The following is a 288,358-nucleotide window of genomic DNA, read 5'->3' as shown; positions in this document are numbered from 1 at the left end:
CGAACACTGCATGTTTTGGAGACAACTAACACTGTATGTTTTGGAGACAACTAACACTGCATCTTTTGGAGACTACGAACACTGCATCTTTTGGAAACAACGAACACTGCATCTTTTGGAAACAACGAACACTGCATGTTTTGGAGACAACTAACACTGCATGTTTTAGAGACAACGAACACTGCATGTTTTGGAGACAACTAACACTGTATGTTTTAGAGACAACGAACACTGCGTGTTTTGGAGACAACTAACACTGTATGTTTTAGAGACAACTAACACTGCATGTTTTGGAGACAACGAACACTGCATGTTTTGGAGACAACTAACACTGTATGTTTTAGAGACAACGAACACTGCATGTTTTGGAGACAACGAACACTGCATGTTTTGGAGACAACTAACACTGTATGTTTTAGAGACAACTAACACTGTATGTTTTAGAGACAACGAACACTGCATGTTTTAGAGACAACGAACACTGCATGTTTTGGAGACAACTAACACTGCATGTTTTAGAGACAACTAACACTGTATGTTTTAGAGACAACTAACACTGTATGTTTTAGAGACAACTAACACTGCATGTTTTAGAGACAACTAACACTGCATGTTTTAGAGACAACTAACACTGTATGTTTTGGAGACAACGAACACTGCATCTTTTGGAGACTACGAACACTGCATCTTTTGGAAACAACGAACACTGCATCTTTTGGAAACAACGAACACTGCATGTTTTGGAGACAACTAACACTGCATGTTTTAGAGACAACGAACACTGCATGTTTTGGAGACAACTAACACTGTATGTTTTAGAGACAACGAACACTGCGTGTTTTGGAGACAACTAACACTGTATGTTTTAGAGACAACTAACACTGCATGTTTTGGAAACAACGAACACTACTTGTTTTTGAGACAACGAATATTGAATGTTTTTGAGAAAACGAACACTGCGTGCTTTGGAAACAACGAACATGTTTTGGAGTAAACGATAATTACATAGATCAAAGATTTGAATTAGTAATAATGAAGCTATGCTTTTTTGACAAATTGAGATTTCCAATTCCATGCTAACTTGAGTGCAGCTTAAAATGCAAAGTGTCTGTCAAGAACCGCGAACCATGGTGTAAAATATTTGTTTGAAAGTAACCTCAATCGTTCGAATTATTTGTTTTACACATAGACAGTACTTTTATCTCAATGCCTTACTTAAGTTCCAATGTTACTCGCTTAAGTGTTTCTATTGGATATCACTCATGTTCATAGTACACGAGCTTGTATAGTACAAGTTCAATGTTTTATTTTAACAGAAAATGTATCTTTTCTTTCTCCAGGAGTCGCATATTATTTTGTGGCTTGAGAAGATAATGTTTGAGTTATCATCATATACCTAAAAAATATGTTTTCTGTGAGCAGACATTGTTTAGATCTATGATGCCAATATTACAATCTGCAATTGTTGATTCTGTTTCAATTAGAATTCAACTAAGTTTTTATGTAAAATTAGCAACAAAAATCTTAGTACGTCTAAATTGAAATGTCAAGAACGAAATATGGAAACTTCAAATGTCGATTAACTTCAGACATGAAGTTTTCACGGAATGACGAAATTTGGAAATAGGCGTTTCCGTTACCATTATAAATCTCCCTAATCCTGTATTTTAATCTTTAACGTATAAAATACAGCAGCTAGCAATTCAAACACGTTTGTAAACTCATGGAAATTTCAACAAGTCCTTTTAAATTTAACTTTGACTATTGATACCACACCTAACGTACACTCGTTTTAGGAAACGTTACAACCACAATTTCAACGTAATGGTTGCATTATATAGATTTCAATACCAAACCGACCCGTCCATAAAACGCCCCAACACTTAAACGTAATTTCCACTCCATCTCAAACCTTTCAGAGAGTAATTTCCAGTTATATTTCAGACCAAATGTCCCAAGCCCGTGAACTGTAGGGCCATCGACCAGGTAAAAGAGCCATAGACCGTAAGAGCACAATTTGTTTGGTGCTCGATTGTATCCATTGTGTCCGGAGTGCTGTAGTGCTCTAGTGGGCAGAGTATTATAATGGGAACAATGGGGTTGATACTTTGACTTGTCTTAAGTGGCGCGATATTGTAGCCGTCTGTAGCACCGCAGTCGTACATGGAACATTTTGAAATTCTGATAAGGGTTTTATTCGTTCTTTTCTTGCGCTCGGTTGGGAAAAGTGTGGTGTTTACTTGTTTTATTTTATCCTCATCGAGATCTATGGGGTTCTATCAATACTTTTTGAGCAGCAGTACACTTATAATTGAGTAAATTTTCAAAAATTTCATCATGATTTGGTTAACCAAAAATGCCCATACATGTATTTTGATTAAAAAAAAAATACAATATTGTTTCATTTCACTTTTAGTTAATATATATTTTCAATTCATTGTGCATTTAAAAGTGTGTATTGTACTTATTCACGCTGTAACTCATATGAAATAAACACATTATTTCGTTCATTCATCCTACATTGGAGCCCTTACAGTAGATTTACATAACCAATCGGGGAGGTTGGTTTGAGCGAAAATCTTACTAATATTATAAATCTGAAAGTTTGTGAGTTTGTGTGTATGTTTGTGTGTATGTTTGTGTGTGTGTTTGTGTGTGTGTTGCTCAATCACGCATAAACTACTGGACGGATTGGGCTGAAATTTGGCATGATGATAGCTCACATTCCCGATTAACATTAAAACATATTCTTATCTCAAAAAACCCTTTCGGGCTCCGCCCCAGTGGCTCTGTAGTTCCCCATGTTAATCTTATGATTTATCATATTTAAAAGGAATTAATGAATCTTAACAGCTGTTTCAATTAAACAAGTTGGTTCTGTTCTATGATGTTCAATAGCATAAAAGTTAAAAGGATTACCAACAGGGTGCAGCACTATTAATTTTTTTAAATATATGACAACAGCTAATTTCTAACCAAAAGGTGAGTGAGCGTAGCGAACGAACTTCAACCTGGAGGCGAGTTAGCGTAGCGAACGAGCTAACCTGAAGGCAAGTGAGCGCAGCGAACGAGCTCCAACCTAAAGGTGAGTGAGCGTAGCGAACGAACTTTAACCAGGACGTGAATGAGCCATGCGAATACTTATGAAGTTAAACGGGGCGAAGCCCGCGGGTACAGCTAGTAAAGTATAATGTAAAATCTCTTTCTAGGTTATCTTGCATGATTTGGATGCTGCAGCGTGGGTACTATTGATAACCAAACGGACGAAACGAACAGTAGGTACATTTCTCTCAACCACAATAAACACTTGATCTATCTAGTGATCTATATACCTAACCTAACCTAACCTAACCTAACCAACATGAAATTTGCAAACTGACCTTACATTTTTGAAAAAGTCCCCATGTTATCCTTATGAAGATCAATTTGTTTACATTATGAACAGCTGGATAATTTAATTGCTGTTAATTTTTATTATTTTTGTAATTCAAGGAAAAGCATGTGTAAACATTTACTAATTTCGTTGAAATGAAATATTTACTATTTGAATTTGGGGTTGCGTACATTACAATGGAAAAATCGATAAAGCCTGGAAAATTGGATATAGTTCGCCAAATGAGAAAAATAAAATTGACACAGTACTGTAGGCCACAGTAATGTTTTGAGCAATCCTTGAAAGAACCGATTTGCAAACTATGGAAACATAGAAAAGTCATAGAACGCCACCAAGTACAAGAAATAGAGGTAATGTTTTTTTTTATTTATTATTGTTTTTAGCCTATACTGTAGGCCTATAATGAAGAATGCCTACAAGATTCAGATTCCTACAAACTATGAACGAGGATGTTTGCCGAAGTGCTACAATCATTTTTAGATGGAAACATGGATTAACTTGGTAAAATGGTAAAACGTAACTTATGTAACTTACACTATGAGCAGAGTGGCACTCACGACCTCTACCAGTTCAATGTTCTTAATGTCGAAACCAAGTTAAATTTTTTTGGAGCACGTACAGTTTTTCGAATGAAGTTCGCGGGTGCGTTAAAGGGTGGTCTCTGTCACTTTCAGACCCTGTGTGGAAAGAATTTTCTTTGGATGAAGGGGTTTTCTTCAATAACCTTAAATTCCAAACGGTGTTCCATGTTAAGTCATTCTACGTATCACAGGAAAATGTCAAGGGACGAACTGATTCAGGAGATTGCTACGATCTACAACCCTAAGCTACTTTGGCGGAATTTGACGTCCGAATCAATATGAGGCCGTTCAAGTTCCAGATAGAAAAAAAGTCGAAAAACGTCGAATATAACCTTTCCTGGGATGAAAGTTAAAAATCCAGTAGATTTTATCTATCCTTACTTACTGAAAAGAATCTTCGATCAGGCATTGGGTCATTTTTCAAAAGCCTTTATTCACGTGAAGAAGGAGAAAGACGTGATTCTCGTAAGAAGTATCTTCCTCAAGTGGTCAAACAAATTCATGATACGATAGAATTCCAGGGTATTTTTCAAAGAAGCAACCAAGAAGCAATTCCAATTTCACGACAAACGTTAATAAGCTGAGTAAACAGGTATGGAAATATTTTAGAGATTTAATAAACTGCAGTTCAGATTAATGCTCATATAATTTATTGCCCAAAATATGTCTTAATTGTCTAGATGTTATAAACAGATTCTCTAAAAATGTATATCTTGTGAAATGTTGCTTGTACAACACTCAAACTCCTTTAATGCCACATTACTTTGAACTTGATTTGAACTCTGTGCATCGTAATGATCTTATTATTATCCGGTAATACTGAACTAATATCAAAGGGAAATTCGTGGGATTGATGAGAACTAATGTCTTACCTTAAATTTACATGATTCATTTGATATAATATTGCATCATAAGGAAAAATAGTATATTTCATCACTATGGCCTAAAGTGACTCTTTTTGACCCGAGGTCAAGTTTTACCTCACTCAAGTAAAATGAGTGAGGGTTAAAAAGAAAAGGAGACTTTTTGTCCATGTGGTGAGCTATATTTTTCATCATATTGCATCATTAGTTAACAAACTAAGCTAGCAAACGAAATCGTTTGTATGTAAAGTTCATCTCCCAAAACGACTTCCAGCTTCTTTTTTAATTCTGCTAATGCAAATAAGCAGCTGTTTAGTAAGTGATTCAATCATTTCGTCAATTACTATTGTGTTACAGTACATTATACCCTCGATATTTCGAGCGATCGACAACAATAGGCTATATAATACCGTACCTAAAAAACCAATCGAAAAATAATTTCGATTGATGCAATTTCTGAGGTAGAGGCTGTCACCAATCACGTCTTTAGGGCCCTAATTCCAAAATTTAGTCGAAATTCTACTGCTGGATTACGAGATATATATTACAGACAGTCAGACAAACAGACATAACTCGTATTAGAGTACAGAACATGACATTTTAAAATATGTACCTAGTAATTCCTGGTCAAATGACCTTGTAATAAACATGTACATAGAAACATTTACAATTGTCATTTTATTCCGCACATTATTACTTGACAAAATCTATGTGGACAGCCAGGGACACTAATCAGTTCTTTCTTTACTGTATGACCTTTTCTTATATGAAATTGTTCGATGTAACCATGCCTCAAGAATAATAATAGATGTGTTAGCAAATGACCAATTCATGAATCACCACCAATAGATAAAATGTAAAATGCACATGTTACATCGTAAATTCAAATTTAACTTAATTCACTTTTTGTGAAAATTATCTGAGCATCAGGGAATTCCCAGCTCTTCTTGAAAATCTGACATCAAAACTTAGGAATACCCATAATTTTTCGTATCAAATGAATTGTTCCTTTTTTTACTCCATCAAACTAATTTATTTGCAAATCGTTCGTTTCCATATTTGACGTAATACTCATCACTCATTTGTCTTTTTCCTTCACTAATTAAAAGCTTCTTGTATCTCTCCTAATATTTCAACACACCCCTTGCGTATCCTACCCTATTTTCCCTGGCGGTAAGGATGGTTTGATGTTTTGCCAATAGGCCTCGGCAACCGAGCCTTTGTGTGCCTCATCCTATTGCTCGGACTCCCCAAGGAGCTTATTTCGGCTTTTTCTTCTTTTGTTTTGATCAAGATGAAAAAGTAAATCAAAGAAGTAGTTGGTTTTGATTTATATGTACCAATCTATACAAGCTGACTAATGACGTCTTAACTTTTCGCAGGTAATCTTCTAATGTTGAAAATTGGTAGCAAGTATGTTAAGCATTTAAAAAAGGTTAAACTGGATAGGACAAGATATAGTTCTCTTACAAGAGGTAAATACAAGGTTATGAAGTAATCTAAGTATTTAACTGGTTGACGAAGGCGACATCATATTGTACTTAAAGTCATCTGTGATGAAGACTTCTTAATTTTGTTTACAAACGGCCCACTTTTGGGTACCAAAGGCTCAAGAGTATAACTAATATCCTAGATTCAGTGGATTTTAAATTACGTTTTAGGCTTTAAAAGTGTATTAAGATTATGTAACAAAATTTACAACATGCTAGGCTGTAAAAAATAGGGATTACGTGATTTCGTTTGTAGCTTGAATATGTTAAAAACTTGTTTATACAGAAATAACTAGCTGACCCGGCGAACTTCGTATCGCCTAAGTTATAGGTTTCCCCTAAGATGGAAAGAAAGTACCGTTACGTTTAATTTTCAAGATGATCTCGTTCGCATCGCTCAATCACGTCCTGGTTGAAGTTCGTTCGCTACGCTCACTCACCTTTGGATTGGAGCTCGTTCGCTACGCTCACTCACCTTTAGGTTGGAGCTCGTTCGCTGCGCTCACTTTTCTTTAGGTTAGCTCGTTCGCTACGCTAACTCGCCTCCAGGTTGAAGTTCGTTCGCTACGCTCACTCACCTTTTGGTTGCAAATTAGCTGTTGTCATAAATGTAAAAGAAATAATAGTGCTGCACCCTGTTGGTAATCCTTGTAACTTTAATGCTATTGAACACACTGAGCTATAATTCTAACTGGAGGTAGCACTGAATGTCAAAGATGCGTGTCGCCAGCCGCCATGTTTGCGTGAGTCTGGTGTCATAAGAAGCCATATTATTGCTATAACTATTATTATACTTGGCTTAAAATACCTACTTTGTATGGTCGCCATTTCAAAGAAAATTATTAAAGTATTAAAAGTATTCAAGTATGACAAAAATACTCACTGCTATACCAACCTAGTTATAAGAAGCCATGTCATTGCTATGATAAGAAAACTTACTGCTATACCAACCTAACAAAATCAGCGACTCGCTTTTGACAGACTTCTGCCATGGCAGTGCTACCTCCAGTTATAATTTTAGCTCAGTGATTGAACATCATAGAACAGAACCAACTTGTTTAATTGAAACAGCTGTTAAGATTCATTAATTCCATTTCTCATAAGGTTAACATGGGAAACTCCAGAGCCACTGGGGCGGAGCCCTTTTAAGAATTTCGAAACGGGAAATAGTTTACGTCCGATTCGCATACCTACAGAATTTACACACCAAATTTCATAACGATCGGTGAAGTCGTTCCGGAGGAGTTTGCAGACAAACACTGTGACACGAGAATTTTATATATTAGATTAGATATTACAGTTGGTTGGAAATTCAAACGAATAGTATATAATTTGACTACAAACAAAATATAACATAAAAATATAATAATTTAAAAAAATTAGAATAATCTACAGTAACGTTATAGATTAGAATGGTGGTTCACGTCATGTTTCAACTCTCGTTCGCGACGATAATCCAACAAACAAAACCACTGAGCGGAATCCTTTGAAATTAGGAACATTTCTTTCACTCCAAGAGATCCAAATTTATGAAATTCAACACAAAGGATATTTGCCAAAGGACCGCAAAGAGTAGAGTTTTGCCTTTATGCATACCAAAATCTACAACGTCCCCTTTTCATTACTGTTATATTGTATTACGTATGAGTGGAGGTCTGAGTCGTTTAGGCAGAAATTGTTTGACTGAATTTATTCCTTAGAGTATCTTTTAATGCGCACATTTTGTCTTTGTATTCGTATAGTTCGTAACTAACTCGGTATTTTAAAATATTTTCTTTCAATGAGAAACCTTCTGTCTCAATAGATCCACGCCGCAACTAAATGGAAGAAGTTTTTATTTGTTGTAATTACTGCACAAAAATGGTCCGATAGATACTTTAGCAGTAGTAAAAAAATATATTTTCAATCGTGTTTTATCTACTTTGCATCATTGAATGGATTTCATGTACACTTTAATTAGTGACCGTATAAAATCTTCGGATGGAAAATATTTTGAGTGTATTGGTTTTTGAAATTTTCCAGATAGCCTATACCATTCTTGTAAGATAATTGTTTCGTATTTAATTAAAATAATAGTGGACATAACCAAGAAAGAAAAGGGATTCAATAGATGGGATTTTGAGACTCACCGCCATTATACCCTCTCTGCAAAGTTCTGCAGGTATATGTCTCACGTCCATCATTTATATATTTTCTCATTTGTCCTAACACCAGTGACTGGTCCTTCACCTATGAATATTCAAAATATGTTCATGTAAAAATTAACATCTCATACGCTACAACAATAATGAAAAGAAAATACCTCCTATTTACAGTCACATTGTTAAAAATATTATTTGAGCTGCATTAACTATTATTTTACTAAGTATACAGTCCTTAATTATCGACTGACAGCTTATCATACCTTGATTTGAAAGCAGTGTGACAATCCAACATACCAAGAGCACCCGAACCAATAACTGCATATTTGACACTTCAACAAAAAGTTATTCATAAAATCCAAGTTGCAGGTTACCACAAATGTTAATAATATTTTTGGCGTCCTTTACGTCATAGGACGCTGGGTTCAATCCCGGAACTGGTGTATACATTACTTCAGGCTAGTCCTAGAGTGTCACGACATCACATGGATAAAATCCATTGTTGATTGGTGGGATTTGAACCCAGGACCTCGGGCTTCGAAGACCCGAGCTATACCAGCTCACTACCCTCAAATGAAATGAAATAATGAAAAGAAGAACATTTTGATTCTACTAATTGATATTTTCAGATCAAAGTACCCAAAAGTTCATAAAAAATAAAAATCTGTTCAAGATACCCAGTAAAGTGTTGTTAAGTAGGTTTTGACTAACACCGCTTCCCACTTCCCATGTTTGTTAGTGTAGCTACAAAAAGATGTTTTCTACTGCGGATCAGTTAAGTATGGACCCATGTTTGGGTTCCATCAAGTCGCCGCCATCTTTGTTTTAAAACCTGATGAAAATCGGTGATCCTGTAATAAGTAGCCGATCCTCTTTAAAATCCCGCATATTTCAAAGCAGAAGATTGGTTTGAAGTGTACATGAGGGAGGCGTAAGTGCTTTGCTGGTTCGAGTAATTCTGTAATATAATCGTAGTCATGTACAAATATGTTGTTTAGCTTATTACTAGTTTGTAAAATAGTTATTGTTTAAGTTGTCAAACTTGGTTTATTAAGTTGTTAAAAATATGTTTCATAGTGAGGTGTTTAAATTTGTAATGTCAATTTGTGGTTAAAAATATATATGACCTATTTTCATTTATTGACAATTTTAGTGTTTACACAAAATAAAAGAATCATATAATTGGATAAAGTGGTTAAGTTAGGCCTGATGAAGGATGGAAAACTGTTCGCAAACATAGAAATAATAAAAAAAAAAAAAATAAACAACAGTTGAAACAACTATTCAATCCAAACGAGCAGGCTTTTACAGTAAACTAGAGGTTATCCAGAAGTCAAAAACTAAACCAAAAATAGTATGTTTTGTACAGACCCCTAAATTTTCACCCCACGCTGTAAATAAAACATGTGATTGGAATTTCTTCCATTTCTTTTGATTTTCAAATTATATTTCATTGTTATTTCGTCACCACCAAGGTAACAAATAAGGCCCACGTAAAATTCTTTTCCAAATTTTAAATTCATTCGTTGTGCTTGTTTTGAGCCTATTTTAATTTAAAGGTATTCTGCACACCTACATGAAAATATCTCTCTAACAGTATGCGTGGTTTTCTCTGCGATGCACACAAGGTGAGAACAAAGGTTTTAAAGAAACATAACCTCTTAAGATACTGCTGGAATAAGTCTGTTTAAAGGCATGATCAGCAATGACAAACTGAAAGCACGAACAACAGAGAAAATAACTTTCAATCTCAAAGAACTTTTAAGTATATTGTTAAGCGTTCCTCCAAAAGACTCAAAGCAAGAACTGCAATGGCCAGTTTAGCATGTTATGCAACAACTGAAATCAACCTTGAATAATCAACAACGCAAACCACGAGCTATAACGACTGCTGGAATGAATCAGATCAAAGGATTCATCAAGGATATGCAAGAATGCTGATTAGCTCAGATCAAACCATCACTGACGTCCCGGTCCTGGTGATATGACAGGAGTATTGACTGAGTGGAGTCCCTACTATCCCTAAGGACTCTCGTGCCGCGAGGTAGGGAGCATAAACATGGGCTTCTGTGAGTCAAAGCCCCATGGACTCACGCGGCCGCTATGGTTAAGTGAAATCATCGATGGTTTTCGAAAAAGCTCTGAAAGTGAGTTTCAATTATGTCACTTCTAGTTAACTATAAAAAAATATAATATGTTTATATTATAGTATCTATTTGTCGCAAATTTTTGTATTTCTATTATACGTAGCAGCAAAATCCGACGTTGCCCCGGTCATAATAAAATTCACATCATTGGTAATGAAATGTGTTTTTTTATTGAGTACCATAATACAGTATCTTAATCTTAATCGATCCTAACGATCAATATCTCAAATTAAAGCCTTTATATCTAGGAGTAAATTAAGACCAACACATATAACTACAATAAAAATGTTGTTACGTTTTATTGATTGCAGACAAGTCCTAAAATAGCTATAAATATTAATTGATGATTCGTGATTCAGCAGCGTGTGCTCCAGGTACAACTCAAAGGAAATCTAGCATTTCAATGGAGATTTTCAGACCAAACATATATCTTAGATAAACAAATTTATACATATGCAAATTCCATCGGTCCTAACTTGCTATTCAAAATGAATTAATTTTGTATGTTTCAAATAGTACTAAATAAAGGTTTTATAATTGCATGGATTTATCAATTCGTAATTTTGAAAACTTACAAACAGTGGTGTTTTTTTAGTCTTTCTTAAACTACGAGATGTTTTGTATTACAAATTAGTATCTAAGTATTTAAATGATTACACGGTAACTTAAAATATAAGCGTTTCGATATTGACAATATATGAATATGTTTAGATTACACTACAAATATGTTATAGTAGTTTACACAACGATTGCGTAAAGATAGAGTTAACGACACGAGTAGAAAATTTAAAAACTTCTACGAGTGTCGTTAACACTATTTACGCGAGTTGCGTACACTACTTTACCTACGACGGTGTTTTAATTGCAAAAAATCACTACTCATAACGGGGATGCGGAATACTATCCCCTGGAAAACTACCCCCCCAGGTGAAACGTGACGTCACAAAATCTGCTAACTAACCAATATGGAAGCCGTGTCCGCGACTGGAATACTACCCCCCCCCCTAGACAAATCATGCTATGTAATTTTAATTCGAGTAATTCCGTTGGATAATAGAAAAGGCATGTGGTGAATATAAAGCCGATTTTAGAAATGTTACAGCAAGTTTGGTTGGTTAGGTTAGGTTAGATTAGAACTGTTTGACAACTAAATTTGAGTGTCCGTGACTGGAAAACTGCCCCCCCCCCGGTTTCTGACGTCAATATGACGTAGGGACCTGCTTGGGGGGGGGGTAGTTTTCCGGGGGACAGTCTTCCGGCGACCCCTCATAACTTCTAAGAGAGGTTATGTTTTTGTTTATAACCTCTCGTTGCCACTGACAGTGCTGCAACGAAACATTGCATCAAACACTAATTGCACCAATCAACAATTAAATTGGCCTGAACAGCTGATTGGTTGAATTTCGAATCTATATAATTAATACGCTACATGAAACTTTGTCGGTTGAACTCCTCCGCCATTTCTTAACCGATTTTATCCATTGACGTCTCATTGGAAAGAGCGTGTCGCGTAGATTTGCAAATTGGCCTTACTTTTTTGAAAAAGTCCCTTGGGCTTTGCCCCAGTGGCTGTTTAAGTTCCCATGTTATCCTTATGAAGAACATAATTGTTTACATTTTGATCAGCTGTATAATTTAATTGCTGTTATTTATTTTTCAATCCTATGAAACGCATTGAGTACAATTATTTACTATTTGAGTTTGTATAAACATAACCCCCAAGACGGATCGTGTTAGTATGGTTGTATCTTAAATTTGTGTATTTATCGTTGTTATGTGTCGCTATGACGGATCGTGTTAGCATGATTGTTACTTAAATTATTTGTGCATTTATCGTTGTTTTGTGTAACTATAATTTGTTTATTTGTTGTTTTTTTTCTTTTATATGCCTCCGACGTGACGACAACGAAACATAGACAGGAGGCGCAATCGTGATAACGACCGCAGCTACAGAACGGTGGCGCGTAATAGGCTTAAAGTCAGCACCTGACCCTGGACAATCTCAACTATTAGGTTAAAAATGCGCCGGCCCTAATACTACCCCAAAACGACTTTTCGTTCTCAATTGGCCCTCTATCAATGACCTGTGTTGCCTGTACAGCGAGGCATTTTGGGAAGGAGAAAACCGGCCGGAATGCTTTAGGTTTATCAATAACGAAGATAGCATAGTTTGAGTCACACACCGGTGATCTTTGAGTTGACTCTTTTAAACTCATTGTATATATGACTGTTATTCTTTTTGAAATAACTCCTGTAATGCTTTAGAATTGCTCGAATTCGAGCAACACGTACACTAGTCATTACAATTTTGCTTCTCCTCTCTCAATCCTTGAACCTCATTGGTCCGTTACCCGTGTTGTTATGAGTAAAACTATGCTGTTATGAAAGTAAACAATGCTGTTATGAGATACTTTTCAATTCTAAGAACTGTACTGAAACGGCTACTTTAAAAAACGGTCGTAGGTAAAATTAAATTAAAACCGTAAAACATTTATTATGTTTCACTATTAATCACGAAATACCTTTCAGCTATGTCATCAACTAGAGTAGAGTAATAGTTCTAATTATTCGTAATGGCCATTTACCGGATACAAACTATAGATTGAAATCAACAAATAGACTAATTGCGAGCAATTAAATCAGCGTTCTACAATCCACGAACAGTTTGTGTGACATAAGAATGCAAACCGCCCTCAACAAACCATAACTGTAATGATGCAATTAAACCAACTATATATAACACAACATGTACTCTCGCCAAATACATTAGTGAACTATGTATAAACGTGGCTATAATGATACAATGGTGATGTTTAGTTACTGTGTTAGTTAGCTGTGAATACAGCTAGTTGGACTAAAACTACAGCACGGAATATCTATAATCAAAGATCATATGACTAAAAATGTTGTTACATTTAAACGCCCGTGAACGTGATAACGTTACGATTTCGATTAAATTTGGCTGGAAGGTCTAAGGATGGATAAACTTGAATGACTTCGCAAACCAGCAATATTGGGTAATAGAACGGTGTATTATGGAGGTTTTAAAATTTTTTAAATTTTTTTTCAAACGTTTACCCTTAAAACATGAAAATGCCAAACTTCGATTGCAACCATCCTGAAGAGCTTGGAAACCAATAACTTTGTATATTAATGCGTTGTTGTAAAATTAAACGTTACGGAGAAAATCCACAGAAAAATTTTGAATATTTGATCAAACTTGGCAAAGCTATTTATTTAATCCTATACAGTACTATTACAATTTGGTGGAAACACTTGTTACCTTCCCCGTAGCAGCAAACCTAGATACTTTTTAGTCTTATTTAGATTGGGATTTTATACGTCCCCGTTAAGGAAAGATTTTAGTAAAAATCCAACTAGACAAATTCGAATTCGCTTAGTATGCAGGTTAGCTGTGGAGGGGGTAATTTACCATTTCATAGACCACGTAAAGTAGAAAATGTTGCCAAAAATTACAGTCAAAACCAAACTTCGAGCTGTAATTTCCATTTCAATAAATTATCATCCGATTATCGCTACCAATAGTGCGATCCGCCCGTCCCAACCGATCCATGTAATTCTTCATTTGCATTTTAATCAAAACCAAACAGTCTGCTTTTAATTGGTTCCATAGTATCTGTCAAATGTCGAATGTTAATGCTAAATGCTGAATAGATACATCAGCGATGTTTTCCAGCAGTTGGTCGTCTCCAATAGTATTGTTGGGGAGCGAGTTGGTCAAGTGGTAAAGCGCTGGCTTTCGACCCTCGAGGTATCAGGTTCAAATCCCGCCAGCCACCAATGAATTTTATATATGTGCTAATGCAGCACCCCCCCCCCCCCCCCCCAAAAGACTAGTCTGATATAATCTGTTCTAGTGTACCTGTTGCTCGAAATAGAGCAATTGTCAAGTACCGGTATTATACAGAAGTTATTTTAAAACTACAGTAATAACAGTCATAATTTTTGATGAGCTTAAATGACCCGACTAAATGCTTATGTAACTAATTTAAATACTCACGATATTTAATAGCGTTTTGAAATAATAAACACTTCTTGTTAAAATATTTTAATATTTTTTTGACCTTATTTTGGTCTTATTTTTTGTGTTTTCTACAAATGTTTCCCGACTTAAAGCCGTTACCAGTAAACATTTATTGCATGTATTTATTTGATCTCACTTTAGGTAGGTTTATTTTACCACTGTGACAACATGATGTGTATATTCTTCATTGCTTTTTTTACTTCAAAAATAAGTTGCTTAGCATAACTGGCAAAAGTGATTCATCTCCCCAAGTGATTGTGTACCTGGATTCCTTACTGTGAGACCAGGCCTCTCCTCTACTCTTCTCATACGTATAAGATTTCCCTATTAATTGTTTCCTCTTCCTGTTTTCAATATTTCTCCTTTAAACTCAAGAAATTTTCTGTTCTTCCAACAAAACTGATTTAATGTTTAGATTTGTCTATAACCTCCTAAATACTACAAACCTCAATATTTACTCCCAAAAAGCTGGTGAGATTCTTTTTATATACAGCTGTTTTTGTTTTTAAATTTGTATTCAATGTCATACTTATGGGGAAAATGCGACCTTTGAGAGCGTCTCGTGCCGTTAAGGGTAAGAGTTTTAAAATTCTGAAACCTTTATACAAAACTACAAATTGAGAGAAATTGTTTGACACCTCAAACGTTAAAATCGGTCCAAAAATAACGGAAGAGTTTTGTTCACAAAAAACAGCCCTCACGTTATAAGAGCCTCTCCGATCTGGAGCCTAGATGTATAGGATGTGAAGGTGAGACATAAAATAGTACCGATGTTTGTTAACAGATGGACGACGATCGCTCATTCAATAATCTGCATCAGTCCCGCCCAGCGAAACAGTGTCGAACCTGATGCAAATTATGTCAGAAAGCGATAACGTATTAATTCTACGAAGGGGTTGGGACGCGACATATGTTGTAGGGTAACCCGATCAACGCTGCCGAAATGTTATACTTCGGGTTTTGTGATTGTATTAATTCTGGTCGATCGGAAGTACAAAGTAGGGGAGGATTAGGGAGTCGCAACTGTGCACGCAGTGTAGGGAATGAAATTTGTTAATCCGCGTTGACTTTGGCAACTACAAGGAGAATCGTCACCTCGTACAAATATTAGAATGTTTTGATATTTCTTTTATATCCGATTGAGTTTAAATGAATCGACGTCACCAGAAATTTAATATGTAAATTAGGTGGATTGACTTCGAAACCTGGGAGTAGATTTATCAACTCGAAAATTCGAAGCCTGTTTTGATATTTCATATACATTTGAGAGTGTTGAAATCGGCTGAATGTTGTTCTTTTACTTTGTGGAATATTTACAGCTCAAGATTTGCTCCTTGGTTACAATGCCATTGCAAAAGCAATCATAGATATTTGTTTACGCAGTTGAAGTAGTCTCCCTATAATGCGTTTTAGCGTTTTACAACTGTTTTTGGACACTAAAAACACATCAGTTCAGCAATTCTAAATATTAAAGGAATTTTACTTCGCTTGGTATTTGGACGAAAAACGTTTTTTGTAAAAAAAAAATACATGGGTGGATTGTTTTTACTTTGCATTTATTCATCCACATATTTGTCGATGAGTGCGAACGTATCACGCTAATTGGTTCAAGACGATACATAGGAACTGTATTGATGTTGTTGGTGGCCCCGAGTAGAAGGTTCCCGGTTAAAATCCCGCCAATCTATGAGATAACCCTCTAGGTCTGAAGTAATATACAAAACTGCTACGGGATTGAGCCCAACGCTATAGCAACTAAAAAAATTAATACACTATCAATTTTCGTCACTACATCCAATCCAAACTACAGGCTAACCTAAGTATACGCTACACGGTGTGCGTTACATCTTGAGATGAAATAGACGTGAGAGATCCGATTAAGCTCAAATTAAACGTATCTGATGTGATTATAAGGGAGGGACTTAACTAGGTTACATGAGCTCGCGTCATCGGTGACTCACGTACAAAGGGACGTTCCGACTCCCAACGTTTACCCATCATGCATCACGCGTAACGCTTGTCTTGCTTCATTTGTATGTTGGTCGATGAAGGGAAGATGGGGAAATAGGTTGTGATAGGGATTGTGATTTGGTAGTTTACTTGTTTGTTGAATCGGGTTGTGCTTTCGCTCAAGGGAGATATTTTATGTGGACACATTCCGTATCCCATGTACAACTTTTTTTCATCACCTTATGACTTCGATACAACTACCTCGTCCCATATAGGGATGGGTCGAAGTGAGTCTACAGTAAATTATTAGATTGAAGTACAACATAAAATACCTTCAAAAATTGTTGAATAGACGGAAAATGTTTTAAACAAAATTATGAATAAACTCGCAGATTATATGAGTAGACATAATCGTCCCATTTTAATATATTTTTTACATTACAACTTATAATTTAATACAATTTTACTGAAGCTTACTGTGACTTCAAGATGTAACTATTGAAGTGAAACAAGACACCTAAGTTACTGATAGGGAAACTTAAGGTAAACAAATTTTAATAACAAAAAAATAGAATCTAGAAAATACAAACAATTCAACTGAACAATGTTAGCCATATCCTAAACATTATATTAGATTGAGTCTAATATAATTGCTCCATCATTTACTATTTTTTTAAATTTATTTCTAATAAATTTATATTTAATCGTAAGCTATTTGACTAATTCGTAAAATAATTTCAAAAAGTTTATCTCGCCAAAAACTTTGATGAAATGGCAAAAATAATTAATGTTGGGAGGCGTAGAATTCAAAACTGTTAATTAACGTTTAAAATACAGAACAAATATTACATTCAGTCGATGTATTAATTAGGACCGGCGAAGTGGCCCGTCAGCGAATAAATATTGCAATTACGGTTCGACTTTATTGGAAAACGCCGATGAGATTTGCCTGAATGAAATCTGCTTTACAATAATAGACCGATACTTTTGGTAGAATCATCACTTAAATATCAGCTTGACTATGTTTTTTCATGGGTAAAAAAATGTTTTATGTTCTTTGTGGCCTAATCAATCAGATTTTAAAACAAACGATTATCTTTTAGCGAATTTCACATATAGGGAATAAGCTATTACCGTAGTACTCATGGTAAGACCTGGACCCGGGACCGATTTAATTTTTCGATTTGAGGTCCCTAGAGGCCAAAAACACCATCCGTTCAAATTCATATATATATATCATAATTTTTTCATTTTTCATATATATATATATATTTATATATATATGTGTCCGTTAGCACGATAACTTGAGCAAAAACGATCCGATTTTGATGAAATTTGGTATAAACGTGTAAACCTACATTTATACGAACGAGTTCGCGAACCAGCATGATCGGACCATGGGAACGGGGGTTTATGGGGGGTTTTATGGGGTGAAAATAGGTTTTTCCCAATTTTGACCCTAAAAACACAAAATTTCACAATTTCTTTCCAAACCATTTTGTAGAGCTTAAAAAAAACAAATAATTTAGTATATTGAAGCATATTGTGCGCATATTGGTTACGGAGAAAATAATAAAAATTGTAAATTTAAAATTCCCATGTTATTCTTATGGAGAATAAGTCAACTGTTGTAGTTTGCTTGTTTATGAACATATTTTGATCGAATTTGGAAAATACATTTATTTCTTGCTAAACAATTAACATAAAAAAATATTACCCTTCCTGTTGCAGCAAACCTAAGTACTCGTTAAACTAATTCTATTCAAATAGGGAATAAATGTGATATTTTAAAGGAGGCATTTTAATGTAAATCCAGTCAGGCTAATGGAAATTCGCTTAGTCTGCAGGTTTGCTGCGGCGGGGGTATTTTCATTTACAACACATAAAACCTTTTGAAGTAATACGAAATCATTAGAATATTTTCAGTAGCTTCATAACTTATTGCGGTCTTGCTCATTGTCAATTACTAGACAAATTATAATTGTATTGCAAAACGTGCCAAGTGAATTTATTCGACCAAAGTAAACATTGGGTGAACGCATGTTCTGAATCCCAAATGATACTGCTATTGTGAGCCATAATTAATAATCTCAAGATGTAGAACTATCCTCTTAAATAATAATAATAAATAAATAAATACCTTGGGTTATTGTTTTGTAAGTGTTAAAAAAATTATTGGCTTAAATAATGAACCTTCAAGATGAAGTTCAGCACATTCTGATTAATCATTTTTAGTTCAAAACCCACCTTTCCATAGACCCCAGTCACTTTTAGAGGCTTCTAGAATTGTCAAAACTAAAATCAGGAACCATTATGCTGTAGAACGTTCTGTTTGTTAAATCTATTTTCTACATTGACGGAGAATACTTTATTTTAAAACCACACCATTTGTATAAAAGTGATACAATTTGTTAAATCTCAATATTTTCATGATCAGCTTTTGCGTAATCATTTAAGCTAAATAGGGTGAAACTAGGCACTACGATCCAAAATAATACAATATGTCGGTCACCGTTCAGGGGCTGCTATCTGTTACATTTTCAAATAATAAGTAAATTAGTTCAGTTGAATCAAACTCATACTTAAATGTAAACAGAAAAACTAATACGAACAAAACAAATGCAAAATAACAGGTGATCATTAATTCACATACACATATGGTCTTAAGTCAGTACATCAGTTAAACACTTCATACTCCATGTTACTTTGTGTTCTTATTCTACTCACTAGCTATTGTGTTTGTTGTATCAAGACAACAAACAATTTCAGAATCCCCTCAATGACATTTTAGAAGCTACACGGTGAATAACTTATTTATATAATCCACCACAAAGGATATTTTGGTAGTACCGAGTCCTGCAAGAGAAGCCTCTGCTTTGTGCATATTGATGCTAACAAAGCTGCTGTTTATCTTGTCGTTTGATCTTTGCGTATCTTGGCCAAATACATTGTTATGATCCTCGTTTGTTTCAACGTTTTATCTTCTATACACTCCGCACAGTTCTAAGAGCATAATTAATTACTGGCTTTATTCCAGAGTAAGAGTAATTCTCTCATCCGTTGTAGTTTATCAGTGGGGATCTTGTATTTATTTAAGATTCGTCGACGTAATGTTTAGTTTTAGAGAATAAATATTTTATTATTCCGCAAGATATTGCTTAAGCTTCGAATTTACCTGTATGTCCAAAGAGGTACTACACTATTAAATGCTCAAACGGGAAAATACACATCTATTTCTACGAGACCTGGTATATTTGGATTATGGTAGATTAATGCTGTATTTGCATTTCACATCTCGGACTATGGTGCGTAAAAGCCGGGTTTTATGTCGACCGGTCTCCCTGAAAAGTGTCTCTGATATTAATCTTATGTATTTAAAAAATTGGGTTTACTTTTCCGAGTTCGTTTGACTCTTCTACCCGACCGATTTTCATGGTTGAGGTCTCAAATTGAAGATGCACAGAACCGCACAGATTTCACAACAATCATAGGCATATATTTATCTACTGTACTACTCGACAAAAAAACAACAAACACATAAATTTGGTTTATTATCGAATTCTTACTTTAATTTCCAGTTATAATTATATAATCCTATATATTTTGGTCTAAGAACCTTCAGTGAAATACCGGCTTTCTTTTAAGTTATAAATCGGACGATTTTCAAGCAAACACAAGGTTAAAAAATTATTTTTATAAGGTTTTCTATGATTAAAAATCAATAGCTCAAGTAATGTTTATGTTTTTTTTTTATGATAAGTAGTACATTATAGGTTTTAATTTAAGCTATTGATAGTTTGAATCAGCGAAGTTCAAGATATGTAGCCTATTACTCGATCGAAAATCATTCATTTTATTATCTCTCGGATATGATATTTATTTCAACGCTGCGGAGCAGCATGGGTCCACTGTCGTTTCATTCACTAGAGAAACATCTCCATTTGATTGAAAGGGAGATAGGAGAGGGAATGTCCTAAATTTAGGTTTTAGTTTTTTGTCTAGAGTTTTAAGAATACTATAAAAAAATGTTTGCCATGTACATTTATTGATCACTGGAAAATGAGTTAAAGGTACTAAAAGTTCTAAAGGTCTATCTTTACAACTAGTTTCTATCCCTCCCGATTAAATTCATGTTTGACATTATTGTCCTAAAACACCTAGTAAAGCTAAATATTGTTCTCTGACTAACTTTAAACTATTTTTTACAACAATAGACCTTCATATCCCCATACTAGTTATCTTCTGACAATCTTAACAAAACGTCCACCCCTATATGTAAGGACAGGTCCAGATTGTCCTGTACAAACATATTAGAGGGTCGTCAAGCTAAGGGTTCATTTGCCCTTTAATCTCGTCCAAGCGACATCTCCATGCAAGGGCCTGTCATCATAGGCTATATTAGACCTCTCCAGTCTATAGTAGCTCTTGACCGGCTTATTAAATCTAAGGGCTTTCAAGCAATGACGCCTTGGTTTTTTATAGATGAAAGAGGGTTGTTTTTTTAGTGAGAGGTTTTTATGTTATAGTGGTTTTATATGTGATTTAATTCCCCAGGGAGGTAAATGCATTCTTGTTCAAATGGTTACAATTTTTTTTAAACTTCATCGGTCGAATCATACATGGAAAACATGTTCTAAGTGGATAAATACTTTTTGGTTATAAACCATTAACTTTTGGGACACATATGCTTATCGATGGCAAATATGTGTGAGATTTAACGTCCATAAAATATTATTTAAACATGTATGGATAGCAACAGATTATTCTTAGAGCTGTAAAAAGCTGGGTAGTTGAGTAGTTTAAGAGCTCGCCAAGTATAAGGAGATCGCCAATTTGATCTGACTGAAGTCATAGTACAGGTAAAATAATACAAAAACACTCTATATAAACAACAAAATTTGTACATTCATTGTACATTCATCAAAAGTAGCTTTTTGATGTTTCAAAACTAGATACTGCTTTCCTTGATTGTTATGATTTAAATGGTTATGGCTAAATAAACAGCAGGTATTGGTCAGTAAAAATGGTATCTTAACGTAAAAATACTTACGCACAATACGTTGTTGTATCAAAATTGATTGGTTGATTGAAGTAAGCCTTTTCCTCAAATTTTGTAAAGAGGTGCTGCAAGCTAAGGAACAGTTATTTAGTGTCCGGTATAATTATGAACACGAGGTAAGTAACACATTGTAAACTATATGTAACCAAGAAGTATTTGTTGGTAGTGACCATTTATTTAGTTTAATCGTTGTCAGTTTTTGAAATCTTTGAACGTAAACACCTTGTTTGTAAAAAACATTTAATTCCGTCAGCTGTTGAGTTTTTCAATGTATTTGCAAGTTTCATGTTTGCAGCATTGTTTTCTATTATTTAGGACCTATAATCCAGTTTCTTGTTCACCAATAATATTTCTTGCTAATAAAAAATCTTTAACTCGAAATATTATGCCCTCCTCCTGATGACAAAAAAATGTATTATAGCTTTAAAATGTATATTTTTAAGTTTAAGTTTTCTACGCAATCCGCATTTTTTAAGGGAACGACCAAAAATTTTGTCTTGTTACTATCTGACGTGGATATATCTTAAGTCAGCATCATTGATTGGTGGCTAAATGCCATATTCAATCTGGGTCCAGAATTGTAAACAAGTTATTCAACCGTTCCAGGACTTGCCACAACTACAGAATCTAAATTGTCGCACCATCCAACCTTTACCCTCATAACAAATTATCGTACCTATACGACATCCATGGTAACTCTGCCATCACTGTCCCTACTATTGCGATATCTCAGGAGTAAATTGTCGTACCATCCATTTTTTACCCTCATAACAAATTATCGTACCTATACGACATCCATGGTAACTCTGCCATCACTGTCCCTACTATTGCGATATCTATTATCGTACCATCAATTTTTTACCCTCATAACAAATTATCGTACCTATACGACATCCATGGTAACTCTGCCATCACTGTCCCTACTATTGCGATATCTCAGGAGTAAATTGTCGTACCATCCATTTTTTACCCTCATAACAAATTATCGTACCTATACGACATCCATGGTAACTCTGCCATCACTGTCCCTACTATTGCGATATCTATTATCGTACCATCAATTTTTTACCCTCATAACAAATTATCGTACCTATACGACATCCATGGTAACTCTGCCATCACTGTCCCTACTATTGCGATATCTCAGGAGTAAATTGTCGCACCATCCAATCTTTACCCTCATAACAAATTATCGTACCTATACGACATCCATGATAACTCTGCATTCACTGTCCCTACTATTGTGATATCTCAGGAGTAAATTATCGCACCATCCAATCTTTACCCAAAACAAATTATCGTACCTATACGACATCCATGGTAACTCTGCCAGCACTGTCCCTCTACTATTGCGATATCTCAGGAGTAAATTATCGTACCATCCATTTTTTACCCTCATCACAAATTATCGTACCTATACAACATCATGGTAACTCTGCCATCACTGTCCCTACTATTGCGATATCTCAGGAGTAAATTATCGTACCACCCAATCTTTACCCTCATAACAAATTATCGTACCTATACGACATCCATGGTACCTCTACCATAACTGTCCCTACTATTGCGATGTCTCAGTTAGCAGCGGGGCAAGTGCTTTGTATTTGCATCCCCTAACAGAGGGCACGACACTTTTATTGATTACAGTGCCACATGCTCAGGCCCTTTAAACTGTTATTAAAGCCGTATCAACTTAATATACATCATTGGCTCTTTTGTGTTGATGCAATCAATTCAAATAACCATAACTGCGCCTGAAGGCTATATTAACTGGTAGAGGGATGTTGCGGCCAACATGGCATAGTGAATAGTAAATGGTGCGTACAGTATATCTGTGTTAAATATAACCCTTTGAACACATGTTGTCGTTTTGTGCGACTTAATAGTTTTTTTGCATCCATTTGCAATATTTCTCTCAGCTGTTTCAAAATGCGCAAACTGCACAGTTTAAAGGGCGCAAACCCAGTTTCCGAGGCAAACCTTTACAAAATTATGTTCGTTTGGTACAGTTAGGCTTTTAGGTTAATAAAACTACCAAGCTAATTCACAATATTTTTTTTTATATTTTATATCTACTCTATAAAGAGTCAATGAGGTCACAGTTGTCAAAATGTAGCCTAGCTTATCTATAAGTATAAAAGAGGATGTTTGTATATATATTTGGCAGTGATAAACTCGGACACCGCTGGACCGATGGACACGAAACTTGGTACGTACATGTAGGATGTCATGGAATAGGTTTATACACCATCAATTTCGTGATCCGTCCAATCGGCTCCGCCCCAGTGGCTCTGGAGTTTTCCATGTTAACCTTATGAGAAATGTAATTAATGAATCTTAACAGCTGTTTCAATTAAACAAGTTGGTTCTGTTCTATGATGTTCAATAGCATTAAAGTTACAATGATTACCAACAGGGTGCAGCACTATTATTTCTTTTACATTTATGACAACAGCTAATTTGCAACCAAAAGGTGAGTGAGCATAACGAACGAACTTCAACCTGGAGGCGAGTTAGCGTAGTGAACGAGCTAACCTGAAGGCAAGTGAGCGTAGCGAACGAGCTAACCTGAAGGCAAGTGAGCGCAGCGAACGAGCTCCAACCTAAAGGTGAGTGAGCGTAGCGAACGAACTTCAACCAGGACGTGATTGAGCCATGCGAACGAGATCATCTTGAAAATTAAGAAGGGACAAAGCCCGCTGGTTAAAGCTAGTTTTTAATATATTTTTTTACTGTCCAGTCTCTTAGTTACAATTTGACTGTAGTTCAACTGAAGGAACAGCTGTTAAATTATAATTCACATTCAGCCCGTTATAAAGAAAGTTGTTCAGCATACTGGATCTTTGAAAATAGACTTTGGCATAAATAGAAACGTAAAGGGGCGATTACCCCAAAATAATGCCTTTTAAATTACCATTCGCAGAGCTTTAAAATTCCACCCCAATCGTAAAAATCGCTTAAGTAGGACGGCTTGAAAAGGGATGTTACAGGGAAACCCCTTATTTTATTAAGTATATGGATTGTAAGGTAACGTGATATTTTATAAATATGGCGTGATGCCCTTATATTAATTAAACATATTTTTATAAATATTACTTAACATCCCAAGAAATTAAACATGACGTCATTCAGTATTACGAGTCAGAAAGATGAAAATGTTAGGCCTATATAGTATTCTCGAAAACCAATCATTGACTGGCAGATTTTCATTCTATACAATTTTATTTTATTTTGATATTATGTCATGATAAGATTATATAGATCTAAAGATTAACTTCAAACTACTGTATGTTAATTATTTTTTATCTTTATTATGTAACTTAAATTATTTTAATAAAAAATATTGATTATTTAAGGTTATAATGTAATGTGATCGTATATGCTTCGTGCTGTACCACTAAAAATATCATTGTTTTTAAATAATTGTTCTTCTATATTCATGTTTATGTATTAAAAATCTACAGTTTGAAAAGTGTGAATTTTGTTGTTGTCTATATCTCAAAAAGATATTTCAAAAATGTATATTTTTCCAAAAAGCGCAAACTATAACGTTTATTTTTTTTACAAAAACATACCATTATTTGTTCATAACAGTATAAATCATATTCTTCATGATATTTCTTTTCAATAATCCGTCTTAATAGTGATCATTTCCATACCATTGTATAAATTGGATATGTTATACGTGTAAAGTATGTACTTTAAATGTTCTATATATTCTCACAATATTTTGTCGGAGTAGTGTAAAAGTTGGGAAGACTTAGGTGTTGCGTGAACTCGAAGAGGTGGATTAACGTTTTCCAACCAAGTTTCAAAGTTTGTTCTTCAATTTCGGTTTCAAGTTGTAAGCTGTTTACACTTTGGGCCACAAACAAGAAGCAAATACTGCAAATTAGTCTATACAACGTGTGAAAACAGATACGTTGATTTTGTGATAACTTGCAATCGACAATGGCTTTTTAATTAACTTTTAACAGACGATACACATTTTTGTTCCAATCCCCGAGTATTTCTTATTAGTTCCCTTTAGGACGGTATTAATACTTAAATTTCCTAAACATAATTAGCCTATAAAAAAAGTCACAATGTTCAAACTGGCATTTACTATGAGTATCTAAATGGATATAACATCATAGGAATACATTTTTAATTTGTGGGAAAATACGTTCTAATTTCCTTACTGTTTTGTTTCCTTGGAGGGAATGTGGATAGGCGGCAAGTGCATACTTTGATAAAATAACCCAACGTAAATTTTTTTAAGGAATCCTTTTCTGCCTGGATTATTTTCCAATTTCCTACAAGCTGCTAATTATTATTAGTTTTAAACCCACCAAGTAAATGTAAAGAGCATTTTTTAACAAATAATAATAAATATATCGTTGCTATCTTACTAGTATTATAAATCTGAATGTTTGTGAGTTTGTGTGTATGTGTGTGTGTGCGTGTGTTGCTCAATCACGCATAAACTACTGGACGGATTGGGCTGAAATTTGGCATGATGATAGCTCACATTCCCGATTAACATTAAAGCATATTCTTATCTCAAAAACCCTTTCGGGCTCCGCCCCAGTGGCTCTGTAGTTACCCATGTTAATCTTATGATTTTTCATATTTAAAAGGAATTAATGAATCTTAACAGCTGTTTCAATTAAACAAGTTGGTTCTGTTCTATGATGTTCAATAGCATAAAAGTTACAAGGATTACCAACAGGGTGCAGCACTATTTTTTTTTTTTTTTTTTATTTTTATGACAACAGCTAATTTCCAACCAACGTCTAATTTTCAATTTTCTAATTTTCAACTAATTTTCAACCAGGACGTGATTGAGCCATGCGAACGAGCTCATCTTGAAAATGAACGAGCATTTGACATAAAACCACATTAGGACAGGACGTCTGTCGGGCCAGCTAGTTTATTATATTTACTATTCGGATTTTGCTTTGCAACATTTCTATGCGATCTCACAGACACAGTTGAATTATTCAGTCTTCAAATTCAATTCCTCAAATTAATTGAGCAATAAACATTATCCAGTGTGGGAAAGGGGTGTAGCTTACCTCGGAGACCTCCCAGTGCAGACGCTCTGCTAGTAGCCTATAAGCTATAATCCTCCAGCAGCATGTCTAGTCGTGCCGCACAGAAGTGGGGGTTGTAACGCGCCCCAGCATTGCAATACTGGGCATATATCATGGGGATGAGAGGGCAATCATATGATTCAACATCTGATCATCACAATCACGGAGTATGTAGGATAAGACGGTTATAGTTGTGTAAATCAACGGCTATGACAAAAACTTTTCATCAATATTAGCGCCTAATATATACAGGATGAATCAGACCACCAGTGCACATACTTTAACGGGATATACAGCCGCTTGTGTACCTCACTGATCAGGTATACAAATGTTTACCAAATTCTAGAATAGCTAGGGATCTGAAATCTTTTGTGGTGGTCGCCTCGGTTCAAAACCACCCAGAAAATCCAAAAAAGTTACATTTTCAAATAACTAACCCCCCCCCCCCCCCCAAACCCAAAAAATCCCTTAAATCCCCCTTTTTTTTTTAGAAAAGATACATTTTTTAAGCGGCTATAACTCGAAAACGGTTTCATGGCCAGGAATAAAATTTCTTAGGTGTTTTTCGAAAATCGCACTCCTTCACCTTCAAAATTGCCCTACTTCTACAATTTGTAAAATTTCTTGGATTTTCACCATGTTTTTAATTTTTGAAATTACTTTTCGGACATTTGGTTGTAATATTTCATAAAGCGATTGATTAATCGATACAATAGACCCTGGAAACCTATTACGTTGCCGTTTCCTCGAACACATTTTGTGTCATCAACACTTTTCAAAGTACAAATATAATGATTTCCACAGGGTTTTCTCAGCATACATTCTAGAAAAAGTATTTCAGACGAATTTACCAGTTTTGTAATTACAATTGGGAGTAATACAATTTTCCTATGAAATCTGTAGACACATTCTTACGTTACAATACATTTTTAATTCGGAATACAACACTTTACTTGATAAACTTCAAAAAAGGTAAGGTGTAACTTCACAAATTTTCCATTTTAGTGACATCTGTTATTGTAAAAAGTATATACGTTCCATTCTAGTCCGGCAATAAGTCGTGGAGTGGAGCGAAGAGGCTGATTGTAAAAACAATTAATGTGGAGAGGTCTTCAGTACGCGCGAGCGCTCTAATACTTCATATACATTCTGCCGTGACAGCGCTAAATAACTACAGGGCGACGTCGTATTGCTACATTGCTACATTGCTGCATGGCGACACACATTTCTATACATCACTACATTACTATAGTATTACCTTGGACTACTAATACAACAACTTCTGTATCCAATAGTCAATGGTATTACATTGGTGGATGGTGAATCACATGCTTAACTATGGATATAAGAGCCCCTACATTCTCACTATACTTATATGCTATACCTCATTGGTTCATAGCAATTTATTATCCCAGGGAACAAACAAGTATGTGAGCATAGAGTTATAAGTCCACCATATACAGAGATAAGTCAGTAACTTTTTAATACTTTGAAACTGTATCCAGCTGTCCTTGATAGTAAAAGCCAGCTGATCATAGGGAGGTGACAAAACTATTTCGTCATTTTAACACTTATTTGTCGGGACCACATAAATTTGCAGTTGGTGGCAGCCAATCACAAGACAAGGCTAGTGCGACGTTGCCACATCGCCAATGACAACACTAATTAAAATACACAAAGTAATATTTTCAAATCAGCTGGTATTATTAGATTTGGCAACACCGCACCGTTCTCATTGGTCCATTCAAACCATATGGTAAATAGGCTCCTCCCTCAACTGCAAACGTATGTGGTCCCGACTTTGCCTCTGGTGTCTTGGTGTAGTTTAAATATAATAAAATCTAACGTAACAAAGATTGCACCAATAAACATATTTTCCTTTTACGTTTCTATGATAAATTAAAACCTCACACGATTGAGCTTCTGAACTCACGGTGTCTTCAAATTACTCCTTTATATTTTTTCCAATGACGTTCTCAACCCCTTGACAGTGTCGTTTCCCACAGCTACTGCAGGGACAGACTGCAGCGCCACTTAGCTGTAACAGCCCCGCGGGCGCCACCACAAATCATAGCCTGAGTGGCCTCGTCACCTTGTTTTGGTTTTTGATTCCCCCGGCCCACCCGCAGCTGCCGCGCGTGCCCCAGAAGCGCTGTTTTTTGGACTTTTTACGACCTTTTGATTTTTTTAGCGGCCCGACGCTCCTGTGGCGGTCTTGTTTTAGGAGGTTCTGGCGTTGCGGACATGGTTTATGCTTTTGGCGGCGTCTTTTGAGGTCTTCCTTGAGGATCTCAGCTGGGCCAATCAGATTCTTTCGGGAATATTTTTTGATTTTTAACACGGCTCTGTTACTTGCTTGTGTTTTCAACATTGGCGTGGTTTTCCCTTTATTTAGAAAATTGTTCTAACCTCTAGCCTCCATAATTATTATATTATGTTAACATTTCCTTGATATCATCATCGAGTGATATCAATGAAAAATACTAGCTGGGTAAAATATCGGCCCCGATCGGAATCGAACCTGCATTCTTCAGTCTTGAAGGCAAGCTCTATACCACTCGATTACCCAGCCCAAACAATTTCAACTTTTTGTAGTAATTTTGTTATAAATGCAACCGTTATAATAATAATAGTAATACACAACTACAACATACGACTGAAAGACATTATAGGTAAACTTAGAATCAGATTTGATCAATTGTTTAGGATCTAAAAAATAAAAAAAACTTAATTTTTAACAAGTAACCGATTAGTTCTTCTTTGTCTTTTCAAGTCATCTTGTTTTTATCTTCCCCATTCATTTTTATTTTTTATTTTTTTCACTATATCTGTTCTGGTCACACTACTGGATCAAGTAGCCAGTCATATTTCTCTACATCTCATGTATTGTTACATTGTGTTTTTTTGTGGGAAATAAACTTCATTATTCATTATTCATTTTAGGCCTACAGTAACTATGCATTAACAAATTTACTACTCATGATGAGTATTCAACTCTGATCGACCTATTTGCCTATAAAAATGTGTCCCCGATTGTTTCGCTTTAGCATCACCTTGGTACTAGATGATCTTTTAAAATTTATTACCTATATCCCTAGGATTCTAAATAACTTCACTATACTTCACAACCTTCTCACAAAACCCCTTAAATTGCCATTAAGTACTAAACGAGAAGTAACATGAGCATAACAACTGTACGAGGCAGTAACCCATATACTGTATGAATGGTAATCGTCAGCTGAGTACATGTAACTCAACACGCTGACGCACACACGCGCACACACTCCCCTAGCAGGGGCGCGCGCCCTCGGCACCCCCATGAAAATAATACTCGGCTGAAAGCATATCTGTGTAGCACCTAAGTGAATTTGTGTATCAAACGGCGCGGGGCGGGGGTCGCGTTGAGGCGCGCAAAAATAAAACCTCTCCCTAATGAATAATCAAAGTCCGGCGGGAGCGAATCAAAGTCTCCGAACAACATCAAACTGACGCGGCATCTGCGATGGATGATTTATGGGATATTTATTACATGTGGTTTAGGGTCTGGATGGTTGGAAAGGGTGTGTTTATATAATAGACGTGAGCCACATGGCTGTACGTTATTTTATTATTGTGAGACTTAACAATTTGATGGACGAGTCAAGTTTTCATGTTGTAAACAGCAAAATTGCACATTCATAGAGCTACTGTTAGATATTTGTGTTCACTAGCCAGGTTTAAGTTGTGTTAATTTATCGACGTGTTTTGAACAAAGTTGCCAAGGTGCAATTCTTGCTGAGACGTTTATATAACTACTTACTGTTATTGTAGATTATGTTAAACGTGCAGAGCATTTTTATCGTTGAAATATCTTTATGTTGTTTTGTTGAAATGCATCTAATTTGTATATTGTATATTTTGATCTTATTAAGGATTTAGTTTTAACAGCTAAGGAATTAAAATGACATTAAATAAAACGATTAAATAAAATTAAAGTCATAAATATCTGTTACATTAGAAGTTGATAGATTTTCCCAATCTCACATCGATTTGTGTTGCATTACAGAACGTTTACAAAATTGGCGAATCTTCACTAGTTCACACATTTCTTCACAAAATTTAAACAGAACCACATAACACAATCGGTGCACTATATTTTCCACTCCATCCGAGCCACATTTGTTGACAGCGCACTCAAGCCTCCAAACCACTAAACACGACCCTATTGACGATTAATTCAGTCTGATACCCATGGTCTCGGCTAACCGCAGTGAACGACCCGCGTTATTGATGGACTTTGTCACCCCCGAGTCATAAATAAGACGCCCATGATGGACAAAGACCTTCGCCGGAACGAACCGAGCTATTAATCCATTTGCAGTATCCGACTGCCGGGATCGATAATTAAAACTGCACCAGTCCTGGCCGGCTTTGTTTCCTGTCGTTATCCTTGATTCATGACGTCGTAACGTGAAACTGGCTCGGATCGGACATCACGTGACTGACCATTGCTGAGGGTCACGTAAAGTGACTTTACATCTCCATCGAGTTTGATAACCTGAGGTATTTAGGATCACGTAATGTGACTTATCAGTGCGGGAATGTAATGTTATTGGTTAGTCCCAAGGATCGAGTAAAGTGTTTGTCCTAGTCGTTACGAGGTTAGTCTAGAGTTACATCGTTATAACAGGTAAATAGTATTGAGAATTTTAATGATGATTTGTGTAGATTCTTTCAAAAGTCACTTAACTTGACTAAGTCTTGTCCAGATGACCAGGTAATTTCTCTTGGTTCTTTCATTGTGACTTTACGTGATTAGTGACTACTCAAGGTTACCGATCAGTCCAGATGATCAGGTAATTTGTTTCGACTCTTTCAAAGGTGACTACGTGACTATAACCATAGATAAAAGGTTCTTTTTATCTATGCTATAACTCAAAGTTACCTTAGGTTACTGGTCAGTCCAGATGATCAGGTAATTTGTCTCAACTCTTTCAAAGGTGACTACGTGACTATAACTCAATGTTACCTTAGGTTACTGGTCAGTCCAAATGATAAGGTAATTTGTCTAAACTTTTTCAAAGGTGACTACGTGACTATAACTCAATGTTACCATAGGTTACTGGTCAGTCCAGATGATCAGGTAATTTGTTTTGACTCTTTCAAAGGTGACTACGTGACTATAACTCAATGTTACCTTCGGTTACTGGTCGGTCCAGATGATCAGATGATTTGTTTCGACTCTTTCGAAGGTAACTTTACGTGACGTGACTAGTGACTACTCAAAGTTACCAGAGATGAGTATAATTACTTTACTAGTAACTTGGAGTGACTTAACGTAACTGTTTAGTCCTACGGTAATGGTTCTTAAACTGAACTCTTCTATCCCTAATAATTTAGTTGTTCTATTTAACTAAGTTTTGTTTACACTCATCCTATATGAATAGGCCTACTTGGACTCGCTCACACTACTCAATACCCACTTTGTTGTATCGTATGAATCGAATATCCAGTACAGTAATATAATACATCATCGTAAAAAGGTATGTACATTCTTCACCAAAGAGAATACCACAGCTAGCAGGAGCCTTGTGTTAGCATAGTTGTCAGTAGAACCTCCATCCAAAATCCCTCCTTGCCCATGAGAGGTTCCATCAATTATTACCCACAGTTCTGTGCGGCATCTGCCGTAGTAGCGGGGCACGCGTCTCAGGCCCCCGGGGACACCGAAATTATTGGCTTAAGGTTTAGCGGGGGCGGCTAGATTAGGCTGTCTTCTTCAAATTGGTTTATTTCTGCCTCCGCGAGCTTAACTTTATTAAATACGTGTGTGTATCCTACAGTACGCCTCACCCCTGTACTCACCCTTGTATACCGGGCTCTGACTTGACGGTGATGGGAACGATCAGTAGAATGTAAAACCTACCAGAGACGTAGCCAGGATTTCAAAATAGAGGGGGTCGACCGACCGGGGGGTCCGGGAAAATTTTTAAAAATATAGGCCATAAAACGGTCTTTTTTAGCTCTCTTGACATTGAAAATAATCAACCCCAACGTCAATACAGCATGATTATATAATTTTACATTTAATTTAACAACAAAATATTATATTTAAGACCGGAAGGGGGGTCCGGCCCCCCTGGCTACGTCACTGAACTTACGCTCTACGAAGGAATGGTCACAGTTTTTTATTTAACAGAGCTGAACATCAAAACACATTGCCTACCGTAGGATGACAACTAGTTAGTGTTTCCTGTGATTGCAATTAATTAATTACTATGCATTTTTACACTCGTTGACCTAACCACAACATTAACAATCGTAAACATCTTCTGACATTAACGGTTAACTGGTCCTTTTTAAGACTTAAGGGCAAGTAATACTTCTCAGAAAACAATAGTACCAAAATAGAAGATAACTCTCCTTCATAAGAGTAAAATGTAAATTATTAAGATCCTAGGTTATATCCATTTACACAAACACACGAATACAAAACAGGTCTTTTTACCAGGTACAGTTTATTAGATACGTCCTGTGAATTTCCATGCTTATCGGATACCAAGTTAGTACTAGGCTTAAAACTTCGACTTTGCCAAAATTTTAAGCTTATACATGTTTCTTTAGAAGTCTGCATGTACTAACAAATTTATAATATTTGATAAATTACCCTTTATTGTGCTAAGTTTGTGTGCGTGTATAATCTTTCCACAGTACAGGTTTGTAACTGCTACATACATAGGCTTATACATATACACCGATACATTTGGACCGAACTGCTCAATTTGAAGAAACCCACATTTATAAAACGCACCTCGTTGCACCATGGATTCATGGAGGAGACCTACTCTAATCTATGGTTGCATGTTAACGAAATAGGGATCTATATTAACTCTCAAAAGTTTGGCGAACCCAGAAATTTCACACTGTCGGCCACCACCCTCCAATCTTCACGCACATGGCCACTCAATGGCAGCGGAAACGAACTGCGGAAACTGTTGACCGGAAGTGCAGAAGACAGACGGACATCTGTGATAGTACACAGAGCTCACAGGACACAAAACATCTGATAGCATAGAGCAAGGATGTGTCACCAGTGGCCTGAAGGTTCAACATATGTTTCTTTATGATTCATTCACACGTAAAATCGAATCATCCGAATCATCCCACGACAGATGTATAATCAGGCTCTATTAGTCTATGTGTGTATGCTGGAATTGGACTAATCGGTAGTCCATCCGATAGAAGTAAATGTTTAGAATTGAGAAGAACCAAAAACAATACTATATTTCACTTACCTTAAATAAACCTTAGGTGAGTCGGTGGCTCAGTAGGTAGCGTCACGGACTTCAGGCCCAAGGCAGCGATGTCGAGGGTTTGGATCCATCCAGAAAAAAACTGTCCATCCATTGCTGGGAACAGGCATAATAAAACACTCAGAAAACAAAGATAGCATAAGTGTAGTGTAAAGTTAAAAGTACTTAAGACATTTAATATTGTAACTTCATGTTTTCATGCAATCAAATCGAAAAAAATAATTCTGGTCCCAAGAGAGTTTGGGTGGACTACTAGCTTATCATTATCTTAACTTTCAGCGACGATACCTAGGTCTGTATTTTTACCTGAATTAATGGAAGATGAGTGTAGAATGCGGTGAGATTATGAAGGTGTAGCTTTTTTAACCAATCATTGTTGCTTTGTTCACCGAACAAACCAAACAATCACGGATGGCTGGGCCCAGTTTCGAACCATCAAAAGTGTAAAAATATTAAAATTAATAGCATTAAACAAACATTGGATTTAGCCACGAAATCAAAACATGAAAAAAATAATAAACAAACTTATATTAAAAATCACCTGATCAATATAATTGACAAAGAGTAATAAAAGACATTACAAAAAGTCTACTGACTCCATGCAGGTATGGACAATGGTGGAAGGCAAATACCGGTGCGGTATTCCCGTCATATGCTGACGTCACTCAGATTGCAAACACCATTTTACCATTTAGAAAAACTGTAAAAATAATAACAATCAAATCAATACAAGTATATAATTATATGGCAATATAATCAGCTGATTTTTTGTTTGCAATCTGGGTGTTTGATCTGGGTACGGCCGGTAGTCCTACTAATAGCTAAAAGTTGAAATTTTGATTGTCAGACGAGCACTATAGCCAGTCAGCTACCCACCTTCTAGTAGTACGGTTTGGTTATACAGAGTTCAGAATAACTCGGCATTCAGTTCCATCGCCAGTTTGAACTTCACACGAACAAGCCACGATATTCCACGGAGAATCCAACGAGATACTTAGAAGATCTTCTTCAGGCATACTTGGGACAATAGTTTCAAGGCGATGGGATATTTGTTTATGCAAACAGGATTAAAGTTCTAGAAAGTTAAAAGTACCCATTCACCCAGACTCCACGCCATCAAACCATATTAGAATATCTCTATGTTCTATGGAGGATTCAAAGAGATACTGAGATCTGAAAAGACAAAATCCACTTCAGTCAAAATAGGACAATAGTTACAAGGCTATGGAAGATTTGTTTATGCAAACATGACAAAAATGCTATAAAGGTTAAATAACCTCTTCGCCCAGACTCCAGACTCCACATCATCAAACCGTGATGTTCCATGGAGAATTCAAAGAGATACTGAAATCGGATATAATACAAAGTCCACTTCAGTCAAAATAGGACAATAGTTTCAAGGGTATGGAAGATTTGTTTATGCAAACAGGATCAAAATTCTATAAGGTTAAAGTACCCCTTCACCCAGACTCCAGAGTCCACATCATCAAACCGTGATGTTCCATGTAGAATTCAAAGAGAAACTGAGATAGGATATAAGACATAGTCCACTTCAGTCAAAATAGGACAATAGTTCAATGCTATGAAAGATTTGCTTATGCAAACATGACAAAAATTCTAAATAGGTTAAAGTACCCCTTCACCCAGACTCCAGAGTCCACATCATCAAACCTTGATGTTCCATGGAGAATTCAAAGAGATACTGAGATCGGATATAAGACAAAGTCCACTTCAGTCAAAATAGGACAATAGTTCAATGCTATGGTAGATTTGTTTATGCAAACAGGACCAAAATCCTATAAAGGTTAAAGTACCCCTTCACCCAGACTCCAGAGTCCACATCATCAAACCTTGATGTTCCATGGAGAATTCAAAGATATACTGAGATCGGATATAGGACAAAGTCCACTTCAGTCAACATAGGATAATAGTTCAAGGCTATGGAAGATTTTTTATGCAAACATGACCAAAATTCTATAAAGGTAAAAGTACCCCTTCATCCAGACTCCAGAGTCCACATCATCAAACCGTGATGTTCCATGGAGAATTCAAAGAGATACTGAGATCTGATCCATGGCAAAATCCACTTCAGTCAAAATAGGACAATATTTTCAAGGCTATGGAAGATTTGTTTATGCAAACAGGACAAAAATTCTATAAAGGTTAAAGTACCCCTTCACCCAGACTCCAGAGTCCACATCATCAAACCTTGATGTTCCCACAACTCTACCGTTATATCATCCGTCAAGGCGCCGCGTGTTCTCCCTCCGCAGCGTCGTCCGCTACAATTTGTCATGACGGCACACACCGCACACTCCGCACAATTATACGACGTTCGCTCGACATAATTACGCTATTGATATCTCCCTCAGTGGCCAAGTGTTTGGCTACTAGTCACGTGACTCGGTTACGGTGGCTGAGTCGCATCGGTGTAAACATATTGGAATAACGCTCGGTTGGGTGAACTTGTGTGAAAATTTTTGTAGATTACTGGGTTTGTGAAATTTGGATGGATCGTGCAGAAATGCCAGTTCGATCCTGGGATAAGTCAGTAGAACGTTTTAATTGTCTTGTTCAAAGAAGCAAATTTTATTCAGTAACAAAGATATAGGCATTTCACTTATCCCAACCCTCATATCCCATTAATATATGAGTAATAATACACCTTATTAGCGTCCTCATATCATAATCTTGATACAATGATAGGTTCATTTGTACTTAGTTGGCACTCTAGCAACATTCTATTACGAATTTGAAATTACTCATTACAAATCATGTAAGATTTTAGATATGTCATATGATGACTCAGAGAGTATAGCCATGGCTGAGAATGCCATTGGTTCAGAGAATGATTCACTTGAAGAGGAGATGTACACAACAATGATTGTGAAGCAACCCCAAAGGTGAGAAGGTATCGACAAAGACAATGGGAAAAATTACATGGAACCAAAAGGGTTAACACAAAGTATGGTGTTGACTACAAAGAGACTTTTCCCCTGCTGTGAGAAACTGAATTCTCATAACATTGATGGCTCTGGCATCGGAAATGAATACTCATCATTTGGATATCTCAACTGTTTTTTTTTAACATAAAACTTAAAGAAGCCGTAAATAAGTAACATGCTGAAAACTCAGTTGTGGCAGGAAAAGAAGGCAAGGTGTTCCGTTCCTGACCCATGACATCAAGAGTTGATGGGGTTAATCGGACTGGATAAAGTTGATAAACATTATGGGGTTGTGTTGAAGAAGTAATATTTCTCAAGTATTTAAATCATCACCTGATTTAATATTAAATGTCTTGCTTACTTTTTGCATGTTTTGTATGACAGTTAAAAGATGTTTCCCTTGTTAAGTATAAAGCTTTTCTATATTTCCGGACTACTACATTCACTATTAGAGTTATTTTATTTTAAAGTTATGTTTCATGCCTTCGGAGAAAGGTTAGCTAATTTCTAGTACCATCATTACAGTGGTAGCAAAACGGGAGTGCCGATGGAGACCTGTGGGGGTGCGTGCATTTAAAGGGACTTGACCTGGTCTCCATCGGCACTCCCGTTTTGCTACCACTGTAGCTTCATTACAACTCACGCTCGTTAAAATCAAATTCCACACCGCAGGGTTACATCTAGAAATAACACTGCTCTTAGCCTACTTAGCTATTTAAAACCATTCAACAGATGTATTGTCAGAGCAGACCACTCACAACAATGCCCCAATCAGCTGTTGACCCCCGATCAGCTGATAAGGGAGGCCAATCGTAATGATCAACCGCAGCAAACATAGCGTCAACAAATAGTCTTGTGTTGATTTTCACTTTAATTGAATCATGTCGATTATAAAGCGAGTGAGGCTGCAGTGTAAACAACTCTTCCCCAACTCTCATCCGCCCCGTCCCCTCCCCAAACCACCCCTTTGGCTGTGCTAAACGTACGAGTATTCTGGCGAAAGCTTTGTACATTTCGGTTTGCGAGTGTAGTATTAAATTGTAAACACTACACACTGTACTGAAATCGTCCTGAAAACATACATTCAAACAACTACTACTAATATCCTAATATCACAGAATATTGAGTGAGACATTAGTTATTCTGTGGCAATATATCAATTTGTATGTCTATAACTTTTTATGAAATACCAAACCGTTTATCTGATCTGAAACATTGGGAAATAGTTATATATGTGCTTGCGTAGAATTTTGTCTAGTTTTTGTATTAAATGACCATAAAGCCACCGTCCCTCGGGTATTCAATGTTATCATTTGTAGCTTATGTGAATTATTTCATTTATAGGTTTCCAGCATAGGTCAATTGATTAATTACGTTGTTGAATTTCCTTTAAGTTTACACTGCCACACTCATAATTTAAACAAATAGGATGGAACGGTGTGTAATAGTAGGGTATACATAACAAGAGTAGAAAGAGTCATTAGATATTTTAAGACCATGTTTCAATTTATTACCTTATTAAAATCAGTTGTGATCATTTGTTTCATACTGTATTCTGTTTAGTTTGTTTCTTTAACTTAACCAATCAATAGTTTTAATTATACTTATGAAGTCAAACGGGGTGAAGCCCGTAGGTAACAGCTAGTATGTATAGTAGTATGTATACCTCCTTTCACTCGTGTTTTGAACGTAACTTTTCGCTACACTACAAAGAATAATTATTTTTGTTGTAAACAATGTTACTTTCGGTAGTAAACAATAGACAGCTGTTGAAAATATGATAACGAAAACAGCTTAACTCATATAGTAGTGTAGTGAAAAACTATATGGGTACAATATGGTAAGTGTATTATTCTGTAATCCTGTAATGTATGTATAATGGGAATATGTTAAACTGTATAAAGCAGGGGTACACTTCCATATCTGTTGGCACAAACAACCAAATGAGTAATAATGATTATTCGATTGTTTAATTCGATACATAGGGCCTATATCGTTTGGTTAGTTAGGCTAGGTTAACCTTACCTAACTAACCAAACGATATATCGAATAATCGATATATCGATCGATATTTTCGTTCGGTTTTTGTGCCAACAGATATGAAAGTGAACCCTACAGCAGGTCTACAAGAACTGGTATTGATACATTCTTAACCTGTTGTAAGTAATCACATAATCAATATCTAACGTGGCAATAAACATCTGGGTTCTGAAATTACGGTATTCATCAATCTAAAGGTTCGTGCAGCATTCAGTCAAGGCCGCTTGATTCAGTCATGGTTTCTGAGAAATTCAGTAATGTTTCCTGTAGCTTCCAGTCATGGTTTCAACAACATTGAGTGATGGTTCCTGGAGTCGAAGAGTCTGCAACATTCAGTAAGGTTCTTGCAGCATTCGTTTTAGATTCCTGCAGGATTTAGTGGAAGTTCTTGCAGCCTTCGTGGTAGGTTTCTCCAAAGTTCAGTGCTGGTTCCTGTACCCTCCAGTGAAAATTTCCTCATCATTCTTTTTAGGCTCCAGAAGCGTTTAGAGTAAATTTCTGTGACATTTAGGGCAAGTTTCTGCAGCCTTAAGAGTTGAAGGCAGGAAATCACTCCTTGCTCGATTTATAAATGTAACTAGGTGGCGTTCGCAGATGCATCCACAAAATTGAGCGGAGTCATCAAGGGGTCGTATTATATTGTTTTTGTCATAATGCAGTAAAAACAGTCGTCATTGGTGCATGCGTTGCGGGTCTAAAGTAGCATTTTTACTCTTTAGGGAATAAAATTCGTTTTTAGCCTATATGGAGTAAAACTCAGCTGTTGTCAACTTAGTTGTAAATTTCTATTGTAAACGATTGAATAAGTATCAAAAAATGTAACGATTCGTGCTTCATAATCATTTTAACCTACAGTCTACAGTCTCTTCCCATAGCATTTTAGCATTGCAGATACATTAATCCATTCCCACACTCAACACTGCCCACCTTTACTACTTCCTTCACCCTCCCCTACGTCGTGGAGCTGTTTCCCTCTCTTCCCATAGCATTTTAGGATTGCAGATACATTAATTTAATTGCCAAAGACAGTTCCCACACTCTGCACTGCAAGCTTTACTACTTCCTTTACCATTTCCTACGTCATAGACCTGTTTCCTTCCCTTCTCATAGCATTTAAGTATTAGATACATACATTTATCTAACTGCCCAAAAGGTTCCCTCACTCTGCACTGCCAGCCTTTACTACTTCCTTCACAACTTCCTACGTCGTGGGGCCTGTTTCCTTCCCTTCTCATAGCATTTTGGGATTGAAGATACATTAATCTAACTGCCACAGACGTTTCTCACAATATGTTCATACATTACTACTTCCTAAGCCACTTCCTACATCGTGGACCTGTTTTCATAACTTTCCATAGCATTTTAGTTTTTTAGATACGCTAATCTAATTGTCACAAACATTGCCCTCACTCCGCACTGCTAGCCTTTACTACTTCTTTTACCATTGTATATGTCGTGGACATTCTTCCATCCCTTCTCATAGCATTTCAGCATTGCAGATACATTAATCTAACTGCTACAAACGGTTTCCAGTTTCCAAACTCCACACTGCTCACCTTACTACTTCCTTCACCTCTTCTTACGTCGCAGAACTGTTTCCCTCTCTTCCCATAGAATTTTAAAATTGTAGATACCAAGATACCTTAATCTAATCAATCGTCATAAACAGTTCCCACACTCCGAAAAACTCGCCTTTACTACTTCCTTCATCACTTCCTACGTCACGGACCTGTTTACCTCCCTTCCCTTAGCATTATCTGAATGCAAATACCTTAATCTATTGGACATAAACAGATCCCACACTCCGGACAGCTCGCCTTGACTACTTCGTTCACTACTTCGTACATCGCAGACCTGTTTTCCTCCCGTCCCATAGCATTTTAGGATTGTAGATACCCTAATCTAATAGTCATAAACAGTTTCCACACTCCGGACAGCTCGCCTTGACTATTTCCTTCACCACTTCCTACGTCGCGGACCTGTTTTCCTCACTTCCCATAGCATTTTAGGATTGCAAATATATTATTCTAATGGTCATTAAACAGATCCCATACCCCGAACAGCTTGCCTTTACTACTTCCTTCACCACTTCCTACGTCGCGGACCTGTTTCCTTCCCTTCCAATAGCATTTTAGGATTGCAGATACCTTAATCTAATTGTCATAAACAGTTTCCACTCTCCGGAGAGCTCGCCTTGACTACTTCCTTCACCACTTCCTACGTCGCGGACCCGTTTTCCTCCCTTCCCATAAAATTTTAGGAATGTAGATACCTAAATCTAATCGTCATAAACAGTTTCCACGCTCCGGACAGCTTACCTTGACTACTTCCTTCACCACTGCCTACGTCGCGGACCCGTTTTCCTCCCTTCCCATAGAATTTTAGGAATGCAGATACCTTAATCTAATCGTCATTAATAGTTCCCACACTCCGGACAGCTCGCCTTGACTACTTCCTTCACCACTTTGTACATCGCGGACCTGTTTTCCTTCCGTCCCATAGCATTTTAGGATTGTAGATACCTTAATCTAATCGTCATTAATAGTTCCCACACTCCGGACAGCTCGCCTTGACTATTTCCTTCACCACTTCCTACGTCGCGGACCTGTTTTCCTCCCTTCTCAAAGCATTTTATAATTGCAAATACCTTAATCTAATGGTCATAAACAGATCCCATACCCCGAACAACTCGCCTTTACTACTTCCTTCACCACTTCCTACGTCGCGGGCCTGTTTCCTTCCCTTTCAATAGTATTTTAGGATTGCAGATACCTTAATCTAATTGTCATATACAGTTCCCACACTCCGGACAGCTCGCCTTGACTACTTCCTTCACTACTTCCTACGTCGCGAACCCGTTTTCCTCCCTTCCCATAGAATTTTAGGAATGCAGATACCTAAATCTAATCGTCATAAACAGTTCCCACACTCTGGACAGCTCGCCTTGACTACTTCCTACGTCGCGGACCCATTTTCCTCCCTTCCTATAGAATTTTAGGAATGTAGATACCTTAATTCTAATAGTTATCAACCGTTTCCACACTCCGGACAGCTTGCCTTGACTGTTTCCTTCACCACTTCCTACGTCGCGGACCTGTTTTCCTCCCTATCCATAGCATTTTATGATTGCAAATACCTTAATCTAATGGTCATAAACAGATCCTATACCCCGAACAGCTCGCCTTTACTACTTCCTTCACCACTTCCTACGTCGCGGACCCGTTTTCCTCCCTTCCCACAGAATTTTAGGAATGCAGATACCTTAATCTAATTGTCATAAACAGTTCCCACTCTTCGGAGAGCTCGCCTTGACTACTTCCTTCAACACTTCCTACGTCGCGGACCCGTTTTCCTCTCTTCCCATAGAATTTTAGGAAAACAGATACCTTAATCTAATTGTCATAAACAGTTCCCACTCTCCGGAGAGCTCGCCTTGACTACTTCCTTCACCACTTCCTACGTCACCGACCCATTTTTCTCCCTTCCCATAGAATTTTAGGAATGCAGATACCTAAATCTAATCGTCATAAACAGTTTCCACACTCCGGACAGCTCACCTTGACTACTTCCTTCACCACTGCCTACGTCGCGGACCCGTTTTCCTCCCTTCCCATAGAATTTTAGGAATGCAGATACCTAAATCTAATCGTCATAAACAGTTCCCACACTCTGGACAGTTCTCCTTGACTACTTCCTTCACCACTTTGTACATTGCGGACCTGTATTCCTTCCGTCCCATAGCATTTTAGGATTGTAGATACCTTAATCTTATAGTCATCAACCGTTTCCACACTCCGGACAGCTCGCCTTGACTATTTCCTTCACCACTTCCTACGTCGCGGACCTATTTTCCTCCCTTCCCATAGCATTTTATAATTGCAAATACCTTAATCTAATGGTCATAAACAGATCCCATACCCCGAACAGCTCGCTTTTACTACTTCCTTCACCACTTCCTACGTCGCGGGCCTGTTTCCTTCCCTTCCAATAGTATTTTAGGATTGCAGATACCTTAATCTAATTGTCATATACAGTTCCCACACTCCGGACAGCTCGCCTTGACTACTTCCTTCACTACTTCCTACGTCGCGGACCCGTTTTCCTCCCTTCCCATAGAATTTTAGGAATGCAGATACCTAAATCTAATCGTCATAAACAGTTCCCACACTCTGGACAGTTCTCCTTGACTACTTCCTTCACCAATTCCTACGTCGCGGACCCATTTTCCTCCCTTCCTATAGAATTTTAGGAATGCAGATACCTTAATCTAATCGTCATAAACAGTTCCCACACTCCAGACTGCTCACCTTTACTACTTCCTTCACCACTTCCTACGTCATGGACCTCAAGCTAGTGTCGTCATTTGATTATATTTTTGATCCATACCACCGTTTATGTTCTAATATCTGTGGAATAATGCTATCAGCTATTTATTTATCTACTGTATTCAAAAGTTAACAGCTGATCATATGTCTTTGTTTATGTGTCAAATACTGCTTCCATAAGGATTACATTGAAACTTTGAGACCCAGTGGGGCGGATTCCTGAGAGACTTTTTTAACGCCATATAGATGTTGGCACTCACCGATATGGTCTTTATCACCATGCAAAATTTGAAAACGATTGATTCAGCCGTCTAGGAGGAGTTTGCGTATTACGAAATGCATAAAAGTCGACGTATAAGAGCTTCGCTCAATCATAACTCTACCTTTACCCAAGCCCATAAGCATAAAATGAATACTAAATTTTGCACTTGAAACGCACAATTCGGTCACACAAGAGGCCAACTGGTGTCGGTTTCAAGGCCCGCTATTGTTATTGATCACAATGGATTTGGCACAATAGCGGACAGCTCTCAATGAAGAGATCGTCCGTGGGGTGGCGGGGTGGGGGATGGACATCATAATCAGGTGGTTTGTGAGGGGAGGGTCCCTAGAGTGTATCATCTACCCCTGTTGAACTCCTACGCCAATAATTACATTGCGAGTGTATACTCACTACTCAAACCTCTGTGATGCTGTGATTCTGCTTAAATGAAGAAAGAGGGGAAACCTTGATTGGCTGTAAGAGGTAACAGGGGTAAAGTTCATAATAAGATTTGGACAACGCTAAGTAAAGGTTGTTTTGAGATACTTTTTGTTGCAATTGTATGTTTTTGACGGTTGAAATACGACAGGTTTACTGTTAATACCTGATAGATAACTATTGCTTTATGTATCTCACAAACCGCCATTCTCATACAAAGAGAGTGTTCAGTGTTTGGAATATTTTTACCGTTTAAATGTGTTAGTTTCAATTGAAGTTGCAGTTGTATTTAATAGTTGCACTTGTACATCCCTTGCAATTTTGGGGTAAAATGCGATAGCTTATGTAGTAACTAGTTATCGCATTCTGTCTTCTACTAATTTTATACATCGTAATCGTTTTAACCTTCAAGAGTAAATACAACTATGGTTAAAAATGCTATTCGTAATTTACAGGGTATTTTCGTAAACACCCTTTTTAGATACTATTAAGTATTTTAAGAGCCAATCAAAATGAAGGTACTTCATACTATCATTGACTATTGGATGTATTAATAGTCAAAGCTACTATGTACTATGGATTATTTAAAATACTTTTAAAAAAGTCAGTCGAGGCCACGTTCCGTTTTTGTTCAAATGTTGTATTAAAAGTACTTATTCGTTGAAATATGAGTAAAACTGAAAATGGTTGCCAAGTACCAGAAATCCTTACTGTATTCTACATCAAATTGTATCATAATGCAATGAACTGTCTCGTTTTAACAGCTAAATCATACATATAAATCTGAACCATAAACAGTCTACAAAAACATTTCCATATTCTATCTAAAACAATAAACCGTCTTCATAACGTATGTTTTTTTACGATTTATACGTTTCACAGCCCCTAATGACGACACAACCCCCTTGTCTGACGGTAGCGTTAAGCAGAAATCACTTGCGCAAAGCCATGTTAGAGGGGTGCGCTGGACTCGGAGGGGTGATTTTAGCTTTATCTTTCCATAAATATATAAAGAGACAACGCTCCACGCAGCTGTGGCCATCACTGTTGTAGTCTCGCCCTGAGTTTGCATACTTACAAACCACATTCAGGAGTGTACGTGTGTACTTACAAACCACAATCAGGTCCGACCTTGTGTACTTACAAACCACATTCATGAGCGAGCTTTTAAACTTACAAACCAAAATCAGGAGCGAGCTTGTAAACTTACAAACCACATTCAGAAGCTAGCTTGTATTATTACAAACCACATTCAGGAGTGTGCATGAATACATACAAATCACAATCAGGAGTGTGCTTGCATATTTACAAACCGCAATCAGGTGGGTGTACTTGTATACTTACAAACCACATGCAGGGGTGTGCTCGTGTACTTACAAACCACATGCAGGAGTGTACTCGTATACTTACAAAACACAATCGGGAGTGTACTTGTGTACTTACAAACCACAATCAGGAGTGTACTTTTGTATACTTACAAATTACAATTAGGAGTGTGCATGAATACTTACAAACCATATTCAGGAGTGTGCTTGAATACTTACAAACTACAATCAGAAGTGTAATTTTCTATACTTACAAATTACAATCACAAAATTGCACTTTTAGACTTAATAACCACGATAAGAAATTTGACCGTATAAAAGTACCACGGCTATGAATGTGCCTCTATCCCTGTATGCTAAAAACAAAATTTATGAGTGTGCTTGTATACATGTACTTACAAACCTCATCAGGAATGTGCATGTACAATTATAAACAAAAGTAATGAGAGTGGTTTGTAAATACTACCAGGAGCGTGTATATTTGATTTGAACTACAAACAAGAGTTAGGTTATACTCTCAGATCATTATATTTGGACAGATTAACATTACCTGAGCATTTGCCTCCTTAATATACTTTTTGAGTAAAATCATTTAAGTAATTTATATCTGCGATTATTGTGTGATTGAATTGATTAACTTTGTTCCACGATCTTTAGCACAACATTTCGTACAAACGGTTTGTATGCTTAATTACGTAGTTGTTCCATTGACGCAATAAATCTAATGCCCACTAATGCATGTTGGACAAGTCAAATATTGTGTACCACCGGGCAAAATATACCATAACGGTATAGTACAAACACACGCACATTAATGGCTTCAAACATACCTGCGAGCTAACAACAAACCCGGGGAAGGGAAAATACAAGCGAACTATAATGGACCAAACTAACTGCAATTATAATGGTAAACATCACAGTGTTGTAATGTTGTAATTATACCCTCCATATTTTAAGTGTTCGTCGACAATCAATTGTGTGAAACTATCTTTGATGTGGTGCGTCGTTAATTATTTGTCGACTGCAATTAGGTAGCTCCAACTATAATGTATTGATTTGTTGTGCTTCCAGTTACGAAATACTGTTAAAACGTTGTATTTGGAAATTGGATTTTATTAAAACTTTGCTCCATATGAATACAGAAAATTTGAATTAAGTTATGTTTTTGCTATTTCAACCTCTCATCTTATTATTTGAAAAGTAGGTTCTTGAGAGGTCTGTATAAAATCTTTTTTATTTTGTAGGAATATTTGCTCGATTGAATTTTGCCCAAGAAGTTCATTTTTCTAAATTATTATCCTTCTCATTTTGTTTGCCGATATGTTTTTCGTTCTAAACAAAGTTAATTTACCTACTGTGATATCCTTAAGGAAAATCTATATTATTTAAAGAATTTTTTGGATTTTTGTGTGCAGCAAATCCACCCCTAAATTCTTATAGACATATTGAGCATCAATTTAAAGCTCTTATCCTCTAAATATGCCTTTTGCGGGTTTGGATGATATCCCATGGAAGCCCTTCGTCCTATAGGCTTTTAAAATTTTATAGTTTGTGCTGAAGTCTGTTGACAATCATCTGAACTTTACAATTGTTTACATAAAAACAGATGGTCATGATACAATTTTGTTTACATTCATACGAAAATTTGGTAATCTGTAGTTGGTGATGTTTCAGTGAATTCCAGTTAAATGTTGTAATGTTATGTTAGATTTTGTGTTGTGATAGGATTTCGTGTTTTCATACTATATTTCATTAATATTTGTATTTTTTCTAAGATACCTCAAAAAGATCAATTATCAATTATCAATTATTTAAGAGGGGGACGCCACTATGTGCGTATTTTAACCCAAACATGAGTGAAGGATGAGTGTAGGATGAGTGGCGCGATCTTGTTAGTGACTAAGATCGCACACGCAATGAAAATAATAGGGCTCGCAATGCAAGTAATAGGGATATGAAGAGAAATAATTATGTTCACCCTTATCAACTATATATAAAATAGATCACGGATTTTTAAGTCACGAAGTGACGCAGGTAAGCACATAAACACATATCACATTTATAAATATGCATATATTTAAAATTTGAGGATTTCCTTTTATTAAAGAATGTCCATCAAGATTTATTCTAAACTACCGACAACAAACTAAACAATTAATTGCCTAAGTCAGATTTAATCGATGACGAAATTCAGCCACGCGTATTAGAAAGTTATCAAACAATAACTTCTCAGTTAATAGCAAGTTTATAAGCCAAATGGTTACGTTTCAATATTGACACCGTATCAATGCAGTTTGGTTTCGAGATTAATAAGAACAAACTGCACTCAATACCCCTCTATAATGCAACACGCGCGATTATGATCGTTGACGTCATGTATGTTGATAAATATTTTTGAATTTTCACAGTACACGATCAGTTTGTGGGATGAATTACAATATGTATTGCACTATATTAGACTACTAAATTTAGTTAGAGATTTATTTTCGGCGGTTGGCACGAACTCGATAACGTGTTGAGCATTGCATTGGAAAACGTTTTCAAAGTAAAAGAAGGCCAAATGTCTGAACACGAAATGGAAAGCCAATTTGGCACCTTTGCAACAGTAGGTAGGTCGTGTTCGTACTCTGCATCATACTCCGTGGACCTGGTTAAAAAGTTGTCCATTACATGATGATGGATCAGTGGAACCTTCCTTAGAAACATACAGACTGTCGAAAAGTTCAACTTCAAAGACAAAAAATCAGTTTAGGTATTGTAGCCTACTAAGAGAAAAGATTTATGATTCGTCGATACAAATTACCTGATTGCAATCAAAGTTTTAAAGTTAAATAGCTCATTTGTCTTTAAAATATAAAAACGTCATTTAAAATTTAAAAAAATAATTGTGTTAAAAACTAAAGCATTATTTAAAGTGGTCTACTGCTTTCAAGTAATTCGTAAAATCTAAATAAACAAACACAAATGTGGTATTCCACAATGATTTCCCTTTTTGACAGATTACAGTTTTGTACAATCCATCAACAAATACTTCACCATGTAACTTGCTATAATATCGTGTAAAGTTTATATTATACAATTCCTAATTTCGATTTAAATGCCATATCTTGTTCGACACGGTCTGAGATGTAAGAAAAGCGCTGGTATTCATTTTTTGTTCTAACTAGTCGAATGTTTCCGCTATCTAATGGAAAGCGCTACAAAGTTGTCAACTCCTTTTGGATGCGTCGAATCAGTCTTCCTCGCACCGAGGTCCTAGACACTAACCACTAGGCTAAAACCCCTGAACAGTTCTATTATATATTATACTCGAGTCTGTTGGTTTGTCCTGACAGTCTCCCGTCACTAGGGGTAGCAGCTCATCCACGTCAGGAAGTGGTGGAAGCCACGCTCCACGCATCATCCCTCGCCTGCATCGCTAATTCGCTAATGGTGAAAAGCTTGTGTTAATTATATTTATCGTTTCCGTGCATAGCGCGGGGCTGATTTAAATTCGTGGGAGAATATGTTGCAGTATAATTCAATGGGCTGTGCGAAGAAGATGAAATTATACTGGTTGGTGGCAGGCTTAATAGTACAGGGATTATTGTGCACTTTTAGAGTTGGGACATGAGTATTTGGTCTGGTATTTGGTCAGGTCATTGGGAGGATCTATGATAAATAATAAATTGAATTTTAGTGCTCCAAAAGAAGGCTGTGAGATACATGACCTTAGTGAAATTACAAAAATTTGGAGAGAGGCCTAGAACGATATAGGGTAGGAGTATATTTTTTCTCGCAATATTCAAGCAATGAAGCGCAATCGAATTCTGATGTTATATCTACGTTTTGGTGCGTCCCTAATGTTGCTAATCCTTATAATCGTTTGATGGACCTTCCTTGTGATCATATCGCGTGTGCTCGAATTGATCCGCGGTCAGAGGGTAGTTTTGGATCATTCAAACTGACCCGGGGGTCTGGTAGGTAGATAATAGGGTCGCTTGAAACCTGTGATCTGACCCGCGAGTCGTTGAGGGAGGCATGGGAATTCTCCCCGTCCTCTACGGGAAAATAAGTTGAGTAATAGACTTAGTATTTGCTTATACAGTATAAGCTACGAAATTCCTTAGTGCTATGACTATGAGCGTTCAATACGGTTTAGAGTACAAGTAACTATATCAATGATTAAAACAAAATTAATACTGTTATATCCTAATAATCACACTCAAGTCAACATCTTACAGCCATATCAAGTTTTTTCAAACTGCATACTTCGTCTCGACCGGGTCGAGTTTTCGGAATTCTTCACCCAAATAGACATCGTTAGGCAAGACATTTTTACAGAGAAGACGTCAAATTCCTTATAGGGTGAGTGTACCTGTGTATGACCTCTCATCCTATATCGCATGGTTTGGGTACAAAAAAAGTGTTTTGGACAAGGCAACGTAGGCCTACAATATGCGTGCACATGAAAATATTATATTTTATTCATTATTTCATGGTTTTCTAAAACTATCTGGAATATTCTAGGAGGTCTTATAGCTTTATGAATTAACTATGGAAGTGCGTGATAGTAGTTAATCTGGAATGCTCTAGAAAGAATATTCCAGCTTTGTTTAGATAGTACTAAAATTATAGATGATCTTACAGCATTTTATCATTCAGGATTGTTTTTTTTATTAATATACTCGCCAACCAAGGTAGGTATGAAGGTCTTGAATAGAATTAAATATTCCTCCTACTACTAATTACTTTATAATCGCCATTGTATTTTGATATGGGTATCGCGTAGTTCGCCGCTAGTCTTTTAAACATATTGTCAATACAATATAGACAACTAGGGGTCCATAGCAGCAATTACTGCTTTATAGTTTTGTGTACAAATTTAAAATAAATGCACACTTTTTTACACATTTAGTCGCCCAATACGATACATTTAAACACCGCATTAACATTTTAACCTAAAAACAGAAGACTAAAAACAATAAACACACAAATACATGACTCAAATTTTATACAAGCATTGACTATTGGATACTGAAGTAGACATCCCATCTAAATGGACCAGCTCTGTAGCCAGTGTTTTGTTAAAAAAGAACGTAGTTGTGTGAGCCAGCCACATAATGCGCTAGCGACTATTTTTTACTTGATTTTTTGTATTATTAATAGTCAAAGATATAAGCCAATTCTGTACTTTGTAGTAAACCTATTTTTCGAAATATGAATCAAGAAACATGAATTCGCACTGAATACTAGTACGTAAATACATCACTTTCATTGTGCGCAAGGGATTTAATAGAATTCGTTTTTTTTATTTTTCATGATTACAAAGTAACACGATAACTTGTGTATTAATAATTAAATATAAATCATATTACTAATTGTTTCCATCATTATTATCATATTACTTTCTGGAAGTATCAAACGTACCAATTTAATAACAAATATATTGTTATCATAAAATGCTTACAAGAACTAAGAAATACATAACCATATCATAAACTTAAATAAAAAACTAGGCCTATATTTTTAAATTTTAGAAAGCAACATCAGACAAAACAAATGGCACCAATGATAATTTACAACAAACGATGTATTATTTTTAAGCATAGTAAAAAGAACCCTGTAACAAATAGAATACTCTAAATGTTAGCATTTTATAGGATTAACGTAGGCGCTTTAAGAGCCCTGGCTCTGGAGCGAAGCATTCACCACACACTGAGCTCAGCTTAACATACAAAGATTGACAAAAAACCTTCAAAATTTGTTTAAAACTTAGGTTAAGTTATAATCACTCAATAGAACCCTATAGCAATGTAAGTTATCACTGATGTATTTCTGTTGGTTTGTACTAAATAACAATTAGTTTTTACTAAGTGAAAGATTTTAAAATACGATAGCAATATTTAAGCCAAATGAACTAAATTGCTAAAATAAGCTTTTAGGCTAAATCATATTACTGGTTGTACAAGGAAGGACTTTGTCTGTTGCTCAACTTATTTTCCCCGTAGAAGCCTGAAGAATTTCCCGTCCTCCCTCAACGACTCGCGGGTCAGATCACATGTTTCAAGCGACCCTATTATCTACCTACCAGACCCCCGGGTCAGTTTGAATGATCCTAAACTACCCTCTGACCGCGGATCAGTCTGTATGCAGCCATCATATCATTGGTTATTTACCTACCAAAGTTCAAGCAAATGCAGCATAATTTGTTCAGAATTCACCGTTTGTCATAAATATCGAATATCCGTAGACTATCGTTTTAAGTTCCTGAAAATTGTCAAGCAAACAAAAAAAATACACATTCTTAACGCATTCTGTAAATCTTGAGTGGTCGTTGCTCTTTATATCTGGTTTCCCTGAAAACGCTCAAACGCCTCAAGCACACAAATACTACATTTCCTCATCACGTATTATTTATCTCGAGTGTTCATAGTATGAAGTGTGTCGTTGTTCATGTTCATAAAGCATGTACCAGAGCGCTCAGGTGTTCAGAAGCGTGTACGACGGCGAGCGCCACTTGGCAGGATTTCCCGGGAGACTTTGAGACACACCTGCCCCCCCCTCCCCCTACAGCATCCCTTATCAATATACAGACTCCCTTGAGTGGACGGAACAGAAAACATGGGTAAACAAAGATAGGAAACGTATCGGCTATTTATACATGAGAGGGACCTTGTTTGAGAGGCGAAAGAAAATTTGACTCGCTAGTGTTGTGATTTCAGGTGCTGGAATATTACAGTACTAGTGTATACTAGCATTGCATTGCTTTTTTGATGCTGGAGTACACAAAATGTATCTGTATACCAGCTCTAGGTAGTGGTTTACTCAAAATAACAAAGTTTAATAAGCCAACCTCACTGTGGAAAACTCTATTATCTCCTAACCATGATTGATCATGTGACTTGAAGTATAGCTATGGTTTACAGTAAGTATATTTAGTTTGTCTTGGTTAAAATAACTTCAAACTAACTTTAAGTTATATAGTGTTTAAATTTCCAGTCTATACCTTGCACGGTAGGGTTTACCTTGCTACCAGTTCGGTCGGTCAACTTTGGTTAGAACTTGGTCTTATGTGATCGTTGGTTAGAACAGAGGCCTGTTTTTTTTATGTTTCAATTTTTCTTTTTGTACTTTTTCCTAATTTTGTTCGTGCCATACTATTTTATAACTTTGTGTTTTTGGTGTTTTCCTTTTGACGATTCTCACAACTGATCGACTCTACAAGTACCTGAAGATGACGATGGTGTTTTAACAACGAATGTCCTAATTTGACACAATTTCTTAAGCTGTGACGGGATTACGTAAGTAATTTACTCTGTAAAGTTTTTGTTTTTGTGAGACCTTACATAATTTTGTTTCCAAACAATTCTCTATACAACACATACTCATACAATTTTCCCAAGTAGTTGTGGTTTGTCAGTAGATGTCACATTACCATCCTCTATACGAGATACGTCCACAGAATGTGACTTGCAAATGCTACGCTTTGCATGTTCTTAGCGAGCGCGGGACATCAGCCCACGATAAATATTCATTCTGACATAAAGATGTTAGGGAATCGGTTTTTAGTACTTGTAGACTTTTAACCCTTGAAAATCGCATTAAAAGCCACTAAAGTCAAGTCGATGCGTTGTGGTGCTGAAGTGATTATTTTATATACGTTGTTTAATTCAATGGGTTAAAAACATGAAATACATTCAATATAAGTACTACTACGGTATTGCAGCACGTAGTATATGTTAAAACATATATACTACATATACAAATAATATATGCTACATTATATACCACAGTATACTACATTGAAGCAATCACCTCCTCACATACTCATGCTACAGAAGAAATTTGCTAAAACTGTCCTCATTTAACTGCGGCTAATATAAAGTTTCCACAATAACACCCACAAGTGCTTACAAGTTTCTTATCGTCACTGACACCAATAAGTGTTATAATAATTAAATATTACACAAACCCAATCCATTTTTGTGACCCCAACCACCCCACAGTAAAACTATCGCTATCATCATCGCATGTCAATGCCCCTGTTTCGGCGATTATTGCATAATTCCGATAATCCGCGCAGGGCCGCTGCATTACATAAATAACATTATGGATGCACCCCCGGGTCCGCCAATTATTTTAGTCTGCCAATGAATAAACGTCCAATTCCGCCCTGTCCCTGGATAAACAATATTGGCGCTTCGACTGTGATCATTTTCATCCCGGGCCTGTGTATTCATATGTGGTGTCATTCATTATGCTTGTGTGAAAATTTGTACATTCTTGGTTGAGTGGTTTTCAATATTATTTGATGTGGGGATTTTTGTGTGCGTGAATATTGAATTAATAGCTGCGATATAACGTAATACTTATTGCCAATAGTGGTATAAGAATACACGCTTGTATTCTTATTTGTTTGAAATCAAAACTACAGTTCAGGTTGAATTTTATGGGTATTTTTAAGGTTTGGATTTATATTTTACAGGGAAGAAGTTTCCCTATATGCAAAGGTTATTTAACTGCGAGGCTTTAATGCTAACATGAGGAAACAATATTTATTTGGACATCTATGGATAAATCTTACCATGCTTCGCGCGAATTGGGAATTATAGTAGGTTTAGTGAATTGTACTCTAATCCACGGACTAAAATGTTTGTGTATCGCAGCAGTTTAGTTTTGAATTTCATATGAATGTAGTTGTTATATTGACAACGTTGTTATTCGAAGAACGGTTTAAACCTGTGTTTAAAACTTTCTATTACTCTTGTGTTTTCATGAGCACCATCTGTGGGTTGATCTGTTGCAAACATTGTCCGTTAAGTCAAGATCTTGTCTTTCGTTAATAGTTTGTAATCATTTTGTTAAAATTCGCTCCACCTGTTACTTCATTGTTGCCTAATGCTAAAGGTAAATTTATATTGTAAAAACACATTTTGATATCCTACGTCCAAACACTTGGGAAATCTCAACAACTTCAACATTTTTATAGCATTGTTTTGATCAAACCAACAAACAAAACTGAAATATTTCACACAATTATTTTATGCAAACTAACTAGTAAACCCAACCCAAATTCTAACACCAGAACACATACAACCCCGTGAATTTCGCTAAACGGGCTGTATAATAAACCCATTTGACCAAACGAGATCACAGCAAAACAAACAAACACGGAACTTTGCGGATCCCATGCGGACAGCAATCATCCGACGAGCGTAAAATGATTTTGAAAGCGCTGCCCCGCCCAGCGCGACGCAATGCTTTGAAAGGCTGAATAAACCTACATCTGTTTGATATCACGGCTTTCATCTTTTTCTGGAAAATTGTTTGTAGGACAACAAGCGGCAGTGACAATAGCGCTGCAGGAACAGCTGATTAGTGATGACCACGCCCCCTCAGCAGGGCTACGTACAGAGGGGATTTAAACTTTAAATGGATTAGACTGTGTTGGACCAATAGATTTGATCATGTGGCGAAAAATCACAGAAGTTTTCCTAAATCTTCGAGATAAAATCTGAATCGTGAGCACATATCAAGTTGCGGAACATTGTCCTATTTTAAGCTGTTGTACCAAAATACAATCATGTAAGTAATATTCAACATTTAACAACATTTTCATAATTGTTTACATGAAAATAACTCAAATACATTCGTTCCGCTTGAATTGTCCTAGCATTGTACATGTAATATGTTTTTGTCAACAATCCTACAATAAAATCAAGGATTTTTAGTTTTTTCATAAGATGGCCAAATTAAAATTGTGAATTCATTTAAAGTATAGTCGTTTTGTTGTGATGTGGCTGGAAATTCTGAAAATGTTGCACTGTTTTAGAATTATTGGTTTAAGATGCTTTGGCAACAATAAGTTAGTGTGCGTTTAACTATTTTTAAATCATTATTTGTGTGAAAAACCATAAGTCATTAAGTTGTGACGAATGCAATATTAAAGTTACATTATAATCGTTAATGATTGCATGGTAATGTTTGAAAATTAGTTCTGGTATATTCATAATTCAATGGTTAATAATGTTTAAAAAATATTGTAATAACTTTGACCCCTAAATTATATGGAGTGGTTAAAAAAATGTACCTCACATCCTAAAACCGTCTATTGGGAGAGCTTTCAAATTTCGCCCCGTTGGAAGGAGGGTGTTTTTCATCTTACTTTGAGCCTGCAATTCATCTTGAGATACCAGAACAATACTTTCACTGCCTGAATATGTAGAGAGGATGTAATGTTCTGATGTAAAAAAATATTTGTAGTATATTAAATATTATAAATTAGTAAGGTTTGTAAACACAAAAAGATTTGCTCTTAGATTGTTTTATAAATAGAGTGAAACTTAAGCTTGAAATTAATTACAAAGCAATCACTTTTGAATAGTTCCAGACTAAACTTTTTTTCTGGCGTAGAAATTCTAGAAGATAAAACAGGTTAGTATTAGGCAAAACTAATAATTATGACTTCACTCATAATGATTTTAACTTTGAAAAAAGTCATGGGAAATAAAATATAACTATTAAAAAACTTGGTATTTACTTAAGTACTGTGTATCTACATACACTAATTATATTTTTTATAGGAAAGTTCAGTAATCAACTACAATAATAGTCGAGGTTTTTGTAAAAGCACAATTAATTATCACCATCATCCCAATTATGTGATAACTTGCCATCAGTAAGGTTGAGACAAAATCACCAAATTAATTTACCTATAGGTCAGCACAAGTTATAGATTTACAACTTTTCCAACCTGCTCCACCAACATTACGAAATCTTCCTCAGGGCAATATGGACTTGCTTCTTGTATACACATTACACTTACTCAAAGATACCAATACACAGATCGAGTTTATTGATAAGTACCTGTATATTTGATATATGTAAATAGGTCAACCCCACTCTGACCAAATGTGTTCAGTAAAATTAATGAGTTAAAAATAAATGGAAAGTAAATTCGATTGTCATTGTGAATGTTTTATATGACAATTATACATTTAAACATGTTATTTCATAAATCAACATACATACAAAGTTGACAACAATATTACAAGCCGTAATATGACCACAGATCCCTCACACCACTTGGACCTAAGTGCCCCTGGTTATCATAGCACACTACAACAGTAACAGTTCCCACGATGGACTCCATACATTACTCGTCTATTGTGTAATGGAGACCAGCATCATTAATATCTCGTGACACTTCCAACAATCATCGCTCATACCAGTCCACACTGCCTACGCTGGAGAAATAAAAGTATAAACAATTTTGTAAAAATGTTCGCTTATAGAACGTCCCAACTCAACGTAGAATGGTTAAATGCAACAAATCAAATTGAAGACTATCTGTTCTGATAGTGCTAAACTTCAAAATAAATTTTATTGTATTTCATTCATTCACAAAATTCAATTTCATGATATTTTGATTCATGAGGCATATTTTATAGAAAAGCTGGCGTTCACCAAACCTGAGGATGTGCCAATGTGAGGCATAAAACAGCTGTAGTTTCTTAAAACTACCGAGGATCGGAGACAGAAGCCAGGTAATATAAACCTTATTAGTGTCAAAATGAAAACTGGGTTTTAGCAACAGAAGTTTGCCTTTGTTTCGTTTCTTTACAAAAAGATAAAATATTTAAAAAAAATAGAAAATGTAAAAATGGTAATACAAGTTTTGAAAAGTTGTACATGATCTACAATAGTTAGAAATAGATTGAGACCTACTTCCATTGTGTTTTCAATCATGTAGAAATTCTAGATTATGTGCAACTAAGTTTTGAATCATGTATGCAAATCGATGTATGGCAATGTGCAACTATAGGTTTTAGACCGTGTCCAACTAAAACTTTTATGGATCATGTGAAATTAGAAATGTTAGAGACGATGTGTATCTCAAAATATTAAAAACAATCATGAGAAACTAGAAGTGTTAGATAATTTGTATTAGATCTTGAGTAACTATAAGCTTTATTTAATGTGCCACTAAAGTTTTAAAACATGTGCTATTGGAAATTATATTGTGTGCAGTCCTATATAATTTTGTGCAACAACCTAAGGGTATGTAATAGGTTTACTGAAGATCACATGAACTTAAGTACAGCCTAATTCATAAGTAAATACTCCTCCTTTACCTTTCTCACACCTATCTTTAGATGATGTGCTCTTAGACCACACATCTCGTTGTATTTCAAACCACGATTAACTCGGTAGCTACTTCGTTATATGAAACATACTTGACATAGCTCGGAATCATTCATTCTGTTCCACAACGACCACATGATGACGCCAACTGATGTTTTATTCGTCTCCAAAGAGCACTTAACTCCTTTATATCAGCTTGCGGTCAGAAATAGCGTTGCGACTGCTCTTAAGTAGATCTGAAAGTGTTTTGACTAGGTTAGCGTGTTCCTCAATGGTGCCTGTCACTGTTTGTACAACATCGGGAGTGCTTGTGAATTATGAGTCGTCTCCCGTCGCCGCAGCAGAGCTAGCGCCACTTTCACCAGATTAATTTGGGCTCGTTGTAGTTGAAAGTGATTTATTGTGTTTAAAAATACTCACTGAAACTTTTTAGGGTGGAGGTTTTGCAAATGGATTTCATTACAAAGGTTAGTAATGCTGCCTTGATTTGTTTTTATGTCTTCCTAACGAAGTCTTAACATGGTGTATACAGAGAGTAAAAATATTTTACTTAGAATTGGTTGCAAATACGTAATAACAAAATACTTCACACAGCTTAACACAAGCGCCAATTAAGTTAGTAGGTTTTACGTGGATTTATATAAAGTACATGATAAAACTTAGGATACAGTAAAATACAATATTGGGACCACCCTTAAAATAACCACATAGTTTTAAGAATGTGTATTGTTTTACTGCTTGCACATATCAAAACTACTCCCTCACATTTTTATACCTTACTGACCACATTGTGTATAAAACTAACCGCGCTTTGTACACTGTTTTACTGGCTTATGTTTGGAGTTCTGAATGGTTACAGTTTTTCTCTTCAAATTCGAATCGGTTTGATCTCGTACGTGATCGATTTTGGACCAAAATATTTTATATCATTAGGTTTAAATTAATGATACTCTGTAGTGGAGATATATATAGTTTTAGATAGTATAGTATAGTTATAGTAACAGAACTAACAGAAGCATGGCTTGGTCCGTTCCTTACGAAAAATCCGTAAAAACTCCAACGATGTAGAAAAACACACAAAGTACATCATATAGGCAATATGTTTCTTTAAATTTTTCTCTCAGCTCGTGTGCATCACAGGGAAAATCTACGCATACTGTTAGAAAGATATTTTCCTGTATGTGTGCAGAATCCCATTACAAATTAAAATAGGCTAAAAAAAATCACAAAAATGAATTTCAAATTTTAAAAATTAACATGGGCCTTATGGGTAGCCATGCTGGTGACAAATAAACAGAAAAATAACGCGACAAAACAAATGGAATAAATTCAAATCACATGTTTTATTTACAGCGTGGTATAAAAATAGAGAATCCTGTACATTACATATTTTTCACCACACTATGATGTTTTTGGTTGTATTACATACGTTAATTGGTGGCTGAAAGTTACGTTTTGCTGGCCATGCCAGCTGTCATCGTAATTTGGGGCCCGAGCAGGTTTTTACAGGCCGGGGCCGCAAAATCAGCTGTCCGCTTACTTACTTAAAACATAAATGCGTTTTAAATACACAATCAAAATCCATAGCATTGCAATAGAATTGCGTTATTGTCACCGTTGCCTAGCAACTATTTGATTTTATTTTTGCTGATTCCTCAAAATATTTCTTCACATAACCTTAAAGTTGTAGTTGTGTTGACTATCAGTGAGCATTATTATAGTCGTGAATAGTGGTAATAGGGTGTGGTGAAAAATAGCGTTCGTACCACGGACCGAAATGGTTTTGCAGCTCTCGATCGATTTAAGTTCTCGACTTCGTCTCGAACTTCAAAACTATCTCGAGCCGGCAAAACCTCATTTTCGGCCCTAGGTACGATATATACTATTTTTACAAGTTTTCAAACACTGGACGAAATATGTCCAGTGATCGAAAACTCGACCAAAATATTTAATGTACGGACTTCTCTATTTTCACCCCATGCTGTAAATAAAACATGTGATTGGAATTTCTTCGTTCTTTTTATTTTCTGTTTATTTTTCGTTCTTCTTTCGTCACCAGTACCAGCACGTCAACCCATAACACCCATGTTAATTTTTTTAAATTTCAAATTCATTTTTGTGATTATTTTTTAGCCTATTTTAATTTATAACGTGATTCTGCACATCTACAGGAAACACATTTCTAACAGTGTGCACATATTTTGCACACGAGCTGAGAAAAATGATTTTAAGAAACTTGCTTGCCCATTAATAGATAGATATTCACTTCTATTTTAAACAACAAACAATTTAACAAAGCTAACTATATTTACATTACTTACTAATTTCGGTGTTATTTGGAACAATTCACATAAAATACTCCCAATCACGAAAATGACAGCATTTCATCTAACACCTCACACGTCCCGTTATTTCTGGAGAACACATTTCCATACGCAAAATGCGATGGGGACTCGTCGCGTAAGGGGTTCTTGCCAAAGAAACCCAAGAGATGTTTACAATGTGAGGCGAAGGGTAGGGAAGAAGTTTAGAGAAGAGATTTAAATGGTACAGGGGAGTGGAGATTAACAGGAACACTTAGCAGGGGAGTCCGTGGCACGACATGAAAAATGGGCGAAGCGTTCCTCCCCTCGCCGTGTGTGTGCGTGTGTGTGTGTGTGTGTTTGTGAGAGAAGTTTACACTTAGGCAACAATCACTGCTAGAGTTTGTGCCTAAGAGACGATAAGACTATGAATCACTCCTTAACAAGAGACATCATGTCAAAGCTAACTCGTGAATACCCTTAAAAATTTACTCATTTACTTGTTACTACTACTAAGTACTGTTAATGGTATGTGAATTCGTTCGCTGTGTTTTCATGTTATGGAAAAGCACCTAAACGACAGGGGTAAGAATTGTTTTATGGATCTGAATAGACATGGATGCATAGATACGACGTCAGCACAGCAGGGTGCGTAGGCCTATTTCAGAAAGAAGATGAGTAAATGATTGAATGAACGAGATTACAGCTTTGTTACTGTCTATGATAGGGAATAAGGGATTCTCTGTTCTGCGGTTATACGTTACGAGAAAGGTCCTACTATCCAATATAAAATATGAATTGTTTTTTTTTTTTTACTTCAGACAACTTACAAAAAATTGACAAAGCTCACGTATTGAGGTCACTCTTTAAGGGTAGGAGAAACCAAGCCCAAATAAATAACTCACAAATGATACGTTGATTTGTACAATAAAGTATACTTCGTAGGCTGTAGAGCTACTACTGCTGTTTATGATTCCAAAAAACTACTCCGCGTCCGTCTGAGGGACTTGTAACACCTTCAGATGTCAAGTTAAGTTATGATGCACAAATCTCAGAGCTTCCGTTCAGTTGTTACTTGTCTTATCAAAGGTTTTATGGTATTATTTTTCAACATCCTCAATTAAAAGTGTTTAAGTTGTTACGTAAGTTTGATTAATAGCCAATAAAAATGTACTTACATTTTTCAAATTATTCAAAAAAATAAAAATTACTCTAAAATTTCTTACCAACTCAATTTTATTTGGGTTAGTCGTGTGAAGTAAGTGGCATACGTTGCCATTATTAGGTACATAACATCTAAAAAAAAACGTCCCAACTTTATTGGTTATAACATTAAAAAGGACCAAATTCTTAACGGACAGAAAAAGCAAACTTTCAAAAACATGCGATAAATTCCGTGAGTAGATTATTATGATGAGTAGCAGACAGTGAGTAGATGAGTATTGAGTAGTCGGTGAGTAGATGAGTAGCCAGGGAACTCAGGTGCGGCTTTTAGCCACTAATTGGGGTTACAGGCGAAGAGCTTTTTGACGGTTTTATGGATCAGCTTGAGACGATGAGTTTTGAAAACTCGAAAACTGTGGTGATGTGAACGCTGCATGTTTTCCATTGTTTTTACTTTGCTTATTGTGCAAAATAAATAAAAAAAATAAATATAAAAAGAAGGGGCCCGTGCGCGAATTGCGCATTTTAAAGGTTCAAAGTTTTTTTTCTGAGTCAAAACTATGATGAAATTAACCTTTCAAAGATTATTGAAAGATTATTATGGACAGTAGGTGAATAAAACTATTGTACAATAAATTGAGTTTGTTAATTATTAGATAATTTATACCATCAAGATTCAATAGTGATTCATCTACTCTAATTATGTTATATATATATAACAAAGTCGTGTTAGTTACACCACTTATAACTCAAGAACGGATGGACGATTTTAAATGTTTGATTCGTTGGATTCGTCTTTGTCTTGATTTACATATAGGCATATTCAGTTTGGTATTTAACCTAAGGGCTTAACCCCACTGGTCTGTGAAGTTTGTATGTTGTAAGTTATAAGTTTGTTTAAGCATAGATAAAACATACGTGTTGGTTAGTCTATGTTATAAGTTTGTATGTTAGCTTATGGAGCTATTGGAAGAATGTAAATAATCAAATAGGCTAATTAATTGAATTCAGCAGTAAATACTTTAGGTGTTAAGGTGTACAAGTTCTGACCCAAGATTCTAAAGTTTTATGACTATGAGAATAGTTGTATTGGTATATATATTTTCATATAAAGAATATAAAGGATCATTACAATTTATAAATCTTTTGTAATTATTTTGATATGGTACCGGTAGCTATTTGTTAACAATTTTGAACTGATTAACACGCCACGTTTGGATTAAGATTTTAAATGATGCGTGTTTTTATACTAAAAAAACAAAAATATATTTTAAACCAATTTTATTTATACTATGTTTGCTTCTTCATTCAACTTACAAACTAAATTTAAAGTATACTACCATTTTTTCAGGTAGCTACTACTTCTTATATTTTCTTCTAACATTTTATTTACTTAGGATACCTACTAAAAATACTTTAAGTCTACAATTTGTATGCTATTGTAAAGTATAAAGCCTTTTTGAACTGTATTTCATGAGTGGTTTCGAGTGAGTGCCCTGATGGTAAAATACTTAATCTATATATATAAAAGGCAAAGCCCTCACTGACTGACTGACTGACTGACTCACTCACTCACTCATCACTAATTCTCCCACTTCCCATTTACCTAGGAGGCTGAAATTTGGTACACTGATTCTTTAGACATTAAACAGGAAAACTAAGCTGTTTTTATTCTGATCGGACTCTCGGGCTCCGCCCCAGTGGCTCTGGAGTTTCCCATGTTAACCTTATGAGTACTCATATTTAAATGGAATTAATGAATCTTAACAGTTGTTTCAATTAAACAAGTTGGTTCTGTTCTATGATGTGCAATAGCATTAAAGTTACAAGAATTACCAACAGGGTGCAGCACTATTATTTTTTTTTTATTTATGATAACAGCTAATTTGCAACCAAAAGGTGAGTGAGCGTAGCGAACGAACTTCAACCTGGTGGCGAGTTAGCGTAGCGAACGAGCTAACCTGAAGGCAAGTGAGCGCAGTGAACGAGCTCCAACCTAAACCACACCTCCAGGACGTGATTGAGCCATGCGAACGAGCTCATCTTGAAAATTAAGAAGTTAAACGGGGCAAAGCCCGCGGGTACAGCTAGTTTTGCATAACATGCACATCACATTACCATAGTTTTTTCACATTTAGAGAAAAGGAGTTGTGTTTTTCTACAACACTGCTTTAATTTTGTATGTGGAGAATATCACAAAACTAAGCTGTACGCAATTTACTTTTGCTTCTAAAATCAATTAAATATTTGATTTCCATGGTTAGCGGTAAATTACCTGATGTAAATAAAATGAACTAAGGAACGATCGAGTTATCATTTGTACCTCCACTAGAGCATAAGCTTTAAAATGACACATATTAAACTAAACAAATCTGTTTAGTAGCACGGGTGGTGAAAGAGAGATGCTAAGGCCATTGATTGAGCCTATTTAACTAATCGATTTGTACATAAATCAGAATTTTTGTAATTACAGTTGATTTTTTCAATTAATGTATTTCGCGTTTATCCATGACATAAACTGTTCAAAAGTACGTGAGTACAATAATCGGAGTTCTGCGGTTATTTCTAGTTAAAACTCCCCGAAACCGAAGAGTTCTTACACTAACATGTTCGGCGACGTTTCCCTAAACTCCCCGAAACCGAAGTGGTCTTACACTAACATGTTCGGCGACATTTCCCTAAACTCCCCGAAACCGAAGTGGTCTTGTTCGGCGACATTTCCCTAAACTCCCCGCTCCGGAAGGAAGCAATATCCCAACATAAGACATAAAGTATGTTTTATAGATTTATAGGCAAAGTAAAACTCCCCCTCGAATAATCCCGGCTATTAGTGGTGGCCTAATGGGCCGGCACCCCCTCCCCATGCAATCCCGAAATGGCCCTTACGCTTGCTGATTATTCATTTATGTTCTGTTGCGTTGCATCGACTCGCCCGATCAAAGACGTCTAAACGATTGAAAACAGCTGATGCGAGACCGGAGGAAACTGTGTGTGTGATTGTTGCTTTGGTGGTCTTTGACGGAGCCCGCCTTTTATACTCTTTGTAGGCCTTTGTTGGTGTTTTGATTAAAGCGTGGTTTAACTCGGTATGCTATCTTGTCGTTGGAAGCAGGTCTGTTTGTAGGAATTTCGAGATAGAATAAGAGGCTTCCCATTGCTTCCGGGAATAGACCAGTGCTGACAAGTCTACATTAAATTTTATGTGGCCGATTTGTTAAGTAAGATCTCAGTGTAATTTTGGGGTCAAAAATAATTTAAAAGTCCAAAGGTGGGATATTTTCCTATAACTTATGTTTTTAATTTGATTCATTTAATTTATTTTTGTCTATGATTATACTCCCATATCGTTTATTTACGTTACAAACAAGCTGAAGACAACAATACTCTATTTATTTCTTGTTATTTCACCAAGCTAAAGATGGTTTAACCATTGACTATAAATCCTTAATGGTTTAACTAAACCACACGATTAATGTAAAGACTGCTTTTAGTCCGGTATATTAAAATCAAATAAAAACCCTAATTTAATCCAAAAGTACAACAGTAACGAAATAGTTTTCAATATTATTGCACTCGAATTGAAATCAGACAACCAAATTAACCTTGGAGCAACGAGTCCACCTAAAAAATCGTTTTGTTTTGGTGATCAGCATACTAATACACGGTATACCCCTAGTAATGATTATTCATCCAAAAGTACAAACATACTATTAACGGAATTTTATGTTGTAGAAATATTTCTAAAACAATCGAACATCTTTACGGGAACAATATTTTCTCCTTTGAGTTATCAAAGGATCAAATGGGAAGGAATCTACAAAATTGTCTTGTTATTCTCGAGGATCACTATAACATCATATTTTCAACATATATAAACATGTAATGATCCTTAACACGAATATTAAAACAGAAACGGCAAGGATCAAACATAAACGAATGACGTAACTAGCCCGAATCCTATACTAGTAACATTTACATATGGCTTAGACAGTTCCATTTAATAAGCAATGTTAAATAATAAAATTTAAAACTGCAACAATTTTTTATACATTTTTATTTTGATGAGGCCTTTCACTAGCATAGCATCATAAAAATAAAAATTGTCTAAAATATTGGCTCAATTTCTAGTTTTAATATTAATAAATCGAAGGTCAACAGTTCTTCTTGACGAATGTTAAATAATGTTTACTTTCGGGCAAGTAACATCATTTGTTATGTTCATGATCCATACCGTGTCTGTTCTAGTATTCGTGAGCCCTACCAGGTTTTAAGTCACATGGGCTCAATTTTTATCATTAAGTTTCCTAAATCACAGTAGATATGCTTGCAAGGAATGCTTGCACAGCATGTCCCGGGGCGCCTCTTCACTCTTCAGTCTAAAAATAAAGCACTTAACATCCGAAAAATCTGTACCCATAACTCTGGGAGTGTTGACAAGGTAGTTGATTTGTGCATCAGTCTCTCAGTTATTCCTGTAGATGTCGACATATGCACAAGTAAACAACAAACAGTAAACAGAAACAGATAGGGAGCGTTATGAGAGAAGAGGGGACGGAGAAATATGAAGTGAAGTGAATATGGTGGTTATAAACTTCAAATACAAATTTCGGTCATGTAAATTTTGGTGAAATTTGACCGAAATTAAATTTATTATGAATAATGTGAAGCCTGTTTAGATTGTATGTTTAATGTCTGTTTACCTTTGAGCTGAAGTAAGCTGGGTTGCTCTAATTTTTGGTAAATTGTTGAGTTTTGTCTTTACTTCTTGATTAGTACCAGAGGAGAACCATCACTTAAATGTTAGATGGTTTATTTAGTTGAATTTAGTGTAATAACAAAAATTATGTCATTATTTTAACATCAAACCACACTATGATGTAAAAGGACTTCATTACATAAAAGTACATTTTTTGAACTTCCTGACTATCCTGTAAGTATGTTTTGTTTTATGTGTTCTGCAAGTGTGGTTTTTTCTTTTCTATGCATCGAGTGCTGCAGGAACAAACAAATTATGTAATTGTTGAAATTTTAATTTTAAGTACTCTTACTTAGTATTAGTTGATTTGACTTTTTCAAGCAGAACATTTTTGAAAATTTGAAAAATAATTTTTTCCAGCTCTGAAAATTTTGAGCTACCCCTGAGGAAAAATTTTCTAAATTAACCATCATTATTGTAGCCCCTCATATATAAGAAGGTTACCGCAAACCCATTTCAAATATCTCAAATGGTTGAAAAGTCCTAAGAAGGGGGAGAATGTAAAATTTAAATGCCAATAACTCCCATAACATTTCAGTAACAAGGGTAGTTTTTAATTATTTAAAACGTTGGGCAGCTTTGGAAATGTAAAACGTAAACTGACAATATTATTTTATATTTGCTTTGTTCATGTTTCAAAAATTTTATTATTATGGCAACTTAATCCTATCTTATACCACAGACAATATAATACTTTAAGGCTTATACTCTTATGAGCTATGTTTGCTTGTATAGTTCGGCCGCTTAGAAAACGACCTGCGCGCTAATGCTAAACCAATGCTGGAGGACAATAATGTCCTCACATTATCCTACACAATTATGTCCTACACATTATTATGTCTATAGGTAGGTTGCGACCTATAGTATGTATAATTTGCTTGCTTGCACAAATATCTTGGAAACAACTTCCTTCAAATGTTGTAAATAATTTATTTCTGGCCTAAAAACGGGTTTCAAGCAGTTAAAACTGCAAAAAAATCGAATTACATAAGAAATGAAATTGAAAGTCAACAGTTTTTTTCAGTGAGCCTCTTTACTTCTTTGGCAAATAACAATGAAAATTGTAAACATCAACAAAAGTAAAGAAATAAATATAACAGCTGATTAATAACGCACCTTAAACCAAAGAGGTTTGTAAGTTATGACTGGATGACAGTGAGATGATATCCATACAACTGGAGTTAAAGCGTAATAGACTGCTGATTTTATTGGGTTGGAAAGCCGAGCAGCTCGGTTCTCCATATAATCAAAATATTAAAATCAAACTTTTTTGAAAACCAAGAATATTTTATTCACCCTCTTTACTAGCTATTATAGATTGTATAGGAACTAAATAAAAAAGAAAATATTTTTTATATTCTACAGTCTCCAATGGGTCAATAATAACAAATACTACAATAAACAACTTAGTGCCTGTTAACAATTCTAGAAGTCCCAGGAAGCGCTCAATCTGTTCTTTATGAAAGTTGTAGGATGGAAGACGAGACAGTAAATATTAAAGAGAGACAAAGTAAAGTTACAAGTTGTGGCTGTGGAATTAAATTAAGGTTAGCAGCCACTAAACCTTGAGCCAAGTGCTAAAGTTTTACACTGAATGATTAAAACTCAGAACTGATGTAACATTAGAGCCACAAGCTGGCAATTAGAAACTTTAATGCTTGCGGTGTTATGAGTTCTAGTTTCTAGTTATGGAACTTGACGGCTGGTAGTTCCTTGTGTTTTGTTATGTTGCACATTTTTCATCAATGGTTATAAAAAGTTTCCACCAATATTAAATTTGATCACTATGCACAGTAAACTGATACTAAAAGTGACTGGAAAATACAGGATGGAAAAAAGTCCTGGAACAACTAAATATATGAAAATATAATGCAGAGATACAGTCCTGGAACAACTAAATATATGAAAATATAATACAGAGATACAGCTATTGCTATAAACCATGGCACAAAGGGACTAGTCATCAAAATCATTTCAACACATTATTCAGTGATATGCTACCTCCTCAGGGGGAAGGCTCGCTAGAATTCATAAGAAAATCTAAGATGTAAGCATAGATTGATACGCTCATCTTGCAATTTTGAATCTCGAATGCTTTTGAATTTTGACTCAGTTGTTCCGTAGAGATAAAATCTTCGGCATTGTATTTGTCTAATAAATGCATTTATTGATGTGCATATTAACCTATGCTTGAATTTATGATTTTCTTCCGACTTCTAGCGGGTTTATTATTCTGAGGAGGTATCGTATAATTAATTGCATTGTTTGAGTTCGAGTTTACAGCATCGTATTTTACAAACAAAGACTTTAAATTTTTATGTACATGTCAACCTATGCTTACATTAAAATTTTTTCTGACTCCTAGTGGCATACCACTGAATAATGTTTAAAAAATGTTTTTATGCCCAGTGACCCTGTACAGTACCAAGTTTTATAGCTCTATCTTTATTATTTTTTAAAATATTTAACTCTTACAAAACTTTGTTTCCACTATGTCTATATCTTACTAGTATTAGGAAGAAATAATTGTATATCCTTAAAAATACTCAAGTTTGATATTATTTGTATGAGTAGCCAAGTCGTTATAGTGATCCCCTTCAAATCTGGTTTGATTCAGAGCGAGATTGTAACTAGACGCAGATACCGTTTTTCTTTGGGCTATCAATAATGGTATACAGTAATAACAAAAGCTTGATGTTAGATTGTAACAATACCAGGGTATGGACTGTTCCCTAAAAAAAAGGTAAAAATTCCCAATGGCTAAGTAAATTTGTAGAGGTTGCACCTTTAACGATCTATTAGATTTTTCCCATACTAACACATCTACATCTGGTTATGTTAGTGGCCAATAGGGTACTTTGTGACACTGTCCTAGCATTGGGCTTTATGGATGATCCTGACTGAGTACAAATAAATCTCACTGAACAGTAATTCTAAACTGGAAATCAACCCCAATACAATTGTACGAGGTTTCTGGCAAAGAGCCTTTGCAATGTTAAACAGACCATAATCATTCTACTGAATCAGTAGAGAAGTAGCGGTACTGATAATCAAATAAGAACAACAATGGTACAAAGCTTTTACCTTTTACCAAAAGCCTTTACTGTAGTAGATACTTCGACCAATCACCAATCTTCATTTAATTTTTTTATACATAAAAAGGTTTTAAAAAACTTAGGTTGTTATATATGCGTTACATTAATAAATTAAATTATAAATGCTCCTTGAAAGATAGGAAATTCTCTTATTAGCTGAGGACTATTTTGAGACCTAATTCTGTTAGGTATACATTATTTTGTCATTTAACTAAGTTAATGGATTTGGTAATGTCTATAATGTTGGTTTTATCAATTCGCTTTTTTAATAAACTACCTGACAGTGCGAAATTTGTTGATTATAATATTTTTTTAAATAGAATTTTTAATTGGCTAATTCAAAATCCTTTTTACAGCCTAAGTAACTTTATCAAGTGTAATTTTGATGTTAAATTTGAATTAGAATGAGTTAATATGACTAATTAATTATATTTTATGTAATATTTTGATGTATCAGAAATGTGATTGTATTTAGATGATTATTTTGTAATGTATATGACATGTCCTATTTCTTTGTAAAAAGATCAATGGAATATATTATTCTTATTCTTGTTCTTAATGTTGTGAGTTTTAGCATTGATTTAACAGTCAACGGCTTTAGACTGTAAAAGCAAATTGTGTACTACTTTAATCAGATGTAATGGTAATGAAAATAAATTACTAATAGCATATATGCGTGATGTGTGATGTATTTCGGATTTACTTATCTTGTGGCAATAATTCTAATTTTTCCAATGTATGTAGAAAGTATTGGTGTCTTCTATTATTCTATTCTGTTATGTTACTGTTTCTTAAACAATTATAAATAACAAAATCTGTTTTAATTACTCCTTTTCCGTTTATATTTATCCAAAACATCAAAACAAACACTGTAAAATTGTTCCAAAAATAATAGAGAAACTTTTGGTCAACTTGAGCGCACTCGTGTGTTATCAAACATTTAACACATAAAATTGGGCTTCTCATTTTACATTGGCAAGAAAAGTCTTTTATTCAATTTTTTCATTTGGTTTTTAACACTTAAAACCTACTAAATAAAAAATACAACATAACAAGTTATAATAGATAGGTAGCCAATTATATTATGCATTTTAGAAATATAAATCATAAAAAATCGAATGTTCTGGAAATATAGTAGTTATTAACAGAATGGAAAGAGTGAAATTTTGTAAATGTTAAACAGTTAATCCATATAATTAAGAATATTTTGGGGTATTTTAAGATAGTTCAAATACTACATAAAAATATAACAAATTCATTTCATAGGCAAACATATTAAGAAAAGAGGGAAAACATTATAAGGGGGAAATTCAAGACACTATATTGCAAAAACATTATTTATTTAAATATATATCTAGTGGTATAATATGACTAAATGCTAGTTGCATATGAATAAAAAATAGTAAACTTTCGTTAGCGTGTTACTATATACATTATCACAAGATTTAATTTTAACTTTAGATCTACAACAACAAACAGCCTTATCAGATTATTGGGAATGCTTGAAATAGTGTGTGGAAATAATAAATATATCTCCATGAACAAATATATCGAACGTGTAAAAAAACTTGTGGGACAATATTCTGTTTGAAAAAAAAACTCATACAAATTGTGGAAAAGTAATTGTTGCTTTTAAATTATACAGGGTGGTAAAAATGTCCCAGGACAGTTAAATATTTAAAAAAATAATGCAGATAGAGCTACAATACTTGGTACAAAGTTACAGGGCATAAAACTCTATTTTAACACATATTCAGTGATCCAATAACTCTTCATGGGGACGGCCCACAAGGAGTCTGAAGAAAATCTTAAATGGAAGCATAGGTCAATATGCACATCAAATTAAAGATCTTTTTTAGTAGAATACAATGCCGCAAACCGTACTTCAAAAGGTTGATCCTCCGCAAAATGACAGTTTTTAAAAGATTCATTTAATTTACATTGCTATTATACGCTTACTCCTCAGGGGGCACAGCCCTAGGAATTGGAAGAAAATTGTTAACGTAAGCATAGGTCGATATGCACATAAAATTAAAGGTCTTCACTAGTAGATTACGATGCCGTAAATTCAAGCTCAAAAGAATGCCTGAGTAAAAAATGGCAGTCGTTCAAAGATTCAAAATGGCGGATTCAAGAAATCTTTGAACATCTGCCATTTTGCGCAGGATCAACCTTTTGAAGTGCGGTTTGCGGCATTGTATTAAAAGACCTTTAATTTGATGTGCATATTGACCTATGCTTCCATTTAAGATTTTCTTCCGACTCCTTGTGGGCCGTCCCCCTGAAGAGTTATTGGATCACTGAATATGTGTTGTAATAGAGTTTTATGCCCTGTAACTTTGTACCAAGTATTGTAGCTCTATCTACATTATTTTTTAAAATATTTAACTGTCCTGGGACTTTTTTACCACCCTGTATATTTGAAGTGATGTGCAAAAGTAACAAACCTAATTAACACCATTGACTAAAACAAAAACAAAACCTTATATCTTTAAATAATGGTTGTATGCAAAATCTATTGAAAATGAGTAATATATATTAAATAGTATTTTTCTTTTACTTTCCATGCCTTGACAGCATTCTCCAAAACTCATACAGTTTGCTGTGGTTAGTTAAGTTAAAGGAAGTATAAAAAGACAGAACAAACTCAAAGCAGCGTGCAATGCTGTTCTTATGAATGCAGGTTGCTTATAAATTTTATTGCAGCTAACTTTGAGGTATGAATACAATTAATAATACTAACAAGAGGTAAAAAAGTTTTCCAATAACAAAAATACAATAAAAAAAGACTAGAAAAATAAATAATTGCAATTGCTGTCTTGCAATACACAGCCTTATAAGTACAACCCGTGGTTTATCAAAAACGGGTTAGTAAGCCACCTTTACAGAGGTCATTGACTTATTTCACAAGCTGAACCAAAGGGTTGGCTTTGGTGGCTTCAGAATGTCTACAGTCTTCTACGAGCTGAAACAAAATCATATTTTAAACATTGATAGTTAGCGAATTTCCCTTACTGAGGTGGCAAGGCATTCACAGCGAGCAGCCTCGCACTGTCGATACCAGCCTATACAGTCAAATTGGTGGTCATCGTTTATGACCATTAAAAATAAAAATAAAGGCATATGGCACAACAAAATGACGCTTAGCAAATTTGCCAAAAAGTATTGGTTTGAGAAACTCCCTAAGGGCTCAGCCCCACAGCCCAATTTCCAAAGGGTTACGTGCTTCCAAAGTTTACATAAATTAATTAACTAAATGGAAAAGCCGGTTGATACAGTTAAGTTTATTTACTTAAAACAGTTTTTGGTGGTGCTTTAGTTACACTTTTTTTGTTATTTGGTAACAACATATTTTATTGCAGCTTATAAGAGGAAATTTTTGTGTTATTTCTATTTGGTAAGAAGAGGGTTTATTGATGTTTATTGAAAGAAAGGTAATACAAGATTTATAGCATTTTGATCACAATTTTTAATGTAATTTATTTAACAAGCTACATGTAAGAATAAGGGTATTGCTACACAAAGATATATTTTTTGTATTATTTTGGATCCATTTAATTCAAATATAAGTAGGGTTTTGAAAGTAAGTTCATCATTTTATATTAATTCATAGAGAACCTTTACAGTATTTTTATACACAAATCAGCACCAATTAATCACTGTAATGGTTTGCTAGGGAATTTAAACCCCTTATTTGAGATCAAAGAAAACTATTTGAATACGCTAAGTGGTCAAATTAAGTTTTGTTTTTTAATGAATAATAGACATGTAACTATTTCATACTGCAGACCTAAAGAAAAGCATTATTCTCTTTCAAATTCTCTTCCCAATGTAAAGCATGAGGAAAGGTCGATTCACACATATCAGTTCTGGCACGTCACATAACAGTCACACCAGTCACGGCAAAAGTAAAAAAATATTCTCTACCGGATTTTCTATTGCGCTATCTACACTCATCCGACACAATTCTGTCAGTCGCTCTGCCGGCATCCGTCAGTCAATTTCAGATTTTTTCTCACCGATATTTATATCAGACAAAATTAAATTTGCTTAGAAGGTTTGCTGCTTAATTTGTTTTTAGAGGTATTTTGTTTTAAGAGGGTTGAAATTACTAATAAAAAACTTGTCCTTGGTGCAACAGCTAATTAATATGGTCTATTGCCAATGCTCCACAAACCTAATTGATGAAACTCCGCAAGTGTGCTTTATCAATTTACATTTGTCCGTAACAACATAATTAGTAAAAACGGACAACCAATCAGGTAATGATGGTAGGTAGAGTGATGAATGTGATTATTTCACCACTGCTAACAGTCCGTTGGCAATTAATCAGTCGAGTGGTGGTTAATTGATGTCATTCTGCTGGTCGCAAATAAATGCTAAAGACTATTGTGCTGCATGTCATTTCTAGAACAATCGCTAGAGAGATTTGAATTGTCAACATATATTGGAAACATTTGGAAAATTAAATTTACTCATGTGTTGGAGTTTTTGTTCTTATAAAAAGACTTATAACTTATTTATAGACTTTATTCATAACTTTATTTATAGACTTATAAAAATAACCGTATTTCGAGAATTAAAAATCACTAATCACTACAACAGTAATGATTAGTGTAATCCATTTAACTAAATAATTAAAATTACAAACATGTACTTTTGGTTCTATTTTTGAAGTATTTTGTGTTCTGTAAACGGAAAACATACCCAGTGGTGTTTGAAAAGTACCATTACCAAAATATATAAACAAGAAATCTTGGGTATTTATTTTGAAAACTTTAAAAATACCAATCTATATTATTTATACACAAAAACAAAATAATTGGTTTAAAATAATATAATTTTAATAACTCACTCAAAAAAAATGTTTCCCTTAAGAAGAGGCAACAAACGTGAAATCACAATAGACCTACATTTTTTCCAATTTTCATCATTCTTTACCAACTACTAAAACAATCATAAAACAGTACACGTCGGAAGGCTTGGACAATGAAACACAAGTACAAGACAGACACAGCTAACTAGATCATATGGACGTCGCAAACACCTGAGATAACAATATTACGTGTTCCGACACTTGCACACTCGCCGGGGAAACTGCGGATAAAAGGTTCCTAACAACGTTATACCTGCACTGGCGTGTCTCAAGTAGAGTTGACATCACCGATAAATTTTGTAAAGTGTTGGTGGGAATTATTTATGTTATTACTAAGCCAAAAAGAGAAATACTTCGTGTTTCAATTGTTCTTTTTCTGCATATTTCCAATGTTTCAATATTTCATTGATTGGAAATATTTTTTACTTTTGTTTTATAGCTTGGGAATTTAAAATAAACCTCTGCAATCTGAAAAAAAAACTTAAAATATTGATGTTGAATCACTTGAATCAATACTGTGAATACTTGAAATATTAAATCCACCTCTAAAAACCATGGTGAAGGAAATTTACCAGAAAAATGTAGGAGTATGGCTTATGGGGGGGGGGAGTTTAAAATAAAAGAATGAAGACCTACTGCAATCTCTAAATAAAATACCCCCGCCGCAGCAAACCTGCAGACTAAGCGAATTTCCATTTGACTGATTGGATTTACACTGAAATGTCTACTTAAAAATATAACATTTATTCCCTATTTAAATAGAATTAGTTTAACAAGTACTTAGGTTTGCTGCATCAGGGAGGGTAATACTGTTTTCTTTTTTGTAAAATGTTAATAGTTAGTAAGAAATAAAAACATTATCCAAATTTGATCAAAATATGTTCATAAACAAGCAAACTACAACAGTTTACTTATTCTCCATAAGAATAACATGGGAATTTTAAATTTACAATTTTTTGGAATTTTCTCCGTAACCATTAGGCGCATAACAATGCTTCAATATACTAAATTATTTGTTTTTTTAAGCTCTACAAAATGGCTTGGAAAGAAATTTTATGTTTTTTGGGTCAAAAAAGGGAAAAACCTATTTTCACCCCATAAAACCCCGTTCCCATGGTCCGATCATGCTGGATTGCGAACTCGTTCGAATAAACGTAGGTTTACATGTTTGTACCAAATTTCATAAAAATCGGATCATTTTTGCTCGAGTTATCGTGCTAACAAACACACACATATATATATTTATTTATAAATATATATATATATATATATATATAAATTTTACCGGATGGTGTTTTTGGCCTCTAGGGACCTCAAAACGAAAAAAAATCGGTCCCGCGTCGAGGTCTTACCATGAGTACTACGGTAATAGCTTATTCCTTATTCCCTATATGGGAAATTCGCTAAAATCAGAACAACCTTACACCTTACTCTAATAGACTATTTTTATGCCTCACCTTCACGTCCTAGGACACTAGGTTCTAGCACAGAACTGTGTTTACACATTAATTCAGACTAGTTCTAGAGGGTCGTGATAATATCACATAGATAAAACGTATTGGTGATTGCAAGGATTTGAACCTGGGACCTCTGGCTCTGAATTCATGAGCTCTACCACAAGACCAGCTCGCTCCATACACTAGTACACCAAATCCACAGTTAACCACAACTTTATATCAGGGTAACACCATTAACACCTAATAGATTTCATTTAAACTGAATTTGAAGGCTTATCAGCAATCTGATTGTACTTTCTCCCATTAGCTTGTCAACCGCCCTTATTGTGGTATATGGGATTATTGATTATTCATGGGAAAATCACAAAAGTTGCAATAACTTTTGAATCACAATTTTGACATTGATCGAGTTAAAAGCACTAAAACATACTAAATTATTATCAAAATTGTTGGGCATTTTTTGAGAAAATTTGATTTTTTGTTTTTTTAATGGAAAAATCACTATTAAAAATCTAAATTTCAAAAAAGTTAAAAAAAATACCCCACAGATGTAGTCTAAGGCTCTGTACACACCCACACATACAGACTATGACACACATACAGACATCACTTAACAACTTTTTTGCGTTCAGGGGGACCCAAAACAGATATATCCACTCGAAACTTCAACTCGGAAATGTTGACGAAAACAATACACTCTCTCCATACTATTTATAGGGGGAGAGAGGTACAGGATGAATCTCAAGAAAACATTACCTTGACTAAAAAGTATTTTTAAGTCACTGGGAAAAGAGCTGGTCTAGAGTTAGAGCACAGCTATACAATCCTAGGTCCTGGGCTCAAATCCTGACATTCACTAATGGTTTTTACCTATGTGATAATGCCACAAGACTATGCCTAGTCTGAAATAATGTGTAAAAAAGGCGAGACAAAACAAAATTATAAATCACTAATTAAGTGTGCTGCAACGAATCGTTTCTTACAGATAAGGATAGTATTTGGCACACAGTTTGGCCAACACCCAACCATCCCAGCTACAATTGCACTCGTAAACATTGCATCTATAAAACCTATGTTGAAATACATCCAATCAAAATGTCAAGAGAAGTTGTATGTATTGAAAATACTGAAGAAATATTAGTTTATAATATGTTAGGTATAGTTTCAATACCTCATACAACTAATTTTTTCAAAGTTTAACTAACCTTTGTTTGGGAAATTAGTTTGTTGTTAAATTTCTAAACTAGTTTGCTCAAGGTTAAGAGGTCATGAATGTAATAAAGCACAAGAGCCTAGGTTTAAAGGATTTTTGTGAGGGTAGCTGGCTTACCTGAATGGGAGAGAGTCGTTTTGGCACAAGAAACTAAAAACACTATACAATAAAACAACAACATTTTAATTGTCTTAACAACTTAACCAAATTTGTCAATGACAGTTTAGTTCTAAATTGAGTGTTTGTCATGAGGTTTTGTATTTCTTGTGCCAGAGTGAATACTTTCCTATTCAGATAAGCCAGCTATATTTACAAAAATCCTCAAATACTACTTTATTTTAAATAACATCAGGGATTTTAAGAAATGGTATGGAAAGCAACGTAAAATGAGACCTGTTAACTGTCAATTAAAACCTGTATCAGTCTAATGATTTTAAAAGTTGTTGTTTTTTTATTAATAGAGTATAGAGATCTCTTTACTGTAATAGTGTAGAGTAGACCATATGGAAATGGTTCGATAAGAATTGAATGCTGTAAAATTTCTATAGAGTTAAATGAATACCTTTTGAGTTACTATTTCCATTTGGAATTTTTTGCTGTTTACTCTTGTAATTAATAAATTTTTAATTTTTTTAAAGCCAACATAAAAAGCAATTTATTGACTTAGTCATATTCTGGAAAGAACTAATAGCTTCAAACTTAAACACCAGAGGAATAAAATGGTTGAGGCAACTTCTAGAAATACAAAACAAAAACATTTTCGTTACAGTATTTTTTTTTATCAAGGTAATTAAAAAATTCTAAACCATCCAATTGATACAGAGATATGCCTGTATACCCTGAATGATATGCTTTATGTTCATCCACTATGTATGTACCTAACTATAAATAATTATCATGCAGTGATGATTAATCAAAGTCAAAATAATCTGCATGATTCATGAAATTTGTCACTCTTTTTGGCTCTCTTATGCATTAATCACTTCTTTAAATAACCAGATGATGTAGTAATTTATTTTTACAGTGTGAGTCAAGTATCGTTAACTTTTTCTATTTTCTCTAATTGCAAAGATTAATAAATAAAAATGTCTAATACACCATAGTTTTGTTGGCGAAATCGCAGCAAAGAAACTGAATCCAAACAAGAGTGATTGACAAGTCAATGTTTTTAGCCTTGACAGTAGTTCAGGACAAAGTCAATGTCAGCAGCTAGGACAGTAGTCGCAGCCTCATCTGATCATCAATCCTTATCGGAGAGTCGCGGGATAATGAGTGACTCTTTTCTTCTGAATTGAGGTACGCTATTGCATACATTTTCTAAAATAAATTAATTAAAAATTTTTTTAGAATTTATTTGAAATAATAGTTTTATTTAGAATATCTACTCTTAAAAATTTCTTCTTGAAATTTTAAATGTCTCATAAATAGAGGATTTTTTTGGATTTTTGTGATTTAGTTAATTTATTTCAGGTGTAACATTTTATTTTTAATAAAAGCAAAAATTGATAAAGGACATCTTTTTAATACCCCCGCCGCAGCAAACCTGCAGACTAAGCGAATTTCCATTTGCCTGATTGGATTTAGACTAAAATGTCTCCTTAAAAATATCACATTTATTCCCTATTTAAATAGAATCAGTTTAACACATACTTAGGTTTGCTGCAACAGGGAGGGTAAAAGTGTTTTTTTATGTAAAATGTTAATAGTTAGTAAGAAATAAAAACATTTTCCAAATTTGGGCAAAATATGTTAATAAACAAGCACACTACAACGGTTTACTTATTCTCCATAAGAATAACATGGGAATTTTAAATTAACAATTTTTTGGAATTTTCTCCGTAACCATTAGGCGCATTATAACGCTTCAATATACTAAATTATTTGTCTTTTTAAGCTCTACAAAATAGTTTGGAAAGAAATTTCAAAATTTTATATTTTTTGTGTCAAAAATAGGAAAAACCCATTTTTACCCCATAAAAGCCCCCATAAACCCCTGTTCCCATGGTCCGATCATGCTGGTTCCGAACTCGTTCGAATAAACGTAGGTTTACACGTTTGTAGCAAATTTCATCAAAATCGGATCATTTTTGCTCGAGTTATCGCGCTAACGGACACATATATATATATAAATATATATATATATATATGAATTTGAACGGATGGTGTTTTTGGCCTCTAGGGACCTCAAAACGAAGAAAAAAATCGGTCCCGGGTCCAGGTCTTACCATGAGTACTACGGTAATAGCTTATTCCCTATATGGGAAATTCGCTAAAAAAACTAAAACAGTGCCCAAAAAGATGTGTTCAAAGAGAGGCGAGTTAAAGGGTTACTGAGCTCTGTGAACGACTGTTTCGACTTATAGATTGCGCTACAATAATGGCAATGAACCAACATTATGATACTGATCATTTTCAATCAAGAACTTAAAATGTTTAACTTTACACTGGGTCTGGGGGTTATGCACCGCATAATGCGGTTCGCATAATTAACTTGATACAGTAGAGTCCCGTTAGTCCGAAATGGTTGGGACCGGGCCCATTTCGGATTAGGAAACGTTTTTTGTTTTTTTTTGGAAAATTTTGAAAAAAAAATTTGAAACTCCACAGCTGTTAAAAAAACATCTCCCATTTATACACAGAGGGCTAAGGGATAGTTTTCAGTTTGCAAGACAAATAATCAGGTTGGGTTAGGTTAAGGCACGGACAAGATTGTTTAGTCATTCATTGCCCATGTTGTTTAGTTGCCCTTATTAATGTGTACGCAATTTGCCTGACTCGGTTGCCATGCACCGTCTTTCACCGGCTCGCTTGTTCATGGAAATTGGTTTCAAATATGTGACCGCAAAAAAATACTATTCAGGTACTCCACTATGTTTTTGAGGTGACCAGAAAATGTACGATATTGCAAAGAAAACTGAATGTAGTTGTATACACGCAGTTCAACCCCCTCCCAACTTACAGCATTCTTTGAGCACACCTTACAAGAACTCTAAAATAAAATAAAAGATAACAATCTACCTGGTAGGAGAGCTCCTGTTCCAGTATAGCCTTGTTCTCCAGGTTGCCATGACAACAGGCCAGTAGTGTAGGCAGTAGATGACAGGACAGTGAGGGGTCAGTGTAGTAACTGAAGGGTAAACTGCACAGTTGCTGCATCACGGTAGGCATGTGACCCGACTGTAGCATCATCTGCAATCATTGTTGAGAATAGACATACACAGTAATTTATTCCACAAAAATGTTTAAGTGCATTTCTCATTTAGGGATGAAGCTTTTACTATATGTCTCTTGGTAAGAACTGGTTTGACCATTATTTAATATTGTGAATGCAATTTTAAAACGTTTTTTTTCTTGACATTTCTTCCCTAAAATTGCGATGTTCATTCTGTATCCCATAGCTACTAAACGAATAAGTTTAGAGAGAAAATGCAAAGAATAAGCAAGTTTTAAAATTGCATCGCATCTACATTCTAAAAATACGATAAAACACAGATTATTCTCATTTTAAACCTGGCTACCATTTTGGAAAATGTCGACCATTTTTGAAACAATGGATATATATTTTTTCATGTATTTTATGAAAATTTTAGAATGAAGATACATTTTTTTTACGTATCCTGTTTAAAAATGGTCCATACAGGTGATATATTAATATAAAGCAGCTGTCAGAATCAATATGGCTGTCATCAATCTCTTTTACTGGCCCAAGATCCATCTGTCATTTACATCCTACGTTGCGGCAGCTAAATTAATGTTCACACAAGAAAACCTCTCTTTTTATACTGTAGTGTGTAATATTCTTCTCAAACAATATTTTTTAAAGCACAATGTTTAGTTGGATTTTTCACTTTTTCAGTCAATTTGGTGGCCAATTATTAAAATATGGATATTTATCCTACTATATGATTTCAGTATGAATGTCAAATCATCTTTGAATCCATACAAGACGTTTCTAACCGTTATATGCAAAATAGCATGAAGCAAACAATGAATAAGGTAAATAAAAATTGGAGAAATTTCAGGAACATACAACAAATTACAACAGCAGAATTCTTGGATAAGGTACCCCATGAAACAGTGACATTTTACAATGATAGCTGAACTCCCCATGAAACAGTGACATTTTACAATGATAGCTGAACTCGGTGAACTGTCAACAATGTTACCCTCCCAGTTCACTCAGATACCATGACCTACGGCTTAGAACAATGGTGGTAGAGACGATGGTGATATTTCAAAGAAGGAGAAACAATGTCTAACACTGACACTATTGTTCACAGGGGGGGGTTACGAGTTATTCTGGTCGTAAGGTTTGACAAAAACCTTTGACTTTTGATAGAACTAGAAGCCCCCCAATTCAAAGTTATGGCCACTTTGGGATTAAAAATACACTTAGCTGAACTGAATCACCGACAGAGTGGGCTAATGTAAATGACTGTAAATCCTGTTACAATTTACTTTTTAATTAAGTCAAACTAATAAGATGAACTACAGTATCTTTTTGTCACCTGAACCTAAGAAAACATACTACTATAACCCAGAATCCCACAAAGTACTTAATGCTTTTTACCATGCGGTTGGCACTCTGGGTTATAGTAGTATGTTTTCTGAGCCTGAACTAGTCTATATCACAGAAACCTCAACTAAGGCAGATAGTATAATTTTATACTTTTTTTTGTCCTAGGACAGCTAGGCACGAGCCTGGGATTGTTTTTACATTACTTCAGGCTAAACCTAGGGGTTGCGGCATTATCACTTAGATAAAATCCATTGGTGACTTGGCAGGGATCGAACCCGGGACCTCAGGGACTGAAGTCCCGCGCTCTAACCACTACGCCAGCTCGCTCCCCCAGGATCATTTTATACTGTAGCACACTATAATGATACCTCAAAATTCTATGAATCGAATCAGCCAGGTTTTTAGAAAATATAGATCCAAATCTCACAACCGTCTCACCTGGTTGTCGTAATGGTTGACTGCGAAGTATCCAACGACCTCGATGACCTGGTGAAGCAATTCCCTGGTAGAGTCTAGCCAGTCCTCCTGACTAACATTGTCCTCAGCCCTGGGGTGACAGCAGTACCACAACAGGTAGCTGGCAATGTGACGAAGCTGCAGTGAAATACCTTCGGCTCCCAGCACACTCTGCATAATAGTAAAAGGAATTGTAGTTGCGGTACTTTCTGTATCTCATCTTGCAATCACAGTGACAACATAACCCTCTTGTTCAGTCTGGTGACATAGCTTGGGAAGCTAGCTGGTCTAGTGATAAAGCTTGGGACTTAAGTCCCCGAGGTCCTGAGCTCAAATTGCACCAACCACCAATGGGTTTTATCTAACTGATAATACTTCAAACCTCTAGGCCTAGCCTGAAATAATGTATAAAACGATTCCAGGCTGGTGCCTAGCAGCCTAGAATGTGTGTGACATAAAAAAAGTCTGGTGCTATAGTTTTTAAAATGGCTTTTCTTGCAAATTTTTCATTCAATAAAATTGAGATGGTACTGTATCACTATTTCTCTTAAATCGTGGGTAGTTTTCATCACAAAATAATCCAGAATTTGTTAATACCTACTAACTGAAATTTTTTTTTTAAATGTTCAATTTTCAGACTTTAAGATCCTTTGTTGCTATTTTAAAATTGCAAAATCCCCTAAGTGAGATTTGAAATTTGTTGGCCATATTGCAATTTTTTAAAACAACCAAAAATAAAAATTGTTATTTTATACATTTAGGTTTGAAAATCCGTTTTAGCAAATTCAACTATTTTTAGTAACTAACCAAAAAAGTAAAACTCAAGCCGACACTAAAATTATAGCTCTGTTCTAACCTGGAACATGTTCAGATCCAATTGAGCCACAGCTTTGAGCAGGTGAAGTGTTGCCTGTGTGAGCCACACAGTCTTCTGTGATAGTGCTGGGGGAGAAGAGAGTGGGGCACCTTGATGTAGCAACATGCCATACATCATAGACACTCCTCCCACCAGCTCTGTTACCCTCAGAGTGGCCACTAGCTGAGTGGGGTCTCCCTTCACTAGAGGGCACCTAAGCAAATATTGCAGCCAAGATTAACAAAAACCTTTAAAAGTACTAAATAACATTTCAATAGTTTTAGTGCCTGAATTTAGAGGATGCGGCATACTCATACCCATAGGTGAAACGTACTTTACAAAATATTTGACAACTAACCAATATATAGAACCCAATACCAAATACCAATATAGAGCCTTGCCTGCGACTGAAAAACTACCCCCCCCCTCGCTAACAAAAATGTGACGCTATGTAATTGTAATTTTAATTCACTCCTAATATTCCTGTACTCACAAGTTACAGAAATAACTGTCGGTTGACTTTTTTATAAGCATACTTAAAGTGTATTGCTAGAAAAATCATAGTTCACAATTAATAAAATGTTTAAACTGTTAAACAATTTTAAAATGAGATGTTTAAAACTATGTGAGTTCACCCAATAAATTTGAACAAAACCACTCGAGTGTGAAAACTAATTAACTCCGGCCGAAAACCGCAGTGAAACAAACAAACCGGAATGAACGCACAAACGGACGGGGTACTCTGTTGATTTGTTGGACTTTGCAACAGAATGTCACATTTGATGTGGACCGTGTGGGCGCAAACAGGGGCAAAAAATAAACAATTAAGCGATTGCTGAGTAAATAAAGAGAGACTGTGCCAGATTAGAAACTCCAACCCTTCAGTAATTAACTCAGACTGACTAATTAAACGTGATGGTACGTAGCGAATTCGCAGTATCATCTCCTGCTGTCACCACCAATTATGTACAGCAGCGCTACCAACCGCGCAACACTCAGTCAGCTCATTAGTTGGCAACACTGAGCAAACTGTGCTACATTGTTTCACTTGCTACTTGATATTGAATGACGACTAATATAATTGTCTGCTGCCGCTCGTCGCGTAACTTTGCAATGAACTCGAGCCGCGCGCCGCGCCCAACTTAGACTCACTTATCAGTTTGTGTCATCAGATACAAAATAAATTATAAGTCGGTTTATGTGCTTTCTAACAGTAGCTTACCTAATAAATTTAAGGAGAAATTAAATTGTGCAAGGGTTGCATTGTGAAATGATACTTCTCTGTATTCATTGTGTTAATTCACTATTATATACATCCATAGTTAATACTACCAATTGTAATTTAAAATGTTGCGTATCATTAGCTAGAAACAATAAGACAAATACAACGAGAAGATTTTTTTTTTTCTAAAAATACATGACTACATATTGTCAAACACACCATTGAAAATGTTTATTTACATAATAGGTTGTTAATCCTCAATATACCAAATGGGGCAACAAACCAGGGTTGCAAAGTACAATGACACAACATGAGAGTTTTTCAATTACTCACTTGGCCTGAGCTAGCATGGTGAGCAGTCGGATGGCGCTGTGAAGGAACTGTGACGCTGGCATGTTGTCTTCTACAGAGTCTCTGACACTACTACAGTACAGGGCCAACTTGTCTACCACTCCCACGGACACGGTGTAGCTGAAACAAAACAAGGAGATGGACATTTGTAACTGAACTACCAGTCATACTCATAACCTTAGTACTGTATCCAGAAAAAAGGTCACACAATTGAGCATCAGAGGTAACAACAAATTCAGCGATAAACAAATTTGCAGAGCCTTTTGGCAGAGTTACTTGTCAAATTCTGATTTAGACTACAATGTTGGCATTATATAGCATAGCCATCTAATGTGTGGACCCCATAGTAAATACATGTAATATCAGTGGCTACGAAAAATTCAGTCAAAATCTTCTTCACTAGTAATTTCCCAAAAATTGCAGCATGATGAACTTGTAATGCCAGTAATAGTTTATAATTAAAAGGAATAAATCTCATGATTTAAATAACTAAATCTACTAACTTCACCATCCATAATTTTTTTTCCTTTTAAATCTAATTTGTTTAATGATGACCACATTGACGACTACCCAACTAGGTATCAACACATTTGCAATTGTCCATTCACAAACTTACCTAATTTGAAAATCTGCTACAGTTTATAAGGGGGAAATGTATAATAAACTATCCTACAATAATAACAAAACAACGCAATCAATTGAAACATTTAAAAAGGAAGTCTCTAACTTTATAATTGATGAAGAGTACTATTGTATGGATGATTTGATTATTAAATGATGCATTTGAGTTCTATTAGTTGTAATCATTGACTATTTTTGCGTATTTACCCAACTATGTTGATTTCTTAATGTCAATGTACTAATAATTTGATAAAACCTATTTAATTTTTTGAATATCACAAAGCAAAAAATTAACAAAGCCTTGCCAATGTTAAAAAAAAATACCATTCCAAAATGTAACCTTTCCCCTACAACGTTGTTTCCAAATAATTTCTACCCTTGTGACAAGACATTCTTGAACTTGATTTTTTCAACTCCAATCTGTTTTAACAATGCAAGCGCTGATTGTAATTTTTCCATTCTTCTACTTCAACAAAACATCGGTGAAATATTTGAAAAAATCCTGCTCAATCGTGTATATAGAGAAATCACAATTTGGGAAAATTATAGTGGCAGTGATTTGGGCCCCTCAATTGTCAGTTTCTCTACAAGGGGAGGAAAGCTCTCTCTGAGGTGGTGGTGCATGAATTGTCCCCCCCTTCCCCACCCTCTATTGTCCTGTCCTCACCAGCAATCCATCTTGATATTCCTTGTCATTCGGGTAAAATAAACATTAGGCCTACAGTTTCACTTATTCACTGTTGAACCTTTAGACTACTTTGGTAGTCAAGGTACATTGTTTAAAAGAAATCTAGAAGTGCAGTAGTCAAGTTTGAAAATTATTTTATAGTTTGATCAGTAATTTAATTTTAGTCTGATTATATTCAAGGTCTGAAGGCGTTATCACGTCAAGTTATCACGTTCAAGGACACATGTATAAATCTATATGTACAGGGTGTCCTGGAAATACCAATATTTTAGGGCATTGTTTCTGTTTAAGAAACATATCTAAATATCATATTTAAATTGTCCAAAAGTCCTTAGTTACTCACACAACCACCATTTTTTTCACAAAAAAAAAAAAAAAAACAATTTGAAACTTTGCAGAAACATTCATGACAACTAGACAAAGCTACAAAAAGATTATGACAATTTTCCAAATTCATAAAACAAAATAGTGGCCATTTACAATTTTGTGTTTCTTAAATAACTCAAACACGGTTTATACTATATAAGTTTTATTTTATGGCCACCACAAATATTCTTGTGCAAAACACCATTTAGAACTTACAGTAAATAAATTTAAAAATTTTAAATTAAATTTTACATACAAAATTTTAAAATGCAATTAAATTTGTACAAGGGTAAATTTGTAAATTAAAATTTGTAAATTGCAATGGATTCTAAAGTTTACATGAAAAAAATACAAATTTAAATAATTTTCTTCATACCAAACAAAGAACCCAACAATCAAAACACCTCGCGGTGTGAGCTTTTGTGATAGGGAAAACACCATAACAGCGTAAAGGGGCAGGGGGAAAGCATCTAATCTACAAAGTGGTCCCAGGCAGGGAGTCATTACCCCAAATTGGGGACAACCCCCTTCCACCCCCCCTCCGGGCCCTGGATGTTGTCATCATGATAGTGATGTCACAGTGTCACAGCCTACCTGATCATGAGGTCTAGACTATCAGCTGATGTACAATGTAAACTATATTGATATGACACCTAACTGTTTACACTTAATAATGAATAAAAATTATTGTTTATTCCCTAACAATTGCCACTGTATATTGATTTAAAAATATAACTCTAAAAAAATAAATTACTGCTTTAAACTATTCTCTATGTTGAAATGGTAATTAGGAATTAACATACATTGTAGAATTTAAAGAGTGGATCTTTTATTTGTTTCAAGAATTTGTTTGATGCTAAATATATTTATTGACAGCAATCAAACACAGCATGTAGAGTAGATGCAGTAGGCTTACAATATATTATAAGATTAACTACAAAAGAGATTTTTTTGTTCAACCTTGAAACTTTGTTTCTTTGAGGAGTCTTAAAAGTTAAAATACAGTTAATGAAAACGCACAAACATTTTTTTGGAAATCTTTGAAAAATTTTTAGACATGATTTATTATTATAGGTATTTCATAGTAATACTTTTTTATAAATGTGAAAGTTTGTGTGTTTGATGTTTGTTTGTGTGTATGTTTGTTTGTTTGAAGTTCATTCACACAATAACCACTGGACGGATTGGGCTGAAATTTGGCATGATAATAGCTCATATTCCCGATTAACATATAGGCCTATTCTTATCTCAAAAATCCTTTAGGGCTCCGCCCCAGTGGCTCTGTTATTCCCCATGTTAACCTTATGAGTATTCATATTTAAAAGAATTTAATCAGCTGTTTCTACTATTGAAGTTGGTTCTATGATATAGAATAGCATTAAAAAGTTATAAGGTTTACCAACGGGGTGCAGCACTATTAACTTATTACTTTTTTTCATTTATGACAACAGCTAATTTGAACTAAGCAACAAAAAGCTGCGATACTCAATGTGAACTGTCAAAGTAGGATTGTTTACAGTTACGGTATGTTTATGATTTTAATCTATATTAATAAAATTAGAGTTTTGTCTGTACATTGCTCAGAATTATATACTTTTAGGTTATTTTTACGTTTTATACATTAAAGAAGCAGAAACGAGTCTTATCTCAATTTCTGTCTGTCTGTCTGTCCCTTTGTCTGTAACACTCAAGATGGCATTTTACGCAATCTTCTCCGTGAAAGCCAGAGTACATATCAAGATCCAAGTCATTTTAATTCACTGGATTGGCGAGAGTGTCTTTAGTGATTTAAATATAGCCTCACTACTTTGTAAATAAAATTACGGACGTTCAAAAATGCAGTTTTGTGCGATTTTTGTCAAATTTTCGTTCAATTTTGATCACATAATCTTCTATGAAATAACGAACAGCTGTTCGGATCAAGATTATTTTTTCTAGCTGTCAATGACATGTTTACAAATGTTGTTTACAAATACCGCAACTATTTCGAATCACGTTTTGAAAGCAAATCCCAACCAAGTGAGATTAAAAACGTTTTTCTTACATAACGGATTTAATTAATCGCAAGTGCAATAATATAGTCTAATAGTGTAACCGTAAATGAAATTAAATAACTAGACAACGTCCAAATCGGAACCAGAAATTCTTTGAGTATAAAATGTTTCTTGAGTTTTGACAACCATAAAGAAGAAGACCTTGAATCAGTGTTGTATAGGGCTGTGACACTGAAATGATCGTCGCCAATAGCTTACAAAAAAGGTTTCCACTCATTGACGGCGCTTCAATGGCGGTTGTGTAAAGTGTAAAGTAAAAAATCACAACTGCTGTGGATGATTGTAACAGAGGTTTAACAGAGGAAGTGCTAAACTCGCTTTTCCAATGTGTCACTTTCTGTTTATACTCACCGTGTGATGCAATCGCTGGACCATACAGCCAATAGGCCCATAGCTCATATCTTGGGTACGTAAGCCTACATATTTATTCATAACAACCTTTTTGACGACGATCCTTGATACCGGTACTTTTCCATAGAATACATGGCCTACCTACTTAAAAAATAAAATTACAAATGACCAAAACCCCAACATTGTGTGATTTTCGTCACATTTCCTTCTAATGTTAATAGATATACTAATCATTGTTTAGAGAATGCGTAATCTATTAAATAACAAAAAGTTGTTTGGGTAAGGTTGCTTTTTTTCAAACTGACACCGATAAGTTTACGCTATAACTTTTTACGAGAAAATCCAAAAGCAAGAGATCAATAACCTCGGGACTAGATATTAATGTATTTAATTGGTCCGATTTACTATAGTTCTTAGGTAGGTTCTTACGTAGGTACTGGTTCTTTTCCTTAGAACCGGTAGTTTACAAATTTTATATCGTTGGTGTTGCACCTTATTTATTAGAGCCGTCCGTATTCAATTTAAGTGATGTCTTAACTCTGTATAAGTTTTGCTTTTTCTGTCTGGATTCCAAATCTTAGCTTATCCGGTATGCTAAGAAAATGATAACCTATTTGAGTAAAACATTTGTTGGGCAAACCATCATGAATTGTTTACGCCTTTATATTGTTTATGTATCAATAGTTCGTGGCCTTTGTTGGATTGTTGTATTGTGTTGTTTTGTTGTATGTTGGTAACGCATTAATGTCCTTATTTCTCAGTGTTTCACGGAATGGACAAGAGCACCCTTGATACTGAAAATGTCAACCGGAATAAAGTGTTAAATGGTGAGGTTGAGGTAGTACTTTAAATACGTTTAAGTTAACCGATGTGGAAAGTAACTTTCAATTATTGGCCTACTTTAGGGCTACGCTTCATGGATCTATAAAACATTTTTTAGTTTAATCATTGGACATATGGACCAACACGATTCGGGTGACATTTAATTGCGAAGCATTTATTTTGGATTGAACTGTCAGATACTGTATTTGCGAAGGTTTATGTATAATAGTTTTGCCAGCATATCTGCAAATATGCAAACTAATTGCTGTTCTTAATCTTAATATAAGAATGTTTCAACTGACTACTATAAGATCCCCGTGCGTAGAACGGGCACACAGCTAGTTTAATGAATAATTTGAGATATTGAGCGAATAATTTTGATAATTTATTTTTTTCTATGATTTAGGTGCAGTGGTAGAACGTTATGACTGAGGTAGATGTGTGATACTATAGCATACTGTAAATTTAAAAAAACAAGTATAATTTTACCAAATTGTGTCCTTCCTCATTACAAAAGCAAAGCTTGAGTAGAACTGCAAGAAGCACTTACTTTATATTTATTTGCCAACCCACAACCCTGTACAAAGGACGGGTACTCTGCTAGTTAAACTATATTTGTAATATTGCATACTTTCTTATTTAAGGCATTTATATAGTTATCAATAGACATTGTTAATCACAAATGTTGACTACAGCTTTTCTTAGTATAGTTATACCAGAAGATGAATTTTCAGAGGGAAAAATACATTTCCAAAATAAAGATAAAGACGTGCGTAATTTTGTGTGTTAATTTTATCGCTTCATCTACAACATTATGTTCTATTTCAAAATATTTTAACAAGGGAAAAATTGTCCTTGTGTGAATAAATTATTCAAATACAAGCAAGACTAAGAAGTAGGTTTAACATTGTGTAAATTAATTCATGTTTTCAGTTCACAAACATAACTAACTCAATCATAAATTGTAATTAAATGTTCAACATGCAATTCACTGGCAGGTTGCAGTAGCCAAGTCCCTTGGTGTTGGATACATTACTGAGATATATAATTCAGCAGCTATATTATAATGACCGGAGCCACAAGCCCAGGGGTATAGACCCATTCCAGCTATCCCTAGGGATAACATTCCACACTTCCAGAGAGAAAATTCATATTCGTATTGAGAATTATAAACAATTTATTTACTGTATTCATTTTCCACGATTCTAAAATTTTAACTAGCTTTTGTTTATTACGACTGTACCAAATTCATTATTGGTACTATCAATTTTCCCATATTTTAGTTTTAGACACAGGTTAATGTTGAAATCTGAATAAGACTCGTCTGTCTGGGGAGCTGAGTGGTTACAGTACTTGCCTGACAATCAAAAGGTTGTTGAATCTAAAGTTTTGAGCAAAGTCAGTAGCTTTTTGATGGTTCGAAACTGGAACTCAATGGGATTCTAAGGACAACTGGCCTATGTGTTGGTCGGGATCATGATTCACCCAAAATGACATTTCAACTCAGCCGGTTTAGTAGTGTAGAGTGGATTTTATGAGAACAAACACACAGACAGAAACCACCGATTATATCATAGATATAAATAAAATGTTAAAAAAAAACAATCAAACCCAATTATTAGTATCAAGGATTTTTGTTAAGATAGCAAGCTTACCTGAACAGAAAAGAGTCTACTCCGGCTAAAGAAACAAACACTAACACTATAAATAATTTAAGCTTTTTCAAAACTGAAACTTTTCCATGGTTGAGCAACAGTGTAACATACTAATTTTTGTGAATAGAGAAGTCTGCTATCCTCACAACAAATCTTAAATACCTATGTCCTTGTGCTTTATGTTACATAGAAGTTTGAAGTTTAACCTACCTGATGATATCCTGCAGTCTAGGACCCATATCTGGTACATCAACAGGCACATCCAGTTGAGAGTTGTACAAAACATCAGCAAACAACTTCATCAGGGCTCCTACAACAACCAGAACTCAGTCAAAGTTGTTGGAAATTATAGTTCCCTGTCCTTGAATGGACCAATCTACACATTGTTCTTTAACAGGTCAAAAACCAATCTCAATCGAATGTATTTCTGTGAGTGAATTTACTACAATCTACTGGATAACAACAAACCGTTTGATGATCTTTGTTACTCCAAACTTGAGGTTAACCTTAATATGCCACACATCCGTAGTATATAAGATAAGATGTAAGATAGTCACAACACAAGATATGTACAGGTTTTCCAATAGGTTTTAAATGTTGTAATTCAATTGACAATGATGACATCATTTTTGTATAGACAGAAAGACAACTGTTTACATACTGTGTATGGACTCATCAACAAACTGATGATTCAATCTCGACTTTGTTGAAAACAAGGGTGTTGTTAAACACAGTTATACAAATATTTGTAAAATTATAGAATCCATATTTGTAACAAAAATTTTTCGACCAGACGTACCTGCCACAAGATCAACCGGTAAGTTTGATGAGGATTTGTTGGCCGTTTTGTAATCATCTGTGATTAGAGCCTGGAAAGAAACATTATGTTAACCTTGTTGAACTTAAGTAAAAGTTAATACTATTGTTCACGTGATAATTAACTATCCATTAGAGCCAGTGAATCGAGTACCATATTACAAAAGTGAAACTAAAATATAAAATTACTGTATAGCTTGTACAACTAGGAGTTTTCTAACAAAGAAAGATCTTTATGCCTAGGAGAGCAAAACTTGTTTTGTTAAATATATGGATATATAGCTTAAAATAAGGTCTGAACCTCTAATCATAATTATTACACAGTGAAATTACATTGGTAATGAACTGGCATCGATCCTGAACCTTCAGAACAGAAATCATGCGCTTTAACCTCTAGGTCAGCCACTCAACTAGTAAAATTGACTATTTTCTGGGATTGCTAGAAGTCAATCAGATTTAAAATTATTATAATCAACATTTGAGGTCAAACTTAATAGAATTGGGTATTGACTAGTAAAATTGACTATTTTCTGGGATTGCTAAATTTCAACCGGATTTAAAATTATAATCGACATTTGAGGTCAAACTTAATAGAATTGGGTATTGATAAAGTTGTTAGCTACGGCATTTTAAATTACATATAGTTGTATTTTATCAAGGAAATAAAGAACTTGAACCTTTCTACGTGAGACAAATGATTCAATAAATGTAAAGAGAATCATTATCCTAAGTGGTGAGTCCATTACTGCAGGAAGGGTTGGAGATTTTAAAGAATGATGGAGATGTGAGAACAGAAACAATGGAACCACAATCTGAGAGATCTATCTGTGGATTGTCATCATTATAGTGATGATGATACAGTATGTCTGTACACAGGGTGTCAAATAAGTAAAATGCTAAACCTCAGGAAACATTTTTATGAGTCAAAATAAAAAATAAAATAAAAAATAAAATGTTTCCATAAATGCATTGAAAAATGCTTTGTTTTCCCATTTTACCACCATTTTGTACTTTTTACAATAAACTTAATACTTAAGATCTGTATGAAAATTGGCATGTAAAACTAAAGGAGGCAAACTTGAAAAATAAATGCAACTTGGTCCAATTTAAAATTTTAAAGTGGCAGCATTTTAAAGATTCCAAAGTCAAATTCCATGAAAACAAGAGAATCAATCAAAATTCTACAAGACATCATTTTTAAAACACTTTCAAATCCATTTTATGTAAAATGGACCAATAAATTAACTAGTTAGGACAATTATTTATGTCAAGTAAAAAATTAATCACCAGGAGTAGAAAAATTAAAATGTAAACAATCCCAAAAAGTGACACAGAACACAAAGGACATAAAGAAGGCCTGTTATCAGAAACATCAGCATGGAAGAATAGGCCAATATAACACAAAATTATAACAGACCAAAAATAAAATATCACCAAATAAATAGTTGGATCCTTCAAATTAGGCCTTGTTTTATAAACTTTGATACTTATAAAGATAACTATTACAGATTGATGATTGCAAAAATGGGATTTAATTCACCTATACTTTGACTCAAGTAAAGTAGTTAATACAATGGAGTTATTGAAGTGGAATTGTCATATTAACACTTAGTTTCAACCCATTTGGGCAGGAACTGCTACTAAACCACATCCCTTCTATTAGCCAAATCTACGGCTGACATAATTCTCCCAAATTACAGCTAAGGGTCTGCGATTGTCCCCCTGTTTCTTTATGTGCCTCATATTTCTGGTAAATGGAGAAGGAATGGGGAAAATGTAGCGTGGTTCACATCCTACGCTTTAACTCTTTCTCATTATTGTTTTTTTTTTTTTTTTTACCCTGGGACACATTTTCCAGGAAGTGTCTTTTTTCAGACTTGCACGTTATATCTCATAAAAATCACAAATATTTAACTATTGTGTCAATTAAAATAAATACAAATATATTATCATAAAATGCTTTGTATGTATATACAAATGGTCTGGGATAAAGTTTTAAATGAAAAATGTTTTTTTAGAAAACTTTGTTTCGAGTGTTTGTGAAAATATTATAACACTGAGTAGATGACAACCAAAGTAAATTTTGGTAATGATTTAAAAATAATTAAATAACAATGTTTTACACTTATGTGTGAAATTTGAAAATGTATTGAATTCTAATAGCCTCATTTTTAGTCTAATAAACAACTGTAGTAATTTAAAAAGTATTGACCATTCATTTATTACAAAGTAATCATTACAAACAATGTACAAACCTATGTTGTTAGGATGTACAAACAACTATTTAAAACTAAAGTCATAAAATCTTATGTATACATCACTACTAAATGTGATTGTACCAATTTGTCATCATCACTAAAATGAAAAAAATCTAGAGGGACGTCCGGTTATGGCTGTTGAAGAATTGATTTTAAATGTTTATTTAAACATCCAAATTTGAAATGTTGTGCATGTGAGTAAAAGTCACACATAGAGATATAATAGAGAAGTCTGTACATTATATATTTTTGGTGGGGTTTTCGACCACTGGACAACCTCTAGTCTATATGTTAAAAGGCAAGCATGTTTCTTTAAAACCTTTTTTTCTCAGCTTGTGTGCATTGCAGGGAAAATCTATGCATACTGTTGGAAAGATATTTGCCTGTAGATGTGCAGAATACCTTTAAATTAATTAAGGCTCAAAAATAAGCACAACAAAATGAACTTAAAATTTAAAAAACTAACATGGGCCTTATGGGTTGCCATACTGGTGACGAAATAACAAAAAAATTAAACGGAAAATCAAAAAAAATTAAAGAAATTCCAATCACATGCTTTCTTTACACCGTGGGGAGAAAATAGAGAAGTCTGTACCTTACATATTTATGGTCGAGTTTTTAACCAATGGACAACCTCTAGTTTATAATTATTCAGCTACACACAAGTTTCAATGAAGTATTTTCCTGTCAAATAACATTGGAATGTGTTTATCAAAGTATATTTTACTTTAGTTGATAGAATTACCGTAGTAGGAATTTAAATTTAACACATATAAAGCAAATAATGTGTACATTTATCATCAAATGTTGATATTTTATGTAGGTAGCCAAATTCCTAATATTTATACAGAAAAACTAACAGAACTGCATCCCCTTATGTTGATTTTTAATCATAGGGTTTATAGAATGAGCTTATTTTTAATTGAACATGTTTAATGGTTCTTTTGGAACATCCATGATTAACTCAATTAAAAAAAAATAGTACAAAACCGTGAAGTAGAGCAGATGAGCTATGAAATAGCAAAACAAACGTAAAGTGTATCACAAAAATAAGGGAAGATATGAAAACTAAACATCTAATATTTCAGGTGTTGCCTTTCGTATTACTTAACAACTGACACGTGTGTTTTATGTGATATGTGTGTGTTTTATGTGTTCTTTGACTCGTCTGCAACCTTTAATCAGGTGAGTTAGCTGTGTCCTCTCCATCCTATATATTTATTTAATCCAAGCTAAATGCTTTTTCCTAACAACATAACCTTAACAACTGACACACAATGCAAGAGGTTAAATACCTGGTTGCTAAAGTAATCCATCATAGACTGAATGACAACCGGTTTCGACAATGTACTAAGCAGTCTCATACATGTAGAAATTATCAAAAAGACAATGGAGCTGATAACAACAATGCAAGGGGTAGGAGGGGAAGGGATGGTCAGTCTAGACCTATGCCTTGAACCCACAGCCGCACTGTGATTGTTAGTTGTATGCATTGTTTTTCCGTTGCAATGTTTGTCTTTGTTTTTTGTTTGTGTTTTGACTACCTCCTAGGAGCAAGAACAGTACTCTTAGAGCTTGATAATGACACCTTAAGTGTGTAAAAACTGGTCACCAATCGAATAACCAAGGATCAATTTGGCAACTAGGTATTTAACCTCTTGTAGGCCTGTAGTATAAATATCTCAATCGAATATAAAAAAATGAAAACTTAAAGCTAAGAAAAAAAAAACATTACACTACTAATCAAAGTAAATAAACAAAAGGACAGGAAAGGATTATTATGTACAAGGATAGGGATCAGCTAGCTTACCTGGTAGATAGAGTCCAGATTAGCCTTGATTACACATAAAACACATGACACAACACAGACATAAAACACATGACACAACACAGTGTCATGTGTTTTATGTGTAATCAAGGCTAATCTGGACTCTATCTACCAGGTAAGCTAGCTGATCCCTATCCTTGTACATAATAATCCTAATCAGCCAATTGGCCTCCTAACCTAAAAAGGACAGGAAAGGGTGATTTCAGGCCTACCTACATTTTCAACTTAACCTATGTGCTATCCTCCTTTTTTCTACAATTCATAGTAATTATTGATCAGTTTTAAAACTGTAGTTGCTCCCCAGTCAGAAGTAGACCCATAGCAAGTTTTTTCCCTGAAGTATTAACTCTGTAATAACAAGTCAAAGGTAAACTTACATTGAGCCGATTGAGCAGGAGATCTAGTACGAGGGCGATCTTATTGGAGAATATGACAAACCTCGAGTTCTCAGGATGATTGATACAAGCAAGAGAGTAGACGGTACAAGTGGTGAGAAAACATCTGGAAAACATTACAACAGTTACATATCTGAGTGACCTAATTGTCAGGGGGAAATACAAAAATTGTAACAGAGGAAAACACGGTTTGTCATTCAAAAAAGGTCATTTCAATACATGCATTGCAAAACTAAACTAGCTCTTTTTCTCCCAAGGGCGTAAAAGGAGTCTAGGACACAAGCTGTGCATTTTTATTGTTCCGTTGCTGTTTAAAATTGTTCGCTGATTTTTCAGAAGAAAGTATAGTAGAGTCCCACTATTTAAATTTCAAAAAATCTATTCAAGAAATCAGTGTGTTGTTGCATTTTTACTTTTACTCTACACAAACATAATGATGTATACTCACTTGGGAGGCAAGTAGGGGCTCATGTTCTTCGGTATGTCCAGAGCCAAATTTAGAATATTTGAAAGCGTTGTGAACCCATTCAGTTCCTTAAACACTATTTGGTCTTGTTCGATCTGTAAAAAAAATGAAACACATAACTAAAATCAGTATTATGTTATTGAAATATGTTTAATGTAAGCTAGCAAAAATGTAATAAACAACAACTAATTTACACACTAATAACTAATTGAATTGTAATAGTACAGCAAGCTTTCATAAAATGTATAATCCAGTGGATTTTACAACAAATTGAAAGAACAAATAAATAACTAGGATGAAAAAATTGTGATGTGTCTGTGATTTAAATTTATGAAAACCACAGGCTAAATGGACTAATTGTTAAAAAAATAAACTAGCTAAACTCAAGACATATACTAAACACTGATGAGTTTATATTTTTATTTTAAAGTACACTAGCGCTATTGGATATTCAGTAGATGCGTTCTGTGGGATTCCTGCGGGAAACTAAACTAATTCGCTATATTAAAGACTATTTTAGTGAGTCCTTTGTGAGGGAGTAGATGGAGACAGGCGACTTTATAGCAGGTCTTTATAGGTTTTAATGTTGGTTACAGGTTTGTAGAGCAAACCTGTTCCATAATTATAGTTATTGGGTTTGCTGTGAGAAAGTCATTGAGTTCCATAAACGTGGTTGACATATTATGATAGGTTTAATATTTTTGTTATTTAGCCTAAGTCTGTGTTTACCAGTACAAGTAATGATTTTCTAAATGTATTCGTTGAGTTTCAGGACATAATCCTTGAACTGTTTGGCTGGAAGAATGTGTGTGAATCTGTAAGTCATCAGCATGGTATTTATTTTATAGTGAGTGAGAACTGTGTGCAAGTCAATTATGTATAGAAACAACAGCAGTAGGCTAAGGATTGGCTCCTGAGGCACAAAACAAACAACTAACTCCCAGTCAGATCATCAACCTCAACACACTGCCACCTGTCTGACAGATAGGATCATAGCCAGTCCAGTACACCATTTGAAACCCCTAAGGCTATTTGCTTTTCCTAGATGAGCTTATGATTTACACAGTCAGAAGCTTTAGAAAAATCAAATAAGATAAGGATCATATTCTGCTGATGTTCCATTGCTAGTCTAATGTCGCTTTTCAAAGTGCTGTTTCTGTATTGGGGGCTGTTCGAAAGCCAGACTAAGGGTTACATATGATATTGTTTTCAATCAAAAACTCAGTTATTTGGCAGAGCACGATTCTTTCAAGGCCTTTAGATAATCCAGGCAATATACTGATCAACCTAAAGTCCTGGCAAGAAGCTCTTTTATCTTTTATCTCTGGATGAGATCTCTTTTAACGGACAAATGAGGGCAGACTTTCAAGAAATCAGAAATAAACTATGCCTATTTTGAAATATGCGGTTTGAAAATTAAGGTAATAGTTGAAAGTATGGCAAAGAGAATGTATCTAATAAATTGAATTGAAATGGCATCCGATCCTACAGCATTGATACAAATACACTGAATTGATTTCAGAACAGACTGCAGTTCAGGTCTGAAAGTGAACTTAGGAATAGGATATCCTAATTTTTGTGCAGGGAAATTTCTTAACTCTGTAATGTGATTTCCAACTTGTTATTGATTGATGCTTTGACCAAAGGAAGAGATGAAAGTGTTTAATTAATTGAGAGGAATATTGACTCTATTTTACTGTTTACCTGTTTCTCCAGCATGCGCACAGTCTCCGCCAGGTTGCGCTCTAGCAGAGTGATAGAGTTATCAGGCCATTGTCCCTGGCCTTGGCTAGAGTGCAGCTTGTCCACATTACGTAAGCACTTCGATAGCCTCATCTTGTTAGGGCTCTCCAGCTTCTTGGGTCCCTCGGATGACAAAGAGGAGAGATACTCTTCACCCCTGCAACATCCCAGTTAGTTATTATCAACTCTTGTCACATCAATATGGTAGTCATTGCTTTGACAATTGATAGGTAGTACTAGATGTTCCATCCACAAGTTAAGGTTGTTGCCAGTTTCAGAATCAAAAATGGCACATTTTAAATTGGGAGAAAAAGGTTGTACAGAGTAATAAAAGACACTTTGAAACAAATTGCACTTGATATTTTTGTCCATTGTTTTTGGTGTGAGACATCCAAAAGATTTATGAGCTAAACAAATTATCTCGCAACAATGCGGTTATAGTAAGTCTTGTGATTGAGCTTGAGCAGAGTTGCATTATTGAGGTGCCGGGATAACAAAATGTCATTGACAACTTTAAAACTCAGAAGAAAAAAAAACTCTTCATTTACTTACTATCATTCATCATCTTAAATTAACAATTACCTAGTAGTTCAACTCAGATGTTGGTTTTGTAACATTTTACGTGGAAGAATTTATTCAATCTAAATGCGGACCGTTTACTGTTGGTTGTAATTGATAATTTTTTATTAGCCTACACTGAAGTTGCTCATGTGTCATTCCTAGTGAGTAAACTATTAAGCAAAGTAAAATATTGAGAAATCATCTGTTTTGCAAATTCAAGTGAACAAAATACCACGTACGACAACTGTAGAGAAAATATATTTAACAATTTATTATTTAACTTTACCTTTGCGCCATGCGAGAGCGGATCTTCTTGCACCGTTTGCGCAGAGATTTCTGTCTCTCCCTGTGTTGCGCCAGTTTGGCGTCCATCTTGTCTGGCGGAGCGTCTATGATAACAGGCTCCGAGTCATCTTTGAGGTCTTTGACTGCTTCTTGGTGGGCTTTGCCTCTCAGGTGACTCAACAGATAAACCTCAGACTCCATCTGGTAGAATAATAGACTGATGAAATAAGCAATCAAAACATCTCCTAAACCTTGTAAAAAGGCTGGACAGTATTGTTCCTTTAGCATAAGAAGGAATTTGTATTTGCTTCTTGATTTTTGGAACAGGAATGAGGAAAGTTTTTCCTAGCCATACAAAAAGAAACCTGCCACAGCAAACCTGCAGACTAAGCGAATTTCCATTTGCCTGATTTCATTTTCGCTTTAATCCATTTAAATAGCATTAGGTTAAACAAGTACCTAGGTTTGTTGCTTAAGGGAAGGTAATTAAGCGTGTTTTTGGTATAGTATTAATAGCTTGGTATAAAAATTAATTAATTTGCCAAGTTTGATCAAAATAAATACATCCATAAACAAGAAGTTATCAACAGTTTACTTATTCTCCATAAATAAGAAGTGAATTTTAAATTAACAATTTTTTGAATTTTATTTGTAACCAATAACCATACAAAAAAACTCTTCAATATGCAAAATTATTTGATTTTAAGCTCTTCAAAATGGTTTAGGGAGAAATTGAGAAATTTTATATTTTGAAGCAAAAAAATGAGAAAACCAAATTTTTACCCCATAACACCACATTTTCATGGTCCGATCAAACAGTTTTGCGAAGTCGTTTAAATGAACATAGGTTTACAAGTTTCAATACATTTAAACCACACACATTTAATAAATTTAAACATTTAAATCGGATGAATTTTGCTCGAGTTATTGTGCAAATGGACACATAAATTAATTTGAACAGATGGTGTTTTTGGCCTCAGGGGACATCAAAAAGAAAACATAAATCAGTCCCGGGTCCAGATCTAACCAGGAGACCTACAAAAAAAGCTTATTCCCTATAACGGGTTATTTGCTAAACCTTTGTTTTGTGTGAAAAATCTAAGTGAAAAAAGTCTTGCAAATGCCGATAGTGACAAACAAAATCCATTTGCAGTCTTTATTGCACTGTTCTGTGTCATGTTGACTGTTATCTGTGATTGCAACATTATTGCCATCTCCTGTGATCAAGGCAATCAGTGTACATTATAACTATACCATTGTGGAGATATAATCATTGTCCCCTGCAGGTGAAAACTCATTAAAGATAATCCAGCACTATACAAGCCAAATTTTATCAAAATCAAACCTTAAGTTACCAGTTATCTCATTCACGGACACACACACATACACTTGCATATATAAAAATAAAAAAGGTTGGCATAAGATAGTAAAAAGAACAGATTTTGGACAGTCCCTTACCAGTACATTACACCTAGTACACAGCTTGCATGTGTCGTAAGGTGTGTGTGGAGGTGCCTCGTCGTCTGCCCCAGCTCTTAGTGCTCCACACTCCAAGGCCCGTTGGCGAATGTGCTCAATGTTCTCCTCATGTCGCCTCGCAGAGTCTACCTGCTTCTGTTGTATTTTCTTCTGCAACTCTTCAGTGTTTGCCTGCTGGGTCGCCTGTAGCGCTTGTCTGCGCTCTTGGTGGTCTCTGAATAAATTGTACAACGGTTAATGCAAAATAAAAAAATGGACCTAGTTACTTTTAGCGAATTTCCCAATAGGGAAGTGGTTATTACGTAGATGGCACGGTAAGACATAGACCCGGGGCTGATTTACTTTTTTCATTCTGATGTCCCCAGAGGCCAAAAACACTGTTCTTTAAAATTGTTACAAATGTAAATGTATACATCTGTCTGAACTTAAATGAGTTTGCAAACCAGCATAGAGCTGAAAGAAAAACAAAAAAAAACTATTTTTTTTTTCTACACCAGTGTCATTTCACAAGAGGTCTCAAAAGAATAAATATTTAGTGAATAGGATGTGCTGAGGTATATTAAAGCGTAGTTGAACAATAATTCATGGTCACAGAGACAATTTTAATAACTGCACATTAAATTCCAATTAATAAATGATGCAAATCGATGCTATAGGTTTCTAAACCTATTATCTCAGAAACATTCTAAACTAGGACTGTCTTACCTTGCCTTTTCACGAGCCAACTCCTGTCGTTCTTTCTCTTTTTCTTGCTGTTCACGTCCAATTCTTTCTTCTCTTTTGCGCCGCTTCTCCTGCATCTTCTCTATTTTTTCCTGAAATTGTATTTGTATTTATTCTCCACTAACAGTAAGAAAGCTGGAATTTAAATAGTTATAACTTATAATGATAACTAAGATGCTGATTAATGTTAGTTAATGTAATATTGCAAAACATACAGAAACAATCTAGATTACCCTCTAATAATTTTTGGAAATTAAAGATTTCCGTCTCCCAAATGAAACATCAAAAAGTAAAATTTCAAAGAGGTTCCCAGTCTGTAAGTTTCATAGAAATTACATTGAACATGTTCATTACAGGGTGGTAAAAAAGTCCCAGGACAGTTAAATATTTAAAAAAAATAATGTATATAGAGCTACAATACTTGGTACAAAGTTACAAGGCATAAAACTCTATTTTACCACATATTCAGTGATCCAATAACTCTTCAGGGGGACGGCCCACAAGGAGTCGGAAGAAAATCTTATGGAAGCATAGCTGAATATGCACATCAAATTAAAGGTCCTTTTTAGTAAGAATACAATGCCGCAAACCGCATTTCAAAAGGTTGATCCTGCGCAAAATGGCAGAGGTTCAAAGATTTCTTGAATCCGCCATTTTGAATCTTTGAACGACTGTTATTTTTTACTCAGGCATTCTTTTGAGGCATTCTCAGGCATTCTTTTGAGCTTGAATTTACGGCATCGTAATCTACTAGTGAAGACCTTTAATGTGATGTGCATATCGACCTGTGCTTACGTTAACAATTTTCTTCCGATTCCTAGGGCTGTGCCCCATGTGGAGTAAGCGTATAATAGCAATGTAAATTAAATGAATCTTTGAATAACTGTCATTTTGCGCAGGATCAACCTTTTGAAGTACGGTTTGCGGCATTGTATTCTACTAAAAAAGACCTTTAATTTGATGTGCATATTGACCTATGCTTCCATTTAAGATTTTCTTCCGACTCCTTGTGGGCCGTCCCCCTGAAGAGTTATTGGATCACAGAATATGTGTTAAAATAGAGTTTTATGCCCTGTAACTTTGTACCAAGTATTGTAGATCTATCTGCATTATTTTTTAGCGAATTTCCCTATAGGGAAGTAGCTATTACCGTAGGTCTCATGGTAAGACTTAGGCCCGGGACCGATTTACTTTTTCATTTTAATGTCCCCAGAGGCCAAAAACACCATTCGTTCAAATTTTTATATATGTATATATATATAGGTATATATATATAGATTTATATATATATACTAGCTGACCCGGCGAACTTCGTATCGCCTAAGTTATAGGTTTCCCCTAAGACAAACCGATGGAAAGAAAGTACCGTTACGTTTAATTTTCAAGATGATCTCGTTCGCATCGCTCAATCACGTCCTGGTTGAAGTTCGTTCGCTACGCTCACTCACCTTTGGGTTGGAGCTCGTTCGCTACGCTCACTCACCTTTAGGTTGGAGCTAGTTCGCTGCGCTCACTTGCCTTCAGGTTAGCTCCTTCGCTACGCTCACTCGCCTCCAGGTTGAAGTTCGTTCGCTACGCTCACTCACCTTTTGGTTGCAAATTAGCTGTTGTCATAAATGTAAAAGAAATAATAGTGCTGCACCCTGTTGGTAATCCTTGTAACTTTAATGCTATTGAACATCATAGAACAGAACCAACTTGTTTAATTGAAACAGCTGTTAAGATTCATTAATTCCATTTCTCATAAGGTTAACATGGGAAACTCCAGAGCCACTAGGGCGGAGCCCTTTTAAGAATTTCGAAACGGGAAATAGTTTACGTCCGATTCGCATACCTACAGAATTTACACACCAAATTTCATAACGATCGGTGAAGTCGTTCCGGAGGAGTTTGCAGACAAACACTGTGACACGAGAATTTTATATATTAGATATATATGTGTCCGTGAACACGATAACTTGAGTAATTTTTATCCGATTTTGATGAAATTTGGTTTGAAGGTGTAAGGCGGGATAAACTTGAATGAGTTCGTGATCCAGCATGATCGGACCATGGGAACAGGGTTTTATGGGGGGTTTTATGGGGTAAAAATTGGTTTTTCTCACTTTTTACCCTCAAAACACAAAATTTCCCAATTTTTCTCTAAACCTTCTTAAAGAGCTTAAAAAAACAAACAATTCAGTATATCAAAGTGTTTTTGTACGGTTATTGGTTACGGAGAAAACTACAAAAATTGTAAATTTAAAATTCCCATGTTATTCTTATGGAGAATATTGTAAAATGTTGTAGTTTGCTTGTTTATGGATATATTTTGATCAAACTTGGCAAATTTATTTATTTTATAGTAAGCTATCAATATTTTACTAAAAACACACTACTTTGTTAGTTTCCTTGTAGCAGCAAACCTAGGTACTCGTTAAACCTAATGTTATTTAAATAGATCAATTGAAAATCAATTCGGCCAAATGGAAATTCGCTTAGACGGCAGGTTTGCTGCGGCGGGGGTATCTTTTAATATTTAACTGTCCTGGGACTTTTTTATCACCCTGTATATTGGTTAAACAATATTTCTTCATTGTGACAGTGTAATTCTCAAGAATTAGAATCTCCCCAACTCATGATGTAGGCCCTTAAAATAAAGTTTTTTTAAAGTTATCAATAATTACCGTAATAATTTAGATTAGGAAATGGGTGAAACATTTAATACTTTTAGTATACCTACAGAAATAGTTGATTTTTAATACTTTTCACTGAAAATTTGATACAAATTCAAAAATCCCACAACAGTTGGTAAAACTTTCCATTTACAGTAACATAATGATTTTGTCTCCTACATATTCCCACCAAATCATGACCATCCCTCACGATGGCAATACTTTCAGATTTCCCAAAAAGTCTTTCATATTCTGCCAGATAAAAAGAAGAAAACAATAATTTTTGATCCTTGAAACATTTTTACTTAAAACAATTCAGTTAGGACTAAATGTTTAGTGAATATATAGATGTCTATCAATAAATAAAGCATACATTCAAATTCACCTTTTCAAAATTGTTCAGTGAATAATTAGATTACAATTCCTAGTATTTTTTACCTCTGTGTTGTAATTCATAAGGTATCCTAATTAGAACAGAAATCGGAACAATATCTGGAATCAATCGAATCAATCAATCAAGATTCGCCTATAGGGTGAATCTTGATTGAATATCAAGATCTGATGATGATTGGAGTTTCCAATCGAAATCGATCACTACTTACCATCTTTTATATGTATTTACCGTCTTGTGAGTAAACAGTATAAGTGTAAATATATTGTTATCGGTGTTATTTGACATATTTTTCTGTGCTTTCAGATAATTTAAAAACATGTACGATGCTGATCAAGAAGTTATTTAGAATCAATGTCACAAGTATTGCAGTTGGAACTCAGCAGTAATTTTAAAAAGTAACTAATTCCATGGTTTGACTGATGAAAACTTAAAGGAATGGTTTTATTTTCTGTTTAACACATAAAAACAGAAATAACAAGAAATAATTACTTGTCTCTCAGCCTCAAGCAGTCTTCTTCTCTCTTCTACTGCAGCTTCTTTTGCTGCTTTCTCCTCTTGTTTGCGTTGCCGTACATCATGAATACCTTGCAATCTCCCTTCTTTTTCCTATATAACACAAAATTGTATAATTCTGAATAATTAGATATAAAAAAAAATAATATAAAAGTCTAACAAAACTGGGATTGAAATTTAGAGTGATATAACAATTAATTATGTAACAACAACTGTTTTTAATAGAGTGATAAGTGGGTTGAGTAGATGAAGAGTTGGAAGTGAAGGTTTTTTTTTGCATTTTGATTTTGATAGTGGTGGTGGTGCAACAACCATCAGAGGATTAATATTAGCTGTTCTGCTCCTGACGTCTGCTACAACCTAGGAATAAAGCTTAGAATTACTATATTTTGGCATAGGGCTGAATAATATTATGGTATTCACAAAAAAAAAAAAAAAAAAAAAATTGAATTGATACAGATCGTGTCAACAGCTTCTCAGTGGTTTGTACAGCACTTCAAGGTGGCTCGTTGGCTCAAGTTTTTCCCGGCCAAAGTCGGTAAACTCGTGAAACATCAAAGGTCTGTGGTTCGTGTTGGTTCAAGGCTTGGTGCACTGTTCTCACAGCCTGTTAAGTTTTAAATCTGAGAAGTGCATTTGATAAGTTGTGTAGTTGAAGTGTATGGGAATAAAAATGGAGTGTAATAATGACGCTGTGATGCGAGCTTTAGGACTTGAATGAACAGGAACCTGTAATTAGGGAAAAACAATACGAAGACCCTAAAAACAGAAACAAAGTGTATGATGCGTGGAAACAAATTCAAGTGTGTTTCAGCATTGAAATTTCTCTAAAGTTTTAAAAGAGAATAGAAGGAATCTTTCTTTGATGTTGTAGAAGACTAGTGTGACTGAAAGTGCAACATTTCAAGTATACAAGCCTAAATGTCATTTTGTTTATTGCCTTCAGATTTTACGTCCAGCTTGACAATGATGCCATAGGCATCGAAACCGGTCGCCCTAATGACGACTTAAGGATTTCTTGGACAGAATAAAGGTATCAAGAGGTAAATCTTGTATACAAGCCTGACTGGATTGTCAACAGTCAACTGTACAACTCACCTGACAGGAGGCAATATAGTCCTGTCCCTTGTTCTGGTCCTTCAGGTTGTTGATGAACATGATCTCCTTTAATTTCTCCTCCCCATCATGAGCCTTGAGTTGGATGATGGTCTCATCACTGTTGGATTGTCAACAGTCAACTGTACAACTCACCTGACACGAGGCTATGAAGTCATGTCGCTTGTTCTGGGCCTCCAGGTTGTTGATGAAAGCGATTTCCTTCAATGTCTCCTCCTCATCATGAGCCTTGAGTTGGATGATGGTCTCATCACTGTTGGATTATCAACAGTCAACTGTACAACTCACCTGACACGAGGCTATGAAGTCATGTCGCTTGTTCTGGGCCTCCAGGTTGTTGATGAAAGCGATTTCCTTCAATTTCTCCTCCTCATCATGAGCCTTGCGTTGGATATTGCGGATGTGCAGGGCTCTGTTCTCCTCTGCTTTTTTCAACTTCTCCGCTATACGCTTCCTGCGGTCTTCCTTCAACTGGGCCTGCTGCTTCTGCACCTCTTCTACCTGTGAAAATGTGTTAATAAGAATAGTTTTTTGTCACTGACATTTATATTTGTGAGTTAAAAATCAACACAATAATGGCACTCAAGACTAAAAACTTTTCAATTCCTACATTTCCTACTCATTGTCAAGTCCCCTTCTTCATATTTTTTTGTGTCAGCAACTTTGCAGTCTTGAATTTTCAATTATTTGCACAGCCAAAGTTGAAATATTTTTTTATTACCTTTTTGAGTGCATGTACTGTATATTGACTAAATTCATTTGTGACATTGACAAGTGTTCATCATTGTAGTGTATTGATTTCACCTTGTTCAGTAACTCCCTTATCTTGTTGGATTTGTCTTGTAGCAGCTGTTCTCGTTTCAGCTGAGCAGACTCCTGCCGCTCTCTGTGACGCTGGATGGTGTCAGGAGTGTGGCGACGGCGAGATGGAGACGATAGTTTCTGGTGCAGTTCCAACGCACGACCAGGATGACGACCCACCAACTCCTCCAACTGCTCTAGAGTGGATATACGCTCGTCATATGGAATATCTGAAAACATCAATACAATTTTTAAAAAGGGCAGCTAAAACATTACTTAAATATTTTAACACCGATTAATTAGGCTAATCTTTTGGATTCAAAATACTTTTGAGTCTTAATAATTCAGGTGACCAGCTGTTCTTTTTATACGATGTTTGTTATGATATCTGGTTAGTGGACCCCAGGGGAGCAACTTTGAAAATAGAATAATTCCAAGCATGTAGGAAAAAAACAACTTTCTATTCTGATTCACATAAAAAGTTGGTCATGCAATCGGCAGAGATAATTGTTGAAACAATTCTTTACAGTACATGACAGAAAGAAAGGTATATTTACTATTGACACTTGAGAACCCAAAGCAATTTGGCAATAATAATAATAATTAATAATAATAATAATAATACTATTCTTTATTGCTTCAGACAATACAATGATTGCATAGCATGCTTCGACATATACAAAATCAAAGAAAAGGGCACAATAGAACAAAATAAGGCATGAATTTACAATATGACTGAAAGGTAAATTAAAGGTCATACAGGGGGATTAAAAATATCTGGGTTCCCTGGAGTCGGTCATTAGTTACAAGTGTACAACTACTACATTGTTTTATGCTCCTAGTTCAATCGACATTTCCTAAATTTGTATTTGTATCCGTCCTTTTTTGTACTTTTCAACCATAACCCCCCACCAATTTTGTTCTGTGTGTTTGGTCAGTTTATGCAGGTTTAACAAATTTTCAAATTATTGTGGTCGGATTATTACTTGATGTTTGTTGAAAATTACTTAAAAGTTTGTCATAACATTTTATACCTATAACACTATGGTGAACATTATGTTCACATAACTTGATCAAGGGTAAATATTACTGGAATCAAGATGGTTAAATTAATTACTATTTGTATATTTAATTAAACCTAGTTTTACCTTTTGTTGATGAGTCACTTAGTTTTTCAATTTTGTCCATGGTATCCATTTGATCCAACCAGGAAAGATCTAAAACACAACATTGGAAGAATAACTAATACAAAATTTAAATACAAACTAAATGTTTCTTCTGTACAGATTATTACTTATATTACAAATCAACATCATTTAAAAAATACACCAACTGATTAGGCTACAGGAAATGTTAAGTGAAGAAATTGATATTTAATGCATAATTACAAAGGATACAACCATAGCCACCTCTAATACACAAGGCCACTAAAAACCAATTTAAAAAACCAATCGAGGAATAGCAGGAAACAATTGTTGCTTACGCGGCGGATATCTTGGAATCTTAAAACTGTATGTATCTCCAGTTTTAATTGAGCTTTTGTAATTATTCTTTCACCCAGGCACAACACATCTATCTGGCATGGTGTAGTAACAAGTCCAATGTCATTACTAATGATTAAAGGTAGTAGAACCACGAATAAGTTAAGTCGGTATGCGACTCCTCCATTCACTGTAATGGTAAGACGATTGCGCGCCAAGACTCAGATGCGACGTTGCCAGTTTTCGCTCAGCGCGGCCTTGTGTACTACAGAAGGCTATGATAAAACTTATCTAAGTGTTGTATTCATAAAAGATATTAAGCATTTTGGACAGAAAACTATGCTTTTACACATGTTAGGACCATGTTATTCAACTATGCTATGGTATCAAAATTGATGAAAAAAAATCTAAAACCGAAATCACATCTAAGTGAAAAATTACCGAAGTGACACTAAGAACTACTTCATTATTTGAGCTGTCCTAAGCTCCTCCCTCTTCACTCCATATTTTGTAGATAGTGGTATGTATCATGGATTGTCCAAAGGATTGTAATCTCCTTAAATTCCAATCCCTCGACCTCAATAAGAATGATTGGTTTGTCCCAATGTGATAATTTCACAGATAAAATACAGGTGTTCCTTACTAAGAGGACTAAGATAGCTACTTTTCTAAATGGAAATAAGCTAAAATGTGCCATAAAAATTCAAAATCTTTCATTAGCTTATACAGTAGAACCCCTCATATATCCGGCCACTATGGAACCAAGTTCCTGGATGTATAAAATATTGTACGAATAAACAAACCTATTATAAAAACAAACTTATACCTAATAATAAATGTGTAATTAATAAATGTAGTCAAACCCAGTGTTTTAGCCTCTATTGGGATTATTTTTTTAATACACATGTTTGTAGAACCAACAGAGAATGTATTTATAGGTTAAAGTGTTTAAGTAATGAAAATAAAAAATATTAAGACTTCAGATAACATAAACAAATTTTAAATAGTAACGGAGGTAAAGCTATTCACAATAAATTTGCCTACTTCCATTAGACCTTAAAATAGTAAGTTATGTTTATACTGAGCTTTCTTATCCATTGTTTTATTTTTAAATTTTTTTTAATGAAATAATAGCCGTAATGTATTATGCACAGTGTAATTAATCAACTAACTGTTCAGAGGTAAGGCCTACCTGCAAGCTCAACTAAGAAGAGTCAGTAGTATGTTAACAGACAAATAGATTGTGAGAATGCTCAAATCGTTAAGACTAGTACTTGCAGCTCAACAAGACTAGTAAAATAACACCAACAAGTCTTTTCCTAATTTTTAGTCATTGCAGACAACCTAAAACAACCTACTATCGTACATTCAACACAGTTTTGGAATCGGTGATCAGTTACTGAATAATAAGTTAATGATGATTTTCGATAGCAAGTAAACCTTGAAAAAGTGGAATTTCCAAATTAAATGGAATTTGCTTAAGTCAAGCCTGGAACATAAATATTGGCTTCATTCCTGTGCTTATGATTTAGTATTTTTGTAGACAATTACATAGTACATACCTTTACCTTTAATGAACTCTTCATAAGAAGCTTTGATAGCGTTTATTCTACAGTTGGTCACGTCTTCTTCATTCCCAGTGTTCATTTCTCCATCTGTTTCTGCATCATCTGTTTCCGTATCAACCTACAAGAATTACATTAAGATGCATTACAGTAGACTCTTGATAATTCGAAATTAGTGGGCCAAGCATATAAATTTGAATTATCAAGAGTTTTGAATTATCAAGAGTTCGATTTATCGGGAGAAAAATAAACCATTCGAATTACAGAGAATTCATTTGTTTAATACATACAAAGGTACAGAACGTTACAATATTTAAAACATCATACCATATTTTAGTACACTTTTAAACAATCAACGGCTTATTTTTCAGTTACTGTTGCAAAGAAATCTGTTATTTAGCGCTAGATATATTTCGCCAATAGCTGAACTATCAGCTGTCGACAACTACGTTTGTGCTCAAGGAGATGTCGCGCAATCTAGAGATCGGATTGCCAACTTAGAAAAACAAGTCAGCGAACTAACTCAGACTACTGCTCCAACTAAACAAACATCAAAACGTCCAACACTAGCCTACCATGGGAACAGGATGTACTGTACTGTATAGTTTCCTGTTATAACAGGAAAATATCACATCGAATTATAGAGTGTTTTGTCGACTAAACTTCGAATTACTGCGTGATTTTGATTTATAGAGTGTGTTTTCGACGAAACTTCAAATTACATCATGACTTTGAATTATAGAGTGTTAAGCGACGAAACTTCGAATTACTGAGTTACTTCGAATTATAGAGTGTTTTTCCGACGAAACTTCGAATTACTGCGTGTTACAAATTGACCTGCGCTCTATTTGGACTTTGAAATACCGAGTGTATCAAAATGCATGGTAAAAATTTGAAATATTGAGAGATTCTCTAGGGACTGAGCCTTCATTTTGAATTATCAAATGTTTTGAATTATCAAGTGTTTGAATTACCAAGAGTGGACTGTATATGATTTAATACTTAATGAAATAAAAAGAGGTTAAGTGTTATATAAATTACCAGCATTAGAGCAACACCCTTTCTCTCTCAAATTATTGGTCAATAGACCACTTGAATTTTTTACATGAGTGTAAATTTAAGGTTTCGTACTAGCCCAATGTTTTTATTTATTGTAAATCAATTGGTCAATTTATATCTGTTTCACAGTGTTTCTAATAATCAATACCATATACCCAACCCGTACCGTACTTCAATATTAACCGTAAAACTTATCACAATAATAGCCTTCTCAAATACAACAAAATGAAATTATACCTCAATACTATACCGACCATATCTCAGTATCATACCCAACTGTACCTACATCTCAAACCAACCCTTAAAACAATATGGGCCTTACATCAATACAATACAAACACACATCAACAACATACCCAACCATACCTCAACATCATACACAACCATACCTAGACATTGTATCCATCCACACATCAACAACAAACCCAACCATACTTCAACATCATACACAACCATACCTACCATACCTAGACATTGTATGCATCTATACTACAACATACCCAACCACACCTTAACACCATACACAACCATACCTAAACACTGTTTGCAACCATACCTCAACACCATACTCAACCATACCTAAACACTATACACAACTATACTTCAATGTCTTCAACACCATACTTAACAAACATACCTCAATTTCAGCATCTTCCAAATCCTGTATTTCCTGATTTAGTTTCTTCTCTTTCTCGTCCAGTTCTCTGCTCTTCCTGATTTCTTCTTCATTCATTCTTTCATCTTCTGATGACAAAATGTCTATCAACTTGTCAATCCTGTTGGAAAACAAAAAAAATATTAATTTTATTGTAAGAAAGCAATTTTTAGGGTATTGTGTGACTATTTTCCTTTTGATTCATATCACTCAAGTGGGACATTTTGTCGCTAAGTACACAAAATAATATACCTCTGTGTTTTAAAAATTTTATTGCTTGTCAAAATACAAAATATGGGTGGAGTAAATTATAAAATTCCCCGCCGCAGCAAAATTAAGTACTTGTTAAATCTAATGATGTTTAAATAGGGAATAAATATAACTTGTTTATGGAAACATTTGATGAAAAATCCAATCAGACAAAGTTAAACTTGCATAGTTTGCAGGATTGCTGCAGCAGAGGTATTGATAAGATAAGAATTTTAAGATTAAACTAAATAACTAATCAGCCATTTTACTCAATATAAGATTATATTTCAAGAACGTGGACTCCACTGGATTTTAATTTATGAAATGAATAATTTGACGTGGCAATGTATTTGTATGAAATACTAACTCGCAAATAAAATCTCATTCTCATATTTATGTTTAAAAGGTAAAAATTTTGAAAAACCCCATTTTTTACAGTTTCAAAACTCAATCACCTCTTTTCACCTGATCTTGCTAGTTTCCTAACTCATTCAAGTCTATACAGCTTAAGACATTCATGCAAAATTTCAACATTGGACCAAAATTACTAGAGTTGTCATGTTCATGGACATATATAAATATTAAATATATGTGTAAAAATTTGAACAAATCGTGGCCTTTGGGGACATCAAAACAAAAAAGCAAATCAGTCCTGGGTGTAGGCCTTACTGTGCCACCAACGGTAACTGTTTATTTTATGGTTAAGTTCTATATGGGAAATTAGTTAAAACTTACACAGTTTGTTTTAAAAATGTTTATAATTAAGTTATAAATAGCCTGCTCCTTTTCTTTGTGACAACACCATGCTTGATTCCGAAGAACAATGATGTCTTTTTAGTCTTTAGGAAGAAATACAATTTTTATGTAGTAGGTTATTTTAACCATATTAGAGTCTATTTTCCCTATTCTCTAGCTGAAGCTGTATGAAGCACAGCTAAAGCATAATTAGTAAGTATATGTTATGTTTTAGTATTGACCTCAATGATACTATGGTTGCTTAGGTCATTGTCCTAGAAATCAATCTTTACTGAGTGTAATTTCAACATAAATTACAAAAGCTTCATCAAATTAGAATAATCATTTATATTATTGACATTCAGTATTGAGGCAACCCGTAACATTGCCAATTACTTACTTGCAATTTCCATCTAGTTTCTCCCCATTCAACATCTTCATCACATCCTTCACTCTATCAATGGATACTTTTTTTCGCCCACTCGTTACAGGTTTTATCTCAACCTCATCTTCCTTTCCCTTCTTCTTCCCTGACAGAGAATCGCTTTTCTCGTTTTTAACATTTTGTTTCGGAGTAGATTGCACCTGTTTTTTCAAAGCCAAGCGATTGGCTTTAGCGATTTCCTGGTTTTGTTGTTCTTTGTGCAGTTTAGCTGGCTTGGGGTCAGTCGCAAGGGCTATTGAAGGTAAGGACGTAGCTGGGCTCGGTAGATGGAAGCGAGAGTTGGGAGGTTGAGCCTTTAAGTTGCCGGGACTCTGTGGCAACTTCCACCTACTTCTGCACTTCACGGTTTCCCACCCGTCTGTTCAGAACACAAGAGTATCACATTAACAAATTAATCTTATGTTGACAATAAAATATGTTGTAAACGTTTTAATAATTGAGCGCGTAATATAGATGATCTAATGATGACAAAGTTTACAGTTATATGTTAGGTTAAAGATCAGTGTTTTGGTGTTAAAAGGCTTGCACCTGGCAATTAAATCCAAGCGTAAGATGTAAACAAGAGTAGTAATGATGGCTGCCAAACCAGATAAGGAGGGGCCACACAGCTATAGGCGTGTCGCTTCGTATATATATTAGGCTACACTTGCAATTGCAGCTTGTCACGTTACGGATCTCGTGGCTACAAGTGGTCTCATGGCTACTACTATAGTTCGGCCGCTTAGAAAACGACCTGCGCGCTAATGCTAAACCAATGCTGGAGGAGGTCGTTTTCTAAGCGGCCGACCTATAACTAGTGGCCTTCCGACCACTAGGGGTCAAAGGATTTCCCGAGTTGTCTTCTTAAACAACCCGCTGTTTACCTTCAAAACATATCAGTAGATGTTTAACTTACCTTCATCAATACTGCTTTTCTTTTGAAGATTTTGTTCGCTTTTAAACATAGCCTTTGCTTTTTTCAACAAGGATGGATTCCTCTCCACAGAATTTGGGCCATTAACTTTGGACATCTGAAATATACAATGTCAGTTTCAACTGTAGAAGCATAAGACAAAAAATAAATATAGTATGCGCTGAAATAAACTGAAAAACATTTGACTGGTTCAGTTTCATTACTGTTAATTTTGGCGGATGCTGTTGGAATACATTGGTAAATCAGAATATGAATGAAACCAGCGGTTTAAAATCGATCAATCAAAAAAATTTATAGTTCAATAAATATGTTTCCTTGTCTCTGTCTCTCTGCTCCTAGAAGCAGGAATTAATTGTTCCTGCTTATTCTTATTTTTGTGCCAACAACAGGTGCAAAAACTAATTTCACCCAGTATAGAGAGTTTTCGTCACCATAGACTACTGGTAAGTGACAGTGGAGGTACTCTTTATTGTTTATGGGCTTAGATTACTTTTACAAGTCACACAGGCAAGCCAGAGGTGACCATTGTAAGATGTGCAGCCAGTCTTGAGCCAGCATAGTCTGGCTTATCAGCATAAGATACTAACACTGAGCAATGGTAGTAAGCAAACCACACATAAAACTACTGAATTAAAAGTCAAACAAAACAAAACACACAAAGTCCCTTAAAAAAACCTAAAACAGCAACAGTAATAACACAAGATATTAGACAAGCATTGAACATGTTTGTACAAGATGATCAACATCTTGTTATTATTGTTGTTGGCTTTAGACGGGATCAAATTCTAGATCTTTACTTGCTATGACTTTTTACTAATAATAACTTAGTGCTGGAAAATATCCAATATAATTTCTAAGATAACAAAATAAATTCATTTTATCAATTTACCTGATTTACTCGATTGTCAGATTTGACAGTAGCACTTGCCACATTTCTATTGAATGAAACCCTCGGCCTTAACTCTATGGAGGTACTGCTACGATATATTTTAGGAGCAGCTGGTGTACGTGAGCTGGTAGGTTTTAAGTTAGAAGTTTTATCACTTGATGGTTTTGTAGGGACTCTACTTTCGACAGCTTTCTTGCCTGCCATCTAGATTGGAAAAACATCAATTGAATTTTTTTAACAAAAAAATGCCTTAGTTAAAAATTGCAGTTAGTTTTGCAGGCAAAAACAAAATAAAAGTAAGATATTCATTTGATTTATTAAATCTGATTCTTGGACGATGGATGCAGTAAATGGTTAATAAGCAAGACAGTAATGGTTTAAAATTTAAATCAAAGAATTTTGTGAAAATTCAGATAGTTTGAAAAAACAATTTTTAAATTTTTACAGAAAGAGAACATATAAATGCAGAATTATATTTACCTGTTTCTCGTTGATCAGAGGTTTCCCAGCAGAAGTAACAGTTCTGTTACGAGCTGGTCTTGGTCTCAATTCTATGGCAGTATTGCTTCGATACACTTTGGATACATTGATAAGCTTTGTGTTAGTATCTTTATCACTTTTTACATCTGATAATTTTTCACTTGCTGGTTTTTCTTTGGGAATGCATTCAAAAACAGGTCTTGTGCTTGTAGACTTTTCACTTGTCAATTTTCCAATTCCTTTCTTCTCCAAATTTCCATTAGCAAAGGCAGGCTTATTACTAGTAGCTCTATTATTTTCAATTTTTTCACTCAACGCTTTCTCACATAATTTTTTTTCTTTCAATATTTTTTCAGAATCGATTTGTGCCCTACTTTTTAGAGGAGGAAAATCATCATTGGTAATAATCACTTTCTCGAGGACGGATTCATCTTCTAACTTTTCAACTGTCTGTTTTTCAGTGACTGGTTTCTCAACCTTGGCTCCTGGAGTAATAGCTTGCTTTTTGAGAGCACATGCAGGCTTAGAACCGTTCTCTAAGGTTTGCTTTTCAAGGGTAGTTTTTTCACCGATTGCATCAGTAGCACTTGTTGGTTTTTTTACTGCAGGTCTCAGTAGATTTACTGCAATATTTTTTGCAGGTTTTGATGGATCTGTAACAGGATCATTCAAAGCTGGAGATTCATTTGGTCTTCTGATGATGTTAGGAGCCGTCTTATTCCTCACCAAAGTAGAGGCCTTAGCCAATTGTTTGGCAGCTGCCATGTCTGCTAGATGAGAAAGATCTGTTTGGGAAGCTTGTTCTACTTTCATCGGTTTGGCAGGCTTGTTACAACTTGTGACTTTCTGATTATCAATTACTTTACTAATAGGCAACTCTTTACTAGCAGATTTTTCAACCGTCTTTGTATCTTTAGAGTCCAGAGTTTTACTATTTGAACTAAGAACCCGAGTATCTTTGAGTTGTGAATCACATTGAGTCAACTTTACATCATTTTTAGTTTCACCTTCTTTGATTGTCAAGGTTACACTGACTCCTCCACCTGGGCCAATTCTCTCTGGGCCAGTTTGGGCTGTCTTGGTCCCATTTACAAGTGGGTTTTCAGTACCACAACTCTTAGATGCAACTTTTACAGAGTCTACTTTGTTTAAGCTATCATTCACATTTATCAAACTTTGGCTGTCTGCGACATTGTTTGAAGATGACTGTGCATTAATAACATTCTTATCAGTCGATAAATTGTTGGAGGCAACTTTAACTTGATCTGTGAGTTTGTTTGAGTTCAACATGTTGTCTGATTGTTGGGGAATGTTGGTTTTGCTCAAATTGTTGGTGCTTCTGTTAAGATTGGAATTTACTTTAGCTTGACAAGTTGGACCTAGTCTTTTGCTGGGAACAAAAGTAACAGCTGCCATGTTACTTCCAGGAACTGCTCTCGGAGGAATTGTGGTTGTGGGAGATATTGGTGTGGTCTTTTTTAAAGGCCCTGTCACAGTTTTATTGATAGACAAAGGAGAAAGAGTCAAGTTTTTACCAGCAGATGCTGCAACTGTCTTAGCTGGAGGTGGTGCTTTTCTAGCAACTGATCTCAACAAGATGTTGGAGTTATGTAAAGACTCCTCAGTCTGAGAAGATTGATTGCTCAAAGCTATTTCCACCGGTTTGCAGCTCTCATCGCCATTACTCATAAGCGGAATATTCTCTTTGTCATTCTCTTCTACTCTGCCTGGAAGTTTGACTGTGTTTTGGTTGAGGTTTGAAACCTCGGTAACTGTTTGCAGATGTTCTTCCAAGTCGCCAAAACTGAGACCGTACTTATTGTATAGTTCATTTTCTAGAGTGAAATCTTTCTTAAAGCATTCTTCCGCACTTGATAGTTTCACATCAGAAAAAAAGTCTAGATGTTTCCTTACAGGACTTTTATCATTTTGAAGAATATGATCAATTTGAGACTGAGACTTTGGCTGAAAAGAAATTTACATATTAGGTACTTTATTCAAAATTTAACTAATATGCCAAATTTTATAATGCAACTAATGAACTTTTTGCTGTTTCAATTATTTTTTCATTTCTATATCAGAGGCTTATTTCAGTATTTAATGACATAGTAAATTTAAATTTAAACGTCAGATTCCTTTGAGAATATTTCGTTGCTAAAAGACACTTGTTAAAAAAATACAATGCAAAATTTACAGTTTATCTAACTGATTAAATTTGACCAAACAAAAAGATTGTTTTTGCAGATAGATTATTAGGGTTTTAGGGCTTAGGATTTAAGAATCTTTTTTACCTACACAATTACTAAACAAAAACATTAAGCAGTGCAATTTAAAATGTAAGAAACTTAGTATACTTGCAAGATTATTATAAATTCATTCCTGTTTAGCATTACCAAACATTTTCAACAATTTAAAACAACCTTAACCTTACTCTGGATCATCACTGAATTGAGAATTGAGAAATATTCCCTAAGGAAAGTAGTTCAAAAAGAGGTTTCTTCTGTTATTAGAACTTAAGAAATTTTTAAAGTGGAAAAATAGAAACCCTTCATTACAAAATAGTTATTTGTGTAAATAGTGCGCAAAGTGGCACTTTGCGCTCGCGTCACACATTATAGTTTTTCCTACAGTTACTACAAAGCATATAAACAATTAGTTTTTCAAATACTAAACAAAAATTTTTAGGTTAGGTTAATCAAAATCGTTAGAGAGCAATAGAATGTTAACACACAAAAACAGGTTTATAGGTTAAGTAAGACGTAGTATCAATAGTCAAAGATTGGGAAACACTGCACCAGCTGATCATAGTATCTTTAAGTGTTGCCAACTTGTTTTCAAGCATACACGTAATATCTGTCTAAAACAGGCACACTATTTTGTGTTGTTTCGTTGTATTATTGAAGTGCGGCAAAGTAAGTAGATGCAGGAATTAGCTTCAAGATACAGTAGCCCGCTTTGTCAGGTAACTGTAGGAAAATGAATATTACAATATTATAATAATTGCTTCCGATTATGTAAGCGTAAGCCTACCTTGCTAGGGGAAGATTTCCTGACTTCCCATGCTAGAGATGTAGGTCGCTGCGGTGGAGGAGTATTTTCATAGTCTGAATATAAAAGTATCCACTCTGATAATTTCTCAAAATCTCTTTTGTAATTTTCTAAATAAAAAATCACCTCCTGAAAAGTGTACAAGGTATTATAACAGTTTTAGATGTTAAAATACACAAACACAACTGATATTCTATAATAATTTCTTACACAATCCTTTAAATTTTCCAGACAAGTGTTAGGACTAATGTATAATAATTAAGTAAGGTTAAGAATTAAGAAAGTAGGCTGAATGTAAACATGTCAAAACTAAAACATAAAACAAAACTTAACTATTTAAAAAAATATTAATAAAATCATCATTAAGTTTTCTTGCATCATAATTTCATCATAATCATACTAAAAGAAAAATGCAATGTTAGGCTGTGCTGTAGACCTCTTACGATAAAAAATAAAGGATAAACAAGATATTTACCTTAAGTCCTTGAGCTCTGAAAACTCCTTTTCTAGTATAAGGGTGCGCTCTACCCCTGACGCGCAACCAAATGCAAGGGTTTCAAGATTACTGTTTTCACCTGCTACATTGAAGGTAGAATCAATGTTAAGGTCTCATATTAAAGAGGATGAAATTTTCTATAGTTCTGCGTTTCATTATTTCATTTATTTTTAATGCACACCTTATAAACTTGATTTGTAGGACAAGAAAAAAGGTCATTTCAACTAGCCCTAACTTATTGAAAAAACGTTATTTGAACATTTGAAAAACGCAGAACTATAGATTGGTATTTGCACTACTATAAGCTGTTTAGAGTGCGTAGCTATCATTATTGGTTAATTTGAAAACAGTAATCTTGGAAACCTCTGCAAGCGCTTCTCGGGGCACTGTCCAATGGTGCAACATAGCAACTGAAGCCCGAGCTGAGGTAGAGCGCACCCTTAAAAGAATAATATCAACTGATAGTCAACCTGCACAGTCTTACCTTGCATTCAGATACACTCTCGTCCCTCTCACATTTCTCGTAGATTTCGTCCACAGCTCGTTTCAAGTTGTCAAACAGCAGAGCCCAGTATCTTGCCTGCATCTCTGCAACAACCAAATCACAAGTCTGAATCTAACATAATTTGATCAATTAAACTTTCAACTCTTAAAAGAGAATTTGGAATACAGAGAGTTAATTTGTTAGTTACGATCTGTATGTGCTAGTCAGTTTGAGATATCAAATATTAGTTGTTTTATAGCAATTTTCAAGTAACTTTGAGTCAATCCTGATTGCGCCACAAGTCAGAAACCCGAGCATTTATTTTTGCGATTATAGAATGTGACTGCAGGATTTGCTTGATCAATGATTCAAGACGTCTCTGCGATCACAGGAGGTACTAACAATTTTGCTGTAATGTGGGAAACGACAATGTCTTTGCAAACGTAGGACGAATTAACATTTAATTTCATTCATAATGTAGGATATGTTAATAATCTTGCTGTGATGGCTAGCTATATAGGCTGATTTCACTAATCCAGTATAACTGATTTTCAATATAGAGCCAGATTAGTGAGACCACTTTTTACCAAAATGAAATGCAGCTTTGAAGAAGAAGACTCGAACAAATACCTAGGAGTGAAAATTAACCTCGTAGAGGAAAATTATGATAAAAGTCAGATAATGAAACGTAGGCTACAGAGTTGGAGGATTTTAGAGCTTTGTCAGAGGGTGTAGAAAAAGTATTCCTTACAAACACTTAGATAACAATTCTAACAAACTTACCTGACTTCTTATCTCTGCCTGTGGAAGCCGAGCGAACCCTTGAGCCAGTCTTGGTCACCAGTGTTGACCTCTTGGGCAGCCTGGTTTCGTTGAGAAGACGAGGCGAAGATGGGGGTTTCCGACTCATGGTCTTGCCTGTAACACATTCTTAGATCATAAAAAGGACGACCTTAGGTAAGCAGATAAAATATCTGAAGTAACACTATTAAAATGCAACTTTTGAGTTAACAGAACTGTTTCTAAGGAATTATTGTGGTGCTGGTGGGAAGTCTGAAATTAATTTTAGGTATCAATTACACTTTTCACTACAATTAAGTTTCAATTTTTTTATGAATGTAAAATAAGAGGCATGTATGTTACAGATGACAAAATGTTTATATATTGGTGGTTTTTTAATGTTCAATACTATACCAATTTGAATGCAAAAAAAAGGAAAGCTATCAAGTGATGTAACAATAAACGGTACAGTATCTATCAGCAATCTGACTCTTACTTTTTCCCATTAGCTCGTCAACAACCTGTATCATGGGTAAGCGGTGAAAGTAACTATATTTTATGGGGAAAAAGACAAAAGTTGAACTTTGTAATTGTATTTTGAAATGTAATTTTTACAGCAAAAGAGATTTTACCATTTTGTTTAGAATTATAAGGACTGTACCGGTAACATACTAAATTTTAATCAAAATCAGTCAAGCCATTTTTAATTAAGATTTTTCTGCTATTAGGCTATACCAGTTTTATGGGAAAATCACAAAGTTACAATAACTTTTAAATCCGAATTTTCACAGCAATGGGGTTGTACAATTATGAAAGGGTTAAAAGGACTAAACTAATTAAATTTTAATCAGAATCTTTCAGACCCATTTGATATAAATTCAATATTCCCATTATTTCCATTAATTTATCTAGCTGTATCAATTTTTAATCATAAAATAACAAAGTTCCACCTATCTCTTCCTTAGAAATGTACATTATAAATGTTGACGAGGCAATTTTTCTATGTCAACATAAAACTAGCCTAATTACAAATAATTAATCATAAAAATGTTAAAAATTGGGTTTTCAATTTTTCTATCCAGCTCATAGAGCAATATTGAAACTTTCATTGCATCAGCTCTCTGTGTGTAAATTCAAACTAACTCCCACAAAAAACGTCAGCGCTATACACATTACACAACAAAGGGAATACAGGCTAGTGTGTACACATTTTTTGTTAAAAATAAAATAGAATCCCAGTTGAAATAATTTGGCTTTTTTCAGCCTATACAAAATTATAGGCTACTTATGAAATAATATTATATCATGACATGACACGACATACCTTGATAAGTAATATATCATCAACACAATCTAAAACCACATTAATAAAATAAATATACTGTTTTACTTGTTAAATAAACGAATACACATGATTAGCTTGCAGGATCTATATTTAGAAAAGGAGAGTACATAAAGTGAGACTATTGGGCAAAGGACTGAATCAACCTACGACTGGTTCACCCACACACACTCACACACCCACACAGACTGTCTATACATCTGTATTTCTTCAAGAAGAACTGATAATACTTGGTTAGATGAAATTTAAAATGAAAACATCACCAATATTTAATGAATTTTAAATTTCATGAGGCAATAATATTTTTGTGATGTGTCTGATTATAGCTGGCAAAAGGCCTCATTAAATTAAAAATTCATTAAATATTGGTGATGTTTTCATGTAAATTTTATCTGTATTTCTATTTAATTGGATGTTCATTGTCCTATGGTAAACTTAATGTTTTTAGTATGGCAACTTAAAGTTTTTCGGTAAAACCTTTAAATATTAAAAGAGTTATTCAATTGAAAAAAACATAAGATAGGGCAAAATTACAGATTCTTTCTTATCAATAAACCATATTAAAACCTTGCCCTTGTTTTTTGAGATTCAAGCACAAATTTAACTATTCATAAAAAATACTTGATTTACAGCATTAATTAGGGTTGACAACCATTATTTATAATATTGTTCAAGCAAAATAAATTAATATCAGGTTATGATGCAAAATTGTGTTTGAATTTAACATACCTTATTACCTCCCCTTTGCCTTGATACCAGCATAAGATGGATAGGCTGTGTCACAAATATTTACATTAAAAATAATATTTACAGTATATACAGACTTCCATTTACTTTTGGATTTTTATAAGATCTTTTGGACTTTTGAAACTTAAATGGCAGTGGATTTTAAAGGCTTGCGAGGTTGTTCTCAAAGGAATCCTAAAGCGTGTACTATGGCCTAGCTTTCAATCAACACTTCAACCTGGAAATTGTTTGTGGTTCAAATCCGTATGTTATGTTAATAAACATCATTATTTAAAACTTTAAAAGAGTAGCCTATTGAAAAGTAATTTTCCGCTACAAGAAGGCCACCCCAGACTACCCACTCAAACTACCCAAACTACACCCAACTATTGCAACTCAACTGTTCTCTCATTGGTTTCAACCATCAACCTACATCTTCAGGCTTCTTACTTTTGTCTTCTTGATACTTACCAATGTTGCAATTGTTGAAATCTTGATTAAGGATTCATCCGAAAGTGAGAAGAAGGCTATTGTTTACTTGCGGTTTAAAGGGTAAATGGATATGGAGGTGGGGGGTTAGTGTTGATGTTCAAATTGAATTTTGTATATTAAGAGGGTACACTTTTACACATTTACTAAATACATACAATAAATACTGCTGATTATAAAATAAAACTGTTTAAAACTAACCAAACATGCTGTATGTGAGTAAAAGTATAAACTAAAGTGCAGCCAATTAAGAGCATCAAATTCAAATCGTAATGGTGTGTAATTTACAAACAGACCTAAATCTCCAACTATTCACTTGTAAGGTTAAGTTTAAACATTCTAGCTTTTTCTTGAACCTAAAGTAAAATTTTAAACTAGCCTATAAATTAGGTTATTTTTAAAAACAAAGATTAATGAATAGTTATTTTAAGAAATTTGTCTGTACTAATCTTTACCTGCAGAAGGGGCTGCTAAGTCTACATGAAATGCAATCAAATTCCTGGCTGCTCGTCCTTCCTCCTGTACAACCATACGTACATCTTCCATCTTTAACTAAGGAAGGAGGGACCGGTGCGATGCATTGCTATTAAAAAAAAATATTATTGGTACCATTTAAGATTAGGATGCAACAGGGTGTAGGCCTACGTAATAACACAGAACGAAAAATGAGTGTGATCCAAATAGTCAATGGATACCTTGTGTAACTTTTTTCCTGACTAACTTAGTTCATCAGTAGTTTTTCTTCAGCCAAGGCTAACTTAATATTTAAACAGTTGATAAGGGATTTGAAATGTTGAGAACACCTTTAAAAGCCTCACACCACTAACCAAAAGTTATTGTGAAGGAATTTCTGGAGAAAATATTGGTTTGTTGATAAACACCCTTCTAAGGGCACGAGCATGAATTGGTTTTATTTAAGCTAAATCAAATTTCGGTATTTTCAAACTTCCTGGACTTTTCTTCTAAACCTTCATAAACCATTCCTACGATCATAATAAACTAGGTGGCGTTCGCAGAGGCATCCACAAAATTGAGCAGTCATCAGGGTTCCATTATTTTGTTATTGACCTTCACCATCGATTATTATTTTTACCTACAATTTTAAGTGAAGAGAACATTTTTTTGTGTAGGGGTAAAGATAAATATTGGTGTTGGATTTGCTATACGTTGTTTCATAAAAAAGGGGAGTAAAAAACACAGCGATGTAATTTTAGGCCTTTTCGGAGACCTGCATTTACATTTTAAGTTTAAACCCTGTGGGTTTTGTCACCAACTTATTCTAAAACAGGGTGGTACAGCTAGTCCGCTAGTTATAACCTAGAAATCAATCCTTTACAGTTTCAGATTCTAACATTTTGGCAACTGATAACTGCATAAGAGGACTTTATGTTAAGTGGTGGGTATAAAGTGAAACCACAAAATATATTATTGTTATAAATGTTATATTAAAATTCACATTTACATTGATTCAAGTGTTTAAACCATAACCCATGTGTTACACGTTAATAATTTGTACAATCAATCGGAGGACTTAATGTAGGCCTAGTCACAAATCCTCATAAATTCCGGCCTGGCTTCCCCATATGCCTTATCTCTTATGAAACCGATTCATAAAATCATACAGCAAATTTTGTATTTTATTGTTTACTAGCAGAGTACCCGTCCTTCGTACGGGGTTGGAATATAAGTATAAAATTCTTATTGCAATTATACTCAAGCTTTGAACCGTTTAACTTCTTAATTTTCAAGATGATCTCGTTTGCACGTCCTGGTTGAAGTTCGTTCGCTACGCTCACTCACCTTTAGGTTGGAGCTCGTTCGCTGCGCTCACTTTCCTTCAGGTTAGCTCGTTCGCTACGCTCACTTGCCTTCAGGTTAGCTCGTTCGCTACGCTCACTCGCCTCCAGGTTGAAGTTCGTTCGCTACGCTCACTCACCTTTTGGTTGCAAATTAGCTGTTGTCATAAATGTAAAAGAAATAATAGTGCTAGTGCTGCACCCTGTTGGCAATCCTTGTAACTTTAATGCTATTGAACATCACAGAACAGAACCAACTTGTTTAATTGAAACAGCTGTTAAGATTCAATAATTTCATTTCTCATAAGGTTAACATGGGAAACTCCAGAGCCACTGGGGCGGAGCCCGAAAGGATTTTTGGGATAAAAATATGCCTATATGTTAATCGGGAATGTGAGCTATCATCATGCCGAATTTCAGCCCGATCCGACCAGTATTTTTCGCGTTTACTTTTCCCATACATACAGCAACCACCTCTTTTTTATAATAGTATAGATTTGAGTCGTAGGAACGGTTTAGGAAGGTTTAAAAGAAAAGTCCAGAAAGTTCAGAATTACCCAAATTTCAAATAATCCTAAATGTGTGCCAGCTGTTACATGTTACATTAAACATTTGTTTTATTTACCTTGTGGTATTTATTTTATCTCCACCTCTTTACCTATTAACTTACCAATTCTTTCTTCACCACAATCCTCAGATCGGGGAGTCGTTTTACATTAAGTTGCGTACCTAATTTGCAATAGGAATAGCCTAGACAGTACCATAATATAATATAATACGAATAAACTAAGTTAATTGGCATATAACAAACAATGAGTTGTAACTTAAATAAAAATAAACTGTAGCAAATAAACAGGCGAGTTGGGAAGAGTAAATAATAACTAAACCTCTAGGAATCTAGAGACGTGGGGTCTAAGTTACAGGAAGCCTAGGCGACAAAAAAGTCATTTAAGAAAGTTCTAGTGTTGTTGTCTAGGAACAGTTTAAACACGTCTTATAGAAGGTTTTAGGTGAGTTGGAGAAGTAAATAATCAATCCCCACACACCAAGAAAAATAGCCTACTGAACATTCAATAGGCAAGGCTGGGTAGACTTCCGTATCTGTTGGCACAAACAACCGAATAAAAATATTGATTATTCAAGAATGATCGATATATCGATCGGAATTTCATTCGGATGTTTGTGCCAACAGATATGGAAGTCTAACTTACCTGCAAGGCTCTTTCAAATTTAGAATAATAAAATATATTATTCGGTAGAAAATTTTAAATCCCCAAAAATCATTGATTTCTAGCATTTTTCTTGATTTTTTAAACGCGATTTTCAGGGTGAAATAGGTGTTTCCCCCAAAAGTGCCAATGGTAAAAAGGGCTTAAATAGTCTATTTTAGGTAGATAAGGCATAAATAATTCAGTATAACATAAGTAGTATAAGTTCAGTATTACCAATTCTAGAATTTGTAGAATAAAATGAGTCAAGTTGAAAGGTTAACTTAACTTACACACATGAGTTAAATTAAATTAAATGCCCGGGTAGATTACGGTCAAGAAACATAACATACAAGTTAGACTTCAACAAGAGCAACAAAGAAGAAATATTCAATAATCTACAAAATTGGGAGTATCCATTACTGAGTTGTGTCGAGGACATGGAATCGTCATTTACGGCTTTTTGTTCCAGGCTAAGCTTCCTAATAAAATCTTTCACTCCACTTAAATGTCTTGGTAAATCTACATTTCCTTGTTGGTTTTCTCAAGACTTGAAGAGACTAGTTCTGCAGAAAAAACTACTTCATAGAGAGTACAAAAGGACTTTAAACTTACAAATTTATAGGCTATGGATTTCTGTCGTGTACGAACTCAATGTAAACAACTCACTGTGTTTTGCTACAGAAACTACATCAATCGGGTAGAAGATTCCATGCAAGAAAATATTAAGGCATTCTGGGGTCACATTAATAACACCAGGAAGACTTCCAAGGCTGTATCTTCGATGTACCTGAATAATGAAACTGCCGACACACCTCAGCACATCTGCAGACTTTTTGCTGAACATTTCTCGTCTGTCTTTAGACCACCATCAGGGTCTCCCTCATATGAAGACTCAAATACAACTCTCTCATCTCTTACTGGGTTTTCTGTATCATGTGAAGAAGTTGAAGCTGTCTTGTCCTCTCTGAATGCTAATAAAGGAGCAGGACCTGATGAGATTTCTCCATCGCTACTCAAGTACTGTAGCTGTATTCTTGCACCGCACATAACAATCTTCTTTAATTCATTTCTTTCATCTGGTGTTTTTCCTAACTGCCTGAAGACAAGCTTCGTTGTACCAATTTTAAAGAGTGGCAATCCCTCGGATATCAAGAATTACAGGCCTATAGCGATTCAGCCAACGCTTGCAAAAGTGTTTGAGTCTCTGGTTCTTACTTGGCTGTCTTTCTTTGCCAAAAGTTTTCTGTCTACAGCTCAACATGGATTCTATAGTGGCAGATCATCAACGACCAACTTAATAACATACCATGACGACATTATCTCAGCTTTCAACAGAAACCACCAGGTGGATAGTGTGTACATAGATTTCTCGAAGGCGTTCGATAGAATCAGCCATGATCACCTTATGGCAAAGCTTGGTATTTTGGGAGTGGCTGGACCTATGCTGAAGTGGTTTCGGAGCTATATTAGTGGACGCTGCCTTATTGTGAGATATAATGGGTCTGAATCTGAAGCCTTTCCTGTGTTATCTGGAGTGCCACAGGGCTCTCTTTTGGGTCCTGTACTGTTTTCAATATTCATTAACGACCTAGTCCAGGCTGTCAAGCATTCAAGAATGTTACTGTTTGCAGACGATGCTAAAATCTATAAGGAAGTAGGCCTAACAACGGACTTTGAATGTGAGGAGCTGCAGGGTGACTTGGACAATGTGCTGTGGTGGTGCTCGGAGAATGAGATGGAGTTGAACATATCTAAGTGCGTTGTACTCTCTTTCTCTCGGCGCACGAATGTAACGGTGTTCAACTATACCTTATTTGGTTCTACTCTCCACCGATCCTCTATAGTGAAAGATCTCGGAGTAACTGTTTCCTCGAATCTAAGTCCAGAACCTCACTTGAGAAACATAAGTAAGAAGGCTTATTCTGCTCTGGGATTTGTTGTCAGAATGTCTCGAGATGGGTTTTCACCTCATGCCCTAAGGACTTTGTATGTGCAGCTGGTCCGCCCTTTGTTGGAGTACTGCTCGCCAGTTTGGTCACCATACCAGATATGCCATGTTGATCTTCTCGAGGGTGTACAGAGAAAATTTCTCCGAGTACTTGGAGTGAGTCTGGGCTTTCGATACCTTGAAGTACCACTGGATGAGATGAAACTTCGGTTTGGACTTCTTCCTCTGAGTTCGAGACGCAAAATCTTTGATCTGCTGCTCTTAAAGAAGATCATCACAGCCTCGGTCGATTCACCAGATTTGCAGAGCAGGGTTGATTTTCGTTGTGCTCGGGTGGTTCGATCCAGAGGTCTCTTTGAGAGAGCTCATTGTTCGACACAGTATTCTTACCACAGTGCTCTGCCTCGCCTTCATCGTCTGGGAAACAGCCTGCCCAGTTACATCGACCTGATTCAGTTCTCCGAGAATCGCCTTAGGAAAGAGCTAACCAACTTCTACTCGTCAGAGGAGCATGTGCATGTTTGATTTTTTTTTTATTAGCTTTTTGTTAGGAGTGTGGCGATGACTTAGTGTTGGGGCCGTCGACTCCCCTCACTATCGAGCCAGTGAGTGCATGTTTCTGTGCAAGAGTTTGTGGTAGTGTTGACTCCCCTCACTTCTGTGCATTTCATATTTATTAATATTTATGGTCTATCTTGTTACCTTTATTGTTAAGTTTTTTATTTTTGTTCAGAGTTTACCGTACCGTTTGCACATTGTTATCTTCAGTAAATTTGCTGTTTTTGCCTCCACACTATGTATTTATTTTGTAGTGTTTCATAATTTTTGATTTGCTTATTGTTAGTCTCTACTTCGTTAATATTTATTGTATTATTGTTCCTGCATGTTAACTAGTCTTTATTGCCACTTGCTGTGATATTTATCATACCCTATATTTATTTATCAACTATGTTTTGTTAATTAAGTGTAGGTAGTAGCTTTGACTATTATTACGTCATCTTTTTTTGGCCATCTGTATAAATTGCAATGTAAAATGTAAAATGGTGTTTACCGTATACAAATAAATAAAATAAAAAATAAAATGAGTACCCTAGGCTAGGCACCCTAAGTTACCATTGTTAACCAAGTTGAACCATTTTATGTGGAGCCTAGGCTTGAAGGGTTATAAGCGGGTATTGCAATTTAAAATTACTGTGTAACATTTGAGTAGGCCTAAGTGATCAAGATCAAGGTGGCTTATCCTTACCTAAGATAAATTTCACAATAAGTAGAAGACTTGCCTTTATTAGGTAGCCTAAGCTTTTATTTACGGCACGCACGGGCACGAACTCCGAAGTCCGAACTGTCACTTCACTTGCACTTCATTTCACTTCTCACTCACTTCACTTCACTATCACTATCATTTCCACTTTGGAAAAGCAGGCTTTTATTATATGCAGCCTCGCTGTGCACTAATTTATTTGAAGATTCTGTGGTTTTCATTAAAATTTGGTAAGTTTTTGGGTACGATGCCATAGCTTATAATGTCATAGCTTATAATTGCGAATATGTTGCATAGCTTATAATCTTGAAAATGTGGCATAGCTTATAATGGAAAATTTAAATTGTTCCATAGCTTATAATCGTAGAAATGTGGCATAGCATATAACGGTTTTCTTAAAATGTGGCATAACTTATAATGGTATAGCTCAAATGTGCTGCAGCTTATAATATCTCGTTTGTTCTATAGCTTATAATTTTAAAAACGTGGCATAGCTTATAACGTGCGGGAATTACGTCATAGCGGATGGGACAGCTGATCGATCCTGAGTAGACAAAAAAATTATCGTGCAATGGTCCTCAAATTATCGTATGGACTAGCAGCCGCTACTCGGCAATAAGAAGTTGCGTTAAGTGCAGCCAACGTAGCAAAACCAAAAGTATTTCAATTTTTTTCTACTCCTGGACGACATATGTAATAGATGTAGCCTATATATGAAATGGTTTTTTGTTGAATAATAGAATAACTTTTTGTATCTGCTGTTTTACTTTAATTACGTAAGCTGAAATATATTATCATAAGCTTGATGTTGCTCGTGTTGCTTATTTATGCTATGCATAACTATTGTATAATATTTATTTTGTAATATTGTGTAATACCGGTGTAAAAATACTTTTTCATAGATAAAACCGTAGACTATGCAACATAAGTAGACTTCTCATCCCATTGTTGATTTTGAAGCTTGTTTTTCGTGTCTAGTTCATGTATGTCGACACTGATCGCTAGTGTAAACGAAATATTGTTTCTATTATATTAGGGTAATTTTAAGATTTGTGCTTTACGGTTTGGTTAGATAACTAGGAGACCAGTTATTTTTTATGATTAGATAGTTTTATTTGGTCAAATTAGGTTTTAAATAACTGAAATAACAATCAAGAAACATATATTGTAAAAAAAAACACAACCTCTACAGTCGGCATAGAATATCAATAAAATTGCCTTCAGCTTTTCAACAAGGATGACAAATCTTCTAAGGGGCTTAATGTTTGATCTATGATCAAAACATATTTAGTAGATTTGTCATACTTATGGAACAGTAAGCCCAAATTGTAGTTTTATTTCTGTACGGTGCAATGTAGATTATAGAGGTCATGTTTTGTTTACAATTTGTTTTTATTGAGTAAAGTTGTCTAAAAAGTTGTCTAAATAAAAACTGTTTAAAAAAAGCCTATGTAGCTTTTTTTCAAGGAGTTCTTTTGTATGGGCTCAGACTCTGAGGTGGGTCTGCTGAAATTAATGATGTACTGCTAATAAAAAAAGAGCTGTAAGAATCCTAGCAAACGCTGAGTATGATGCCTCTTTCAGACATCTCTTTGTAAATGAGGAAATCATGACTGTTTGTAGTTTGTATGTTTTTGTTTCAGTTGTGCATGTAAAAAATGATCTCCAGTCACTTATTTGTAGGGGTTATTATCATATGTAAAATACCAGAAATAAGAAAAATATTGATGAACCTTATGTTAAGTAAAACAAAAAGAAATTCCAGTGTGGATTTTCAAGTGACGACTTAAAATCAAAATTGAAAAATGTACAAGTTACGGAAACGCTTATGACTGAGACAATTATTAATATCTACTCTATTGTAACATGGTTTCATCGTAAAGAATAATTACCATTTAAAATCATTCTTGTTAAGCGCAACAACGCGCGCCGGGTAACTGCTATAGTTTAAATATTTAAATTATCTTTTAATGTTTTGAAATAGTTGTTTTTGTTTTCACTTTTAAGATTTCGTTTCCCGTTATTATTTCGTGAATATAACCTCAGTATATGTTCAAGTTTATCAACTGTTGTAAATTATATTTTTTGTTAGTACAAGGCAAATTGTATTTCATGTTAAATTTACCTTAAGAGGTTAAATCCCTGTAGGCCTAAATTATCTGTTAATTCTGTGGGATAGGTAGTTATTTCTGTTTTAACCTTAAGCATTGATAAAAAGAAGTAGCCAAAAGTAGAGTGTCTATACTCCTTTAATCTATGCCTTAAGCTTTTAATGTCCCCTCATAAGTTCGTGGATATAAGCTTATGAAATACAGGAAATAATACGTTCAAATTTATTATCTTTAGAAATTATATTTCTTGTTATGAAAAGTCAATTTTTTGTTCATGTGGCATTTTATACCTGCAATTGTCTGTTCATATTGTGCGATAGCTTATGCTGTTTTTACTTCATGCTTTCATTTCTCTCATAATTTCGTGAGTCTGTTTTCAATTGAAGAAACCTAGATTATCCAGGGTAATGGTGGGAGGTACACCACAGATAAGTATGAAAACCACGGTTAATCCAACACGGCATAAACATGTAGCCTATTACAGGCCCATAAATATGGCCAGACTATATAAATGGACGTTAATTGTGATTATTAATAAATACTTTGGGTCCTTTTAAACCAAACGTTGTCATGGTTAGGGTAGTTATCACCCAACCACAAACTGTTGCAGTGTTGTGACATAGCAGAGCAGACGATTGTCGGTGCAAAAGCGGATAGTTTGTCCTTGAAGCTATTGATGGATATTTTTGTCTAGCTTCAATTTTATTTTTGTAAAATGAACTAGATTGTTAGATTGTTTTAAATTAACTACCTCAAGTGAGATTAGGTCCATAATTAGTGAATTGAAAAATTCCAGATCCTCAGGATGGAATGGCATTCCCTCTTTTATTTTAAAAATTTGTAAAAACAGCATTGTTGAACCTTTGTCATACATCATCGACATTTCTATTAATAAAGGCATATTTCCAGATTTACTGAAATATAGTATTGTTTGTCCAATCTACAAAAAAGGAGATAAAACACAGCTTGAGAATTTCAGACCAATATCCTTATTGCCAGTTTTCTCCAAGGTTTATGAAAAATTAATCTGTAATAGACTAGTGACTAGTATCATATCTTGAAACCATCAACATTCCTTGTAGTAATCAGTTTGGATTTAGGGGTTGTAACACTTCAGATGCTCTCTTTGAGGTCTTGAATTACATAGCAAGTGCCGTTGATGGATCACAGTATGCCATTGGCATTTTCTGTGATTTGTCAAGGGCATTTGACTGTGTCAATCACAATATTTTATTGCACAAACTTCAGTTTTATGGAATTAGACAAAAAGCTTATGATTTGGTGGAGTCGTACTTGTTGGGTAGAAAACAAAAAGTTCAACTGAATTACTCTTAACTATTAAGGCTTCAAAAATGTCACTGAAGGTGTTCCCCAGGGTTCAATAATGGGTCCATTGTTGTTTCTTATTTATGTTGATGACCTCTTGAAACAAAATCTTAAGTCAAAATTGGTAATGTATGCTGATGATACTACTGCAGTATTAAAACATAAAAACCCTGATATTTTAAAAATTGAAATTAAAAATGATCTTGATCTTATGACTGAATGGTTTCTGGCCAATAATCTTAAACTTAACAGAAATAAAACATATTGTGTGAACTTCCATTCTAATAGCAATAGCATAAAAAGTAGACAGATTGACTATAACCCGTTAGAAGACACATTAAGTAAAATTCAATCTTGCAACCTTTTAGGAATAAAATTAGACTCAACTCTAACATGGTCTGATCATATCAATCAATTGGAATCTAAGCTTAATGCAGCATTTCACGTTACTTTAGTGCTTTCAAAATTAATAGATGAAAAAACTCAGATAATGGTATACTTTGCATATGTGGACTCTAACATTGGCTATGGTATTGAGTTCTGGGGAAATGCCACTGACAGTAAAAAAATATTTAAAATACAAAAGAGAATTATAAGAGTTATTGCACAAGTTAATCCAAGAACATCTTGTAGAAATTTGTTTAAAAGAATGAAGATTTTACCTGTGCCCTCTTTGTATATATTCAACACTTTAATCTTTGTCAAAAAACATTTTTCTATTTATGAAGAAAAAAGAAGTAACTCCCAATACAGCTTTAGGCCCATGAGCTCTGTGTTGCAGTACCCCACACATAAATCAGCTGCTTATGAAAAGAGTACTTTTTATATGGGTCTCAAACTGTATAATAAGCTTCCTTTATCACTGAGAGAGGTAGAATCATTTAAAAAGTTCCTGTTACACTTACTGTCTTACCTGTTAGACAATTGTTGTTACAGAATTGAGGATTTTTTATCAGTCTGATTGTAGTAAACAGAACTTATAGACATTGATATAACTTATTTGTAAACTTTGCTAATAACCTAACTTATTTTATACTTGTTTTTCAATACTGTTAATAATTTATTCTATTATGTTTATTACTATATTTATTATTATGTTGCTTTTATTCTATACTATTATTATATTTTGACAATTTACCTGCCTGCGTGCAGAAGCACTCCTTAGGCGTTATGTGATGTATTTTAATAAATAAATCACTGACTATGTATCAATACCAATTAATTATATCAAAATGGATACAAAATGTACTTATTAGTATCTGAATCTGAAAACATGTGCTCAAGAACAGGAAATGACAAAACATAAAATAAAATGTAATGGCTTGTACGACCCACTAAGAGTAGGTAATTATAACACTAATACAATAAATAATATATAGTTACTTACTTACTAGGTTGTCAGACACAAAACACTTGGAATCAGAGAGAATACGGATGAGTTTTTTCCAAAATGCGGACAAATTGAATTTTGGTTGAACTAAGACGTGAAATTTTGGGAGCGGTATGTATAAAGTGGTGAGGATGAAACGAGTTTTTCCTAACTTAATTTAATTCCAAACGCGTGGCAATTATATCCCTGAGGGATATAGGCTTTAGGGTTTGTTGAAAATTAAATTTTTGCCAACTAACACAGCAAACTACAAATTGATTTGCACGACTCCACTTAACAACTGACCCCACGCATAGGATGGTTGGAGACACACTGGTCACTGAGACAGACCCTTGGCTAGAAGCTTTCCCCACCACGTCGTAGGGCCGTTGGGTAAGTCGCCTATGTCTAATCAGCTGAAAACTTCGGAAAAGTTTCGGTTTCGAGATTCGATCACAAAGTTTCGAGATTCAAAAGTTTCGAAATTGAAGATTTTGGCAGTTTTATTTTTGAAACTACTGACATTTTTTTGTGCCATTGTTATTGTTTTTTAGCCTTAAATTTATTTTTAAGTAAATTTTATTCTGAACTTCAAAAGGTATCTTAAATACTATAACTGGTACAATTCAGTTTCACATCAATATTTACTAAATGCAAAAGATTAAAAATTTAAAAACGTACGTTTCCAGGAAAAGCACTTTGCAAATTCTTTTCCCCTTTTTTCAAAACTTTTATTATTTTTTTTATTTCATTAACATTTGAAGTTTCATAAAATGTCCATGGTAACGCAATATCTTTGGTAGTTTCTTTTTAAAAGAGCATCTTTAGTGGGAAAACACAAAATCCTGTCACGACCATAACGGACGTTTAAATGAATATTAAAAATAGTTAATATTATTTTTATAACTATGTTTTGCTATAAACTTATTTACTTTTATGACCATTATACAATAAAAAGGTCACTGAGCTTTTGGTATATTTGGTCTTTCTAGAAAAAAATAAAAAAAACTCAAGAAATTTAAAAAAAGCCAATAACATCTTTTTAAGTTTGTATAACTCCGAAAAAACTTACCTGAGACCCGAAAAATCGTTATGTTTGTATAGAGGTGTGCTTCTTTTGTGTATAAAACATTGAAATATGACGATATATTAATTTTTGAAATTTTTATGATAGAAATCATAAACGTGATGGTCAGGGACAAGCTATACGGTCGTGAATTGTCTGGAATAATCTAAATCTATCTAAACAATCCTTCAATTATCCTGTTAGTTATAATAAAAATATGTGTTTCAATTGAACTAAACTGTTCAATTTACAATTATATTAAATTTATTGTCACGACCAAACACACTATAATCCATAAGGCTGGATTGGTCGTGAAAAAACCTGCGATGGTCGTGAAACTTTGGTCGTGAAATTCCGTGTTATTTGGCTCTGTTCTGGCGGTAGCCCTGCACCTCATGTTCGAGGATACAAAGTGGACTTCTAGGTTAATCTAGCAATTGAAATACCTTATAAACAAAAATTAACACCATGTCTACTTCATCGAATGACTACGTACGGTCATGGACACACCAAAATTACAAAAAACACAATCTTTTCTTTATTAATCTTGTAATATTCCTCCTTTCAACTCGAAACGACCGGCACTACAACCCTGACATACACCCCGAACTAGTCTCTAAAACCAACTGACTCCATCGATGCCAGGCTTGCCACTGTCGTGCTCCAAAGTTGAAAATTTTTCCCAAATGGTCGTGACGCCAAATCGAGGGACAGACTTATTTTGTCATGGTAGTCAGTTTGTAATGACAATAAAATTATAATATGCTCCTTTTTTGTAAGTTTAATAACCATTGATGACATAAAAATATGGCTTTATATATTTCGGCATGAATAATTAGTTTAAAAACAGCGTGAAAGTTGGAAAATGTACCCTTAGGGACACGTCATGGTCGTGAATTTCGAGACTTTAAAAATACGAAAAAAATACCTAGAACCTATTTAAAACAAAATAAATGTGTGTAACATGTTGCCCCCGTCCCTAAAAATATTAAAACACATAATAATAAACTACAAATCCAGTATCTACGAAGTAAAAGGCCAGGGACATGAAAACGTACGTTTTTAAATTTTCACTCAAAAACAAATATTGACCACTAAATGTTCTAATTAATTTAATATTCATGTTTATGTTGGTGTTAGAAGTTTAATTATTTGTTTTGTTAGTTGTTTATAAAAAATTATTTTTGGGATTTAAGATTATCAGTCACATTCACATATTTATGTTTTGTCATGGTCAGGAATTGATCTCTTTCAGTTTTGATTGCATACTTAACATTTTATGATTATGTGTATTTTTTGTAACCTTGACCTTTGTAACCAGCTAAGTAAAAAAGTTTCGCGTTTAGGTTTTGAGATTCGAGATTCGGGATTTGATTTTTTTAAAGTTTCGGTTTCGGTTTTGAGATTCAAAATTTCTGGTTTAGACCATCACTATTGCATCACATTCGGTACAAAAGAATGAAATTTAAATTTTGCTTGTCGCTTGTTTTGGGCGACACACCAAGCCTTAGTTGCAACCCAAACTTGAGCATAAATAGGGCCTAAGGTAAATATCTAGGGTTGGCAGCGCCCGGAGCAAACATGGTTGTGGCGCCCCCTCCCCCCCATTAATAATAGTCGCATTCACATATTTTAATCAATTTTATGTATAGATAATGAGGAAAAAGTTATAAATGAACATAATATTTGTATTAGCAAGCCTATTCTTTAAATATAATAATCTTAAAATTTGGTTGTCCGGATGCAGATAAACTCCTAGGGAGGAATTTGGAAATCCATTAGCCTATGTCTTACTGGGATAATTATGAAGTACTTTTATTTAAGGACTGGTGGTCTTGGTTGTGTTACTTACTTTTTTAAAAGGTGAAAATCAATATGATTAGGCTCAATAATGGAGTGTATTTTAATATTTCATAAAGAATAATAGGCGAGCAGCATTAAACATTTTGGTTTATAAAATATTTCTTAGATAAGGGTAGGGACCTTAATAAAACACAACAATGAATCATAATAGGTAGTCTATAAATTGGAGAAAGTTTTACTGTTTAAAAAATACTTCTTACAACACAATTGAAATAAATAAAGATTATAAGGCGAAGTTAATAGCTGAGCAACCCTTCTGCATTCTTCTGTCATGATATCCTGAAACAAATAAACAATAACTCAAAATTGTTATCAGAACTAAATAGAGAAAGGGGTGTCTTGTTAGCTTGGTGGTTAATTTATGTCCTGGACTTTGCTGCAAGAGAAATTGAGATTGACTTAAAGGATCCTTGCACAAGGTGAGAGGATTCAACATAATTTTTCCATGGATATTGCACACACTTGCCCAGCACAGCACAAACCTGCTAACAGCAGGCTACTATTAAAATTAAAGTAAAGTAAAGTACTGTAGAACCAAATCAGATTACGCTCTTGTGTCCACCATAGCACTATAGAACACCAAAGAGCACTAAACGGTTTTCATAGTCTTTTATCAATTAAGAATTAAATGTATCCATTCAAATACATACAAATTATAACCCAGTGAATGATTGAAATACATGTCATGATGAAACCATACAGCGGTAGCCCAAGTACGGCTTCATCATATAAAATCATATGGTAGTTGGTCTGACCATACTTGGCAGGAGTAGAGTGGCCAGCTGTGCTGCGGTTAGCGTATATTCCGGCGCCGACCGCCAGGGGTAATGTGTAGTTACGGCGCACACCGCTGCAGCATCAAGCGCTAGCGACCGTTTCCATAACAACTTGGTAGTTGGGAGTAGTGTTGCCAACTTTGGAGGAATCCCCCAGAATTGGAGTTTATTGACTTATTTAATATTAAGCAATAAATTAATTTAAATGCCATCTTTTATTGTATTTTTTTTAAACATATATTTGTTATACTTTTGTAGTTTCATTACAATGATTCAAAGTTTTTCTTTATTAATCCATAATTTTAGGAAGTGGTTTATTGGAAGGTTTTGTTTTATATTTGCAAGGTCAAAATTAAATTTAACCAGGATGTCTAGTAGTCGGGGAAAACGGGAAAGTCAGGTATTAGTATTGAATTTCAAAATGGTCTGGAAAAGTTGGGATTTAGTCTTTATTTTGATATCAAAGTCGGTAAATTTCATGATTTACCGCTACTCAATTGCGCTAGACAACGATCACGTTTCCGTGATGGCGCAAGACGATGATGTGTCTACACGACCGCGGGAGATGTTCTTAAACCGCGACTGTGCTAGACGACGTTTTCGTGACCACGGACCACGGGAAAAATGATCACGTCTTTTCTGCGATCGCGCAAGACGATTGTATATACGGCCGCTGAAGATGTTCACAATTTTGCCGCAATCGAGGACGACGATGACGTTTCGTGACCACGGCATTCAATGATGATGTCTACACAGCCGCGGTAGATGTTCATGATTTTGACGCGATTGCAGAAGACGACAATAGCGATTAGTAATCATTTCGTTTGCAAGAGTGGTAGTGCTGGTAACAGCTGGCGAGAAGTCGACGACGACACTGAATCGAATACCGATAACTGATATCGAATGGCAAAAAGCTCTAGCGGCAGTCTATATTTACTCTATTGTCTATGACTATAGTATTACTCATCTACCATAGCCATAATGTTCTACCACTTCACCCAAACAAAAGAAAAAAATTAATTATTAAAGATTCACAAAATATCACAAATTATTCGTGAAATTAAAAACATAAACATAACTGTAAACAGACAGTTACCATTGTGTATCACAGTTTTTTGTTGCTGCTTAGTTCAAATTAGCTGTTTTCATAAATGAAAAAAAAATAATAGTGCTGCATCCTGTTGGTAAATCTTATAACTTTTAACGCCTTTGCATATCATAGAACCAACCTTTTTAGTTGAAACAGCTGACTAAATTCTTTAATTCCATTTAAATATGAGTAAAGGTTAACATGGGAAACTCTAGAGCCACTAAGGCGGAGCCCAAAAGGATTTTTGAGATAAAAATATGCCTATACCTATGTTAATCGTGAATGTGAGCTATCATCATGCCAAATTTGAGCCCAATCCATCCAGTAATTAACACGTGATTGAACTTCAAACACACAAACGAACAAACAAACACACAAACTTTCACATTTATAACATTAGTAAGATAGTAGCCTTTCTCATTTCACATGATCTGACAAGCACGGTGTCTCATCAAACTAGTATGATCGTTTTTGTTCAAGCTCCTACATATGAGCAATCGATGTATCTAAGGTTTAATGGGTGTTGGGGAAAAATAACTAATTTAATTCTGTGCTGGTATTAACATTTTTTTACCACAAAAAGATGTGAAACTACTTTATTGTTACCAGTTGTGTGGGGGCAATAAACTATAAACAAATAACTTGATCTTTCCACATATTTAGACTGGTGTAGTTGTACAGCGTAAGTCTCCGGTTCCGAAGATAACGGATTCACATCCTGGAAATCACCATGACAATTTGATAGATGGCCACCCTGTGCGTTGCTATTCATGAACGTTGGTGCGGCCATCTTTAAAAATGCCCTTACCCACCTGCGTAGGTACCATTCCGCCACTCATAATTTTCTCCTCATACACTTCACTTATCTGTCAATGAATTTAAATGGCTTTCACACCTTTAGCACTTAAAAATCTAATTACCGGTACAGCGCAAACTTCACAGGCGACGGCAGTCTCAATTGGCGGCACCGTTTTGAATGCTCTAAACCGGATGTAAACACAGCCGATTTGTGCCGAATTTCCAGCGCAGGCTTGCCAATACATCCACATACACAGCACAAATGTCCAAAATGCCAATCGCAGCACTGAAACGGAGAATTTTAAAAACAGTACTTACTTAAATAACATGCCTTGTATTATTCTGTCACCATAGGTAACTCTGAAACTTGAACAGTGCTGTAAGTTGATTAAAGTGTATTTTTTTCCAAATATAAAAACTTAACCGCCACAGCACATCATAAGTTAACACGATGACTGCTGAAAACAACGTACAGGCGCTCCCCAGTGGCGGGCGAAGCCCCGGCACGCAACCGAATCAGCGAACGCAATTGGCATTCAAATATTTCAGTCTGACGAATCACAAAAGAGCAGTGGTGACTGTGCTGCGTTACCCCGAGAGTGGATGTAGTTCACTGAAACACCCAAAGGTAGCAGCACTGCACGGATCCGTATCCAGTGTCTTTGTAATGTGGGTTGAAGAGAAAAAATCCCCGAAACCGGGACAAAAGCATTGCCAGACAGGATTTTACGGGAAATTTTAGTACCAACCTACACCAAAGTAAAGCTCGCATTCTAAGCTGGCAGGCTGGCAACGACTATAACGTCTACGTCTGAGGCTAAGCTCACACTGACTCAATATATTTCTGTTGGTCTGGTGCCGACTTTTGTCGGCGCGCGCCACATTGAAGTGCTAGCGACGCCGACTAGAGTCGGCGTTAGCAGTCAACGTGTTAATGTTAAACAAGGACTGAAAATGCTTTTTAATCATATTGATAACTTAGCCAAACTTACTTATCTTTATTGCTTTCGATTCTTTTCCAAGAAAATTTCTCTCCTTCTTATTTGGCCCCAAATAAGCAGACAACTTATTGTTTACATGTGAAGTACTCTCATACATTAACACCAAACATTTGCAATGCTCCAAGCTTTACAAGAAAATTTACCTGGAACAAAAATAGGCAGTGTAGGCCTACATCATTCAGGCCTACTTCTTGTTAAAAGTAAAAACAGAATATAGAACATAGCTCAAGGTAGGGCATATTTTCTTTGTACAAATATTTGGATTGGTAGATAAAAACTTAAAAACTCGAAGGCCACTGGTTCTCTCGGACCCAAGTGTCATTACCCAGGTGGAACTAATAAAGTGTGTTTTTTATTAAAACATTAATAGCTTAGTATAAAATAAAGCTTTCAAGTTTGATTTATAAAAATAAATATAGCCTATATATATATATATAGTTTAAAATATAAATTAAGCTTTTTGTTGGTCGCAAAACATAAACAAATAAAAAGTAGAAGAAGGTAGCTTCTAATGTTATTCTTATGGGACAAATTTAAAAATGTATTTTGAGGGTTTTATAATTACTACTGAACGGAATCGTCTAAATTTTATGGTGACTTTCCATTGGTGTCATAATTAAGATTCGTGCAATTTTTTAACACTATAGGTGCAACGGTTAGCTTGAGTTTTTTATGCGAACACTTACACACACACAGTTAAGCGGACAACTAATCCACGACTCCACTATACACAACACGATACATAGATTACATATTATTTTTTTTTAATTTCTTTAGAAAGGTCTAGAGAATAATTGATAAATTTTGTGTTTTAAGGGTAAAAAATGAGAAAACCCCATTTTTTGGCCTAGGCCCCTTCTCTCCATAGAACTCATTAAAACCCGGTCCCATGGCCCGATCATGCTAGTTCGCGAACTCATTCAGATTTATCCCGCCTTACACCTTCAAACCGAATTTTCATTTGATTTTAGGTTATGAAAGAAACATAATACAAGGATATTTGCCTTTGCCAATTACAATCAATTGTAAGTATGGTGGGCTAATATGAAAAAAGTTGACCCATAGGCCTACTTGCCTAATTTGTAATTTTATTCATGTACTCAGGTATGTGTCACAATTTCATTTTCTTAGGTAGCCTACATGTTTTTTTGCCATAAGTTAACTGCATGGTTTGCTGCCTTGTTTACTGTGTGAAATTAACCTAACTTAAGTTTTGTGACGTTACCTATTGTAAGTTATTTTATAGACTACTAAATTTCCATTCATACTTGGCTTAAAATATCTAATATGTATCGTCGCCATTTCATTGAATAGTATTAACAGTATTGATGGTAGAATAGGCTAAGTTAAAGGGTACAGTTTCTTAACTGGGCTACGCTAATTTTATTGAAACTATCAATTTGATTAGTAAACCTACATGCGATTTTTTCACCATCAGCAAGTTTGGTTGGTTAAGTTAGGTTATGATAATTTAATTTTATAATAAACTTAGATAGGTATATTTTAAAATATCTATTATTAATCAATATTTTTAATTCAATACTGTAGTTCAATAAAATATATTAACTTAAGTTAGCGTAGCCCAGTTAAGAAACTGTAGACCTACCCAAGTTAAATCTCTTGGCTCAGTATTATCACGTTTACCATTTCTAAGGTTACACAAACAAAAGGTGATACAAACTTGATAGCCTACTTATATCGAATATAGGCCTACTCGAATACTTAATACTCATTCAAATGAGTGTAGGACGTAAACTTAAGGGCTGCACTTTACTTTACGTCCTACACTCATTCGAATGAAAATATCGATCGATATATCGATTATTAGATAAGTTATATCATTTGGTTAGTTAGGTAAGGTTAACCTAACCTAACTAACCAAACGATATATCGAATGAAACAATCTAATAATCAATAGGCCTATTTTCATTCTAATGAGTGTAGGACGTAAAATAAAGTGCAGCCGTTGAATACATTCACTGATATTTTTATTAAGTTAATTGTTTAGGCCTGTCACAGGAAATCTGTAACTTGAGTCACAGCTACCTTAAGCTCAAGTAGGCTAGGCAACTGTACCTACTAACTTAACCTAATAACACTCAAGCAAATAATAGCCTGCTGCATTTTGTTACTTTGAATAACAAGGCCTAGGAACAGGATTGGATTAAAACACAACTTACTGGATTTCAACACCTCAATAGTTTTGGAATTTTTTGATGTTTACAATTTATTGATAATTATTGTTCCTCTTCTTTATCTTCTGTAAACACCAGCCGGACTATTGACAAGATTCATTAATTTTCAATGCCGTTATCCTTCACTTCATTTTCATATCTTTTAACTTCTCACTATAAATATTTCTTGCATTTTCATTGTCATATAGCATGTAATTGTTGCCATTTCTCGTATAAAAATCGTTTAAAACATTTAAATAAATAAATGTTTAGGTTATAAATTACGATATCGCAGTTGTCAGTACGGTCAATTACAATAATTATCGTATCCTACCATAAAATATCGTATATATGGTAGACCTGACTGAAGCGAGCAGCTGATGCCATTCCCACAATGCAACATTCTCTTCAATTATAAGCTATGCCCCAAAATCAGGATTATAAGGTATGACTCAAAATCAGGATTATAAGCTATAGAACAGAATCGGAATTATAAGCTGCACCACTATTTGACCATTATAAGTTGTGAAACTGAAAATGTGTCATACCTTATAACGTTTTAGAGAAATTGTGGCATAGCTTATAATTTTTCGTGAAAGTGTGGCATAGCTTATAACTGATTATAAGCTATGCCACATTTTCAACATTATAAGCTATGGAACAAATTCACGATTATAAGCTATGACATTATAAGCTATGACACCCCACGAGTTTTTGCATAGATTAAACATTTTTGTTAGTATTGACTTGGAATTGTTGAGGATATTGTTTTAGTTTGGTGGCAAATTTCATTTTGATTTTTGTTTTTTTTGTTGTGTCAAGATAATAGACGGGATTTACTAGGATTCTAAGGCCATGATGGGATAGTTAGTGTAATTTGTTTAATGTTTTGCTTGGACCTTGGGGGAGGAGGACTGGACTGGACTCTTATTAGTCTTGGACTTGGGGTTTGGACTTGGAGTCCCGCCCGAGTCAGCAGATGATCCTCTCGCTGTCGCTGTCCTTCCAAAAGTTATAGGTACAGCATAGACTAAAAATGAGTAATTTAAAGTTAGAACTGGGCATTGATTTTAATAGTATTCTTAAAGGTACGCCAACGAGCTTGTGTGCCTTGATATATAATTAATTTTAGTTTAGTTCCATTTATTTCTCTATTTTCAACTATTATTTAGGAGGCTATTAAATTGCCTGATCAGACGAGGGTTCAATGGAGTAACACATTTTATAGAGGATCCTCCAAACAGTTAGGCACCACCATAGATAAAACATGCTCCCTATTAAGGAGATTGGGTTTTAATTGGGTATTAAGGGGAGTGTGTTTGATCTCTGTTAACCTTCCCATAGATTAAAAAATAGTAGATTTTTAAAAATAATTTGGTTTATATTAGACACTAGCAATCACCTGACATAAAAACCAGACACGAAAAACGAGCTCCAAAATTTACTGGAAGTCTACTTGTGTTGGTAAGATTATGACCTTACAACCTTCCCATAGTTACACGGTTATACTCATAAATAATTATAATTTATATAGGGGCTTTACAGCGATGAATAGTATAATGACTTTGGCACTTCTTAATATTAAAATTCCTCCTGTGTCCTCACACCAACGATCAAGAGACTAGTCAGATCTCTCTGAATCTGGAGGCAGTCATCTAAAGAGGATATAATGGAGAAAGTCTTTACATCGACAGCAAAAAGAAGAGATTCGTGTTCTGAATTGCGTCAGGGAGGTCATTAATGAAAACTGTGAAGTTATATATGGACCAAGTAACGATCCCTGGGGTACCCCAGAGTAGGAAATACATTTAGAGGAGAGAGCCGACGCATACTTGACATTAAGATGACAATCAGTCAGGTAACTATCCAGCCACCTGACGTGCTTGATGTTTCCAAAGCCATGGTCTTGTAATTTTCGTCAGCAGAAGAGTATATGTGGTCCACCGTATCGAAGGCTTTGGAGAACCGACACCTCAAACTTGATAGTGTTGCGATCGATACATATTCTTTTTAACACTCCTACACGTCTCTTTAATCAAGCCTGACAACGTATCAAAATTCCTGATTAACATAACAATGACGTTTTACTTGAGCTTGAGTATACGACTTGGTGTAGACCACTAACCGCAGAGAGAGGCTGTTACAAAATTCAGTAGGATAACTAACTGTTTGCCCAGAGTCGTTTTCTGTGAGTACCTCATCGCTGCTTAAATACATCGATCTCCTAAATATTGTGTGGAACATAGTCTGGAATATTGTCCATGATTGAGCTAATTTCGTAGTGGTCTTCATTTTTTAATACAAAATTACACGATCAATTATGTCATTGCTCTTAAGGATTGCATACACACGTTCCATCCATGGTGGAATTCCCTTCCACCATGCGTTCCATCAGTAAATAATATTGGCAACAGGATTGTCCGAACCAATTAGATTTTGTGGTACCTATATCAATTACATCGTATCCAAATTCTGTTCTGGGCGAGTTTCTAGCGTCCCATCCCCTACAAGATGCTAGCCGTGAGTTCTTGTGTGAATGTCGGAATGTCAAATTTATGTTATATTTTTTAATGTCAGGTTAAGTGTAAGAAAGGGCCATGTGGCCCTAACTTTGCCTGAAAAAATAAAGGATTTTTCATTTCATTTCATTTCATTTCAAAGATCTCATAGAGTTGATTGATCTCACGCAATGCTTGAACTTGACCTAACGCATTGTTCATAACGTTACAAAGCTACACAAATTTATTTATATACATCAATGTCTATAAATAAATTAAATTACATGACTAAGACCACTTAAGACATATTGAACCATATGGTATCCATTAAAATTACATTATGTGGCCATCCACATATTATATTTTCTTAGAGCGAACCGGCATACATAAATCAAGAGATCCTTTAAATTTCATAATTATTCACCATCACGATAATCAAAACTAGTGGCAGTTTGTCTTTGATATAGTGCAATAAAGTTCAAATAACGCTGTCTGCTGGATCCTGACTAAAATGCACAATCTTCTGTAGAGGGGTTTATTGTAATGTTATGGCTGCAGCCTCGTTTTCTAGTTTTCCGTGGCGGGATGAAAGCAGCCATATTGGTTTTCAGTGAACAAGAAGCCGGTCTATAATAGTTTAAAACCTAATGTTTAAGTATTTAGATATTCCAGTAGGTAGTGAGTTCTCATTATTATAATTGCTCAGCTATTCATTCACTCAGAAGCTACATTATTTTGGGACGGAATGTGTCAGGTGAGTTGATAAAAGACCAAGAATTTTCTGTGTTCTCGGCCTAGTTGCGCAAGTAATGGCGTGTTTCTTTGGTGTGGGCACTGCCTTTTAAGATTGTACGACCTTATATTCATGGACATAAGAATCAGGTAAAACATGCTGGGGTTTAAAAACCTTTGAAGATAGTTAAAAATAGGCTATATTCTTTTATTAGGTTACATACACGCCTACCTATGTAATTTAGTTTTCTGCCCAATCGAATTCAATCAGGCTGCACAATTTATAGGCCTAAGTTATCCCTATGCCCTAGGCCTAGGCCCTATAGCACCCTTTAAGTATTAAGAAAACTTTAGCATGCTAATAATATGAATAATCGCCTAGACAATAGGATAGCCTACTCTACATCAACAATTTAACTTATTCTAACATGTACAAGTAAGTTAAGAGCTTCCCTATACAAAAGGCAGGCAGTCAGTCCATGCCTTAGATAAGCTTAGCCTATAAAGGCCTAGGCTAACTTAACCCTCAAGCGGGCGCTTGTGGAGTTTTCCTCCACATTTGCAGTTTTTGTTAATAGGCTTAAACATGCATAAGATAATGGGTGTCGGCAGTCGTGTCTGGCTCAGTAACTTACTAACGCACCTAAACTACCTACACCCAAATTCACCCTTGGTTCAGTTGCAATTCAGTGATGCGGTGTCAGTTTATGAAGGTTTTCTCAGCTTGTGCCCTATTGTGTAAGTGATTAGCGCGGAGTTTATTTCCTCATGCGCCCTTCTGTGTTGGAGGTGACTGTTTTGGTTGTGTCTGTTGGTGAAGTATGACTAAGTTATTTCGTGTTTCCGTTTTATAGGCCTACTTATTAGATTGATGCCACAATGGATTCACTTTCACTTAAAGTTATTACATTAGAAGAGGAGAGGGTAATACTGAACTTTACTTTTTAGATCAATATTAGGCCTATAGGCCTAAATAGGCTATGCTTTTTTACCTTAGCCTAACTTAACTTATGTAGCCTACTGTATCAAAATTAAGTCAGGTAAAAATTTAGGACCTCAGACCCCAGCTTAAAAACACTTTCTGAAGTGTGAAATTGTGTAAAAAGAGTATTTTAAATGAAATTTTGGAGGATTATGATCGGGGGAAAAGCAATTCCAGTCCCAAATATTGACTGGAATTTAATAAAACCGACCCTAACACCAATTTTACACAATTCCACATTTCAAGAATGTTGGATTCAGTAGGGCCTATAGCCTATTCGACGTGAAAAATTCACAATGAATGTGCACTCGACATATATATAATTTACTGTCTAACTAAAAAATAACCAAAACCGCCACACACGGAGAGCACCATGTCTTTAGTTTGCCGATAGCCAACCAGCAACTAGCCTACAACGAAAATTAAAATCACTTTGTCCAACAAATACATAACTTATTGATAGGTATCCACATATTCCACCAGGAATCATCCCGTTTCCTAAATAATGTCCGAACGCGATTTTCCGACACAATCAGAATGAAAATTAATCACAAATTTGAGCTACGTCCTCCTTTATCACTACTGTACTTCACTTTGAACTAACAACATGGAGTCATGGAGACTGTTCTAAACAAACAACTAACGAAGAAACCACCAGCCAATCAAATTACTGCACGAAAGAAACCACCAGCCAATCAGAGAACTGCACGATTACGTATCACCACTCACCAGCTGTTTCACTACGGATAGGCCTACTGAATTAAAAGTAAATATTAAATTTACTAAACTAATTAATACACAATACCTTGAAGTTGTCGCTGGTCTTAGCAAAGGGCCTCGACCAAAATAAAATTTTATTATTGGATGTGTATAAGTTATTTTAAAATAGGCCTAGGGCCTAATAAATAATTCTATAATAAGAGATTCAAGAATACAAATAATTTATGGCTTATTTATGTTTTGTGAAACGGTATGAAACACTGCTTGCAGATTGCAACATTGCATGTAGAGCATAACATTTTGCTCCCTTCTCTTTCTTCTTCGTGGAGCAGTGAGCACACCGCCTATATTTGGCGATCTTCTCTGACTTAGTGAGCTCCAACATTAGTGAGACGATTCAGATCACCTGCCAATAGAAGTCAGCTTTTGTTGTTTGGTCCTGGTGCGGTGGTTGAGAAGGGGGGGGGGTCTGTTCCCTTTGTTGCCGAAACTAAATTGGAAGCTACAAGATTGCGACGATTTCCGCAAAAAGCTGAGCGCTTTTGCCTCTCAAATTGAATTCACTGATAATAACCAGGATAATGTGGACCTGATCATTGCAACAATTAAAAGCGCTGCGAAAGGGAATTGCATTGTTCCAAAAGATAAGGTTTTACATAGCAAACAGCCGTGGTTTGATTTTGATTGTTTAGTAGTACGTAAGACCTTGTTTCGCCAACTTAACTTGTTCCGTAAGACTAACTCTGAATTGGCTAAATTAAAATATATGGAGAGCCAAAGACATTTCAAAAAGATGTGTAGGAATAAGAAAAAACTATATTTTGATCAATTAATCGACGGCGTTAGAAATGTGAAGGACTCAAAATCGTTCTGGAAAGCCATGAATGTTTTAAAGATAAAGGATCGAGATAAGGGCGTGGGAAACATTGCACCAGATAAGTGGGTCAACCACTTTCATAATTTGCTTAACCCGCCGCTGTCGTCTGCTTGCGTCAGTTATGCGCTCCCTCTAGTTGAGGACAATGACCTTGATTGCAATTTTACACTGCTGGAATTAAAAGCCGTGCTCTCAGGAGTAGGATGTAATAAGGCTCCAGGTGTAGACAGGGTGCCGTATGAGTTTTTTAAAAATTCTCCTGATGTTTTTATGTTGAAGTTATTAGATGTTTACAATAAAATGTTTTTCGAATGCAATTTAGCTCACAGTTTAAAAAAATCCATTATCTTTCCATTACATAAAAAGGGGGATATTAATCAGGTTGAAAATTACAGGGGTTTGTCATTCATCGATTGCATTTGTAAAATATTTGTAAGTTTAATGAACAATAGATTGACTGAGTGGGTTGAAAAACGTAAACTTTTAACAGAATTCCAAGCAGGGTTTAGACAAGGTTATTCAACAGTGGATAATATCTTTAATCTTTATTCTATTTTAAGTTTACAGCTTAATGTTAAGAGGGGAAAGGTGTTTGCATTTTTTGTGGATTTTTCGTCGGCTTTCGACACAATAGATAGGAATGCTTTGATATTTAAATTATCGTGCCTAGGTGTGTCGACGAAAATGATTGAAGTGATAAAAAATATGTATACGGGCACAGTTTCAAGTGTTTGGTGTAAGGAGGGGGTTACTGTACCTTTCAGCACAAATGTGGGTCTGAGGCAAGGATGTATCAGCTCTCCGATTGCGTTCAGTTTATTTATACATGACATGCCTGATTTTATTGGGGGAGGTCTTTATTGTGCAGGCAGAAAAATCAATATGTTGATGTACGCAGATGATATAGTATTTTTGGCTCCTACGGCGACCTGTCTACAGCTGATGATTTCAAATTTAGAAAAATATTGTGATAATTGGAATTTAAAAGTGAATCTAACAAAATCAAAGATAATAGTTTTTAGGAAAGGGGGGAAATTGGATAAAAATTGTAAGTGGTTTTATAAGGGGAATCCTGTAGAAATTGTAAATGAATATAAGCGATGACAGCGCGATATCGAGACCAGTACTTGCTCCTTGACCTTGACCGCGGCGGCAGGACATTGCTGACTGATAAGGCTGACATTGGACTTGTGTCGTGGCTTATTAAGGCTAGAGCTCAGCTGATTCATTTGAATTATAAACCATGGAATGATGGAAGTGGGCTTTGCTCCCTTTGTAATTTAAATCAAGATTAAACAGTATTTCATTTTGTAGCAGAATGTCCAATTTTAAAAAACATTAGATTTAAATGGTTGGGTAGACATTTCTTGGCTCAAGCTGAGTTTATTTCATATTTAAATGGGGAGGATTGGAGTTTTTTCTGTAAATTTTTAAAGGAGGCTTGGTTTTATAGATGGGATTTAATCCAAGAATTTAATTTTTAATACGACTCTCTGCTGCATACCATAGTTAGACGTTACTTATTTAATTGTTTTTTCCTTATGTATATATATATATATTAATAATGTTTTTGTAAATGAAGTTAAAAGTGTATAAATGACTTTTTTTCTTTTATATTACTGTACAGTTGGAATTGTTTTTTTTTTTTTTTTTTTTGTTAAGGAGAAGGTCTGTATGTTGCCAACCAAACAGACGGTCAACATTGACCATTGTTTAATAAGTGTTAGGTTTTTATTTTAGCAGTACCTATGTATTTTATTTTATGTGCAAGTTAGTGTTGTATATGTTGTACATATGGAGGTAGACTGTATTATGTAATTTGTACAATAAAGCACTTTTTCATTTCATTTCATAGTGAGACGAACTGTGTTGTCAATGATGGAGCGTCCTGCTGGATCGTTACGCTTTCGGGCTTTGCCGCTTCCTTTAGAGTAGCCTGTTCTTTTTTTTGGAACAAAATGTCCCAATGAGGCCATTTACTAATATTGACCTGAATTTTAAGTGTGTCACAGGCTTTTTTGTTTTTTGCTTTGTGGTCAAACGAATACATTATGTAGCTATTGACTACTAGCTGAATCCAGGATGTAAAAAAAGTTTCATCTTCTTGATTTTTGCACAATGGTGTAGCTTGACATGTACTGATCGAATTTGTCGACATCACCCATGTATTTATTGTAGGTGGCTACAGCCTTTGGACAAGGTACAGTTTCACGCTGTCCTTTATTATTTGTCCAACAGTGGTCACATCTGCTGGGCAGTGCATGCTGGATACATTAGACACACATTTATTCCCTCTGTCCATCCACTTCACTACACTTAGATCACCCCACTGTGCATATTCATGAGTCATATTCATATTCATGCTTTTTGATTTCCTTATCCATCTTCATATCTTCTGGATATTCTACTCTTGTTGGGAGAATCGTTCCACAAGAAAATGTATTATCTTCAAGAAGGGTGTTGACTAGTTCAACAGATAAAAAAAATTGTCAAAAAAGAGACAATGGCCGAAGCCGATTAACGAAGCTGCAACGTTCAACACCACCTTCTCCCCTAACCTTTCCACAGAGCTTCCGTCAGATTTTTTCCCTGTGTAGACATCAAACGACGGAACAAGCTCACACCCAAATCTTAAACCTCTTTTGGTTTTTTGGCATATACTGCTTGAGATAACTTCTTCCCTTGAACCCAATCATACTCTCATCTATGGCCAGGTTTCTCGAAGGTGAAACAAAACCATATATTTATTTTCAGATGGTTTAGTAGCGGCCTAACTTTGTATAGTTTGTCAAAATCTGCATTCCCTCTTGGTGGCATTGTCATGTTGTCATTTAGGTGAAGAAATCTTAATATTTTTAGAAACCTCTTGACAGACATCACTCTGGGTACTCTTTCTACATGAAAGTTTTCATCTTCACTCCAGTATTGTCTTATAGAAGGCAGGACATGGAAACCCATGAAAATCAAAATGCCAATGAAGGCATGGAGGTCTTTAGCAGTCAAGTCAAGTTGGTTATTGTTCTGGATTGCAAATAGGTTTGATTGATCAACTATCAATTTACAAATTGTCCTCATCGAATATAGTTTTAAAAACTATAATAGGATCATCGGATGTAAGTGGAATATTGAGTCCATATTTTCCATTGTATTTGTAGACTGTAAACTTGTTTAGATGACCAGGGGTTTTGGACCACTTGTATTTCTTTTCCTTTTCCTTTTTTTCCTACCTTTTTGCTTTTTCTTGTTTGCTAACTTGTTTGTAAGCTTACGTAGGCCTATATATTTTTTCATTTCGGGTTTGATTTTTACAGGGCTTGAATAGGTGTGATCACTTGTGATCGGTTGGTCTGGCAAAGTTTGTTGTTAAACGTTACCTTCTGGCTCAGATTCTGTACCGGAACTATTAGAATCACAGAATACAAAAAGAGGAAACCTTTTTTTGTTGTTTTTTTAGCGAATTTCCCATATAAGGAAAGCTATTACTGTAGTACTCATGGTAAGACCTGGACCCGGGACCGATTGAATTTTTTTTTTAGGTCCCTAGAGGCCAAAAACACCATCCGTTCAAATTCATATGCATATATGTGTCCGTTAGCGCTATAACTCGAGCAAAAACGATCCGATTTTGATGAAATTAGGTACAAACGTGTAAACCTACGTTTATTCGAACGAGTTTTCGAACCAGCATAATCGGCCAATGGGAACAGGGGTTTATGGGGTTAAAATGGGGTTTCCCCATTTTTGACCCTAGAAATAAAAAAATTTTGAAATTTCTTTTTAAACCGTTTTGAAGAGCTTAAAAAAAAATTTTGTATTAAAGCGCTGTTGTATGCCTAACGGTCACGGAGAAAATTCAAAAATAGTGTAATTTAAAATTCCCATGTCATTCTTTTGGAGAAAATTAAAACTGTTGTAGTTTACTTGTTTGGATATAAATATTGATAAAATTTGGCAAATTTATTTATTTCATCTTATACTATTGACGTATGGTTAAGAAACACTTTTTACCTTCCCTGTAGCAGCCAACCTAAGCACTCGTTAAATCTAATGTTATTTAAATTGGGACTAAAAATATCTTATTTATGGAAATATTTTAGTAAAAATGTAATCAGACAAGTTGAAATTTGCTTAGCCTGCAGGTTTGCTGCGGCGGGGGTATTAAACATATTCTTTCGATCAGTGGTAGTTTCCTAATCCAAATGGAGTGTATACTTTCTCTGTATTATTTGATCAGTGGTCATCATCCAGATGTTTATCCTTTTTGCCGTGTTTAGGACTTATATTGGCTTGATTTTAAACATATTCTATGATTCTTTGCATCGTTAATTTTGCAACCATCAATGGCAACCCATAAGGCCAATGTTAACATTAAAATTTTTTTAGATACGTTTAAATTATATTAGGCACTATCAAAAATTGAAATGGTTTTGTCTTCGCTCTGCTCAAAAAAGAACAAAGCCCACTCTCAAAGTGCACTTTAGCCTAAAGTTACATTTTTGGCCTTAGTTTTTGTTACTGTAAAAGTTGATTCGACTTGAAAGATGCTACAGCTCTCAACAAATGGCCCTATCAATTTTACTCGGTTAAAAAGTTGGCGTATTCAACAACAAATAATGATTACGGTACATTACCATTACTTTATTCAACTATGTCCGGCATATTCTTGACCCGTTGACCACTTTGACATGGGATAGAAACTCTATTTCTATTAATAGTCAAAGGTGGAACACTACAAGTGTTATTTGGTCTTTTTTCAGCGTTTCTTTGGACTCATGTGGTGAAGAGTGCAGGAAGGGTGACTGCTGCAGGGGTTGCGTGTGAGCAGATCAAGTTCCACTCGACCCCTCCAACCATGGCACTTCCCAGCCGAGCTCGGGTCTACTCTGACGTCAACTCTCACAAGCCGCGAGAATACTGGGACTACGAGTCATACGTTGTTGATTGGGGGTAATACATTTGTTTCTAGACTGCCCACACAGTCATGTTAAATGACATTGTTGGTTGGCTACATATTTATCTAAGGAAATCTTAAAAACGAGCATTACTAGTCTTTTTATTTTCTTTTGGAAAGTTTTAATTCTCAAGTTGGGATTTTTTTTTGGTATGTTATTGTAGATTTTACTGTACTAAGCTATTGTCATCATTAACCCATTTGCATCGTCTTATTTATATGTATTTAGGATATGTTTACACTATTTTTATATTTCTAAAAAAATAGGTAGGCCTACATAGCCTACCTGTTTTATTACGTAATTATCAAATCATTCAAGGTTCATAATATTGTTGATAAACAAATGTAAATATTATAAATAGTAGCCTACATTTTTTGTCAAAATAAAATGTTCAAATTTCATGGCTGATGTGTACCGTACATCAGCGACTTGACGTACCAGGTACTTTCAGTATGTCATCCGATGCAAATGGGTTAGTTGGGTATGGGGGTGAGCTGTTCTTCAGTTCAGATTTTTTAGTTTATTTCTGTGCCAAGTGTTGTATCCGATGGTTGCAAATTCATGATAGAAATTCCTCAACAATTTTCTTTCCAAGTGTACAAATGAAAAATGTAAGTTGTATATGGTCTACAATTTTAATCTAAATATGAAATTAGGTTGCAAGTAGGACGTGGTCCAGTACCAACTTAAAATATGGCTATCTTCTGCTATATTCTCTTTCAGACTTATGCTTACGATTATTAATACATCTTTGTCAAGCCCTCCCAGTATTAATGCTGAAATATTTATTGTAATTTTATTTTTCCAGTTTAACTTGCTCAAAAACTATGATTGTAAGAGTTTCTTTTACAGTATTATTTTTACTTTGGGACCGGTAGTTAGTTGGTTGAATATTATGCGAAAAATAAATTATCAAATGCAATATACTCTTTGATGTAGCCTAAATTGTTGAGTATTAAAATTGTTAATTTTGTTGAAAAAAGTCATTATTAGGTATACTACATAACATTAGGTTTTTGGGTCTTGGATATTTTTTCAGAAGTGTTTCTCTGAAAATGATTGATTTATTCTTCCTCGCAATTTAGATAATTTTTTAAAATTAATTAATCCATTTAAATTATGTTACTGCTTTGTTATTGAGGCTACCTAATTTAAATTAATTAATGCTTTTTGTTATTACAGACAGCAAGATGATTACCAACTCGTTAGGAAATTAGGTAGAGGAAAATACAGTGAAGTCTTTGAAGCTATTAATGTTACAAACAATGAAAAATGTGTAGTTAAAATACTAAAGGTAAGTTTTAATGATTTTTCCTGATAATTTGCATAATTTTAAAATTTTTAGACCTATGTTTGTTCCTTTCATATAAGTGTGTGTATCTAATACTAAATGCTGTCTTAACTGGCCACTCTTACCTATGACCAGAAAACGATTTGGACAGTAAATCCAACATGTCTGAAAATTGTCAAATCAGATTAAAAAATAGGATTTTTGTCCTATGCTTCAATCACATATTAACATACTGTAATAGCATTTGTTGTAACGTTGTAACCCTTGTTTGTAAAATATAAATTGGTTTGTTATATACAAGTTGCCACAACTCAGTGAAAGCAGTGGTTTGTTTAAATGTGATCAATGTATTGTGTATTTTTGTTTTCAGCGAGTTAAACAATTTACAATATAACTACCTTTAGCCTAGAAGCTTAAGGTTTAAAAAAAAATTCTTAGGTATAAAAAAATTGTCTTGTAAACTCATTATACAGGAAATGTTTTTTGTAGTATCTTCCAGTTAAAGGAATATTATTTACATTACAATGTTGATAGTTTAAGTGGATATAAAAGAATATTTTTATTTTATTTATCTTATCTTTATTTTATCTTATTATCTACCTACTGCATTTATTTCATTTAGCCTACTGATATTTTTAGTAACCACAATCATTCATAAATGCTGAATATGTGTGTCGATTTAAGTATTTGATTGAACAATTAATTACTTGCTAACTGCCATCTAAAGCGAAAATAATAAACCTTCCCATGCATTACATCCTCACTTAACTCTTCCCGAGCGGTGGCCGTACATACACATACACAACTCAATCTGAAAGTTGCAAGCGAACACACATATATTCATCAAAACATGTAAACTTCATTTAAGTTAAGGTACTTTAAAGCTTTTTAGTGGCCGTCAACATTTACATTAGGCCAATCAATATTATTGTTGCGCTAAAGAAGTCATATGGTTCTTATCATGTTTTTTTTTTTATTTCAATAACCTTTTTTTAACACTTTATTAAATTAAATGTTTTCCTAAAAAGTGGAAAAAGAAAACAATTTTAAAATAAAATTTTTTGTTAATCCCAAATAAATTCTTTGCCCTGCAGCCCCCGCTCAGGAAAGTTTAAATTGATATATTCATCCTCTTGTTGATTATTATTTGTTGTTCTCATAAATTATTTTGAAACCAACCCACTGTTTTCCTTTTTAGCCTGTTAAGAAAAAGAAAATTAAGAGAGAAATCAAAATCTTAGAAAACCTACGAGGAGGAACGAATATTATTACATTGCAAGCAGTTGTAAAGGACCCAGTCTCCCGAACGCCAGCATTGATATTTGAACATGTAAATAACACCGATTTCAAACAGCTTTACCAAACTTTAACAGACTACGATATCAGATTTTATCTCTACGAACTCTTAAAGGTAAGTTGTAAATTTAATTCCCCCTTTTGTTCCAAATGTTATGGAGTGGAAGGAAAATCTGTTATTAATAAGTGTAATTTGGTATACAATATCTATGTGCCATGTAGGCCTAACTAAAGAATGTTTAGGCCTAAGCCATCATAGATTTGACTTTATTAGTGAATACTACAATAATGTCCTGATAGGCTAGGTGTTAGTTTTATATGTTATTTAGTCTGAAGTTTGGGTTCATGGCTATTTTTAATGTTTAAGTTATTAAATACTAGAAAGTCTAGTGAAGTTTTTTGAATGTTTTAAGTAGTAATGTGTCTTTATCGATTCTCGATACCAATACCTGGAAAATCCATTTTCGATACCAATACCATTTTTTTAATGTTTTGCCAAATTTTTCTTAACGGATTGGTTGTGCTACACCAACCCCTGTCTTCCATTATGTATTTTTGAGGCAATGGGGTGTTTCTCAAGTAAAGAAAAAAATTATGCAGCAATGATACATTTCAACTAGTCAATTTTAGTTTAAACCCTTTTAAACACATTAAAAACTATCATATTGAAAAAAAAATAAAGATCTAGAAAAAAAAATAGAGGTGTGCTATCCTGACATTTTTAGTCAATCCAATAATAATAATAATATCGTGATCATCGCCAGCGGTCGTGGATATATCATCTTCGTCTTCTGGTATCATTACAAAATCCAAAATATCTCTCTCAATTACAGAAACATCATCACTGTAAAATGAACATCTTCCGCGGCCGTATAGACATCATTGACTCCCACGGTCAAGGAAACGTCGTCATCCGTGATCACGGCAAATGCATGAACATCTCCCGCAGCCGTGTAGACGTCATTGTCATCTGCAATTGTGCCAAAATCATGAACATCTTCCGCAGCTGTGTAGACGTCAACATCTCCCGCGGTCACGGAAACGTCGGGGTCGTCTTGCGCGTTCGTGGCAATAGCGGTAATTTTCCAATCGCAGGGGCGTGATAGGTACTGGTATCGAAATTGACTTTTGACAATATTCTCAATACCGATACCAATGGCCAAGTATCTGTGGTATCGAGAATCGACACATCCCTAGTTTTAAGTTGAAATTTCATTTGTTTAATTAATCTAGCCTTTTACAAAATAATGATGAAAATAAAATAGATTCATAAAATCTTGAACTGTGTGCAATTTTTGATTGGTAGGCATAATTGTGTTTGTTTCAGGCCCTGGATTACTGTCACAGTATGGGGATAATGCATAGAGATGTAAAACCTCACAATGTCATGATTGACCATGAGAACAAGAAGTTGAGACTCATTGACTGGGGACTGGCGGAGTTCTACCATCCTGGCCAAGAGTACAACGTGCGAGTGGCGTCTCGCTACTTCAAGGGACCGGAACTGCTTGTGGACTACCAGGTGTGTTTTCAGGCTAGAGTCTGCACTTCATTTAATTGAAATAAGGACTTATTACAGTGTTCTTCCGAGGAAAAGTCCAGCAACTTCAGAAGGCATAAGTTCAGTCTTTTCACATTGTATCGGTACATACTTAAGTCTAAATTTGGTTAGATTTGATAGAAATTTGTTCATTACCAAGTTTGCCAGCACCATGGAGGGGCTTAATCAAAAACTATTTTTTCATCAATAAAGAAATTAGTTTTTAGTTTTCAATAAGTTTTAATAATAAATGGATTACTTAAGTATTTTACAGTCTTATTATAGGCTAGGCTATATCCGGTGACCGGTATCCAATATATTTCAAGTTGCGCATTATTAATATATATAGTGTATACTCTTACTTTTGCACCATCACCAATTCATATGTTATTGTAAACTTCGATAAGAAGTCTAGTCTTTATGACAAGTCTCATATGATAATCCATAGAAATGTTTTTCTATCAAGGTTTTATTATATTTTTAATATATAAAAAAAACAGTGTAGTTTCACCAAATCCTGAACCGTATTCATCTACATTTTTTGAATTTTAATACATATTTGTTGATTCGCAGATGTACGACTACTCATTGGACATGTGGTCGTTGGGCTGTATGCTGGCCAGTATGATCTTCAGGAAAGAACCGTTTTTCCATGGACATGACAACTACGACCAGCTGGTTAGGATTGCCAAGGTGTTGGGCACAGAGGAACTTTACGAGTACCTGGACAAGTACCACATGGAGTTGGACCCAAGGTTCACGGACATTCTGGGCAGGTAGGAACAATCTTGGTATCTATCCCAGACAAATTTCATATGACTGTATTAATGAATTTGAACTAAGAATATTTCTTACTTAGGAAATAACATTACCTTACTTTAGGAAAAGTATAAAATAACGGAAAATTAACTTTTCTGTAGTCTAATACATTCTGATTTTGGCGAACTGCTATTGAATTTTTTTCAGCAGAAATCCCATTTGGTATTTCTCAAAGTCTTGACTGACGTTTGAAATTTATTTTTCTAGAGTGGTCTTCCTTAAACAATTACCAATTCTTTCTCATCTAAACTTAAAAAATGATCATTTCCAAACTAAAAATTTATGTGTCAATCGGCTTACTGCAAATCAAACTTAATATTATGTTGTTTATTTATAATTATGATTTATCGCACAATATTTGATTTAGACATTCTCGTAAGCGATGGGAGCGATTCGTCCACAGTGAAAACCAACATCTAGTGTCCCCTGAGGCTCTAGACTTCCTGGACAAACTGTTGCGGTACGACCACTACGAGCGACTCACAGCTCGTGAGGCAATGGAACACCCTTACTTCTGTGAGTATAATCAAATAAGTAGAGCCAAGTTCTAACATGTCTTGTCAACTGTTGTGAAATAAAAAAATGTTGCTAACAGTGTGGAAATATTTTAATTTATTTGCAGACCATCGGTGTGTTAAGTAGCTGTAGACATTTTTCAATACTGTCTTGTTGATATCAGAGAGTGTCTGTCTCATTGTTTCAGAGATTTTTATAGATAATTGCTGGCAGGCTGTGTAGATATCAGGTGATATGCTAGCCTGGCGTGTGACAGAAAAAGGTTTGATTCTCAGTAAACCCACAAAAGTTTGGGGGATTTGGACTTCTTTCCTTCTAAACTTACAAAATGCTACGGTATAAACAAAAAATAAAAATTGTCTACTAAAATGCTTAGTTAAAACTACCAGTACTTTCAGCCAAAGGCAACAAGTTTGTAAATTTATAGGATTAACTCATTACGACAACAATTCTCAGGTAAAAAAAAGAAGAAAAACAGTGACTAAAATTTCTTGTAACCCAACTAAGTATCACCTGTAAGCTAAAGAGGTATGGTTGGTTCAATTTTTGTAATTGACTATCTACATCCTCCAGACCGATTTAACTTTTTATAATAGGTTTCCTCAATGATAAGTAATTTACTTTCAATAGAAACAATTGTGGATACTAATGAATGATTGACGGGATGGGAACATGACTCCGCGCTACCCGAGTCGACACCTCTCCCCCCCCTTAGACCATGCCCACAAAACGCAACAACCCCGCTACCCCAAGAGTGATAAAGACTTTTAATCATGATTAATAAAAAAGTCTGTTGATAAATTTTCTATTGTTCCCTAGTCTTCTCTTAAAGCTTTGTAATATTCAAATGCTTTGTGAAATAGGGGATTTAAATTGATTTTCTAAACTTATAAGCAGTTGACTATTCATACTGTTAACAAGTTTTGTAGAGATTTGTTAAAAATACGGCAACTAAATATTTAGGCTACTTTGTTTATCTTGTAGTCAATGCCAATTATTTCTATGAGATAACAGTAACTTATGATCTCTGATTGGATAATTTATGTATTTCTCAACAAAATTGAGATAGTTACAGTTTAAATGTACAGTTTTTAGGGTGTAACCTAAATTAAATTGTTATGTGATTTTCTCAGTTGAGTTTTAGAGCACACATTTTAATAATTATCAACAAATACAGTTTTTAAAGTATCATAAAATCTCAAATTTTGTTTGGAAAAATTACTGATAACATTTAAAAGAATAGGGTACGGTATATACCATAATATTATTAGACAAAAAAATACTCCCGCCGCAGCAAACCTGCATATTAAGCGAATTTCCATTTCTGTAGGTGGATTTTCAATTAAATCTATTTTCATCAAGTACCTACCTAGGTTTGCTGCTACAGGGAGTGCCATAAAGTGTGTTTCTTAATTTTTAGTAGTAAAATATTATTAGCTTGGTATAAAATAAATTAATTTGCCAAGTTTGATCAAATCCATTAATAACCAAACTACAACACAGTTTAACTTATCGTCCATAAGAATAACAAGGGAATTTAAATGTACAATTTTTTTTATTTTCTCCGTAGCCAATTAATAATGTAACTGTGAAAAACATTTCAATATACTAAATGATTTGTTTTTTAAGCTATTTAAAATGGTTTGAAAAGAATATGGAAAATGTTATGTTTTGAGGGTGCAAAATGAGAAAAAAAACTTTTACCCTATAAACCCCGTTCCCATGGTGCGACCGTGCCGGTTTTCTTGAGGATTTCTGAAATATGAAGAGAGAATTATGAAAAATGAAACATCAACCAGTGCAATTGTTTGTTTAATATAAACATTTTTAAGCAGAGAAGATAGAAAATAATAGAGATGAGATAATAGGCAAGCATGTTCCTTGAAAACCATTTTCCTCAGCTCGTGTGTATTGAAGGGAAAATCTACACATACTGTTAGAAAGATATTTTCCTGCAGTTGTGCAGTTTGCCTTTATAAATTAAAATAGACTCAAAAATAAGCACAACAAATTAATTTAAAATTAAAAAAATAACATGTAGCCTACCTTATGGGTTGCTATGCAGGTGATGAAATAACAACAATATATAAACAGAAAATAAAACAGAATGGAAGACATTCCAATCACATGTTTTATTTACAGCATGGGGTTAAAACAGAGAAGTCTGCACATTACATATTTTTGGTTGAGTTTTCGACTACTGGGCGCCTCTAGTATTTCAAAATCTATATAGATATATGAAAGTTTGAACAAAAAGTGTTTTCGCCCGCTAAGGAGATAAAAATCAAGTGCCGTGTCTAGGTCTTACAGAGCCACTTAGGGTGGTCTTACAGTGCCACTTAAGGTAATAGCTACTTCCCTAAAGGGAAATTCGCTATAACAAGTTATTGTTTTTAGTGGGTTTTAGTAAAATCAACTTAAGGAATTACAAAAATCAAATATTGCTAACTGAATCAGAAAATCTAGTGTTTGCCCCTTAATATATTAGAAATAAACTGAATCTAATATTTGAAAATTACCAATTAATTTTAAATTTAAGTACTTAATTTGTTAAGGATCGAAGATTGCAAGACTACTGTCATAGGCTATTATGGGCTATTTTTGAGCCAACAATAGTAATGAAAACAATGTACTACCGGTACAGAATTCAATTTTAAATCAGCAAAATAAATTGCTGCTGATGTCAAAATAAATTGTTGGCTGATCAATTGCTAACTTAAGTAGAAACAAAGACAGAGTCACAAAGTCGTCAAACTTGGAACTATTCTTTTTAGGGATGAATACTCAATCCTATCATAAAGGATATCAATGAAGATAAAATAAGTTTTTGTTTAAAAAAGTTGCTGTACCCGTGCTTTGCCACTGGAAGAAGATGCGGAAGGAAATTATGTGCCCCTTTAGCCATGTTGCATGGAATGAAATAATTACACTCCCATAATTTATTTTTGGATAAATACATCATTTTACACTTCTTGGTTGATCTTTTTTTTAATCAGGTGAAAGGTTTAAATTTCCTAGGCTACCTTACCTAGTACGGTGTATAAGTAGCACTGATGCACAGTTTAGAAATACTGTGAAAAACTATATGATTTAATTTGTAAACATACCCTTACTTTATCTTATTGTTCTACTTTTATTTAAGGTCAATAGATCAAAAGGAATCTGTCAACATACGTTCCATCATTCAAGTGGCAATAAAACCAATTGCTTTAAATACTGATGTTATAAAAAATAGCAAATTTACCCATTCTTTTAGTAAAGCCTTTCACGTGAAGCTAATTATACAACTTTCACAAAAAGCGAAATCCCACAATTTTTCACAAACTTATGTTGATGAATCCTACCCCTATTATTTATTAATAACACCAGCCAATCACAGAATATGCTAATGTCTAAAATTCTATTTTCTTCCTTACTCTTCATTACCGAGATAGTTGATGTGACGTAAAAAATATGCCATAGCTTACAATAAATCGTCCTATCAGTCCACATATTCAACCGTAATTACATCAACGCAATCTGTCGGTATTTCGGTTAAATTACACCAATTTTGATTTTAAAACTAGCTACAAATTTAAAATGGGGATACAATGTCTAGTTTTAGCAATAGTCAAAAGTTGCCACGCTCTCAATACAGTAGAGTGCCAATGTTCCGAACAAACTGGGACCGAACCTTGATCAGCAGCAATTTGGAATAGGACGGTTTCTGTAATGATTCACGGTTTTGCCACAATCGCGGGAGACGATGATGTCTCTGCGATTGCAGAAGATGTAAATTTCGCTGTGACTTCAGAAAATGTTCTCAATTTTGGTTGGTAGCTTTTCTAAATAGCAGAACTCTACTGTAAATAGTTGTGAAGTTTTCACTAACTTGCGCGAGTTTGTTGCAGTTCCGATAGTAAAGGAGCAGAGCCGTCTCAACATGGTGTCGTCATCCCCTACCCCCATCACTGGATCTGGCCCTGCCGGAGAGTAGCCAGTCAGGTAATTATATGCTCACATGAGCATTAAATCATTCCTCTTAGCTATGAACCACACATGTTATTGAAATGTAATGGTTTTAGTGCTTGCCTAGTAATAAGAAGTTTCTGGTACAATCCTGAGAAATGTCCAATCATTCTTAATGGTTCTCAATGAGACCCAGCTGTCCTTGATCATTAGGCTTCTTATAAACAAGCGTGGCCAACAAACCAGCTGGTCGGCATTTCAAAGAAAAGTAAAGTAAAGTAAAGCTGATCTTGCTCGGTAACAAAGCTGGCATTTTGTTCATTCAACGCTCATTGTTTACTTATCTTCGTCCCACGACCAATGAGTGGTTGGAAAAGAACATCACAAAGTGTTATTGAAATGTCTGAGATTTTTATGTTTGCTAATTTTTAGGAAGTTAACTGCATATGCAGAGAGATAGAACAGTGTTTAATAGGATTTGGAGTTAAAATTATATTCAATGAGGAATTTTATCAACGTAGTTTAATTATCATTATTATTACTGTAGTTAAAACAAATCCACTTTGCAATTATGAGCATACCCATTTTCATAGCTCATTATGCTATAATAGTAAGAAGAGGTTAAATTCATATATTTATTTTATAATAAAGGATTTAAATTCTTTACAGTTTGTTACTGTAAAGTTCTCAATTCTCTGAAATCACAGTATTTAACTGTATGTGTGTGTAAGGCTGAAGTTGCATATAACTATATCAAGTTATTAGGATGATAAGAAGGTAACAATGGGCCATAAATATCAGTAATGGATATTTTGATGTATGATCTAACTGTTGCTCGTAGAACTGAAATAGTCTGCTTTTATAAAACAACATACATCACTAAAGAAATAATCAATTGAATCACATCAGAAATAATATAAAATTTAAACAGCCCACTTTTGTTTTGTGAGGAAATAAATAAGCTTTGTTGGGATGCATTGCACGACGTCCAAGTGCCACGACGTCCAATAATATTTATTCAGTGCCACGACGTCCAAAACATAATTTTTGAGTTGTTGCACGACGTCCAAGTGCCACGACGTCCAAAAGTACAGTAACTGCCAAAAATATAGTCTTTCTACAAGCTTTGGACGTCGTGACACTTGGACGTCGTGAAACAACGCACTATAGAATTGTAAAAAAGTTACATTTGCGGGAGTGTTGCACGACGTCCAAAGTCGCTGCCAGTTGCACGACGTCCAAGTGCCACGACGTCCAATAAATATTTGACTGTTGCACGACGTCCAATATAGCTCAGCGCTGTTGCACGACGTCCAAGCTCCTTCATGATGACCGGTTACGATGACCGACTACTTGCCGAATAGTGTTCTCTCGTGTAAAATGCTTATGGAACGTTTATTAGTTATATATACATGGGTATATGTTCTTGTTCAGAAATATATATACTATGAATATTTGAACCATTAATTGAAACATCATAAAGTAAAAAAACATAAAAAGAAAAAAATAAACAAGGCAACAGTTGGAAAACTATAAGGTTTACATGGTTTGAAAAATGATGATTTTCTTAACAACCGATCAACTTCATTATGTTTGGAGTAAGCTTTTAAATATTTATTTTTTCAAGACTAGATGAATGTACATTGATCAACATGATCTTTGAAAACTATTTTTTATACCCTCATTTTAATTTTTACTAGTATAAAGAATAGAATGCCTTTTTTGAACTGTTTTTTAGGCTTCAATTAAATGTCTTTATGTAGCAAATATGTTTGTTAATAGTATTCACTTAACATTGACTTAATTTCATTTCAATAAATTTTGTGTTTGTGTTTTGCTACACCACTTATTAAATTGCAACCAATGAGAATCTATATAAATAAAATTGGTGTTTTGTCTGTACATTGCTCAGAATCATTCATTTGTAGGTTATTTTTACGTTTTATACATTAAAGAAGCCGAAACAAGTCTCATCTAAATTTCTGTCTGTCTGTCTTCCTGTCTTTCTATAACACTCAAGATGACATTTTACGCAATCTTCTCCAGGAAAACGAGAGTACCTATCAAGATCCAAGTCATTTTAATGTATTCACTGGATTGGCGATAGTGTCTTTAGCCATTAAAATATGGCCTCACTACTTAGTAAATAATATTACGGACTTTAAAAAATGCAGTTTTGTGCGATTTTTGTCAAGTTTTCGTCCAATTTTTATCACATAATGATCTATGAAATAACGAACAGCTGTTCGGATCAAGATTATTTTTTCTCGCTGTCACTGATATGTTTACAAATACCACAACCATTTCCGATCACGTTTTGAAGGCAAAGCCCATTTATCCAAGTGAGATTAAAATCGTTGTCTTACATAACGGATTTAATTAATCGCAAGTGGAATAATATAGTGAAACCGTAAATGAAATTTAATAACATCATCCAGGTTAGGAACCAGAGATTCTTTGTGTGTAAAATTGTTCTTGAGTTTTGATAACCTTGAATCAGTGTTGTATAGGGCTGGGAAACTTGAATTTATTAATGATCGTCGCCAATACCTTACTAACTCATTGACGGCGCTTCGATGGTGGTTGTGTAAAGTGTAAAGTAACAAATCACAACTGCAGTGGGTGATTGTAACAGAGGTTTACGGTTTATGGATGATGCTAAACTCGCTTTTCCAATGTGTCACTTTCTGTTCCTACTCACCGTATGATGCAATCGCTGGACCATACAGCCAATAGGCCCATAGCCCATCTCTTGGGTACTTACGCCTACCCAATTATTCATAACAACCTTTTCGACGACAATCCTTGTTACCGGTACTTTTCCCTAGAATACACGGCCTCCCTACTTAAGAAATAAAATTACAAACGTCCAAAAACCCAGCATTGCGTGATTTTTGTCACATTTCATTCTAATGTTAAAAGATATACCAATCATTGTTTAGAGAATAGGCCTGCGTAATCTATTAAATAACAAACAGTTGTTTTTATAAGGTTGTTTTTTTTTCAAACTGAATAAGTTTACATTAAAAGTTGTTTACGAATAAAGCAATTAATGGGAAATAATTTTGATTGCCGATAACTTTTCACGAGAAAATCCAAAACCAAGAAATCAATAACCTTGGGACTTGATTAACGCATTTAATTTGTCGGACGTAATTCTTAACTGTAAACGTTGGTTTTTGGTACTGGTTTTGTTTCCTTAGAACCGTTGGTAGCAGCAAGAATCATTTTTACGTACCAACACATCACTGTAATTTACAAATTAGTTATCGTTGGTGTTGCACCTTATTTATACAGTGGTATTACAGCCTTATTCAATTTAATTGATGCCTTAACTGTATAAGTTTTGCTTTTTCTGTCTGGATTCCAAAATGTTAGTTTATGCTAAGAAAATGATAACTCATTTAAGTAAAACATTTGTTTAGCAAACCATCATGAATTGTTTACGATTTACGTTGTTTATGTATCAATAGTTCGTGGCCTATTTTGGTAATTTTTATTATAGGTTAAATTACCATTACCAATCTAAATTGTCTATAGTACTTCATTTTATAAAGTAAGCCGTCATTTCGACAGCATTTCGGGTCATCTTCGGTCCAAGCAAATATAAATTGTTATGATAAAATTTGATGACATTGACAAAGATTTCAAATTCTAATTTTATATGTACTTTGTTATGCTTAAAACGTAGCAAATTCCCTAATTAAGTTCTGTATTTTTGTGTGTATGTCTGTTGGTAACGCATTTATGTCCTTATTTCTCAGTGTCACGAAAAGGACAAGAGCACCTTGATAATGAAAATGTCAACCCGAATAAAGTGTTAAATGGTAAGGTTGAGGTAGTACTTTAAATGCCTTTAACCATTGTGGGAAGTAACTTTCAACTATAGGCCTTAGGGCTATGCCTCATAGATTTGTTTTGGCTTGAAACTGTCAGATACTGTATTTGCGAAGGTTTATATATAATAGTTTTGCCAGCATATCTGAAAATATGCAAACCAACTGCTTTTCTTAATATAAGAAGGTTTCAACTGACTACTTTAAGATCCCCGTGCGTAGAACGGGCACACAGCTAGTATCATATAAATAAGTTGCACACAGGGTTCTTTTGTTTCCCCAACTCTAAAATACAACGCACATGAATTGAAAATGTTATAGGTTTAATAGTACTGTAGCGAATCGAATATCAATAAAGTTAACATATAACAATAAATTTACATATTCCTAGATTATAATTGAATGTGTTTACGAAGGAACACCACAACCTCAAAATTCAACATTACAGTATATTTACTCAAGATTTATTGTTTTCATATAGCACAGTTGACGTTGCCAACTAGCGTGGGAGCGGAAGTCCTGATAAAGGCTGGTTCTCGGAAAAGTAATAAAATAATAAAATTGTAGTTTGAATGAAACATTTTTTTTTATTTTGTACAGGATTCATGGGATCCTCAGCATCAAGTACAAACTGCAAAATGTGTGTCGAAGGTCTGATTAGACCTTCCGAGATTTAGACCTTCAGCAACTGATCCGTTTTTTACCTTCCTTTAATTTATTCTTTTTCATGTTGTGCTTCATGTAACATACATAGACTAGAGGGCCGCTCATGCCCTTGACAAATAAATTAACATTTTCGCACTAATACAAATCAATATCGTCATTAGACAAGAATTAAAACATAAAATTTATAAACAAAACCTACCACGGCATATTCTTGAACAAGTATGCCTACAAACCTACGATAAGCATGTTTGTTATTATTATACTTAACCTACAAATGCTATGACTTAGGGCATACGTGTTTTCCTACATAAAACATGCAAACTAATTGCGAGTGTGACGTGAACTTAGAAAAAGACTAGTAAGAATTTACAACTGTGAATTTCTCAGAATTGATTGACAGTTCAGATGAACCTATGGCCACAGACTACGGAAACCTACAGTATTATTGTATTAGTATACTGTATTTGTATTATTGTGTTACTAGCAGAGTACCCGTCCTTCGTACGGGGTTGACATATAAGTATAAATGCTTATTGCAGTTATGGAAGAGGACACGATTTAAAAAAAAAAAAAACTGGTCTCTTAATTTATACGGTATCCTATTGTGTAGCACACATCTACCATAGTCCTGATGTTCTTGCACCTAGACCATGGAAAAAGTAAAGTTCTCATTGTGTACCACAACTTTTTTTTGCTAGTTGGTTCAAATTAGCTGTGGTCATTAATGCAAACAAACAACATAATAGTGCTGCACCCTGTTTGGCAAGCCTTATAACTTTTTAATGCTGTTTAATATCATAGAACCAACTTGTACAGTTGAAACGGCTGACAAAATTCTTTAATTTTTTTAAATATGAATTCTCATAAGGTTAACTAGAGAAAGTCCAGAGCCAGAGACACCGGGGCGGAGACTGAAAGAATTTTTGAGGTAAGAATATGTTAATCGGGGATGTCATCTATCATCATACCAAATTTCAACCTTGTCGGTTTAGTATTTTTCGCGTTTGCTTGTCACAAACATCCATCCATCCATACATCCATGGTTTGCACTGTAAACAAAAAGCTATCACAATAGTTCCATACCGACAAATAGGAAAAATAGGAAAATATAAATAAATATGGAAAAAGGGTAATTTTCTAACATATTTTAGTGAAATTATATAATCAGGCAAATGGAAATTCAGTCTACAGATTTGCTGTGGCAGGGGGATTATATTACGGTTTACACAAAAATAAATCAAAACATAAACCTCATAACACTCAGGAAAAGGGCCTAGGTTGATAGGGCAATGATTATAGAATCTTAATTATTTCCTATATCCATGATGAATGATTTCTTTTAAAACGAATTATTCCCACTGTTTCACAGGAAACATTTTTAACCATTGTAGTAACATCATTATAGCTTAAAAAGTTGATAGTTTACATAATATTTAGCACATTTGACGGATAAAACTTTTTTGAATTCGTCATATTATAAGTGTATGAAAATTCATATATCTGTGTATCAATATCTACTTATCTCATTTCTGTTCAATGGAAGTTATACAATTAGGCCAGTCATATTAGGTAAAAATACCCCTCTACCTGGAAATAATTCCCTAAAAGGGGAAACTTTGCATATGTATAGTACTAGCACCCAGTAACAACATATCAAAAATCAACACTCGTGCATGCTGTGCTAGGGCTCCATCTTGGAAAATGGCGGCTGATTTTCACTTTTTTGACCATATTTCATTAACCGTTGGATGTACAAAAATATTGTTAATACAAAAGTTGAAGAGCTTAAAAAAATACATATTTTTACTATTTAAACTTTTGTCATATATCTAACGGTTATCGAGAAAACTTAAATTAATAATAATAAAACTTGAATTTTGTTTGAATTTCTGCAGATCAAGTCGAAAATTCAATTTATCACGATCTTTAATCTCCAAGATTTGGCATTTTAGCATACTTGTGAATAAAATAAAATACATTTATTAGTTACAAATTATATTTGAACATAATTATTTAGAAAAAAGTAAAACAGTTATTAATATTACATTTTGATTTATTCATCTTGTTCGACCATCTTGGATTCATCAATGTCCACCTCAGGCGAATTCTCGCATGACAATCCCTCACATTTACCACACATTTCTGAACAACGCAGACCTGCCCTTTTGCACTCGCAATAGTCAGAACACCTCTTACAATTGCAAGAAATGACGTGCATAATTCTCTCGGGTGCTGGTGGAAGAGTCGTTGGAATAGGTTGTAATGAATTGTCAACCAAACTCCAGCCCCACTGACACGGATCTAAATCATGTCCAAGCCATTTTTGAACTTGGTGATAAACACTTTGCATACACTGTCTCCCACAGTTCCTCAATTCCGCTCCCTTTCATTATATACCCAATTGACCCAAGGAATGAAAACAATCAATGAAATCCACCAAGCCTTAAAATCACAGAGCTTAATCTATCATTCTTATCAGCGGACAAAACTATTTCAGAGCACTTCATGTATAGTGGTTGATCAAGGGTTACTATACAAGATTGGCCTTGCTATTTGCTTTGCTCAGCTGCGAAACTCAATGCTGAATAAAAAGTTGTCTTCAGAGGGATTTTGGTTTATAAAAGGAATAGGTATTGTCTTTGTAATATCCTTACCAGATTGCGCCATTGCAGATTGCATGAATCCATTCCAGAACGCCTGTGGCGTTTCGTTATTGCCATAATCGGTAGCCCAAAGCAAATCAAGACATGTACCTTTATTAAGGTCATTTGAAGCTTCTTGTGAAACAGTCACAGGTACCAAAGTTATACTTTTCATTCCATTAACGAGTGGCTTGTAGCTTAGCAACGGTATTTGATTTGCTTTACTGTCAATCTTTGTTGAAATATCACGTGGGAAGGTTGATCGCATGGTGACTGCATTTGAAGGAGAAACACACTTTATACCTCCCAGGGAATGAAATGTTCCAAGTCCAGTTAAAGTGCGAATATTAAAATCCGCATTGTCAAATACGTATTGAATAAATGCTGATTCGTCAATAACTGGAGCTGAATGCACTGTGGCACAATTAAGGTACGTTGTTGCTTCAGCATATGAAGAACACAAGCCAATCGAATGGAAAAAATTGATTAAATTCCTTGACCAATATTTTCTGTAAAGGTAAACTGATGTAGCAACATGAATTGTGGCGTGAAATGACCGCTTCCTGCAAGTAGCCAATGATCGCATGATTTATTGTCACTTGTTTCCTAAGTAGACCTTTCGGACACTTTGCACTTTTTAGCATCGTTACGTTCTCGGTAAAACACTTTAGTGTCTCTGGGATTGCACTCTGGCCATCTTCTTCCAAGTTTGTGAAGGAGGAATACTCATTTAGGTTATAGAACCTGCCACGTATGTCATCTCTGATTATGGTCGCAGCAGCTTTAACAATACGTAATTTCTCATCTTCTAGATTGGACTCTATTTCTGAATGCCACTTTTCAATGAAATATTTGTCGGCAGTACTTCTGAAAGTAAAAATGCATGCTTATTTGGCAAAGTTGTGCACAGTAATTTACTTCCATAACGTTGCTTCAGAAGGTCTTTTACATGTTTATCCGAATACAAATGCTCCGTACTCGCAGAAATTTGTAACATAATATTTTTTAGTTCATCAAGAGTGTACTGGCACTCATCATTTTCATCTAGAACAGAAAAAAGCCCATCAAACACACTAGCACAAGATTCAATCTTGGGTCGACCTCTTTCGTTAGATTTAGTGACTGTCTTGATTGAGGTAAAACAATCTTTATGATAGCTCGCTTGAGCAGCTATTAAATCGCTTAAAGTGCATATTCGTCGTTTTACTTCATTCCCCCATTCGTCTTGGCGCTCATCACAGTACCTCTTGATATTTTCACACATACCATAAGTTGTTACTTTACATACCACCCGTCGTCTACTCTTTGGTAGCTTGGTGTTTGGCTGATCAGTCTCCTCCGCACAGAATATGCAATGTGTTTTAAGATCGAACGGAATGACATTACTTCGTAACGTAGCTGGACTAGAATCTCTCTCTGCAAGTTCCCGCTTCCGTGCCTTAATATTTTGCTTCGCAGTGTACTTCTTTTGGCAATTGACGTGCACTGTAATTTGCGTACTTGATGAAAACAGTGTATGAGTTCCGTCATTTCTTTCCTTACTAGCTTCAACTAGAGAGCTCAGTCCTCTTTTAACTTCAACAATTTCACCTTCTTGTAAACTTGATTTGCATATAACACAGCTTTTGCCCTCCATTAAATGCGTATGTAATAATAAATATGATATATTTAACTTTCCCCTAATATATTGTTGATGCAATGTAAACACAACACAACACCTCAAAATATTAAACTTTATTTTTATGATTGTCTACTACTAATTACTTATAATCAGCTGAGCAACACTATTCACCAGTGTACCTGATCCACCTGTACCTTGTCTCTCTCCATAGAGTAATATTTCCTGCAGTCAGAACATTGCCACACTCCGAACCAAACTTCTGACCATACATAGAAGCGTAGTAATCAGTGAATCTAAATATATAAAACTCAATGTCTTCAAAAATGTCAGAAAACCTAGGGGACAATTTTAGTGTTTAATTGCCAAAAATCAAACAAGGTGTTGTCATTATTAATTTATTATTGTTATTATTACCTTTTTCTCGATAACCGTTAGAGATATGACAACAGTTTAAATAGTAAAAATATGTATTTTTTTAAGCTCTTCAACTTTTGTATCAACAATATTTTTGTACATCCAACGGTTAGTGAAATATGGTCAAAAAAGTGAAAATCGGCCGCCATTTTCCAAGATGGCGGACGTAGCACAGCATGCACGAGTGTTGATTTTTGATATGTTGTTACTGGGTGCTAGTACTATACATATGTAAAGTTTCCCCTTTTAGGGAATTATTTCTACGTAATATCCTAATATGACTGGACTAAATTTCAATGATACCGGTACTTAAATGGGAAGTCTTACAGCTGTTATAAAACTGTGCATACATTTTATCTTACGAGTAAATTTACTACCAATTGATATAGTATGACAATTCTATTCTACTGCAGTACTTAGAATTCTACCACTACTCACATTAAACCAACCATATTTACTTTTGGGCTAGTGATTAATTTATTGTATTAATCATACAATATAGTGAATAGTGTAGGTAGTCATTTATTTATTTCGTTTCTATGACATAGCTCTATTTTGTAGAAATCAATTATGCAATCATAACAACAGAAATACTGCATCATTACATTTTACAGTGACATAGTATTTATTTTACATATAAAAAATTTAAGCTAATGCAATAATTAGTTCAATTAGAACCATTGAATATTGAATAATTTAAACATTAATCGAAGACGAAGCGGTTGACAACTTTCAAACAGTTGACTAGGAATAGTTGCCTTTAATAATTGCAATGCGAACTGTATGCACTGAGGTCGGCAAACAGTGTTAGTGTTCACAGTGTGCAGGCACTTTGGACGTCGTGGCACTTGGACGTCGTGCAACAGTCAAATATTGATTGGACGTCGTGGCACTTGGACGTCGTGCAACTGGCAGAGGCTTTGGACGTGGTGCAAATGATACGTCTTTACAATTATATAGTGCGCTGTTTCACGACGTCCAAGTGCCACGACGTCCAAAGCTTGTAGAAAGACTATATTTTTGGCAGTTACTGTACTTTTGGACGTCGTGACACTTGGACGTCGTGCAACAACTCAAAAATTATGTTTTGGACGTCGTGGCACTGGAAAAATATTATTGGACGTCGTGGCACTTGGACGTCATGCAACACTCCCCTTTGTTGCTGCTTGTCTGTAGGGTGTGTATTTGTCTTAATGTGTTCTAACTCTTGTTTGTGATTTGCAGGGATCGAATCAGTTTCAAAGGAGACCCCTGGTGGCATCAGTACTGTGCCTACATCTACTTTACACAGACATTTATTCCAATTGGACAGTGTTATTTTTGGCTTGACTGGCTCTAATATTTAAATTATTTAATTTGTTTGCTCCAAAAAAAACTCATTAAACATTAAATCTATAGTTTTATAATTTCTATATGAAATTGTTGTTAAGTCCTTGATCCTAAATTAATGCCATTCGCTGTGTAACTAAAATTTAGGTTTTTTTTAAACAACTGCTTGTTATAATCAGACACGTGATATATCGGTGCATTTTTTTTTAATATATTGAAAAAATTAAATTATTTCTTTGGTGATGCGATTTTGTCTTTTTCCTTTGAAACAGATGGTTTTCTTGTGGTTTAGTGAGTGAAGTGATTCAATCGGATCGCAGATGAACTTGTGTCTTAGACTTGAACAGCTTCGGACAAACTGTCGCTCGAGTCAATATTTACTGTTTCATAAACTATAATTTGTAATGTATGTGTAATTATCGTAATAAATATTTTATCGTTATGTTTTATGTATTCTGAAACGATTGTGCATTAGAAATAGAGGGGTTGCTCAACAATGGCTGAGTGAATACTGAAGACAAGTTTAACATTGAAATGTTGTTTATCATTCGACAGACAACTTGTATATAGACTAGGTAGCAACTTTTCTCACTGTTAAGTGCTGATTGTGTTGGTGCGTTGACATAGACAGTTGACAAGTTGTGTAATACTGCAAACAGGACGGTAAACACTCACTTATTTTGACCATTTTTTATAAAGCTGGGAGAGAAACATTCTCTTTATTGGCCTATTAGGAATTAAATAAATCCCTATTGTTGCATGTAGTAAATAAAATGAACAGTTTATCAATATTGTGATTTAATTTAATATATTTTAGTCTATATTTTATTGTTGAATGTTGATATTTCAAAGCATTGTATGAAATCTTGAACTATTTTTGAGCTTTACAACAAAGATGTTTTCTTCACGATTATTGATTATTCTAAACACTTATCAGTCCCTCCTTTTAGTTCATATCCTTCTTTTAAAACCTATCAGCTATACGTAGGTGTTTATCTATTGTTGCATTACCAACTTATTTCATATATATGGAAAAGTCAGCTTGTAAGATGAAGAAATTTTGAAAACTATCCATTTGTTATGTATGTTCTTTAAAAGGATTAAACTGCTTCAATATCAATAAAGTATATTAAAGAACTCAATAATTAACCAAGCTAACGACTTTCCAATTTTTTAATGGTTGATATCAATCAAAGTGTCTTTTGGCCAAAGACAGTATGATAATTTAATATAGAAATACCCCTGCCGTAACAAGCCTGCAGACTAAGCGAATTTCCATTTGCCTGATTTGATTTTCACTTCAATTTATTTTAATAACATTAGGTTTAGCGAGTACCAAGGTTTGCTTCTACAGGGAGGGTAATAAAGTATGTTTTTTTAACAAAACGTTAATAGCTTAGTATGAAAATAAATAAATTTTTCAACTTTGATCAAAATATATCCATACAGTACCAGACTACAAAAGATTATTTATTCTTCATAGCATGAGAATTTTAAATTTACAATTTTTTTAATTTTCTTTGTAACCAATAACCACAAAAAAACACTGCAATATACAAAATTATTTGCTTTTAAAGTTCTTTAAAATGATTCAAAGATAAATTGGGAAATTTTATGTTTTGAGAGTCTAAAATGAGAAAACTTAATTTTTTCCCCATAAAACCCCGTTCCCATGGTCCGATCATGCTGGTTCACGAATTCATTCAAGTTTATGTCGCCCGAGATCTTCAAGCGAAATTGATTTAAAATAGGACAAAAAATATCAAGTAATCACATTCACGGACATCTTATATATAAATAAATAATCTATTATATACATGTATAAACATTTAAACGAATAGTGTTTTTAGCCTCTAAGAGACATCAAAATGAAAAAGTATATTGGTCCCGGGTCTAGGTCTTACGGTGCAACCTACTTCCCTATCGGGAAAATTCGCTATAAACGTTTTACCATGTATCGTAAAGATTTTTGCTGGTCCTGTGAATGATTCTACCAAATGAGTTTTATACACCCAACCTCCATTCAAGACGACCCTCTTATCTCTTATTATGTTCAGAGTTGCACAAGAACGTGTTGGGAATCAAGGCTAATCATTGAATGCTGCTCTCAAATTTTGTCCTTATTGCTGAACCTTTGAATTACATGTTTGTAGGTGAGATTTCAATTTTCATCCATCAAGGTATTATTTTAATCAATTCTCACCTTAATTGGTTAAGCGAAACTAGCCAAAACATTTGCCAACACTGTAAAAAAAAAATCATCCTTGATTTTCTTTGGCGTGCAAATGTAGCCTACATTTGCTTTGTTATTACTGTATGTATTTCTATAAGTCATTCACTAATTTGAGGTGAGAGCTGCCCTATAGTTGCAGCTATATAAAATACTGAACTCAAATGTTCCTTTGTTGATGTGGAAATATGACATTATCTGGTAATGAGTTGATTGAATAAAACTCATTTTAAGGGTTATTAATGTAATAATATAGTAAACCTTCTTTGAAAGGATCTTGTTTGTTGTATCGAGAGAAACAAAAATCAGTTGCTACAATAAAATTAATTGTTTACAGTTTAGAATTACTTGCTGAAGAAAATAACTGTGTTTTATAAGTAATAATATGAAGTATATTATAAAGACATTTATTGGTTGTTTATTGGGGTGAAAATAAAGCTTTAAAATAGTGAATATGTTGAAAATATTTTTAAATTCTTATGGCAAGGGATACAGTTGCAGTATTATCGATTACCAATTATTTAAAAATCATTGCTAGAATGGTGTTTTGAAGTTGAATTTTTTCAAATTTTATTTGTTATCTTTCCTTTCAACAAAATGTATGTTTGCAGTGTGTACTGTGTAAGATAATTCGATAGTCCTGTACAGCCAAGGGTTTAATGTTGTTTGCATATGAATTTTCATACTCAAGAAAAACACTAGTAGTGTGATGTATTTACTTTGTAATGTAAGTAGGCTATTTATGTAATTCAATGACATAATAACCACTAGATTAATGTGGGGCGTCAAATGATGTATAAAGAATAATTTTTCATACACATTTTGTTATGACGTTTTACTTACTTGCCAGTTTATTTGAATTTGTTTACGCGGATAAATATGAAACAAATCTGTAATGTTACGTTAAATATTCAAATTGTTTAATATGATACTGTGAAGTAGTATTTGTGGTTATTTTTGTTCTACTTTGATATTGGCTTAGCTGTAAATAAACTAGGAAACTAATTATTGGATGTGTTTTTTGTAATCCCTCTTTGTGTAAACCTTGGGCATCAATCTGTTTCTTGCTTACTACCTCGCAGGGGCAGGCCAAAGCCACTAAGCACTTAATTCGAATTTGTCAATCTTTTACACACAACAATAAGCTTTTTTAATAAGAGACCTCAAATATACAAGCACCTGGTAAATGCCTACAATCTACTAAGCAGTTGCAGTTACTAGGCAGTTCAAGAATTGCCCTTAACTCAGAGAGCTCCTCAGGCAAAGAGCAGGTGATCAGCTGTTTCCTCTGACCTGCCACATTTCCTACTTAGTGGTGCATCATCATACAAACTCATACATTGTAGATGTTTTCAGAACCGCCCATGTAATGTAAGGTTAACAACCTACATGATTAGCTGTAAATCCGGCATCGTCGGGGTTATAAGACATTGATGTCACGCACACAATAAATAGACACAAAACAAACATTTAATTAACATTAATAGGCCTATCACATGACACGGGACTGCCAATTGTAGTTGGTGTAGAACCTTAAATGGCTTGCCAAAGGATAATTTTTTGGACATCAATACTTGGTGATGTTCCACTTGAACAATTTTAGAATGACCCTTGGTAATTCCTGTGGTTTTCTGCAATTTTTTGCATCCTAGGCGGAGTGCTATCTTCCTCGATACCACCTTAAGGCCTGGGGCTGCCGCACGATTGAGCGAGGTGGGAGCGAAGACTTTGTTTCACCGCACATTGAAGCGATGCGGGACAGAGGTTTCCTTTGGTCCTACATTGTCGAGAGTAGAGGGAGAATTTTAGGACCTTGAATCAGCGAGTTTAACAATATAGTTTTACTCTATTCGCTATCCAAAAAAGTAAACAAAAGTTTTTGAAAAAAGTTTAACCATGAAGGGTATGTTTTAGACCGGTCTTTTAGAGAATATTTTTGTGTGAACAAACAACAGTTTGATAATATCCATAAGATGATTGCATTATCCACTAGATGTGACATTAGTGGAAAGGAATGTAACGCCCAACATCCTATAGCTTACCAAGAAAAGCCATCTGAATCAAATGCTCCATCAATTATGAATATGAATGCTTCATCAATTATTTAAGATGGGGACGCCACTATGTGCGTATTTTAACCCAAATATGAGTGTAGGATGAGTGGCGCGATCATGTAGTCTTGTTAGTGACAAAGGCCGACATTAGACATAATCCTTAGACACAGCTGTTAATTAATAGCCCACACAGCTATTGGCAACTACCACATTCTTATTTTTTGCCTTGGTATTAACGAATTGGTCTAATTATGATAGTACGGTACTGCGGATAGTCGTAGTACTCACTAATGCGGACGTTAATCCACACCAGGGATTATCGCATCCACAGTGCATCTCTATAAATATCCACAATTTGTGACCTAGTAGTGGCTGGATTACAGGACACCGCCGTCCCAGTCTATATCTATATTACTATATCTTTCACTCACAAAACCCTAGAAAACCAACGCAGGCCCGATCGAGGTACAGGAAAACTGTATTCCAACTACAACGCTACAGAGGCTGCAGCTGTGCTGTGCGCAGCCTCTGCTCAATGTGCGGTGCTCCATTTAAACACAAGTATTACAGAATCAGATTGAGAAAATTTTGATTGGTCGGGTTCAACCAGAACTGTTGGTTCAACTGATTACATTACCAAGAAAACGTAGAAAACTACCAATAAAAAGGATATGGTATTTAGTGTCCACATCTTTGCTTATGAATCTTGTTATAGATGTTAATAGTTCTGAGACAAACTTATAAGTTATTGATGAAATAGTTGTATTTTATCTATGAACATTACCGGTATTTTAATTTATAGCTTTATTAAAAACTATGAAACCTAATTTCTCTACTCAACTGGCTTTCACTGCTATGAAAAAAGCAATCCTAGTTTATATGACTATATGAGAAACAATTTTTTTCTTAGGGCACCATACAAGTGAACCAAATGTCATGGCAGGTCAGACTACAGATACATACAGCCAGTTCAATAGACTAGGCTATAACCCCCATTTTCAGCCACCAGTCGCCTGCGTGCCTCGGTCAATGACTCTGATTGTGCGGTCCGGTCCCCAGTATTAAACAAAAGTATTACAGAATCAGCCGCACCTAGCCTCGCTCTAATGTGCGGCGGGCCTAATCCTATTTGATCTATTTATAAGTGGCCTAAGTGATCTATTTATTACTTCAACTGCAAGATACTTCACCTAATTCTGCAGCGCAATTTCCGTGTCTTGCATTGTTAGCTTATAACATTTGCATCATTCAAATAAAATTTATGATAGATTTCCGTCATGCTAAACAAATTATTTCGATACCTGTGGTAATTGAAATAAAACCTTTTCTTTATAATGTTACTTGATACTGAAAATTGCTCAACATTTACAGTAAATCGTCATTGGTCAGTGATTAGTCTCATTCGGGAGTCTCGCATAAAGGGCTCGCCACAATGTTGGCTGGTAATGCTTAAAAAATAATTACTCTACAGTGACCTAACAAACCAAACTCTTGTTATCATAGATTTGTCTTTAAAAAAATCTTTACCATACTAACAGCAAAAGAAGATTAATTTTATTTGTTTGTTTATACATCATTATGGCAAGTCTGTGCCCTATGCAGCAATGGTCAGTTCAGTGCTTGTCCCATTGATCAAGACGTCTAGGCCTATTGCCTAGTTTCCACTCTCTTACTCTACTCCATGTAAAACTCTCAGAATAGTTCAGCTAAATACTAATTTCCAAAGGTATGGAATTGAATTCACGTCAAAACCATGCGATTAAACCCTAAGGCTTAAACTTACTAAAGGGTGTTTGAGGAGCAAACAAACATTTTCCATAACAATACATAGTATACTTTATAACAAAAGACATGACTATAATAACAAGGGTAGAATATAAAACTAACTAAAACACAATTCACAAATTAGATTAATCCAAATCCACTCTTGAAAAATAATCACAAATGATTGTAGATGAATTTTACAAGTAAATTTAGTCTCAATCTGTCTACTCAATTGCAAATTTTACAAAAAAGAATGAACATAAAATCTGTTAGATCCTAAAACCTTAAGTCCTACTCATGAGGAATGTAGTACAATAGGAGTAAAAATAGTAAATACATATACAAACAAATAATATATAAAAGTAACAAATTCATCTGAAAGAGTTGCACAATTTAAAGACTTGAAAAACTATGAAACGCTAGGTAAGTGCATCTATGAACAAATAATATTTTTAAGTTATATATTTGGAACAGTCTTTATACTATTTGAGCCTCAATAATACTATAACAGTACAGTAACCCCGTTTCCATAAACCTCGTACAGTTTTCTTTGGTGAATCCTCCTCACAGTTTGGCCTCAGCTGATATTAGGGTTTTAAGTTTTTGTGTCAACATAATGTTCCCTTTTATCTTCAGTTTTCCCTTCATGAAGGCAGACTGGGGATTGAGCTTCCCAAGAGCCTGTTGGAAAAGAAAATATTTAAGACACATCTATATACTTAACAAGGGTCTCTTCTGTAGCACCCATTTCTCACCTGGTCTAAGTTATTTTCACAATTGAGGTGTCATCATTTTAAATCAGCGGATTTTAAATAAAAGCTCACAAAACAACTCTGACATTTTGAACAAATATACGTTCTTCAGAGGTATGTTGGAGAGGTTTTGTACTTTTATTGTGTAACTAATTAGCCCCTGGACTCAGGCAAGCAAGCTGAACTCCATTCTTTCTAAAACAATCTATAAATAAAATATTTTCTATTAGTGTTCCAAGGTTATGGATTGGTAAATACCAGAAAAAATAAGAAATAACTATATTTAACAAAATATCCAGAAAAATTAATAAAAATTTAACACAGGAAAAAGATAGTTAAAGTTCTTTTCTAGATTAGACTAATTCGACAAACATAACCGAACCAGTTAACATCCTTTTGTATTTCAATAATTCAAAATTACTTTTTCCGCTCGTAAAAAAAATTTAAAAAAATCAACAGGCAAAAAGTCATTCAGTTGGTGCATTTCTAATTAAAATATTATCTCTCTACCGGTAAACTGTGATAGTAAAAGATGCAATTACCATGTCCACCATATCAGCATCATCAATAGTGAGAGTTGTATCAGCCTTAGTCCCAGCCTCAGGCTCTCCCTTGTACACCGAACCCTTCTTGAGATCCAGAGCTGAAAGGAAAAAAACTCGATGAAACACCTCAAGAAATAAAATTTTCCTTCGATTCACACATAATAATATATACAGCATGCAGACCAAAATTGGCGTTTGAAAAATATATTTAGTAACTTGTTAAGAAATAAGTTGAGTAACAGGTTAACAATGTTGTGAGGAGTATCATCCATGTTGGTTAACATGGAGTAAAACTCCAACTATTCGGATCAATTGAGATCTGATTCGGATAGTAAAAGATCCTGATAAATGTTTTCATTAAAAATAGTATATAAAACAGAGGTGCTACACATGATTCATCACCCGCTGATCAATATGGCATCACTATAGACTGTCACATCATTCATTCAACATCTCATTTTAGCCATAAAATACACACACTAGTAAGTTGGCATCTTATAAATCTTATCTAATACGCATGACTGTCTCAAAGAAACAACTGAATGGCTTACTCCACTGCCCCTCGACTTTTCCTCCCTTCGTGATGTTCCAAAGGAACACTCCCTTGACTGACTTGGCCTTCTCTACGTCAGCGTTGATGCGTTCCTGCATTCCAGCAAACACTTCCTGACTCTTGAGTTGTGTCGCTGCAGTCAGGTGACGTGAGACCACGGGACACTGTCTGGTCAGGTCCATGTAGGCTCCTGGACAACAGTTCAGCTTCAATATACGACAAGCGATAATTATCACTAGCCTAACAACATAGGACCAAGGGAGTTTCTTTGGAAATAAGACCCATTCTGCAAACATTGAAACATTGAAATTGTTTCACAACAATATTGAATCGACAGTTTGGTAATGCTTAAAAGACCCACATAGCCATCATACGTTTCATTTTATACATGGAATATAGACACAGGAAACGAATAACGATTGAATCCCACTTATGAACAGTTGATCAAACCTTTCATAGTGTGTGTATTAAAGTTATTCTCTCGTTTAGTTAAACAAAAAATGATGTTTTATGGACACATTAAAAGATGCTTTAGTTTATAAAGCTTTAGTTCATTTAGCTTATGTGAGATTAGAAAAATACCCCCGCCGCAGCAAACCTGCAGACTTAGCGAATTTCCATCTGCCTGATTGGATTTAAACTAAAATGTCTCCTTAAAAATATCACATTTATTCCCTATTTAAACAGAATTAGTTTAATGAGTACTTAGGTTTGCTGCAACAGGGAGGGTAAAAAAGTTTTTTTAATGTAAAATATTAAAAGCTACTGTGTTTTAGTAAGAAATTAATGTATTTTCCAAATTTGATCAAAATATGTTCATAAACAAGCAAACTACAACAGTTGACTTATTCTCCATAAGAATAACATGGGAATTTTAAAATTAAAATTTTTTTCATTTTCTCCGTAACAATTAGGCGCATAATAACGCTTCAATATACTAAATTATTTGTTTTTTTAATCTCTACAAAATGGTTTAAAAAGAAATTGTGAAATTTTGTGTTTTTAGGGTCAAAAATGAGAAAAACCTATTTTTACCCCATAAAATCCCCCATAAACCCCCGTTCCCATAGTCCGATCATGCTGCCTGATCATGCAAACTCATTCAAGTTTATCCCGCCTTGCACCTTCAAACCAAATTTTATCAAAATCGGACAAAAATTACTCAAGTTATCGTGCGGATGGACACATATATATATATATATAAACATATATAAAAATTTTAACGAATCGTGTTTTTGGCCTCTGGGGACATCAAAATGAAAAAGTAAATCGGTCCCGGGCTTAGGTCTTACCGTGAGACCTACGGTAACAGCTACTTCCCTATAGGGAAATTCGCTAAAACATGAAGATCTATTCAATAAACTGTCAAAAAAGGCATGGACTGTGCCCTTTACAAGATTTGATTCCATTCTAAAACAATGGTTGAAGGAAAATGTTTTATTCCATAGACAATTTATCTGGCCTTTGATATTAGTTATCTCTGTTCTTATATAATTGATGTTAGGCCTATTATTTTTAAAGTTGTTATTGTTGTTCATTTATGTAAATAGTTTATTTATTTTAGAGTTTTATAGTAAACAATTAATAATTATATCTTAAGGCTTGATTGCTAATCACTTGGTACAAACTCGCTGTTTCTTTAACACGAAATTAATGGTTTGTTAGACTTAAGAAAACATTGAAGATGTCTGTTGTAATACTTGTATTGCTACTTAATGATAAATAAAGATCTGAAATCAAATTGTTTTTTTATTTTGGCTTGGTTGAACAGTTGGTCTGTAGAAATGAAAATTGTATTTTACAAAATTATACACCTCCATAGCTTGATTGAACAAAGTATTTTTTAAACATTTTAAAGTAACTACAGTTTTAACATGGAAATATGATATCTCCTCGTGATATTTCAATGCAACAACAATCAAATGTTTCTAATAAAATTATAGTTCCACGGTGACAGAACTTTCACAGTTAACTTATTTCACACAGTCCATTGCATTAGTTTTATTTTTTAATTTCGTTGAATTAAAATGTCTCTACCTCATTGAAGCCAGATATCTAATTCACCCTACCCTAAGTAAAAAAAGATAGTTTGAGAAAAGTTTAAAGAAAATTTACGTCCTTAAGGGTACACAACAACGTTGAAAACAATTTTAGTCTCACCAGCAATAACGGTGTTCTTTGATTCCATGACGGATGTTTCAAAATGGATCCTGTTTCCTTCTCTCCACATATCTACCTTCAGGGTTTCTCCGGGAAAAACGGGTTTCACAAAACGGGCCTGCCAACACAACACAATTCATCAGCAATATTGCAAAACTAGCCACACAAATGTGTTAGGGCATTGATCTTCTATGTTGGTTTAACAAGTAAATGCACTGTCAACATGACAGTCCATGTTAGTCTGATTCTATTGTTGAAAATGCTAACATATGCGGCTGTCAGCAGTGTGAACCTTTAGTGTAGTAGTAAATATATATGGAAAACTTGTACATTATCAATAGTTGGATTTGTTACACACTTGCATTTGTGACTCAAAACTCTTCTAACCTATTAGTTTTTACAAACACAATTTCCCCCCTGACAAACCCAAGTTTTACAAATACAAGCTAAACATGTTATTTACTTCACAAATTCACAAAAAAACACAAATACTCACACTACAAACTTTATTAAGATTTAACTCTTCAGATATCAATTTAATAATTAGGTTGACGTGAGTCTTCAACCAAAACAGATAAGTTGCGTCATATGATTCACCTTATCACAACACAGTAAACAAGGAAAGAAAGAGAATGCTTATAGTACCTTGTGTGTGACTTACGAACAGTTGGAGATGAATTTGTTAAAAATGCACAATTTGTATACGACATTATCTAAACCATTGTTAGCATTCCACTTACTGATTATAGCTGCCTTAATTAAACACAGCTGAAACTGTGTTAACACAACTTTAACTGTTAAATATTTCAACTGTGCCAACTCATTACAATATTAGAATGAATAACTCATTACATTGTCTTTGAAAATATTAGTATGAAATATGATACTGAATAAATCTTTCTAAATAATAAGATGAAGATAAGATTTATGGATTAATAAGTAGAATAAAAAAGACAAACAATAATATAAACAGTATTTATAAAATTATTAAAATGTTAAAAGATTAAGACAACAACATACACTGCAATAATCCAACTTTAGTTATTTGTTTATTATCTAGGCACCAATTGCACTGCTTTACCTCAATACTTTCGACCCAAGGTGTTAGAATAATTTTCCTTAAGAACTTTGCATAAAACAAAAATCTGTAATTAGCTAAAGGATTATGTAGAGCCTCTAATTTTCTTACCCTCCTTACAATAATAGCTAATTATGAGAAGTATTATGTGCAGCTTTAAAACATTTTACGCCACACTATACATTATTTTGACGAAATTCCCACGCAAGGATTTAGTCCAGAACAGCTGTTTGCTGCCAGCTTATTCAAATGGGGTTTCATTGTGTACTACTGTTCTGAAATGAGTTTTACCGGACACCAATCAGCTGATTATACTGTATTTATGTGGCAATAAGTGGTTATAAACAAAAACATAACCTCTCTAGTGATTTTTAGTCCTTTAGTTGATGGAAATATATAAGGATTTGTACAGATTTAGTAGTATGGCGTAAACTATCGTACGTAACTCGTCCAAAATGTATATACCGGACTCGTATGGTAATCCCGTACTCGACTTCGCTCGCACGGGAACAACCACACTTGTCCGGTAAACACTTATTTTCAGGACTAGTAACGTAATATACTATTACTAAACATAGTTTCCCATTACAACTAGAGCAAGGACTCAATTTCAGGTGCAATACAATACAATTGTGATCAGTCATCTCTTTTCAACAGAAGGGTGTTGTATGCATCCACCTATTATTTAAGTAAAATGTCTAAAAGAAAAATCAGCCTACTCTTGTTATATTGTTTATCTTCTTAATTTTGTTCAAGTAGAGTAAAATGCTTAAACTGGGAAGGCTGAAATTGAGATGGACTGACCAAGTATTGAAAGACATCAGGACAATGGGTGCAAATGTCAACTTGGCAGAAGACAGAGAAGGGTGGAAGAGGCTGGTACATGAGGCGAAGAATGAACTGAGATTTGTGGAGCCACGGCAGTAAGTAAGTAAGTATAGTAAAATGCACATAATTTGTTTGACCCAATTCTTTAACTTTTTTCTGCCCACCTTAACATGCTAGGTTTCCAGGCTATAGCCCAAAAATGTTTCACACATTACTTCAGGTTAGACCTAGGGGTACGCGGCATAATCACATGGATAAAATCCATTGGCGACTTGCAGGATTTTAATGCGGGACCTTGGGGACCGAGGTCGTTCCAGATTCTTTATATCTTACTAGCTACTAAATAAACTAAGCTACTAGAACTAGATAAACAAAGCTTTACTAACATTAGTGAAAATGGTCTACAAGGGAGGAGGGTCGAGGGATGCATAAGAAAGCTTTTCTAGTACTTACCATTGGCAAAAATGTTCAACAACAGGGAAAGGAAAGATAGATCAAAAAAGTTTCATATGCCCCAATTTGTATAAGATCAAGAACTACTTACAAATGAAAAATATTGAAACTGTAAATCTACAAAACCACTACACGACACACACTCACCTTGAAGGCTTTGCAGTAGGCTGGGTTGTTGTCTCCGTAGGTTTTCAACACAAGTCGCAACGAGTAGCCGAGCGAACACAAGCCATGAAGGATCGGCCGCGGGAAACCCGACACAGAGGCGAAGCTCGGGTCAATGTGTAAAGGGTTGAGGTCACCTGACAACCGGTACAAGGCAGCCTGACAACAGAGGAAACTCACTTACTGGACAAGTATTGGATTATGCGGATCAGAATATAAAGATTAACATACCTTGTCCGTCTTCAGTCTTTTTGGATAATATTTCAGGTCAAGTGAGCCATTATCAAAAACGACATCAAGTTGAGAGTTTGTATCCAAATGTCTTTGACAAAACACACAATATTGACACTAAAAAACCTAATCAAATCGAAGATAAAAACTTAAAAAAGGGTATATTAACCTTCATATATTCCAGTTAACCAGTCTTGATGACAGGAATGTTTGGGTTATGTAAGCAAGATATTTTAGGAAGAGATCCTAAAAAATTTTTTTTATGGCAATTGTAACAGCCATTTGTAACAAATGTTGTATTTCTTAGAAATGAGTGACATCTTGTATGAAAGAATCAAAGTCTATCTAATGCAAAACATGTATTGTTGATTTGGTCAAACAATATAATTTAAATATTTTACTTTTATACCTGGTTCGGGTCGATCGTCTGTCTAGCTGTAAAGTCTGGGTTTCTCCTGGGGTGATCCACAGTAGGGATGGCTTTAGGAGAGTCTCTCTTGCCACCAAAACCACCAGCACCTACAATGAAGCCGGCCAGCTGTGTGTACGACACCTTGTCTCCACTCTCGTCGTAAGTGTCCACTAGGGAGAAATCAACCATTTAGTGTTGTGTCTCCTAATGAAGGTGTAAATTTATTTCTTGAAAATCTGCAGCAGCCTACATCCAGGGCGACATGAAGTACTCAGGTGTAACAAACTAACAAAGCATGATGTTTTAGGTAAAAAATGGCTTTAGGGCAGTGTTTTTAAGGATTTTGTAATGGATAGGTTTAACATCTGGCTTACATATCTAACAGAGAAATCAGTTAGCCAAAGTGAAGTGAGTTTTGAAGTCTAAGGCTTTACACAAGAAACAAATCTTTTTCTAGGACATTCTTTCAAAAATAATTCTTATTTTATATAACAATACCAATGGTAGTTTTAACTGCATAACTGATAAATAGTTGCCAAAAGGTGTGGGTTTAGTGCAATTTAGTGTAAGTTTCATAATTAGGAAGTATTTTCTAAAATTCTTTTAAATGAGGTTTTTCTATAAGCTTTGTATAACTTGTAGACTTCATTGGCTTAAGGGTGCGCTCTAACTCAGCTCGCCTTTCTCAATACGAAGTTGCTTGACGCCGATGTTCCTTTACCATTGCATTGAACAGCGCCATGAAGAGCGCTTGCAAGCCTTTTGAATCTGGGTGATTACATTGTTATCCTTAAAGTTTTTAATAAACTAGCTGCAGATTCTTGTTTTTAAGAATCTATTGCACTTTCCCCGTTTGTTATTTGTTCTCTAAAAATTATTTGTATGCGTTAAAATTTATGATAAAAAGCGTGTATTTTAACATTTAAATTTACCTACCTTAAAAATGATACCAACATTTTTTAAATTATCTAAATTTAAAAAAGCGGAAAACCTACTATATTATTTAACGACACCAAGATCTTTAAATGGGTTCACAATTTATTGGGGCTACAAACAGTAAGAACTAAAACTAGAGGTGTGCGGATAGTGAAATTTCATTTCGGATCGGATTCGGATCGGATAGTTGAGGCTCGGTTCGGATCGGATCGGATATTGGGAGGTTCGGATTCGGATATTTTCGGATTCGGATAGTTCGGCGCGGTTAATAATAAGCTGCATATGTATTTTTAACCTACAAAACAATGTAAAGCTGTGTAAATAAACTTAAATGACGATTTTGAACTATAGAATTCAAATTAGCCAAGTCCACAGTTTTCTCTCTCTTGAAAATCACAATTCACAACATTTATTTTCAAAAGTTGGTTGCTTGAATTAAGTACACTAGCAGCCGAAATCTTCACAAACACCTTAGCTCAGCAGGACTGGTGTCAAACGTTTGGGCTTGTTTACTTGAGGTTATGATTTATCTTGTTTCCTGGTTCTCACAAGCCAAGGAGTTCGATCTCAAGTTTATTTTCACATTGTATTTCCTTACGTTTTTGGGACGGATTATTGGGCTTAAGTGGCATTTTGTGGGTTTACCAAGTGTAGAATCACTAATGCACTAAATTGGCTCTAGCTCACGATTTGATGTTGGGCAATTAGACTTTATAACTGTGTAAAAGGTGTGTATCCCTGAATTTATAAATTGCATTCTACACATATTCACTGCCAAACATAATTCAGTAGAACCTTGATGAACCGAGAATTACACTAGCCTAGACATAACTTCATTACCCCAAGTAAAATACCAAGATAATCTTTAAAATTGTATTTGAATCGTATAATCTTAGTTTGTTAAAAATGGATTGTATGTTCAACAATAATTGCAGTCCATTATTGTTAAGCAGTATGGTCCCAAATTATTATTTTTGATTTTGAAACATCACAGTTCATTTGACAAAATTATAATTGAAGCAGCCCAATGTCAAGTCACGCGCGCTTGTGCAATAGTTTGTTTACAAGCTTTCTCCAGACCACGGGGGAGGGGAGGGGAGGGTCTGATAAGCCGTCTATTGTTCACCCCCAAGAAGGTCCGACCCTCATTAGTGCCGCTCGGCTGCACTCAGTGTTTTACCCCCTGCTGTGCGCTATGTCATAAAAGCTGATGACGTTGAATGCGTGATAAGGGAAACCCAAGAAATAGAAGAACGAAGAGAAAGAATAATGATGTTGTTATCTTTATTCCCTTTTTACAATTTCCGTTATTTTTTGTTATCTTTATGTAAGATTTTATGATTTTGTTTTATAGGTTTATAAAATAATTCTTTTTAACTACGGGAATATCAATTTATAATTTATCAACGTGCTTCTCTTCTGAAACAGCAATACCGGATGCATAATAAAGGTCAATGACCTAAAATATCACGATTGTGCAATATTGTATTTTGATGTTGAAATTAAAATCACGACAAAAGTTTGTATACATCCATGGTCCCTATCGTTTAATCATTTAATATGTACACAATAAATGCTAAATATTCGTGGTTAGTTCTAACTTTATTTTTTATTATTCAAAGTTTCTACACAGTAAGACAATCCAAAGTCAAACCGGGCAATGAATACCCAAAAAACAACGTATCTTGTCCTGTGATTGGAATACCACTCGCCGGCCAGTCCTTTCGGTTTAGGGAAGTAGTGCAAGTCTATATATAGCTTCAAGGTCTTACCCACCCCTTCCCCCTCCGGTCCTACTTGACTCACTACCCGCGCTCCTTTCGAGGTTATTGCCCAACCCCTACCACCCTTCTATTGTGTTGCCTTTCTATTGTTTCTATTCTGACTTTTTTTCGGGAAACATTTAATCTATTGTTTACGTAACATCACAGTAGTAGGCTAGATTTTTCTACTTTGAAACAGTACTGTAAAAAAACTATTACGCAGCGCCCCTAGTATCAGGAGCATGACAAGCACGAGTTGACTTTCATTTGACCATGGTAGTTCTTTTCTGCTTTATGTCTGTTCGTTCCAGACGAATCTCGTAAAGCAAAACAGCCGATAACGACTAAACTAGTTATCAGTATTGCATCATACGGCTTCTTTTGCCGTTTGCTGTTAGGTCGTTGGAAACGTATTGCTGTAATTTTATCCTGGGAAACTAATGGTGGTTATGGAGGTTTTCTGTCCAAAACGTCAAAATATATTGTCTATCCGAAAAAGTCGGATATATAACGGATAGTGTCGGATATCGAATTTGGGCTCGGTTCGGATACGGATATCCGAACCGAACCGAATCGGACCCGATTTTTCGGATATCCGCACACCTCTAACTAAAACCCTTGCATTTGCGCGCGCCAGACGAGTGGAGCGCAGCCTTAAGGCAGTTCTGGTTTAAACCAATTTGAAAACCTAATTTTTTAAATATAATTTGTGAATTTGAAAAAATGTTTGAAAAAAACTTTGCCAAAAAAACTATAAATAATGAGGACAGCAAAATGGTTTACTGGAAACTAAAGCAATAAAAAAGGTTTTGAAACTTAAGTTTGTCAGGTGATTCTACAGTACAACTTCCCCACCAATCAATTTCCCAAAACTAGTTGACAAATTAAACCACCTCTGCCTGATTTTCCACTGATTTTCCACTCACCATCGTACAGTACGACAGCACCCTTCCCTTTGTCAAGGACATCAGCCACCGTCACCTTAGAGACTAGAGCTCCACTGGTAGGCATCGGCTTGAACAACTCTACGTATTGCTCTCCATGTAGCACCTGACATACAAAACATTAGTTGCCCAAAGTGCAAATGACACTTGGTAAATAAATTATTGCTGCAGTAAATAAGGTTTTCTTCCTTATTTTACCTGATAGTAAAGTGGTAACAGTAAACTGAATAACAGTTTACTGTAAACAGTAAAGTAACTGACGACCTTTGCTTGATTGCCCAGAGGTACACTGATATTCAGGCGAAACTAAGTTCTCTACAAAGAGAGGCTGAAGAGGTAGGTCTTAAGATAAATGTAAATAAGACAAAGGAAATGAGGTTGAATTCCAGAGTAGCCCAAGCCTTAGAACTAAATGGGAAGGTGATTGAAGAGGTCGACTCTTTCCAATACCTCGGAAGTAAAGTCACAGCAGACGGAGGAGCAAAGGAAGATGTTAGGAGCCGCATTGGGAAAGCTAATGCAGCATTTATTCAGCTTTACCCAATATGGTGAAATAGAAATATTTCAATGAAAACAAAAATCCGCATCTTCAACACAAACGTCAAGTCTGTCCTTCTATATGCCAGTGAAACTTGGAAAATGGATCAGCGTAGTACTTCTCAGCTCCAGGTGTTTGTAAACAGGTGTCTCAGACGTATAATGAGAGTGTTCTGGCCAAACACTATATCAAATGAACAGCTTTGGGAGGCAACAGGGCAACAAAAGATCAGCCGAGAAATCAGAAGACGGAAGTGGAGGTGGCTGGGTCACACTCTTCGGAAGACGGATGGTGCAATTGAAAAGAAGGCCCTGGAATGGAATCTTAAAGGGACCAGAAAGAGAGGAAGACCCTGTGACACCTGGAGGAGAACAATAATGAAGGAAGCCTTGAGTGTCGGGAAGACCTGGGGTCAACTGAGGGATCTGGCGCAAGACAGGGATGTATGGCGAGCTCTTCTCGATGCCCTATGCTCCCGCTAAGGAGTGGCAGGAAATAAGTCAAGTAATAAGTCAAAGTGGTAACACTCAACTTAGAGCCATTAAACACAGGAGTTACAAACAAGGTTGTTAAATTCAACTGCGAGATTGGTGAAGTACACTAGGGGGGAACCAAACCAACATGTTTGTTGATAGGATAGATCACACTAGATAAACCAATTCTATGTGTAATCTTAATCACTCCAATTTTCTTGTTCTGTAATAGGAAACACAATAATGTTTCAATAAGTTTTCATCAAAGGTTTAGTCTTAAGTTTCATAGTATACACTAATTAGACGATAAAACCTAAGTTCTTTAGTCTAACATAATTGGTAAGAAATGCTAGTCTCTGTAATATCTGTTAAAACACATATAAAATGATTTAAGACATTTTTGGAATAATACTTTTGTTAACACTAATACCGAAACCCCACCTAGGCTGACGTTAACCGAAACCCCCGGTCTGTGAGACCCCATTTGAAGAATAATGGACCCCGCTTAGAAACACACGTAAACCGAAACCCTCGGTCTGTGAGACCCCGCTTTAAAATACACTAACGCTGGGCTTCTGAGACGGACATGTTATGAACAGACGACCTGTCATGGTCACGGCACCCATGCAAAATGAACAAATGATATATCAATAGGTAGGGGAGGAAAAGGGGGGAAGGTATTGGGGGAATTGAATCTACCAAGTAAACAGTGTTGCCAACATGCGTTTTTGAAAATTCCCGTGGGCCTGTCAGACCGGGGTTTCGGTATTAGTGTTAAGTCAAATAAGAGATTTGAGAATATCTTTAATTAAAATATTACTTTTTATTACTAAATTGTATAAGACTGATTTATACCTGCTGCAAGTAGGCCTACAAGCTCATGATAGTAGGTGTTTTGTGAATAACCTTAACAGGCTTTGAATAAAATGATAAACACATAATAGACTGTAGATAAGATAAAAAATACAATAAATATCACATTTTTTGTAACGTATACTTTTTTAACTGTTTTTTTTTAGAAAATGATTTCAAGTTTAATTACCTGAGACAAATCAAAAGATCGGCCTGGAATAAGGTTCTGCGAGGATATGTCCGAAGTCATGATTGCCATCTGGCTGGGAATACAAGCGTATGACGGAAGAGCGCTGAACTCTTCGTGGTTCTCATACAAATACTTTAAATTGGCGCTGTCAGTTAAACTGGCCCCAACTACAATGGAAAACAGACAGTTTGGTATAGGATTCAGGCTCAACTGAATTCATTTAAACAAAAGGCTCAACAAAGTGAAAATGCAGCCTATATCTAATAATGTACTCATATTTAATCAAATCTATAGGCTACTAGTAACAGTTTTGATAATTTTCAAAAATTTTAATAGTTTTATTTTATTTGCTAAGTTGTCATTTTTACAATTGCTCTACAGATTATTTTTCTTTGATGTGTTGCGAAATAAAATACATAAACCCTCCTAGTGCTTGATTTAATCTTTCAAATTAAAACACATAGCAATTTCCAACTCATCTTAATTCATACAAAACTCACAATAACTTACTTATTGGTGAGAAGTAACAAATTCTAAAACACAATACCCAACTAGTTGTTTTACAGTAGGTACTAAATAATACCTTACAAACTGTAAATTGATTTTGCATACACGTGTATTGAGACAAATGATACATTAAGTATGATGTAAATGATTTTGGTTAAGTCCCAAAATGACATAATGTTTTTAAGAGAAAATGTGAAATTTAACATGAACCAAGACAAAACAAAATATTTTTGACCGTCAATACTTACCCCCCAAAGCGTAAAGAATGCTGTCTTTACTTGTTACGACATACACTGATTCTTCAACTGGCTGAAAGATCAATCAATAGTTAGTATTTTCATGATGAAAACTGAAATATTTAAATACTTCTAGCTCTGTAAAAATGGAGCAACTTTCAAAAATCCAAATCAACCTAGCTAAAATTGATCATTACAATACAATACAATACAATATTCTTTATTGTTAATTCGTCAAGAATTACAATAGTGTCAATACAATAGTGAATTGTACATGTTAATTTTCATAAAATTCCTTTATTGAGTAGAAGGGTCTTGCGATTAGCCACTTCTTCAGCTCCTGGTGTAGCTTGTTGCCAGTCAGGTCTCTCAGGTAGTCAGGTAGATGGTTTCTCAGCTTGCAGCCAGTGTAGGAAGGTTTTTTCTCCCAAAGAGTTGTTCGGTGAACTGGTAGTGCAAATTTGGAGCCATGACGGGTGTTGTAGTGGTGCAGGTCTTGGTTTCTTGGGGGGTTAATTTCATTCACATACTTAATGGTTTCAAGTATGTAGAGAGACACCACTGTGAGGATTCCTAGGTTTACGAATGCTAGTCTGCAAGTCTGTGGTGGTACAAGGTTGGCGAGGGCTCTTATGGCTTTCTTTTGAAGGACAAGAATTCGATTCATATTTTTTGTTGAAGTTCCTCCCCACACTGTCAAGCCATATCTAAGATGCGACTCTACCAGTGCGAAGTAAGCTGTTTTGGCCACAGAGAGTCCGCCTATGTAGTTTATCCTTCTGACGACATATATTCCAGTACTGATTTTTTTGCTTAGGTGGTTGATGTGCTCTTTCCATGTTAGTTTGTTATCAAGGATAACACCGAGAAATTTTGTGTAGTTTTCTATTGTTACATCCTCTAATTGAGGGACTATGTCTTTTTTCTTACTGAAATTCAGAGTTGTAGTTTTTGTGGGGTTTATTGCTAAGTCATTGTTCTTTGAGTAGAGGATAGCTTTATTTAAGATCGATTTTGAATTAAGGTAAAGGCTTTGGGCTGTGTTGTCCTTGATCAAAATGGTTGTGTCATCTGCATACATGATTGCAACAGCATTTTCACTCTCAATTTGTTTGGGGAAGTCATTAGTCAATAAGATGAATAGAATCGGGCCTAATACAGAGCCTTGTGGAACTCCTCTCGTTAGCTTGCTTTTTGAAGATTTGAAACTTTCTGTGACTTCATTTGATGAGTTTTTCAGTTCCACGACTTGTGAACGTCCCGTTAGGTAGCTTTTGAACCATTCTAGCGCAGAGTTTCTTATACCGAGTCTTTCAAGTTTCTTGCATATCAGGTCGTGGCCCAGGCAGTCAAAAGCCTTACTGTAATCAAGGAAGATGGCGGAAATGTATTGTTCGTTTTCTATCTGGTCTAGGACGTACTCAATTAGTGCTGTTATAGCTGAGGATGTAGATTTATTCTTCCGAAAGCCATGTTGGTTGTCAGTTAAGAGTTTGTTATGATTAAGATGTGCCATTAATCTAGCCAGAGCAATTTTTTCTATGATTTTAGAGAAACTGGAGATGAGAGAAATGGGCCTGTAGTTTTGAGCATTTTCAGTTGGTCCTTTTTTATGTTTGGGGTATATTTTACTGACTTTTATGGCGGATGGGAATTTGCCTTCTTTAAATGATTTATTTATAAGATAAACCAGAGGAGAGATGAGTTCTTGAGAGCAGTGCTTTATCATCTTAGAGGAAAACTCATCTATTCCACTTGATGTTTTGGCTTTTAGGGAGTTTATTATCGTTTTAACTTCTTTATAGGATGTTGAAGTTAGGGTAAGGTGTATTGGGCAGACTGGTTCCTCTCCACTCAGCACTGTTTCAGGGTCTATAACGATTGCTCTGTTTTGGTCAAGGGTATTTTCTGCTATATTTGAGAAGAATGTGTTGAAGTGTTCGGCCATTTCTTTTGTGTTGTTTGTGAGTTTGCCATTTATTTCTAATTCTGCAAGGGTTTTCTCTTCACATTTTCCTTTCCTTTCCTTGTTTATAACTTGCCATAGTGCTTTTGGTTTGTTGTCAGCTTGTTCTATGAAGCTAGCTGTTGAGGACATTTTTAGGTTTCTTAGTTTCATGTTGTATATCCTTTTTCTATTAATCATTTCTAATTTGTCTTCATTTCTGTTCGTTAACTCAAACTTTTGCAGAGCTTTCAAAAAGTTCTCTTTAAGGTATTTTGCTTCAGGATCGTAGTACTTCATATGTTTTTTGTTTTTAATAATTTTAGTTTTCTTTAATGGGCATGTATAATCCAGTGCTGTTTGAAGAATATTATGAAATTTGTTGTAGGAGGTTTCAAGATTGGGTGAAGAGTAAACATGTTCCCAATTTTGTAGATGGAGGTGGGCCTTCAGATTGTTTAGGTTTGTGTTGTTTAGGCTTCTTTTCATTACAAATCTTTGGGAAGTGTCTTCTTGGTGTGTTTTCAGCAGGCACAGCTGCGCAGTGTGGTCAGATAGACCAGTATGCACAACTTGTCTAGTAATATACGCACATGGTATGTTTGAGCATATACAGTCTATTGAAGTGGCATGGGTTATTCTGGTGGCCTCTAGAGGAAATCTCCAGATGTTTTGTGTGGTTAACTCTTCTTCCAGCATGGTGTTTTTGGAATCTTGGGTGAGCCTGTCGATATTTATGTCACCGATAAGTATTAGGTTTTTCTTGTGTACTTCTTGTAGTTCTAGCGTGTCTGATAGGAGGTCAAGGGCAATTCTTGCATTTTCGATTGGTGGTCTATAGATTCCCAGAATGTAGATATCCTTTTTCTTTGTTGTCTGCATGCGAATCATTGCTGCTTCGAAAATTAACTCCTGGCATGTGTTTGATATGTTAATAGCTGATACTGTATCAGCAAGGGATTCCTTGGAATATATTGCAACACCTCCAAGTTTATGTTCTTCTCTACTAAAGTGGGTAATTAAAGAGTAGCCGGGAATTTTTGTAGCTTCTAGCTCTGTTTTTTTCAGTCCGTGTTCAGTCAAGACTAGAATGCTTGGTTTTGTGTCATTGAGAATATGGTGTAGTCTGTTCGTCTTTGTAGCAAGTCCTCTAATATTTTGGTGCATTATTGCTACACAAGAATTATTTGGAGATTTGCAGATTTTTCTTTTGCTTTTTTCAGGCTGTTTGTTTCTAAAAAAGGGGTTATAGTATGGGGCACTGTAGAGTGATTAGATTGTTGACTTGAATTGGGTTCTTGCAGCTGCTCATGTTTCTGTTCTCCTTGAGAAGAGAGGCAGTCCATCTCGGTCATGTTTAGTCGCTTGGTGTGTGACAGAATATTCTTTTTATATAGGTCTATATTTTTCCAAAAGAAGTCTTCAATGGTCTCTCCCGGCTTAAGAAGCTTGGCGGTGATCGGGGGTTTCCCTGTGTTCTTTGGTTTAGTTGATTTGTTTGGGGGAGATATAGTGCCCTTGAAAGTAGAGCAAACTCCTTTTGGAATTTTGATGGCCTTGGGTTTTTTAATATTTTGATTTTGTGTTTGTTGTGGTTGACTTTGGTGTTCTGGTGCTTCTTTCCTCAACTTGCTTTTTGCTATTTGCAAGGAAACACTGAAATGGGTTTTCTTAGTAGTTGCCAATTTGTTTTTATTATATGAAACTCGTCTTGGTGTGTTAATTGGCTTGCAAGGAGTCTCCTTTTTCTCAGTTATTAGTTGCTGGGAATCTTCTACTGTTATTTTATCTTCTAATTTCTTCATTTTTGACTCCATATTATTCTGTTTTTCTTTTAGGGCCTTTAGTTCAAGTAGAATTAGTGTTTCTGTGTTTGATGCTTCTGGATTTTTGTTGTCTGAAACTGTGGTTTTGTTTGTGAGGTCCTTCACCTCTGTAGTGGTTGTCTGTGTGCTTGTCTCTCTGAATGATTTTGTAGATTCTTCTCCGGTGTTTATTCTGCTGCATGTATTTTTTTGCCTAAGGCATTTAATTTCATTCTCCATGTCCTTTATTTTTGTGTTGAAGCTATTAAAAGTTTCTTCCCTGTCTTTGTCATAATCTTCAAATGTTTTTGTGAGAGTGTTTCTCAGGCTTACTTCCTTTTCCAATTGGTGTTCTAGTTCAGTTATTGTTTCGATTAGGTCGTTGTTTCTAATTAGAATAGTATTTTTCTCATCTTCTAGTTGTTCAATTTGAGCGTGGTAGTTCATGATGTCGATGGTTTGTATGTTTGTTAGTTTCTGGGCCAGACTCGAGTTTTGTTGAGTCAGGTTGAGTACTTCTTCTCTTAGTTTGCTATTTTGTGCTAGAAGTGCGTTTCCAACTTCTGCTGCAAGTGTTAGAGAAGTTTCTAAATCGGGATCTTCTGAGTTTTCTAGTTCTAGACTAGAAATCATTGGGTTATTGATCAAAATGCTATGTTTGCTTTTTGATTCAGCAAGCCTTTGGCAGTATCAAACCTATTGCGGCTATTTTATAATACTAGGCCTACTAGTGGCATGTAGAGACATAAGTCCTAAAAAAATTCACATGTAAAAAATTTATTATTATATTTAAACAAACTAAGAATCAAATGATATCTCACGCAGCAACCCTGAAAATTGTTAAGTTAAATCATTTTTAGATCACTTTAGGGAAAGCAGAATTGATCTATAATTATTTGTAGATTAGTTAACAAACTTCACGTACTCTATCAACATAATTAAAAGTAGAATCTATATATAATACGTGAAGCCGTTTTTTGTTAACGCAACTCCTCCCTTATTTGTGGACCAATTTCAACGTTTGAGGTGTCAAAAGATTCGTCTCAAATATGTAGTTTTGCAATAAGGGTTTAGAATTCTAAAATTCCTGCCCTTAAGAGCGTGAGGCCCACTCAAAGGTCGGGTTTTCCCCATAAGAAATACATAGAACAAATTTAAAACCAAAAAACAGCTGTTTATAAGAAGCTGTAGCTTTTTGGGAGTAAATATTGATGTTTGTAATATTTAGTAGGTTAAGACCAAGTTAAACAGTTCAAATCAGTTTTGTTGGAAGAACAGAAAATGCCTCAAGTTCAAAGAAAAAATATTGAACACGGTAGTAGGACACAATAAATAATAAGATATTTTGTGCGTATGAGGAGAGTAGAAAAAGAGAGACATGGTCTAACAGATACCCATCCAGATACACATTCACTTTGTGAGATGAATAATATTTGCCAGTTCTGCTATGCAACTTACTTTGGAAGTGAAAAAATATACGAAGCTCATAGTGTTGTCACGGTGGGAAAGTAAACTTGCCTAAATGTCAGATCAAATGAATGCACGCAAGAAATGTTTACTTCAGACACTGACAGATCGAGATATTTCAAAACATTTTGTTAAAATTACGTTAACTAACTTTCAATGATGTTGCTGCTTTAGCCTATTCAAAGCAGGTTATGGCTGTCCAGTTGGTAACCCCGAGTTTGTGGGTAAAAATGGAGCACATGAAATGGTTGACATCACCCCACTTTTCAGGTTACTCTACGGAGAAAATTTGTTTGATCGGGGGATTTCTCAAATCAAAGGAATAAAATGGCCCAACTTTAATTACTTAAGAAAGGTTATCAGTACGGCAACAGTGTTCTTCAATAATTCTCAATGCTGGAAAAACTTTGTTGCAACATATTAACTCGAATTGAGGCAGATCGTTTAGCATTCATTAGAAGTTATCAGTTAAAATCGAGAGCAGAAATGATGTAGGTGAACCTTGGTGACGCCATTAGAGATATTTAAAATTAGTTTCTAACAAGTTTTCAAATAACTCTAAGATGTAACTAAAGTAACTAGAATTTAAGCATAAGGTTTTCCTCGGCGTTATGTTTCATACTAGGCGGCTCATTGAGCCGCACGGGTTCCCTAGTAACAAAAATAATATTTTTGTAACGACATGTTTAATGTAAACAAAGCAGACGTTTTTCAAACCCAATGCATTTTACATGGAAAATATTTTTTGTTATTTCTCATTATCTGGTAGATTTTGACGTTATTTGCTATTTTTTCCCTAACCCCTGGGACCAAGACCTTTAATTTGAGCCCTCTCCCATCATCCTGCAAGCTGTCAAACTCTCACAATTTGTATTTAAAAAATAGCTTACAGAATTAATATAGATATTCATGTTACATTCATACCTGACCTTATTTACAGCTTATTTCACAATACTACACTATTATCAATATTTGGGACTGGTAAACTACTGGGTTAGAAATATGACAAAACTTATTGAAAAACGTTTTAAGTCATAGATGATGATTCAACACGTTTGAACCAAAATTTATCAAAATCGTATGATTTTTACACAAGCTATTGTGCTACATACATCGGACACTTTTGATATACTGTAGGGCCTATATAAATTATACAGCAAACTCCCATTTATCCGGACACCTTTTAACCTGACATCGATTTAACCGGACTACACTCGGCAGAAATGACATCTCTTTAATCTGCCTAACCTATCACGGTCAATTTTTATCAGCCCATTGGTTTAACCGGACTGGATCGGCAGGAAGTGGGCGGTACTGAAACGACTGTTCTTGTGGGAAAGATTTGAGACCAGTGATCATGTGACTAAATACAATTCTCTTCTAAATTTAAGTCAAATACTGTATACAGTATGGATTTAAACGGTCTGTTTTAACAAGTTTTTGGGGTCGTCGGTTTAACCAGAAATCCTGTTATCCGGACTGACCTCAGTCCCGAGAAATCCGGATAAGAGGTAGTCTACTGTATTTGGAAATCTTTTGCTGCAATCACAGTGAAATTATTGCATAAAGACCTATAAGAGGTCATAAGAAAGCCATAAGAGCCCTCCCCAACGTTGTCCAACCACAGACTTGCAGACCAGTATTCGCAAACTTAGGAATCCTCATAGGGGTGGCTCTCTACCTACTTGAAACCATGAAATATGTCGATGAAATAAATCCCCCAAGAAACCAAGACCTGCACCACTACAACACCCATCATGCCTCCAAATTTGTCCTACCAGTTCATCGAACCACTCTTTGGGAGAAAAAACCTTCCTATACCAGCCACAAACTGAGGAACCATGTACCTGAGAGACCTGACTGGCAACAAGCTACACCAGGAGTTAAAGAAGTGGCTGATCGCAAGACCGTTCTACTCAATAGAGGAATTTTATAAACATTCTGGAAATTAACACGTACAATTTACCATTGTATTGACACTATTGTAATTCTTGATGAATTAACAATAAAGAATATTCTATTGAATTGTATAAACCAAAACTGACATTTTCCATTGATTCTCGAGTCAGTGTTTATTCCTAATGGTTGATCAAATGCTTAAATCTATTCTATTAATTATAAATATTCAATGCCTTTTACCTCTATAGAGTATAAAATGCCAACTAAATCATATTGAAATGAAATATGTAAACGGTATTATGAATTATAATCAATATCAACATACCGTGGAAGATGTTGCATTTTCCCGCATTTGTTCCAAAGTTCCCATCAGAGTTCCTGTAGCTTCCTATGACAAAATAATACTGTAAAACTCGGTGACTATTTTTTCCAAATGATATGAAAAAGTTGATAAATAGAATAGGTAACTTCACAGAATTACACAGATTTGATTTATCAGGCAAATGTTCTTACCCACCAAAAAAGAAGATAAAGCACAATTTTAAGTTTTTTGTTTCAATATTACATTTTACCAAAATTTTTAATTCAATTTCCAAACTTGAGATTTCCAGAGTTTTCATACACAAGCAGAAAAGTAGAAAATAAGTAGAAACAATATTAATACAACTTAACTGTCACATTCAATTTCTGTGTGAAATCCATCAAACTGCAATGTACAGAGATTAATTGGATGATTGCTAACCTGGATGGATCCGAGAGCAATTGCTTGGCTCATGTCCGTCACTCTCTCCCAGTAGTTCTGTACATCTTCTGGAGAGACAACATCACTCAACCTGAGTCTCAACGGACTACCTACACCTCTCACCAGCTCACCTGTACAACATCAACATGACAACAGAGGAGCAAACATGGCAACATGGCAACAGGGTCTGTGGGACCCCTTGGACCAACAGTTAGCTTGAAGGATCGGTTTAGACCGGAAATAATTTTTTACTTAAGCTTGGGTCGAGTATTGTTTTGTAAGAGATGTGCGAGCGGCTTGATTTTCAAGTCAAGTCGAGCTTTTATCCTGGCAATTGAAGACACAATTTGCAAAGATGCGCTATCGAAAACTGACAATTTTGCAGCGATTATGAGTGATTTTCACAGTTTTTCTGCAAAGACAGAAGATCAAAATTATGTCTCCCCAACTGTACTTGATTTTACTGTGATTGCGGGAATACTCTACAATATTGTATCGATTACAGCATTACAATAATTACTTTAAAAATCAATATTTTCCTAAACGATCTTGGCCCGAGCCCCGAAGGGCAAAATATTTTACCCAATTCGACGCAGGACTTTAAGTGAAAAGTCTGGCTCCTACAATAAAGTCAACATCGTAAAGGAGAGGACATCACATTAGATTCAACATTACGATTCAAAATTATTCTTTTAATGACAGGAATTGATTAAATACTTTGTAATACGGGGGGCTCGTTAGACCGATGCTTCACCAGTGGTCTTATAAGTCGAAACAAAACAAGTCTGCAGCGACGTTAATCACTCTCCATGCGATTTACTGTACTTACTTTAATTTACTATATTTTGCGCTACGAAGTGAGGAAGAACCCCCCTAAATACAGAGCAAGATAGTACAGGGTCAGTCGAAATATAATATCTAGTTCCTAGAATATGTATTTTTTTGTATTTGTTTATATTGAAGGAATAAAGTCTATTATTTCATTTTGTAGCCATTCATTTCGTAGCCGAGTTAAAATCAATTACTACTGTTCCATACTTTTTGTTGTAATTTGTTTTGATGTTTGTACTGTTCCAAATTCAACATGGTTATATTAATAGTACATTAGAAAATAATCTTGAAATGAAATGAAAAATTATGTATTTTTTCAGGCAAAGTTAGGGTCACATGGCCCTTTCTTACACTTAACCTGACATACATAAAACAAATAAGAATGCAATGGGATTACTTAATCTAATTAAACAAACATTTACATATTTAAAAATGTAAGTAAATTTCTGTAAAAGAAAAAAAACAAGCAAATTTAACAAAAGAAAATAAAACACATTTACATATTCTCGCATACACGCATCAGCAGACACGTAAAGAAACAGAAGTCCAAGGACATGCCAGCCTACTAAAAGTAGAGCTTCTTCAGTGCCGCCACAAACTGGAAACGTTTTTCAATTGTTTTAAGTGCAGGGGTAGGCCATTTTGCATACGGCAAGCGGAAAAACAAAAGCCCCGTCATAAGCCGGGGAGAGATAATCTTCATATTTTATCTCGATCAAATGCATAAAGATAAAAAACGATCTTGATAATCCGATAATGTTGGTGATTTGACACTCTCCTGGTCCTATACCTGTTGGATTATTGAGGAACAGCGGTAACATACTTGTACTGTATTTTTATTCCACAGTCAACCGACTTCTATTGTTACTACTAGGTTTAAGCTTTGATAAGAGCTATGCTCCCATTTATATCCATGTTAAATTAAAGGTCTTGGGGTTTCTTGCACTACTTAACACTATTCCTAAGCCACTGACATTTAGCAGCCCATCCTGCCGCAGATTCTATGATAGCTCCTGAGTCTTGACACTTCTCATGACACAGCCACACTACCACAGGAGCAATCAGCTCAGGCCTTAGCTCGGCGAAGAAATCTGCGCACAAACAACAGTCAAATTAGAATATATCTATTACATTACCAGACTAACAATTTATTTATGAAACAAAACTGCAACACTCTCTGTTCAGACTACACATTTTTTCAACTAAGTGAAGTAAAGAAGGGTTAAATTCTAAACATAACAAGAAATATTGGCTCAGAATTTATGATTTTTTATCAATTAATATTTTTTTTCATTTATAACCAAACGTTGTTCACTTAAAATATTTATTTTTTAAGGGGTAAATGCACTTACATAATATGTTAGTCATTGTATCTAACAATAACAACTAAAAGTTCTATGATGGTTTCAGTTTCTCATTATACATTTTGAAATGAGCTTATATTGATATATAAAACTTATATGATGACTGTAAGGAGTTGAAGGAGAGTGCATTTGCTGCGTATTGTGCTGACTTTAATAAAGGTTCCTACCATAAAAATGTGAATTAGATGATAAATTTGTACCATAAAATTGCCTAGGTAAAATTCACAAAATAAATTTACAGTCTTAGAGTGTATCTTATACTAGTGCACCTGTTGCTCGCTTTCGAGCAATTGCAAAGTATTACAGGTCATAATTTCGGTTGACTTAAAAGAGTCAACTCAAAGATAATGTAATCAATAACTCCACTCCAGTTAACGAAACTGAAAACGAACTCACTCTGAAAACGAACCCTTTTGTGTGTATCATGTGTTTACTATGAACAGCTGTAATTAATACTAATTATTCTTCTGTTTAAGTAAACAAAATATTTTTTCATAAGAAATATATTGGGAGTTTGATATCCTGTGGGGCAAAGCTCGAGGACTTTTATTACACAAATTGGTGAAAGGGGGCGTCTACACAAAAAATACTTAATTTTGACACATCGTTTGTAAAAATCTGTCCATTATTAATGGAGGAGTAGTGTTTAGTAGAAATCGCCTTCATGTATTATATATAAGGATATCCTAAAAATTAGGATATAAAAAAATGTAAGGCATTCGCCAAGGCTCGTACCTTAAATTTTCTACTCATGTCATTAACACCATCTTTACACAATCCTTGCGTAAACTCTCATCATCGTTACAGGATTCATCTTATTTCAGTTGTGGCATTTCAGCATAGATTGCATTGATTACTTTGTAAAGTTACATTAGAATGTTTAAGATGTTGTAGTACCTGGAGGTAGAATATCTTCAGTTAGGCGAGAGGCAGCAGTTGGTACAATGACATTACAATGTATGTTCTTCTTGCGACCTTCGATAGCAAGAGTGTTGGCCAACCCCACCAATCCCATCTTAGCAGCACTGAAAAGAAAAACAATTATATACAAATTTGAATAGTGTGTAAGTGAATATCTCGGGGGTTTAAGGGGATAAAAACAACAATAGCTCAAAGAAAAAGAAGTATGTAGTGTACATAATACTACGGTGTCCAAAACCGAACAGCTGCATTTGAGAAACATCCTTCTGAAGTAGGTGTCAGGCTCCTTAACTGTCTTCCTGAAAGGTTTAAAAGTCTGGAAAGTTCCTATCTATTAAAAAATAAACGGAAGCATGACTTAAATAAAAAATCAGGCGTTCTATTTAGTTGATGAGTACACTGTGCACCGTTAGAGTTGAGGGCACAATATTATATTCTCCAGTGGTTAAAAGATATTTGAAGGCTTTCCTGATAAATGTACAATGTTTTGTAGTTTTCCTCAGTTTCTTATATGCATTGATTTATTTGTTAAAAGTTAACTTTTATTTCAAGTGTAATTTGATCAAAAACGTCTATATAACCTATTTCAATGTAAATATTATGCTACACAGTGTAAAAATTGTCAAGAGCAATAAATAAATAAGTGTAACTTATTATTGTTGTATGCAATAATATTGTGTGAAAAATGTTAAGCTTATTGTTGTCCGATCATAGTAAAGTTTTAACAAAATTGAAATCGCACCTGTAATTTGCCTGGCCAAAGTTGCCGTAAAGCCCAGAGTTGGATGAAGTCATGATGACTCGGCCGTAGTTTTGCTTCTGGAAATGTGGCCAAGCAGCCTGTGTGGTCTTGAAGGCACCCTTCAGATGAACATCGTGGATCAAATCTGCATCATAAAAACATATGAGAAGGAAACTTTAGTAAACCTGTGTAGCAAAGTAAATAAAGTATGGAATCAAAATCAAACCCCAGATTATGAGTGAAAACTTTCTTTAAATAGTGTGGGTGATTGCCAAAAAAGATGAGACACAAGAGACAAAATTAACATCAGGCTCCATCAATCATATTTCAAGAATCCTGTTAACTAGCCTATAAGGTGAATCCCAAATTTATATGTCTCATTATACTTTTAAAATATATCCAAACTTTTACCATGCTCGCTTACAAAGGGGTTGGATTGTGTTTGTTTGCCTCAGAATATTTAAATGCCAACATTTAATTTGATCAATAATAATTTGTGTGCATTTTCAAGTTTAGGACTTAAAGAATGAAAAGCAACTATTATGTAAGTTAAATACTTTTTTTGTTGTCAAACCACCAATCTAGTGGACAAACAGGTACATAACCTATCGATATATTTAAGTTAAGTTCAATATTTTCATTCTGTTGTTTGGGATAACGCTTATGAAAGTCTACCCTAGTCATTTAATCAATCTTGGGGACAAGAATGATTTTAAATAAGCTAGCAGTAAGAACAGTGGTGGCTGCTTAATTTAAAACTTACCTTGTATCTTAGCAAGCTAACCACTCTAGCACAAGAAGCATACAAAAACTTTATAATATACAAAAAAGTTAGAACTTACTGTCACTAGAGAGTACTTCCAACCGAGGAAAGTTTATGTTAGGAAGAAAGCTTCAGGTCCATGGTGGCAAGAAAGTTGTTGACAAACTAAAGTGTTGTCAATATGACACAATTTACTGTATAAGTTTATGGTGTATTAGTAGACTACTGTACTTGACGGATGAATTGTTGACTTACTCCAGTCTGTATCACTGATACGTGCAAAGGACTTGTCTCTCAGAATGCCAGCATTGTTCACAACCACGTCCACACGGCCAAAGTTTGCCAAAGCTGTTTCAATAATTTTATCTCCTTCAGTCACTGAGTTGTAGTCGGCAACTGCTATACCTCCTACAAACAAATGAGTTGCAGCTTAGATAAAAAAACACCTCATATTTTCCCTTATATGTGCAGGGTGGCCACAGAACCCCTCAAAACAAATTCACAGATGATTCCCTATTTTCCAGACAATAAGACCTGGTTTTCCCGGTCTCCAAGTGTACCTTTACCTATAAATGTCTGGGGGATCAAATCAAATCGAATATGCTTTATTCATTAAGTACAGTTTTGTACACCGAATGGTGTCAACTAATCTATTTTAAATTAATAATACAGAACCAGCAAATGAAAATAATCATAACTAAATCAATTAAGTTTCCGCTCTGGCTGGGCATGACAGGTGATGGTTTTAAAACCTGTCAAGGAGGGGAGGGGCTAACCGGGGTGTTCTGCACCAGGAGGGAGGGATGGGAATCCTAAAAAATAGATTACCTACCGACAGTATAGCAGGTATTTAACCTTTTTATTTGTAGTAGTGGGTTTTAATTAATTAATAATTTTAGGATAATAACTTACTAAACTAATTTATAAAAGGAATATTCAGTAGATTGAATTGTCTGCTTTGAAGATCTTTCCGGAAAAGTCATAACTGTAGTAATTTTACTTTTAGAAATTTCATATTTTCTGACAATATATAATAGGACACTCTCTTTACTGACCTTGGGATAACCAATTCCTTTAAATATCATAACACTTAATCTGTGTATTTATTCCTTAATAATGTCAACGATTTTAGCAATCATTTTGAATGTTTAACTAAATGTCTTAACCGTTGTTTTACAACCTTACTTAACAAGATTTAACTGTACCACATTAATTTTGATAAAATTTGATTTATTTACAAATTGTATAGTAATGCAAATAATAGTAAAACATTGATGTATTCTAAGTCCTAATTTAAGGTTAAAAAGCCAGCTAAAATTGTCACCTAGTGTGGCCACCACCAGCGACCAGGCTGTGAGAAAACAGTCATGGTGAACAGCTTGCGGAGATAGCATCGCTAAGTGTAGCCGCAGCCTTAAAGACTTCTACAAACTGAACTAAATTTCTAAACACCCGAAGGATGTTCTAATATACAACAATCTGATTGGATACACACAGAAAACTTACCTTTGGATTTTATCTCTTGAACGACGGAGTCAGCAGCCGCAGAACTCTTCCCGTCGCCGTGTCTGCCCCCTCCGAGGTCATTGACTACAACTTTAGCACCTCTAGAGGCAAACAGAAGAGCGTACGCACGACCCAAGCCTGAAAAAACATAATTTACATTGTTTGCTTCATGTTACTGTGATTTCCATTTTAAGAGTTGAAACCAATCTTTGTAATTTAAAAAGGTCTGTCGATTGCTCCATATGTAATAAAATATCAATTAACACAAAGAAATAATATGTTTTATCAATTTCTTAGCCTAATGAAATCTATGTATTTTAATTCCGTAAGCAAATGGGTCCCCACAAAATATCTCGAGCTAGGAAAAAGGTAGCATGGCTGTTGATTTAATAGTCCAAGGAGGGTAGGAAAAAATATCAGAATTGACAAAAATTACCCCTACTCTGCCCCACAGGCCGTCAAAGATTCAGTCATTTTTCATGGAAGTACTGCAACAGTATTTCAATAAGCAGTTTTAAATATACCAGCTGATGTAAACATTTCGTATTTGTATGTTTATTAATTTTAGTGTACTATTTTTAGGTTAGAATGGTAATGTAGTGTTGAAATGTATCCTGTAAGGGAAAGACCGTGACCAAATGTGTCAAAAGGTATGTATTTAATTTCAATTGCATACATAACTAAAAATCAGCAATTGCTGCCATGGTCCCCTATATAAAACCTTTGACTATTTTATAAAACAAACTATATAAAAAACTCATTTGTTTAATCAATCTTACGCAATTCGCTTCAATATTTAAAAAGAGTGTAATAGCCATTGGTCATTAAATTGGGAAATAAAGTAATTGGAAGTTGAGGTGAACTGCAGGTTCGATGAGATGCGACGATGGTAGGTGAGGTGAGGTCGTGTGTGTTGTACAATAGATGAACCGCCATAACACTCCGTAGCAATTAATAATAAGCAATCTTTCATAACTTTTACTGTGTTACGAACAGTGATACAGTGTAACAAGTTGGATGAGACAATCTTCAATTTATATTCGTTGGCCAACGAGAAGGATTAGTGAGTGTTGGTCATCTCAAAGCTAAATTAATTTCACACCTCACCGTCATTGTCGTAGTTGAATTGTAACCGCGTCAATCACTTTCCTACCAAGGGGATACATTCAGTTTTACACAAAGATTAGTGGCATTTGCACTCAAGTTTGAGAGATGTACCATTGTTTTTGATTGCAGCTCAAGGCACATTCAACCAAAGATTAAATAATTAATTCAAATTGTTGCTGTGTGAATCTTTCAATAATTATTGTTCAATAGATCAAATTGTTGTATATTTTCAGAATTTTTAATAACCTTGGTATTTCATTTTTGGTATTATGCAATTTCATTCAATGGATTTTGGTAATTATAGTAATTAAGAAGCCACTACAAAAGATTCACATTGAGGTGCAACACTAAAATTAGTGTGGTAGTGTGCAAAGTAGAGTCAGTGTATATTTAAGATTGTTTTCAGCACTGGAAGAACTTTAAACATTACCAGGGACGTCCCCTAAGGATCTCTGGGAATAATTTTATTCAACAGGGCCCACTCAATTTTCATTTAACATCGCTTCCACTGCCAAACGCTCTGTTTTTTATTTTTATTCACTTTGTTCTTCCAACCCAGGGGCAACCAAGATTTGATAAGAATCAATCATTTGAGAGTTATTTGAGAATATTTCAAGGAAAGCAGTATATATTTAAATATAAGTCAGAGTATTTTATTTTTCTTTTTTTCTTTACATTGGTGGTGCCTTTAAAGGGCCACACGTTCTATGGTGGGAAGTGTTGCGTTTGTCCCGTGGTGGGAATCAGGGTTTCGTGGGTGCTTGGTGGTGCCTTTAAAGGGCCACAAGCTCTATGGAGGGAAGTGTTGCATTTGTCCCATGGTGGGAATCAGGGTTTCGTGGGTGCTTGGTGGTGCCTTTAAAGGGCCACACGCTCTATGGTGGGAAGTGTTGCGTTTGTCCCGTGGTGGGAATCAGGGTTTCGTGGGTGCTTGGTGGTGCCTTTAAAGGGCCACACGCTCTATGGTGGGAAGTGTTGCATTTGTCCCATGGTGGGAATCAGGGTTTCGTGGGTGCTTGGTGGTGCCTTTAAAGGGCCACACGTTCTATGGTGGGAAGTGTTGCGTTTGTCCCATGGTGGGAATTAGGGTTTCGTGGGTGCTTGGTGGTGCCTTAAAAAGGCCACACGCTCTATGGTGGGAAGTGTTGCGTTTGTCCCATGGTGGGAATTAGGATTTCATGGGTGCTTGGTGGTGCCTTTAAAGGGCCACACACTCTATGGTGGGAAGTGTTGCGTTTGTCCCGTGGTGGGAATTAGGGTTTTAAAACCTAAACACCAAGCAACCGCTTGGTGGTGCTTTTAAAGGGCCACACGCTCGGAAAAACTTTAAATTTTGTTGGTATATTCTTATTAAATAGTTTTTTGCCAGAGCAATACTGTATTGTTTCTATTATTATGTCAGCTTTTGTCAGAGTTTATCAAGTTGTTACCATTTCCATCGCCATTGATGGCGAGTTAATGTTGTTCAAAGGTTTATTGCGGAAATTTTCCATCACGATAGTAAAAAACAATACACAACGTTTTGGGATCTAGAATCTGATCCCGTTCTCAGGCGAAAAAACTGAACTAACACATTACAACTAACAATACACAAACGCCCAACCTAAGGTCGAATAAGGTATTGTTAGTTGTAATGTGTTAGGTAGTTAAGTTTTTTCACCTGAGGATGGGATCAGATTCCAGATCCCGAAACCTTGTGTATTGTTTTTTACCATCAAGATAGAAAATGTCCGCAATAAACCTTTGAACGACAACGAATGTTATTGTTGTTAATTTTGTTCACTGTTGTTATATAGTCTATATCTGTTATCAATCTGTACTGTTGTTTATTCACACTGTTGTTGATTTATACTGTCGTCATTTTATATTGTTATCAATTTACATTGCTCTAATTTAAATTGCCACGTCACATCATACGTTAAAGCAATATTTGTAAACTAATCAGCATGTCAGCTTCTTACGCATGCATATTATGTTTTTCTTCTGTATCTTGTCACATGTGGCTATGCCATATCATTATGTATTTTTTGTAAAATGGTGGTTACAGTAAAAGTACATAAATGAATATTTTTATACTGTAGGTACAAAATTTGAGCTTTGTTTTAAAAATAAAAGAATTAACAGCAAAAGTTGAAAAAAATGTAACAATAAATAAAAAAAATCATTATAACTACTGCACATACAAACAGTATCAGTTTTACTTTAAACTTATTTTCTGTTGACTTGAAATTAATAATGTCAAATAATCTACGTCTGTTAAAATTACTTTTATCTAGTAATCCAACAAAAGCATTGAGCTGCACCCTGGCGTATAGATCGACGCAGCTGTAAAGCATCTAACATGACCTTGACATGGCATCAGTTCGTTGTCACCTGCCAAACGTCACACTGTGTACATGGTGATTGTTGTGTTTTTGTGCTAAGCAAAATTACGGAACTGGTAGAAGAGTTATACTTCATTAAATTTTGTCAAAATCTGGGTGATACCCAAGCTCAAACAATTTCTTAAGATTCAGCCAACCTTTGGAGAAGACGCTGTAGGTGTAACACAGATAAAAGAAAGGTACAACAGATTCATAGATGGCCGCATTTCAATGGACAGTGAACCTTGTTCAGGGAGACCATCAACCAGTCGAAACAACAAAGTTATCGATCAAGTTTGAGTTTAACTGATGGAGAATCTATGTATTCACAGAGAAGTAAGATAGGCCTACAGAGGATATAAGCTTATGGGACAACCGTGCGCCAATAGCATCTGGTATGTTGGGGCGGAAATGTACTAAGTTATGCTGACTGTTTTTTCAACTTTAATGGACTTAGTTTATCATACTAGTATGCACCTGAGGGACACCACATTACTAAAGAGAACTTACTAGTTCTAAGTTTCGTACTAAGTTCTATGGCCACATGCAAGATGCAGTGCGTAGCAAGTGTCCTGATTTATGGGCATGTGACTTATGGCATGTTCCCTACCTTGAAGATGCCGTTTAAAGGGCTTTAATGCAAAATGTGACAGCTCATCTGAAGTCCATTAAGAACAAAGAGTTCCAGGCTTGTTTCCAAAAGTCGCAGGAGCGCTGGAATAAGTGTTTAAAGTCCCAAGGGGACTGTTTTGAGGGAGATCACTTGTTAAAACTAATTTATCAATAAATTGTGCTTTTCCTGAACAAGGTCGGATACTTTTTTAACAGACTTTGTATAGTTACTTACTGTATATAATGTTATAGGTAAAATTGTAGGGATGGACGGGTCCCGAAATTTCAGAAAATTTTTGCAAAAATATATTCTCGATCTTTGGGACAGGATTACATTTGATTCTGGAATTTTTCGGGACGGGATTTGATCCGATTGTTGGCGATTTTGCTGCTTCGCGAGTGACAATGACAATGCGAACGCAGGAGGCGAAGTCATACCGACGATCGCGCTGTGACCACGAGTCTTACTGACGATTGTACTGTGACCGCGAGTCATTTCGACGATCGTGCCGTACCGCGAGTGATTTCAACGATTGTGCCGTTAGTTTAAGTCATACCGACGATCACGCCGTGACCGCGTGTCATACGGATGATCGCGTTGTGCCCGCGAGTCATACTGAAGATCTCGCCGTGACCGCGTACTCATACCGACGATCACGCCGTGACCACGAGTCATACCGACGATCATGCCGTGACCGCAGAGTCAAAACGACAATCACGCTGTGACCGCGGAGTCATACCGACGATCGCGCCATGACCGTGAGTCACAAGTTTCTATACCTGTAAAATTTTACCCAATTTTTTTGTTTTTATAGATCAGTGCCAAATTGTAAAAATTGATTTTGTTTGTCTTTTAGTTAACTGCAATACTCAAGACTTTCTTTTTATGCACAAGAAATAATCTCGTCCCGTCCCGAACTAAAAATTCAATTCCGTCCATCCCTATAAAATTGATGATTTTTTTTAACCATTCTAAATAAATAATACATATTAGGGCCTATAAATTGCAACAAAAAAAGTCTTACCTGCACCAGCTCCTGTTATGACCACAACTCTTCCATCAAATCTCAGATCGCCCATCTTTTACAGAATAGAAGGGAACTGATTTATCTAAAAAAAAAACATAATTTCCTATAACTTACTTCACCATTGAAAGGTCATTAACGTTGTTGGGGACAGCTCATTTACTGTCTTGTAAATTATTTTCAGATTATAGCGTATATGAGCCTCGTAAATAATATTGAAGGTTCACTAGCACTACAGGCTCGATCGAAAATATGAAATAAATAAAGAGGGTTCACCTACTCTAAAGATCATAGTGCATATGAGCCTAGTGTCTTATATTTTAAAATACAGTCAGAAGGTTCGCTTATTCAACAGATCATAGTGCTTATGAGCTAAGCGTACGAATTATTTATAATTCAGGTATCGGCTCGTTGTGTACTTATACAATACAATATTATGTATGTACTTATCGTATTCACTACGAGCCAACAGGAAAAATATTAAAGATGGCTCACCTACACTACAGCTCATCATGTCTAAAAGTCACGCAAATGATTTTGTGAAATATAACTATATTTGAATTCCCCGGGAAGTCATAAACGAAGGCATATAACTAAGTAAGTTACGACCGGAAAAGCGTTGTTTAGGTTAGGTTACTAACAATACCCAAGTTATTGATAACCTAACCTAACCCAACCTTATCTAACTTAATCAAACCTATCGTAATCTAACCTAACCTAACCAACGCTTTTCCAGTCAAAACATGAAAAAAGAAAATTTCATTTTCCAAGGGTGCACTAGATGATAAGAATTACCAAAACGATAATAAATCTAGTAGCTCCTAACCCAAGTATCAATTAGATATCCAACACAGACCTTCTTGCTAGCTTTCCCCAACTGCAAGGACAGTAGCTACCTTATTTTAAGAAAGGTGACCCTTCTAAGGCCAGGGCACACTTACTGGCAAAATCGCTGGCCACCGGATCCGGTGGAGTTGCCAAAGTTGAAATGAAGGCATGGAGAAGTACACACGGGACCGCGTCTTGTTGTACCTACGTCATACCGACTTGTACCTCATACACCTAGGGACAACTAGTCGTAGGTACAACTAGACGTAGGTACAAGTAGACGCTGGCAAACCCGACTAGTTGACCTACAGATTTTTAAGAGGTACAACTAGGCGTAGAGACAACTAGACGTAGGTACAACTAGACGTGTATGCCACCGACAAGTAGTGTCACCTAGCTTGTACAGATGCGACCATTTAGTTGTCCCTACGACTAGTGGTCCCTACGTCTAGTTGTACCTACGTCTAGTTGTACCCACGTCTAGATGTACCTACGACTAGTTGTACCTACGCGTATTTGGCGTCCTTATAGTCTAGTTGTATCTATCCTTCAATTTGTTACCTTAAACAGGCCTGTTTAATTAAATACTGCACGAGTACTTTTTAATTATACCCTTAATTAAATCAGAAACTGCAGTGTTCCGAGTCAATTGAGTATGATTGGCTAATATTTTTCACCGCACTACGATGTCTTAGCTGTTTTACTGACGTTAAATTGGAGGCTGAAAGCTACGCATTGTTGCCCAGGGCCGAAATGGCAGCTATAGTTGTAATTATATTTTTACAGCCCTAGGACCGAAAATCACACGTTCCCTTATTTACTTAAAACATTGATATACAGGGTGTTGAAAATGTCTGGAACCAACATTATATCTGGTGAGTGGTTAAAGAAAAACAACTGATATTCTGTGTACGGATATACTATGGTTTTACCTATCTTTTGGTGCCTTATGAAATGTTTACCACTTATAGGGAACGTCCTGTGGAGGATGCAGTAAAAAGTTTTAATGGAAGCCTATGGTAAATGATACATCATTTTAAAGGCCATTTTTTTCTGAGTAAGGAGCCACAAGTTTCATCTCAAAAGGACCACCCTAGCAAAAATGGCGACTGTTCGGATAGCAATGTTTTTAAATTTCAAACAGTCGCCATTTTTGCTAGGGTGGTCCTTTTGAGATGAAACTTGTGGCTCCTTACTCGGAAAAAAGTGGCCTTTAAAATGATGTATCATTTACCATAGGATTCCATTAAAACTTTTTACTGCATCCTCTACAGGACGTTCCCTATAAGTGGGTTTTTAAATTTCAAACAGTCGCCATTTTTGCTAGGGTGGTCCTTTTGAGATGAAACTTGTGGCTCCTTACTCGGAAAAAAGTGGCCTTTAAAATGATGTATCATTTACCATAGGCTTCCATTAAAACTTTTTACTGCATCCTCCACAGGACGTTCCCTATAAGTGGTAAAAAATTTCATAAGGCACCAAAAGATAGGTAAAACCATAGTATATCCGTACACAAAATATCAGTTGTTTTTCTTTAACCACTCACCAGATATAATGTTGGTTCCAGACATTTTCAACACCCTGTATATTATTTAATATACAAGTAGTATCCATAATGAACTGCAATAGACTTGTTTGATTGCAACCGCTGCCTAGGAACTGTTGTTTATTATTATTTTTAATTTTTGCTGATTCCTTTAAATATTTTTTTACGCAACCCTTATGTGATATTTGCGTTGATTAGTGTACATTTTATAGTACCGGTATACAAGAGGTCGTCCGGTGGTTGGAAAATTTACCAAAAATATGCAATGTAGGCCTACAGCCTTCTCTATTTAACCCACACTGTAAATGAAACATGTGATTGCAATTTCTTCCATTTGTTTAGATTTTATGTTTATATTTCGTTGTTATTGTCATCACCAGCATAACAAACCATAAAACCCATGTTAAATTTTAAATTAAATGTTAAAAAATCACAAATTTTCTGAGCCAGGTGATGGCTGAGTTATCCAGACTGCCGGGTTATCGAGTGCCGAGTTTGCGAGACTCTACTGTACAACTAGACGTAGGTACAACTAGTTGCAGGTACAACTAGCCTAGTTGTAGGTACAACTAGTCGTAGATACAAATAGACACAGACGTATGAGGTACAAATAGACAGTGGCGTACCCGACAAGTTGTACCTGCAGAATTTTAAGAGGTACAACTAGACGCCTGTCACCAAAATGCAGCAGGTACAACTAGACGCCGGTACAAGTAGACATCGACCAGTACACACTGCTCCAGGGTACACTTCCATATCTGTTGGCACAAACAACAGAATGAGTAATATAGATTATTCGATTGTTTAATTTTATATATCGTTTGGTTAGTTAGGTTAGGTTAACCAAATGATATATCGAATAACCAATATATCGATCGATATTTTCATTTGGTTGTTTGTGCCAACAGATATGGAAGCATACCCCTGCTCCAGTCCGGCAAAACAGCTGGACTGTAAATATCGATCGATATTTTCATTTGTCTGTGCCAACAGTTATGGAAGTCTACTTAAGTTACCCAAAAATTGTGTGGAATATAGGCCTATATCGAATATAAATACCAGGCCAGCATATGTAATCTATGGGACCCTCAAAGCGGTAGACCTAAACATAAGATTAGGCTTATTTACCAGTACCCCGTGATGTCACCTTACCCAAACCCTAAAATAACTTGAGTTACTAGGCCTACACTCGGTCAGGAATTAGGATCCCAAAATTCGCTTCCCAAAAGCGAAGGCTACAGTAAGTAACTTAAGTTACAAGATTTAGAGCTGAGTTAAGCCCATCAAAAAGTCCCGTTATTAAGATCTAATGACGAGATTGACTGAGCTTTGAGTAGTGATGTGCGATACGTATCGTATTGGAATATCGCGATACGCGAGGGACGATACAATATTTCGATACCATATTTGAAAAACGATACGTATCGTATCGCCTAAAACGATATTTGTATTTATATTGGCACATAGAGCGATACAATTCATGGCTAAAACGATATTTTTAAATTTTTTTTGCGCAGGCCGAGCAAACTGCAAAATTTGTACTCTGTGGATGTGTAGTTTGAAATAGGAGTTTTTGACGTCTGTATTTTTGGTTTTTACTTGATAATGTACCAGTCCCATCCCAGTCCAGTCCATTTCCACTAGCGTGCTATCTAGCACTAGCAGTGCAGAGTGTGGGAACTGTCTGGGGCAATTACATTAATGTATCTGCAATCCTAAAATGCTATGGGAAGGATATGGAAACAGGTCCAAGACGTAGGGAGTTGTGAAGGAAGTAGTAAAGGCGAGCAATGTGGAGTGTGGAAATGGATTAATGTATCTGCAATACTAGACTGTTTTAGAGTAAACTAATGATTTCCCCTGAGCAAAGCTTGGTCCCCAGGTACTTATATAAATTTGCCGTTTCTAGGTTAGGTAGGGGAGGGGGGAAACAATACGATATGTATTGTTTTTCCATATTTTTGATGATACGATTCGCGTATCGCGATACAGACGCCCGATTCAATACGGCGATACGATATTTTTTTCCAATACGTATCGTATCGCTTTAGCGCGATACGCGTCCGTATCGCCCATCACTAGCTTGGAGGGATATTAGGCCTACCTACTTTTTTTCGGCCCAGACATAACAATGACAAACAAATTAACTAATTCCAACCCACTAGCCTAGGCCTAGGCCTAACTTAAGTCACAATAATTTTGTTAACTAAGTGTTTTGTAAATACTATTTTAGTATTGCATATTTATCATTGACTATTGAATAGTCAAAGATATTATATAAGTTATAGGAGGCCTAGCCTTTGTTACTTACATAAAAATATTAGATACAGACTTGCTCGGCCAAAACTTAGTAACTTATAGCAATAATATCAAGGTCAAGGTCCTGGTTATAAATTCTAACAAGTCACCACGACTGAATAAATTAGGCCTATTATTAGCCAATGAACAATGACTGTGAAAGAAAGCTCAACCAGTGACTCAACACTAGGCTTCACTCACTCTTATTTCACCAACAATTTAACAAAATAACAAAACAATTTATTAATCCTTGCGGCTTTGCCTGCCTAACACTTAAAGTAAAACACGAAAAAACACTAAAATGACAAAGACAAAAGTGACAGTTACTGCAGTGTCAGTGACGACGACACGATTTATTATTTTATAGTAGAAAATGAAATTACCGTCGAGCACATATTTATATTCCAAGGACATATTATATTTATATACCAAGGATTACGTTGGCAATTGGGTATTGTCATATAAGTATATATTTCTTTTGATTTTATTGTTATTGTTTCTTTAACGTTTAGTAAAATGGTGTTTGCAATATGAGTGACGTCAGGAGTATGACAGGAGTATCACACATATGTATTTTCCTTCCACCATGGGTGTCACCAGTGCCTGTATGTAAGCCATGTTATCTTATGGGATGGGACGTCTAGCGCTAACAACACCACTTGCAACGTTGCCAATTCTACCAGGCCGCGGCCTTCGAACTGGCAACGTCGCAAGTGGTGTTGTAACAGCTGTTTTTGTTTGGAAGTAGTTAATGGTATTTGTGTATTTACGAAAGATTGGTTACTGGACTATGACAATATTGACTCCGCTTAAAAATGTACAGATATAGATTTTAATTCATATTGTTTTGGTTTTCAATTCTGTACGTTAATTTTCAATATTTAATAAATTTATGTTCATAAATTTAAATTTAAATAAATATAGTGCGAATTAATGAGCTTATGTCACCTGTCTGCCATGTTATCTAATCGGACGTCTGTCACTGAACAACACCTACCAGCACTTGCGACGTTGCCAATTCTATCAGGCCGCGGCCTGTAGTTAAAGGCGGCCGTGGCCAGTGCCCTCGCCGTCGCCCTGCATTCGCATTTCATTCTATTTATTTATTTATTATTTCAACGGAAACACCATTTTTACATTCAAAATATACATTAAATAGGATTAATCACTATATAACAATAGCATAACTAGGTAAATAATATATGAGAAAGCATGCACGACGTGCAAAAATACATAACCAGTATAAAAATATATTTAAAAAAAACATTATATAGGCCGAGACACTTCAAGTAAGAAAAATTGCAAAATAGGTATAGGCTACCAAATACGTACAATAAATAGGAATGAAAGTGAAAAGCAGGCATAACTTAACATGCAAAAAAACATAACCAGCAAAAAATATAGTGCATAAATAACAACAGCAGATAAAATATGAAGTGCAAAAACATAGCAACAACAAAAAATTAACAATATGCAACCGAGACATAACAACAATTAGAAAAAAAGGAAAACAACAAGTGCAATACCGGTAGGCTAACGGCTAACAAAAGTATGGTTAGCCATATTAGTCCGGTTAGTCTATTCTCAATGTTGCCACTCCTAGGGATTTGTCTCGGATCTAGGGACATTTTCAACCTGAAAGGGACGTTCTAGGGAAAAAATAGTTTCTTGGGGTTCTAGGGACAAAAGGTTTTTGAGTATTTCTTGGAAACATTTCAGATATATCCTTGAAAATAATATTTCTTAGACAGTAAAGGTGTAATAGATTGTTTTGTAAGTTATTAATCATGGACACATTTATTTGTAATATGGTAAAACTCCTCCTTGAGGAGTATGTTTTATCATCTATGGTAAAACTCTGATATCCAACTCAATCGTATGGAACACAAAATGTACAAAACGGTTATAGCGAAACGACACCTAACTTATTAACGAAACAACACTTAATTTAGCGTGCATAAAAACCTAGCTTTATTACATTTATCCATTTGAACACATTGCTCTGACATAATGACTTGACTATTTATTTACTGACATAATCTATTGCATTTTATGTATTCATCAAATAAATCTATACAGCTTAACCAAACTCAAACTTCTATAAGTTATCCACCGATTGCTCATTGCAGCAATCCATAATTACGATGGAGTTGGATTGCGATTGACGGATAGAAGTTAGTTGTGCACAAGACTATCTGGATTGTTTAGCTGATTTTTTTACATAATATATTGGTTTTTCAGAAAATATTTTGAACCCTGATATCCAAGATCCAACATCCAGCTCTATCGTACTATCGATTGAGATTAGGTTTTGGTTAGTTTTATGTTTTGGTTATTGATTGAATCAATGCTATTATTGCGGGGGGGGGGCTGATATCAAAGTATAGATTTTATGAAGAGTTTGAAAACCAGTGAGCTATACCATGCTAAACGCTAGTTTTTCTTTACTAAATTAATTGCCTATTAATTGCCATAATTATCTAAGGACATCTAGGGATTTCTAGGGGCAAACATTCCTTGATCTAGGGACTTTTCACTCAGAGTTGGTGGCTGGCAAGTGGCAATGGCAATGCTGGCTATTGGCATTGGCAACACTGCTTGTCCCGTCCCGTTCGCTGCCCGTTCGCCATGTTGGATGTTGCGCGTCAGTGTCGTTAAGTTCTTAATTTATCGTTTTAGTAACGTTTAAGTTTGTTTTACGGGATTAAATTTATCTTTTGTTTGTGTGATGATAATCACAATTGATGCACGGGATTTCTGATAGTGAAAAGAAAAGGATTACTGTAAAAATTCGCAATATGAAAAGGAGCCCCAGCCGTGATACACCGCCATTGAGAAGCAAGAGATCTCGTTCGAGCATCGGAAGATACGATGATAGTTCTGATGAGCGAATAACACCGGAAAGAATTCGACGACGAAGTCGTGGCCGTTCACCTCCAAGCCCTAGAAGATATACGTCAGATTCTCATCGAGACGAGTATGCTCGCTCAAGGGATGTGGAAAGGTCCTATCACAGTTATAAGGTTTTGTGTGTCAGTGCCTTACATCCCAAAGCTAGCGATGAGCTTATTAAGGATACTCTGTACCGGGAATATAAAAAGTTTGGTGATTTAAGCATAAGGATATCTCATGACTTAGATGAACGTGTTGCTTATGTTTGTTTTCGGAGTTCTGATGATGCAAGAGATGCCAAACACAGCAAGCCTAGGATAATTCTTTTTGACAAGGTCGCTTTGGTTGAACCTGTGTATGAAAGTAGTCGCAGTTCGAGTGATATCTATCGAAGTCGTAGTAGGCCTAGATCAAGGAGTTTATCTCCAGATTATGACCGTTACTATCATCGCTCTCCTGGACCAGACAGACACCGCCCCCCTCCTGACCGAAGCTATGAAAGATTGTATGGACCGCCACCAGTCTTGCCACACAGGGATTTCAGAAGAGAAGGACCGCCTCTACCACACCATGACTTTATTAGAGGACCCCCTGTCCATCATGGACCTCCTCCACATATGCCACCAGGACCTCCTCATCATTACGGCCCTCCTCGTCACATGGTACATGGATTCAAACCCCCGCCTCCACACTTTGAGAAGACTGAAAACAAAAAAGATAAATTCCCTAATTATCTTCATCATGTCCCCCCAGAAGATGATCCTTTAGCGACTAGGACTTTATTCGCTGGTAATCTCGAGATTAATATATCTGAAGAAGAACTAAGAAGAATATTTGGACGATATGGCGTTGTTGAGGATATTGACATCAAAAGACCACTCCCCGGAACAGGTAATGCATACGCTTTTGTACGTTACCAGAATCTTGATATGGCCCATCGCTCCAAAGTAGAACTCTCTGGTCAGTATATAGGAAAGTTTCAATGTAAAATTGGTTATGGAAAAGCGACTCCCACTACTCGAATTTGGGTTGGTGGTCTTGGACCTTGGACTTCTTTATCTCAACTAGAGAGAGAGTTTGATAGATTTGGTGCAATCAAGAAAATAGACTATATTAAAGGAGAGACCTGTGCTTATATTTTGTATGATTCCATCGACGCTGCTCAAGCTGCTGTTAAAGAAATGAGAGGATTCCCACTAGGTGGCCCAGATCGCAAGTTAAGGGTCGATTTTGCTGATGTTAACCCACCTTATCCCTACAAACCTAGACCTTTCCCTGATGACATGGCTGGTGGTGATTTTAGAGTTAGAGTTCCAGGAAGAGAAGACTTTCCTTATGAGCCACCTTACGGTGAACCTTGGCCTGAAGGAGAGTTCGGAATGGCAAGGGGATTTCGTGGTCGAGGAGGTGGACCTTGGCAAGATAGGCGTGGTGGTGGTCGAGGTGGTTATAGAGGATCAGGATATCCTGGAGAAGGGTTTAGTAAAGATGACCCTGATTGGCCTGGTGGACGCAGACCAGATGGTGAATATGATGGGAGGTCATTCAAACGTGGATCTGGTGAGCCTGGAAATCGTTCTACTTCACGTTCTCCACGTCGTCATTCTGTGGAAAGCGACTCTGGATCAGAGGGACGCCCAAATGGTGTTTTAGGCTCAGCTAGAACTTTGCCGGAATTGGCCCGAAAGTGTATTGCCATGTGGCAAGGTGCACTTATTCTGAAGAACTCGCTGTTTCCTGCCAAATTTCATCTGACGGATGGAGACACAGAAATTGTTGACAGCCTAATGAAAGATGAAGAAGGAAAGCATTTGCTTCGCATAACACAACGGCTCAGACTTGACCCTCCAAAATTAGAAGATGTATCAAAACGCATTGCAACCTCCAGCTCTCACGCCATATTTCTGGGACTTTCAGGTTCATCTGCTTCGGTTTCCACTGAAGATACATCAGTTCAAACTAGGCCCCTCAGGAATCTTGTTTCTTACCTAAAGCAGAAAGAAGCTGCTGGGGTAATATCATTGGTCAATAAAGATACTGAAACGACTGGTGTTTTGTATGCATTTCCACCATGTGCATTTTCCACGGAACTGCTAAAGAGAACTGCCCACAACCTGTCTGATGAGGGTTTGAAAGAAGATCATCTGGTTATAGTGGTGGTTCGAGGCGGCACTGCTTAAACCTTGGAATCAGTAGGCCTACGAGTATGAATTACATTATGATACCTACTTAGTAAGTCATTTAGGCCTAGGCCGTAACTCGTTTATTTTCATAGGTTAGAGGGTAGAGTTTGATTGGCTACATAGTATATATAATCACTCAAACTTAAACCTTTGTTTTTAAATGATAATAAAAATTTGGTACTTTCCTGTTAAAGGGAACATTCATTATTATCAATGATTTTTTCTCGATATATCGATATCAACAAATTGAAACATATCAGCTGACAACTACGATAAATATTGTTCAGTATCAACAAACGATAATAAATTAGAACTGTTCTAGAAAAATAACCTAACATAACCAAACTTGCTGTGTAACATTTAAAAATTCCGTGTTTAACTTGCCTTTTCTGTTATCAAAAGGAATTTTTAAATAGTACAACAAGTTTGGTTGGTTATGTTAGGTTAGCCTGGAACAGTTTCATTTATTAATCCATATAATAGTCTATTTTAGCCTAAACAAGATCAGTTGTCAATTTGTAATGGATCGGAAAACAAAAATATCCATATATCGAAAAAAATCATTGATAGCCTAATAATGAATAACTCCCTTTAACAGGAAAGTACCAAAAGTTTTGCCATTTATGAAACTGATCAAAGTGAGTCAAATATTGGATCAAAGTTGCCTAAATTAAATCTTTGAAAAAGTAATAACTTAATGAGAAGTAAACTAATTTTACTTTCTGTTTAGGCTACTCCTTCCAGCACCAAGATTTATAAATGTTGACTTGCTCTTTATTTTATCAAAGTGCTTTTAACCAAAATATGGGTTTAGGCTACAAAATTAAGGTTGGTTTTCCAATGCTATAGCCTAACTTACCCCACAGTTAAGACATATCAGCAAAGGCCTAAACTTATTTAATTTAGCCTACCTCCACCTTTAAAAAAAAGTTAAGTTACTCAACTTCATTAAATAAGTTACAGTAACAAAGTTATTGAAGTCTATTTGTATTTTTAAATTAGAACCAGTTGTGGAAATAAGTTTTGAATTTCCTATCACCATTGAATTACAATAATTATTTAAAAACTGGAGATTGAACATCACCTTGTAGCCTAAACGCACCATTGTAAAGAAAAATGTTTAAAATAATTCATGGTGCTTTCCCATTTTAAAACAGTCCTTCACTGCAGAGGATAATAATAGGCCCCTAACTTAATGTTATCTACCGGAGTTACTTTCGAATGTCAACAAGATAATTATTTACCTATTTGATAATGTTAATGAATTGTTTCAGAGCTACCATATCGGTTTTGTGAAGTCGGGGGCGATTCCTTGTGGACTACCAAGTGGTGAAGTTATTGTGACCAGTTTATGAAGCTTTTGTCGGTGTTTCATCTGTGTTTGTGCGCAATGGACTAATATCATTATCAACGCTAAGTGTTTAAACATTTTGATCAAACGATTGTTTAGATCTTTGATGTTTGACGGTCAGGTGTAAAGAAATTGATTTTACTGTAAATTATTGTGACAATGCTTGTTTACGTTTTGTTCAGTTTTCTTATATTTTCAAGAATAATATATTATTGATTATAAACTAATATCTAGGTATAAGTAGGAATTCAATCTCTCTTTTTTGACATTTTTTTTGTTGTTCGAAACATTTAATTTAAATCATGTGTTAAGTGATTTACTCAAAGTTTTATCTATTTACAAGTTAATTAATTTTTCCTGTAGACCAGCTGTTAAAAGTGCAGTGTGATGTGTATTTTATTAGTGTGTAGGAAGTTGTCAAATAGAGTTTGGTTCTAAACTATTTTGTACGTTTGTCATACCCTTTGTTCACAAGATCAGTGTTTTTGTGCTCGCAAAGTGCTCTAAAATCCGGTTACGATTGCCTCTTGAATCTCATTCAAAAACCATAAGCGTTACCGTATAGTGAGCGTGTACAAGTGACTAAGAACATTTTCAAAATTTTAATGTGAGTGTGGGTAACTTTAAAGTAAAAAAAAAATAAAGGTGATAAAAGTATTTGATATTACTTGATATATAATTTGATCGAGTTATGTGCCATGTGCCTCGAAGCAGTGTGTTTTAATGTTTCTCAACTGTTTGGCCTAACTTGGTATTTTGCGAAAATACTTGTCCTGCATTATTTTCACTGCTAATTTGAGTTAATCTCAATTGGAATTTCTGTCTTTATGTGTGGTGATGATGAAATTATATTGATGAAGTGCTGTGGGTGATAGGTGTAGAACTAAAAGAAACATATCTTTGGTTCGCAACATGGTTTAGTGAAATTTTTAATTAAGTGTGTTTCTTGTGCCGACAATGCAGGCTTCAAAGTGTTTGGTGAGTAAAGTAACAAATCTAAATGCATAAGTAAATTAGATAGTTTAGCCTCTACCCAGTTAATGAATTTTATATAGGCTAATTCATAAACTTAGTCACTAGGAAGACTACAACATCGTGTTACTCATCCTTCACTTACATTTGGGTTTAAATACGCACATAGTGGCATCGCAATCATAAATAATTGTTAAAAGTTAAATTGGGAGTTAAAAAAAACATGCTTTTAAAAATTTTGATCACTTGATTTAACTTTAAAATTGCCCAACTTGAATTTTTAAGGGTAGACATTCAGAAGTGGGGCCAAAAACGCCTAAAATGAAAATATCATAATAATTATTCAATTAATATCGAATATTTCATTCGGTTAGTTAAGTTTAGGTTAACCTAAATAGCCAAACTTGATATATCGAATGTAATAATCAATATATATATACAATCGGTTGTTTTTGGCCCTCTAATGATCAACGCATTTCTAATTACATTTTCTGCTAGTACCAATTTTATCCAAGCAGTGAACTCCGATTCATCAGGTGCTGCTGCAGTTGGGTTAACTTAGGTCAGGTTTATACTGAAGAATTTTCATAAGGGTATACTTCCATATCTGTTGGCACAAACAATCGAATCAGTAATATTGATTATTTGATTTTTAATTTGATAATCATTTGGTTAGTTAGGTTTGGTTAACCTTACCTAACTAACCAAACGATATATCGAATAATCGATATATTTATCGATATTTTCATTCGGTTGTTTGTGCCAACAGATATGGAAGTGTACCCTTTTCATAAAGATAACATCATGTCAATTCTCCTTTTCCAACAATTTTGTTATTAGGATAAGTTTTTATGTATTATTGGGATAACTTTTTATGTATTTTTAGGGGACATTCTACAGTATACGTTTGTGTACGTGACACTTCTTTGATGTGATAATCACGGCTGCACTTTACTTGACGTCCTACACTCATTTGATTGTTTTTTTCGATTCGATATTTTCATTCGATTGCTTCATTCGATATATCGTTTGGTTAGTTAGGTAAGGTTAACCTAACTAACCAAACGATATATCGAATGAAGCAATCGATATATCGATCGATATTTTCATTCGAATGAGTGTAGGACGTCAAGTAAAGTGCAGCCATAATCACGGTGAAGAGTAAATAATTTTAATGTTGGTTTCAACACAATACATAACTTAGGCCTACACAAAAAAGGATAATTTTACCTTATTACCGTATACCTATTCATCTTTTACACAAAAGGAATTAATGGCGTCAGACTTTCAAATTAAAAAATATACATTTATTTATTCTAACAGACATAAATACAGAACATATATTAACAACATAGGCATGTGGATAGGCAGATCAGTCAGAAAGTTCTGGAAAATTGTCTTTAAAAAATTCTTATTAGGCCTAAATACAATGACCAGCTTACAAATGATTAAGTTACAGATAGCAGTAATAATAAATAACAGAATAATTTGAGATTTCTACAATGCAAGTACCTAATACAAATAAATAAAAAAAATGTCAAACAATTTCTCCTCAAGTAAACCTACAATATTAGGCTACCTTACAGTACGGTAGCCTAAGAGATTTAAATGTTTGGAAAACTTGCTTGGAATGGGTTTAACTGTTATTCCAATTAATTGAGGTTATCAATTTGTTTAACTATAGGCCTAAACACTGAGAGCAATGGCAGCTGTTGTCTATTTTGAAGATGCCTAGTAAAAACATTAAATTGTAAAATTTAGGCGGTTTGAGTGGAAGTTCCCTCACAACTTTTTTTACTCGTATAATATGTTGCATCTGATCACCACTTTGGTAAATATTTCTGCTGTTGAGCTATTGTGTTAAGGTTAATCAAGGGAAGGGGATAGATTTCTTCCTCTAAAACTGCCTATATTTTGTGAACATAGAAAAGGATTTTACACCTGTTCAGTACACTATCGCTGAACACATTCGCAACATGGACGCTGACGTCGAAGACTATTCTAGGCAATTCTAGAGTTGGTGCTAGACCACTTGAATATCATCCTCTGTTTCTTACCTTTTCTAAGCTTTATAACTTTAAATTAACCCCCCGAGTGTCATGCGTCGCTGCAGCGACGCGTTACACACTTTGTGTAGTGTCATGCGTCGCTGCAGCGACTCACGAACACTGATTACGGCGAAGGCTCTATGACTGACAAAATCGGATTGAACTGGATCGAGTTAGGTATCGTTCTTTTCATTAGATTCTAAGCTTTCTCCAGAGGTCTATCTCTAAGCGCTTTATGTTCTCCGAGCCGATCGTAATTGTAGCAGACAGCTGACGTGCGTATTTGTAAACAGGTTAGTTAACCTCGGACCTATGACTGATGTGTTTTATTATGTTTATCATTGTTTTAGTGTTAAAAATCAAAAGTAGTGATATACTTGGTGCATTATAAGAAGATTTAAGTGATTTTGAAGGGCTGGTTGATGATCCTGAAGAAGTAGGTAGTGATATTAATGTAAATTATCAGCCAGATTCCTAGCTATGGTTAGGCTATGCATTCTTAGCTAAACGCTATGTACTGAAATCTGTTTTTTGCCCATAACTTATTTATTTGCAAATCTACTTCCTTATATTATTATATATTTGTAATCCTGTAATTAAGCGCAAACTTATTTTTTTTGAAAATTTTCCAAAATATTTATTTTTTTTACTTAAAAATTTTTTTTAAACAAATGTTCCTTATGTTTTATATATAATATTGAAGCCCATGATTTTCCAAAAATGGTATATAGAACAGTATAATTAACATTGTTTTTAAGCTTCTCAGATCCGTTTTAATAAAACCTTGCAAATGAGCTAAAATTAGGCAGACATTAAGGCCAAAACAAGGGACACTTGGAGGGTTAAATAAAAGCCGGTATTTCACTGAAGGGTCTTGACCAAAATATATAGGATTGTAAATTATAACTGGTGAAATACATCTTAAGTTAAAGTTAGAATTCGAAAATAAATCAAATTTATATTTTTTGGTCAAATAATACAGTACCTACAAATAATACACGGTAGTTAAACATGCCGATACTTGATGTGAAATCTTTGCGTGCATACAAAAAATGTATGCATGAAAATGGATCAGGCCAAACGAACCCGGAAAATAAAAATAATTTTTAACTCCCATAAGAAGTATATGGGGAGCAAATTTCTTTTACGTATAAGCCGTGTGGGACTGTAGATAAATGTATGCTGATGCTTGATGGGAAATCTGTGCATGCATACCTTCAATTTGAGACCTCAATCATGAAAATCGGTCGGGTAGAAGAGCCAAACAAACTCGGAAAAGAAAAACCAAATTTTACTCCCATAAGAAATACATGGGGCGCGAATTTCGTTTACGTATAATCCGAGTGAGACTGTAGATATATATATATTATGCCGATGCTTGATGTGAAATCTGTGAGTGAAACCCTCAATTTAAGACCTCAATCATGAAAATCGGTTGGGTAGAAGAGCTAAACGAACTCGGAAAAGAAAACCCAAATTGTTTTAATCATATACTAATCCACAAACCAATTCATCGCTAATACGAGTATAGGGGTTACTTAAAATACTACGTAAGGTTTCCCCAAGTAAGCCTAGAACAAGCCTCCAAACTCAACTTCAACTGTTAATTTAGTTGGATGCAAACATAGCAAACATGTTTGTTTTATTATTCAAAATGGAACTGTCAATAAACGACCAAACAAAATGTTAAGGCTATAAAGTATACGTTTCAGGCTAGTGTCGTCATTTGATTATTATTTATGATCTATACCGTTTCTGTTCTAATATCCGTGGAATAATGCTGTCAGCTATTTCTTAATCTACTTAATTCATAAGTCACCAGCTGATCTTATGCCTGCTTTGTTTATGTGTCAAATACTGCATCCATAAGGATAACATTAAAACTTTGAGGGCCCGTGGGGCGGATACCTAAGAGATTTGTTTGACGCCATATAGATGTTGGCACTCACCGATATGGTATTTATCACCATTCAAAATTTGAAAACAATTGCTTCAGCCGTCTAGGAGGAGTTTGCGTATTCGAGGAAATGCATAAGAGTCTTCGCTCGCTCCGCTCAATAATCAGCTGGTGTCCAAAATAGTATATTACGTTACTAGTCCTGAAAAAGGGGTTTAGCGGGTGAACGTGGTCGTTCCCGTGTGAGACGAAGTCGAGTGCGGGAGTACCTATCATACGAGTCCAGTTAACACATTTTGTACGATTGGCGTGTACGATATTTTACGTCATACTACTCTAAGCTAACTTAACAATAAATATCTAGGTACAAATCCTTATTCCCACCGACTAAAGGACTAACAATCACTACTCATGAAAGAGGTTATATTTTTTGTTTATAACCACTCACAGCCAAATATAATCAGCTGGTTGGTATCCGGTAAATACTCATTACAGTACAGTAGTAATGAAACCCCATTTGATTAAGCTGGCAGCAAACAGCTGTTTTCTGGACTAAATCCTTGTGTGGGAAGTTCGTTAAAGCAGTGTAGTGAAGCGTAAAATTCATTACCTTAAAGTAGCAAGTAATGAAATCCCATTTGATTAAACAAGTGGCAAACAGAACCTGAGCAGATGCTTGCGTGGAAAGTCCATTAAAACAGTGGTGAAAAGAGTATTCCTAAGGCCCGTTCTACACGAGCGTGAAACCTGCAACGGGATTCCTGCATGAACGCACCAAATCTTTGTGCAAACTACAGATGGCGGGATCCCCGTCGCTATAAATGGAAGGGCTATATCATAGACTAACCAACACAAGTAAACTTCTCATATCATTGTAAATTTTGAAGCTTGTTTTTCATGTCTAGTTTATGATGGTGACACTGGGCGCTGGTAACGACCTAATTTTGTTTCTATTATTTCAAAATTTGTAGAAACTAATTTCAATTTCTGTCTACAAGATATTTTATTTCTGTATAAATTTAATTTTATCTTTAAAATTGAAATCTTGCTACACATTGCAGTCTGCTGTAGAACAAAGAACTCTCCTTAAAGAATAATATAACGTAACAATTTTACAAGTTTTCCCAAATTATGATTATTATTATTATAAAGGTGGTTTATTATAATATTGATTGAAAATTTTATGACTGAGATATTTAATAACACTTGATTTACCAAATTGAATTTCTTCCAAAATTGTTGGACTAAAGTCTGAATCACTTACTTATTAAAATTTGTGATTCAGAACAAGTTTCAAATTGGATTTAAAAATTTCAAAAACAAACAGCACAATTAAGGATTTTGGTAGATAGGTTTAACTTTGGCTTACTGACAAGAATAGATGAAATGCAGAAACAAACACAGCATTTTCTGAGATACTAGCTCCTTCTTCAGTCGTAGAGGCTTTCTTACGATTCTTTCTTGATGTCTTATGAAAGACTCTACCACTGAACAAAGAGCTAGTAGCTCTTAACAGTTTTGTTTTTTTTTTGTGTATTTTCATCATTGTCTGCTGCCAAACCTATCCATCACAAAATCCTTAAAACCCCTAACCTGAAAGCACACTTTAATCATCTATTCAGAATGGTAGTATTCAGAATGTTTACCAACAAAAACTAAATAAATAAGATTCTAACACCATATGTTGTCAAACACATATGACTAACAACACAGTAACAATACAATCATCAGGGAAATCCAGGTAATCAACGCAGGGTTTGGAAAAAAGCTTTTCATAAAACATTTATTGTTCATCAATATTAATTAACAAAAGGTCTGGTATATATTTACTTGGCGTGTTAAAAACTAACCATTTGAAACAACATAGGTGTGTTGTATGGTTCCACATCTCATCTGTATGATCTTTGCGTGACTGGAAGGCTGCGGAAGTCTCTCTTTGCAAAGCGGGCTGTAGATCCGGCCGAAGTGTGAGCCAAGTAAGGTACATGACCTGTCACAAGCTCTCCTTGATTGTAGTACAGAGAGTCAGGTAATCCTATGTTACCCTTCACCAAACAATTCACACCACTAAGTTCTGAAGGAGGTAGAGGAGTTATCAGGAACAATGTATTGTTCTGCCAATCTACTGCCCGAACAATACCTGAAAGAGATTGAAACTGTTATTTTAATACCTGAATAATTTATCCACAATTTAAATCGTGACTTTAAACAACATCAACAAGCTACTTTGACTCTATAGAACTACAGTAGACATCCTATTCCTGTTTATGCTGTAGCATTATCAATCCACAGACGCTGATGCTGACAAACCGAGACACTGAAACAAAAACTATAACCATAGCCTAAACTAACAATAATAGGCTAGAATTTTAATCCCACAGTAAAAATCTGAATTTTGACACAGGAATCAGAATTTTGAATTTTGTATCTATAAATACAAGGTTGGGAACACAATGCAAAGCAACATTTACTCTTAAAATAAAATATAATAAATAAACGGTATCAGCAATCTGACACATACTCTCTCCCATTAGCATGTCAAAAGTTGCAATAACCTTTGAACCCTGATTGTTTCAGCAATGCGATTGCACTAAGTTTTTTTACAACTATAAGGACCATAACACATTAGGTATTTGTAATCAAAACCAGCTTATTTACTCAAATCTGATTTTTTAAGGGAATTTCTCTTCAGGGAAGTAGCTATTACTGTAGGTAAGACCTAGAACTGGGACCGATTTTCATTTTGATGTCCTTAGAGGCCAAAAACACTATTCCTTCAAATTTATATATATATATATATATATGCAGGATAAATTTGAATGATTTCACGAACCAGCATGATCAGACTTTTCCAGCAGCATCAGCATGATGCCTATGTGCTTACGCCCCTTTGGCTTGCAAGCATTGAACTATATAATTTTTACCCCACATCAAATGGCATGGTAAAAATAGTAAGGGAAAACATTAAATATTGTCTCCATGAGTGTCTACAGTATGTTCAGCTGGTCCATATGGAGGAGATGCAGTATTATGTTGTAAATGCTAATAGCAAAATTCACTACCTACAATACCAACAAGCTAAAATTAGAGAGCAAAACTCCAAAATACTTGCAAAACTTTGCAGGAGGGGGTGCCCTCCTGAGAAAACACTAATTAAAAACATTAATTAAGCTTAGTAGGGCTTTATATAGCTAAATGTTTTTAAAATTAATATGCCTAGTTTGTATTATAATCATTGATAAAGTACTTAACACACTAACAAAAACCAACTGGGAGGGCCTATTTCCTTACCCCTGTAACAAGATACAGTTTGATTTCTAAATATGAAACTCATGACAAAATGCATGCACACAAGGAAAATTATTCTTGACTAAACTACTGGAATATTGCAAAAGAAATGTTTCAGTAAAGAATTTAATTACTTGATTAATAAAAATGTAAAGCTTCCCTAGAGACATTGACTTTGGCTGAATCTATCTTCTTGCAGACCAAGTTGTTACAGCTTCAATATTAACATAATAAACAGCCCAGCCTTTGGACTGGTGTTCAGACAACACTATAACAATACTATAGATTCATAGAACTAGTGATGGTAAGTGTGTGAGGTGCCATGTGTTTTGAGATAAGCCTTTATTTTACACGGTAACTTCCCCCTCTATCCATTGTAAGTGTGAGTTACAATTAATGATAAATCAACTTACCAAATCCTCGGCAATCAAGAAACTTGTTAGAAGGCGTTTCGAGGCATAACGCCACCATGTTTCCATTCATTGTAGCAGCTACTTGACTCTTGGTTAAATTGTACTCGTTTATTGTTAGCAATTTTAGTTTGTCCATGTTAATCCTGAAACATACAAAGTATGTATTAACTTCTTAGAAATCTACCACAAACTGAGAAAAATTTTATTGTTACATAAAAATACTTAGTAAACTTTTTACTAAAAATGATAACTAATTTTGGTGGCATAGTGGTCAACAGTTCTGATGAGTAGCAGCACTAAATATTCAAAGAAATCTGAAATTCCGGCACAGTAGGCCTGATCTCTTTCACAGTTTCCCTAATCGGGAGGATTTGAAAAAAAAAACCTATAAATAGACCACTCTTGACTATTTACCCAAATTGGTTACGGAAAGTAAATAAAAGAAACACCTTATAACACTTAAACATACATTTACACCTATACTGTTACTTACAAGACGGTAAATGTACACAAAAGATGGTAAGTGGTGATCGATTTCGATTGGACACTCCAAGCATCATCAGATCCAATAGGCGAATGACAAGAATTTTGAATGGCGTCCCTACTTATATCCTATCGGCTACCGGAAGCACCGGCCAATACATTTTTATAAGTACAACTGGAGTCGAAATTTACTTGTTCATTTCATTTCATTCATTTCGACTCCGGTTGTACTTATAAAAATGTATTGGCCAGTGCTTTCTGTAGCCAATAGGATATAAATAGGGGACAACATTCAAGATTCTTGTCATTCGCCTATATTGGGTCTGATGATGATTGGAGTGTCCAATCAAAATCGATCACCACTTACCATCTTTTTTGTATATTTACCGTCTTGTGAGCAACAGTATAAGCGTAAATATTATGTTTTAAGTGTTATCTGTAAATTTATAACACGTACAATGCTGATCAAGAAGTTACCAAATTGGTTCTTATGTGGGGTAAAGACTTGTGAGTTACTTACATATATGGTGTGACTTGAGATAGACTAGAAGTATTTGAGTTCAACATTCTACTCATGTAAGAAAGAATAACCAGGTTCCTTGATTCAGCAGGGCTCATACCTCTGAAAACATAATTAGGTCCAATGGTAGTTTAATATTTACAGTATACATTTACAGTCTACACGGTGGGTCAGCACCTGGCTACGATGGTATCTCAGCCGAAGTCCTGAAAGCCAATTTTCATTTGTTTAAAAAACCACTCTTACATATAGTAAATTTAAGCATTTCATCCGGTAGATTTCCTGAATGTTTGAAACTTGCCAAAGTTTTTCCTCTTTATAAATCAAATGAATTTGCCAATATGAATAATTACAGACCAATATCTATTTTGAGTGTATTTGCTAAGTTAATTGAGAGAATAGTAAAAGATCAATTAGTTACATTTCTTCAAGCAAACATTTTGAGTGATTGTCAGTATGGGTTTCGCTTGGACAAAAACATTTCAGATGCACTTTTTGACATTAATAGGGTCTTAAATTCGGCAATTTCAGATAATGAACATCCGATATTAATATTTTTAGATCTTAAAAAGGCATTTGATTCAGTTGATCGATCTAAGCTTTTTTCCAAATTAGAAGCAGTTGGCGTAAGGGGTAACGCTCTTCAATGGTTTAAAAGTTATCTGTCTCAAAGATCTCAACTTGTATCAATTCTTAACACCAACAGTAATATTGAACATGTTAACTATGGTGTGGTTCAAGGCAGTACACTTGGGCCTGTTTTATTTTTAATATATATAAATAATATTTCAAAACTTAATATTTTTGGTAAACTTTTCTTATTTGCTGATGACACTTTAATTTTGAACAGCGGAAAAACTTGGCCTGAGGCTCGCAACAAAGCTTTGCACGACCTAATGGAAACCAAGTTGTGGTTAAACCAGTAGCGGCTAGCCCATAAGGACTCTCGGACGCCGCCCTCCCAACAATACAGAAATCAATATTTTTTTTATTTATGTAATAAAAAAATAATATGTCGTAATTAAAATTAAATTACAATTACTTACGACTACTTAATCAATATGATAATAATATGAAATGAAATAGTTTTAAATTTTGAATCCAGTAATGACTGTTTTGCGATAGTCGCTTTCATAATGTGGATTGCGGACGGCGGCAACCTCCGTCCCAAACTCAATGCATGTAGTCTTATGGTAGAAACACCTAACAGCGCTGAGGGTGCCGTGACGTCATTCCAATGCTTTACAATAGGGACTCTGGGGCAGAGTCCAAAGCTGCGCGCGCATCCATAAATCAGGGCAGCCACCCTAAACTGGATAATTCTGCATCACACACGATTAGGATAGGAAGAACCATGTTGGCAGCGCTGGAGCCATCATCCACACTGTCACTACCATAAACATTAACTAACCTCACTTCTTTCCATGTCCATGACCACAGTTCAGTTATAGTTTAGTGCCAAACGACCTGTTGTTTTGTGATCAATAGTGTTTAGTGATAGTGATGGAGGCGTAAGGAAGGCAGCGGTAGTTTGTTGAAGATTGAAAGAGCTAAGTAGAAATTATTAATAGTTATACTTAATTGATTGAGTTAGTTAGTTGGTATCTTTGAGTCAATAAGTTACGTCTGTAGTTTTAGTATAGGCTAACCTAATCAACCCGAAAACTAAGTAAACTAACCATAGGTAAAGTGACTCGGACAATTTTAGTTATAGTTACTTATTATTAGTCTTAATAAGTTATTACGGGTAAATTTGCCGTGGGTTGAAGGCCTAAATCTAAATAATAATGGACGGCGGCATTTCGTTGTCGTCGACGGCTAACGTCACTAACGAAGTTAGCCTGATTATCAATGAAGGGATCAAAAATATTGACCACAGAATTTCTTTGAAAAAATTAGGACCTCCTAGACCTTTCATGAACATAAACCAAATTCAAAACAGTTCAAAGAATAAGAATAGCTTCACACGAAAATTTTCGCCACATATGTACAATCATGCAGATTGGCTATGTGGTTGTTCAATTAAAAATTCATTTTTCTGCTACACTTGTTTGGTCATGGGGGTTCAAGATAGAGCATGGACTGTAGACGGCATTTCAGACCTTAAACATCTACTGGAAAAAGTAAAAAAACACAAAACAAGTGAAAAACACATAAATGCGTCAATAGAATATGCTGTTTTAGGTAAAGTTGATATTAGATGCCAATTGGACAATGCATATAGGTTAAAAATACAAAAACAAAATGAAGATGTTTCGAAAAATCGATACATTCTAAGTAAGCTAATTGATGCAATTAAATTTTGTGGAGCGTTTGAATTAGCATTACGAGGACATGATGAACGCGAAAATTCAAAAAATCCTGGCATATTTCGTGGTTTGGTTAACCTTATGGCGGAGCTGGATGTAACATTGCAACAGCACATAAATCAAACAAATAACCGAGTGTTTTTGGGTCTGTTTAAAACCATACAGAACGAGTTATTGGACTCAATATATTACGTTTGTCTGCAAATGATTCGTGACGAATTGACACAAACCGACTATGTTGCTATTGAAGCCGACGAAACAACAGACTGTGCCACTTTATCTCAACTAGTATTTGTTATTAGGTACGAGCTGAATGGCACGATTCACGAGCGATTTATCACTTTTATTAGACCAAAAGGCCATGATGCAGAATCAGTTAGCGAAACAATTTTTGAAGTATTAGAGCAATTAAACCTCGACAAAACTCCTGATAAAGTCATTGCCCAGAGCTACGATGGGGCTTCCGTAATGAGTGGCCAACACACGGGAGTACAAGCGCGTGTAAAATCTAAATATAAGAATGCAAATTTTGTCCACTGTTACGCACATCAATTAAACTTAATCATTGAACGCAGTGCTACACAAAATAAGCAGGTTAAGATATTCTTCAGTAATATCGAGGGGTTTTCATCATTCTTTTCCCAGTCAACAAAGAGAACTGCAGTTCTCGATGAGATAGTAAAACGTCGTATTCCAAAAAGCTCAGGTACTCGGTGGAATTTTAAATCCAGAATTGTAAGCACAATTTTTAATTATCAAAGAGAGTTGGAGGAATGTTTAAGTTACATACTCGACGATGACACCAATGACTATGCCACAATAAATAAAGCTGTTGGCCTAAGAAGTATTCTAAAAGACGAAGACTTTATTTTCTGGCTGGACTTTTTCAATCAAATACTGCCCCACAGTGACATTCTGTACAACCAACTGCAGCAAACAACAATTGATTGCGTCAAGGCGTTTAAGTTTGTCGGCGATTTCAAAACTGGTAGATCGCGTAAGAAACTCGACGATGTTAGATCAACCGAGAGATAGTGAACCCGAATCGAGCAAAAAGCGGAGAAGACACGACGATCAAAAACGCGTCGTCGCAAAGGAAGTGTGTGACATAATTACGTCGGGAATTGATGACCGTTTTACGTTTGTAAATCATTTGTCCGCGGCAAAACTGTTTCAGCCAAGTTTGTTTGGGGAGTTTAAAACCAAGTTTCCCGAAAAAGAGTTACACGCTGCTGCGGAACTATTTAGCCTAAATAAAACTGAATTGAAACAGGAGTTAAATGTTATTTACAATAGGGATGATTTTTCAACGGCCACAGGGTCATTAAGACTACTCAACTTTGTCTATGACAACAACCTCAAAGATGTGCTTCCAGAGTCAATCAAACTTTTAAAAATCATAAGCACAATACCTATGACTACTTCGGAAAGTGAACGTTGTTTCTCTACTTTGAAACGAATTAAAACATTTACCAGGAGTACCATGAAACAAGACAGACTAAGTGCGCTTGCTATGTGTTCTATCGAAAAAAAGCTGTTGTCAACTTCAAACTTCAACGAAAAAGTAATAGATCACTTCGCCGGGCAGAAAGAAAGAAGGATGGATTTCACATTCAAACAGTACAATTAAAGTTAGGCCTTACCCTCATGGTTTGGTTTTCTATTCGTTATTGCCGTGGGTGTTTAAATTATACAATTCAATCAATGTCAGGCCTTACCGTTTGGTTATCTGCTCATTATTGCCGTGGATTTTTTACTATTAAATTATCAATTGTTAGTTATATTTTCAATACAGTGTAGTCCCGTTTTACAAGGCCGTAGGCAGGGAGGGGGGTTAGAGGGTCAAACCCCTCCCCCAAAATTCCGAAATTGAGCAGTACAAATTAAAACTAGGTTTAAAAAGTTGAATTATGAAATAGAAACCACAATAGAGGATTAATTGTTATGTTTTGCAATATCTATTCATATTTAATATAGGCCTAGTTCTATTAGGATAATAAATCTGATCTATTAAATAAATTGGTAAAAACTATTTAAAAAATATACTTTACTTTACTCTACTTATGTCTATTTGCTCATGCATGACAAACAACAGGTGAAATGGGAGTTTTTGGACTATTATTGGACACAGTTTTAGGCGTTAAAATTGCTTCAGAAAGTCACCAAACGGCTTTAAAAATTTAAAAATTTTTCCGGGGGAGGACCCCCGGACCCCCCTCTTCTGTTGGGGGGTGCTCCACACCCCCCAAACCCCCCGGAGCCCCCCCCTAGACTAGGTCCTAGAGCCGCCACTGGGTTAAACCAGAATATACTCTCTTTAAATTTATCAAAAACTAAGTTTATGCCAATTTCTTTAAGTTTAAAATCTGATTACAATCTAGAAAATCTTGTTATTCACACCTGTGGTGATTACCTCGACGCCAACTGTACATGCGAATCTATTGAAAAAGTAGAGTCATTCAAATATTTAGGAGTGGTCTTTGATTACCGTCTTAAGTGGTCTAGTCATATTCAATATTTAAATAGCAAAACTAGAAAATATATCTATGCTATCGGTCAGCTGAATCAGATTCTAAATGAAAGTGAAATGAAATTAATGTACTATGCTTTTGTTCAATCACTTTTATCCTTCGGAATCATAAGCTGTGGGGGGGTTGTTCTGAAAGTATTTTAGAGCCATTAAACATAACACAAAAGTTAATATTAAAAATTGGTTTTGGGAAGTGCAAGCGTTACCCATCTGACACTCTCTTTAAGGATGTGTCAGTTTTAACGATCAGACTACTTTTCATAAAAAACGTTCTAAGTCATATTTTTAAAAATTATAACAACATTTTCTCCATAATTTCCCATACACATAATACTAGATATTCTACCCGAATTGGAATTTCATCACTACAACTATACAAATCATTTTCATCGACCAACTCATTTTATATTGCACACGTTCTATTTCGTAACTTGCAAAACAATTTTCAAAGCGTTAATCTCTTTGACTCCCCCACTTTAAACATATTCAAACGCCGTGTCAATGAGTGGTTACTTGGTCTAGGCAGGGACGAGGCTGAGCTTATCATCACAGCTGATTACAGACACAGACGCTCCTGACACGACATGCGACCTGACCATTGTACTCTGACGACTCGTTCTCCACCGCCCGCCCCACCCCCCTCTAGACACACTTTGAAAACCGTAGTACCGTAGTTATATTATTTTTTATTTAAACTTAATTATGCCACTAGTTTTTTTTCACATTGTTTGCTCTTGTAACTCCATTTAGACCATATCTTCACCTCATCATATCTTCTGTTATTTATTTATTTATTTAGATTTTGTTTTGATAAATAATGTAATGTTTGGATGCAACTGCAGTCGACGCACAGGCTCGCTGCCCATGTCGGCTTATTCTTTATAAACATGTACGCTTTGTAAACATATATGTAATCCAAAGGTTAATTTTATGTTATTCTTTAAATTCACTTATGTTTTTCTCCTTTAAATATGATTTGTGTACAAATTTCTGTAAATAATTTGTTGGAATAAAGATATAATTCATTATAATTCATTCATTCATTCAATTCATTCATTCATTCATTCATTCATATATCTGACAAAAAAAGACATCAAATACGGCGCCGCCTAAGCTGAGACGCACACGTGTATGTATGTGGCTCAAACATGGGTCGGCATGTCACAGTTTGTAGCACAGACACAGATTCTCCGACTCAGGCACGACAACTTGTTTGTAAGATGGCAACAAACAAGTGTCTGATTGAGTGTGTATGCGAATTATCTGCGCTGTATGATGTTAACCACGATGATGCAAAATGTTATGATCGGTGCGGAGCTTAATAGTTAAAAAAACTGTTTCTACAATTTTGGTCCCGTATATTTTTTACGTTAAAAGCCCAAACGGTTTAATATATAAAAAAGACAAATAAACAAAACTGACCATTACAAACGCCTATGGTATTTTCACAGAGAAAAATCTATTACTGTATCGTAGTTGTTTTATTTATGAAAATATTTTTAATTACATTTGGCTAGTTTTTATGTATTTAAAAATTACCGATTAACTTTTTACTAAAAAATATGTTAATCCATTGACTATCCATTGATACAGTGAGATGTTATGTTGTATCAATAGTGAAAGGTTGAACAAAATTCCATATAACTAAAGAAAAAATTCAATTCCCATATTAGATGAGTTTGTTGCTACTATCGTTGATTTTGGTCAAACATTTGTGTGCTGCGAGGCTTGCGCCGAGAAACTTGACTTGCGTGCGCAGTGTCACATGCGTCTCAGCATACACCCGGCTTCTTATTGTCATGTATAATTACATTTTAGACTGCATCTATAAGGAAGCTACAAACAAAATTGTTTTAACATATTTCGTATGGTCTCCATCTCCACTCATTACCTGTCACTGAATAGCCTATAATGGGATGAAAAGAAGTAAATAACTTAGTTAAATTGATGGTATAAATCTATAAAAAAGTAAAAATGGCCAATTTGATTCCAAAGAAAATACATATTTTGATAGATTTAAAATATGCCTTGGCAACCAATTATTAAATTCTTCTTAACAGGTAATTATGGAACTAGAATGAACCTGTTTCAATCATCAACATTATCTACTAAAAACTAAAATATCTCACCTAGCTTATATACTTTAAATTTGTTCTTGGGTTAAAATAAATATAAAGCGCACCATAGGTTAATTATGTGATAAACGGGTTTTATACCTTGACTTAGACACAAATCCAGGTTGTTCTGACCCAGATGGTATTTCATACAGTTGATAATCTGTACGACTAAGGGCAACATCAAATGCACTGTGCCTGAGGCATTCAACGTATTGGGGTTCCAGCAGGGATGGAAAGTTCAGCTTTCTGTCTTTGCTCTGTATCTGTACTACATGTGTTGGGCTTGTGTAGGTTATAATCCCGCAAGCCAAGCTGACACCAAACCCTGCATTTAAACAACAGAATTCAATATATAGGTTGGTAAAACATAAGGCATGAGTAGAGAATACTTAAATGTAAAAACCCCCCGCCGCAGCAAACCTGCAGACTAAGCGAATTTCAACTTGTCTGATTACATATTAACTAAAATATTTCCATAAATAAGACATATTTATTCCCAATTTAAATAACATTAGATTTAACGTGTGCTTAGGTTTGCTGCTACGGGGAATGTAAACAGTGTTTTTTTTACCAAATGTAAGGTACCAAATTTTAAGGGGGGTAAAATCGTACTGCGAATAAATGAACACCAGAACTTACCCGATTTTTACCCACAATAGCCTACTCCTAGGCCTTTGTGTTTGCCATAGCTTGGGCTATGGGCCAAAGAACGTAGGCCTATTTTTAATCACGGTGAAGTACATACACACACCCATAACTACATATTTATTCAAAATAGCACTTCGTTTCACATAATAAAGTTAAACCGGCTGATTTTACAGATATTTAACGCCGACGACGACATAACCCCAAACTGGTGTTTGTTTGTTGACAGACGACAGAAACTAGACCAGCTCAACAGTTGAATATTTGATCAGCTGTTGTCTAGTAGTACTTGAGTTCGCCGCTTGAGCGCGTGAGCTTCGAGCGGGCAGGAACGAAGGATTTTACTAAAAGACATGAAGATTCGTTCGTATGCCGTCTTCGAAGTAACTTCGTCGTTACATTCGCCCGTTATCAGCGCTTGCACGATCTGACGATCATCGATAATTCATTTACCAAAGGTTGGCCATATTAGTTGATCACATTGCTACAATTTACATTTAACATTCACATTCCCGTTTCCAAATTTGATTTTCAATAACTAAATTTAATAACTTAAATTTCGCCGACTTGATTTTAGACCCGCCAGTTCCTGCCTGCCAGTGACTAGCGGTGATTATCGTTTGGTTTGATTTAAATCAATTAGTTTCAAAATTACGATTTCTACGAATGATTATTACGTACGTTTATTCTAATTAATTCACAGTTTTAATGCCCCAAGACTTGTCGTCAGAGCCCTAAACCCCGTCTTTGGCGGGCGGCGGGCGAGAGAACCTAGTCTTGGGAGTAGGCTGATTTGAACAATCAGCCACGAATATTAGTATTAAATTTATTTTAAACGTATCACGATAAATTCTCCGCCTAATTATATTAATTAGGCCCCGACGACTCTGAAGGAATTGTTTTTACCTTTTATTCGATATTATATCAATTATCAACGTCCTTAACCATTTGTTTTGAAGTTGAATACGAGTAGTTACATCACATTGGCCAAGATAGAATACTCGTCGGTCCTACAGAGTCAGTATAAAAGTTAGGAAAAATTTAACAAAACATGTTAGCGAAGGTGAGGATGAAATAGCTCCTACTGAGCGTGTGCAGGATTTCCTGAGCGCTTCTAGAGCTCTGAGCCTTTGATTAAATTTTAATAAAAATTGGTCAGTCAAAGTCGTGGCAACTTCGTATCGACCCCTGGATTTTTCTCAGCTCCTTCTGAGCACTCCAAGGTAGAAATTTGAGTGTGACCGGTTCTAGGGGTGCCCAGGCCTAGCCTGACTTTGGTGAATACTGGTTTATTCCCTCCCCCCCCCCTATAATTTTGCGTCACACAAACGTCAATAGTATAGGAAGAAATAAATAAATTTGCCAAAATTGATCAACATATATCCATAAACAAGTAAACTACAACAGTTTTCATTTTATCGATAAGAATAACATGGGAATTTAAAATTTTCATTTTTTTTTTATTTTATCTGTAATTATTTGGCATACAACAATGCTTCAATATACTAAATTATTAATTTTTTTAAGCTCTACAAAATGGAAAGAAATTCCAAAATTGTATCTTTTTACGGCCAAACCCATTCTTGGGTGAAAATACGCACATAGTGGCGTCCCCATCTTAAATAATTGATAATTGAATTGATTGATAATTGAAGAAGTTATTTTGTGAAGCTAGTCAAGCAAAATTAGCAGCAAAATATAGGGATACAAGAGTAAAGATTTCCACGAAGATTATTGGCCGGTGTTTCCGATAGCCAATAGGATATATAAGTAGGGACGCCATTCAAGATTCTTGTCATTCGCCTATTGGGTCTGATGATGATTGGAGTGTCCAATTGAAAACGATCACCACCAACCATCTTTTGTGTATATTTACGGTCTTGTGAGTAATAGTATAATCGTAAATATATGTTTTAAGTGTTATAAGTCGATTCTTTTATTTATTTTCCGTAAATTTAATAACACTACAATGCTGATGAAGAAGTTATTTAATCCTTACCATGTGTGTATCCACTAAAAACTTGTTTTATATTGTTTGGAACTTTATGTTCACAAGTGAGGGAGAAGCATAACAAAATAGTCATAGTCAAATCACTGAATAATACATACAGTTCAAAAAATAAACTATTGCTTACCTTTGGTGAAACCCATCGTATTAACTAACCATGGAATGTCACTATAATTCTCGTCCGCAAAATCGATAAGAGACTTACAACCTTCAATGTACTTTTCTGGGCATTTAGTTACATCAACTTCTCCCAGGTAGACGGATCTGAAAACAATAATTTTTATATAACAATGAGTATCACAATAGTTAGCTAAAAGAAAAAAAAACAGCATAATACACTGAAGCTGACTATATAAACTCCCTTTTTTCAATCTATAAACAATTTGCAATCTAATAAACAAGACAGTAAGCATGCAACAGCCAGGAAAGTATTTTACCAACAAAATTTTCAGTTCCAGGTCTAAATCATCGTTTGCAGTGGATGACTCGGTTTTTTGGCTTCTGTCAAGCCATAATCGCATCAGGACTTTAAAATTATATATCTTTCAATGTTATAAAACAATTAACACACAAAAGGATACATACAAAATAGTACAAATCAAGATAACCAGGCTTGGACTTAATACTGAAAAACAGTCAACGGTTGGACATTCTTTTATGGTTTTCAATAATGAACTGTACAATCTATGCTGCACTCGAAGTTATTGCACGTAAAGGTGCAGAGAAGTGCAACAGTAACGTGAGCACTAGTTAGGCTAATAAATATTACTTGCATCATTATTTTATGTAGGGCCTGGACATCTTACCTTACTGGCTCTTTCAGATGTGAGAAGTTGGGGCCCAGAAGAGGTTCTTCTACGACAGTTGCAGAGATACAGCCAGGAAGTGTAAACTCACATTGGCCGAGGTCAAAGTCCAGCACCAAAATCTGCTTCCACTTGTACAAACATTTATTGACAAGGAAGCGTAATAGGGAGCTCTTGCCTACTGACTTACCACCACAAAGTATAACCTTCGGATGATCTGAAATGAAAAGAAATACATAGACGGATAAAAGAGTGATTTCATTAAACTTGTTTTAAATGGATTAGGTTTAACTCTAAGCAATGTTTTAAACAGAACTTAAATTCATAAGCTTTTAGTGGCTGGTCTCATTAGAATCCATAGCAGTTTTCGGCATCCACACTGTCTATTAGATATTGCTGCCAGATGCTTTTAAGTACTTTTAAAACTAATGCTATATAAATATGGAATAAATTTGATATTTTTAAGGAGATACTAGAGTGTAAATCCGATCAGGCAAATGAAAATTCGCTTAGTCTGCAGGTTTGCTGCGGCGGGGGTATATTTATTGTTTAGGGGCAGTAGTAGAATATTATGGCTATGGTAGATGTGCAACACTATAGCATATCGTAAATTAAAAGAACACAATTTTCTAAAAAGGTGTCCTCTACCATTGCAAACGCAAAGCACAAACAGCTGCAATAAGCATTGTATACTTATATGCCAACCCTCACACGTAGGACAGGTAATCTGCTAGTAGGACATTTATAGAGAAACCCAAAGTTAAGGAGAAACCCATTTCAGGAAACCGGTTCCATGAAATGAGAAAGTTTGGTTGCTTGCAACAGAGAGATTAGTTTAACACAGAGCTGTGCACACTTGTAATTTGTAATTGTAATTTCATTGGTTTCTTGCAAATGTGTTAGATGGAACTATAAAAGGCACTATAAACTGTAGGTATCTTAGTTAGGGGCCTACTATTGACTGTATGGGCTATTAGTTAACACGTTCGCTGCTGATGACTTCAATCGGAGACATGCCGCACTGGCACAGTGTGTGTACGACTCCGGTCGGAGTCACGGTGCAGGCTTCAACAAGTTGGTCTACTGTGACCTCCGCATTTATCGGGTTCAACTAAACTATGTCAGCATGTTGTGCTGGTCCTATACTTTAATTTGGTGTAGGTTGGGTTTAGGTTGGTAGTAAAATTTCCCGTAAAATCCCGTCTGGCAATGCTTTTTGTCCCTTTTTAGGGATTTTCTCTCTTTGAGCAACATTACAAAGACACTGGCTACGGATCCAGGCAGTGGTGCTATTTGTGAAATTTCAGTGAACTACGTCCACTCTTGGAGTAACACAGCAGCTTCACCACCGCTCCGCTGACAAGACTGAATTATTTTAATGCTAATGCTAATTCACTGGCGCGCCAAGGCTGCGTCGTATTTCCGACCGTACTGCCAAAGGGGTTCTCGCAGCGAACGTGTTGACCGCTGTGTCTAAGGAACATGTCGGCCTTAGTCACTAACAAGACTACAAGATCGCACCACTCATCCTACACTCATATTTAGGTTCAAATACGCATATAGTGGCGTCCCCATTTAAAATAATTAATAATTGATTGATAATTGTAACTTCAGTGGTTAGGCCTATGCTGATATAAATTTAGATCACCTAGTGATAAAATACATGCTAGGCCTACGTACTACGGTACATAGTTTGTCTAGGAGTAAGATCATATACAAAAAGTAGGCTACACCCTTATCACTCAGTAATCATAACACTACTGAAAATGCTACATGGTTCTTACCTCTTTTTAAAACATCATGTTCTATAAGTGACCATTCTGCAACTTCAACAAATTCTTTAAGGCCAACCTCTTGTATATTTGATTCAAATAAACAATTGATTTTACGCTCTACAACATGGCATGGTCTTGAACTATCTTGAAAAAGATGTTTGTTGATAGAAAATGAAAATGATGAATGGTGCTCGAAGAATTGAGGCCAAACAGTAGTACTCACATCACTCTTATGGCGGGCAACAGTAAATAAAATACTATTTTCTGCTTTCTTCGAAACATTTTGCGATAATAGTTCAGGTAATCCTAAGGCAATTAACTTTTCACTTATTTTTACACAAGATGTCTGATCACTTGGAAGGAAATTTCCTTCCTTAGCTGTAAGTGATAAATGAGACGAACCTTGTAAAGAAAATACCAACACTTTTTCATTTTCCTTGTATAAATTATATCCAAAAATTTCTAGCGATCCTTTCAATAGTTGTATTTCAAGGGTCCCAACAAGAGCAAGACTGCTTTGTGGGTGCATCAATACTAGGAACATGGAGGAGCCTAATTCATAAAATTTAACCAGTGAGTTTTTGTCATTTGTCTTGACTGAAATTGAGCACAATGGACTATTTGATTCATTAGATGGTGAATTTGACAATTTTGTATTAGATGGCTGAGGTGGTTTATAGGTTTTTGAAGTGAAATGATTCCTCGGCTCCATCACAACTGAGGACTTATACCCCTCTATCAATTCCTCGGAATTGGATTCTTCAAAAATTGTAGATTCCATCGCACCATTACCTATTAAAGTACCTAGAAAAGATAGTGCACTTTCATCACTCTTTTTAACAGTATTCGAACAAATGCCTAGTATTGTGGGCTCCTTACTTTTACAACAATGCCTTTTGTTTGACATTTTTACTATTGATTGTTTCAGATTTGAATTTGCATGATCATGTTTATCTTCTAAGATTTTTGTTTTAATGTTACGTTTTCTGGCTTTAACACGATTAGGCCTATTATCCTTAACTCTTTTTTTTAGGATTGAACTTTCTGGAATACTTTCAATGATTCGGCTTTCCTTACTAGGAGATGACAGAGTTTCCACACACTTTATGGTGCCGCAAGCTGTGTTCAGAAATGATATTTTGGTGTCACCCAATGAAATCTGATTCATGTTTGTTATATTTCTAATTCTTGTTTTTTTCTTTGATGTTTTCTTGAGGTTGCTCCTATTGAGTGACATAGTCATAAATTTTAGTTTTATCTTCATAGATGGTATTTAACTCATTTTTATATTGTGTTTATTTGAAAAGTACCGAAAAGTTACTGTCTAGGCCTAAAATATCAAATAAAATACATGAGAGACTTTAAAGGGGAAGAGTAACTTAAATAGCCTAGCCTAACAGGATAAAATATTATTGCTGACTTCAATGTAGCCTAGCTCCCTATCCTCATGTATTTACGATTTTATTTTCAAGGTTCGAAATGTATCAAGGACTACACTTAATAAGAACACTTACTCCAAAATAGAGGTAACACTGATAACCTAAAACTTGTGTTTGACATCAAACAACTTGCTTGCTTACTCACTCACGTGGTGAAGAAGTCAAAGTCACAACTCACAACCAAAAATGTCACTGTCAGCAGCTGAGCGCTGAGCGGCAGCGGAGCTGCAGTTCAGCAGAAACGTTTTCCTAGACACAAAAGGTGGCGACTTGGTTTTGTTCCATGTGGCCTCAGGGTAACATTTTCTTCTGATTGTCCCCCAATACTCTTACCATAGATAAAACATACTCCTCAAGTTAGTTTTTCCATTGTACTCCTATATCAAGTAATCTTCAGTGTAATCTTTGCTCAATAGCAATAACTGATGTTTTCCCTTTGTACTGCATTTTATAATTTGCTAGTATACTGTGGATGGCTTATTATAAACACACGTTACAAGTCTTTTTAATCAGAATTAGAGTTTTGTTGATAGTTTTAACTGTGTTAAACACGTGTTTTTGCCAATAATGAATTATTTTCAACATTTAACCCGTTCACTGTGCTACAAGATCCCGAGGTCTCGTATCGTACCTACCTAGCCCGTAGTGTCTATCCATAATTTGGCTTCTTTCCTAAAGTTACGACAACGATATTTCGGCCTACAGTTATCGTAAAGAAATGAAACTTGTACATATATAATGCATTTTTCATGATGTATCAACTAGTAAAAATGAAATGAACGAGATAAATAGATCTCGTAACGCACTGAAGTAATAAACTTTTTTACTTTATTACGATACGAGAGACCTTTGGGTCTCGTAACAAAAATAGTTGTTCCAAGCACCACATGGCTAATGGGGTGATTAGTATAGCAACCATGGCAACTTTTGTTGAATGCTTTGATGAAAGAAGGAAACCCAATAAATAATTCAAGAACGAAGCTAAAGAATAATGGCGTTTATTATGTTGTTATCTTTATGAGATACCTATCTGGTTTACATAATAATAGTTTTCAACTATGGGAACATAAATTATTTTTAATTATTGACGTGTTTCTCTTCTAAAACAGCACTAACGGATGCGTAATGAAGGTCATTGGTAAATGACCTAAAATATCACGATTGTGCAATCATAGATAAAACATACTCCCTTAGTAGATTTCGGGTCTGACTGAAGGGAGGTACAAAAGAGGCAAATTTAGTTCAAATTTCCTCCGTGAACAGCGCTGTAGTAGAGAGCACAGCAGGTCATGACGTCATCGTTGATTCGGTTGAGTACTCGAGTCGTCAGTCGCCAACTATCGATCGAATCGATAGATCCTACTACAATCGATATTTGCCCTTCGTAGTAATCGTAGTCGTACGTTATCGTAATCGGACTGGTTGGTTGGTTTGTTGTTATGACGACAGACTGACAGACACTTGAAAAATTTGACAGTGTGTTGTGTTGTGTAGTATGTGTACGTTACAAGTAACAAAAATGGAATATACCGCGAAATCCCTCACTATGGGAACATACTGTATTAACATAATTAAAAATTAACCAGTTTGAGTATTCTTTATCCAAGGTATTAACTTATTCTATTTACAAAAACATTGCCAAACTTAAGACTCAGGGGCTTTCATGAAATAAGATCAATCAATTATGTTAAATTACCGGTTGAAATAGAAATCTAGCTTGAAATGATTGGTTAACTTGGCAAAAAATTGTTTATTTAGGTCCCTTTTCACGTTTAGCTTTAAAGACTGGTTCAAAGGCATTTATTACGGTTCCAAAGCCAATTTATGTTATTTAAGTTATTTAAAATAATAGGCCAATTTCTGTTTTGGAGTTAATTTTTAAGAATGCCATTAATAAATCAGCACTATTTATAATTGAAAGCGGACAAGTCTTGCTTTTTATTAAGTTATATCCTCCCAATAAAGAATTTGAATAATGTAGGCCTATAACCTAGGTAGGCTACACCTAATGTAATCGAATATAGGCAAGCTATAGGTACCGGTAGGCTACTATAATACATCCTGTACAAATAATTTCATTTGGTCAAAGATGGTGTCAAGATTTACCCAGGGATGTAAATCCCACCAACCTTTCCACCAGAATAATGATATAGGCCTAGTGCAAGATAACAACAATCCTAAATTGAAAACAATAATAGACCCCAACAAATTTGAATGAGTCACAATAGATCCAAAAAACTTACCTTGAAAATAAATTTGGCATAAAATAGTTTCAAACTGTAGTTTTTGGAATAAAAAGGATCAACGAAATTGCAGGAAAAGATACGGCACTTATACAACATATCATCCTCTCTTCGCTTCTCACGTCAGATTTGACATTAACTTACCGGTACATTAATTTGTTAGATAAAATATATTATTAAGTCTAAGAAAACTGCTATTAACAATATAAGAGGTTCTACCCGCAAATTCACGGGTGTACAGAAGCCACCATTAAATTAATTTAATCAACTTTGATTTTATATTTCATTTAAAGGGCCCAAGTTCAAAAAATTGTCATCTGAAAGGATGGTAAAAAAGCATTGGAGCCTTCAAACCTTACGTCCTAAGGTGTGGTAGTTTTTTGTTGGGGATAGGGTTGTACCTGAACTCGCCACTCTCTTTCACGTCTTTCATACTTTACTTAAACACTTGTCAATGAAATGGCGACCTGTTAAAAATCGGTTACAACCTCTTGGAACTAACGACATACATGGTTTGTTAATCTCATATTCATCGTGTTTCGAACACCTTTAACCGCTCACTTGTATCAAACGGCTAGAGATAGCTTCACTGTCTATTCACCGCACCTCTTTTAAGAACATAAAAGTAAATAATAAAATAAGTAAACAAAATGTAAACCAACAAACTATATTGTAAATTGTATTGGCCAGCTGTTATTCACTAAATTACTCAAATAACGTTAACTTCCAAAACATGCAAGGCGTAGCCCTTTGGAAATCAGTCTGTGGGGCAGACCCCTTAGGGAGTTTGTCCATATCAATATTTTTCAGAAAATCTACACACTCTAAGCTTCATTTTGATATTCCATATGTCTATATTTTTATTTGGTAAATGGCCTTAACCGTTTACATAACATTTGTTTGCATCACTTTAATAATATAGGTAATAGATGTTTCTACCTAAGACACATTGCTGATAATTTTCAGGAAAGATAAAATATTAACGGTCATCTCGCTCTAAATTTATGGAACAATCATCTTTGCCAGACAACCCTAGCAGCCCCTAGAGGTATCTATAGAATATCTTATAAACATTTCACTTACATATTTAAAAGCACTAAAAAAATATATAATCCATAAATACATAAAAACACAAAATAATAAAGATTTAGTTTGAAAAGCAAATTTATCAGTTGAGTATTTTTATGAAATAGTTCATAAAAACAAATTTATTTCAATAGCTTATTCCCTATATGGGACATTCGCTAAAAACTAGAAAAAAGTGTTTTCCCCAGGCGGGTCTTGAACCGGGTATTTTCAACTTATGAACCTCTTACCTTTCCTCTGAACTATCTGTACTTATTGATATTACTAGTTTTCAAGCAGTTAAAGAGATGCTGCCAGCTGCAATGGTACCCAATTAATTACTTAAAATATTTTTTAAACAGACTAAATCAGCCAAGAATTAACCCTAAAGGGTTAAATACATGTTTTTGTACACTACCCTCTATAACCCAAAAGAAGTTCTTAACACATCTGTGTTAAAAACATCTTTTTAAAACACTATAATTAGGGCTAATTAATGAATGTGGTTAGTAAAATGAACAAATTTTATTTATAAGTACCTACAAGCAAAATATGAACACACGTCTATAATAATAAGTTAAACGCATAGAAATTTTCGTGGGGGGTTGAGGGTAGGTATTAGGTGTGTGTATTTTATCTCTTTATTTTAGATAATGTCTACCTAATATTAATTTTTTTTAATACATCCAAATAAATTTAATTCAATAGTTTTTACTGAGGCATGTTATAATAAATATATGGGTACTGTATAAAGAAAGCTGTTAACTGCAGCAGATGGGTCTAGGGATTCTACCATAGAAAATATCAAGTACCGTACTGGTAACTTAATTGAAGTCAAAATAAGATGTTAAATACCGGTTTCTTTGATAGAAGTTTTGATCATACTTTATGTACCTTTGATTTGATAGTAGTTTGATAAATGCCCTACCTAATTTAGAGGCATTTATAAATAAAAATTACTTCACTAATTTATGAATATTAATGGGTGAAACTTGGTATGGTAACCAACTTTATCTGCTTGAGCTCAATTTTTATGTTACAATTTTTAATGTTATAAGCATGTTAAGAAAATCTCTTTGTTCTTGTTTCTGGGTTGGAAAAAGAAAGATAATAAAAATGACTCAACAGAGCGGTGGCAGTGGAAGCTTGGTGTTAATAAAAATTCAAGTGGGCCCTGTGGAATAAAATTATTTTCAGAGATCCTTAGGGCACAATCTTGGTACTGATTTATATCTTCCAAATGTGATGGCAGTCTTAAAAATACACTGATTCTACTTTTGCACTACTGACACCAAATTTTTTTGTTGTACTCAAGGTATGTTTTGTAATGCAATTTATAACTATTTTATCTATGAATACCTGATTTGATTGAATATGATGACCAATGCAAGAATTATAATAACAGGGATAAATAAAAATCAGAAAATAGTTAAAAACTCAATATATATTATAACCTTTTCAACCAGTGTTGTTACAATGAATATTGGATGTTTTACAATGTGAATTTAACTTGAAGAGTTTTTACATTTAATGCCGTCTTAAACTCATATAGCAATTTTTTTCTTGGAATTATTTTTAAAGTGAACAGGCGCTGCCACACGACCAACAGCGACAGCATAGTAGCAGATGGTGTGAATCTTTAATTTGAGACAAATCCAACACCTGCAAGTCCTTTGGGACTGGCCAGCAACAATATATCACTGTAGTAACAATATATCACTGTAGTGCAGATCTCGAAGAATGGCTGTTTGTGTCAGGTTGACTGAACACAGCAGTAATGAATACAGCTTAAGAATATTTATTTTCCTTTTGACAATAATGCATGCATTTGGAATCATCAGTTAAGTAAGGCAATAGTACATGCATAGTTTTTGACAATACAGTAGACTCCCTCTTATCCGGACACCTTTTAACCGGACTACATCCAGAGGAAAGACATCTCTTTAACCTGACAATTTTTATCAGCACATTACATTGGTTTAACCATACTACGGTAGATCGGCAGGAAAGTACTGAAACGACTGTTCTCGTGGGAAAGATTTGAGATAAGTAATCACGTGTCTAAATGCAATGCTCTCCTAAATTTAAGTTGAATATCACAATAAACGGTCCTTTAACGAGCTTTTGAGGACGTCGGTTTAACCGGAAAACCGTTATCCGGACTGGCATCGGTCCCGAGGAGTCCAAATAAGAGGGAGTCTACTGTAGTACATGCATTTGGAATAATCAGTTAAGAAAAGCAGAAAGATCACAAACAACAAATTCTACAAATTGAAATTCAATCAGCATGCTTTTACAAAAACACTCAAAACAGTTCTACAGTAAATAAATAAGTACATACATCTGATAATCGACGTAAATACATCTGAAAAAATACATCTGAAAAAATACATCTGAATAAATAACGTACCCTGCACATATGTGACAACACACAAGAAACGACTGGGGTGATCACCTGGTTCTGAGCTTTGATGACCTGGCGAAGGATTGTGAGTAATGCTAGTACACCTGTGGTAAGCTGATCTATGATTTCGCGTTGAGATTTAAGGTAATGAACCTGAAATCCGGTACAAGCAAAAGAACTAAAAAAATATGTAAAATTGGCAAAGTTTTAGTCTTTCATACACTAGCATAGGTCCGAATTTGCAATATTTCTGTTATACCTCCATTCGCTTAACTGGTATACGGTTAATAGAGGTTGCACTGTACCGAGTTCGTCAAAACTTTTATTAAGTTTACAGTTTTAGTGTATTAAATACAATATATCAACAAAAATGCTCATTTTTTCTGTTGATTAACCAACCATACTCCCTTTTTCAGCTTATGAGGTGCAGTCAATTTACCTCATTAAATAAAATGCATATTCCTTTAAACAATAGGGGAAAAAGTACAGGTAAACAATTCTGACAAAACAATCCTAAGAAAATTGGTTTTTTACTACGTTTCAGAACCGGTAAAACAAAAAAAATTTAAATTTAAAAGTAAGAACTCTAGGACATGATAAAATTAAAGGACAAAAGTTTGAATAATAAAGACAGATAATTAAATTCAAGGGCTATTCTTAGGACTTCTGGATACTCTTGAAATTCCAGGGTTTCCTGGAAGCTTGGGAACCCTGCAAGGATGATCCTGGCTCGTCTTCTTGTTCTAAAACAAAGTAAATACATTAGTAACAATTCATTTTAAAAACATTAACACAACTTTTATGGTTGGGAAAATTTTGAAGCTGATCCAACTAAACATCTTTAAAACAGAAACAAATCTAAAAAAATAAACATAAAATTAACATATTTGAAACAAAGGTTCCACCCAAAGCTCCAACCAAGTTTTTAAGTTTCAACCCAAAGATTCAAGCCCAGTTTTTTACATTCAAATATAAAAGTAAAAAATGGGAGTTAAAATAAATAAATTTGTTGGTAGCTTTATATGGAAAATTACCAGAATGAATTTCAGCGACTAGAACTCCCATTGAATCATAACTTGTTGCACTTGAACTTCTGATGACTCTAACTTGTTTTTAAATACAATACAATGATCATATTATTTCTTTTTTAGACGCTCAAAAAGTACTTCTCTGATGGCAAAATATATTCTCTTTTCAAAACAGTTGATGTAGAGTCATGTACAGGTGATTGTGGTTGTAAAGCCTGGAGCACAGTCATGAGCAGTTGTCTACTAGCTTATTCTATACGATCTGGGACGGTGGCGTCGTCCTGTAATCCAGATACTACGAGGTTGCGAATTATGGATATTTAGAGGTATACACTGTGGATGTGATACTCCCTGGTGTGGATTAACGTCCGCACTAGTGAGTACTACAATGATACACAGTGTTATCCTGATATTTAGACCAGTTCGTTAATTACAAGACAAAAATGTGGTTCAGATTCCACTATTAACTGTAGGTCCCTTAGCTGCCATTGGCTGTATGGACTATTAACAGTTGTGTCTAAGGAACATGTCAGTCTTAGTCCCTAACAAGGCTACAAGATCGCGCCACTCATGCATGCTACACTCGTCTCCATTCATACTTGGACATTTGTATGATGACCATTTCAGAATAAAATATTACACATTTAAAAAAACCTTGCAAACTAAACAAAATAAGTATGCTACTTAATAAGTAATTAATCTGTGATCGCAGAAGATGTCCAGGATTTAACGCAAACACGGGAGTCAAAGATCATATCCCAGCAAAAATTGGAAGATACGATTTCGTCATAATAGGAAGAGACGAAGATGATATTTCCATACTTGCGTAAGGTGTTCACTATTTCTTGCGGTTATACTCAGAAGATGTGTTTGTAAGATTCTCCTGTATTCTATTTCATTACCTGCTTTGGGATGTCATCACTCTTGCATCCTCTCCCGATTTTTAACTGTTGCATTCAAGTGTCTCCTCTTCTGACAGACCCTATAGGACACAAGATATTTATGTAATTCACCACCAAATAATATAGTTAACTCAGCTTTTCCCGAATTTTCCTGGAGACCAAAGAAAATCCCCAACTTCATTACTAGGAGTGTAAACGTAAACCTTTACTTCCTACTGACCTGTAAAACTATTTCAAACCGTTTTCAAATTTTACAGTGAATAAGGACAAAATACTTAATTTGATTCAAAATTCAATAAAAAATGTATTTATGCTTTACTGCTATTTATGTCTGTGGGTAATGATGAGGTTGGTTTAATATAAGTACACCAAATATTTTAAGAGACACCGTAACTTTTCTCCTTCCAACATAACTTAATCCAACAACTAAAATACAGTAGAACTTCTTTAATCCGAACTAATTGGGACCAGTGGTAGTTCGGACTATTGAATAGTTCGGATTACAGAACATATTGTTGTTTTTACATAACAATAGCTAAAACATGGCTAAAATTGATCAACATTATTTTGGGAAAAGTGAAAACATGTTTTATAAAGTAAAATACAGTGTTTATTTAATACAGTAGTAGGCCTAAACATGGTGAATAAACAGTACCGGTACTGTAAATTAAACACAGTTCCAATAAAGAACTGCTGTACTGTGTGTAGAGTACAGCAATGAGGGGTTCGGATTAGGGGGGTTCGGATTAAAGAGTTTCTACTGTATCAAGACAGTTAGGGCCTATCTCTGTTTCCCTGATTTTTAACTATTCACTTTAAAAATTCCCATCTTAAACAATAATAGATTTCAGTTTGTTTCATTTATTCTACAACCTAAGCCCCTAAGTTAAGGACAGTAAAACCTGTTCTTAATACAGTAAACCTTCAATAGTTCGACACTTCACTTGATAGTTCGACACAGGCTGAGCTATTTTGTCAAGTGATATTTAATGGTTACTCTATTGTGGTGTAAGCTGACTTGAACATTAATTTGCCATTTATTGTTGACTTGAGACTAATGAACAGTGAAATAGTTAAGCTTTTATAATATGCCTAAAACTTTACTTTCCTGTTTATTAAACTCCATTTACTCCCTATAGTTTTGACATTTCAATAGTTCGACAACCCTTACGTCCACAAAGTGTCAAACTATCAAAGTTCTACTGTGCAAATTAATAAAAAAATTCAAATCAGGAAAAATGAAGAAAAAATACCTGTGACTCATTGTTGGTTCTGGAAGACAAAGACAGGAGATCAGCAGAAACAGACTTCTTCTTATTAGCAGCTGCAACAACATCAAAGGACTTCTTCCTTTTGTTGGGCCTTTTAAAAGGCAGCAATTGCGACAACTGAGTCTTTAGTTTCTGATTAGGTGCAAATGTCTCGGAAGTACACATTACGGGCATATCTAATGAATTTTTCATTGAAACCTCAGCATGTTTGATTGCACTAACTACTTCATTGTTAAGTTTGTCCAAAACATTCACAGGCACACCATCATCTTCTACTAGGAGCATCAATTTTTCAATATTTTCTTTCAATTTTCTTCTCTGAATTTCTATGTGGCGTTTCTGAATTTCTTGTGTTGTAATGAAACTATTTTCTTCAATTGCTGACTCAGAGAAAAATAATTCATTGCTTTCACATTTTGTGTTCAGTTGTGCGACTACAACATCTCTTGAAAGATAAGAGTGAAGTTTATGCACATGCTTGCATAGAGGCTCTATGTCTTCACATGAGCATGTGTACAGGTGCGAGCATAGTCCGGGGCATTGCCTGCATATGAAAAAGCACAGGTCAAAAGTGCACTCAGTTTCATTGCGAAGAATTTGGTACACTTTTCCTGTGGCTTTCGCAGAAGTTACTTCCCACAGATTTGGGGAAACATTTTTTATACTATTGTCTAATAATTGAATTCCTCTTTTGTGTCGAAGATCAAAGCTGGGTCCCTGATGAATGTCAAATAGGTCGTTACGTTTTCGACTCCAAGAGTCATCTTCGGAAATTGTTATGAGCAATTGGATCAGCGTATCCAGTCTTCTATTTGGCTTTCTTTCCATATATGTGGTTTTTAGTCGATTGTGGAAGGATTCAATGTAGTTTGTAGTGTCAACTTCTCCATGATAAAAGTTACGATGGCATTTTGCCCACTTCTGTTTACGTGGTTCTGTCAAGTAATACTGCTTTAAGTATGACACAAAATCTGGAGCTTCATCCTTAAACTTACTTAAAAAGGCATCACTGTATTGTTCAAACTCTGAATAAGTCTTTGCTTCAATCATGAGTTTTAATGAAACAAACATTTCAGGGATGAGATCTCTTGGAGCTTTCTCTCTAAGCTGCTTCTTGAAGTTTCTGGTGAGGTGCCATAAACATAAAATGTGTCTAAGTTCTTCTTCAAACCCCTTCTCAATAGCATTAATTAGCTTAGGATCATCATCAGTGATCACACAGTTGATGTCCAATTGAGGGATTTTTGACTTCAAAGCTTTAAAAAACAGCTCCAGACATCGTTCATCACTTCTATTGGTAATGAAATGGCCTACAGGCCAGCCACGTTTCTTCTCATCGACGATTAAAAGGTTTAGAAGAGTAAACCCATATTGGTTTGTGCAATGGGTTTCGTCCAATAACAAAATTAATTTGCATCCTTCAACCATCAGTTGCCTTTGATCTTTAGTTTGAAGGCCAAACATAAAGATATTGTTGCTGTCCGGCAAGTTGTTTATTTCTTCGGGTCCGATTTGACAAGGCATTCCTAGTGGTTTATAAATCAACACCATATCAGGGTCTTCTTTGATAAGATGGTCTGTTAATAACATCACCGATCTAGCATCTTCTTTGTCAAACATTTTAGATATGCGTCTTCTGCGAGCACGCTCTTTAATAAGTTTTAGTGAAACAAAACAATCCTTATATTTATCAACATTCTCATCCAGGATGGAAGCCTTTTCCACAGCTTTATCTTTCAATTGTCTTTTAATTACTAAAGGGGAAACCCCAGCTGCTAGTTGTGCATCAATATAATTGTATGTTTCGGATGACAATGGTTGAAACTGTATTGAGGATGCATGTAGTGGGTGGCTATGAGTGGGATAGTAAATTACAATTACAGAACCGTTTTTATGGAAGGTTGCTTTCATTTTTGAAATACAAGTTTTATTAGTTTTGACTCGTCCGTTTGAAACTCTCCTGTCCGTTTTTTTGCTCGGTTCTCCAATTTTTTTATGGGCCTTATCAGATCCGTGTTGTTGACAATAATAGGATTTAACCACATCTCCTTTAGAACTTAGTTTGTCTCCACTTTTTTTAGAGAAATAAGAAAATGTACGGGCCTCTTCTTCTTCTTTCCAAGCAATGAAGTTTTTTTCATTTTCAAAACTTAATGTTTGACTGTCTAACACAGCAGCATTGTGTATACTTTTAAGGTGGTTAATTAGCAAAGTAATTGTTTTGAAATGTAGCCCGCACTCAGAGTAACTGCAGGTAAGTGAAGCCTTCTTTGAAGTGGTACCTTCTGTACCACGACAACTTTTAAAATGAGTTTTGAAACTCTCACTTCTTGTATATACATTTTGACAAATATCACATTTAAAACTTTGAGATTCAGCCAGAGCATTCTTTGAACAATATCTTTCATGTCTTTTAAGATTTTTTTTTAAAATACTTGTGAAGCAGTATTTGCAGGAGACCTTCTGATCCATTTTTACTAAAAAATCATCACTAAAGAGAAAAAAAATTGACAAAAAATTAAGAAAAAAATGCAGAATATATAAAAGGCCTACCCTTAAATTGTACATTATTTGATACTGATAATTAAATTTTGAACTCTGATTGTTTTTTTAAATATCGATATTTACATAAATAAATATATTATTCAACTGCAAAGTTCACTAACTTTGGCGAGTAGTTGCATAACTGCATGACAAAAGACATTTAAAAAAAAGCAAACTTAGCGTGACAAGTCTTTGTCTAAAAAATGCTGTATGGATCATAGCCTAATTTTGTTTTGAAAACTGGTCATGCCATACCGCGCAAAGTGATTTTCCAATGATTTTCAGCCAGATAGAGATCTCTCTTGGTAAATTGGTTTAAGATAATTTGATAGTGTAGACCTTTTTAAGTAGGTATTAATTATATGTTATGATTACCTTACTGATGTATAGTTGTGTTAGTTATTGTATCAAATTTGTCTTTCATAATATTTGTCGAGTTTCTATTATAAATATCGAACTAGGTCTATCAGACATCAGACTGATAAAGATATTAATGTTAAACATCAACAGGTTATACAGTAGAATCCCAGTTAACCAAATTTGTGTCAACCGAAATGGTTCGAAAACATAACACAGGGCTGTAAAATGTTTTAGTAACTTCAGTTGTTTAGTTTAAAGTATTTTCCAATTCACCGTAGCATTTGTTTTGTAGCTGAAATAAAATACTGAATTATTTGGACATTGTCTTAAATTAATTTCCCTACACATCATGGTAATACATTGGCTATTTTTAGCATGATGGGTTAACCAAAAAATTGGTCATTAGAAACTGCTCTCCCCCCTTTATTTCGGTTAACCAGGGTTCTACTGTATTGAAATTAAATTAGCCTAGATAATATAGATATTGAAGGTACGTCTCCGGGAACTGTATCCTATTTATGTATTGTTGACAGAGATAACAATATTATTGACCATGTAAGGTGGGCTTAAGTTCCCATGCAGTCCGCTAAGGCAACACTTGATTATACCTTTCACCCCCTCTTAATCCAAGTGACTTGTTGACAACTTAGATAGGCCTAATAATAAAAAATTATTGTTTTTAAATAGTTCAGTAGGATAAAACCCCTCGCTTCAACATTTTTGTTAACGGCTTGCTAAGAGATTTACAATCAAAATATCACAAAGGTTAAATTGTTCCAAAGATCTAGACATGTTGCATTATAACATCCCAAAACACCTTAGCTTATTTGATTACTTTGGAATAATGTAAAATAAGGGTACTTTGGTATTATCCGGAAGCCAATTATTTTACAGAACATTTCTACTGGAGACCAAAAATAACAACATAATTGGAAAGAACATACTTTAATTGACTTGCTGTTCAAATTTGACATTATTACGATTAGCGGCCATTGAGTTCTGCATCCTAGAAAGCAGCGATGTCGACAAAGATTGAGTTGAATGCGTCACCGCCGCTAGCTGCCACATGTATGAAAATGAGAATAAGAATGATATATTTCCTGAAAGAATCAATATATACAAGGAAAAGTCAATACTGTACATCAAAATGCTTAGCCTAAGCCTGCAATACACCAACACACCATGCAGAGAAGAAAAAAAAATATTAATCACCAAAGCTGCCATGCACATGTATGAGAATGAGAATGAGACTGATTTATTTCCTGGAAGCATCAATTGACAAGGAAAAGTCAATACATCAAAATACTAACCTAAGCCTGTAACACACCAACACACCATGCAGAGAAGAAAACAAAAATTATTAATCATTCAACTAGGCACACATTGACTAAAAAAACTTACTTACTTGGCCACGTGAAATTTCAAAAAACTCTTTGAAGGAGTAAATCGGATTAGCCAACACAAGAGATTCCATCACCTTTTTGTATTTCATTTCCAGCAGGTTCCGAGCTGTACAAGGAAGTTTGTTAAAAAACTTATATCTCTGTATACAATAGCTAGATTAGACCTTCCTTAATCTAACATGGGGTACATTCAAGACGTCCTTCCCCCTAGTATTGTGAGGGTGAATATCACTTCAAAGTTCAAGAGAGCCTGACTCCTGCTTAGTACAGTACCAGAAGAGATTGGAAAATATATAAACCGTACACTGTCATAACAGATTCAGGAATAAAGATAGATTTGCTGTGGTCTAGAAAATCTGCACCTGCCAAGATTCTGACTGCCTTCTTATGGAGCGACAAAACCCTTTCGACTCCCGAAGTGCCACCCCAAAGTCTTAAAACATAAAGAATTATACTCTGAAAACAGACAAGGTAGGCAGTTCTTAGCCATTTATTTATTTGACGGTAACAACCATTTACAATATGGTAGTATGCTATAATATGCTGTAAAAATTAACAAAACAATACGTATGAAAATTTTATGGCTAACATTGGTGTGGTGTGTATAACATCATGACATTCAGTGGGTACAGAGTTATTCAAGTTCCTGAGCAGGTGAATCACCCTGGAAAGTCTACTACATACAACTGTACTCCGCCAAGTAGGTATACAGCGCTCTGCAGCGGTTATGTTAAGTTGGGTTATCATTAATATGTTTGTAGGACTTTCCTCGTTTCGTTATGAACCGAACGATACCAGATGAGACACATCACTCAGGACACTTGACCCAGATACAGGCGGTGAGAGGTGATACACACACTCTCAACGACCTGACCTTAGGGGATTTGGCGGTCGAAAGTAAGACTCATCTGGTATCGTTCGAATCGTAACGAAATGATGAAAGTCCTACTAACATATTTATGATAACGATAACCTAACCTAACATGACCACCGCAGCAGCGCGCTATATAAGGGTGGTCTCCGGATAATATCAAAGTACCAAATTAAGTTTATATTTTACTTCTGGGCTAGGGTTACTAGACATTCCATAAAGTCAGAAAAGTCCAGTTTTTTCACGTTGCGTCTCATCTCCAAAAACTTTGTTGGGAATTAAAAATCTTCCATTTTTTAAGTAACTTATAGGCCTACTTAACATGGATTAGGCTATATAGGCTAAACAAAACTGGCTTAAGCTATGTAGGCCTACTTTAACTTAGTGTTTAAATTTAGATGCAATTGACATTACTTACCTACAGAAGTTTGGTTAAGTATTAAAGATTTTTCTGCATTTTTACCAAATGATAAATGGGATTTTAGTTTTAAGCCACCTTTAATTACAGTAGCTGCACTGCTGCACCTCCTTACTGTAATCGAGAAAAACTATGTAAGTCAATTAAGAAGCAGGATACACAGAGGATACGCACTCAGTAATCAGACGTTGATTAGGCGTCCGGTAGTGACGTCACTGGGTTATGGGGTTCCGGAACGCCATTACCACAACAATACGATGTACCTACCTACAGTCATCGGTGTTTGCGGTGTAGTAGATAGAGTGCTCGGCTGATATGCAAGAGGTCCCTGGTTTGAAACCCATTGGTATTTTTAACCTTTTGTCAAATATTTTGCTCTGCATACCATTTCTTCTCAACTGTAAATTTTTTGTTAGAATTTTTGGCATTTATAATAATTATAATTAGGCCTATTATAATATAATTATAATATAGCCTAATTATTATATTTTATGAACAGAATTTAACCTTCATTTGATTTGTTTATTATCAGCAAGTTTGGTTGGTTACGTTAAGTTATGACTGTAGGCATAACTGCCGGACGCATAATCCACGTCCGCGGTCCCGGTTGCGTATCCTCTGCGAAAAGGAACCTAATGTTATTCTTAAGCAAGTGAGCAAGTTATTCTTAAAACAAAACAATAAACATTTTTTTAGTTTATAGTGAATTTCTGTAATTTATGAGTTAACTGTAGGCCTAAGTTTATTCCCAGCATACAAATTAACGATAACAAAATTAAATTTAAGATGCTCATGATATTTAAAATCAATAACTTAGTTTCACGTACCGGTAGGCTATTACCACCTAGGCCTATGTTTTATAAGTAATAAAGTAATAATGTTATTAGTAATAAAGGGTAATAAAGGGGGCTAGATGCTAATATCGATTGAAACTATCGATTCGATTAGTAAACCTTCAAGCGATTTTTTCACCATCAGCAAGTTTGGTTGGTTAGGTTATGATAGTTTAATTTTTTAATAGACAAATTTAAAAATATCAATTATTAATCAATATTTCCAATTCGATAGTTTCAATCGATATTAGCATAGCCCAGTTAAGAAACTGTAACCGTAATAAATCTTGTAATAAGATCTTAAACCCTTAAAAATGTTGTTGGATTATTTTATCCTCAGTTGGCCTATGTGGTGATTCACAAAAGTAGGTATTTACCTTGCCTAGCCCCTAGCTGCATGCCATTAAGTTATTGTATTTTTAAAACAACTATGACAATCGTGTGATGTGTAAATAAGTTTTAATGGAAAATAAGATTAGGTAAGTTTACAGGTCTAAAAGCTTAAAAACAGGTTGATAAAAGGGCCTAAACGTACTTGATTTCTACCTCAACAAAATTAGCAAATAAGAGACCCTCTGTGTAATTTAATTAGACACTCAGGTGTAGTGTGTTGTAAGTTACGGGGGAGGCGAGATTTGTTTGAATGTCCTGTTTTTATTCTGAAACAACCTGGTCATCCTACTCTGGGCCTGACTTTTACAAACACAAATCAATGACTAGCCTATGCCTATATTAACTAAGCAAATCAGGTTGAGATTAGGTTTTTCTGGGTTTGGACTATCATCTGGCCCATAATACAAATTAAAAATAGCCATAAGCCTAATTATTAATACCTCAAAAGTTAATTAGATATAATTACTTACCTTTAACTTTAAACTGTATGTAGGTCTATAAATAAGTAGTAAACTTAAACCAACTTAGTTGAAGGAGGAGAGGGATGAGGAAAGCACATAAACATAAACAAACGGCAACGGCAGCCGACAGCCATACAATAACGAAAGTCGAAACGATACGATTACGATTTACGATAGTGATAGTACGAGTACGATATTCCACCTTCACCAGATCACTCAACTCAATCGATTACGTCAACAACTTTTTTTCTGACAGCTGACGTCATCGAATACTCTTTTGTACCTCCCTTGAGTAAATCCTGTAGATTTCTCATCCTTATGGAACAGCTGAAGACAATTTTATTGTTAGTTCATGTACGGTTTATGTAGAGGTCGTGTTTTGTTTACAATTTGTTTCCCGTTATTACAGCCATTTAAAACCTCGTTTAACCAAATAATACGATCTAATCATAAACAATAACTTGTCCCCTAGTTATATAACCAAACAGTAAAGCACAAATAAAGAAATTAACCCTAAAATAACGGAAACAAAGTTTCATCGACACTAGTGCCTTTGTGTCACTTACATGAACTAGACACGAAAAACGTGCTTCAAAATTTACAATGGGATGAGAAGTCTACTTGTTTTGGTTAGTCTATGGTGCAATGTTGTATTTTATTTCTCCTGGTCCCTACTAAATCGTACAAAAATTAATACTAAATAATTGTCAAACCGGAGAAGGAGTTCCTGATAAACAACTTTGTATCATTGTTTTGTGATTGGAATCCCCTTTCCCAGCCCTTTAGGAAAGTGGTGCAAGTCTAAATACTGTATAGCTCCAAGGTTGCACCCATCCTTTCCTTTCCCCCCACCCACTCGACTCACGGTGGCCCGCACTCATTTCGAGGTCATTGCCCAACCCCAAAATTATAACGAAATAAACACAGTAATTTGTTAATATATCTATATATCTAAATTCCGTAAGCCCAAAATTTTACAATGAAATTGTGAGCGAACGGGAGGACGTAGAAAGCTGGGAGAGGTCTCATTTTAAAGGTCTCAGCATGAAATTTTGGGGGAAAATATTCATTGCACCAAACTGTCGTTACGGAATAAAATAATTCACATTTAAATAACATGGGAATCTAGGTCATGTGCTTTGTTTACTTTAAAACATGTGGTTTAACTTTATTTAAAGCATATGATATGTAATATGCACTGTAATATGCATACTATTATAAATTTGAAATAGACTTTTCCCTAATTTTAAGGGTCTGGATTGTTTAATGGAGTACGATTTGTTGTGTTAGGTATGTCTGAACAAAGTGTAAAGTTAGAAGTGGTTACTGGAGTAGGCAAAGGGGACTTATTTTTCCATGCCGAAAATAAAACTAATATCTATAGATCCTGATATGCCGTTTAAGTTTACAAGTATTCAATTCCCATTGCGATTAGCTTTCAATATTACTTATTATTAAAGCAAAGGACGAGGCCGAACCCGAACAAAAGTTGGCATTTATTTGAAGAAAAAAATAGTGTTTACCCATGGTCAACTTTATGTTAACCAGGTAAGGCGGCCAGATGATGTCAAAATAGTACTAGAATCAAATAAAGACGAAGGAATCAATTAAAATGGATACCATACAACAAAAATGTTGTTTTCAGAGAGATTTTGTTATAAACTAAATACAAAATACAATATTTTTCTGTCATTGTAATTAGCATTTTACAATCTGGAGGAAGACGTTATCTCTATGTGTTTAATCTAAGTGAATTTGTCTATATTCAAAGAGATTTATATATATATTTAATTAATAGTCATGAAGATTATAATTGAAAATGATCATTAGTTGTATTAACTAGTGGCTTTTAGGGGCAATAGCCCCTATATATGTATAAATATTTTGTCTCATGGGTTGAACCTTGAACCATTGGGTTGATCTCCATTTGTCAACTCGATCGTTTAACATTTTTGTATACAATATGTATAATAATTATTACATGCCTGCATAATGCATTTTGTTATCTGCTCTGTTTAAAATAACAGTTCCAAAAGACTGTTCATCCGGTATTATAACAACTGTCTAATCATTAATACAACTAATGATCATTTTCATGCTGAGACCTTTAAAATGAGACCTCTCCCAGCTTTCTACGTCCTCCCGTTCGCTCACAATTTCATTGTAAAATTTTGGGCTTACGGAATTAGATATATAGATGATTAGACAGTTGTTATAATACCGGATGAACAGTCTTTTGGAACTGTTATTTTAAACAGAGCAGATAACAAAATGCATTATGCAGGCATGTAATAATTATTATACATATTGTATACAAAAATGTTAAACGATCGAGTTGACAAATGGAGATCAACCCAATGGTTCAAGGTTCAACCCATGAGACAAAATATTTATACATATATAGGGGCTATTGCCCCTAAAAGCCACTAGTTTCATTTGTATTTTATTTAGCCTGTAATCAGTCGTAAGGAAACGCATTAAACAGTGAACATATAAAAAAAAGTGAAATATAAACAGTGATAATAGAAAGATAAAATATATTTTTACCACACTATGATTTTTTAGCCGTTTTACACAGGGCCGGGGATAGTTTTACATGCGTTAATTGGTGGCTGAATGCTACGTTTTGCTGGCCATGCCAGCTGTCATCGTCATTTGGGGACCGAGCAAGTTTTTACATCCCTAGGGCCGCAAAATCAGCTGCCCGCTTACTTTGTAAAAACATACCCAATCGGTATCCATAACATTGCAATAGATAAGAATTTTTTTTGACGCCGCTGCCTAGCAACTATTTATTATTTTTGCTGATTCCTCAAATTATTTCTTCACATAACCTTCTTCATATAACCTTAAAGTTGTAGTTGTGTTGACTATCAGAGTGTGCATTTTTGTTGTGGCGAAAAGTGGTAATAGAGTAGGTATAGTGTGGTGAAAAATAGCGTTCGTACCACGGACCGAAATGGTTTTGCAATTCTCGATCATTTTAAGTTCTCGACTTCGTCTCGAACTTAAAAACTGTCTCGAGCCGGCAAAACCTCATTTTCGGCCCTAGGTACGAAATGTACTATTTCACTACGGTTACGATTATTAGGAATTCGTTAACAGATAACACATATTTTTCTTAATTTTTTATTGTAGGAAAAGGATAGGCCTAAATGCAAATAAATAATGAACTATTACAGCTGTTCGGTACGAGATCTCAGGGTCTCGTATAATGATGTCATTTTCACTTCCTGGGCTGGCTGAAGATTGTCAACATTGTACTGGTTCACATAAACAAACACCATGCATGACAAACATACACAGCGCTCCCTCTCTCCTTTCTTTGCGAGGGTATGCTCATGATGAGCAAAAGATTACTGCGCAACGTTATCTTGGGTCTCGTATCGCACATGGGTAATCATAGCGGACGAGACCTATAGATCTCGTAATGCATCATTGGAATAATTCAAGAAAATATGCAACGCAGTGAACGTGTTTTAAAGGAAATTGTCGAAGCTGTCTACAATATCTTTGTGCAAGCATACATACGTAAACTTACGTACGCATACATACTTTTTTTGACATGCAAACATTGGTCATATATATAGGATATGGGTTTTAACTAAACCAGCCTACAGGTCTCGATTTCTTTCCAGAAAGGAGCTCTAAAAATTCTTTAAAACTCTATTAAGGGTATTGTAATAATATTGTAATTTTTTTAGGTTGAATAAAACAACACCGAATTCAAATAACTCATCCCCACGGCAACAAGGCAGCATGATAGAATCTTATCACTTAAGTGCAACCGAACCTCCACTCGGCCGGAGCAGAATAGACAATACTTATACAGGCTCGTTATAACAATTGGCATTTTTCGCCTCGCCCTAATTTATTTTTGAATATTTAAAAAGACACAGTCAAAGAAGCCTTCCTTTCGAATCGAGCCTTCCTACAATACAAAAATAGGATACAAAAATTCACCACTGTAAAGGTATTAGATGTATGATGACAAGTCAGCTGTAATTTATTTATGGTCTTTTGTTTAATCAACCATGAGAAGTCTCAGAATCGTAGATTCCCCCGTGTGCGTGATTTATGTGTCGGCCTCCATTTTAGTGCGTGGTTAAATAATTAGTGCGCCCATTTCAAGCAAGAGCGGATGAAGAGATAAACATTGGGGGTAACACCAGGTTGTGTGGGGTGGCAGGGTGAGAAATGGCAAATTTGTATTTACGGTTTTGTATTCAACCGACTTAACAACTACAATTTAAATAAATAGGGTACGTGGAACATATAGTAATTTATTTCATATCCTCTTGTGTTTTTACTTAGGATTAATTACACTATTGAATTGGTTGTAGAGAAAATGATTAAACGGCAAGAAACTTTGGATGAATATCAACTTACTCAAGCTTAACCAAACATGAAACACACTTTAAAATAGACTTTAGGATGCGTCTTACTTGCTGACAAAATACAGTAACAAAATGTATGTTTAAATCACACAAACGCCATTGCTTTAAGCCCTTATTGGCCAGTGAGTTGTCAGATCCATCAACAATTTACATCAACTGCTGTTACACTGGACATTTTACATGCTAAACTATGTCAAAATCATTTTGGTATACTACTACAGCATCGTAAAATCCCTCATGGTTTTCTATGGTTTTTCCAACCAGCTACCAACACCATTTTCTTCCCGATAGCCTTTTCCACAAATAGTAGGATACATGAGATGAGCAAGGCAGCAGCGTACACTACGACCAGAGCTTTTACATGGCCAATGGTTACTTCCTAAAAAATAAAAACAGAACGTTTTAGCTTAAAATGAGATGGATAAACAAAAGATCTGAGAGCTCTATGTCAGTTTGGGTAAGTGGATATAGATTATACTCCGTTCAAACAGCCGTGGCACCTGGCGGATTAGGAGGCCCCAAAGGTTTCCATGGGGTCTCCTAATCCGTCAGGTGCTACGGCTGTTTGAACGGAGTATAGTGACAGTAAGAGCCAAACAAACATAGACAAGTTGTAACAAAAAAAGGTTTCGCTTCTGTTTTTTTCTGATGAGTTGCGGAATGGCTGGGATAAAGACAACAATTACTTTAGCTCAATTTCTAGACTGGTGCCTTGTGCTTCTTTATGACTGATACAATTTAGTGAATATTTATTTTTAGTTCAATTTCAAGTTAGAAGAAGATTGTTTTGCTTCAAATCTTGATCATATTTTCGTGAAAGTCACTTTTAACAAATTCTTGAATACCGTAAAGAAAAATGACTTTTATGTTTTAGCAGCAGTACCCAAAGAATAAGCTTAGCTCGGGTTTGATTAAACATTCAATTTATTAGATACGTTATTTAGCTAAATAAAGGATATTTATTATGTACGGTATGTACATAATAAAATCTTTACGCCTATATATTTATATGCTATATTTATATGTGAAATTATTTTATATGATACAACGAAAACATTTTAATACACCTTCATAAATTCATAGAATGCAATAAAAAATACCTGTATCAGCTTTCTTCATTAACTACAGCTACAAAAAGGTATTGACGATAACATGGGCACTTTCAAGGGCTGTACGGCGGAAACAGGATTTTTCCCAGTCTTGAGACCAACCCCAATCGATTTCTCATGGACAAATGCCCCTCAATTAATTAACAAAAATATCAAAAATCCTTGGACGAAAATAAAAGTTTGTCCGTACATGCACTTGTTTTGGACTATAGGAATAGGATTTATCATACTTCATTTCATACTAATAATACTAATACATTATTTAATGGAAGTTTGTGCGTTTGTTTGTTTGAAGTTCGATCACGCATTTAACTACTGGTCGGATTGGGCTGAAATTTGGCACGATGGTAGCTTACATTCCCAATTGATTTATAGTCTTATTCTTATCTCAAAAATCGTTTCAGGCTCCGCCCCAGTGGCTTTGGAGTTTTCCATGTTAGAGTATTCATATTTAAAAGGAATTAAAGACTTTTTTCAGCTGTTCTTACTAAACGAGTTAGTTCTATCTAAGGGAGTATGTTTTATCTATGGTTCTATGCTATTCAATTCCATTAAAAGCTATAAAGTTTACTAACAGGGTGCAGCACTAAACAATGTTTGCAATTATGACAACTAACAGCTCATTTGAACCAAGTAGCAACAACAAGCTGTGATACACAATGAGAACTGCCGAAGTAGGATCGTTTACAGTTATGTTGTTTTAGCGAATTTCCCTGTAGGGAAGTAGCTATTACCGTAGGTCTCATGGTAAGACCTAAGCCCGGGACCGATTTACTTTTTCATTTTGATGTCCCCAGAGGCCAAAAACACCATTCGTTCAAATTTTTATATATCTATATATATATATATATATATATATATATATATATATATATATATATATATATATATATATATTACTAAGCAAATCAAAATACCACAGTACCCTAAAAACATTTTATTTTATATTACTTACATGTTTCGGACATTAATGCCATTTATATGTATGAATTTATATGTATTCCATTCAGCTCATCCTTAAACAAAACCTTAAGAAAGACATTACCGAACTCAAAATTTAAACTAAGTTATAAAACAAGGAATAACGCTTTTAACATAATACAAAAAAGAACAAATCCGATACCCAACCCACCAAATGTATATAAGAAATCAGGAATTTACAAATTATCATGTAACAACTGTGAAAAATACTATATTGGTCAAACAGGTCGAACATTTGAAGTCAGATACAAAGAGCATATACAGGCAATCAGATCAAACAATATGACAACCCAAAAATCCTCATACGCCGAACATATACTTCAGACCGACCATACATACTCAAAAATGAATAAAAATATGCACATTCTGGATATTGAAAATAAAGGTGAAAAAATGAATACAAAGGAAGACTTTTATATTTATACTCATCATATTAATGACAAAGACAATTTACTAAACTTGACACAAATTCAAAATCAAAACGTAATATTCAATGAAATTATACATCTTAAAGAAAACACCTCCTTCCCTTAATATAAAAATTATCACCTGTTCTTTAAAAAGAAATATCTAATAATGTTTGTAAATAAAAGAAACTAATAGGTTATATACTATACTGTGATCATGGCATTAATGTCCGAAACATGTAAGTAATATAAAATAAAATGTTTTTAGGGTACTGTGGTATTTTGATTTGCTTAGTAACATTTAAAGTAGCCCTCATTGATGTATACAATAACAAAATATATATATATATATATATATAGGTATATATATATATGTGTCCATCCGCACGATAACTTGAGTAATTTTTGTCCGATTTTGATAAAATTTGGTTTGAAGGTGTAAGGCAGGATAAACTTGAACGAGTTCGCGAACCAGCATGATCGGACTATGGGAACGGGGGTTTATGGGGGGTTTTATGGGGTAAAAATAGGTTTTCCCCATTTTTGACCGTAAAAACACGAAATTTCACAATTTCTTTTTAAACCATTTTGTAGAGCTTAAAAAACAAATAATTTAGTATATTGAAGCGTTATTATGCGCCTAATTGTTACGGAGAAAATTAAAAAAAATTGTAATTTTAAAATTCCCATGTTATTCTTATGGAGAATAAGTCAGCTGTTGTAGTTTGCTTGTTTATGAACATATTTTGATTGATTTTGGAAAATACTTTTATTTCTTACTAACCTATTTATAAAAAAAAATCTTTTTTACCCTCCCTGTTACAGCAAACCTAAATACTCGTTAAACTAATTCTATTTAAATAGGAAATAAATGTGCTATTTTTATGAAGGCATTTTAGTGTAAATCCAATCAGGTTAATGGAAATTCGCTTAGTCTGCAGGTTTGCTGCGGCGGGGGTATTTAACTTAATAAATGATTTGTGATATTGTGCGAATTGCGAATGATTGATAGTTTACTTATGTCTGTTGTTTAGGTGCAGTGGTAGGACATTATGGCTATGGTAGATGTGTTAAACTACAGCGTGCCGTTAATTTAAAGAACAAAATTTTCTCTAACCGTGCTCTCCCCAATTGCAAACGTAAAGCAAGAGTATAACTGAAAAAGAAATTTATATGGAGGATTTATTTATATGCCAACCCCGTACGAAGGACGGGTACTCTGCTAATAATATTATAAATGTGAATGTGAACGTCTGTGTTCTTGTTTGTTGTTTTGAAGTTCAATCACACATTAACTTATTTATTGTACGTATGATTTTATATGCTCCTAAAATGATTACACATTTCATAAATATAACCAATAAGATAACTACAAATCTCGAATTTAAAATGGAAAACTGCATTTATGCTTAATATAATATTGATTCTTCTAGTCTTTGATTGTTATGGTAAAGGCAAACTGCCATCTTTATTGACGGGCTATCAACTGTATAAATCAATAAATCTAGATAAAACTATAGTCTAATGATAACAAACAGCCTGCGTCACTTCCTTACTTCAAAATCCGTGATATATATTTGAATAATTTTACAACTTTATATTGCTCTGAGTTAAGTTAAAAATTATATATTTTTTAATGGTAAACATTAAATTAAGAAAATAAAAAATATAACGTCTAGGTAATTTTCTTCTTTTCATTTTATACAAATAACATTACAATATTTTACTTGAATTCGCTAAAACATCACCAACTGTAACGATAACACCATTTATGTAAACAGAAGAACAGAATGTAACAGATGTAAACAGAATCATGGTCATTTATTTTGAATTGCTTTAAATTATAACCCAATATGCATATAAAAATAAATATTTAGTGGTTGATTTGCCGCCCACAAAAATCCAACAAATTCTTTTAATAATATAGATAAAGATTTCCAGCGTTTGAAATATAATAAGGATTCTCGTAAAACAAATCAATTACAACGTTCTGTTCGTTCGCTTGGCACACCCCGTGCTACCTAGCGAACACTCGCGCAACTAGAGTGGAGTCGGTAGCGTAGATTTTAAACTCACATTACCAGTAAAACAACTCATTAAAAAAGCAAATCGGCAGTTTATGGATTTCACAACAAAATTTACACAGTAGTCATACACATTACTGGTTGAATGCTCTGTATGAAATTCATATAGATGTTTGAAACGTAATTGTAAGTTTTGATTCTCACAGGGAAGATGTGTCCATCACTCGGCATATATACTGGTCGGTTGGTAAGCACTGCCGGTGGACCGATGCTTCTAGGTGTCAAATGAGGTAACTCACTAACTCTGTCAGACATCTCTCGTTCTGTGATTGAGATGCACAGCGCTCTTCGGAGCAGTCGTCTACTCCAGTTAATGGAAGTTTACAGTATCCAGTCATTGTATCGGATACAAAACTTACACCTCAGAAGCAACCTTTGTTCACCTTAAATTTTTGAATTTTGATTATCGGAAAATTAATCACACCAATTTTTCAACTATTGTGTCTAGTGATGTAGCTTTAAAATATACTTTTGAACACGCAAAAACAAGTCTGATCTCATTAACATTACACAGACAAGGAACATTTTACAATATTTTTTGTTTTGGGGTTTTTTTTACTAAAAACCAGTCAACAAAATCAACCATTATTCATGTATAGGCTAGTTCTCCCACCACAGCAAGCCTGCAAACCAAGTGAATTTCAATATGTCTTATTGGATTTTTACTAAAATATTTCCATAAACAATTAAGACATAGCTATTTATACCTCTTTAAATATCATTAGATTTGACGAGTGCTTAGGTTTGATGCTACGGGGAACGTAAAGTGTTTTATTTACCTAACGTTGATAGTATGGGACGAAAAAATAATAATTTGCCAAATTTGATCTACTTATATCCATGAACAAACAGCAACTACAACAGTTTTCTTATGCTCCATATGAATAACGTGGGGATTAAAATGTACAGTCATTTTGAAATTTTGCCCATTACATTCAACAAAATTTTAATATAGAAAATTATTTGCTTTTTAAGCCCTAGACGATGATTGACAAATTGGTAATTTCCATGTTATAAAGGGGGGAAATAAAAAAAACACCTTTTTAATCTTTAAAACCCCCATAATAGGGTTCCCAGCACCCGATACGTTCGTGAACTTCATTCAAATGAATCCCACCCTACACCTTCAAGCCAAATTATATCAAAATCGGATCAAAATTACTCGAGTTATCACTTCACGGACACACACGCACACACATACATATATAAATCTGTATACATAAAAAAACATTAAATATATTCGGTCCCAGGTTCAGGTCTTACAGTGCCACCTACGGCAATACAGCTACAACAGTACTGTACCTCCATATAGTGAAATAAAAACAGTTGGAAATTGAATGTTTGGTTGTGGTGGGGGGTGGGATGCATTAGCTATTCTCCAGTCCTGACTATATATACACGCTATACTTATACGCTACTGGTGAATTTATTACACAGTGCATTAAACAGTACACTTATTCCCACCTGGTATTTCTGTGGTCCTGGAGAAATGTCTTTCTCAAAAAGGAATCTTTTCTCCAACAAGTCAAGTATGCCTGTGTTTTTCATCTTGAGTATCCTGCAAAATTGAATTTCTGTGTTCTGTATTTCTTTATTACACTTGTATGTTCAGATAAACTTACACTTCATAACTTATAAGAAATTGATTAATTTAACATAATTCATCCGTCACACTACCCATATTGGGTACAGTTTCGTAGCGAGCCTGCGATATATTATCGGATTAAATATCAATGCATATCGATTATAATACGGCTCGATATTACTATTGCATCGAATTTAATGTTACCATATCATATAATAAAAAAAATCAGTATTGAGTTGTTTTATCCATATTAAATCCCAAATTACCCATGAACGTTTGAGACAAAAATGTATCAAACTGTGTCCTTCCCCATTGAAAAAGTAAAGCTGGGGTATAACTGCAATAAGAATGTAATACTTACATGCCAACCCCGTACGAAGGACAAGTACTCTTCTAGTCGTTCATAAAATACATATACATTTTGTTTTTGATTTAACTTATGGATGACTTAAGTTAGTTTCATGTACTAATAACCAATAAAACCAATAAAAACGCAATCAGGCCATTAACTTACTCAATTCGATGTTTAACTTAAAGTCTATTTAACACCAATAAAAATGTCTACGGATCACAACTTAATTTTGATGTTTATACCGGGAAAACATTTTGAAAGCAATATATTAAACCGAATTATGATTGCTATATTTTTTTAAATAGATTGCGATATCGGTTTTTAAACGAATAATACATTGCAGGTTCTCTGCGGACTTGTACCCTTTATATTAAACACATCATGAGTATGCTACCTATTTACCCCTATACTCTTATACGGCATGAGAAATGTTTGCTTGAACAAGCATCTCGAAAACGGTTACGACTATTTCTTGCAAAAGCAAAATATTGTAAAGCATTTATTACCGGGCTAAAACTGATGACAACCACTACCTCAGCAAAATAGTTCCGATAAAATAATGATTAATTTACTTGGCCCACTCATACCAAAACTTAATCACCAAAGTACTAAATAAGTATAAGTAAGTAGGCAAATGTCAGTAAACTGCGTATTAACAGTGAAAAATAAATACTTATACATAGTTTTATTTCATGTAAATTAGGATTTGAACAAATATTTTCAATGAGCTGTTATAATGAAATAAAACTGCCAAGACTACGTCACTAGTCCTGAAAATAGATGTTTACCGGACGAATGTGGTCCCTTGTGAGGCGAAGTCAAGTGCAGGATTACCAACGAGTCCGGTAAATAGGTAGCCTACATTTTGGACGAGTGGCGTACGATATTTTACGTCATAAGCTAACTTAACAGTAAAAAACCTCTCCAAATCCTTATTAAATAAAGATTATTTTATTAAATTATTAAATTTTATTCCCACCGATTAAACGACTAATAATCACTTCTCAAAGAGGTTATGTTTTTGTTTATAGCCACTCATTGCCAAATATATAATCAGCTGGCTGGTGTCCGGTAAAACTCATTCCAGTACAGTACAGTAGTAATCTTTCAAATAGCTTTTTTCTGGACTAGATCCTTGCATGGAATGTTCGTTAAAACAGTGTTAGTGTGGCGTAAAATAAATTAATGTGTCGTGGGTTGCCAGGTTACAATTTCCACAATAATAAATTGAAATTCCACTGAAACTTAAATAAGAAGAGCCAAGCTCAGTTGTAAATATAAAGTGAGTTTCCATTATATTTTTGCAATTGAAATAAAGTAATCCGAGCCACGGCTCGGTCCCCCGGTGCTACAAAAATAACGAAGTGAACCATTTCTTAATAAACCAATTCTATGAACACAATAGCAAATTACATACAATAGCAGCAGAGCCTACTGTGCAACTAAACTATCAATCCTGACACAACAATTAGCTATAACCATTGACTCTTAATACAACAATAGTCAATGCTATAACTCAATAATTTAAGTCTAGTTCAGATAATTTGTATACTGTTGCCTGAGGATCTTGGAGTAAGCAAAGTGTTTCTTGAACATGATGCTGATCTGGGAGAAGACTTTTTTGGGTCTGATACGCAGCATGACACAATCTCTGCCAGCCACTAGCAGACGACTCATGATGTTGTCTGACTCAAATATGAGACATTGGTCCTTGCATATGTTACTTGCCATGTCCTCAGTGGACCTAGGGTCAGGGTGGCAAGGACCTTTGTTGATAACATTGTTCCATCGAGGCAACAACTCTTTTGAGGAGTCGTTCACCTGAAACTCACAACATTTGGAACACATAATTAAGACACGTAGACATTATTCTCACTAACCTGATTCCAGTTTTACCATTCGGGTCGCTGGAATTTTATCCCCCTTGAATTTTACCCCATGGGCAAAGCTGACTTCTCTATGACGTAGTAACCTAAGCACACTAATGTTTATTCGCGGGCTGAATTATTTTACCCTATCGGATTTGGGAGTCCAATGAAAATAGACAGAGCATCATAAATTAGATCAGCAATAAACCCGGAATTTTACCCCCTGTCCATATAACCATATTTTTATAGAGTGTAGGGTTCCTTTAAATGTACGGCCTGGATTTTTACCCCCAGTGCAGGTATAGAAATAAGTAAAAATAGATAATTTTCTGATTTCAGTTTTGATTGAATACTAAACACTTTATTATTAAGTAGCCTATGTTAATTTATTCATAATCTCAACTAAGTAATCAGGTTTCGCTGTTTAATTTTAATATTTGAGTTTCGGGATTCGACTTTATGGGCCAACTGTTAGTTTAATCTATGTAAACAACTGAGTCCATTTTAATGATAGCTGGAGAACATTTCTTAAGCTATTTATTAACCACTATTTATTAACGAACCGTGGAAAACAATTCGATGTTCTGGCCGCACATTGTGTTCGTCTTCACAATGAAATTTCATTGTGGCGTAGCCCCTGAATACCCTTGATTATTACAATAGTAGGTTATAATATTAGGCCTACCTGTTTTTATCGCCAAGTGATCCTGTTCATTAAATAAGCGTACTTAATCAATGACGCTTAAAATCGAAGCAGACACAAGTCTTGGAAACCATGGTGGTCTAACAACAAGTAGCAATTGTAATGAAGAAATTGCTTAACTTTCGTTATTAATTCTATAGCTTTTTTTAATATATTTCAAAAGTTTACAAGTACAGTTACTCCTTAATCTAGGTTCAACCATCGTATCTTGGCTGCGTTGGTATTGAACAAGTTCTTTTGGTCAGTTGTAAAACACACACTTTTACACAAAAACATACATACTTGACAAGGACAAATATAAGATCAAATCAACTACAGTTAATGCTCAAGAGGAACTAAACCTAGACATAGAGATGACAGTACTGATGGTTCTCATGCTGAGGTAGACAGACTCCATGTCAGGAATGTCCTCTAGGCTGGTAAAGTAAGGATGAGAGTTGCATACAGTGTGAGGTGACTGAGAGGAACAATACCTGGAACATGGAGATGACAGCACTGTTGGTCCTCATACTGAGGTAGACAGACTCCATGTCAGGAATGTCCTCTAGGCTGGTGAAGTAAGAATGAGAGTTGCCTACAGTGTGAGGTGACTGAGAGGAACAATACCTGGAACATGGAGATGACAGCACTGTTGGTCCTCATACTGAGGTAGACAGACTCCATGTCAGGAATGTCCTCTAGGCTGGTGAAGTAAGAATGAGAGTTGCCTACAGTGTGAGGTGACTGAGAGGAACAATACCTGGAACATGGAGATGACAGCACTGTTGGTCCTCATACTGAGGTAGACAGACTCCATGTCAGGAATGTCCTCTAGGCTGGTGAAGTAAGAATGAGAGTTGCCTACAGTGTGAGGTGACTGAGAGGAACAATACCTGGAACATGGAGATGACAGTACTGATGGTTCTCATGCTGAGGTAGACAGACTCCATGTCAGGAATGTCCTCTAGGCTGGTGAAGTAAGAATGAGAGTTGCCTACAGTGTGAGGTGACTGAGAGGAACAATACCTGGAACATGGAGATGACAGTACTGATGGTTCTCATGCTGAGGTAGACAGACTCCATGTCAGGAATGTCCTCTAGGCTGGTGAAGTAAGAATGAGAGTTGCCTACAGTGTGAGGTGACTGAGAGGAACAATACCTGGAACATGGAGATGACAGCACTGTTGGTCCTCATACTGAGGTAGACAGACTCCATGTCAGGAATGTCCTCTAGGCTGGTGAAGTAAGAATGAGAGTTGCCTACAGTGTGAGGTGACTGAGAGGAACAATACCTGGAACATGGAGATGACAGCACTGTTGGTTCTCATGCTGAGGTAGACAGACTCCATGTCAGGAATGTCCTCTAGGCTGGTGAAGTAAGAATGAGAGTTGCCTACAGTGTGAGGTGACTGAGAGGAACAATACCTGGAACATGGAGATGACAGCACTGTTGGTTCTCATGCTGAGGTAGACAGACTCCATGTCAGGAATGTCCTCTAGGCTGGTGAAGTAAGAATGAGAGTTGCCTACAGTGTGAGGTGACTGAGAGGAACAATACCTGGAACATGGAGATGACAGCACTGTTGGTTCTCATGCTGAGGTAGACAGACTCCATGTCAGGAATGTCCTCTAGGCTGGTGAAGTAAGAGTGAGTGTTGCCTACTGTCAGGCGACTGACTAGCACAGATGTGTAAGAAGTCATCATCAAGGAGTTGAAAATAAGAAGAACAACCAGCAGTACTCGCAGTGAACACACCTTCGTCCTTATCTGTACGTCTGGAATGTTAGGGTAACGGTTTTGACCTTATTTTGTAAATTTCGTTGCCAAATACAATAGCCGTTGCACATTAGTAGAGTACTTTTGCTGAAGTATTCATGGACTTTAGAAAATAACCTCACAGACTAGAAATACTATGATGATAAACAGTTTAAGCTAATATTTTTTACAAACTAAGTTTAGTAAAGTAAAGCTACCAAAGAGTACACTTTCTTGCTTGTCTCTCCTTTAGCAAATTTATCAGTTGGCATTTGTCCATGAGAAAGTAGGAAAATGTATCTTAACCATTCTAGTATCAGCTTAAAATACAGTAAGTCTAACATGTGTCTTGATTTCAGTAAAAGTAGTTAAAGACATAACTAAGTTAACTACTAAGTCTAAATCTTGTTGACTGTGGCGTCTCGTGCCACTTCTTCATTAGTCCCTTCTCTGTGAAAGAGCACCTACTAATTGGATGCTGTGGGTCCAAGCAACTGATACAACAATTAAGGAAGTATCAAACCTTGTTGAGTAGCAGCTCCAAGAATGACCAAGAAACAATTCCCAAGTGACAATAATTTGACTTCGGAATTGGCTCTCTTTGGAATTAAATGATCATCCCTCGTTTTTAAGTCCAGTCCAACCCACTTTCTGAAATGTAATTGTTAGGTATTAACTACACTCCTCAGACCAAAATATTTTTCGATTGAAATTATGAGATTAACACTTAATGTCATGCAATAGTGTGTGTGTTTCTGATTCTTTAGCGATATTCCCAAAATATATTGGTCTGGTTATATGATTTACTCTAACACTCAACAGCGAACGACTCCTCCTCTTATTTTCAAGGTTTTTAAATTCTTACCACACTTGCTTAAGCTTTAGGTATCGCACTACAAAATCTACTGACTGCAGAATAATTATGTAGAACCCACTCTCACTGTCCACTTCAGTATACAGTATACAGTTTTACTTTTCATCTTGACATTTGATTCAAACCTCAAACACAGTAACAAACATTACACAGGTTCAAACATTAGATTCGCTTATTGGGTCTGATGATGATTGGAGTGACCAATCGAAATCGATCACGACTTACCATCTTTCATATGTCTTGTGAGTCAACAGTATAATTGTAAATACCTATATTATTACTAGTGTTATTAGACGTATATCTTCTTTTTTTCGTATTTTTCAGATTTGGTTCAAAAAAGATTTCTACCAGGAAAAAACATTCAAGTCAAACCAATGTGTCATGAACTGTTCAAAGTTAAACATAACAGAAACCAGAAAAGTTAATTGCAGCCCTTTGTTCCTGGAATTAAAAAAGTTAGGGAAAGTTTCAATATGAGTTAGTTAATTTTTAACTAGATGAAATACTTTTGCCAACAGAGTTATTACATTTAATTTGAAACTGCCATTTCTTCTGCAGGCTGTTTCACAAAGTCTTCTTTTAACATTTAAAATAGTTAATACCCCCGCTGCAGCAAACCTGCCGACTAAGCGAATTTCCATTTGTCTGAATTGATTTTCAGTTAAATATATTTTAATAACATTAGGTTTAACGAGTACTTAGGTTTGCTGCTACAAGGAAACTAATAAAGTGTGTTTTTGAGTAAAATATTGATAGCTTAGTACAAAATAAATAAATTTGCCAAGTTTGATCAAAATATATCCATAAACAAGCAAACTACAACATTTGACAATATTCTCCATAAGAATAACCTGGGAATTTTAAATTTACAATTTTTTTTAATTTTCTCCGTTACTAATAATCGAACAAAAATACTTTTATATACTAAATTATTTGTTTTTTTAAGCTCTTTAAAAAGGTCTAAAGAGAAATCAGGAAATTTTGTGTTTTGAGGGTCAAAAGTGAGAAAAACCAATTTTTACCCCATAAAACCCCCCGTAAAGCCCCGTTCCCATGGTCCGATCGTGCTGGTTCGCGAACTCATTCAAGTTTATCCCGCTTTACACCTTTAAACCAAGTTTCATCAAAATCGGACAAAAATTACTCAAGTTATCGCGTTCACGGACGTATATATATATATATATATATATATATATATATATATGTCTATATATATATATATATGTCTATATATATATATATACATATATAAAAATTTTAACGAATGGTGTTTTTGGCCTCTGGGGACATCAAAATGAAAAAGTAAATCGGTCCCGGGTCTAGGTCTTACCGTGCCACCTACGGTAATAGCTACTTCCCTATAGGGAAATTCGCTAATACTGTGTAAACGATAGCCATACCGTAGGTTGGTCATGGTGTACAGCAGTAAGGTACAGAGAGTCAATACTTCTATATACGAGATCCAGAGAGAGCGACTCCAGGTCCACAGGTAGGAGGAGGAACTTCCAAGGTCATCCGGAGCTTTGAAGTAGATACTATATCTGCAAACCATCACAACTAGTATAACATAATTTCATGATGACAAAATGAGGAAATAAAACATCAAAGTAACTGTAACACATGCTATAAGATGCTCATTCAATAATAGAATAGAATGCTATCTTGGAGAATAAAGCTCTGGTTTTTATCAACGGGTTGTATGTTAATTATACTTCACCTAACCGAACCTAAAAACATAACACTAAAATCAATTAAACAAACAATTACCCAATGTTTACATCAGCTGGAATATATAAAACAAGCAGTCAAAACAGCTGGTACCATATGGACCGGTACTTCTATTAGAAAATGACTGGATCTTTGACGGCCTGTGGGGCAGAGCAGGGGTAATTTTTGACACTTCTAATATTTTCTAATATTTTCCAATATTTTTACTTAATATATATTCTAATATTGTCCTTGAATGAATCCTAAAAAGCTATATGCTACCATTTTTCTAGCTCGAGATATTTCGTGGGAACTGATTCGCTTATGGAATGAAATATAGGCCTATAGATAGGAAACTGTGGGATTATAAATCTTGTTTGTAGTTTTAAATTGTTCTCCAAGAGAGTCCATGGAAGCTAAACAGCCATCTTGGGATGCCCACCATCAGGGCAATGTTAATTTCGTTAATTTCAAACAGCCACTAAAGAGTTATTTACCATCTCAAAATATTGTTTCCAACACCAGAGTGATTGTAGTTTAAATGTGTGTAAACTGTGGGACTAGAAACTTTCTTTGTAGTTTTGTTTATATTATTTTACGAGTTAGAACCTCTAGGCTCCGAGGACTCTTAAAGGTTGTCTGCTTTAATGAATCCAAACATTTTAGTACTAATAACCAAAACTAATAAGCTAAACTTTTGTTACAAGATTACAAAACTAAAGTCAGATTCAGTTTCTTACACGGATGTTGCTACAGGGCCACCAATATCAAAGTCTTGGAGATCTTGAGCCTCGAAGATAACGGGGGAAAGCATAACATCGGCCAAACCAGCTGCAAGAATTTGTTTTCCCCTCCAGAATGTTGTGTTGCGATACTCACTTCTGTCTCAGCCATTGCATAGATTAATTAATACTCCACCGCAGAAAACCTACGGACTAAAATTTTCTGGTTTATTTCCATTTAAATAACATTAATTTTAATAAGTACTTAGGTTTGCTACTACATGAAAGGTAATAAGTTGATTTTATTGAAACGTTGATAGCTTGAAATAAAATATAAAAAAATTCCAAAAAAATAGAGGTAATAGCTACTTCCCTATAGGGAAACTCCCTAAAACATTGTTCATATACAACCTGAATTGCAGCTGGTTTTCAATAACTTTCCACATCTCCCCAATATAACCAGTAAGATGAACAGTGTCTTCTTCTTGAGTGAAGAGAGTGTATGGCATCATCTGTAATGGTGTCGTCATAGGTAGCTTAAAATTAAAATGGTATAAATCTAATAAAAAATGTCTTGAAAAATTCGTGGTTATAGCATAACCTTTTATAAAAATAAAAGGTGCACTCATGTAACATCCAGGATTAATGCATGATTAAAACTTTTCCCAACAAAGAATACTAAATCTTAAAAATCATATAAAATTGTTGTCGGTCATGCAAAAAGTCGTGTGTAAAAAACTATACTTTTTAGGGAGCAAAAAACAACTAAAGTCGCCCAAAGATTAGGCTTTGTTTTGACGTTGTAAAAATGCAAAACGGGTGTTTGGTGTCAATGCACAAGCACATATAGTAATCAGATCCTTCCTGTTACTATATATATAAAGACGAAGGCCCGTCACACCGGAGCTTCCTTGGGTTTCCTGGCAGCTTGTGTCCATCGATGTATAATGGGAGTTATTATACATCGATGCTTGTGTCAGGAGCCTACCCCGAGGATGCAGATATCATTCAAACTGTGACCTGATGAAGTCCAATATACGAGCAGAACCACTCGGCAGTTACTGGTATTTTAACCTTTTTAAATACTGTAATTTCACTTATATTCCAATTCCTGGATTAATTGGGAAAGAATCTCCCAAATTCCATCATGAGTTTAGTCGATTTTGATGGAGCACTTAATTGGAATTAAAAAATAGAGTATATGACCATTAAATTTAGCATAGAAGGGAATTCATTTGTAGTATTTTACAATTCTTCCAGACAAGGATAGCTTTGTATCTGACACATCCCTTCATGAAAGCCCTGTGATAAAAGTATTGCTGATAGGATATCAAGCTAAATACTCCTTTGAACTACAGAGAGAATTTAAATCTTACCTCATGAACTATTACTTTCAGAGAGACGTTTTTCAAAACAGATTCATCAATGTCTCCTTTGTCTCTAAATGCAATGTATGACTTGTTCATATCTACAATTGCTTTTTCCATCCAAGTCTTCAATTTCTAGCTGAAATACAGAACACAAATAATGTTTTGTCAGAAAGAATATTTACTGATCAAAGTTCTTCACGTAATAAGTTCTTATGTAACACTATCGTATATAGATTTATACACATAGTTATATAATGTTAAAACCAGTACCTACTTCAGTTAGTGGGATTAACTGTTTTTATTTTATCAAATTTTCCTATAGTAGATTTTTGTAAAGTTAATCTACCGACGAATACAATGTGCTATATTCTCAGCAATACCTATACAATGTAATCAAGTAAACGACGATTGTTCGGAACGTTAAATTAAATGTATCAAGACACGATTCTAATACAAACTGTTAGAACAGACTGACAGACTAACACATACTATGTGCTAATCCAGTAATAATTTGTTCCAAATGTCAAGAAGATATTATCTTGGAATGAGTTGCTTGTCAATTAAATTTCCTTGATTTCCATAATTGACAGCATGTTTTGGTTGTTAACAAACATAGTTGATTGTTATGCCACAATTTGACATATTTATCTCAATCTACAGTTCAGCACAGCAATATTATTACATAAATACCCACGCCGTAGCAAACCTGCAGTCTAAGCGAATTTCCATTTGCCTGATTGGATTTACACTAAAATGTCTCCTTAAAAATATCACATTTATTCCCTACTTTAATAGAATTAGTTTAACGAGTACTTAGGTTTGCTGCAAAAGGGAGGGTAAAAAAGTGTTTTTGTTGTAAAACACGTAAACAGTTTAGTAAGAGCCATAAGTAAAATATATTTTTGTTTCTCAAAATTGTAATTTTTGGTGCACAAAGTTGGATACATAACATTTATTTCACGTTTCGGGGAAGGGTAAATATGACCTCTCCGACCTCCCACCCTGGCACTAAAAATTACATTTGCTATCAAGTCAGCTGATATAAACAACTTTGTCAAATCTGGGAGGAATCTTATGACTAAACAATCATTCTCAAATCAAATAAACAACTATGTATAACATCAGTGGCATTAATAAAGAGTAACATTACAAAATGTTTCCTTAATAGTATACTTCGTATCTAGGACCAAAAATGAGGTCTTGCTGGCTCGAGATCATTTTTAAACGATCGAGAGCTGCAAACTCCTTTCGGCCCGTGGTACGAAAACTATTTGTAACCACACTATACACAATTGAGAAAATATTTATAACAGAGGAAGTTTGTATATTTGAACGTTAAGGACTCCAAAACCGCTCTGCAGATTGTAATGAAACTTTCAGGCAATGTGGACAATAGTAGTTTCATGTGATTATTGTTTTGTTAGTAAATTATTGTTTTATAGAACCGCAATTCTTCGAGATCTTAGTGAACTACGGCACGACACCCAGACGAAATGAACTGATGGTTTAAATACATTCCGAATCGCCGAGGAAAACTTAAAATGATGAAGTAGTTTTACATCTAAGTGGTGGAATCGCAGTGGCAGTGGAGTGTATACTAAATTTCACGGCAAGGCGGCAAAAGGTAAGAGGCTTAACATTTATTGTGCGAAACTTGGTTCAACCCTTGGGCTCATAAAACTGTCCTACCCTCGTCAAAAACCTGTCAGCTCAACTTGTGTGCCAGCTGCCATATCTGACCTTAATTTGTTTGTCGCAGAGGTCATAAAGTTTACCAGACCGTGAGGACGATGCATGCGAATGGCTTTCTCTGGCAATCAGACTTTAACGTGGAATTCCCGGTTTGAGCTAGAGCCCTATTGGTATTACACATCTACCATAGCCACAATGTTCAACCACTTCACCTAAACAATAAAGACAAATAGATTATAAAAAATTCGCAAAAAATCACAAATTATTCATGACATTAAAAACATAAACCTAACTGTAAACAATCCTACTTTGACAGTTCTCATTGCGTATCACAGTTTTTTGTTGCGGCTTGGTTCAAATTAGCTGTTTACATAAATGCAAAAAAAAAATTATAGTGCTGCACCCTGTTGGTAAATCTTATAACTTTTTAATGCTTTTGCATATCATAGAACCAACTTTTTAGTTGAAACAGCTTGAGTAAATTCTTTTATTCCCTTTAAATATGAATACTCATAAGGTTAACATGGGGAACTACAGAGCCACTGGGGCGGAGACCGAAAGGATTTTTGAGATAAGAATATGCCTATATGTTAATCGGGAATGTGAGCTATCATCATGCCAAATTTCAGCCCAATCCGTCCAGTAGTTTATGCGTGACGAACTTCAAACAAACAAACAAACAAACACACAAACTTTCACGTTCATAACATTAGTAAGATTAGAATATGCATTTATTGTATATTCCGTACCTATAAATACCACCTCTGCAGCAAACCTGCAGACTAAACAAATTTCCATTTTCCTGATTTGATTTTCAATTAAATCTATTTAAATAACATTAGGTTTAGCGAGAACCTATGTTGGTTGCTTTAGGAAGACTAATAAAGTGTGTTTTATCAAAATATTAACAGCTTAGAATAAAGTAAAAAAAAAACAAGTTTGACCAAAATATATCCATAAACAAGCAAACTACTACAAAGAATTACAATATTTTCCATGAGAATAACATGGGAGTTTTTAATTTACATATTTTAATTTTCTCCGTAAGCAATAACAAAACAGTAAACATAACAGTACAGTAGTCGCAGCTAGTCTGGGCGCGCGGCCGCGCCTGGGCGGGGGGTGTAGAGGGGAGTGTTTATTGCTCATTTCCAAAAACATCTGGCCCACACGGCTCTCTGAGGTTGTGCCTCAGCGCTGTCTTCATAGCTTTGGCGTGGGGGACGGTTAGTACACAAGGGTTCGCGCGCCCAGACTAACTGCGGCTACTTGTATTTAGTACATTTTACAAAACAGTAAAATGTAATAAATTATTCGTTTTTAACTTTAAACTGGTCTTGAGATAAATTGGGAAATTTTGTATTTTAAGGGTCAAAAATGAGAAAAAGCCGAATTTTACCCCATAAAATCCATCGTTAAAGCCCCGTTCCCATGGTCCGATAATGCTGGTTTGCAAACTCATTCAAGTTTATCCCGCCTTACATCTTCAAACCATATTTCATCAACATGGGACAATGATAATCAAGTTATCGCGTTTACGGACATAATTTAATACGTAAAATAACGAAAACCACAGCACCCTGAAATTTATGTTTTATTTAGGTTATACCATAGAAAAAACATACCGTCATGTGAGTAAACAGTATTAAGTGAAAATACATTACTGTATTACAAGTGTTATTTGACGTATTTTGGTTCTATGAGCCAAATTGAATTCAGTGTAGTACTCAGGGGCGGCGGAAGCAAATTATTGTTAGGGGGTCAGAAATCTATGGTGGAGGTCCACATCCGGGGGGTCTGGGGGGTATGGAATTACCACGGAACATTAGTTTGGAAACACGGCCTCCAAACTACATATAATACTTGGGGTTTCGTCGCAATCAAATGCATAATACAGACTACCACTACAAATCCAATTTTAATTATTATAAAGTTGTAGGTTATTATAATATGATTATGTAAGAGATTCTTATTCAGTTATGCCAGTTATTCAGTTCTTATTAACAGTTGTGCCGATATCAGCAGCACTGCGCAGCAATTATGACGCAACCTATCGGACGAACCCCAAGGCGTTTGGAGGCCGTGTTTTACATTTTAAACCAAATGTATTCGTAATAATATATTTTTTTCTTATAAGAAAATGCATCTAGTTAATATATAGCCGAGTAATTAAGGAATTACACTATTATTTATCAACAATCCATACGATTTTCGAAAAAAATAGCTGTGCGATGTAGATTTTGTTAAACTTATTATTGTTATAACTTTTTTATTAGTTAAGATACAACTTTTTACCCAATGATCTTTTCTATTGGTAATATTTTTTGGATTAAAACTACTTTTTAACCGATGTCCTATCTCGTACCGTTCTCGAGCTACAGTCGTTTCGATGCATAGCGCGTTCCGCCATCTTTGCCCCCCTCCCCTCACCTTATCGACCACTTTTGAAATAGGCGACATACGTAATTTTGATCACCACAGTCCATATTACAATAATCAGCAATAACATTGCGTACTACTTTCATGCATGCTCAAACCCCCTCAGCTCCTGGACTATATCATGTGAATAGAACTACTTATTTACAATAATTTTTTTTCTTTATATCATAGATAAAACATAGTTCCTTTTTATAAACTGTTAAACATCTTGTTTACAATCTAAATGAACATTGATTTTAATGGACGTTAAACATTAATTTGAAGGAACGGTTGTTAAATTACTACAATTTACGTTATAGAGAAAGTTTGTCAGTATAACTGGATCTTTGAAAAAGGACTTACAAAATAAATATAACGTGAGGAGAGCGAAGCCCTAAAGGAAATTTCCTTTTTAATTGCCATTCTTGCACAGGTGCGCTAGATCATAAGCATTAAAATGACACTTCGATGGTAAAAATCTGTTAGTAGGACGGCTGGAGAAGGGATGTTACAGAGGAACCTCGTAATCGTATTAGGTATTTAGATAATACTAGCTGTAATCCGCGGGCTTTGCCCCGTTTAACTTCTTAATTTTCAAGATGATCTCGTTCGCATGGCTCAATCACGTCCTGGTTGAAGTTCGTTCGCTACGCTCACTCACCTTTAGGTTGGAGCTCGTTCGCTACGCTCACTCACCTTTAGGTTGGAGCTCGTTCACTGCGCTCACTTGCCTTCAGGTTAGCTCGTTCGCTACGCTCACTTCCCTTCAGGTTAGCTCGTTCACTACGCTAACTCGCCTCCAGGTTGAAGTTCGTTCGCTACGCTCACTCACCTTTTGGTTGCAAATTAGCTGTTGTCATAAATGTAAAAGAAATAATAGTGCTGCACCCTGTTGGTAATCCTTGTAACTTTAATGCTATTGAACATCATAGAACAGAACCAACTTGTTTAATTGAAACAGCTGTTAAGATTCATTAATTCCATTTCTCATAAGGTTAACATGGGAAACTCTAGAGCCACTGGGGCGGAGCCGATTGGACGGATCACGAAATTGATGGTGTATAAACCTATTCCATGAAATTCTACACGTATGTACCAAGTTTCGTGGCAATCGGTTCAGCGGTGTCTGAGTTTATCACTGCCAAATATATATACAGGGTGACAAAAAAGTCTGGAAACGGCTTGATATCTTTTTAACAAAATTCGTTAGAAAATCCAAATTTTTCACATAAACTTATATGTATAAAAACTACTTTTTCCAAGAATTATCATTTTTTTACCTCTACCAGGGGACGAACCATGAGGAGTAGGTACATAATCTTTAATGTAAGCATAGGTTGATATGCACATCATTTTAAAGGTCTGGTCAAGTGGAGTTCATTGCCGGAAACCGCATCAAAAAAGGTTCATCCGTTACAAAATGTCGGCTGTCCAAAGTTCTTGCGGAATATACCTGCAGCGACCTTAGTATTGGTAAATACTCATATTCAACATTAGCCGGGAAATCTGAAACCCGTTTAAATTTGTTTTGAAGATTGAATAATATTAGTCTATGAGCTAGTTGACTTTAAAATACAGTTTCAGCTCTCAAGCTTATGTTTAATACGAGTATTTACTAATAGTAAGGCCTGTGCAGGTATATTCAACAAGATCTTTGGACAGCCGCCATTTTGTAACGGATGAACCTTTTTTGACGCGGTTTCCGGCAATGAACTCCACTTGACCAGACCTTTAAAATGATGTGCATATCAACCTATGCTTACATTAAAGATTATGTACCTACTCCTCATGGGCCGTCCCCTGGTAGAGGTAAAAAAATGATAATTCTTGGAAAAAGTAGTCTTTATACATGTAAGTTTATGTGAAAGGTTTGAATTTGCTAATGGATTTAGCTAAAAAGATATTAAACCGTTTCCAGACTTTTTTGTCACCCTGTATATACTAGCTGTACCCGCGGGCTTAGCTCGTTCGCATGGCTCAATCACGTCCTGGTTGAAGTTCGTTCGCTACGCTCACTCACCTTTAGGTTGGAGCTCGTTCGCTGCGCTCACACGTCCTGGTTGAAGTTCGTTTGCTACGCTCACTCACCTTTGAGCTCGTTCGCTGCGCTCACTTGCCTTCAGGTTAGCTCGTTCGCTACGCTAACTCGCCTCCGGGTTGAAGTTCGTTCGCTACGCTCACTCACCTTTTGGTTGCAAATTAGCTGTTGTCATAAATTTAAAATAAACGGTATCAGCATTCTGACACATACTTTCTCCCATAAGTTTGACAACAACCTTTATCATGTGTAAGCGGTGAGAGTAAATATAAGGAAATGGGATTTGTACAATTTTGTTCAGAATTTAAAGGACTATAACATACTAAATTTTTATCAAAATCGTTCGAGCCAATTTT

General features: G+C 35.1%; 7 protein-coding genes and 1 long non-coding RNA gene across 12 annotated transcripts; 2 read left to right on the top strand and 6 right to left on the bottom strand.

Moving 5' to 3' along the window:
- Positions 1–71,195: 71,195 nt before the first annotated feature.
- On the bottom strand, positions 71,196–128,486 carry LOC128996454 (S phase cyclin A-associated protein in the endoplasmic reticulum). The gene is made up of 28 exons (XM_054421794.1): positions 128,427–128,486; positions 122,647–122,774; positions 119,638–119,772; positions 118,855–118,958; positions 117,857–118,003; positions 114,827–116,791; positions 114,347–114,550; positions 113,440–113,554; positions 112,500–112,902; positions 111,098–111,236; positions 109,399–109,522; positions 107,504–107,572; positions 106,359–106,585; positions 105,843–106,055; positions 104,415–104,531; positions 100,860–100,969; positions 100,134–100,368; positions 98,677–98,876; positions 97,791–97,986; positions 96,069–96,181; positions 95,603–95,726; positions 91,123–91,192; positions 90,534–90,633; positions 83,749–83,886; positions 82,194–82,407; positions 81,320–81,508; positions 79,381–79,551; positions 71,196–71,781 (listed from the first exon to the last, which is right to left on the bottom strand). Exons 2-28 carry the CDS (start codon positions 122,735–122,737, stop codon positions 71,716–71,718), a joined length of 5,979 nt encoding a protein of 1,992 aa, XP_054277769.1. The 5' UTR covers positions 122,738–122,774; positions 128,427–128,486; the 3' UTR covers positions 71,196–71,715.
- A 7,794-nt stretch (positions 128,487–136,280) lies between these two features.
- On the bottom strand, positions 136,281–142,405 carry LOC128997357 (uncharacterized). The gene is made up of 4 exons (XR_008491122.1): positions 141,988–142,405; positions 139,799–139,950; positions 138,929–139,092; positions 136,281–136,421 (listed from the first exon to the last, which is right to left on the bottom strand). It is a non-coding gene; the product is annotated as an uncharacterized LOC128997357 (long non-coding RNA).
- A 2,639-nt stretch (positions 142,406–145,044) lies between these two features.
- Positions 145,045–175,898, top strand: LOC128996232 (casein kinase II subunit alpha). 2 transcript variants are annotated; one of them, XM_054421389.1, is made up of 9 exons: positions 145,045–145,233; positions 152,548–152,737; positions 153,925–154,036; positions 155,232–155,444; positions 156,657–156,851; positions 157,443–157,645; positions 158,056–158,204; positions 162,095–162,188; positions 172,556–175,898. In XM_054421389.1, exons 2-8 carry the CDS (start codon positions 152,643–152,645, stop codon positions 162,178–162,180), a joined length of 1,053 nt encoding a protein of 350 aa, XP_054277364.1. In that variant the 5' UTR covers positions 145,045–145,233; positions 152,548–152,642; the 3' UTR covers positions 162,181–162,188; positions 172,556–175,898. The 2 variants fall into 2 exon arrangements, with proteins under 2 accessions (XP_054277364.1, XP_054277365.1); XM_054421390.1 differs by lacking the exon at positions 145,045–145,233 and adding an exon at positions 145,241–145,361.
- A 2,857-nt stretch (positions 175,899–178,755) lies between these two features.
- On the bottom strand, positions 178,756–216,295 carry LOC128996543 (peroxisomal multifunctional enzyme type 2). The gene is made up of 18 exons (XM_054421933.1): positions 216,102–216,295; positions 211,417–211,501; positions 206,310–206,447; positions 205,059–205,211; positions 204,041–204,185; positions 203,275–203,402; positions 201,988–202,104; positions 200,183–200,313; positions 199,766–199,828; positions 192,337–192,397; positions 191,582–191,748; positions 189,511–189,634; positions 185,883–186,055; positions 185,225–185,401; positions 182,719–182,836; positions 180,557–180,748; positions 180,003–180,103; positions 178,756–179,389 (listed from the first exon to the last, which is right to left on the bottom strand). Exons 2-18 carry the CDS (start codon positions 211,469–211,471, stop codon positions 179,273–179,275), a joined length of 2,160 nt encoding a protein of 719 aa, XP_054277908.1. The 5' UTR covers positions 211,472–211,501; positions 216,102–216,295; the 3' UTR covers positions 178,756–179,272.
- Positions 216,296–218,703: 2,408 nt separating this feature from the next.
- Positions 218,704–222,956, top strand: LOC128996444 (RNA-binding protein spenito). Of its 2 annotated transcripts, none has more exons than XR_008491046.1 (2): positions 218,704–221,212; positions 222,438–222,956. XR_008491046.1 is itself a non-coding variant. In XM_054421778.1 (2 exons), the coding sequence occupies exon 1, from the start codon at positions 218,833–218,835 to the stop codon at positions 221,158–221,160; it is 2,328 nt and encodes a 775-aa protein (XP_054277753.1). In that variant the 5' UTR covers positions 218,704–218,832; the 3' UTR covers positions 221,161–221,184; positions 222,438–222,956. The 2 variants fall into 2 exon arrangements, 1 of the variants encoding a protein (XP_054277753.1); XM_054421778.1 differs by having other exon boundaries at positions 218,704–221,184.
- Positions 222,957–229,200: 6,244 nt separating this feature from the next.
- On the bottom strand, positions 229,201–245,901 carry LOC128996779 (polynucleotide 5'-hydroxyl-kinase NOL9). Its single transcript, XM_054422242.1, has 7 exons — positions 245,840–245,901; positions 242,551–242,767; positions 241,872–242,008; positions 239,191–239,416; positions 232,136–232,237; positions 231,133–231,275; positions 229,201–229,571 (listed from the first exon to the last, which is right to left on the bottom strand). Exons 1-7 carry the CDS (start codon positions 245,883–245,885, stop codon positions 229,321–229,323), a joined length of 1,122 nt encoding a protein of 373 aa, XP_054278217.1. The 5' UTR covers positions 245,886–245,901; the 3' UTR covers positions 229,201–229,320.
- Positions 245,902–250,498: 4,597 nt separating this feature from the next.
- On the bottom strand, positions 250,499–262,116 carry LOC128996980 (uncharacterized). Of its 3 annotated transcripts, XR_008491075.1 has the most exons (5): positions 261,970–262,116; positions 260,274–260,387; positions 258,987–259,090; positions 253,407–253,486; positions 250,499–252,219 (listed from the first exon to the last, which is right to left on the bottom strand). XR_008491075.1 is itself a non-coding variant. In XM_054422551.1 (3 exons), exons 1-2 carry the CDS (start codon positions 257,147–257,149, stop codon positions 253,448–253,450), a joined length of 2,529 nt encoding a protein of 842 aa, XP_054278526.1. In that variant the 5' UTR covers positions 257,150–257,174; the 3' UTR covers positions 250,499–252,219; positions 253,407–253,447. The 3 variants fall into 3 exon arrangements, 1 of the variants encoding a protein (XP_054278526.1); XR_008491076.1 differs by lacking the exons at positions 258,987–259,090; positions 260,274–260,387 and having other exon boundaries at positions 261,970–262,108; XM_054422551.1 differs by lacking the exons at positions 258,987–259,090; positions 260,274–260,387; positions 261,970–262,116 and adding an exon at positions 254,660–257,174.
- Positions 262,117–266,519: 4,403 nt separating this feature from the next.
- On the bottom strand, positions 266,520–280,576 carry LOC128997430 (uncharacterized). The gene is made up of 11 exons (XM_054423068.1): positions 280,503–280,576; positions 279,456–279,596; positions 277,705–277,832; positions 276,928–277,201; positions 276,686–276,850; positions 276,420–276,584; positions 276,154–276,318; positions 275,920–276,052; positions 274,428–274,696; positions 272,403–272,496; positions 266,520–266,736 (listed from the first exon to the last, which is right to left on the bottom strand). Exons 1-11 carry the CDS (start codon positions 280,574–280,576, stop codon positions 266,593–266,595), a joined length of 1,752 nt encoding a protein of 583 aa, XP_054279043.1. The 3' UTR covers positions 266,520–266,592.
- Between the last annotated feature and the right edge of the window lie 7,782 nt (positions 280,577–288,358).

Source organism: Macrosteles quadrilineatus, unplaced genomic scaffold (assembly GCF_028750875.1).
Source record: "Macrosteles quadrilineatus isolate MER2022 unplaced genomic scaffold, UCM_ALF_1.0 Scaffold_6__1_contigs__length_79288215, whole genome shotgun sequence".
In the NCBI taxonomy this organism is placed as follows: domain Eukaryota; kingdom Metazoa; phylum Arthropoda; class Insecta; order Hemiptera; family Cicadellidae; genus Macrosteles; species Macrosteles quadrilineatus.
The sequence above is the reverse complement of the archived record's forward strand: the minus strand, read 5'-3'. Positions and strand labels throughout refer to the sequence as shown.

Coding starts and splice junctions, on each gene's coding strand:
- LOC128997430 (XM_054423068.1), bottom strand. CDS start 280,576: ATGCTTTCCCCCGTTATCTTCGAGGCTCAAGATCTCCAAGACTTTGAT. Junction 277,833..279,455: donor TACACCATGACCAACCTACG/GTATGGCTATCG, acceptor ATTACATTTCAG/AAAGTGGGTTGGACTGGACT. Junction 276,851..276,927: donor CTCTCATTCTTACTTCACCA/GCCTAGAGGACA, acceptor TCCATGTTCCAG/GTATTGTTCCTCTCAGTCAC.
- LOC128996232 (XM_054421389.1), top strand. CDS start 152,643: ATGGCACTTCCCAGCCGAGCTCGGGTCTACTCTGACGTCAACTCTCAC. Junction 152,738..153,924: donor TCATACGTTGTTGATTGGGG/GTAATACATTTG, acceptor TTGTTATTACAG/ACAGCAAGATGATTACCAAC. Junction 156,852..157,442: donor AACTGCTTGTGGACTACCAG/GTGTGTTTTCAG, acceptor GTTGATTCGCAG/ATGTACGACTACTCATTGGA.
- LOC128996444 (XM_054421778.1), top strand. CDS start 218,833: ATGCACGGGATTTCTGATAGTGAAAAGAAAAGGATTACTGTAAAAATT.
- LOC128996454 (XM_054421794.1), bottom strand. CDS start 122,737: ATGGAAGATGTACGTATGGTTGTACAGGAGGAAGGACGAGCAGCCAGG. Junction 106,586..107,503: donor AAGTGACTCATCAACAAAAG/GTAAAACTAGGT, acceptor TGATGTTTTCAG/ATATTCCATATGACGAGCGT. Junction 104,532..105,842: donor ACTTCATAGCCTCGTGTCAG/GTGAGTTGTACA, acceptor TGTGTTATATAG/GAAAAAGAAGGGAGATTGCA.
- LOC128996779 (XM_054422242.1), bottom strand. CDS start 245,885: ATGTCAAACACAAGTTTTAGGTTATCAGTGTTACCTCTATTTTGGA. Junction 242,009..242,550: donor CATCTGAAAGAGCCAGTAAG/GTAAGATGTCCA, acceptor TATTGTTTTCAG/ATCCGTCTACCTGGGAGAAG. Junction 229,572..231,132: donor TCTTGATTGCCGAGGATTTG/GTAAGTTGATTT, acceptor AATCTCTTTCAG/GTATTGTTCGGGCAGTAGAT.
- LOC128996980 (XM_054422551.1), bottom strand. CDS start 257,149: ATGGATCAGAAGGTCTCCTGCAAATACTGCTTCACAAGTATTTTAAAA. Junction 253,487..254,659: donor GAACCAACAATGAGTCACAG/GTATTTTTTCTT, acceptor TGTGTCCTATAG/GGTCTGTCAGAAGAGGAGAC.
- LOC128996543 (XM_054421933.1), bottom strand. CDS start 211,471: ATGGGCGATCTGAGATTTGATGGAAGAGTTGTGGTCATAACAGGAGCT. Junction 205,212..206,309: donor TCAAGAGATAAAATCCAAAG/GTAAGTTTTCTG, acceptor ATTTGTTTGTAG/GAGGTATAGCAGTTGCCGAC. Junction 189,635..191,581: donor GATCTTTTGATTTGTCTCAG/GTAATTAAACTT, acceptor TTTGTATGTCAG/GTGCTACATGGAGAGCAATA.